Genomic DNA, 288358 nt, shown 5'->3' on the forward strand with positions numbered 1-288358 from the left:
TATGGGGTCGGCTTCGGCTGGACTTGAGAGCGATGAGGCCCCACCGCATGGAACGGACACTGATGGCGGACACTCTACAGGCTCATAGGGGGGAGGGATGGGGATTGCAGTGCCTTATTTTTTGTTTGTTTGTTTTTTTTTTGTTTGAGGTGTTTATTTATGTTTCGTTGTAATGTTGTTTGGTTGAGATAAAATAAAAATATATTTAAAAAAGAAGAAGGCGACCCCCACAGAGGACAGAGATCACCCCCACTCTCTGCCTGGAGATCCATCTGACCTTCAGAGATTTTGAGATGGATGAGCGGAGGGCTTGAGAAGGAAGATGTTTAGGAATAGAGAGTTGGATATAGTGTGGTCCATGGCCCCAGAAAGCCTTGTGGACGATGCAGAGGGTCATGAACTTGATCCTTGCAGCCACCAGGAGCCAGTGGATAGATTTCAGGGCTGGAGAGATACGATCCCTGGGCTTAAGGCCAATGACAAGTCTTGCAGTCCTATTCTGGATTAGTTGCAAAGGGTGAAGAGTAGAGGCAGGCAGATTTAGAAAGAGGCTGTTGCAGTAGTTCAGCCTAGAGAGAACCAGGGCTCGGGACACAGTGAGCTTCTGAGGGAAAGTGAGAACAGGAAGAATACCTCTGAGGAGTTGCAGCTGTTAGAGTGACTTCTTAGAGATGTCGGCGATGTGAGGAGAGAAGGAGAGGGTGGTGTCGAAGATGACACCGAGGTTCTTAGCCTCACAGGAAGGTGCAGGTGGAAGGTCCAGGGTGGGCGGCCAGAGTGCAAGAGGGAAAACGGGAGCAGGGGACCCAATGAGAAGGATCTCAGTCTTACTGACATTAAGGCAGAGATCGTTGGAGGCACACCATTCCAGAATCATGGATAGACAGTCAGAAATGAGCGAAATATCAGAGGAGTCTGAGAGGAGCCTGAGGAGAGCTGAATGTCATCCACATAACACTGAATTTATTACAGAAGGTAGAGATGAGGTGGGCCAGAGGAGCCAAGTAATGGTTGAAGAGCCAGGGTGAGAGTTTAGAGCCCTGGGGAACACCACAAGAAGAGTGAAAGGTGGGAGAGAGAAAGGACCCAATTTGGACCTGGGATGGTCGATCAGAGAGAAAGGAGGTCAAACATGCTAGGGCCTGACCCATGATGGCCAGGTTCTCACAGAGATGATTGATCAGTATGGTGTGGTAGACTGTATCGAAAGCAGAGGATAGATCAAGGAGAAAGAGGACAGATGGAAGGTTAGAGTTGGGATTAGAGAGCAGATCTTCATGCGTGTTCAAGAGAGCAGTTTCTGTGCTTCTGTCTGCTCTAAGGCCAGACTGGTGGTCATGGAAACAGCCAACAGATTCAGTATGGAGAGTAAGCTTGGAGATGGCCAGCTTTTCCAGGAGTTTGCCCAGGAAAGAAGTGATAGAGATAGGGTGGTAGTTTGCCAGAGAGGAAGGATTGGCAGAGGGCTTCATGGGGAGGGGGTGCACAAGGGGAGAATGGTTCCAGTGGCAAAGGAGTGATTGCATAAATCAGCAAAGGATGGAGCTAGGGTGCCGATGTGGTCCTTGATGGTTCTGGAGGAGCCAGGGGCTTTGACAAGACTTTCATAGATCAGACTTGTCTCGAAACATCATCTGGGTTGAACAAAGGGAAGGAGGAGGAGAGATGGCCGGAGGGGGGCCAGGATTGGTAGAGGGAGAGGAAGAGGAGAGAGTGGACAGGATGTCCTGAATTTTAGTATTGATTTGAGAAGCCAATGCCTTGCAGAGGGCCTGGGAGGAAACAGGAGAGGTGGCGACTGCAGCAGGATTGGCCAGCTCCTTGCAGATTTTGAAAAGTTCATCCAAGTTGTTAGAGCCTGCAGAGACATGGACTTGTATGAAAGCTCTCTTGTTGGACAGGAAAGAGAGTCTATATTGCCTTTGGAGCAGGCAGTAGGCCAGTTTTTCCGAGGGATGAGCCTGATGCCCTCCACTTCCTCTCAGCCACCCTACACTTGTGTTTAAGGGTGGCAAGGTCGTATCATACCAAGAATTGCACTTGGATGTGGGCTTCAGATGGATCCTCATGACATGGGAAAGGACATCAAGAGTGTTAGAGATTGAGAGATGCAGGTTGGAGAGGGCTGTGTCAGAGTGTGAGTCAGCTGCAGGTGAAGGAAGGAGGAGAAGACTTTGCCTAGGGGACAGAGAGCGACAGGTGAGAGGAGAGAAGAAAGTGGTCAGTCCAGGAGAGAGGAGTGGTTATAGGTCAATTTATCTGACGGGAGACCACACGCAAGACGAAGAGCGTGTAAACAAAGTCTACACCTGTATCGAGAATTGGACGGTGTAAAACGGACTGGCGCTTAACAGAACTAAAATGGAGCTCATGATTGTGGGATCCCCTAATCGGATCTCAAAACTTGATCCCAGGTACAGCAAAATTCAGTTTTGCGAAGTCAAAAAAGTCGCTAGGGGTGATTCTTGATCACCACCTCTCTATGAGCACTCATGTGGGAAGTGTTGTATCAGGGGCAGCCTACTACCTAAAACGCTTGACTCACCTTAGACCCATGATTTCCCAGGCCAACGCTGAAACTTTGGCGAGAGCCATAGTAGGCGCAAAAATAGATTATTGTTGCAGTCTGCTGACCGGTATCCGCAAAAAGGAAATTAACTGGCTGCAAGTTATCCAAAATGGTGCTTTGAGGGTGGTAACAGGCCTCTCCAGGCGAGACCATGTTACACCAGCAAGAAGAGCCCTACACTGGCTTCCTGTAGAGGCCAAAATCCAGTACCGCCTCATTCTCCTAACATTCAAGAGCCTCCTGGGTACTATGCCCAGCTACATTAACAAACTTACTCTGCCCAATTGTTCCCCTCGCGTTCTCAGGCCTCAGGATACTAATATGCTTTTAATCCCCAAAAGCAAATCCCAGAAAGTGGAAATGGGTGCATTTGTCATAGTGGCCCCTATTGCCTGGAATCGCCTTCCCCTGGACCTCAGATTGGAATCGGCCCTCGAGGCCTTCAAGAGAAAGTTAAAAACGTGGCTCTTTGAATAAAGCCAGGTGAATCCTCGTATCTCACCCCCAGCTTTCTCTGCACATACCTGTTTCTTGTTGTGTAGTCTTTTCCGCGCCATCATGCCCACGGGTTCATTGCAGTACAAATGTTTTAAAGTAAAGTAAAGGGTTAGAGAGGGAGATGTCTGAGTAGATAAGAACATCAAGGGTGTGCCCAGCAGAGTATGTTGGGCCAGAGGGAAGGATAGAGAGAGAGAATTGCAGAGATTGCAAAAGAGCCCAGAGGAGTGCTAGAGGCATCTAAGTAGCTGTTGAGGTCTTTGAGGAGAAGTTGAGAGTTTGAGGCAAGGAGGGAGGAGGAGAGGTAAGCCCACTTGGAGAGGAAAAGGGCGATCTGACCAGGTGGACTTTAGATGGTGGCTACAGTAAGAGAGAGGCCAGGAGAGATAGAGAGCCTGCAGACCAGGCATTCAAAGGAGGACTAGGCTTGCAAAGGAATGCGAGAAGCAGAGATCCACTCCGGGAAGATCAGGGGTACTCCACCTTCTGGATGGTTTGTTCTGGGTTGTCATGGGTTCTGATCAGGTACCCATCAGGGAGGAGAGTGCTGAAACTTTTGACACAGCTGGCCGTAAACCATGTCTCGGTGAGATTAAGGACATCCAGATCAAGTTATTTGAGTAGTCAGCAGATGTCAGAGGAGTGTTTGACAGCTGAGCAAGCGGTAAGGGTAGTGACATGGAGCAGATTGCCACATTTGAAAGAATTCCGTGGAGGGATACAGCCATGAGGTACGCCCTGCGGAGGTGCTAGAGGTGCCTGAGAGTGGCCAGAGGAGAAGGGAGGAGATGGAATAGTAGTCAGAGAGGAAGAAGAGGTTGCCAGAGAGGTGGCGGGAGAAGGAGGAGGCAGAGCCAGAGAAGCAGAGGAGGGTGCCAGAGAGGTGGTGGAGGAGGAAGTTGGCACAGGAGCCAGAGAGGTGTAGGTAGGAGTAGCAAGAGAAGGAAGGAAGTTGATAATATGCAGGAAGCATCTATCAAAAAGGAGGAGAATGGGCTGAGGTCCCTGGGCTAGGACAGTGCCATTCAGATAGAGATTAATGATCGTCTTAGAGGAGTGGAAGGGGCGAGGATGACCTCCCACTGAGTGGCACCATTAATGGGAGGGGAGGAAAAGGGACAGAAAATAGAGACCACATCTGGGGTCCATAGGCCTGGAGAGGGAATGACAAAGAGAATGTCGGTGTGGGTCTGTCTGGAGGAAGCACTGGTGTAGGTATCAGCAATAGGGAGGCCTGGGTTGGAGACCAGTATGTCCCTTTTGAGTTTCTTCCTACCAGACCTAGTGAGAGGGATAAGATAGGAGATAGAATAGCAGTTAGAGAAGATAGGGGAGACTGAGAGCACCATAGAGGGGTGTGAGGCAGAGAGCAGGAGAAGGCAGCCAAGCAGGAGAGGGTGGTCACGAAGCATTATCATGAAATTGGGTTATATAGAAAATAAATGATTAAGTAGGAGCAAGTCAATTAACATTTCAAGCCAGGGCTTCAGAATTTCATAATGTACAAACAGCTCATACTCAAGGTATATACAATCTAAATCTTCACAACCTTCACAAATTCCAACAAGGCTCTAAGGGTGGCAAGGTATAATCAATATAGTGGTGATTTGGTGGACTAGACAATGGGCCTCATTATAACTCAGGAGGTCCGGAAATAACGGTGGCGGTAAACCCGCCGCCACCGTTGTTTCCGGACCGCCTGATCCCGACTCCTGCAGGCGGGAGGTGATGTTCTCGCCAGGTCTGACCTGGCGGGTTTAACACCGCCCGCCTGCAGGCGGCCGAGGAAACACCGGCAGCATTACGAGATGCTGCCGGTGTTTCCATGATCCCCATTCCCATCGAGTCCTATAGGACTCGATGGGAATGGGGATTAACACCATTCCGCCTCCGTGATTCCCGGAAAACCGGGGTTGTAATGCCCCGGTAATTCCGGGAATCACGGAGGTGGAATGGTGATACGAGTCCGGCAGTAACCAGGCGGTTTTACCGCCGCGGTTACCGCTGGACTTGTAATGAGGCCCAATATCTCCAATACAACATAGCGTAACATACTTTCACTTCATTGCATTCCATTACCTTTTCTTCAGGATCCCATTGGCAAACTGAGCATAGCAGAGTGACTCTAAATATAGGTTATGGTTTATGATCTTTTAAGGGTTTTTATTGAGAGAGGATAGCGATGTCAGGGTTCTACTTCCCTAATATAGAAGAGTACTTATAAACTTGATCTGTCAAGAGAAAGAGAGAAATAGAGAGAGGCAAAGAGAGCAAAAGAGAGAGGGGGTGGTCAGCGATTGCCATGGACAGCCGGTACTTATTTAATTTCAGTTTCTTCACATCACAGATGGAAATGTAATTAAGATGAAAACTAACAGATAAACATACACATAAATAATCTTTGACTATACAGGAGTGAGATTGTAAAATTCTAATTTAAAACCTTTTCCTTTCAGCATCTTCATTTTCCATCTGTGCTACAAATGCCAATACAGCTGGAACCAAAACACATCTTCTTCGCCCAAATATTTTGAGCATGCATGAACTCATATCTAATATCAATGGTGTTGCATATGTTTATCAAAACATTCTTTTGTGGGGCCTATAACCTGCGGTATGGGAACAACATATGAACAATTATTCCAAACACTAAAGCACTGCACCAACATCTGTACTCTTCTCATTGGTACCCACCACCTCTAAAACAGCTGTTATATATTGTGCAAAGGGAGATCATTAACCAAATGTTGACATCCTTCGGGAAATAGATAATTGTAAATGTTGTTGCAAACAATATTAACTCTGTGTAGTTCTCCAATATCTTTAACGTCATAATTCAACCACCCTGTCTTTAATACCAGAGCTCTCACTGTTCCAAGTTCTATCACCAGTGAGCTTCTATTAGGTTCCACTCTGAAGATTAATTGTTCCTAACTTAAACCCAGAATTGAAATCTGTTTTGCACCCAGCGCAGAATGGAGCATGCTGCAAAGGTGTAATGGTGTGATCTGTCAAATGAGACTACAAATGTAGATATGTTTACTCCAATTTTACATTCAGATATGCTAAGTACAACCTTTAAGACAAAATTCATCTTAGACATCGCCCTGAGAAGCCTTGATTTTCCCAATTTTAGCACTCAAATATGTATTTCTTTTTTTGGGTGTAACTTTTTCTTGAATGCTGCTTTCCTATAAAACAATGACAACAAGTGTTTATAATATGCTTCCAGCAGAGGAGACAGCATCAGCCCACGATACTGCATATTAAATCTGGTAATCCATGCCAAAATTGACTTAACAGAGTCCAAGGTTGACAAAAGATGATAGAACTGTGGCAATATAGATGTGAAGTATAATCCCAGATGTGTATAATTATACACTCGTTTCAAAACATGTTTATCCTGGCCACACTATAGGACAGATTCACAAAGATTTGCAGTGGAGCAAATCAGGAGGTGCCCTGAACATAATTTAAAATGTATAATTGGTTATTTATAACGCGCTTAATACACAGAGGTTTCTAAGCAGGAACCCAGGGATCAAGCCTGTGCTGCTCTGTGTCGTCTTGCTTCCAAGATGATCGCCTTGCCCCTGAGCTATCCTCCCTGCTATCTTACACCTGACTCACAAAGCCTAAACCTAGAGCAAATCGGGAATTGCCACGAAGATTTCTGAGATGCCCTTCAGATAATATTTGTGAATCACATTTTCACATGAGCATCCCAAGCTGTTCCAGGCATCTCTGGATTTGCTGCAGTTAAAGACTCTGCAGATCAGGTATGAGGCACTAGAAGCACACCTGAGATACTCAGGACATCTGATTTCATCCAGTGCAGATCTTTGGCAAATGTAGCCTAATTTCCATCTGAAAAACGTCCCTTCTTTATGTTAATTACCACCTCATTGTTCTTGTAATTCCTAGCCAATACCTCCATTTGCCATTATATGATGAGTAAGGCCTGGTCCAATATCACTGTGACATCACCATACATGGCACTTTTAAGTCTTTGTGTAAATGATTGCACACTTACTACACCTCTAGACATCAATCTATGGGCCTGATCACGACTATGCGGTACCGCCGGCGGTATTACCACCGGCGGTATTAGCCCTACCGCCGAACTCCCCGGCGCTAATAGCGCCGGATCACGAGTTTGGCGGTAATGTAATTGCCCATTCCCCATTGAGCCCATTCGGGAATGCCCCATTCCCCATTGGGCTGAATGGGGAAAATTTGCGCTCTTCCCGCTGACGGTAATAGCGCAAATTTTTGGCGGATTTCCCCCCAGCTCAGAGAAGTCCTTATTTGGCGGACCCTTAAATCCAGCGGTAATAGCGTTACCGCCGGATTTAAGGGTTACCGCCAAAATCGCGATACGGCCCATTATATGTTATTTAAGCCCTGCTTAATACTGGTCACAGAGGAATCACTGTGGTTGCGCTTTTGAAGACTCGTCAGATTTCACTAATACTGCAAGTTTGATTCTTCCCTGTACTACTGATAAACCAATACAGACAGTAATGCACCCCACTCCACATCTAACTATTATGACCCAAATGTGTGAATCAGGTGGAGTATTTCCTTAAAAAGTTGACGAGAGAAAGGAGCCAATTAGTGTGGGGCAGTGGAAGAGCATGACGATGATGAGGTTGGCTCAGGTGGCTAGTTCTGAAGAAAATGCTGCTGGTGTAGATGGAGATGGGGCTGCTGCTGAGGCTATTGCTGAGGCCATTGCTGGGTAGAGTTTGTTTCTTGTCATGAAATGTGCTGTCTGTTAAGAAGAATGTGTCTGTTATATTGGTGTGCCATAAAACATAAACAAATATAAACTTATATACAATACAATCTGGAAAAAAGCATTATCCCTAGATGCCTACCTTAATGGTACGTTTTTGATCAGATTTCCTACTGTTAGCCAGGAACGTCATTTAGCCAAAATGCCAGGGGTAGCAGAATTAGCATCACACAACCCTTTCCCTCTGATAACATCACAGGAAGTGATGTCATTTGACTCCACCACGAAGTGACATCATGGAAAGCAATGGACCACGACCTTTAATTCCTTGAAAAAACAGGAAGTGGCATCACATAGCATTGTTCCTAAGTACACTACGAAATATATGGTTACAATAGCACTGTAATGAGATATACATTTCATGCAAATATGTATCACCATATGTATCATTAATATAAGTGTGCATAGGCCCATATCACTGTGAATGCAAGCAGACATCCAAAACCAAATGATAATGATGTGTTATTACATAGCACTTACACTTAAGCAGTTTATATGTAACACATATACATACCTTTTCACCCACCCTGTGTTGGTACTCATTTAGGAACCGCAGAAGGATGAAAGACTGGGTTGGCCTTGCCGAAATTCAAACCTACAACCTGCAGATCACACACACATCGCAGCAGCGAATGCTCAACCCACTGAGCTATTTTACCGGCTATAGCTATTGTACCAGCTATATTAAAATGATCATTTACATGTCTGAATGTTCTCAATGTCAGAATGCAAATTACACTCTGTAGTGGATACCATTAAACTGGTAACTGAAATTTAACAGCACGCCAGTTCATCTGGAGGTTTGGTGTAAAGTTGGCCACATGTCAAGCCTGCATGGATCTACTTTTCAGGCTTCAGAGGTTGATACAATGCATACCATAGGGAGGGTTCATAACTGTATATTAATGAATTTAGAGTAGTGCAGGGAAAGCAGTGCACTCACACAGAATCCTGTACTCTGGGCACTTGTTACCTCATACATGCAAACAAACATCCTGAACAGCATGTCAGGGAGACAAGAAAGATAGACACATTGCAAGCATGTATGTTGCACAATGAAATCAAGGCCACTTTGTGTGCTATGGTCAAACATTTCTACACTTCTACACTGTAAACATGGTTTTAGGCACAAGGATTTTGTCAAGTGACCGAAGACACTGAGATGGAATATCTTGTGATGATCGAAACAGAAACAACAGCAGAGAAAAACATGCTATAACTTCAACTTGGGAAAAGCAAAATACATAGTCCGAAATGGATGCTTATTCTACTCTAAATGCTTTTTTGAAGTTTCTGTCTGCATTGTGAATTTGACCTGTTCAAGGACAGATTAAATCAGTGACATACCCCCCAAAGTGTGCCTGAAAAAACCTTTAATGAGTCTGGCAATTATTGTATAGAATTACAGAAATACACATTATTTGTTATTCCTATTCCTTATTATTCAGGGTCACTGCTCAAAGTGTTACACTTGTGGGAACCCCCTGTTTTTTTAAGAGGCTTGAACAAGAAAGCCAGTCACTTAATTACACGGCCACGGTGGTGGGCGTGTTGTTACGGTTAAGTTGCTAATCCCATAGGAAGATCACTTTTTGGGCGGTGAATAACGTCACTCTACCTGGACGAATCCTCACCAAACTTTGCAAAAAAGGTATATGGCCCACTCTGAATAATTGTGCAAAGTTTGGTGAGGTTTGGTCCCGGGGCGGCAATGTTATAGGGGGGGTCCCAAAATGTCTTTTTATCCCAAAGACTGAATGGGGAAAAACCGTTGCTCACCCCTATAGCCCAAACCGTTGGACGGATTTTCACCAAATTTGTGGCAGGAGTAGCGGCTTGGTTTCCGAAAGCGTGCTTTTGTAAATTTGGTGAAAATCCATCCAATAGTTTTTTTAAAAATGACCAAAAAGTAGCTCACAAAAAATTAGTGATATCTATGTCCGGTCCGCGGACACACTTCCCTGTTCGCTCCGCAGATAGTGTCCTGATTGGCTAATCGGCTTGCGTCATATCCGCGGACATGTGACGTGTTTGCTGATTGGATGGTGAGGAGCGTGACGTGCGTCAGATTTTTGGAAACACCCGCCATCTTGGATTCGCGGACAGCGGCCGATGTGCACAGACATCGCAATTAAAACGTATGAAAAAACACAGCATTTCACTTATCAAACTTATAATCTCTCGGGAGGTGAGGGATGATGAGGATGGGATGGGATATGGCTACAAGAAGTTAAAAAAACTGGGTGTTTTTCGCCGCGAAAGTCCGCAAACAGTCCTGTGAAAGTTTGCAAACACCTTAGCATTACAGGGTTGGTGAAATGCAGCACTTGGATGGTTTTTAACTTTGGCGTCACCTAATGGAACAGCATGTACATTCCTGGGCTGATTCTGAGTGAGTATGCAAAGTTTGGTGGGATTCTGTCATGAGGGGGCAAAATTAGAGGGGGGGCTCAAAATAATGTAAAGGCTTATAAATGAGGTTCCATTTGACGAATCCTCACTTAATTTGGGTATCTGATGATACATTTAGATATTGATGTTTTTCCGAAGTTTGGTAGGATTTTGTGAAGAGAGGACAAAATTAGAGGGGAGGACCCAATATAATGTAAAAGCTTATACCTGAGGTGCCATTTGACGAATCTACACTCCATTTGGCAAATTGATAACAGATCAAGATATACATGTTTTTGCGAAGTTTGGTGGGATTTTGTCAAGAGGGAGCAAAATTAGAGGGGGGACCCCAAAATATTGTAAAGGCTTATAAATGTGGTGTCATATGACGAATCTACACAAAGGTTTGCAAAAAGATTGTTACTAGGCCTGCAGTAGCCGCCCAGTAGTTATGGTTAAGTTGCTCATCTCATAGGAAGAGCACTTTTTGGGTGGCTTATAACTTTGCTCCCTCTGGACCAATCCTCACCAAACTGTGCAAAACATGTATATCTAGGTCTATTATCAGTTTGCCAAATTAATATATGTCCCACTCTGAATTTTTTTGCAAAGTTTGGTGAGGTTTGGTCAAGGGGGGCAAAGTTATAGGGAGGGTCCCAAAAATTTTTTTTCCCATAAACTGAATGGAGAAAAACTGTGCTCATGCCTACAGCCCAAACCGCTGGATGGATTTTCCCCAAATTTGCGTCAGGAAGCGGCTTGGTCCCGAAAGCGTGCTTTCATCCAGTAGTTTTTTTTAAAAACAACTAAAGAGTAGGTCTAAAAAAATGAGTGATATCTATGTCCGCTCCACGGAAACACTTCCGTGTTCGCTCCGCGGACAGGATGCAGATTGGCCAATTGACCTAGGTTGTGTTCGCGGACATGCAACATGTTCGCTGATTTGTTGGGGTGAAGCGTGTGGTGCATCACATTCTGTCGATGCACCCGCCATGTTGGATCCGTGGAAATCCGCAGACTGCCCAGAGTGGAACTGAGCATAAATCCAATGTTGGCGAGTGTGTTGGTGTGTAGGAGTGGCTGGAGAGGGTGGGGGAGTGAGAGGTGGGTCAAATGATGTATTTGTTTTGGTGGGAGAAGGCCGTGATGTGATCGCGGTGTCCCCGGTCACTGCGGTTGTCTGCGGACATTCTAAACACTGGACGCACTACTGGTTATTTTACTATGCTATGATGTTGGTTTTGGGTAGTTAGTAGAGCATTGAGTGAAGAGGGTATGTATTGAAGAGTTTGTGCATTGGTTGTAATTATTTTTTTAGAATATTAATTGAAGTGAATAGGTTTTGAGGTGGTTGTGTTATGTTTTTGGGTTGTGGCCATTTGGTAGGTGTTTGCTTTTATGGGTGTGTTATGCTGCAGTGGTTTTGGCCATGGCCTAGAGTCTTGAGTGCATGGCCAAAGGCCATAGACTCTAGTCACTGGCCACAACCACCGCAGCATAACACACATATGCTAGCAAACAATTTGACGGTGGTATTTTGGCTGCTTAGGGGATATGTTTTCAAAAGTTTGTGTACTGATTGGCAGTAATGTAATAGTGTATATAGGATAGTGAGATGATGTGTGTTTGTTAGTTGGATTGTGTTCAGAATGTTGATATTGAAGATATAAGGCATTTTGGGTTGTATTTATTGGTCAGGTGTTTATTTGCACGGGTGTGTTATGTCGCAGTGTTTGTGAGTCTAATCATTATATACTTATTGTTTCATTTGTTGAGTCTGTATGTAGAGTTTTGGCCAGCCCATGCAGTCAAGATTGTAGGGTTTGGCAACAAGCACTGCAGCATAAGATACCCATGGAAGGAAACATTTTGGATTGTGGTCTATGGTCAGGTGTTTGCTTGAATGGGTGTATTATACTGTGGTGTTTGTGAGTCCAATCATTATATACTTACTGTTTGACTTTTTGTGGTTGTATGCAGTTTTATCATGACATGGGTAATTGGAGCAGACATTCTTTTTCAATCTCTGTGATAAAATGAAAGATCACATTTTAGTGTATGTTGTTTATAATGAATTATTGCATTGCATAGTAGACATTTCTGTATTGTATCGACCCTTTGCTCAGTTCCGGTATTTGTTCATTAAATCATTGGGTCTGTGGGAAAACAATCCATGCTGGATTAAAAAAAAAACGTTCTACGTTAAGGTACGATATATTTCTTTGGTTGATTTCAATAGGAGGAATTGAATAGGTGTATGGTTTTTGGTTTGGAAGTGATGGTAGTATTGTTGCAATTAGATACCAGTTGGCATATTCTAACTTTTTAATTCTTGTTTCATTTTAGAGGTATTTGTTTATCTGTTTGTTTGTTGCAGAATCTTGGGGAAGTTTGATACCTGTTGGCGTATTCTAACTGTTGATAGTTTTGAAGTTGAAGTTTCGCTGATGTTCATAGTCAGATTGGTTATTACATTTTGGTTTTAAGAATATTAAGTAAGCGTTTACACAATTTGCTGGTAATCTCTGTTTTAGAGTAATGGTAGTATCATTACATTGGAACCATCCACAATTCTTTTTTATATATGCAGTGTAGTGACCTGCATTGGTTGTGGCTCCTGCGTGGTAGATTATACTTATTGTTGTGAAGGTTTTCTTACCAAGTGATACTTGCCCATGTGTGAATTCAGTCAGCTTGCAGTTGTTTTTGGTACCATCTGTATTGTAATGTTAAAGCATTACTATTACGTATTTACTATGTGTCTGTATTTGTAAGGTGGAGCGATTATCTGAATTGCGAGGTAGCACATCATTTGCCATGAATTGCATTTTGTACAAGTTGCTGAAATGGAATGGATTCACAGTTAGGTACGCATACCTAGACAAAGCGTTCATTAGCGACTTGTTCTTGTGCCACATAGCTGCAAAGCGTGCATGTATGTTTCCACATGTAAGAAATCTGGAAGATTTCATTTATAGGTATGATTTTGTTTTCTAGTACTTGTAGTATGTACATTAGACGTTCTTGTGGATCTTCTTCTGTGTTTATAGTAAATTTGACCATTCCAGATCAGTAGTCTGATTCCTGCCTTATTTCAGAAACACTGTAAGGGTTGTCAGGATTGTTGTTTGCATTTCTGTGACGGACTGACATTTGCAAAAATAATTGGTCTGTCCTGTTTAAGTAAATGTTTTCAATAATTGGTGGCAATTGGGAGAGAATATTGATTGCAATATTTGCATAGCAATGTACACCAGTTGCATTTGAACATTTTAATGGACCTGACAGTTCTGTGTCCAAGTCATTTGTTCAGAGTGCACATTGTTTCTTTGAAGAGGTAGTTGACTTTGTTTGTGCACTAGATCTTTCTTTGGTTGTGGTCCTTGATGAAGTATTAGCTTCTTTCCATTTCTTGGGAGGAATTGCTTTGAGATCCTGCATAATTTGAGTCTGAAGTAGTTTTCTTTTACAAACTTTTTCTTTTTGAGGAACAGGATAGGTTTTCAGATGGGGGCATAGAGTGAACGCAGTCTATTGTATTCTAGAATGCAAAGAATATCAGAGTTTATTTTACTTGCATCAAAGTTGATTAGAAATAGTCCATCAAGTGTATGCAAGCGTGATAGTGCTACATAGCTCATGCCATCTTAAAACACTGTGCTACCAATATTTATCAATGCTTTAACTAGGGTAAGACCTTGTGATTTGTGAATTCTTATTGCGTATGCAAGAGTTAGAGAAAATTGTTCTCTGCGTACATACATGTGGGCTGTTGAGCATCCTATCCTTTAACTTCTGATAGTTTGTCAAAGAGAATATTGACAAACTGAATGTTGTTGCCACGTGGGTATGTTTGAAAGCCAACAACTGTACCAAGTGCTCCATTAACTAGTCCTTGGTCCACGTCAAGGTTATGTTTAAGCATTACTCTACAGTTTAAAGATAATTTTTATTTTTTCTCCAAACCAGCTGTGTTAGAGATAGAGTTTTCTAAGGGTTTTAGCATTGTTGTGGCTTGTTCACACATGGGTAGTTCCATACCATGTACGTCCAGTTTGTCTGTGGAGCAAATTTGAACTATTGGTTGCATTTCTTTTTTCATTGTTTCATTGAATTGTGAACAGCTTGCAAGAGTTGGCATCAAGGTGATACAGTTTACATTTTTGTGTGCTAATTTTTCCATGACATCAGTAGTACATGACTTATGGCCATAGAGTGAATGGATGTGCCTGTTTTTTTATATAGATTGTGCTTCTTGAAAGAGTACACCAACTCTAATACTTTTTAAAATGTTGGCATATGTGAGGTCTGCAGACTAACACATGTTTTCAGTTAATTGTTTGTATTGGAAATGTTGCCAAAGGTTGACATTTCCAATGCTGCCAAGAGTTTTACGGCATAGTTTGTGCCCTAAGGTTTTAAAAAATAGGATTTCTTCATAGTCTGTTTTCAGGACCTCTTGTAATCTGAGGTGAATGAAGGCTAACATTAGATTGGAAACCATGCTTACCTCATCTATTAGCAGCATTTGCATTTGCTTGAAAACTCTAAGTAGTTCCATTGCAGCTTCTGAAGAAAGTTTGTAATAGTCTAATTTGATTTGGTGTTCTACTGGAAGGGGTAGTAATCGGTGTAAAGTGACACCGCCTATGTTGTAGGCAGCTAAACCTGTGGGGGCAGTTACAACAGCTGACAGTTTGTTGTTTGTCAATTGTTGGAGGAACTTGCTGATGATTTTGATTAAGAATGTTTTGCTTGAACCAGCTTGATCACTCATGTATAGTAGTATAGGTTTGTAGTCTTGGCAGGTGCAACTTTTAGTTTCATGCTGCACACCATGCTCAATTTTTTATTTTTTTTTTATTTTTAGGAAAATGCTACACTGCTCATTGGTTAGTTGTGATTTTAGTAGAGCAAAGTCTTCTGTAGATTGCTCATACTGACACATGGTGTTTTCTACTTCAGTCATGGCTAATTCTGCCTCATTTGCTGTTAGTGGCTGTCCAAGTGGTTCTTGGCTTCCTGTTAAAGAAAGTTGACTGCTGTCAGGAGTGTCCACATCTAGTTGCACCTGGAGTTCTTCTTGTTGCTGTTCATCATGCAACATTGTTTTGTACTGTGTAAAGTTTACATCTTTTATAGTGCTTTAATTTGCGTTGAAAACGTCTTCATAGGAGTCATAGGTATCTAGTAAATCTTCTTCTTTTCTCCATGGTTTAAATCGTTGTAGCAGGGACATGTAATACAGTTCTTTATGTTGAGGAGTTTTTAATGACAATTTGATATGATTAATTAAGCTTAATTTGGTATATTTCACTAAGCTGCCGTTACAATTTTCCACTATGTATCTACCTTTCTTCTCATCTGGTTTAATGTTATTTTTGTATGTGAAGTTTTGGGCTATGTGGTATAGACACATGGTTTCCGAAGTGGTACTCCTGTTTGGGTAGTATAAATCTAGTAAGTTGTTTTTCAAAATGTCTTTGCTGTTGGGATAATTTTTGGTTATTGTTTCTATGTCTTCATATGATTTGAGAACTCTTTTTCTAGATTTAGGAGGACCAAGACTTAGCCATACTATATTTTCATATTTTCCACACAAGGCTGTACCGGTTAAACGGTCTGCAGCCACATTCTCTATGGGGGAGAATTTTTATGCCTAAGGTATACAATTTCTGTGATAGCGTTTTGTCAGATGCTATGTCATCCCAAAGGTTTTTGAGCTCTGTTTGTTCTGCTTTGGTTAAGTAGGCTGTGACAAATTGTGCAACTGCAATGGAATTGTCTGCAATGTACTGCACATCTATATTTGCATTCCATAGAAGGGCAATGATTGCATTGTAATCATTGATATATTTTGATCCTTCTGTTCTTTTAATGTAATATGCGTTCTTAGGTGATTTAACTTTAACACTATGTGTAACTGAAGACATGAAGTTGTTCACTTCACCTGTTTCTGTAACTGGTCTAGGTAAACCAAAGTGGCATTTGGTGTAGTTTTTGGCAGTGGGAATAATTCCAAGTTATTAGTGATAGCATGTGAAGGAGTTTGGTTGTTGTCAAGTTTTGTAGTGCAGTAAGTGCAAAGTATTAAGGGGTCATTTATCTCATATTTGTTTTCTGCTATAAGGTTCAGAGCTAAATCAAACCATTTGGAGTCTTCATTGTCTTCTATTTTCTATGTTACGTCTGCAGTTTTTGTGTTACTTTTATAAAAAGTTCTGCGACAACACACGCATGGTTTGGTATTTCAGCAGATGTACTTTTAAATGTTAGTATTTCTTTTTTTTATGTGTGTAGTAGAAGGTTGCCATCTGTACAATTGCTGCTTGTTTGTTGCAAAGGTATTGCATTTTGTAAGTGCCTTTCACTTCCAAAATATTCTATCTGGATATGCTCAATTTGTTCAAGTAGATCTTTGACTGTACCATGTAGAAGATTGTTATTTAAATTGGCTAGAGCTAAAGCAGGACTTTTAGCATAGTACAGTTTATAGACTAGATTTCTTATAGTTGAATGATGTGTTGATATTATTTTGATATGATGGAAGGTTCTTTTGCAAATAGGTCCTGAAATGCAGGCTAATGAATGTCCTTGTAGTCCTGTGTGTTTGCGCACTGGACAGGTATCCATATTTTGTAGTAGTTTCATTTTGATTTTGTCTTTGTCTTTCACATACTGATTGAGGAACTGGCGTAAAGATGTGAAAGGTTTTTTGCTTATGTTACACATTGATGTACAAGGCCATTTGTAGACTGGACACATTCCTTAAGTGGAATGGAGAGTTGATACTAAGGTTTCTGGGGATATTTATGTGAGCAGAGTTTCTTGTTCCATAATAGTATTATTAGGTTTTTCATACCCTCGTCCACTGCTACGTATGGCAATTGGGTTTCTTTGCTTTTGTTTGTTTGCTTCTTCATTGAAATATGGTTCTGTGCTGGTGGTGTGACTGCACTCCCCTCCACAGATGTATGCAAAGCTATCTTTGTTGATATTCCGTTTATTGAGAAGTCTTTTTTGTAGTTTAGTAATTAGTTTTGTTAAAGGTTTCATTCTGTTTAAAACTAAAATAAATAATTTACTTTTGAGAAGGATTGCACTGTCTATGAGAGGATCCAGGATTAATTTTCTACGGTAGGTTTTAAGGGTTGTACATGATTTCTCTCTTGTTCTGATAAGGTTCTGAAGGACTCTGTGGCAGAACATTTTTTGTAAAATAATTCTTTTGGTATGCTTACTTGTGGCTACATTGAGATGTATAGGTGCAGTGTTAGCACTAGTGGTAGCTGCAGTCTTTTTAATAACGTTCTGTTTAGTTTTACATTTTGAACGATGAGGCAAAGTTTCTTTACTGGAAGTTGCTTTTGTTTCGCTTAGTGACTGTATTAGCTGTTTTGTTTGAACTTTTTGTATAAATTCTGCTAGAGGTGGATGCTGATTTTGTACACTTTTATTTTGATTTGCTCTACTTCTGTGTTGCTTTCAACAGATTTGCTTTTTGGTATGCATTCTTTGGAGTCTGTTGGAGGAAAAAAGAAAGTGTGGGTTGGAACGTTGTGCAATGAATGTGTGCATTGTGCATGAGTGTCTAAGTATGATGGTAGACATGTATGTAGAGGTGTGTGATTGTGAAATGGTCTGTTACTTCAGGTTAGTAAGGCTATTCTCGTATCTGTGTGCTACTATACCGGTGTTCAGATGACAATACAAAGTGTGCACCTGCTGAGGAGCAATCAGTAATACTGAATCTAATGCTGCAGGGTTGATACACGTGTTTGTTCTACAATACTACAATTCTACAGTGTTTGAGTAACAGTTAGAACATTATATCAGTATTGCACTTACTTTTTAGATGCAAAGCATAGGTTTCTTCTGAGTTCTGTTTCTTTCTTCAGACCCTGCAGGTTTTCAGGAGAGTGGTCTTCATTGCAATTATGAAAGAAAGAAGCTAGTAAATGTGTGTGTTAATAGCACTGTTGTTAATGCAGACATGTATTTGTTTGTTTTTGCAGTATTAGTGCTTTGTGATAATTTTGCATAGCATGTGGTTGCAGTTTCCTTTGTTGTATATTGTGTATATTTTACTTAGAATTTGTCAGTTGAACTTGCCTTAGAAATGATTACTATAGTAATCATTGCTATAGTAAGCACACTTGGCTTTTAAGGCAGTTATTTGATGTGAGGAGATAGGAGAAATAATCTTATGCTTTTCTTGCTACCAACACAGGGTAAATGGCAGGAACTCTGGTGAAAAGTGTCACTTTAATGGTGTGTGTTTTGCAAGTTTCCATTTACCCATATCACAACACAGAACAGGAAACCATTCATAGCATGCATTTGAATATGGTTGTTGCCATTTACAATCATACTGTTATTTCTACCATCTTTTAACATGAACTGACACTTTGTTAGACAGCTGTGTGTGTTGTGCCTGATTACTATTGTCATTATTTCTAAAGGAAGTTCAAATGATAGATTGTATGTAAAATGCCCAGAATGTATAGAAAGGAAATTTTATGTACATCAAATAGGTGGCAGTATATCTGTTATATTCAGCTTCTCTGTTTATTTTCTTTTCAAAGTTAAATGTATTTTTGTATTAGCAAGATGTTGTAAGTTCTGTAAATATGTGTCACTTTTTTGTGTGAAATGTTCCATTATTTTCATTAAGAAGCAATGTTGTAATTAAAAACAGTTTACACAAGCTCTATAATTTGTGTTTTCTCTGTACCTATAAACAATTACACTTTTGTTTGCACTACTACGTCTTTGTTATTTTGTGTCAATAACAAGATATACTGTACAAGCGAAGTATGTTAGGTGTTATATAATAATTTATTTACTAAACTGTATGATGTACTCGTGACAGCTACCAGTTGAGTAATTGCTGGCAGCCTTTCAATCAGTTGTTTAATATTATTTACACGGGAACATGCTTTTGTTCTATTGCAGTCTTCTACTCCACTTTGTTCCCGGGGTATTTAGAGCTCCTCTTTGCTTTCACTACGTTTACAGCCTAGGCTGGGTTTAGAGGACTAAAATAAAAAATCTTTTTGTTTTTTGACCCAATCTACATGACGGGTCGCTGTTAAATCTGACCAGAGTTATTTTCTTTCCCTCTTTTTGGTACGGTTCCCCGCACTAACCCTCTCATACATTCTACTAACTACTTGCTTCTGTTTAACCTAAAAGGGCGGCCCACCCTAGGATGGCCAAAACCTTTACTCTAAGTTATGATGATGACCAAATTAGAGCAATACTCTGTGGTCCATCACTTTTTGACCCTACAGGTCTAGAACAGACGACAGCCAACTCCAATACTGCGAATGATTTACTTAAACTTAAAAAGAAAAAATTTCGCACCACACTTCATGGACACATCCTTAAGGAATGCTTAAAAAAGAACATCATTCCATCTGGACTCATCGTCCGAAATGAACCATGTCTATTCTTAGACGATCAAAAATATAAAACTAATTTTAGTTATATTGCGACAAAATGCAGCCGTGATCAAATGGTTCTTACTATCTCGACAGCCCAAAGGTTAGGAGATCTTGTCCAGCAGGAATTAGACACAGCAGAACAACTTTTCATTAATGACACTTCTATTACAAATGCAAAGGACAAACTTGCAGAAATCAATGTATCATTTCAGGATTTCAAAGACACAACCTTGGCGGAAAAACAAAGAAATTGCCCAAAGATGTACTAGACTTCAAAGTGGAGGTCAGCTATCCATACCTCGACCCCAAGTACTCGACTAATAATGCGAACCAAAGGAATCAAACGGGCAATTCACAACAGCAATGTCAAGTCACATTTTCAGGTAGTAGCAGCAACTCTTCAGGATCAGATGGGGAATATAATTACCCCACTTTCTACAGTCCTTTTCGAGGCCCCCCACAGCCTTTTTTAGGTGTATGTCCACCTTGCGGCCCCGGCCAAGGATGGTTTAGCCCCGAGTTCCAACCATGGGGGCGCACCCAGAGGTGACCAAGCTACCACAGGAGGAACAGCAGATCAACATGGAGTTGGTGACCCTACCTATCTTTAATCTTTCCCAAATTCCATTGTCTGAGACAGAAATGCAAGTTCTGGCCAAAGGGTTGACGTTTATTCCTACTCACCCTACAGAATGGTTCATTGTATGGACAGAGATTAGACGATTTTTCAGGTCGTCCTTGAGGCTTAACATTTTCTTTTCCGACAAAGAATGCCCACCAGATGAGAGCAAAACAGGGCTCCATCCGCAATTGACATTTACTCCACATGACAATACTATGCCCAATGAATTACTCACATTTGAGAAATGTGTCCTTAGAGACCTCAAAAAATTACAAAATCATCATAGGCCAATCCGATAAAACTTAACACAGCAAGAAAGGCAGGCACTAAAGTCTCTTACTAGCAATTCACAGATCGTTATCAAGCCTGCCGATAAGGGCGGAGGCAGAGTTGTCATAAACCAGTCACAATACCACATTATGGTCTCAGAACTCCTTAATATATCAGGGAGTTACCGCCTCCTTCGAAAAGATCCTACCAAGGAGATCCAGAAGTCGATTCTAGAGATTACGAACTATGCACTCCAACGCACATGGATCACCCAAAAAGAAGCAGAATTTCTCTACAAAACAAATTGTTCCTCTCCAAAATTCTACGCCATCCCTAAAATTCACAAAGATGTAACTAAACCACTAGGCAGACCTATCTTAGCAGGTTGCCGGTCTATTCTTAAACCTATTTGTCAAGTCATTGACAAATACCTCCTATCAATTAGTCAGCAAACAGAAACATACTTAAGGGACAGTACTTCGGTCATCTCATTGTTCGAAGATTGGCCCTTTGACCCTGCTTTCAGTCTTTTGGTCACACTTGACATCATAGTGTTATACACTAACATCCCTCATGATGAGGCCATGGAATCCATATGGTTTAGCCTTACTCTTTCTACTTTCTTACTTTCAATATAAGGACCACTTCTATGAACAAACTCAAGGAACGGCTATGGGGCAGCATTTGCCCCGAGCCTGGCCATTATATTCATGGCTGACTTTGAAGCAAAATTCATTTTTTCTGATCTAAATCCTTATCGTCAGCACATTGAGAACTGGCGTGGATACATAGACAATATTATCTCTATTTGGCACAGCACCACAGACAATCTCAATGCTTTTTTGCTATGGCTCAACCAATGCCATCAGACCATCAAATTTACCATCTCCATGAGTAATACTCAGATTCCTTTCTTGGACCTCCTGATTCAGCATCAGACCAAAAAACTGGTTTGCTCACTATTCACTAAACTGACTGATCGCAACACATTACTGCATTTTGACAGTTTCCATCCACGTACACAAAAAGAAAATCTACCTTACTCTCAGTTTCTGAGACTCAGAAGAAAATGCACATCAATATCCGACTATGACCACCATGCAAGGATCTTGTCCACCAAATTTAAACAACCCAAAAAAACTTCACCAATTCATATAAACGGGACAGATTTACCCCCGTGAAACCCTGTTATAACCTAAAGATAAGACACCACAAGACAAATTAGTCTGTGCTCTCACATATAGCCCACATACCTTTTTAATTAAAAAAAGTACTAAAAAGCATTGGTCGGTGGCACAACTGTCTTTACCTGAAGAACCTCTTCCGATCTTTGCCATGAAAAGGCAAAAGAACATGAAAGACCAACTGGTCCATGCCTCTACCCAGAATTTCCCTTGTGGAACATGCTCTGTTTATAAATTTGCAGTTAAAGTAAAAGCTTTTCCTTTGAATGGAAAAATTTGGGAAATACGTCACCATTCAAATTGTAAAACACCATGGGTGATCAACTGTATCGAGTGCCCGTGTGGACTTAAATACATAGGCAAAACCACACGCCCGGTCCATACGCGAATCACGGAACACCGTACCCGTATTCACTGCAAAGCTATCAACTCGCCCTTAGTGAGCCCCTTTATGGAATATGGACACACCACTGAAGACCTATGTTGGTGGGCGATTGATGTCGTTAAGAATGCGACCAACCCACTTCAAACATTGGCTAACAAGGAGGCGTGCTGGATTTTTCTATTGGATACTATTGAGCATGGGCTCAGTGAAGCTTTCCCATTATGGTAAAAATCATTGTCCACAACACACTTTATTTCTAATTTTTATCTCTGTTTAGCATTTTCCGCTCATGTTTGTACTCTTCAGATTTTAAGGCATTGTTATCCTTGTGGGTGGGTGTCACTCCACTATTTTAGGATTTCTTACATTGATGACCCAGGCATCCCCTTTAAAATGCCTCACGGGTTCCCTCTATGGCCAATCATCACGTCTTCATAGGCTTTGAATTGTTCTGGCCCATGCAGCGCCATTTCTCTTTCTATTGCTATGATTTAACCTATGCCTATACCTGAAGCCATGCCCCCAGAAGTCCAGGCACCTCACTTGGTTCCAGTACTCCACGCAGGACATTCTCAATAGCTCTTTGACGGCGGCAGGATTACTGAAAGTAAGTCACTGCGAGCCCGCTTTTATTTTATTTAAATGCATCCACGTTATTCCCACGAGCCAAAACATATGTTTTGTTTCGTAGGAATACGGATATCCTACTTTGTTGGCACCTCGCGTCTAACCCTCGAGCCTGCAGTAACATGGCTCCCTGTCCACTTTAGTGCCTGAATCAGCAGCATTCATTTCCGTTGAACTGCACCGGTTGTAGCAGGTAAGGCTACTTTTTACTTTTTCCAGTGTGCCGGTCTACCCACCAACATTATGTTATAAATGTCGCTTAAACACACTATGGGTGCTTATTACAAGCCCGTATTTTTACTGGCCCTTTTCCTTTGTTCCTATGACATACTTGTGAGCAGTCATTTATGGTCCCGTGGCAAGAGTCTATTTTCACTAGCGTTATGAATGCAGGATGCCTGCTCATTAGGCATTCACAGCAACGCTTTGGGTAGGCATTAAAGATCCCCATAAGTGGATCATAGTTTCATTTCTGTTTTGACTTGTTCCCTTTCTCTTTCTCTCCTCACATTTTCACAAGTATTTCATCAATATTGCACAGGGGAGCACCAAAAAGGTTTTCCTAATAGTACCTTCACAAACTTGGCATTTCTATGCACCAGCAGTTTATTATTTTGTGTTGCACTTCAATTTGGGAAGATGGAAGAGGGGTGTTGGTATGGGGCACCGATCCAAATAAAAGGGCAAACACCCAGTCCTTTATATCAGATGTTGCTTTCCAATCACCTCCCATGCTAATGCTTGGCAGCTAGTCAGACACGATACTACTTAGGGACAAGGTCATGTCTGGATGTTTTACAGGGGCTGAACTAAGGATCAATATCCCCGACGAAGGTGGTTCAAACTTGTTAATACACCACCGAAACACCAGTCTTGACACTGTCTTTGTACGGGGGTTGTGCTCACACCCGAGACCAGTGGATGTAGTCAACCACGCATGCCATCACTCTGCACAGCGGAAGGCGTAGTACATAATTTCAGCCTTATGTACATTTTTTCAGCTTCATGTTAAACTTGAATAAATTCAAAACTTCACTGTCATTTTTTCTGTGATTCAAATTTACTCAGCTTTTTTCTTCATTTTGGGTGATTGTGCCACATAAAAAGGCCAAAGATACTAGCCTTAATTGAGCTAGGGACAGTTAGCTATAGTCTGTTTCATGACCTATTCAGCACATATATCCTCATAGACAGACCTAGCTGCTGTCATACTGAGCATGATCTGTTATATTCAACTTCTCTGTTTCTTTTCTTTTCAAAGTTAAATGTATTTGTGTATTACCAAGATGTTGTAAGTTCTATAAATGTTTGTCACTTTTGGGACATTTTCCATTATTTTCATTAAGAAGCAATGTTGTAATCAAAAACAGTTTACACAAGCTCTATAATTTGTGTTTTCTCTGTACCTATAAACAATTACACTTTTGTTTGTACTACTATGTCTTTGTTGTTTTGTGTCAATAACAATATATACTGTACAAGCGAAGTATGTTAGGAGTTATATAATAATTTCTTTACTAAACTATATGGTTTACTCGTGACAGCTACCAGTTGAATAATTGCTGGCAGCCTTTCAATTAGTTGTTTAATATTATTTACACGGGAATTACACGGGTTTAAATTAAAACGTCACGTATGGTTTTTCATCTTGAAGGACAAGCAGAAAACCTTCACCCAAACAACGTTTTAGACAATCTAATACACGATATTATGAAGTTAGAAACAAACGTCAGTCCAAGTGTCAAATTACGTCCGTTTCATATGTTAATGTCTGGACTCCAGACCTGGTTGGCCATTATGATGGCTGTTGTGGGAGTTCATACACAGTCATGAATGTTTAATTACAAAAAACACATGTAGTTATTCTCTTCGTTCATTCCTTTAGGAATCAGCAAACTCAAACGATCTATCCAGAAAGTTTCTCGTTGATCCATTGTTTTCTGAATGTTTTCATGTGGATCTCTCTTTTCAACTATTTCTAGGATAGCAAATCGAATCTGTGCCAAGTTATGTTTTTTGTCATTCCAATGTCTTTCCACAGCCGAAGTTTTGTTGTTGTTACATATACAAGATCTGTGTTCGTTGCATCTTGTCTTGGCCGTTCTTACAGTTTGTCCAACATAAACTTCTTGAAGTATGGGACGAGTCACTCGGCGAAAGACCCTTCCCCCGACACTACACAAGGCTTTCATAACTGTGCTACTTAAACCCGGTAAACCCAATGATGAGTGTGGGTCCTATAGGCCTCTCTCGCTGATGAATCTGGACACTGAAATCTTCGCCAAAGTAATAGCCAACCGCTTCCTTCCAGTCATGACATACATGGGTCATGACGACCAATCAGACTTTGTACCTGGCAGATCCACTTCCCATAACATCAGAAGGCTGCTCAATGTCATGGCGCGGATTGATCAGGGCACGAATGCAGTCGCAGTCACCCTTGATGCCCAGAAGGCATTTGATATGGTGTCTTGGAAGTACATGTGGCTAGTACTGGAAACTATGGGCATTGGGCCCAACATGATCAGAAATATTAAGCTACTATATACTTCCCCAGTGGCCAGGGTTTGAGTCAACTCCCTGACATGGGGCCTGATCCCACTCTTCAGAGGCACCCGACAAATAAAACCGAAAAACCATAATAATTCACAAGTTATGGTAAGCTAAGCAACCATAACTCGCGCCACCACCATGCACTGCTAAGACTAATACCCATGACAGCAAAGACAACATCACAAATGACATTACATATGCATTTAGTTTTTATGTGCAGCCTCTACAAGGGATTGTTTTATAATATTGGCAGACAAATGTCAAAAAAATCATTGGAAGAACTATCATGTGCAAAATAGGTCATTAGGTGATGCATTGCTATAAACATCATAGTGTTACTGACTTCTTTCCAGTACATGAATGAACTTGTAGAGAAATGTAGGTATTCTCTGCAGCATGCCCCATAGAGTTGCAATATTCAATACCTTACTATGCTAGATAGTAATATGATTTCATTTCAGAATTTTGTGCACTGTGATACATACACTAACTACCTAGCAATGACTTCCTTACTACGTAATTGGAGTAGTGCACATAACATATAAAAAGATCACAATGCATAGAAATATGAGGAAAGGAAAGCAAATAAAAGAGCAGCATTACCAGAAAGTGTTCATAACCTGCCTACTTAAGTTCATGCACAGACGCGGTAGCGGCCATGTAGTTATGGTTAAGTTGCTAAACCCATAGGAAGAGCACTTTTTGGGCGGCTTATAACTTCGCTCCCCGTGGATGAATCTTCACACGACTTTGCAAAAAGAGTATATGGCCCACTTTGCAAAGTTTGGTGAGGTTTGGTCCAGGGGGTCAAAGTTATAGGGGGGTCTGGATATTTGTTTTTTTCCCATAGACTGAATGGATAAAAAATGTCTGTAGCACCTACAGCCCAAACCGCTGGACGGATTTTCGCCAAATTTGCAGCAGGAGTGGCGGCTTGGTCCGGAAAGCATGCTTTTGTAAATTTGGTGAAAATCCGTCCCGTAGTTCTTTTTTTTAAATGACCAAAAAAGTAGGTCTGAAAAAAATGTGTGCTATCTATGTCTGCTCTGCGGACACACTTCCCTGTTCGCTCCGCCGACAGGAGACCGATTGGATAATCGGCTTGCGTCATGTCCGCGGGTATGCGACGTGTTCTCTGATTGGCTGGGATGAGGCATGAGGTGTGTCACATTGTTTTGATGTGCCCGCCATATTGGATACCCAGACATCCGCGGACAGCACGGCGTGGAAGTGAGCATAAATCCAATTTTGGGGAGTGTGTTGGCGTGTATGAGTCCTTGGAGAGGGTAGGGAGTAAGAGATGGGTCAAATGCTGTATTTGTTTAGGTAGGAGAAGGCCGTGATGTGTTTGCATTGTCCGCAGTCAACGCGGTTGTCCGCGAACATACTAAACAGTGGGCGCACTACTGGCTATGTTAGTTTATTATGATGTTGGTTTTGGGTTGTTACAAGAGCATTGTTTGAAGACGGTATGTATTGAAGAGTTTGTACGTTGGTTGTCATTATTTTTTAGAATGTTAATTGAAGTGGATAGGTTTTGAGGTGGATGTATTATGTTTTTGGGTTGTGGTCATTTGGTAGGTGTTTGTTTCTAGGGGTGTGTTATGCTGCGGTGGTTGTGGCCAGGGCCTAGAGTCTTGAGTGCATGGCCGAAGTGCTGTAGGTAATAGTGTAATAGTGTTTATAGGATAGTGAGATGATGTGTGTTAGTTTGTTTGTTGGCTTGTGTTCAGAATGTTGGTATTGAAGACTCTAGGCATTATGGGTTGTATTTATTGGTAAGGTGTTTGTTTGCAAGGCTGTGTTATGTTGCAGTGTTTGAAAGTTTAATTATTATATGCTTACTGTTTCCTTTGTTGAGGCTGTATGGAGAGTTTTGGCCAGGCCATGCAGTCAAGATTGTAGTGTTTGGCAACAAGCGCTGCAGCATAAAATACCCATGGAAGCAAAAAATGTGGATTGTGGTTTATGGTCAGGTGTTTGCTTAAATGGGAGTATTATGCTGTGGTGTTTGTGAGTCCAATCATTGTATATTTACTGTTTGACTTTTTGTGGTTGTATGCAGTTTTCTCATGACAAGGGTAGTTGGAACAGACATTTTTTTCCAATCACTGTGATAAAAGAAAAAATCACATGTTAGTGTAGGTAGTTTATAATGAGTATTGCTTTGCATAGTAGACATTTCTGTATTTTGTCAAACCTCATAGTTAGTACTTTAGAAGTACTATAGTTCAAACCAGTATACTGTGCAATTTGCTCAGTTTGTGCGTTTGTTGATTAAATCATTGGGTCTGTGGGAAAAGAATCTGTGCTGCATTAAAAAACCCTTTCTACATTGTGGTACAATATATTTCTTTCATTGAGTTCAGTAGGAGGAATTCAATATGTGTATGGTTTTTGATTTGGAAGTGGTGGTAGTATTGTTGCAATTAGATAGCAATTGGTGTATTCTCTAGGCATTTTGGGTTGTATTTATTGGTGAGGTGTTCGTTTGCATGGCTGTGTTATGTTGATGTGTTTGTGACTTTAATTATTATATAGTTACTGTTTCTTTTGGTAAGGCTGTATGAAGAGTTTTGGCCAGGCCATGCAGTCAAGATTGTAGGGTTTGGCAATACGCGCTGCAGCATAAGATACCCATGGATGCAAACATTTTGGATTGTGGTTTATGGTCAGGTGTTTGCTTGAATGGGTGTGTTATGCTGTGGTGTTTGTGAGTCCAATCATAATATACTTACTGTTTGACTTTTTGTGGTTATATGCAATTTTCCCAAAACACACCCGAACAACTGGTATACACCATTCCTCAAAAACCTCAGACAGCAAAAAAGAAATTGTGAAACTATCTGGAAAAAAGACCCATCAGTAGCCAATAAAATCAAATTCTCAAAACTAGCGGCCCTGTATAAAAAAGAAATTATACTAGCAAAACGTACCTCCTTTGACTCCCGTATCACCCAAGCCAGTTCAAACATGAAATAACTATTCTCCATTCTGAAAGAAACAGAAACCCCCATAGCACCACCAGACACCTGCATTAAAGATAAGAACTGGTGCACCAACATCCAAAATGCCTTAGCTAACAAACTTGCCACGCTACAAAACAAAATATCTTGCAAAAAAGCATTCTTAAACAGCCCTGCCTTGTCCAAGCCACCTGAGAAGCAGACCACAAATGAACATACACGTTTCAATTTCACCAAAGTGACCATACTTTAAGTTGAAAAAATCATTTTGTCATTGAAGCCTTTCAACTGCCAGGGAGATTTATGTCCAGCACAGCTCATAAAAGACGCGGCCCGTGACCTCTCTACATTTATAACAAAGCTAATCAATGCCTCCTTCTCCACTGGGTCCATCCCTACCAACCTAAAACAATCTTGGGTATTACCTCTATTAAAAAAAAACACTATTGACCCAGCTACCCCCACCAATTACGGGCCCATAACAACCGTACCATTCCTCCTGAAAATCCTGGATAAGGTCGCCTATGTTCAAATACACAAGCACCTGGAGGTGCACCACTTTCTAGGGGCTAGACAATCAGGCTTCTGACCACAACACGGGACTGAGACAGCTCTCATCGACCTTAAACCACAGATCGATCTGCTTAGAGATAATGTCCAAGCAGCATTACTCCTCCTCCTCGACCTCTCTGCAGCATTTGATCTGGTCGACCACTCGGTCCTTTGCTCCCACCTTCACACGGCTGCCCACTTCTCCCCCGAGGCCATTACATGGATTAGATCTTTCCTCGATTGCAGAACCATGAGGGTTTTCTCGCCTACAGATGCCGCAGACCCCATACCCATCACTTGTGGCATACCTCAGGGCTCTTGTGTCTCCCTTACACTGTATAACATATTTACCAAGCCCCTTTTAGATGATCTGGATCATCTCGGTATCACCTACACTAACTATGCAGATGATACCCAGATCCTCCTTCCGCTTTCTGGAGATTATGGAAAGGATTTGGCCTTGGTGAATAGGGTATACATCATCATCAAGGCATGGATGGCCATCCACGGTCTATGCCTGAATGATGATAAAAATGAACTTATCACCCTGGGTACCACCACTAGCCTAAAGAAACTAAGCCCAGCTTACTCATCCTTCATAATTGATGGAAACACCATCAGAGTGGGACATGAAGTCAAAACACTGGGCTTCTACTTGGACTCCAACCTCTCCTTTAACAGACAGGTGAATTCACTAGCCTCCTCCACGGCTTACACTTGTAAACTGATCCGTACAGCCAAACCTTTTCTATCCGGCACCAGCTGCTTGACTCTTGCCAGAGCCCTCATACTATCCCGTTTAGACTACTGCATCGCCCTTTATCTTGGGAGCTCTAAGGCCACTACCAGCAAGCTACAAACGCTCCAGAACAATGCTCTCAGAGCGGCCTTGGGCGGCTCAAGAAGAGACCACATTACAGCACATAGCCAGCAGAACAACTGGACCCCTATCCTAGATAAAATCTCCCTAAAAACTGCTTCACTAACCTACAAGTCCCTCAATAACGTGGCCCCCACTTACCTGACCGACAGATTTCACAGACTGACATCTTGAGACCGACAATGACAGTATACAGAAACAGCCTCTTAGTCCCTAACTTCAAACGTTCCACCATAGGTGGTAATAGTTTCCCAGTAAAAGCAGCCAAACTGTGGAACTCCCTACCACCTACTCTCAGAATGGACCTACCCTACCAAAACTTCCGCTCCAAGATAATGTCTTGGCTGAAGACAGCCGCCGTCTGAAACATAGTGGGCTAGGCTCCGCCTCTCCCTTCTGCCACCTGACATACCAGGACACACATCTGCCAACTGTATATATGTACATATTCCTACTTTCCTTCTTTATTACTGTGTATATGCCATGTATATGCCATGCTTATATTTTATTGTCTGTAACTAAGTTTCGCAAATTCATGTATCTGCTGCGCCTTGTTAACCTAGGGTATTCTGGCGCATTACAAATAATAAACAAACAAACAAACAAACAAACAAACATGGGTAGTTGGAACAGATATTTTTTTCCAATCACTTTGATAAAAGAAGAAAATTGCATGTTAGTGTAGGTAGTTTATAATGAGTATTGCATAGCATAGTAGACATTTCTGTATTTTGTCAAACCTCATAGTTAGTACTTTAGAAGTACTATAGTTCAAACCAATGTACTGTGCAATTTGCTCAGTTTGTGTATTTGCTGATTAAATCATTGGGTCTGTGGGAATAAAAATCTGTGCTGCATTAAAAAACCCTTTCTACGTTGTGGTACAATATATTTCTTTCATTGAGTTCAGTAGGAGGAATTGAATATGTGTATGGTTTTTGATTTGGAAGTGGTGGCAGTATTGTTGCAATTAGATAGCAATTGGTGTATTCTCTAGGCATTTTGGGTTATATTTATTGGTGAGGTGTTTGTTTGCATGGCTGTGTTATGTTGCTGTGTTTGTGACTTTAATTATTATATACTTACTGTTTCCTTTGGTGAGGCTGTATGAAGAGTTTTGGCCAGGCCATGCAGTCAAGATTGTAGTGTTTCGCAACAAGTGCTGCAGCATAAGATACCCATGGAAGCAAACATTTTGGATTGTGGTTTACGGTCAGGTGTTTGCTTGAATGGGTGTGTTATGCTGTGGTGTTTGCGAGTCCAATCATCATATACTTACTGTTTGACTTTTTGTGGTTGTATGCAGTTTTTTCATGACATGGGTAGTTGGAGCAGACATTTATTTTCAATCACTGTGATACAAGAAAAAAATCACATGTTAGTGTAGGTAGTTTATAATGAGTATTGCATTGTATAGTAGACATTTCTGTATTTTGTCGACCCTCATAGTACTTTAGATGTTCTATAGTTCAAACCCGTGTATTGTGCAATTTGCTCAGTTCCTGTGTTTGTTCATGAAATCATCGGGTCGTGGGAAAAATAACCATGCTGGATTGAAAAAAAAAAACTTTCTACGTTGTGGTACAATATATTGCTTTCATTGAGTTCCGTAGGAGGAATTGATATGTGTATGGTTTTTGATTTGGAAGTGGGGGGAGTATTGTTGCAATTAGACAGCAGTTGGTGTGTTCTATTTGTTTATTTCTTTTTCCATTTTGGTGGTGTTCATCTATCTGTTGGCTTGTTGCAGATTTTGCAGATTTTTGGGGCACTTAGATACCTTTTGGGTTATTGTAACTGTTTATTTCTTGTTTCATTTTAATGGTATTCATTTATCTGTTTGCTTGTTGAATAATCTTGGGGCAGTTAGATACCTGTTGGAGTTTTCTAACTGGTCATAGTTTTGAAGTTCAAGTTTTGTTTACGTTCATACACATATTAGTTATTAAAGTTTGGTTTTAAGGATATTAAGAAAGCGTTTACAAGATTTGCTGGTAATCTCTGTCTTAGAGTAATGTTAGTATCATTACATTCGAACCATCCACAATTTTGTTTTATATATGCAGTGTAGTGAGCTGCATTGGTTGGAGCTCCTGCGTGGTAGATTATACCTATTGTTGTGAAGGATTTCTTACCAAGTAATACTTGGCCATGTGGGAATCCAGTTAATTTGCAGTTGTTTGTGGTACCATTTGCATTATAACGTAAAAGCATTAATATTACGTATTTACTATGTGTCTGTATTTGTAAGGTGGCAAGACCCCCACACCCTTCACCTCGCTAATGATCCAAAGTGGGATAGTACAAACATACGTGTGCAACTTATAGGCCTCTAATATATAACTGCGGTCATGGGTGCAGGGGACTGTCGCCTGGCCGGAGGGGGTTGCAGCAGGGCTTGCTCGGACATTCTCATACAAGCAAATTTTTTCAGGGCTCGAGACTTGCTCCTTGCTAAAAATGTTTACTTGATTTGCTGTGTGAACAGAAGATGGGCTGAGCTGACTGGTGATGTGGGCTGGCTGTGGGAGTCACTGGGAAAGTGCGAAGTTCTCCAGATGAACAAAGTAAATCACTAGAAATTTTGCGCACCATTGGTAGATGGTAGCAAACAATTCATATGTTTTAAAAAAATATTTCTAATGCCACTATGGTCTGAATTGGAGCTAATAGCTCTAATTCTGAGTGAAGGTCAGCGTCTTTGAATTTTTGCTTGCAAGCTGAGTAAACCCACTCATCGTACATAGTATAAGGTTCAATTGTTTTTTGACCTTGAAAGAAAGGGAGGATTCCGAAAGGAATGAATGAAGGGAGGGGTGTAATACTGTCAAATATGATAAGGTTCACCATTCCAAAACTGGACAAAGGAAAATGTAATTTCATTTTATGAAAATTTGTTGACCTGAACGGAGTCTCTGCATTACGCCGAGAGAATGGAAATTCCGAATATTATGTAAGTTTGACTTTCAATGATTTTATAGACCAACGAATCAACTTATCATTCGCCGACCGTTATTGCTGGCTTACATTGTACCCGGTTGTTCTTTGTGGCATATTGCAATGACACGCAAATACAACCTGTGTGTGTACTTGTCTTTGTCCCGGGCACATGGGCAGTCCAGCATCGAGATGCATGTAGTTCACTACTGGGTTCCCCCAGGTTCCACAAACGCCTAATTCAACGCTAATATTTAATTAAAATTGCATCTATGTGTTCTTCTTGCACTTAGCTTGCTCCCTGATTGTAGCGTTAGCCTCCTCATCCCATTTCAAGATGAACATACTTCATAGCACTAACCTCTGAAGCAAAATGTAGACTAATTTCCACATTGTTTTCTCTGTTTTCCCATTGTTTCACGTCTGTGTTCATAATTAGTTTTAACACGGGCCGAATTTATGGGTAAAATGATAAATTGTAATAAAGATCAGCTACTGAGACACATTTCTGTTATGGTTTTCAAAGAGCTACATCCTGCCTTTCTGCAATTGTCATCAATTCCAGATACCAACTGACAGGTTTTTTAACGGGCAGCTGCAGATACACTTGAATGCCTGGATCACAATGACGCTTTTTTGGGACAATCTCCATGGGCTCATATGCCCTCACACGGTACCAGCAATAAGGAGCAGCCTGACATCATTTACGGTGGTCTAGTGCCAAACTGATGCCAAAGCCTTGAGATTCATTGTGCGTCCAATGTGCTTCTTATACCCAAAAGGAACAACGCGTGACTCACGATAAACATTTGTGGATCGAGAACATGGAGAGAAATTACCCATTTGCTTTAATATGGCAATCACCGGATGTTCTCGGAGCGTTTATTGTGAAATAAAAGAACTTTACAAATTGTACAGTTTTGTAATTTCCTTTAAAATTTAGTTTTATATTCAAAAATTGGACGCGCTGTGTTGTGAGGTGATGTGTGTTGATATTCCGGGTTCTGCGTCAACTAACGTTAACACGTAGGTGATGACTGGGTGTGTTTGGCTTCGCTGCCCATTAACGTCTTGGAGATAGGCAGAGAATATCACTAGGTTTGGTGATGTCAGCCTCAGGGGCGGGGCATATAAATGAGTGCCACCAGGGCAGTCCACCTTGGGCAATGCAGCAACAGATAAGATTACCACAAGATGACTACGCCCTTCTGGCTGATTTTGCATGTGTAAAAAAGAGGAAAACTACGGTAAGGTGCATAGGAAATGTCTGTACGATTGATCAACGAATGCTTAAAAACACGTGCCCGAACCCTCGGGACAATAATATTTCTGAGGGCACTATTCATTTAATAGATCCATTTTTTGCTCCATTCGCTGTAGATGATTTTCTAAGGTCTATGTTTCTGTATTATTTTTAATGTCTGTATGGCCTGTTGAAAGAAAAAATAATATTAAGTACACATAAAGTAAAGGTTATTAATTGGTTTACATAGAAGTTTAGTGTCTGTCGTTCGTATCACTGTGTTCACTCATTTCATCCCGAGGAACATTTTATTCCAGCCAATCCAAAGTACTAGACATGTCTGTGTAAAAAAAGAAAATATTACTTTTAGTATACCTAATACAGAAAGTTTATAAATATATAAAATTAATGTAGTGTACTCACTAGTTTCTTGCTAAGTTTTGCTGTTACTGCTGCGTAGTTGTGCTGTTGATTTTTGCTGTGCAGTTTCTGTGAGGTAATTCTGTTGGAGGCATATTTATTTTGTTTTGGTATATTCCATTCTGTTGCATATGCTTTGTAATTGGACAGTTGGTGTCTTACATATACAGTTTTCACTTCTTATTTATTATTGAATGTAATGTATTTATGTGCTGCTTTTCGAACATGTTCAGTGTTTTTATTGCATGATACAACAATGTTAGATACCCCCTGAGTTTTTGGATAGTGTTGATGTTGACTAAGTCCGTCCGCGAACATGCCCATGGTCAGCGGACATCAGAACCACTAGCACAGGTAGGGGGTTCAGTATGTTCTATGTTATATGTATATAAACTATGGGAATCCTAGTTAACAGTTATCAGATTTATATTATCTATATCTATAATCAGTGAACAAACAGTGTTACAGGAATGTTATGGTTAAGTTGCACTACTAAAAACCTATGAAATTCAGTAAAGTAATGTTGTTAAAGGGACGTTATGGTAAGTTGCGCTACAGAAACCTATGAAATTCAGTGAAAATAACTTTGTTAAAGGGACGTTATGATTCCACGTAAAACCGAAAATCCCCTGAAATTCACCAGTTATGGTAAGCTAAGCAACCATAACTCGCGCCACCACTGAGCACTGCTAAGACTAACACCCAGGACATCAAAGATGACATCATAAATGGAGTGCTGGAAGAAGAACAGTGGAGATGGGAGAAGGACTGCCCCTGCTTTACTTGGGTGTAGCCCACACTGTAGCTGGGAAAGTGCACGTGCCACATCCTGTCATTCTGAGAATGGTGGGCATGCAAATGTAACTGTGGGAATTATGGAATCAGGTGTCAAGGTTGTGGTTCACAGGAAGGGGCGGTACTACTTTTTCCCAATACTCTCTGTGTAATGAGGTTGGTAGAGATGGAGAGACGCACAGTGCTCATTGTGGGTGATACCTTTTTACAAGATCTTCACAGGTTGCCGTGCAAAGAGGCGTAGCTGCTAATTTCGGGTTGGAAGGAGTGGACGCTTTGTGGGCCAGCCTCTATTCGTGCAGTTTTGGCAGGATGGTTCACCTTTGCAGATATGTGGCATTTAATGTTACTGTTCAAGTTGTTGTGGTGCATTATGGAGGTCTACATTTGGGTTACATGTCGTGTGGACGTTTGCTCCGTCACCTGAAGAAGTTGATGAATGCAGTGATGCAGATTTCTACCAGTGCAAACGTCATTTTCTCAACCATTCCACCAAGAGGAGCATGTGACCATGCTGGTGTAATTTGTCCCCAGCCAGAGCTCGGAAGGTGTCTTATAAACAGAAGCATGTCTGCATGTATGTGCACTAATGGGATGTTCTCCACCCACTATGAAAGCATGAAGTTGAAAAGTTGCAAAATATACACTGCTTCCATGCAAATGGCATTTCTTTGAATGCAATTGGTACTTCTATTTTATTTTACACTGTGCAAGAAGCTTGACCATAAATCGGTAAAAATTGAAGGAGGAGAAACAAACAGAAACTCATAGAAAAAGAAAAAAATGAAAAAGGTTGTTTGTAAGCATGTAAACAAAACACAAAAAATCAAAACACTTTTCAGACGGACCAAAGAAGTGCAGAAGCCTATGGTGGAAGTGTGCAAGGTAAGGGGCAGGCATCCTGTTTGTATGTGCAACAAGGCATGGGAGGGGGCACATAGGGGAGACAGAGACAACGAACCTGATAGGCCAGGTGTCACTCAGATCACCCAACTAAATGGGTAGGGGAGGGGAAAGTGCAGTACATGGGAAGAAGAACAAATGACAATAAGTAAAAATATGGGCCGATTGTGCCAAGTGCAAGGATAAGTGTAGACATCAGGTCGTGATGGAACTGTTAGGGATACAGGAAACAGTCACCAAGTGCGGGGTATGCCAGAAAGACAGTGCAGCGGTGCAACTGGTGGGGGGAGGTGGCCTTGGCCCAACATCAGAGAGTGGCCAGGTAACCAGTGCAGAATCAGTTTCAGCCAGGAAGTCAGCCGGGGAGAAGAGGAGAAAAACCAGATGCAAAGAGAAACACTTTGAGGTGCCTCCGGAACTGGCGATGGTTCTCCTCAAGTGTCAGGGAGGCAGGGAGGCTATTGCATAGGGAGGCCCCAGTCGAAAGAAGAAATCTACCACAGACTGGTTGCTTGCAGAAGGGACTGACCCGGAGGGAGCTGGAGGCGGATGAGTGAAGAACTTGAGCAGGGTAAAATATAGGAAGTGAGAGTTGAAGGTATTGAGGTCCCAGGGTCCAGAAGGCCTTGTGCATAATGCAGAGGATTTTCATCTTATTCCTTGCAGCCACTGAGAGCTATTGCAGACATTTCAGTCCAGGAGAGATACGATCCCAGTGCTCGAGGCGAAGGACAAGTCACGCAGTCCTCTTCTGGATGAATTGCAAAAGGCAGATAGTAAAAGTGGGCAGATTTAAAAAGAGGCTGTTGCAATAGTCCAGCCTAGAGAGAACCACAGCTGTGCAGACAGTGACCTTTTGGGAACTTGCTTTAGGTTAGTAAGATACATTCAGTGCTGGTTTCGGTGCCATATTTATACCATTTGTGTAGGAGATGGGTTAATGGACAAAACAATTTGTAGCATTGTTGGATGGAAAGATGAGAGTTCCTGTTTCAATATCACAATGTATGATTTTTAAGAACGCAATGGACGCTCAGTGGCAGATACCATGCGCAGAGGCACTTAAAACTGAGTTGTAAACATACTGCAGAAAAAGTATTCATACCTCCATTTTGTGGTGATGAGTGCTCATGTGGATCAATATGGATGCACAAATCTTGCAATCTTTTACTGAACTTTCTACTGGACGTGCTTTGCAATGGCAGGACACTTGCAGGCTGAATTTGTAATGGTACATATGAAGTGTTTTGCAGAACTGACAGTGCTGGATGCAAACGTCTTGGAGGGCATTGGTGGATGCCTGTGTGACTATTTACCCATAGCCAATGAGGTAGTGGTGGACAAAAAATTGTGGAGAGGGAAGAAGGACTGCTCCTGCTTTACTGGGCATGGCCCTCGGAGTACTTTGGGAAGCGCACGTGACACATACTGCCCTTCTCACCATGCTGGCCAATGGGACTGTGGTGATTTAGCCAATCAGGTTCTGAGGGTCTGGTTCACGGGAAGGGGCGGTTATACTGTTTTACATTACTCTGCGTAGTGAGGCTGGCTGACATGGAGAAACGCATTGTGCTGACTTTGGGTGATACCTTTGTGATAGAGCTGCACAATTATGCCCTGGAAAGACACTTTGATGGCAATTTCGGTTTGGAAGGAGTGGGCACATTATGGAGCGTTGTCTATGACTGCAGTTTGTCGATATGCATGCACTTTGCAGAGGCCTGGCCACTTCGGTTTACGTTGATGTTGTTGTGCACTACGGGGCATTAATTTGGGTTACGTGGCGTGTTTAGGTTTGTTCTGTCAACTGAAGAGTTTGCTGAATGTAGTGAAGCGGATTTTTCTCACTGCCCTGGTGCTTTTCTCATCCATAACACCAAGAAGAGTATGGGACAATGCTAATGTATGTTGTTCCGGGCCAGAGTTTGGAAGGTGTGTCATCAACAGGAGCATGTGTGATTTTTTGTCCGCTCGTGGGATGACCCTATTAGTTGTGGAAATAGAGAGTTTTTCCATGCAAATGGCATTTCGTTGTCGCCCATTGGTAATGCTGTTTTGTTTGCCCATCTACAGAATGCGTTGAAGAGTTTACTGTAACCATGTGAGCACAAGAACACAAAAAATCAAACAAAAACCGAAAAAAAAGGTTTTTCTCTAGAAGAACCTTAAAAAAAGGCTCTTTTCAGAGAAGCCACTATAAACAAACTCTCCTACCCTGGTTGCAATTTATTTTCCCATGCCCGCACGCAGCACGAAATCCACGTCCGGGGATTTTGAGGATTGCCATGGAAATGGGACTGTGGAGGCTGAGGTATTGCGCAATAACGTTTCTGGGTGTGGTGTGTACGCAGAGGACTGTTGTACAGAACTGATACTGTTAAATGAGAGCTCTTCAATGTGATTGGTGGATTGTGTGGCACATTTTACCAGTACCCAATGACGGCATGCTGGAAAGAAGAAAGTGGAAAGGGAAGAAGGAATATTTTTACTTTATTGGGGCATGGCCCTCACCGTACCTCGAGAAACACATGTGCCATATACTACCATTTTCAGCATGCTACCCATGGGAATGGGAAAGTGGGGACTATCGCAACTGAGGGTGTGGGTCACAGGAAGGGCTGTTAATACTTTTCTCCATTACTGTGCGTACTGAGCGAGGCTGACATGGTTGCCATTACTTGCAAAGGCAATGTAGCACAGCAGATTCGGTGCAACATCACTTACAGGGCAAACCAATGTGGCCTGCTACTCTGATCTGAAAAGCCACAAGCAAATTGGAGAGCAGCCCTGGGGTGTGACCTTTTGTTGGGCTGCTGTGGAGTACTTGCACCCAGAAAACAGGCCTACATTGTTGAAAAACAAATATACATGTGCAATGGCACATTGTGGTGTGTTTTAGCCGTGTACTTTTCGAAAAACACTCCGTACATTGCACAACAATGTACTTTTCTGCTGTCTGAGGGTCCGGATCTTGTCCCTGAAGTAAGGGCCCACACGCAGCATGGTGACGTCACCACTGTTCTCACTTGGGACGCAAGTCCACAGGACGTGTTTTGGGCAGAATACGTTGTACACATGTCCTATGCGCACCGTTGCCACTTCTCTTCTGAGCAATAGGGCGACACATGTGCGCCGACCATTTTGGGAGACGCTGGGTGTTTATAGGGTATAGCAGGTGGGATGTTTATCTGTACAGCTACCTGTGGGATATGGGTGGGCAGCTCAAACTAAATAAAGTTTGTTCGTTTGTCCCAGTTTGTAAAGTGTGTAAGTTTGTAAAGTTTGTCCCAGTAACACCAAATTGGTGGTGTTACTGGGACACAGAGGAACAGATACACATGTGTGTACTTGCACAACAAACAAACGTCCACTCCAACACGTAATAATAGGCGGTGCACAACATGCGGAAATGAGGGTTGTGCTGGCATCGTACGGATGCCTCCATTGTCATTGCAGATATGCCATGCAGGTGCAGTGTCCGTAGGACACCTACCTTTTGCTTATTTGCGGTCACTCCTACAAGGACTGTGTTCCGCTCAGTCATAACAGCATTAAAAAAAAAACAATACCACATGTACACTGCGCAACTATTTAAATATCAACATTTACTCAAACACATTGATACACACCAGTAGGAAAGGGAAGAGGTAGCAGAAGTGGATACTTATTGTGGGCAATTGGGGATTTGTACAAGTTGGTCATGAGGGGATGAAGGGATTGAGGTATTATCATCACGTCTCCCATCACACAGATTTTGAGGGGATGGCGGGCTGGGACATGGGGAAGGGGTACACGTGCAGGTCTGGCAGTGCTGTTTTATTTTGTCCATAATATCCCCCTGTATGCAATCTTTTAAGGCAGCACAATTGTTCACCAATTCTTCCATTTTGGCTTCCAGGCTGTCCATTTTGATATTTGCAGATATTTTCTTTTCCTATGCCCGTATGCTATTGTGGAAGGGGTGCCCTTTGTGATGCCTTGCTTTCCTTTCTTATATTTTCTCATACAGAAAAGAAAATGTGTTAGGTGTACATGAAGCAATATATATTACATAATTTACATTTCACACTACTGAGAGTACCAATGGGGTTAGTATTGTAAGTCATTGTGTCATGAGGGAATTCTTCTTCCAGCTACTGTAAGGTGCTTGCCATTGCTACGTTCACACAAAAACCCTTATGCTTCTGTACTATTGTATACTGCACCACCTGCAAAATTGTCAGACAAACTGTATTGTGTTTCTACCTTGCAGTGATATTCTGGTCTTAGCACTTTCCTGCCCTTACTCTGGACGTTTGTTCTTCGTTCCCATTCACAGTAGCACTGAGGTAAGATTGTTGAAGGGAGACGTCACTTCTCTTGTTGGTGCATTCTATTACAGTGTAGGCACTATGCCTTTGTGCTGGTTGCTTCATAGGTACACAGTTTGCAGACCTACTCTATTTTACCTTGCAATTGATGTACATGCTGCTGGCTGCATGTGTTCCTTGTGTTTGCTGAATGGAACCACTATGTAAGAGAGCGCCTGCCTTTCTGAGCAGGTTGGATGCCACACGATGTCGCGACCAGATTCATACTCCAAGACTGCTGTGTGCATTAACATGGTTCCCACAGGTTCAGTATGTTGTACAGTACATCTTCAAAAAGTATGGGTATCCTGCTAAAAACCTATGCAATTCATTAATAAATGTTGCTGACGGAACATTATTCTTAAGTTGCACTAGTAAAAACCTATGAAATTCACTGACAAAAAACATTGTTAAAGGGACGCTATGGTTAAATTCCACTGGTAAAAACCTATGTAATTCACTCACAAAAAACATTGCTAAATGGACATTATGGGTAAGTTGCACTACTAAAAAGCAATGACATTCACTGACAAAAAATGTTGCTAAAGGGACAATATGTTTCAGTTGCCCTAAGAATAACCTATCAAATTCAATGCAACAAGCACTTGAAAGGAACATTACACTTACTTTGCACTAATAACAACCTATCCATATTATGGTTACAAGTAAAACCAAAAAAAAACAGAAATTCGCCAGTTATGGTAACCTAAGCAACCATAACTCACACAACCACTGTGCACTGCTAAGACTAACACCCATGACATCAAACATGACATCACAAATGTCATTGATTACATAACATCTGCATTTAGTTTTCTTCAACTCTATCAACTCTATCACAAATATATATATATATATATATATATATATATATATATATATATATATATATATATATATATATATAATATTCACTGAAAAAACTTAGTTAAACACTGCCCCCTACCTTAGAAGTAACAAACGCGCAACATCTTCCCCTGGCCCCCTGCCCCTCCATATTAGTACTTGGTGCCTCTTCCCTCATTGCCCTCCCCACCTTTCGTTGTAAGCTCTCCTGCCAAAAAAAAATACATCACAAAACTACAAAAGAAATGTTCCTTTAGGATTCACCTTTCACAGTTAACAAATAGAACTAAAAAAAAATATAGACTAGATCTACTTTACATTTCTCAGTAAAGTACATAGACTCAATAAGATTTTCCAACATTTCCATTAGCATTTTGTATTATGCTAATGGGAATATTGTGGCATTCATCCCCCGTTCCAGATACTTGAACAGTGGATACCAGCCCGGCAGCCCAAGTTATCAGCCAAAGCAAAGGTGGATAACGATGTCTCCGGACCATTATCCCCCCATTAAAGCCCCTACAATGGGCGATAAAGGCCATTAGCACCCAAGGTTCCCAAAGCGTGAACACGGGGTGCTAAAAAAAATGATTTATCTTCCTACACCGGGATGCCGTAGGAAAGAAAATCCTTTTCCAAGATGGCCACCATGGGAATGGAAGGCGGGGTTCCATGCAGGGCCCCTTTTCGCTTTCCATGGCAACCTGCAGAAGGCAAAGAGAGAACCCTATGACCATATTAACACAACCATATTTTTCTTCCCTTTCAAACCTACCCCAGTTTCGAATCACTTTACCACTAAGCAAGTCCCTGGTGGACATGACCACTTTAAGCCCATTATTTGTCCCACGTGGTCATGGCCAGATTTTTTGGATAATGACCCTATTCCATCACCCGGACAAACTGGCCACTGCCCATAGCCACAGGCTACACCTCAGTCACCAAAGGTATATCGCTATTTTTTGTACCTACGTTATGACACTTGTCAATAAATAAAACATGGGCACATTTGCAAAACCATGCTTTTAGGTCATTGCCAATACTCCTTAAACGAGTTTGCTAGAAATCCACCCATGTTTTATTTTTTTTAAATGTAAATGTGTCAAATGTATGCACATATAATAGTCATATAACTTAGCACCCACTTGACAAAATCCATTCAGAGTTTACACAAACTTTCAAAGTTTGGATTTATAATCTTTCTGAAAACATTTGTCCACATTCGTCAAACAGCAACAAAGTTATAAGCCACCTAAAAATGTTTATGCCCCCCTATAATTTAGCCCCCTCTTGACAAAATCCCACCAAACTATAAAAAAAAATGTATATCTAGATCTAAAATCGTTTTGCAAACTTTTGTGTAGATTCATCAAATTGCACCACATTTATAAGACTTTAAAGTATTTTGGGACCCCTCTCTAATTTTGGCCCTTCTTGACAGAATCCCACCAATCTTTGCAAATCATTTAGATCTAAAATTATTTTGCCAACTTTTGTGTAGATTCGTCAATTAGTACCTCATTTATAAGCCTTTATGTTATTTTGGGGCCCCCCTCTAATTTTGCCCCCTCCTGACAGAATCCCACCAGACTTTGCAAACCAATTCAAAATCAAGTCAAGAATAAACCTTCAAAATGTCATGCAGTTTCATTAAGTGGCACCAAAGTTATAAGCCATCCAAAAACTGCTCTTCACCAATCCTGTAATGCAGAAATAGTCATGATGCCCGGAACACTTCACTGGACTGTTTGCGACATTTACGGTGAAAACCACTCATTTTTTTGCTTCTTACAGCCATATCCCATCCCATCCTCATCACCTTCACCTCTCCAGAGATTATTTGATAAGTTTAACAAGTGCAATGTTGTGTTTTTTTTATATGTTTTTACGGCGATGTCCGCGGACACCAGCCCCTGTCCGTGAATGCAACATGGTGGGCGTTTCCAAAAATCTGACGCACTTCTCGCTTTTCTCCAACCAATCAGTGGGTGCATCCAATGTCCGCCGACATCACGCCACCTTCTAAGCCAATCGGATGCTTCACCGTGGACGGAAAAGGGAAATGCGTCCGCGCAGCGGACCCAGATATCACTAATTTGTTTGAGCTACTTTTTGGTCATTTAAAAAAGAAACTACTGGATGGATTTTCACCACATTTACAAAAGCACGCTTTCGGGGCCAAGCTGCCGCTCCTGCCGCAAATTTGGTGAAAAAACGAGCGGTTTGAGCTGTAGGCATGAGCAAAGTTTTTTCCATTATGTCTATGGAACAAAAAAGATTGTTGGGATCCCCCCTACAACTTTGCTCCCCCTAGACGAAACGTCACCAAACTTGGCAAAATAATTCAGAGTGGGTCATATACTATTTTTTGCAAACATTGCTGAGGATTCATCCAGGGGGAGCGAAGTTATAAGCTGCCCAAAAAGTGGTCTTCCTATGGGTTTAGCAACTTAACCATAACTACATGGCCGCTACTGGACGTTATGGTTAAGTTGCGCTACTAAAAACCTATGAAATTCAGTGAAAAAACTTTGTTAAAGGGACGTTATGGTTCCAAGTAAAACCGAAAAACCCCTGAAATTCGCCAGTTATGGTAAGCTAAGCAACCATGCATCACCACCGTGCACTGCTAAGACTAACACCCACGACATCAAAGATGACATTACAAATATCATTGATGACATCCCTGATGACATCACATGTGCATTTACTTTTCATGAAATGTCTGTACAAGGGATTCTTATTATAATGTTGAGAAAACACTGTCAAGGATCATTGAAATAAATATCATGAGCTAACTAGTACTTTAAGCAATGCATTGATATAAATAGCATTCTATTATGAAGTTCTATCCAGTATACTAAGCTACTCATGCAGAAACATAGGCATTGTGTGCAGCATATATGATGAAGGTACAATATTCATAATGTTGATATGTTGAATAAAGAAATGATATCTGTTTTCTTATTAGAGTTTTGCGTATGTGAAATATGTAATAAGTAGCTAATAAAACCCACGTATTACATAATTGCATTATTACAAACAAACCACAAAGAGACAAGAACACATACAAATATGGGTATATACAGGGAAAGTGAAGTAAGCAAAAAATCAGAAGTAGTAGCAGAAACAATTCATAACCTAACTGATTATCGTTATGCAAATAAATGATTGCTCTGTTTGAAAGCTGCTATTTACCCTATGTATATGTATCACATGATGTGACTGGACCCCAAGGAAAGTAGTGTGAATACAATGTATACAAATATGAGCATATACAGGGAAAGTACAATAATAAAAAAACAACAGAACTATCAGAAAGTGCTGATAACTCTACTGATTATCTTCATGCACAGAAAGGATTGCTGTCTTTCAAGCTTGTGTCTTCCCCTATGTATATGTTTCTTATGATATGCCTGGACTGTAAGGGAATTACTATAAGAACATACTTGAAGGATAAGTCTACAAATATAGTATGTTTACAATTTTTTGTTCCTGACTGTTACTGAAGTAAACCATGTGGCCTAGATATGTCAGTAAAGGAAAAAAGAGGGATACAGACATGTGATGTCATCAGTGATGTCATCCATGACATTTGTGATGTCATCTTTGATGTTGTGGGTGTTAGTCTTAGCAGTGCACGGTGGTGGCGCGAGTTATGGTTGCTTAGCTTACCATAACTGGTGAATTTCAGGGGTTTTTCGGTTTTACTTGGAACCATAACGTCCCTTTAACAAAGTTTTTTCACTGAATTTCATAGGTTTTAAGTAGCACAATTTAACAATAATATCTCTGACTTTATGTACAAGTAACATAGAACATACTGAATCCCCTCTACTGAATTTGATGTCCGCGAACTCTTCTAATGTCCGCTGACATATGCGGACAACAGCACCACTACCCAAAAAGTCTGGGGGTATGTTTAATTGTTATATCATAACATATGAACATTTTAAAAATTCACAAACCAGAACACATACACATTATATGCAGTAATACATAAGAAGTGTAACCCATATATATAACACATTAACCATGCATTTAAATACAATATGTTCTAAAATGGAATACACCAAAAGAAGAAAGACAGTCTTCCAACATGATTACCTCACAGAAACTCCACAATAAGAGCAACAGCAGATCTACAGACCAGTAAGAACACACCTTACCAGAAGCTAGTAAGTGTACTGCATTTTACTCATGTATTTGTAAACTTTCTGTATTAAATACAAAAAAAGTGATATTATGTTTTATTTTCGCACACAAATGTCCAGTACTCTGGAGTGGCTAGAGGAGCATTCCCCACATGAGGAAATGTCTGAAGGCAGTGAACCTAATGGTAGACACTTTACTATATAAACCAATTAATAAATATTATTTTATATACATTTAACATATACATTATTTTTTTGTACAGACCATACAAAAATTGAAAATACTAAAGAAAAAGAAGCATTGGATAAGACTCTTCAGCACATAGAAGAAAAAATTGACCTACTCATGGCAAATTTTAACAATTTAAAAAACTTTGTGGAGGATCACTTGAAACAAACAACTACATACCATTGTCCCACATGTACCTGCCCCTCTCACCATAACCCAATCAATTATCCCCAAACCCTCTCCATGAACCAAAACGTTTTGATGAGACTTCCATCCCTTCTTCACCTCATATAAATCCTATTGGAACCCCCAATTCTCCTGTTTTTGTTTTAGTTTCCGCCTCACCTTCTCTGTCATAAATTTAACATCCATATAAAATTAAGTAAAATTATTATATTGTGTCCTAATTCATTTCTTGTCTTTTTTAAAAAGCAGTTCAGGTGTCCTGGGACAGCGCAGGTGTGTGGAATGTCTGTAAAGAAATGAAAATGGGAGCGTCCTAAGGACACTATATCTGTCCGTAATGTTCGCATTCAAGTTGAAACTGTTCTAAGAACAGAACTGGTGTTCGGAATGTCCGCAATCAAACTACCACAAACTCCTGAAATGTTCGTCAATAAACAAAATGGAGGTGTCCTGAGGATGCTGGACCTGTCCGTATTGATCGCAGGCGAGTTGAAAATGTTCTAAGAACACAGGCAGTATCCTGAAATGTTCGTAAATAAACTAAATGGGGGTGTCCTAAGGATGGTATACTTGTCCGTATTGTTCGGAGGCAAGCTGAAACTGTCCTAAGAACACACACGGTGTCCTGAAATGTTCGTCAATAAACAAAATAGGGGTGTCCTGAGGATGCTAGACCTGTCCGTATTGTTCGCAGGTGAGTTGAAACTGTTCTAGGAACACAAGCGGTGTCCTGAAATGTTTGTAAATAACCAAAATGGGTGTATCCTGAGGACGCTATGCCTGTCCAAATTTTGCAGAGGCAAACTGAAACTGTCCTAAGAACAAACACTGTGTCCTGAAATGTTCGTAAATAAACAAAATGGGGGTGTCCTGAGGAAGCTAGATCTTCCGTATTCTTCGCAGGCGAGTTGAAACTGTTCTAAGAACACAGGCAGTATCCTGAAATGTTCGTAAATAAACAAAATGGGGTTGTCCTAAGGACGCTATACCTGTCCGTATTGTTCGGAGGCAAGCTGAAACTGTCCTAAGAACACACACAGTGTCCTAAAATATTTGTAAATCAACAAAATTGGGGTGTCCTGAGGACGCTAGATCTGTTCGTGCTGTTCGTAAGCATGTTCAAACTGTTCTAAGAATACATCAAGTGTCCCGGGATGTTCGCAAATAAACAAAATGGGGTGTCCTGAGGATTCTACGCCTGTCCGCATAGTTCGCAAGCGAGTTGAAACTGTTCTAAGAACAAATGCCTGTCCGTAACTGCTTGTTTCACTTGTGACGCACTTTTAATTTTAGTTTCAGGACCCGAACAGTGTCCGTAGAACACCAACGCGCATCCGCAAAACAGTTTCAGTGCATTTGATGTCCTGCGGACACCCGCTCGCTTCGCGGACATGCTGAGCGTGTGTTCTGACTGCGAAGACTGTTTGTGTCCTCAAACAATTTAAAACTACCTTTTCAAGCAATCCACAATATGTTTCAATAATAACTCACCATAGCACAAGTCCCACCTAGTAATCCTGAGTTTCTACATGATTTTTGGGACTTTTTAAACCTTTTTTTGGTGTTCAATCTGTCTGCGGAAAGAGCGCATGTCCGCAAACCGCACACAAGCACCCCTATAAAAGGCCACACCCAAGAGCTCATTCTCATTGTGTTTCTGGCTAGCTTACAGAACACAGTGCATTTTCCTGCCAACTTTCCAGATTTTCATCTGAAACCTGATGGCATCCAGGGCTGCGGTACTGTCACCTGGTGCTACATCTGCCTCAGCACCACCTCCACCATCTCCACCACCACCACCTCCCCTAGGGCCTGAAGAGGGGAACAGGAGTGAGGACGCAGAGGAGGATGAAGAGGTTGACGAGAATGAGGTAGAGGAACTCCCTACTACCAGCACTCAGCGTGAGTCTTGGGTGTGGCGGTTATTTACCATTCATGGTAATGTTCCTAAGGCGTATGTGAACCGAGTCACATGCAAAGAGTGCAAAATGGTACTCAGTTGCGGGAGGCCTGGGTCATGAAGCTTTGGGACAACTACCATGAAGTGACACCTAATGTCATTCCACACTGGGGCCATTCGCAAGGTTGTACCTTGCTAGGAGCGTAGTAGGTTGACTTCCTCTACTTCATCCTCCATTTCCGACCCTGTCACCACAAGGAACATTCCTGTGTGACAGTGTATTCCTCAAACTGACTCACAGGCCATTTGCAATACTGATGACCCTTACCTTTCGAGGGCCACAGTTGTGTGTATGTACTGCGACACAGTACTCTGCTGGAGGGGGAGAATACAAAGTGCTTTTGAGGCTCTGGTCTCAGAGCACGAGAAGATCTGCTCACTACCCAAATAAAACCCACTCTACATCTTCCTCTCTCCACCCGCCCTTTCTTATCCCTGTGGCTGGTGTCCCCCCTTACCCTCCTTTTCCCTCCTCTCCTAGTGTGTCGTGTATAAAAAAAAATAAAAAAAAATATAAAACAACAAAAATAAAAAAAAGGCTCTTTTCAGAGCCGCCTTTCACAGTTTAAAAATAGAAGTGAAAATAAATGAAGCAGGGCCCTGAGTATTTTTTAGAAGTCCGCGTACAGTCCGCAAACATCTAAAATTTTGGGGTGCTGCCCTATCATAACCATTGCAGTTTTGTCTGAGAGGAAGTGGTGGCTCTGAAAAGAGCCTTTTGGTGGTGTTTGTTTGTGTTTGAACAATTTGAAATGCTGAAAACCTACTACAAAATGGATGCTGTAATTCCAAAAAAGGTTGCAATGTATTTTGTACATTTCTCAGAAAAATCTGATTGCCAGCATAAGTAAGATGGACTCCATCTCTGCGAAAAATGTATGTGCTACGAAACATAATATTTTCATTGTGAACCAAATGAAGAAGAACGCAGCCACATTTGTCTCTGCGCAATCCGTGAAAAAATTACTTGAGAATTTGGAAACATGTCCATGACCTTCCCAAGTCCTTCTTTCATTGCAAATTGCAAAGAAATTCCAGACACATGTCCTAAACTGTTCCCTCCACAATGAATTACAATTATGTATGGATGTTGCTCTGTCTTCAAAGTAGCACAGAGAGGTAGCAAGTCCAACAACGTCATTCCACGTACTCCATGCCAGTGCACTTCCATATGTGGGAATCCAAGATCTACAGCTACTCCACAGCTTTCTGCTTGCACCTTCAACCAATGTATCCACGAGTCTCCCAAAATCCAAACCATCTGTTTTCTGAAACACACAGCCATAGCTATCTGTTCTTCTCTCAGCAAAAAGAGTATCTGAGAAACTCTCTCCTGGCACAACACACCCACTAAACTTTACTGACCAATCCCTTGCTCTTCTTATTCTCCTTTGCATGCCTCCCCACTCCAAAATCCCCGGATGTAACACACGATGTCCGCGCACTACCACCATGTCCGCGGACATATCGTAACATGGACAGTCCTTCTACCATTTTCATTTCACTTTCTGTGCCATTCACTCATTGGGTATAGCTAAGAAGTCACACGACCATCCACCAATCAAATCCAAGACCTCTACATCTAATTGCATCATCATAGATCAGCACTTCAAATGTACTGTTAATCTCTCTGAGTACAAGTGTCATATCATTGGAAAGCACCTTCTACAAGAAATACTGTACAAGTCTCCAAGATTTCTACTTGCAGCTGCATGCATATCCATATGCATGAACACAAACTACAGTTATGCATATTTTCTGTATAGTACATGTGCAATTCTTATAGATTCATATAAACAGATTAACTGACTTTTAGCTTGTATAATCTATATAATGAACTTACTGTCATTTTTTCCATCTCCTATAATCCAATGTCACTTCCAAACCTATCTGCTATTTAATTTCTTTTTACACACACATTTGCAAAGCATGTTGAAATAACATATTTAAAGTACAATATAAAGAGTTAACATACTCTAACAAAATTGCATGCACACAGTATGTTCAAATATCAAACAACAATACTTGTACAAAAACATGAAAATGTATTTATTTATTTATTTATTTATTTATTTATTTATTTATTTATGTATTTATTTATATTTATATAGCGCGCAAGCAGCCCATGGGCATTTAGGCGCTGTTACTTGCAAGAGCTTAGTTACAGGAATAGTGGCATTCAGTGGTACATTATGAATTCCACAAGGCATAGAACTGATATTTTCGTTGGTACAGTTAGTCATTACAATACAGCTTATGCATTAAGAACATATGATATGTATTCAACTGGTGCGACACATCTTATGTGAATAAGATATTTTTCATGGTTTTGAGGAAGGCGCTGAGGGTCAATGTCAATTAAAAAAAATCAATGTATAAATTAAAAACAGTGCTATATACAAACAAAATTACTAATTTGTTTCCTTTACAATTGCAGTGAAGACCATTCTCCTGAAAAGAAGCAGCCGAATTTGAAGTACAAAGAACAACTAAGAAGAAACCTGCTCATTCCAGAAAAAAAGTAAGTTGAATACCACCAGAATATTTGTACTATTACTCAAACACACTGTAAGGTTAATTCATGCTATTTCTGACCCTAGAAATAGAGATTGTGCACCATTCTGTCCACAAATCCCCATTTCTTAAACAGAGATTTACAAGCAGAATGGCGCACAAATTCCTATTTTTCGGCACACAAATGACCCAACTCAGCCCTAGAATTTCGATATTATAGAACAAACAACTGTTTTATTTGTATATCATTAGATTTACTATTTGTACTTCTCCACACCACTAGCTTACTTTCTACTGTCATCTGAACCCCAGTTTAGTAGCACATAAATTCAAGAATACCCATCCCAACGAGTTGTAGTTGCCCAATGCACAATCACACACCATCACATACATCTTTATCATCTTACTCAGACACTCATGCACACAGCACACATACATTGCAGAACACCCCAACCCATACCTTCTTTATTTTTTTCAACAGACCCTAAAGAATGCCTACCAAAAATCAAGTCCGTAGAAAGCAACGCAGAATCAGAGCAAATGAAAATAGAAGTGTCCAAAATAAGCATCCATCTCTAGCAGAATTTGTAAAAAAAAGTTCAAACAAAACAGCTAATACAGTCATTTAGCGAAACAAAACAAGCTTCAAGTTCAGAAACTTTGCTTCCTCTATCAAAATGTAAAACGAACCAGAAAACAATGAACACAAAATCAGTTACCACTACAGATAAAACTGCTCCTATAAATCTTGAGATAGTGCAAAGTAAGCATACCGAAAAAAGTATTTTAGCAAAAATGTTCTGTCACAGAGTCCTTCAAAATCTTATAAAAACAGGAGAGAAATCAGGCACACCCCTTAAAACCAATCGTAGGAAATTAATCTTGGAAGCGTTGATAGACAGTGCAATCATTCTCGTTAAACAAAATGAAACCACTAACAAAACTAATGACTAAATTACAAAAAAAAATCTCAATAAACGAAATGTCAACAGAAATACCTTCTTAAGTATCTGTGGAGGTGAGTGGAGTCAAACCACAAGCACAGAACCATATTTCAATGAAGAAGCATACAAACAAAAGCAAACACATACAATTGCCATACATAGCAGTGGACAAGGTTATGAAAAAGTTAATAATACCATAATGGAACAAGAAATACTGCTTACAAAAATATCCCCAGAAAACTTAGAATTACCTCTCCATTCAACTGATGCAGAACGTCTAGTATACAAATGGCCATGCACGTCAATGTGTAACATTCCCAAAAAATCTTTTAAGTCTTTACGCCAATTCCTCAATCAATATGTGAAGGGCAAAGACAAAATCAAAATTAAACTAATTATGGAAAAATGCAAAATATGGATACCTGTCCAGTGCGCAAGTGCACAGGTCTACAAAGACATTAATTGCCCTGCATTTCAGGACCTACTTGCAAAACCACCTTCCATTATATCAAAATGATATCAACACATCATTCAACTATAAGAAATATAGTCTATAAACTGTATTATGCTAAAAGTCCTGCTTTAGCACTAGCCAATTTAAATAACATACTTCTGCATGGTACAGCAAAAGACCTACTTGAAGAAATCGACTATATCTAGAAAAAATATTTTGGAAGTGAAAGCCACTTATAGAATGAAATAGCTTTAAAGCAAATTAGCAACAAATCTATGCATGGCAACCTTCTACCACACACATACAAAAAAGAAATACTGAAATGTAAAAGTACATCTGCTGAAGTACCAAACAATGTGTGTGTATGTTGCCGTAGAACTTTTTATAAAAGTAACACAAAAACTGAAGACCTAACATAGAAATTGGAAGACAATGAAGATTCTAAATGGTTTGAATTAGCTCTCAACCTTATAGCAGAAAGCAAATACGTAATAACTGACCCCTTAATACGTTGCAGTTACTGCACTACAAAACTTGACAACAACCAAACTCTTTCACGTGCTATCACAAATAATTTGGAATTATTTCCACTACCAAAACACCTACAACAACTCAATTTATATGAGAGCATCATAATTCAAACAGTGCACCCCTTTCAAGCAATAATACGCCTTCAACCAAAAACAGCAAAATTACCTCCCTCTGAATTAGTGAAAGGTATTTGTGGAAAAGTAGTGTATTTACCATTAGATCTAAAACAAAATGTGCACACTCTAGGAGTGCAACATCCCATGGAGTAATCCTTAATTATCTTAATAAATGGTGTACCTACGAAAGACAAAACAATTTGGTAACAACTGGTAGATTTACATAAAGTTAGACAAGCCTTGCTATATCTAAAAGACGATAATGAATACTACAAAGAAATTAATATTGAAGAAAACTTGAAGGATACCACTGAAATAATTCAAGAGACACAAGAAGCGGGCCAATTTGAGCTCCTAGATCCTGCTTCACCTAATGACACCGTAGAAGATGCACTAGAAACGTAGCAAATGCGTCAAACAAAAGAATCACCAATCAGCATATGGGAAAAAAGTACAGAAGCACATGCTTTTCCTCTACTCTTTCCTACTGGCAAAGGAGGAAGGTAAGATGATAGACCTATTCAAATAACAGCATCAGAATACCGCTTGTTACGGATGTATTCTGAAGATCCCAGATTTAGACAAAATGTGGAATACATATTCCACCTACTCTTTGAAAGTGAACTAGCAACTTTATGTTACGGAGTTGCACACACATTAAAATCAGGATCCCACTTTCAAAATATGTCAGCTACACAATTATTACAAAAAGTGCAACAAAAAGATGAGGTTTTACAATCAAATATTACAAATTTATTAGCAAACATGCGTGCAAACAAAGAGTACTGGTTTCGAATGTCATCGAGATGTACGTTGTATGATAAGAAACCTTGATCCACACACTTGGTTTGTTACATTAAGTTGTGCAGAATATGCATGGGAAGATTTACATGATTTCCTACGCATATCAAACAAAAACAAAACAAACATAGATATCCTAACACCTGGAGAACTTTGTTCTCTAGATCCTGTTAATGTTACAAGATAGTTGCACCATCGCTTCATTGCTATGCTACACTTTATTTGTAATAAAACTGTTCCTCCCCTCAGAGAAGTGCAACACTTCTTTTGGAGAAAAGAATACCAAGCCAGAGGAGCACCACATATCTACATGCTTTTATGGATTAAAGATGCTCCTAAATTTGGTCAAGACAATGACGCCACTGTGTTACAGCTTATTGAATAATATGTCACTTGTGAAATTCCATCAGAAGTTACAAATAGTGAACTTCATGCACAAATTTTACAATTTCAAAGACACAAATGTGGCAAATAGTGTCGTCGCAAATACAAAAACAAAGGGAAATACTACACCAAATGCTGCTTTGGTTTCCCTAGACCGGTTACAAAAACAGGTCAAGTGAACAACTTCATGTCTTCAGTTAGACATAGTGTTAAAGATAAATCACCTAAAAATACATATTACATAAAAAGAACAGAAGAAGAAAAATATATCAATGATTACAATGCAATCATTGCCAACTTATGGAATGCAAACATAGATGTGCAGTACATTGCAGACAATTCCACTGCAGTTGCACGATATGTTACAGCATACTTAACCAAAGCAGAGAAAACAGAGCTCCAACACCTCTGGGATGACCGATCATCAGACAAAACACTGTCTCAGAAATTATACAGCTTGGGCATAAACATGCTCTCCCATAGATAATGTGTCTCATATGAAGCAGCAGATTGTTTAACTGGTACTGCTTTGTATGGAAAATCTGAAAATATAGTATGGCTAAGTCTTGGTCCTGCTAAATCTCAAAAAAGAGTTCTAAAATCATACAAAGATATAGAAACAATATTTTAAAAAACAATTTATTGGACACATACTACCAAAACAGAAGTACCACTTTGGAAACCATGTGTCTATACCACATAGCCAAAACCTCACATACACAAATAATATAAAACCCGATGGAAAAAAAAGGTAAATACAGAGTGACAAATTGTGAAGGCAGCTTAGTAAAACTCACCAAACCAAATGTAATTAATCATATCAAATTGTCATTAAAGACTCCTCAACATAAAGAACTATATTACATGTCCCTGCTACAACTCTTTAAACCATGGAGAAAAGAAGAAGAAATACTAGATAACTATGACTCCTATGAAGACACTTTCAAAGCAAATGAAAGCACTATAACTGATGTAAACTTTACACAGTACAAAACAATGTTGAACAATGAGCAGCAACACGAAGAAGAACTCCAGGCGCAACTAGATAAGGACACTCCTGACAGTAGTCAACCTTCTGTAACAGGAAGCCAAGAACCACTGAGAGAGCCACTAATAACAAATGAGGCAGAATTAGCTATGACAGAAGTAGAAAACACCATGTGTCAGTATGAAGATAAAGAAGACTTAACTATACTACAATCAAAACTAAACAATGAGCAATGTAGCATTTTTGAAGAAGTAACAAAAGAAATTGCACATGGTGTACAACATGAAAACAAAGAATGCACCTGCCAAAATTACAAACCTATACTACTGTACGTCAGTGGTGAAGCTGGTTCTGGCAAAACATTCTTAATCAAAATCATCAGTAAATTCCTTCAACAATTGACAAACAACAAATTGTCAGCTGTTGTCACTGCCCCCACAGGTTTAGCTGCCTACAACATAGGCGGTGTCACTTTACACCGATTACTACTCCTGCCAGTAGAACACCAAAAAAAATTAGACTATTACAAACTTTCTACAGAAGCTGCAATGGAACTACGCAGAGTAATAAAACAAATGAAAATGCTACTAATAGATGAAGTGAGCATGGTCTCCAACCTAATGTTGGCTTTGATTCACCTCAGATTAGAAGAAGTACTCAAAACAAACTATGAAGAGCTCTTTGGAAGAAAACACATTATTGTTTTCAGAGATCTTCAATTTACACCAGTGAAAGGTGAGCCTATTTTTAAAACCTTAGGACACAAACTCTGCCGTAAAACTGTTGGCAGCATTGGAAAGTCAACCATTGGCAACATTTCCAATACAGAGAATTAACAGAAAACATGCGGCAATCTGCAGATCTCACTTATGCCAACATCTTAAAAAGTATTTGAGTTGGTATATTCTCTCAAGAAGCACAAGCAATATTGAAAACCCGCCACATTCATGCACTTTATGGCGATAATGCATGTGCTACGGATGTTATGGAACAATTAGCCCACAAAAATGTCAATTGTATGGCCTTAATGCCAACTCTTGCAAGTTGTTTCAAATTCAATGAAACAATGTTAAATAAAAGAAATGCAACCAATAATTGAAATTAGCACCACAGACAAACTAGACATACATGGTATGACACTACCCATGTGTGAACAAGCAACAACGAGACTAAATAGTTTAGAAAATTCAATCTCCAACACAGCTGGATTGGAAAAAAGATTAAAAGTATCCTTAAATTGCAGAGTAATGCTTAAACATAACCTTGACGTGGATCAAGGAGTAGTTAGTGGAGCAGTGGGTACAGTTGTTGGCTTTCAAACATACCCACGTGACAACAACATTCAGTTTGTCAATATTCTCTTTGACAAACTTTCAGAAGTGAAAAGGACAGGACGCTCAACAGCTCGATTCCTTCTCTTCAAAGACATGTATGTATGCAGAGGACAATTTTCTGTAACTCTTGCATACGCAGTCACCATTCATAAATCACAAGGTCTTACCCTATACAAAGCATTGATAGACATTGGTAGCACAGTCTTTGAAGAAGGCTAGAGCTACGTAGCATTATCAAGCTTACGTACACTTGACAGTCTATTTCTAATCAATTTTGTGTCAAGTAAAGTAAACGCTGATATTCCTTGCATTTCAGAATACAATAGACTTCATTCACTATACACCCCCATCTAAAAACATATCCTATTCCACAAAAAGTAAAATGTTCTAAAAGAAAACTAAATCAAACGGAAATGCAACAGGATGTCACTGCAAATCCTCCAAAGAGATTAAAAGAAACTAATACTTCATCAAGTACCACAATCAAAAAAGAACCTATTAGGGAAAGTAAACCAGGTACTTCTTCAAAGAAGGAAGACACACTCCGAAAAAAGCACTCAGATACAGAAATACCTGGTCCATTTAAACTCTCAAATGTAATTGGTGTAAGTTGCTACGCAAAAGTAGCAATGAATATTCTATGTCAATTACCACCAATTGTTGACAACATTTACTTACACAGTACAGACCAATTGTGTTTGCAAATGTTAGTACTTCATAGAAACGCAACAAACAATCCTGACAACACGTATAGTGTTTATGGAATAAGACAACAATTGGACTACTGTGCCAGAATCGTGAAATTCACTATAAACTCACAGGAAGGTCCACAAGAATTTCTAATGTACTTACTACAAGTACTGGAAAACAAAAACATACCTATAAATGAAATCTTCCAGATTTCATACATGTGGAAACATACATACACTCTCTGCAACAATGTGACACAAGAACAAATCCCCAATGAGCCCTTTGTGTATGTATCAATACCTGATTGTGAATCCCTTCCATTTCAGCAACTTGTACAAAATGCAAACCATGGTAGATTATGTACTACATGCAATTCGGATAATCGCTCCACCTTACTAAAACAAACACATCGTAAATACGTAATACTTATGCGTCTACGTTACAATGCAGATGGTACCAAAAACAACTGCAAGCTGACTGGATTCACACATGGTCAAGTATCACTTCGTAAGAAAACCTTCACAACAATCGGTATAATCTACCACGATGGAGCCACAACCAATTCAGGTCACTACACTGCATATATAAAAAAGAATTGTGGATGGTGCGAATGTAATGATAGTACCATTACTGTAAAGCAGAGATTACCTGCAAATCTTACAAACACTTATTTAATGTTCTTAAAACCAAAATGTATAACTAAACTGTACTTAAACATTAACTAAACTTCTATTAAAAAACTATAAAGTGTTAAAATATGCCAACAGCTATATAACTGCCCCAAGATTCTACAACAACTAAACAGATAAATGAATACTACTAAATTATATCTAAAAATAGATAATAAGAATATGCCAAAAGGTATCTAACTGCCCCAAGATTTTACAATATCCAAACAGATAAATCAATACCACTTCATTATAACAAAAAATAGACTGTTAGAATATGCCAACAGGTATCTAACTGCCCCTAGATTCTACAACTAATAAACAGATAAATGAATACCACTAAATTATATCAAGCAATAAACAGTTATACTACGCCAACTGGTATCTAACTACCCCAAGATTTTCAATAACCAAACAGATAAATCAATACCACTACATTATAACAAAAAATAGACAGTTAGAATACGCCAACTGGTATCTAACTACCCCAAAATTTTACAATATCCAAACAGATAAATCAATACCACTTCATTATAACAAAAACATACACTGTTAGAATATGTCAACAGGTATCTAACTGCTCTAAAAATCTGCAACAAGCCAATATATAGAGCATTAGCCAGAAACAACAAGTGAACACTGAAAACAAACAACAAATAGACTGTAGCATAACGAAAAAATGTTTTTTTTATCCAACATGAATTTTTTTTTCTCCCACAGACCCAATGATTTTACCAACAAACACAGAAACTGAGCAAATTGCACAGTACACTGGTTTGTAATCTACTAAATATGAGGGTAAAAAAAATGTTGATTATTCAATGTTATAAATCAATACAAAATACCAATACTAACTCCCAAGATTCTATGCCCTGGCCACAACCACCGCAGCATATCACACCCATAGAGTCAAACATTTTAACTATGCCATATTGGCACTTTTAATGTCCGCGGACATGATGAGTGTTCTTAGAACAGTTTCAACTTGCCTACGAACAGTACGGACAGGCATAGCGTCCTCAGGACACCCCCATTTTGTTTATTTACGAACATTCCAGGACGGATGATGTGTTCTAAGAACACTTTCATCTTGCCAGTGAACAATATGAACAGTGTCCTCAGGACACCCCCATTTCGTCCATTGATGAACATTTCAGGACACTGCATGTGTTATTAGAACAGTTTCAACTTGCTTGTGAACAATACGTACAGGCGTAGTGTCCTCAGAACACCCCCATTTTGTTTATTTACAAACATCCCAGGACAATTCATGTGTTCTTAGAACAATTTGAACTTGCTTGCGAACAGTACGGACAGGCATACCATCCTCAGGACACCCCCATTTTGTTTATTGACGAACATCCCAGGACACATGATGTGTTCTTAGAACAGATTCAACTTGCCTGCGAACTAAACGGAAAGGCTTATCGTCCTGAGAATACACCCATTTTGTTTATTTTCGAACATTGCAGGACACCGCGAGTGTTCTTAGAACACTTTCAGCTTGCTTGCGAAAAATACATACAGGCGTAGTGTCCTCAGAACACCCCCATTTCGTTTATTTACAAACATCCCAGGACACTTCATATGTTCTTAGAACAATTTGAACTTGCTTGCGAACAGTACGGACAAGCATACCGTCCTCAGGACACCCCCATTTTGTTTATTGACGAATATCCCAGGACACATGTGTTCTTAGAACAGATTCAACTTGCCTGCGAACAAAACAGACATGGTTTCCGTCCTCAGAACACACCCATTTCGTTTATTTTTTAACATTTCAGGACACCGTGAGTGTTCTTAGAATACTTTCAGCTTGCTTGCGAACAATACGTACAGGCGTAGTGTCCTCAGAACACCCCCATTTTGTTTATTTAGAACATTTCAGAACATCCGCGTTGTCCACGGACAAAGTGAACACAACAGGGGGGTCTACCACCTAAATAAATACAACATTTAACCCATCTCTTACTCCCCCACCCTCCCCAGTTTTACATACCAACACACTCTACTAAATAGTATTTTTCCACCAAGTGTCACTGCGCTGTCTGCGGACGTCCGCGAATCCAAGATGGCGGGCATTCCCAAAAATCTGACGTGCTTCACACTCTTCACCGTCCAATCAGCGAACACGTCGCATGTCCGTAGACATGACGCAAGCCGGTTTGCCAATCAGGACACTGTCCGCGGAGCGAACAGGGAAGTGTGTCCGCGGACCTAACTTAGATATTACTAATTTTTTGTGACCTACTTTTTGGTCCTTTTTTAAAAAACTACTGGACAGATTTTCACCAAATGTTCAAAAGCACACTTTTGGGACCAAGCCACTGCTCCTGGTCCAAATTTGGTGAAAATCCGTCCAGCGGTTTGGCCTGTAGGCGTGAGCAAAGTTTTTTCCCCATTCAATCTATGGAAAAAAGAAGTTTTGGGACCCCCCCTATAACTTTTCCCCCCCGGACCAATCTTCACCAAACTTTGCAAATAAATTCAGAGTGACCCATGTACTTTTTTTGCAAAGTTTGGTGAGGATTCGTCCAGGGAGAGCGAAGTTATAAGCCACCCAAAAAGGGTTCTTCCTTTCGAAACAGCAACTTAACCATAACTACACAGTCACTACCGTGGCTGTGTAATATAGGCTTCCTGCTACTTACCCAGTAATAAGCTTCTCAATAAGCATATTCTCTTTTTTAACCACTCCAGCAAATCCCATGCCTTCCAGCATTCATCACTTGCTCACATGATGCAGCAAACAATTGCAATGCTCTGTGCTTCAAAATGTTTCTATTTACAATCCTTTTGATGAAAGTAAAAATATGTATATGTGCATGTATAGCAGCACTGTGTCACTGTTTCATAAAATAAGGGAAAAGCAGATGAAATAGATCTGTAGTCAATTTTTAAGTGTCACTTAGTGTCAGGTACGGGTAAAGCCTTATATGGCAATTCTGAGCATATTGTCTGGCTGGACTTTGAACTAGCTTCACCCCGAAAAAGAGTATTAAATCCTACAAAGAGATAGAAAACGTAGCTGCATATGATCCCAGCAGCCAGGACATTTTAAAAAACAATTGAATTTACGCATACTACCCAAACAGAAGTACTGTACAACATTGGCGAAAACTACACCAACAAAAACAATGTCACACCAAATGAGACAACTGGCAAATATTCAGTCTCAAATTGTGTGAAGGAAGTCCAGTCTCATTATTCATATACAGTTATCACTTAAATATCCACAAGATAGAGAACTGTATTACACAGCCCTACTTTTAAACCTTGTAGAAAAGAAACATAATTATTAGTTGACTATGACTCATGAAGCTGAAATCAAAGCAAATGAAGCAGTATATCAATGACAATTTCAAACAATACAAACAAATTTTGGATAATGAATGCCAACAAGAGGAAGAAATTGAGACTCAACTAGACAAAGACACTCCGGAGGGTAGTCAACCTTCCCTTACAGGAAGCCAAGACAGTCTTGAAGAACCACTCATTGTAAATGAAGCAGAAATAGCCATGACTGAGATAGACAATACCATGTATCTATATAAACAATCTGAGGCAGACTTGTCAGTGCTGGAATCACAGCTAGATGATTGAAAACTCACCATTTATCTAGAAGTTACTCAAGAAATTGAACATGGTTTTTCACATGAAACTAAAACTTGTAGCTGTAAACATTATAAGCCTCTGCTCCTGTTTGTAAGTGGTGAAGTTGTTTCCGGTAATACATTCTTAATTAAAATAATCAGCAAATTTCTACAAAACCTAACAAACAACAACATTTTGCCTGTATTATCGGTCCCCACAGTTTTAGCTGCCTACAACATAGGAGGCTTCATTTTACACCACCTACTACTCCTCCCCGTAGAACACCAAAACAACTTAGAATACTGCAAATTATCAGCAGAAGCTGCTACTGAAGTATGCAAAATTCAAAAACAAATGAAAGTTCTCCTGATAGATCAAGTAAGCATGGTTCCAACCACATGTTGGCTTTAATTCATCTCAAAATGCAATAAGTCCTAAAAACCAAACAAAGAACTGTTTGAATGAAAACATGTTATTGTTTTCGGAGATGACCTACAGTTAACAACAGTGAAAGGTCAGCCTATTTTGAAAACATTAGGACACAAACAATGTTGCAATACCCTTGGCAGCATTGGAAATGTAAATCTGTGCCAATATTTTCACTACAGAGAACTAACTGAAAACATGTGCCTGTCTGCAGATCTCACATATGCTAACATTTTTAAAAGCATTAGAACTGGTCTGCTTACTAAAGATGCAAAATTGATCTTAAATAGTAGACTAATCCATGAGCTATATGGACAAAACACATCAGCTCCTGATGTCATGGAACAGTTATTTCAACAAAATCTAAAATGTATGTTCTTCATGCCAACCCCTGCAAGCTATAGTCAATTCAACTAGACAATGTTGAAAAAAGAATTGCAACACATACTGCATATCAGCTCCACAGACAAACTAGAAGTGTATGGCAGGTCACTTCCTATGTATCAACAAGCAACAGCACAATTTAGCTTAGAAAAATGTGTCTCCAGCACAACAGGATTGAAGAAAATATTGACTCTGTGTCTAAACTGCAGAGTAATTCTAAAATGTAACCTTGATGTACAACAAGGTTTAGCGAAGGAACAATTGTTTTTAAAAAGGGAGCAGGCACCCCTCTCTAGAAAGAGCATGGTATGATAACCTGTTCTGTGGTTTTTTCCCACTTTGAGATTCTGCAGTCATCGCTTTCTGCTCAGAGTACCTTTTACAGATGGGAAATTTCCATTTGCATATCAGTCTTTGTCCCACCCACATGGGCAGTCCAGCACGAAAATACTAGGGAAATTCCCTTCTGAACAAGAGTACCTACAGCAACCCGATACACATGTTTCAGCCTTCTTGGGCCTCATCAGTGAGGTGGAGCTGTGCCTCTCTGAGCACAGTGGGCAGGGAGTCCACGTCTGTGTTCCTCAAGTAAATTAGGGTGACCAACCCCAAGTTCCTTGCAAATATTTTTTTAAGTTAGCAGGCAACCCTCTCTAGAAAGAACATGGCATGATAACCTGTTCTGTGGTTTTTTCCCACTTTGAGAGTCCGCAGCCATCGCTTTTTGCTCACTGTACCTTTCACAGATGAGAAATAACTATTTGCATATCAGTCTTTGTCCACCAAAGCACCAAACTGCTATGGCAATTCCCTTCAGAACAAGAGTATCTACAGCAACCCCATAGACATGTTTCAGCCTTGTTGAGCCTCATCAGTAAGGTGGAGCTGTGCCTCTCTGAGCACAGTGAGCAGGGAGTCCACAGTTGGGTTCCCCAGGTAATTTAGTGTGACCTACCCAAGTTCTTTGCAAATATTTTTAATAAAGGGTAGCAGGAGCCCCTCTCTAAAAAGAACATGGGATGATTATCTGTTCAATGGAGCAATTGGTACAATAGTTGTTTTCAAAACATATCCACATGAGAACAACATTCACTTTGTCAACATACACTTTGACAAACTTGCAAAATTGACCGGACAACAGCACATTTCCTTCTTTTCAAAGACATGTACATATGCAGAGAGCAATTGTCTCTTGCATATGCTGTCACAATTCACAAGTCTTAAGGCCTAACCCTAGATCAAGCCTTAATTGACATTGGGAACACAGTCTTTAAACAAGGTATGACTTATGCAGCACGTTCATTTTTGCATGCAATCAATGATCTATACCTTGTTAAGATGGCTGCAAACAAAGTCAATGCTGACATTCCTTGCATCCTGGAATACAACAGGCTATGGGCACTATACACCCACCATCTAGTATTGTACCCTGTACCTCAAAAAATAACCCTTTAAAAGACAAATAATAAAAACAGATGCTAAAGCAGATGTCCCCACAATACCACTAAAAAAACAACAACCAACTCCTTCTGCATCAAACAATACAACCACAAAACTGTCTAGTACAAACTCAACTGCATATCCAACAGAAAAGAAAGACACAAATGTCTCTTCTCCAGAAAGATCTGCAGGCCCATCAAATGATCCACAAACAGAAATCTCTGGTCCATTTAAATTCAGGAACACAACTGGAGTAAATTGTCATGCTAATGTGACAATGAATCTTCTCTTTCAATTGCCACCGATTGTTCGCAATATTTACTTAAACGGCTCGGACCAGTTGTGTTCACAAATTCTTGTCCTTCATAGAAATGCCTCAAAGAATTCTGATAACACTTACAGTGTCTCAGGTATAAGGCATGAATTGGACTACTGTGTTGGAATGGTAAAATTTACCATAAACACACCGGAACAGCCACTAGAATTGGTAATGTACTTACTACAATAAGTGGAAACTAAAAAGATCTGTATAAATTAAATCTTCCAGATTTCATACACGTGGAAACATACATGCACTCTCTACAACCATGTTTCACAAGACCACATCCCTAATGAACGATGTGTTTATGTATCCATACGAAATTCTGAAACCATTCCATTTCAACAGCTTCTTCAGAATGCAAATCATGGCATATTACACCCTTTTTTGCAATTCAGACAATCCTTCCACCATACAAATAAACTCACATAGCCAATATGTCACATTAATGCTTCTAAGGTACAAGGCAGATGGTACCAAAAATAACTGCAAGCTTATAAGCTTCACACATGGCTGATTATCTCTTGGAAAGAAAACCTACACAACATCAGGTATAGTATACCATACTGGTGCTACCAATCACTTCAGGGCACTACACTGCATATGTCAAAAAAGAAATGGTTGGTATGAATGTAACAATACCTCTGTTACTCCAAAACATAGGTTACTAGCAAAATTAACAAATGCCTACTTAATATTCCTTCAACCCAAATTTAGTCACTAAACCACATCACAATTAACAGTTAGAATACGCATTATAGTTAGAATAGGCCACAAAGTATAAAATTACTTGAAAAACACCCTTCATTGAAAAGCACTTAAAAAAGGCCACCTCAATTTATATGCAACAAAACATCTTCTAGTCTCTAATGTAGTTAGAATACACCAACAAATATCTAACTACTTCAAGAATTCCCTTAATCACAACATACTTCAAACACACATACCAGCAACCTTACACTCAAGTAAATGTAATCAGATATAGATTTTTTTTTCCCATTGACCCACTGATTATTTAATGTCAAAACAACACCAATGTTGTACCAAACAAAGTACTTAGAATGTACTGTATATGAGTGTCTATAAAATGTAAATGTACAATTGTATGCAACTACAGCTTTTAAACTATCCTGTTTAACAAATTATACTGTTTTTCCCCACAGAAAATAAACCAGAGATTCCAACTTCATAATGCTATGAAACTAAGTAACCACAGCAATTATAATCAAATACAGATTCTATTAGCACTATCCTCAATTGTACTACAATCATAAGTACCAAATACAGATCAATGACATCATTCCTCCATATTACTAACACCTTGCTCTACATTACTTATAATTACTATACACATATTAAAGCTATGGTGATTCTGGCCATACTCCTACTACATTACCTATAATTGATATACACATATTACTACTGTGGTGTTTGTGCCCAGTGCACATATTTATGGGGGCATGGCCTGCGGCCATTCCCCTACAATCTGGCCACTGGCCTCAACTACCACAATACAATTAACTATATAACAAGTATGTACCATACACCGTCAACTAATAAAACTCAACCTGACCCCCTCTGCAATCAAAATGATGTCCGTGGACACCGAAATTGACCGCTGACTCAGCAGCATTTTTCAAACCCTTTGTTCACCTATACCAGGGGTCTGCAACCTTTGGCTCTCCAGATGTTTTGGACTACACATCCCATGATCCCTCACCATTAGCTATGCTGGCTAGGACTGATGGGAATTGTAGTCCACAACATCTGGAGAGCCAAAGGTTGCAGACCCCTGACCTATACAAACATCTCCACATTACCTTCAATCTACTTCGCTGCCATTTCTATGCCCTCTTCCAGCTATCAAATAACCCATCAAATGTATTTCCGAAGCCGCCCGTTCATGGCATTGTCTGCGAACTACTGTGGTGTCCGCCTACAGCTACAAAACCTTCCCGACCTTTTCCAACCTACAAAATAGCCCCATACAATCTTTTTTTAAAACTTCCCCACCCTACCTACCCCCTCTTTCCACCACCAAATAACCTAAAATGTGTTTTCCAGACATTTCCCCCACCACACTGTGTATGGTCAGCTGCGGCAGTCCGCGGATCCAACATGGTGGGCGTTTCCAAAAATATGATGCACCTCACACTTTTCACTATCCAATCAGCATGTGCATCCGATGTCCGCGGACATCACGTCCTCTGGACCAATCAGAGGCCCGTCTGCAGAATGAACAGGGAAGTGGGTCCGCGGACAGAACCCAGCTATGACATATTTTTTTTACCTACTTTTTGGTTATTTTTTAAAAAAACTACTCGACAGATTTACACCAAATTTACAAATCACACTTTTGGGACCAATCTGAAGTCGCAAATTTGGTGAAAATCTGTCCAGCGGTTTGGGCTGTAGGTGTGAGCAAAATATCTTTTCCATTATGTCTATGGGAAAAAACAATAATTTAGGGACCCCCTATAACTTTGCCCCCCTTAACGAAACCTCACCAAGCTTTACAGGATCAATCTGATGGGGCCAAGTACTTTTCTTGTAAAGCTTTGTGTGGATTCATCCAGGGGGGCGAAGTTACAAGATGCCCAAAAAGTGCTAATCCTATGGGATGAGCAACTTAACCATAACTATAGGACCGCTACTGAAGGCCCTGTAATTCTTTTAGGGGTAGGAAGGTAGACTACAGGAGTAGCAGAGGAGATCTCAGGAGTCACCGCTGCGAGCCCTGGCCACCCCCAAATGACATCCCTGTAGCACACATTCCCCACTTAATTTATTTCACACGTTGTCAATCCATGATGCTTTATACCTGCCGTTTCCAAAACTGGATATTACATCAATGCGTTTAAGACTGGTACAACTTCTTTTAATTCCCTAAATATTTAAAAATACACATTTATGGTCATGTGTAAACATTATTTAAAAGTGATATTTGAAACCACCTATACAAATGACATTTACGAAGGGATAAAGAAGAATGAGTCATTGTAAAAGGGCTTTAAGGTAAGTAAATACATCTACCTTACTTTGAGTGAACAAACAGGCTGTTCATGGATTTACTAGAAGCATGAGCTGGACTACATATAGTATGAATTACATCACAGAAGGCTATACATTTGTAGTCAGGGGTCCGCCATTTCATTCATAATAAAAACCACATGCTCAAAAAATTGAGCACAAAACGGGAAAGAAGCAATGCTGTTTATTGCAGCTGAGTGAGCACAAATCAAACAGAACAGTGGATTAGCTCTGATCGAGAGGCTGACGTCTGAATGGACTATGAAGAGTAGTTTTAGGACAAGAAATACAATAGTTGGAAATCATGACAAAACTTGCAAGTTGGAGAACAAATATTTTCTGTGCTTCCCTGGGATTTTATTGGTTTGCAATCTCCTCCTCTTCGATAGTTACATTAATTAGCTAAAACGTAACTAGAGCAAACAGTTCCATAGTTTTCCATCACCTCACCTCTCCATGTGGTACCACATTTTATTCACATTGCACCCCGGAGAATCTTGTTATTAATGAAGCATTGAAAACGGGACACAAGACACCCTGCAGATGGTGGGAAAGGGGACATTCACAGGATACCTGTTAGATAATAACCTTTGTGAATTCTGTGGTAGATAATCTGAGGTTTGCCGCCTCGCCAGAGCTCAAGTACCTATAAATATAAGTATTATGTTTATAATTGTTCTTTTATAGTGCGCTTCATACCAGAGATTGGTTTCTAAGCAGAGCATCAGGATTCAAACCTGTGTTCCGCTGCGTTGTCTTGCTTCCAAGACAAAGGCATTGCCCCTCAGCTATCCTCCCTCTAACCTCCCAGGAACGCCACTACGTGCAGTCTTCCCTTCCCACAGCTGCCTGCCGATGGGCATCAACAGTCATGTGACTGGCACACTGGAACAGAGCCTCCCTATCTGCTTTCGCACAGGGTGATTTTTTTGGCTGACCGCCATGTAGTTACATCACCCAGTTACAGCTGTGATAATTCCTATATGATGAGTACATTGAGCCTCCTCCCCCTTTTGCACATTCCTGTCATTGTGGTCATGTATTATAAATTGAAAGTTCCCAGATCCAGCCAGCCCTGAGGGATTCCTCACTTTTCGTATTTGTGATTCTGCTATTTTTATCCCTCTCCTCCTTTAGCTAATCATAAAGCAGTGCTTTGGACCAAGTTTTCATCCAATTTATTGTCACCCCCTTTGTCTGTGGCTCAGAGTATCTGGGCCTCATTATAAGTTTGGCCGTAGCCTTTCCGGTAAAACCGGCAGGCTGCCACCAAACTTTTAGTATAGAGCTTAAAAGTCTGATGAGCAAGAACACACGCCTGCTTAACTGCACACCCTACTTCGAATGGCTCCGCTATAGCTCTGTTAGGCACATATCTAACACTGAGTAAATTGCATGTATGGAGTTCAATTATAACCTTCAGCAAATTTAACAGGCGGTCCCTGTCCATCACGATTCTCTGTAGTTTTGGGCAATTGATAAAACGTATTTCTTCGGATATATCTGCAAAATGAGCCATCTAGGCCTGCTGCAGAACCACAATTAAACAGTGTATCCTTAGATGGATGTCTATGGCCATGCAATACTAATTCCCAGAATGTAGCTGTGTCAGTGCTGCACTGTATTAACCCATTGGGTGAGATTATGTTAGTGTCATAGAATGTAAAATGAATTGCTATTATGGGCTCCTAACTTTGGCAGATAAGGCAGTGTGAGATACATTTGCCCAGGAGCACACACTTTGTGCCTGATTTACAAAGCGTTTTCAGTTTTATTTTCCCATTAAAAACACTTTTGTAAATCATGCCCTTTAAACTTTCAGCCCTGTCTGCAGTTTGTGAACTTAACCGCATTCTCAGCTCTAGTTGGTAAGATATGTGTTAAGAGCAGCCTAAAACATCTCTACTGCTGAGATGTAAAGAGCACAGTAAAAGAAATCCCTGATGCCCGTGTGAAACTATTACTACCTGCGTGTAGTCATTGTTTCACACAAGAGAGAGCTTGTTATGCACCCCCAATTTTTAACCACCCACCATTTGCATTTCTTAAAATACTTCCCACTTTCTAAAGGTACTCACAACTGTCCGCTCAATGTTGTGACTGCATCAATGTGGATCTAATTTCTTCCAATTTAAAATGCACGGACCTTCTTCACACAAGCGTTTTATAATGGCAAAACCCCATTGGAAAACGTTCTGTGAACAAGAGCCTTTCTTTACAAGAATACGAGTTAAAAGCTTATTTGATAAAACCTTGTTAGCCTTGTTTCTGTCTATGTATTTGAAATGTAAAGCAACATAAACGGAGCAGATGAACAGAGCTCATCCGTAGTGAGCTCGGAAAGTTAGCTGTGAGCACCTGCGGGAAGCAGCTGACCATTCGCCCTAGGCAGCCACCTGCATTGTCTTCCCCGAGAAATGGCCCTGGCACAGCTGTGTTGGTTTAAATGCCGGTCAGTCGTTCGGAACACCGATTGATACATTTTCTTTTTATCCCGTTAAGAAACACGTGAAATAAAGGTATTTTTCTTTAATTCTATATTGGATGATTATGTTTCTCTCCCAAGACAAATGCTTTGTGGTGGGACATATCAAACACGATAGCGCAAAAGTAAAACAATGTTTTGAAATTACAGTGTCCTTATAAATGCTTTGCAGAATAAACAGTACAATACATCACTGAGGAGTATTACATATTCCCCTCTATTTTAAATAAATCGGATATATGCCCTCCTCCTCTTGTGCTAATTAATGAGCTCTGATTGGGCATAACCCAGTCATAACGACTGATAAGCATCTAACCCTCATTTTGAGTGAACCCATTTTCTGACGGCCTAACGCTGTGGGTTTTTCTTTGAGAATTTGTTTCTCCTCTAATTCGCACCAGTAAGTTACTACATGGTGTGTGTTTGGTAGATTCACACACAGATATATACTCATATATCTGTCTGAACTCTGTGATAACTAGCTTAGGAAGGAGCAACAAAGGATCTTGAAAAGGAATTTTAATAAAATCACAGCTGTAGAGTTAGCGCAATGCCTTAATGATATGATATGATAGGTTATTTATAACGCGCTTAATACCCAGAGGTTTCTAAGCGTAGACCCGGGGATCAAACCTGTGTTGCTCTGTGTCGTCTTGCTTCCAAGGCGAGCACGTTGCCACTGAGCTATCTTCCCAAGACAGTGATGTGATGGCACGAACAACACATGCTGACTCATGTGAAAACCTACTTTCAACATATAACACAATGGTGCAAGAACGTGTTGATCGGATGGCTCCGGCTAGGTGGAAATTAGTCAGAACAAACATGCAACATCAGAAATGGTTCACTACCTAACTTGCTAGCTTAAAAAGAGAGAAGAGAAAATTGGAACTAAGATGGGTAATACAGCTGACCACAGAGAATAAAAATAAATGGAAGGAAGAAGAATCACGGTATAAACAAAATATCATAAAGTCAAAGAAGAATTTGTACAATGAGCAAATCAACAGAGCGTTCAAATCTACGAGTAAGCTCTTTGAAATGTTTAGATCCCTAGAAAAGCCCAAAGTACTGTCCCCCTTGCCCAACCCTCTCAGGGTGACTGCCAGAAAATACAGGAGGCTTTCAATGCTAAGATCTTGAAGGCTAGAGAAGTAATTATGTCCACCCGTGCCTTCGTGCCCCACCAGCAAAATCCATCGACTAAATTGCTGGAGCAAGGGAGGCAGAGAGATTTCATTTCCAAACTGTTACAACAGAGGACATAAGGTCTCTTCTAGCCTCAATGAGACCCACGGCCTGCGCTGAGAATATCTTACCTCCAAGGATTATATTAGAACATAGGGACATCTTTGTACCTTTTTCACATGTCTGGTAAATGCAACATTTTGTGATAGCCATATACCAGAAGCTATCAAAATAGTTACAGTAACCCAGCTAGTAAAAAAGCTAGGTTTGGACCACAGGGATCCTAGTAACTTATGACTTATCACTAATTGCAACTTCCTATTGGAGATCTTAGAGAAAGCAGTTATGCTGCAGTTGCTAGCCTTTGTGGAAGCTAGTAAGATCTTGCACACGCAACGATCTGGTTTCAGACCAGTCCATAGCACCGAAACAGCCATGGTCGATCTCCAAACCTGTATGCTTAGCATTATGGATAAAGGCAGGTCGGGTATGCTGGTGCTGCTCGACCTGTCCGGAGCTTTCGACAAGCTAGACCATAAACAACTCCTCTGGTCCTTGGAACAAATGGGTGGCTGCTCTGTAAAGGCAAACAGATGGGTACTATCCTTTCTGGCCAATTAGACCATGGGGATCATAGTAATTTACGACCTATCACTAATTGCAACTTCCTATTGAAGATCTTAGAGAAAGTCACTAGACTGCAGTTGCTAGCCTTTGTGGAAGCTAATAACATCTTGCACATGCAACAATCAGGTTTCAGGCCAGTCCATAGGACTGAAATAGCCATGGTCGATCTCCAAACCCATATGCTTAGCATTATGGATAAAGGCAGGTCGGGTATGTTGTTGCTGCTCGACCTGTCCGGGTCTTTCGACAAGCTAGACCATGAAAACTCCTCTGGTCCTTGGAACACAGGGGTGGCTGTTCTGGAAAGGCAACCAGATGGGTATTATCCTTTCTGGCCAATCGAAGATCCAGAATTCATAGGGGGGAAGCGGTTTCAACTCTAACACCCATCAATTGAGGAGTTCCACAGGGAGCTAGTCTGTCTACCTTACTTTTTAATCTCTATCTCAGATTACTTTACATAGCTCTTGAGGGTACTATAGTGTTTTTCACAAACTACGCTGACAATACTCAGCTGGTGATGGAACTGAGCGGCAAATATGAGACAGAGTCTCATAATTTAGAGACAGATTACAACACTATAGAGGCCTGGATTACATCCAACTGGATGTGTTTGAACGGGAACAAAACAGAGTTACTGAATTTTGGTTCACGAAAAGGCATGCGCCAAACTAGGCAAGGGATATAAGACTTTTCAGATCAGGAATTCTGCCATCCAGGTCCAAGAAAAGGTGAATACTCTGGGTATTACCATGGAGGCATCGCTAAATGTTGTGTCTCATGTGAGCAGTATGAACAGAAGTTGCCAATACTATCTACATCTGCTCAATAATATCAGATCATTCTTGAGTGAAAAGGGCAGTGGTACGATAGCCAAGGCTACTATTCTATCTAGGTTGGACTATAGAAATACACTAATGTTAGGAGCAAACAAACAGTGCATTGCAGGATATCAGATTATTCAGAACAGTGCAGTGAGAACCAGAAGAAAACCAGAAGGGAGCATATTACCTCAAATAGAAGAGCCCTGCACTGGCTGACAATCAAGGAGCATTTTACGTTCAAGGCTATGACGATAGTCCACTGATGTCTCCATGGTCAGTCCCCTGCCTACCTGAAGGAACACATATCTCACTACATACCTGGCCGTTCGTTGAGATCTGAATCTAAGGGTCAGATTGTTTTACCAACGTTCAAACGCTCAAATGGGCTAGGCAGATCATTCCCAGTAAAAGCTGCCCAAGCATGGAACAGACTGCCGAGGGCAATCAGATTAGAGAGTAACTTCTTAGCTATTAGGACATCCCTGAAGACAGCTATCTTTAGATAGCAGTTGCAGTTTTTCAGGAGGATCAAATAGTACCCAGCTGTCTCGTTTCTTTTATGTGGTTCATTGTCTAAATGTATGCGCCTGATGCCTGCACATACACATAGTGAGCAATTGTCCCTCTCTTTCACGTAAGATGGCTGAACTTAACTACTTGACAGTTGCAGAGGAACTCTTTTTTGGCATTCTATCCACACCATCCATAATCAGTGACAATACAGAAACAGAAACAGTGTCTTCGATGATGAATGGAATGAATTGGAAGCATTGACTAAGAAATTAATTTGAACCAAACTACACGGTTCATTTATGACTGAATACCTAATATCACACACAGCACCCAATGGACTAATAATTAGGTTCGAGCAACAGATTTCTCTGGATGAGCTCCATTTTCATAAACACTGGAGCTGCATAGCCAATAAATGTACCTGAAACTGGTTGATCCTAATTATCAATACTGCTAAGACAGTATCGACCAAACGTATGCTGGAAATAGATCCAAAAAGAGATTTCCTCTAATCTAAAATAATTCTTGAGGCTTAAAAAAAGAAGCATGATGACCTCAATGAAGTCATAAAAGATTTCAAAGAGTTCAATCTGAACAAAAAGATCTTGAAACTTAAAAAAAATATATAGTTGCATTCACTCACAAACACCCATATCCTTAGATTGTAGGCTCTTATTATGAGGACAATTCCAACCAGGATATTCAGTCAAACACAAGCTGAAAGTGGGGCAAACCGAGAAGGTGTTTCAAGAAAAAAAACACCATCACATTGGAGTTTCTCGAGTGCCAGCTCGGTGATAATAATTGTACAAGTCCCACAGGACTACAGCACAAATATCACTCACGTGATAGGCAGGGGAGGAGGGAACATTTTGTACATTTTGAGGATGACATAGATCAGCATCGGCAAGTAAGAGATGATCACACTTCTTTAGACCAATGTGGCAGAGGCCAGGGACGCAGCAGAGATCAACAACACAACTCCCCCGAATAACTACGAGCAGAGTGAAAGGGTTATACCCATGGCTAACTATGATCCCTTTGACACCCCTATCAAAGTAGTTTAACGGCTAAGAAAAATTAGCCTTAAACAATTTTTGGAGCGAGCAGACAGTCTCAATACTACCACCAATTTGGGTGACATCACAGGTCTCCATCCAAAATTTACATTTTACCTCCCCAACATTACATTTGAATCGATTACCTTTGTAAAAGCATTGACAAAGAAGATTTTGGAAATCGAACAAGAAAGCCACCCAGTCTTTCACAACTTGACAAGACCGGAAAAAGCTGCACTGGAGAGTCTGAGAAAGAATTCCAAAATAGTCATCAAACCAGATGATAAAGGAGGGTCAATCGTGTTGATGAACACAATGTCATATGAATTAATGATATCAACCCTTTTGAACAATTACTTACATTATAAGTGCCTAACGAAAGACCCAACTGAAAACTTGAGAATCTGTATTGCCACCATAGTAGAAGAGGCCACTACAGAAGGCCACAACAGTAAGAAGGAAGAAGAATGCCTGTGCCCCACCTTTCCGAATATCCTAGCCTTCTATGCACTCCCCAAGATACACAAGGGGGTTTCTTCTCCCCAGGCTGCCCTATAGTGGCTGGCATTAATTCGATTCTGGAAACACTATCCCAATTTTTGGATTTTTTTCTTGCAACCAGAAATACCCAAAATGCGGTCCTAAATCAAGGATACAACTGCTGTACTAAATATCATCACAGATTTAACCTTCAATCCAGAGAAACAGCTCCTGGTGACCCTGGACATAGAAGCCCTATATACCTCAATTCCCCAGATGGCGATGTTGTTGGTGATTGGCAAAGTCTTAGAAGAACAAATACCTCCACCTGAGCTTCCCCGCATATTTCTATTACAACGGCTATGGGAGCCACTTTTGCTCCTTCTCTAGCCAACTTATATGTGGCAGACTTTGAGAAAACACACATTTACAACAATAACCAACACACAGGACAAATCTCCCTGTTGCGGAGATATATAGACAACATCCTACCTGTCTACCTGGGAAATCAAGCCCAACTTGAAATATTTATGAGCTGGCTTAGTAGCAGGAATAGATATTTGAATTTAACCTACTAAAGCAGCAAAGAAGAAATCAATGTTCTGGATCTCAGAATCACAGCCAAGAATGGGATGCTCAGTAGTATGGTGTTCAGGAAACCGACAGACAGGAGCTCCCTATTGCAGTTCGACAGTTTCCATCCGAAAACAGTAGCTACAAACTTACCATTTGCACAGTATGTACGTTTTCAGCATAACTTTTCTGATACTACTGAATATAATGAACAGGCAATGACATTGACACAAAGATTTAAAGAAAGAGTCTATCCAAGGAAATTACATAAGAATGCTAGGAAATGAGCATGTAATATTCCACGGGCCCAAACTCTCAAACAACATAATACACCTACACAGGAGAATTGGATTACTTTTTTTTTAAAAAAAATTTACATTTTTTTATTTTTAGTAATTTTAATAAAAACATGCAACGTTAGCACAACTTCCCATGCCATGGAAGCTTAATTTAACATAATGGTATGCTGTAGAAAGATGCAGCCAAATTGGAATTGGATTACTGCATTATTTAGCTATTCATCTCAACTGAATAGGGTTAAGAAAGAAATCCTTAAACTGTGGCCCATCCTCAATGTAGGCAACACAACACTGCCTCTACCACGTTTTGTGATCAAATGCATAAAAAACATCAGAGACTCTGTGGTGAGATCTTATCACTCAGGACTAGGTCCTCAGTCTCAAACGACATTATGGAACACATCATGTCCGGTTGGACATGCACGTTGTGGGTCATTCTCAGTATTTTCACTAACTAACAGGTCAACAACACTGGACCTTGGTCTCCATACACCATGGAGGCAATTGACTTTCACCAAAAGCAAAACAAACAATGGGATTTATGTGAGCATTTTAAACAAGGTAGCAGGCGCTCCTCTCCAGAAAGAACATGGCATGATAACCTGTTCTGAGATGAGAGTTTGCAGCACATGCTTTTTGCTCAATGTACCTTTCACAGTGATTTACGTGAGCACCTGCCCTTGGCACCTTCAATATATTGGCATGACTGCTAGATTCATTAAGACACATATACAAGAACATCAATTGCCCCACTGGTTGAACATTTCTCTCTCAAAAAACACAAAGAGAATGACCTCAAATGATCTGTTATTGAAAAAGTACCCATCTCGCCCATAGGAGGCAACATAAATGCGTTACTACTCAAAAGAGAACAAAGGTGGATCTTTACAGTGGGGACTGATTGTCAAGGCCTAAATGAACTGATCAATTAGCAACGCCGTACAACCCTGGGCTGACTCACTGCAGGCATTAGCTTAATACAACTGAGTCACACTGTGACTCTTGCTTTTTGAGCCAATTTACTAGTGTAATACACCACGATACATGTTGACCCTAGGGGGTTTCCCCTTCTTCACTCCCCCTCTGGAATACTTGCCCACCAAACTAATTTCAGACATAGCCATTGACTAAACATATTGAGACATCCACTTTTTAGGAGGGAACCTCCCCTGATCTCCATTGCATTGACACAAATATGCACAATCCAAAACACGTAGTTCGATGCCTTCTTAGCACACGACACCTGTTCGAGTATCTGGTCATTCTTGCCGATCTAGTATGGAGACATGCAGAAAATAAATCAAACCGCATGAAAAAGATTAGTTTGGCTGTCAATTTCTCTGTAATGGAGCACCCACTCGGTTTAATTTGTAAGAATGATTTATCTGGCATAAGCGACTACTCCATACAGAGACATATTTAAATTACACACAACTTTTCAGTAGGATGACATTTTAGAAATAGACTATCCGACGTGAGATGATAATTGCAAATAAGATCCAGCAATTCTCTTAATGTAACCAGGGCCTATATTAACAATGTTTAATTGCCCTTTGTACTTCTCGTGCCCTAACAGCTCTGGGAAATCAGGCCACTCCAACATGGTGGTCCGTTCCACGCATGATCATTCAGTCACGTGCCCATGCACTCCGGGTTATTGTGGCAACATGCAGGCTTATAAACAACAAGGTATTGCGGCAGCTCTCACATGCTGATTCAATGCAGCAATGGAAATCTGAATTTGGAGAATTGTAAACACACGGCCCATCATGCATTCTTAAACAGGGGATAGGTTGGCCCATTTGGGACTATAGTGCCCCCGCTAGCACAGCCGCGCACCACTACAGTCTATTGAATGTTAATAAACAGGAAATGAGTAGGTATAATTTCCAGTTTTTGCTCAATGTTGGACACTGAAAATGCTCAATTGCAAATGTAAGCTGACTATTCTGCCTAATACATACCTATGTACCTCTTACAGAAGACACAGCTACATACAGATAAAAACTTCTCTGTCCTCTTTTTTTCTCATCCCAGCTTGTCAACATTAAACTGATATGCATTAACACTCAATTGAGGAACTATTTCTGTGCACAAATAAACAGGTGGTAGCCATGTTTATTTGTACCTCTCCCTGGGGGAGATGTTTCCAGTACAATGCATCACTGAGGAGTAGTATATATGCCCCTCCATTTCTAAATAAATGGGTCATATGCCCTCCTCCTCTTGTGCTAATACCCTTTGCTTGGGCATAACCCAGTCATAACGACTGATAAGCATCTAACCTTCATTTTGCATGAACCCCGTAAACAGGGGACTCACCAGCATTAGGGTGGGACATCAAATATGACATGGAAAAAAAATGAAAAGAGGCTTACATTCACTGACTTGACTCCCAATTAAGCCGAGGAGGGCTTGTTCGGGTAAACCCCAAAACCCGGGAATTGCCACCTACTTAGGCCAGCTTTAACAAATGTACGTAGACAAGCTTGGCTTTGCAGTCTAGAGTATATAAGAGGCACGTGCAGCTGGAGTATGTTGTCTGTGATTGATGGTATCTTGGCTAGTGTATGTAGATGGGTAAGAGGTTTTACTTTATGTAATATTACGGTACTTCAGTGAGAGGTAGGATGTGGTTAGGTGTTTATTTTGTGTGTGCACATGGACACACCTTTACCTGGGGGCACACACACAATTAAGTTGTTTTGATGTGAAGGAGATTATGTGTGGGCCATTTTTGTGAGTGCCTTGAGATGAGAGAATCCAAGACAATATGTTGCATGTCATACACACACACACACACATACACACACATACATATTTGTTGTGAGTGACTACTATGCAGGTGAAAACCCCAGAGTTGTCAGGAGATTCAGTGGCTGTCACTGAGTTGGCTCCACATATATCATCTTGTTATGGCTAGGGAAGAAAGAATTCCATTGAAATCCTTTGCGTCACATACAGAAATATGGCATATGATTCAAGCAACTACTAGGAAGAAGAACATCAACTAAATGATTGGATGTGTGAGTCTTCATTCAGTAGCCTAAAATGGAGCTTATGAAACTCCCTTCATATTCTAGGTCTCAGATTTGACAGCAGAATCTTTCAGAGAGTTCCAGCAGCACCAATTGGCCAGTGACACTCATGTCTACTCACTCAAATTCACACATGAGTTCAGGCAAGATTGTGGAATGCCAGCAAGTCTCCTAAGCACTTGGAAGGTGACTGAACCCAAAATATGGAGTACTTATCAAATGGAACGGCAGGGGTGGGGGTTTCATCTTTGACTACTCGCGGCTTTCTCAACACACTGCATTGTTCTGAGGAATACGACCATCCGCATGGGGAGTGTGCACTTACCCGGGCTGTTTTGATATTTTTTTTAAAGCAATGGAATGTTGGTAGATAAACCTCTGGGAAATGTGTGGGTGTAATCCGCACACATTTCCCAATGCTCACCTCACACCAAACACATGGCCAAGGGTACTCTGGGTACACAGCCTACCGGCACAGTCCTCCTGTCATGTTCAGCTGGAATGTGACAGCCAGAGGTACAGCAAAGCATCTAAAGAAGGGTGAAGGCAACACCTTCCTCTGGCTATGGCCAGCCGAATTAAAATATCAAATGCGCCATGGATCCACCCTGCCTATTGTTAAGTTCTGTGTGGTAGCAGCGCATATTGATGAGAGTTAATTGAAGCAGGCCTGCGAAGAGGCCTGTTACCAGAGCTAACACAGGGCAGAAAACCCCAACGCCTTTTTGATATGAAATGCGTCAAATTGAAGATAGCTCCCACCGCTGTATATGAAGGACGGTGAATGTCATGTCTTGGACAACTGTTTACAGTAGGCCACCCCTGCAAGGAATCCTCTTTCAGAGGGAAGAAGTTTGTGATTTGATGGAGACAGAAACTCTGTTCTTGCCACAAACTTCAAGGGAGACCTGCGTTTTGATCAGGATTCACAGAGAGCTCAATTAAACAGAGAACCACTTTGATCGACAACAGACAGGAATATGGGTGGGACTTAGTAGTACATGTTATCACCTCTTACCTTTCCTGTTGCAAAGCACTCTGGTTATGACCTTACGCACAACATAAGATTTTTGGTGGGGACCCAGGATTGGTTCATTAAAATAGGCTTAGTCTGCATCAATCACTGGGGCCCATTTGGCTTTAAAAGAGGATTGAACCCCTCTTTTGGCAAATCATCCAAAGACTTCGAAAGGAGTAAGAAGAAGTACTCATTTGGACCCTGGCTGAAGGTACAGTCTGCCTTACAGCTTCCGCAAGTGAAGGAAGACCAGGATTTCCAAGAGGGAAGCAAGATCCCTCCCCTAAACATCTCCCAGGGAACAGAGAGAGATACCGGACTGAGAGGACCCATCCAGCAGCTCCAGAACTGGTACCCAGCCAGCACACAGCATGCCTTGCTAGGTTCTACCAGCAAACTTCCTAGGTGGGAACTGCCAGTGAGTCTCTGAATAAAGGACAAGGCCGTTGCCTGCAAACACTCTCCTGAGCTTTGGGCTGTCTGCCTTAAAGGACGACACAAGTCCTGCGAAGAAGCTAGGAGGAGTGCCACAACAAGCATCACCACCCTAATCAACGATTCATTAGATACAAGTATAGTACCCAACAACTTAAAAGAGGCTTGGGTCCTCCCCTTACTCAAGAAACCGACTCTAGACCCCAACATTCCCACCAATTATAGACCTATCACAACGGTCCCTTTTCTATTGAAAATCTTGGATATAGCAGCCTATCTGCTGATTCAGCAACATTTAGAAACAAATAACCTTCTCGGCCTCAGGCAATCTGGCTTTAGACCAAGACACTGCACAGAAACGGCCTTGATTGACCTTAAAACACAAATAGAAGAACTAAAAGACAATGGCAAAATTGCCCTCCTCTTACTTCTAGATTTGTCGGCGGCTTTTGACATAGTAAATCACAAAGTCCTATGTAAACACTTAACTTCAGCAGCACACTTCACTGATAAAGCCACCATTTGAATTCAGTCATTCCTAGACAATAGATCAATGAGGGTTTTCTCACCATCTGCTTCTGCTGAGCCGGCACCAGTTACGTGTGGAGTCCCCCAAGGCTCGTGCATGTCTCCAACTCTAAACAATGTGTTCACGAAGCTTCTCTTCGATGACCTTGACTATTTGGGTGCCGAGTACAATATTTATGCGGATGACACCCAAATACTCAGCCCCATCAGCGGAGACCATAAAGTGGACTCCAAGGTACTTAATGACATCTATCTACTAGGATCCCATCCTAAACTCGACACACTAGATGAAATGTTTGGCTCCTTCAATATAGATGGCAACACTATCACGGTCTCTAAGAACTTGAAAACCCTTGGCATCTATATTGACTCCACCCTAACCTTATCTAGAGAAACCAATGCAATAGCCTTTCTAACCACAACAAATTGTACATCCATAGCCAGAGCTTTAGTTTTATCAAAAATAGACTATTGCAATGCACTATACTTAGGGACCAGCCAACGGAACATAAAAAAGATGCAAGTCCTACAAAATAATGCCATTAGGGCAGTGCTGAATATCCCCAGAGCCCAACACATCTCTGAGTTCAGATGGAACTTGAATTGGCTATCTGTAAATCAAAGGATTGCTTTCAAATCCTTGCCTCTTACATATAAGTGCCTTGCAAACCTTGTGCCGAGATACCTGGCCAATAACTTCTCACGTAACGTTTCAGACCGTCCTGCATCTGCCCAAGTACGTTGCCTTAAGATCCCCAGGTTCAAGTTACAGAAGGCAGGAGGAGGTAGTAGCTTTCCTGCTCTAGCCGCTAAATTTTGGAACACGTTACCTACATCACTAAGAATAGAAGCCTCTTACAACTTATTCAGAAGTAATGTAAAAAAAGGCTCCTAGCTCAAGAGCATAAGTTTCTTCCTCTCTACACAAACATACTGCATCCACTTAACCTTTCATGTTAACTATGCAACCTATCTGTAACTGTGTAACCTATATGTGAATATGTAGCCTATGTAAATAAAAGAAATGTGTGTAACTGTGTTACCTATCCTCTTGTAAGAATTGTGCCCAGATGCCTCAGGGCTTGGTGCGCTTTACAAATAAACAAAATACAAATACAAATACATCAACCTGTGTCCATCTTTTAAGGCCATTTTCGAGGCAGTCGAGCCTTTGAACCGCGACCCCCTACATCACTGACTGTTTTCTCGCTGCAATCACTAAAGCCGCCCAAGATGCCTCGACCATCGTTTCAGATCTGCCAACTAGCACAGAGACAACAATTCTTTACCCTGAGAAGCAGTGTAGGCCAGCCTGCAGCCGTCCATCCAGCCTAGTTTGCTGAGCTTCCTGCCACCTGATACCCTCTGCTGTCTCCCGTCTTGAACTCTTTTGCAGGAGCTGCAAAGCGTCCTGGAACCGACTCGACGCTGTCGAGCATCAAGATCATCTGAAGCACAAGGTACATTGTGGTTCTGTCCCTCTGGTCCATCTGCAAAGGCCCCTAGTGACATTTACGGCCCCTTGCTCCCGAAACCAAATAACCTTTGAACTGTTAAGACTGATTGCTTTACTGTCTACCCTCCTGTCAGTATGCAGCGTGCATCCCTTTCCTTCGTGAAACTGTCTTCTATGATCCCTCAGCAGGGTGGGCTGCAATTTGTAGTGTGCTAGAACAGTCTGTTGTAATAATAATAAAGTAGATATTTGTATACAAACTTGACTGGACAGTGCCTTTTTATCATTGGATAATGATATGATATCATAGATTATTTATAGTGCACTTGCTACCCAGAGGTTTCTAAGAGCTGACCCAGGATTCGAACCTGTGTTGCTTCGTGTCGTCTTGCTTCCAAGACAAGCACATTGCTGCTGAGCTATCCTCCTGGATATAATTGTATTTTCGCTGTTTTGCAACTAACCAACGATCCACGACCATGCAGAGATAACCCTGCCGTTCTGTCCACGGTACCATAATTGGACAACAAGCTTTATGATTTACTTGTGTTTCCAATCTGTTTGGATCCCTTCTGGTGTACTAGAGGTGTGGGGCTGATTGATGGTTTAGAAACCGATATTCATCTCATGACCACTGGTGCCCCGATAGTTGATTTGTCGCAATTGTTTTTAACCGGGTTTCAATTTGATTTGTCTACAAGACAATACATATACTCATGGCACCCTGCAACCAAACTGTACAAGGTCTTTGAAATCAATAACTCTAGGCTGGACTACTGCAACAGTCTCTTCCTAAATCTGCCTGCTTCTACTTTTCGCCCTCTGAAACTCATCCAGAACAAGATTGCTAGACTTATCCTTGGCCTCAAGCCCAGAGATTGTATTTCTCCAGGACTGAAATCCCTGCACTGGCTCCCAGTGGCTGCGAAGATATGATATGATAGTTTATTTACATAGCGCCTATGCACAATGTGTTTCAAAGCGCTTAAAGTTCAAAACCCTTCTCTCTCCTGCTGAACTCCTGACTGAACCTGCACTGGTCACTTGGCTACCCTCTGATCTCGGGCCCAGGTCCCCTCCCCCACCAGATGCACACCTGCACTGCCTCCCAGTCAACCCCTGCACTTGAGGGCTGTTTCTGTATCCCTACAGTCCCCACCAGCTTCTGACACTTGATGTTTACACTCACCCCCGCATTTATTTTTTACTGTTAATCCTATGTACTGCACTGCCCCCTCCCCCTTGCTCCCACACATTCCCTTTCCCCCTCCCTTGCACTTGCGCGATCTCAATGTCACCTGGCCTAGTAATAACGTTGTCTCTGTCTTCTCTTTGTTCCCGCTCCCTTGCCTCGCGAGCCTTGAAACACTTGTCTATAGGCCCATTATAAATGCCATATAATATCACATCCTGCGGAGCAGGTCAGATACTCGACGGAGCATTACTTCTCGGATCCTGATCACCAAAATACAAACACAACTCGGCATTTGTGACAATATTTAAAATCAAAGCACAGCACTTCCAGGACATTAACACCCACCGTCCCCAACAACACAATCAGCAAAGGCCAAAAAGCTTTAGCTCACAATTCAGGAATGTTTTTTTTTTCTTCACATTTTGGTAATTTTACCTAGCGCCTGCACAACTCTCTACACATAGCTCTCCACACCCCCATATCCAAACGTAGTTCCCATGAAAGTCTATCCCACCCCATCTAAGTCGTCCATGCATAAGTTGGAAATAAACTCTTGGACATGCTGCAGTACACCGAGACACTAAGAGCCAGGCAAGACAGTGGATTCAATAAGGAGACAACTGGTAACGCAGTTCCAAGGTCAGAAACTGATGTATAAGCAGGCTGGCAGTTTCTCGAAAAGAAGCATAAACACACTTTAAATAGGAGTGCAAAAAATATGGAGAGATAGCGGGTACACCAAAGTCCTTTGGTCGGAGTTGGAATCATGAACCTTAGAGATTTGATTTATGAGACAGGTGTGATTGTTAAAGTTGTTATGCAGAGACATAACATACAGTATTGGATACATTTTAAACATTAGCATCTTGTTTGTATGTCACCAAGTGAACATGAATAATGTTTCACTTTCTTTCCTGACCCAGGGACGTCATTTAGGGGTCGCCAGTGAGGTCTCTCTTGCTACCCCAAAAAAATAAATGTAAAAAAAAGTTTTTTTATTTTTTATTAGTGCAAGCTCCTCGGCTGTGGCCAGCGCCATGTGGCTCTTTCCTTCTGGAGTGGCTGGCTTTCTAGTTCAGGCTTCTTAAAAAAATAAAAATAAAAAGAACAGGGGATCTAACACTTTCAGCAGCGAACCTAAATAAGAAAGAATAGGAATACCAAATAATGTGTCTTTCTGGAATTCTGTACAATAATTGCTAGACTCATTAAACGTTTATTTCAGGCAAACTTCAGGAGGCGAGTCACTGATTCAGTCTGTTCTTAAACACTTTAACTCAGCCTTGCATCCTTCTGAGGTCGATAACTGAGTACCAACACAGGTTGGGTGATATTGATTGTATATATTTTATATATGAAGCGCTTAAGCATAAGTGCTATATAATAACACATCATTATCATTTGGCCATGGACGTCTGCTTGCATTCACAGTATTTTGGTAATATGGGCCGATACATATGGCGATCGGTTCTTGTATGAAATGTATATGACTTTACAGTGATATCGTAACCGTATTTCTCGTATTGTACTTAGGAACCATGCTATTTGATGCCACTTCCTGTTTTGTCAAGGGGTGAAAGGTCGTGTTCCATCGCTTCCCATGATATCATTTCGGGGTGGGCTCAAATGACATCACTTCCTGTAATGTCATCAGAGGTCAATGGTTGTGTTATGTCACTTCCACTACCCCTGACATTTTGGTGAAATTACTTCCCTGTGATCTAACCCCTTAAAAATGGCCTGACCCTGTGGAAAATTACTATTGAAACAGCGTGACACATTTACACCCACCTGATACTCAATGTACAGGCGAGTCAAATGTGCAGGATTCACAAAGGAAGTACTCAAATCTTAGTAAGTCTGCTCATGGAGCCGCCCACAGTGCGCTCGATTCACGAAAGGACAGGGGCGCATGACTAAACTACATTTGCATTTCCTTGTGTGGATCAGGTGTATTTTCTTCTTCATGTGTGAACAACACATCTTATCTAAAATGGATGCAACTAGTGCTGCTTTCGAGTGATGGATTAAGGTAGATCATAGAGTTCAGAATAGTGGATGGGAGGAAGTCATCGATAAAGACGATATGGGCAAATGGTTCTTCCGCTGAGCCATCACTGGGACTTTGTAAACAGTGATTTTCTTTTTTTGTTACTCTGGTATTTTGAATTACGTGTTGATAAAAAACGTTGCTTTTCTCTTAAGTTTGAAAAAGGTGCTGTTTCCAAAGGGTCCCTGTGCTACCAAACACAATGTAGATTGTGAAAGACTAATCGTGTTGCTAGGTAATGGTGTTCTGCATGTTGATATTCAGAATAGTCAACTGTTTTATTAGTGTAGGAATTGTCGCCATGTCTGCATCAGAATCATTGCTTCTTTGAATCAGCTAAGTCGATATATAATTTGCATGAAACTCTGAAAATTGAATGTATCCCTGCTTGCTGTCATCAGTTGTGTCATCGCGGAATCAATTGAATTAACAATACAGTCAGTTTCGAAAATGACTTGCGCTACACGTTCCTTTATTTTTCAATGTTACATTTAAAAAAGGCCTGCTGATATTCGATAGCAAAGTGTTTTTTCCCTTCAAAATCAAGCACACCGTCTGCAGAACAAGTCTTATCGGTAGTCAGTTTTGACAGTGGATGCAATTGATCAGAACATCAGGATAATTGCTCTTCTATCTCTGTCGCTTATTACTTTGAAAACTCCTTGCTTTGTTACAGTCTTATTATTTTCTTGCTAGCCCTTGCTGACACAATTCTGCTTTTGATTTTCTACATTTCTGTCAGCTTCCTTTTCTCCATTCCACCTCATATGTCCTCCAGCACTGTTGCCTTCCTATTCTTCCTAGGTTTTTTTTTTATCTGTCCTTTCTCTCTTAATGGAAACATCAAGATCTTATATAAAGGTGTCAAAACTATTAGTATTGCTCATTGTTTATTTTTTCTGCATAATGACTTCTCTCTTATATCCCTTTACAACGCTCACTTTATTTGCAATCCATCTATCCACTCTTCCTTCTTTCCTTCCTTCTTCCCCATATCTTATGTTCACCCACTTCCCTAATTCCCTTCCTCACTCTTTCCCTTCCTTTCTTTTCCCACCCCTTATCTAATTATTCCCTCCCTCCCTCCCTCCCTCCCTCCCTCCCTCCCTCCCTCCCTCCCTCCTTCCTTCCTTCCTTCCTTCCTTCCTTCCTTCCTTCCTTCCTTCCTTCCTTCCTTCCTTCCTTCCTTCCTTCCTTCCTTCCTTCCTTCCTTCCTTCCTTCCTTCCTTCCTTCCTTCCTTCCTTCCTTCCTTCCTTCCTTCCTTCCTTCCTTCCTCTTATTCTTTCCTCCCTCCCTTCCATCTTCCCTCCCCCTTCCTTCCTTCCTTCTTGCCTTCCTCCCTCTCTCCCTTCTTTGCTCCCTACGTCCACATCTCAGAATTTCTCGCATTTCTTCTTCTTTCTGTTTCTTCTCTCTCTCATGCTTCCAGAATCACGTTATTCCTGAATGGTCACCCTTTTTTCACTTTTACTTTAAATTTGATCACGCTCTGTCAGTTGATCTTTTAAACAACAATTTCATTTGAAAAGTTGTATTTAATGTTTAAATGTTTTCAGTTTTAGTATTTTATTTATTCTCTTGAAATGTTCCTTTCCCGTTGGAGATAAGTGCACCAGCAGCGGACTAGAATATCAGTGATGATGAAGGCAAAGTCCCGCCCATTGCAGGGATGCCGGGTGTGGCGGACAGGTGCAGCAGTGGCTGGCGGCACTCAGTGAGCACCTTCACAGACTGGTTTATGGCGGTTAGTGCTAGCCCAGGGTCTGCGGCATAGGCCTGAAAGTGGGGAAATCCCCCATAATAAATGGAGGTTGGAGGATGAGGTGAGCATCGTCTCTGCCTAATGCGAGATATCTGCACAGCAGCGCTCCCTGCTGCCTCGGCCCACGCCATCGACTGCCTACCTGAATCACTTTTTTGCCCCTTCTGGGGGACTCTGTTGCTGGAATGGTGTTGTGGTGAGGGCAAAGAATGCCTCCATCTTATTGATTATGATTGGACTGCCAGCAAGGAGTTCCAGGCGGGGAGGGGCCTGGAGGGTGGGAGATCAGGAGGACATTTTGGCTGGTGACGAGCGTTGTGCATCCTGGTATTGTCCCCTGAAATGGCATGGTGGTGAGGGGTCAGAGCCCTTACTACCATGCGCCACCCTGGGGGCGGGAGTCATGGTTCGCCTGGACCACCTGTCAATTTCAGATAAGGTAACTGAAGGAGTCACATTTTGGATGGTTTGTGGTGGTGATGTTTTTTCTATGATTTGATGTATCCCTACAGTCCGCCCCCTGCAGAGCCCAAGACTACAACATTGATAGTAACATCAGCGATGTGAGTCAGTGCAGTAAAAAGCGAGATCCAGGTCATGGCATCTGAGAAGGACTCGGTACAGGGCATTGGTACCACAGAAATGATTACCATGGGGTAACCACAGGCATGGGTGAGGAAGGTATGGGTCTGCCTGCTGACACCAGCTTGAATACAGCAGAAGGAATTCTTGCATTAACCCCTGCTCCTCACTGTCTTCTTCACAAGGCATGGCAGGCAGCCTCCGCAAATCCCACATCCCTGTCTTGAGAACTTGCCTTGAATAACTACCAGGCACCAACACACTGGACCAGATGACGTGCTGGAAGATATAGTGGGAGGTGGTACCCGTGGAGCAGATGGCAGCACAGAATAACTTGGCAATGCAGATCACACTGAAGATGTCCATAGTAGTGGGGGTGTAGACAGGACTGTGGTCCATACATACTCAGTGTGGCAACTAAAGCGTGGACAATGCCAAGAAGCACAAGGAGCCAAGTCCTGATATTGGGAATAGATCAACTTGCCACCCACTGTCCAGCTGAAGAAGCCAAATGTTGTGCTGCAACTGTTTCCACAAGAAGGTGGCGGCTGGCAAGTTTAAAGATAACAATTTTCCATTTTAATAAAATCATCTATTGCCCTTAAGAATGTTCAGTACAGCACATATCTACAATGTTGTAATGAGATTAAAAAAGAAAACAAAATGAAAAAAAGAAGAAAAACAAAGCAACATGGCAAAGAAAATGTGAAGACCAGGAAAAAGACGTAATATTTGGGCAGATCATGGAAGTAGAGGAAATCTTAGTGGCAACGCAGTAATAATTCGCAATTGAGTGTAACGTGCTATCATTTCATTTTGTTTTTGATCATTTAAAGTGTTAAATCTTCACTCCCAAACTCCAATAAAACACTGTGCATGTTAAAAGAACTTAACTTAAAAAAACAACAAATCACAACAACCTATGACGAGTAAATGGCAAGCAAAATAAATGGATCTGCATAATGAGGACAATGGAGAGCATACTTAAGTTATGGAATTCGTATTCCATATCTCTTAAAATCACAACTATAACGTTTTTGACAGCTCAGTCTTGGCATTATGAGGCATTACTCTTCTGAGGACCTTCATTAGTACATGCTTGCCCTCTGACAACTGAGAAAATGGCCCATTGAGTTGCAAAAGATTGGGAGCCATAATGGCATATTTCCCTGCACATGTGAAACCACTGCTGCATATTGCAGGTAAAAGATGATGGTGGCCATATGTTTAGAGCAGATAACGCAATACAGGGCCTCATTCTGAGTTTTGCTGTAAATCTGCTGAATTGCCACCAAAATCGATTATGTTACGAATCGTCTGGGATTTTTGGCAGATTTACCACTGGTAAAATTGCAGCGCAGTAAACCTAATGACATTTTGGGGGAAAGGGGAGGAATTACATCCAGCAACAAGTTGGAGCTCAATCGGCCACCTTTCAATTAAAGAATCACTGTATTTAGTTTGCATTGATTCCGCCAGCAGTAAATCCACCAAGAATTATACATTGGCAGTTCGGGAAAACAGCAGGAATTCCGTTACTGCCCAAAAAGTGGTAGCAATGGAAATACAGCCACTTTTTACCTCACAGCCAAATTTTGACTGAGGCCCACATTGTTTAAGTAACACCATTATTCATCATGTGTAGCTTTCATGTGAAACCTGTGCATAAAGTGCATTCCAATATTCTGCACGTCAACAGTAAAGTTCCAGGTCAAAAGACAACCTGAGGATGCACAGCCCTCTCACTACCATAAGACAAAAATACTCCGCCCTGAGGTCTTAGGAAATTTGTGCATGCATATTTAGGCTCTGATCAAAAAGGATTTGGTTCACAGGCAAGGAATACAAAACACTGATCAATGAAAACTCACACTCGCTTCTACCAGAGCTCGCTGGCCATGTGCGAGAAGGCCACCCAGTGTTTCTTGACATGTCGAAACCTGAAAAATATCATCTAATTCTGACTGGAGAAAAATTCCTTCAAAAAAAGACAATACTTGAACAAGGACAATGATTACATTTGATAACAACCAGCAACTTAAATTACACTTTGCCCTGTTGCAAGGTGAGTGGAGTTGCTTGAGCGTGGTGCTCTTTTGCTATTTTTAAAAAAGATTTCCCTCCCCGACGCTGCCCGTGTTGTTCTCTCTGCCTGACCCACTTCCTCACTGTCTCCACCCTTACTCACAGCCCGCCCACAACCCCCTGATTGGTTTTCCCCTTACTGTGTGCACAGACCTAGCCATGGGGTCCTTGGCATCTCGCCACTATGTCCTGTTGCCAAGTGTATCGAGATGCTTGAGTGCGCTGCTCATTTGCTATTTGAAAAAACATTTCCCTTCGCGACGCTGCCCGTGTTGTTCTCTCTCCTGACCTGATTCCTCATTGTCTCCACCCTTACTTCCGCCTCCCGGTGCGCCTAGCACCCCCTGATTGGTACTTAAATAATTATAACTGTCCATCCCAAGGCAGCCTTCTGCCCGTGCAGCCCCTGCAGCTAAGGCCCCCAGATAAAGGGCGGCTCCTACTGTGGCGGCTCCCTATCATGTCTGCAAGTGTCAGCAGTGGAAGCCAGTTGCCAGCCGTCAACCAGCAGCGACTAAGTTAGGTAGGAGTGGCCTGTGTCAGGCATAGAGCCTTCACTATACCCTGTAAACCTAGCCACAAAGCAACTTCACAGTCTTAGGTGTGTTTTTATTCATTTTTCTTTCTCTCCTGTGTTTAAATTGCATCGTGAAACCTAGGCCTTTTCCCCACTATACAGGACTCTCAAATTTAGGTGTGTTTTCTCTTGTAGTTAAATGTGAAAGTCTCTATAATTGCATCGTGAAAGTAGTGCCGTTCTGTGGTTTTTGCCTTCGTAGCAAAGCATTCATCTAGCAAACTTTTCTACCATTATATGAGCTCCTGGTTTCTTGTTCAATTGTCTACTATTGTCTTGTCTCTCTCTGTCTCGTCTGCTTGCGCCCCACCCTGTGTCCTTCCTTAGTGCCCTCCCCGCCCCCTTTATCTTCTCTCCTCTCCCTAGCTACTCTATGGTGCTCTCAGTTTCTCCTATCTTTTCTAACTGCTTCTCTATTGACTATACTGCTCTCCTCACTAAATTTGGACACCTTTACCAGAGTCTCCTCCAAGAAAACCCTCACCAACATCCTTTTTGTCGTTCCCTCACCAGATATATGAGCTCTTCATATGGTCTTTGTGCTTGCTCCTTTCTCTTCTTCTCCCATCAATGGTGGCACCCGGTGGAAGGCCCTCCTGGCCCCCTTCCACTCCTCTAAGGTCATCATTAATGTTTAATGAATGGTACCATCTTGGTCCAAGGCCCTCAGGCCAACCTTCCTCTCTTTGATAGATGCCTGTCCTCTCCCTCTTCCTCTTCTACCCCACCTCAGGCTTCTTCTACACCTCCACACGGCGTACCTCTGATTTGTACCCCTCCCTGGAAGTCTTTCAAGGACGGCAACCTTCTCCATATTGCCACTCTCAACTCTCGCTCTGCTGTAAAACACCCCTCCGACATCTGCCGTCTCCTGGAAGAACTTGACCTTGATGTCGTTGGTCTCACTGAGGCATGGTTCACAGCCAGCTCTGTTACACGCTTTGACATTCTCCTCCCTGATGGCTACAAAATCCGCTCCATGCCCAGATCCAACCGTCCAGAGGGCGAGTAGTCCTGATCTTTCCTGAGTGGATCCATGCCCCTGTCATTTCTACGCATGCCTACTCCGCTTTCGAATGCCTCCTCATCTGCAGGCTCTATCTCTCTCCTGGCCATTCCCTTACTGTGGCTACCATCTATCAGCTACCAGGTCAGATCTCCTCCTTCCTCTCTGAGTGAGCAGACCTCTCCTCTTCCCTCCTGTTCTCGATCACTCAATTCCTCCTTCTTGGAGACTTTAACATCCACCTGGAAGCTTCCTGTCCTTCCTCTGGACTCTTTCGGAACCTCTGCGACTCTCTCTCACTCTCTATTCTCCCCTCTGGCATGACTCACTCTCCAGGGCACACTCTGGATGTTCAGATCTCGTCAGACCTTCCCCTTTCTATCACTCTCACCACTCCTCTCTCCTGGAGTGATCAATTTATCCTTTCCCCCCAGCTCAGCCTCTCTACCACTCAGGCCAAGCCACCTCCAGCACTTCCACCCACCGTCTCAGTTATCTGACCCATGAAGTGTGTGTCAGTTGAGGCTTTCACCGCTGCTTACTCTCCCCCCTGCCCTTTGGCTGACTCACACCCTGACACAGCCCTTTCCTTGCTCCACTCTGCTATATCTGATAGTCTTGATGTTCTTGCCCCTGTCATGAGGATCCGCTTGAAGCCCAAAGCCAAGTGCAATTCCTGGTACGACTCAGACCTCGTTACCTTCAAACGCAAGTGCAGGGTGGCTGAAAGGAAATGGCGTGCTTCTGGTACATCCTCTGACAAACTGGACTGCCAAGGTCATACCGGATCTCTGTCTGCACCATGAAGAGAGCTCACATCCAAGCCTGTGTCTCTGCGGCCTCTAACAACTCAGCCAAACTCTTTAAAATCTGCAAGGAACTGCCCAATACTGCTGCAGTCTCTACCTCTCCTGTCACCTCCCAAGACCTCTGTATGGCTCTGGCTTCTCATTTCATCTCTAAAACTCATGACATCATGTCCTCGCTCTCTTTCTCTCCCCCTCCTCCCTCTACTCCCTACTTTTTCTCTGACCCTTCTTCGGGAACCTCTCCTCCTTCCTTCTCTGCCTTTCCCCTGTTCTCCCCAGATGAGGTTTCTAGACAAGTCAGATCTATGAAATTCTCATCAAAACAGGTTCACCCCTTTTCCTCCAAAACCATCAAGGACCACAATGACACATCATGGCTTCTTCTCTGGCTCACTTCTGCAACCAATCCTTCGCCACTGGAGACTTCCCTTCCCCCCTGAAGAATTCCCTTGTGCACCCTCTCCTTAAGAAACCCTCTGCCGACCCGTCCTGCCTGGCTAACTATCGCCCAATCTCCATCACTGCTTTCCTGGGCAAACTCCTGGAAAAGCTGGCCATCTCTCAGCTTAATCTTCACACAAAATATGTTGGTTGTCTCCATGACCATCAGCCTGGCTTCAGAGCTGCCAGAAGCATTGAAACTGCTCCCCTAAACATATGTGAAGATCTGCTCTCCAACCTTGATTCCAGCACCCCCTGTGTCCTCATCTTACTTGATCTCTCTTCTGCCTTTGACACGGTCAACCATGCCATCCTGCTCAACCGTGTCCGTGATAACCTGGGTATCACCGATCAAGCCCTGGCTTGGCTGACTTCTTTCCTCTCTGATCGACCTTCCCAGGTCCAACTTGGTTCCTTCCTCTCCTCTATCTCTATCTCTACCTGTGGTGTTTCCAAGGGGTCTAACCTCTCTCCCTGGCTGATAGAATTGCACACAAGGGTTTAGTTTAGCTGGGTTGAAGGGCAAGTCAGGTAGGAGTTGCACACTTGGAAAAATTAAAAAACAAAATAATTATAATAAATATGCCTGAACTTTTATTGTGTGATAATTGAAAATAGGGAAATCCTCAGGTGAGAGACCCTAAATAGTCCAAACGTGTATTGTTAGGACTGAGAATGTTACACCCAGACAGTATTATACAAGGGTGCTAATTTGATTTCACTCAATCAGTGTGGCATACATTACAGAGAAACGGGCTGTAGATGCAATACACTACAAATAGTGAACTTGAATTTTAAATCAAGATGCTTTGTAAGCTAGATAGAATTGGTGCCTTCAGATGATGTTGATAGGTTTTAGAATTAATTTCCAAGAACATAGTTCTATGCAAGAAATTAAGGACTATTAGAGCCATTATTAGAATATTTGTACAACACATGGATTGAAAGAGAGACACTTGCTGGATGGCATGACTCCAATTACAAGCCTGAACCATGGAACTGAAGAGAGTCTGTATTAGAAAACATGGCTAAAACAAGTAACACAGTGGAAGGATGACATTCTGGCTTTCCTAAGTCTATACACGTATCAATGTATGGCGTTTTTGTGAGGCAATACACAAGATGAATCTTGCACACAAATGAAAATTGCCCAAACGATAGCTGGAGAAGGTTCAACATACACTATCAGAAAGTACAGAGACCATGGGCTACACAATAGATTACCAAGCTATTCAGAAGACAACATAACCTGAGGAGAGTTGCGTTCAATATTACTCTACGAATGTAACATACTTGTAATTACCCTACTCTATGAACAAGTATGTTTATGACTCAACTCATTTTACTCTTTAATTTTACTTAGATCACCATGTAAAAGGCAGAGAAACAATTTTACTTTCATACTTTCACTTATTTGCATATAACAATAATTATCTAAACATTTCCAATTCTTTAGTTAAACCAATATGTTACAACATAACTTATTAAGTAAGAAATTGGCTTCTACTGTCTACAGTTGGTCTTATAAGCGACTCCTATTATATCCCTTGAGTCATGTGCGTATTACATATAATCTAAAGGTCACTCTTCTTAAATGGTGTGGCAATTCTTCGGAGTTATCAGTATTCAGCCTATACCGTGAAATTATAACTTGCATGAAGAAATAACTCCATGAGTCTGCGCCAATCCGTTATCACACACTTTGTGTTTTATTCAATCCAAAATTACATTAAACAAAATAAGGATGCCATTCTGGTAATCCAAAGTTGAGTTATCCAAAAATAAGGATGCCCTTTGTGTTGACACGTGTTTCAGCTAAATAAAGCCTTTTTCAAAACTGGGCTATTATTGTGCTATAAATTTGTCAACCCCCCCCCCCCGAACAAAAGCATATATTATCAATTGTTTCAATTCAAAGACAGACATTAGGGATGGGTGACGGGGAGGTTGCATGGGTTGAAAAGCAATAATCATATTTGTACAGATACAATGTACAAAGCACACAGAAGAGCGGAGGAAGGTTACACAGGGATAAAAGTATAGCCAAGTGATCAATCCATCATATATCATCAACAAAGCAATTCAATTCAACAATAGCCAACGGAATTACACAAAAACACCAAGATTTTATGATTTCAAAACATTAAATTGAGTGTAAAATAAAATAAAATAAAAGCAATAAAGGAGAGAGAAAGAAATACAACGTTATTAGCTAAAGTAATTCCATGTCCATTCAAATCATAATTATGAATTAGCTCTGTTGTATTAATGAATTTATGTTCACTCACCCTGAAAGATATGTTCATTGAGCAGTGCTGTTGTGCCTTGTTATAATTGGGTTCTATCCCAGGCTCCTATTCTGTTAATGACATACAATTGTATTTACTTAATTCACTATAGACATACCATATCCTAATATAATTCTTAATTGGTTTAATTGCGTATATCCCCAACATCATGACTACGGCCACTCATCTGTATGACACATATCCAGATAGACTCACCACCCTCTCATGAGTCCTTAAATAACAGTACAATTACAACTAGATTCGTTGTTACACCTGTAGTGTTTCCACAACATTATTTTAAATAAAGCCAAATATCAGTTCAATGTTAACACGAACAATTCATAGAATTAATTTTAAGTTTCCCTAACTCCTTGATTCAGTCGTGCCTTTTCTGCACATGCCACAATCATAGCAACTTGGAATCTATCTTACCTTCTGCCTCTCAAATCACCCGCGTTGGCGTTCCTATGGACGCCGGCGCCATTTTAGAATTCCCTTTTAAAGCGATTTCCATGACAATGTGACACTCTTGTCGTCATTTGGAAATCTCTATGCTCTTATTTGAAAGCGTATGCGCCATATTGGACTTGCTATATTCCAACAACTCTCAATAAAGGCACGTTTGCCTATTACCTTTTTCCCATCATTATGCACTTACTTCTTACCATATTACTGGTAAATACATGTATTCGAAATTAGATGTGTATTATTTAGGTGAAAAAAACAGTGTGTCTATTCAAAAACGGATACCAAAATTCACTACTAAATGAAAAGTGTTCCATATTGTACGTGAACAAATGCAATTCAACATCAATTGTGGATTCCTAAATGACAGGAAAAAAACATTATATATCTCAATGTATAAATATCACAATTGTCTAATCAATAGTATTATGTTGTCGGATCATACACCTTTGTGGCCCTCTAGTCATGTTATCGGTTACGCAGCTTTAAATATTGATTCACAAATTACATGATATATGCAAAAATAGCATTATTGATTACATTTCAACATTCTTAACCATATGTACAATTCTTCACTGCTTTACATTGCGTGTATTTGTTAGAAACATAAACCACACTCATAGAAATGATGCCATTTCAGTATCCTGGTTCAAGCCTGTCGCTGTTGAATCAAAATAGCAAATGAGCCTAGCTTCTGCTTGGCGTAAGGCTCTTAGTCTGTCTCCACCTCTTTTCGACATTGTCACATGTACTAACCCCACGAATAGGAGAGGGAGGAGGGGGGGAAACAAGCAACGGGAATCAGGGAGTGATTATAGAAGGAAAACGAAATGCTACATTTTGAAAAAAACATCAACTCTGTCCTAGAAAGTAAAATGGCATTTCCTCCCCCAAAGCGAAAAGGACTGGGGCTTAGCTTGCACAAGAGAGTAGAAACTTGCAGGGTAATTGATAGAATTTCGCTGAAAAGTGTCGCAAGCGGCTGGCGCAGAGTGTCCGCGTGCGATTGACTGCGCCAGGCACGTGCGCTAAAACCGATTTCCGCGCACAGCGTATTCATGGATTTCATGCTCCCAAACCAGCCGTGGCGCAGAGTATCGCAGCGACCCTGCAGCAGCGCCAGTAACGCCCCCAAGAACGCCCTTGCGCAAGGAAAAGCCATCAAAATCGCTAAATCATCGCAAAGGGCTGCGCTAACCCTGGACCAGTTACAGGGCTGCCAAACAAGGAACGCAAAGCGGGAAACGTGCATATCAGGGGTACACGTGAAGTCATACACGCGATTGACCAGGGTAAGTGTATTACAGGGGTACGCGGGAAGTTCAACACGCGATTAGCCAGGGTACGTGTATTACAGGGGTACGCGGGAAGTTCAACACGCGATTGGCCAGGGTACGTGTATTACAGGGGTACGCGGGAAGTTTAACACGCGATTGGCCAGGGTAAGTGTATTACAGGGGTACGCGGGAAGTTCAACACGCGATTAGCCAGGGTACGTGTATTACAGGGGTACGCGGGAAGTTCAACACGCGATTGGCCAGGGTACGTGTATTACAGGGGTACGCGGGAAGTTTAACACGCGATTAGCCAGGGTAAGTGTATTACAGGGGTACGCGGGAAGTTTAACACGCGATTAGCCAGGGTAAGTGTATTACAGGGGTACGCTGGAAGTTTAACACGCGATTAGCCAGGGTAAGTGTATTACAGGGGTACGCGGGAAGTTCAACACGCGATTAGCCAGGGTACGTGTATTACAGGGGTACGCTGGAAGTTTAACACGCGATTGACCAGGGTACGTGTATTACAGGGGTACGCGGGAAGTTTAACACGCGATTGGCCAGGGTACGTGTATTACAGGGGTACGCGGGAAGTTCAACACGCGATTGGCCAGGGTACGTGTATTACAGGGGTACGCGGGAAGTTTAACACGCGATTGGCCAGGGTAAGTGTATTACAGGGGTACGCGGGAAGTTCAACACGCGATTAGCCAGGGTACGTGTATTACAGGGGTACGCGGGAAGTTCAACACGCGATTGGCCAGGGTACGTGTATTACAGGGGTACGCGGGAAGTTTAACATGCGATTGGCCAGGGTAAGTGTATTACAGGGGTACGCGGGAAGTTCAACACGCGATTAGCCAGGGTACGTGTATTACAGGGGTACGCGGGAAGTTCAACACGCGATTGGCCAGGGTACGTGTATTACAGGGGTACGCGGGAAGTTTAACACGCGATTAGCCAGGGTAAGTGTATTACAGGGGTACGCGGGAAGTTCAACACGCGATTGGCCAGGGTACGTGTATTACAGGGGTACGCTGGAAGTTTAACACGCGATTGGCCAGGGTAAGTGTATTACAGGGGTACGCGGGAAGTTCAACACGCGATTAGCCAGGGTACGTGTATTACAGGGGTACGCGGGAAGTTTAACACGCGATTGGCCAGGGTACGTGTATTACAGGGGTACGCGGGAAGTTATACACGCGATTAGCCAGGGTACGTGTATTACAGGGGTGCGTGGGAATCATCACACGCGATTAGGCTGGGTGGGTCCTCACAGGTGTTCCCTGTACACCCTCCACGGCCCCTGCAGGCAGTCTACAAAACAGGGGACTACCCTGCACACCTGCTCATGTCCCCCTGCACCCCCACCCCCCCAGCAGTGCAGGGGCAGCCTCCACCAGGCCCCCACTCAGGTCTCCCACCACCCCCACCCTCCCGCCACCAGGGGCAGCCTCCACCAGGCCCCCACCCATGTCTCCCACCACCCCCCGCCACCAGGGGCACTCTCCACCAAGCCCCCACCCATGTCTCCCACCACCCCCACCAGTGCAGGGGCACCCTCCACCAGGCCCCCACCCATGTCTCCCAACACCCCCACCCACCAGCACTGTGGGGCACGTGGCCAGCAGGCAGTCAGGCAGCAGCAGATGGCAGGTGGGAGCGTGCTCAGGGCTCTGGGGGGCAGTAATTTCGCCTCCTGGCCAGGAGCGTAGTCTCTCGTGTGTGAACGCGTGGACAGCCTGATAGGTAGTGAAATCCCACACGTCAGCAAAGGGCCTTAGCGCGTAAACCCGTCAACAGCATATGCGCGCCTATAGTCACCTGCACGTGCAGGAAATTGTTGCGTGACACGTCCCAGTGTCAAAGCGTCTGATTGGTGAAAATGGATGTACACGTAGAAGTGACAAAGCGTGTGATTGGTGAAAATGGATCTACACGCAGGACTGACAAAGCGTGTGATTGGTGAACGTACACGCCGCGTAAGTGACGCTGTACGTGTGGGCCTGTATATAAGGTACATGTAGAACACCATTTCCTTGTACGTGCTTTTCGTGGAGAGCGAGTGGGTGAAATCTGTACTTCTTGTCGTTTCACACGCGATTTACTTCACGGCGTTTCCAGTTCGTATTCCCTGTTACCTCTGACAGCTTTTTCTCTTTTTTCTCTTTTACTGGTTTACCTGGGCCTGTTCCCTCAAACAGTGTCCCCTTCTACTGTTGTCCTGTCTTCTCAGACAGCGCACACATCTTCTTTTGGCGGGGGTTTAGCCAGCCAAACGCGCTCATTCTTCACGCTCTTTTACCTGGCAGACGGTGAGTCACGCACGTATCCAACTTCTGTGCTTGCCCCGTGTGTTGCCTACCCCTTCAGAGGTCATTCTAGGCTGCGTGTGACACGCATACGTTCATTCTTGTGTTACTGGGTGCCACAGCGTAGTGCAGGTTTTTCTTTCTGCACACGTGGTCTAGGAGGGGTTGCGTGCACGTCATCTCCCTTTTTTGGGCCTCCTGTGCGTTGCGTGACCCGTCATCTTTCCCCAGGGGTTACAATCAGCCGTGCTAGAGCACTAGGGTACAATTACCATCTGGTACCCAACCCCTTTGACCCCCAATTGCCCAGGACAATTGTCTACAGCCACTCCCATACGCACATTAACATCAGTGCCATGGCTGGGAGGCGAGGATTCCGTAAGGGTGGCAAAGGTGGAAGAGCCACAAGTGGTGGCCGTGGTGGATCCGGTAGGGGACGTGGTCGTAACTTGCAGGGTGAGCCTGACCCCCCATGTGTGGAGGACCAGTCAAGGGCACCCATCATCCCCCCCCCTCCCCCCCCTCCCCCCCTCCCGTTGAGGCTGAAGTGGCTGACACCATCCATGCTCAGCCCTTGTTGGACCAGCCCATTGTGGCACCAGACCTGGCTGACTCCATGGCTGACTTCCAGGTCAGCAGGGCTACGACACGTGCGCTGGTGCACGTTGATGCCATCATGCCACGTGGATCTGGGGCTGCAAGGTCATCTACTGCACCAAGGAGGCAGGGCGGAGTGGCTGCAGGGGCAGCTGCGGCTCCATCCACCCCAGCCCTCACACACCCAGCCAGGACAGTGTCGGTCCTAGTCCATGCTGCTGACATTCCCCCTGACACCATCACACTCGAGCCAATGCCTGCACCAACTCCCATGCTGAGTGTGCAATCCCACACTCCTGATACAGAGTCCACCAGGGCTCCTGCCCCTAGTGTCCAGAGCGGCGCAGGACACTCAGGATCACCACCACCTTCCAAGCGGAAGAGGAAGAGTGCTCGTCCGGCACAGGCTGATGCCCCAGACACGGCTACACAGTCCGGCCCGTCCAGGAAGCCCAGCTTCACGGATGACGAACTGAATGCACTTGTCGAGTATGTGTCCGGACATGACAACGATATGGTCATTGTTGCAGGATCCAAGACCACACCTGCACAACGCCAGGCACACTGGCAGACCGTTGCGGACATCGTAAGTGCCCTTGGAATCGTGAGGCGCACAGCCAATGATTGCTATAAGCGCTGGAATGACCTAAAGCGCAGGGCAAAGAGTAAGCTGGCCTCAAGTCATGCCGCAACTCTAGTGACTGGAGGTGGGTCTCCAGTAGTAGACATGGAACTCACTCCACATGAGTCAGTCGCTGGGACCTACGTCACGGAGGAACAGATCCAAGGCGTGGGAGATCTGGCTGATTACGAGGCATTGTCCGGTGAGTGCACATGCATGTGTGTGTCATACATGTGCATGGTGTGTGTGTGAGGGCTTCTGTTTGGGTGCCAGGAGAGAGTGTGTGCGCCTCAGTCGTATGGGTCAGCCATGTGCTTCATGCAATACTTCCTGCGCAGCTGCATTTGGCCATAGCAGTATCCCTTCTGCCAACAGTAGACATCTAGCACAACTGCACGCCAGTTGCCCTTGAAGTGTCACCTTGACACAACAGATTTGCTTAATTTTCACTGTTCATTCAGTCAGTTTGTTTGCATTCCACCACTTTCACTAGGCATGTCGCTGTCCACTAGTCACATGTCTGACATGGGTATGGTAAAGGGGAGTGACTTTGTTACCTGGATATCATTTGTACACACATGTCCCTGTGCAATTTGACCATTACAGACTGGCAGCTCCAGGTGAAAAATCTGACCTGTCAGAATCAGAAAAGCTATTACATGCGGGAACTGGACTGAATGAATAGGTGCTGCCCTCCTCTCCATCTTCACTCAATAGCAATGGTACATGCCATCTGTGTGATGGCATGTGTGTTTCACCTGCCAATCACAGGCCAATGTGTGATGCCACTGCCAGGCAGCATGCAGAAAATTTGTTCATCTTCCATCTTGGTGTCATCAGTGTGTGCCGTTTGCCTGCACTTCATACGCAGTGAGGGTGCATGCATGGGAGGGTTTTAGTCATGTGGGACATGTCAATCAAGTACTGGTTCTCTTGCTTCTCAGCCCTCAATGTGTGCCATGGTGCTAATGCCTGTTTCCATTACTTTGTTTTCATGTCTTTGCAGGGGAAGACGCACCTGATACTGCTGGGGTTGTGGAGATGGTGCAGACCCAGGAGGTGTCCCAGGGCCGACCAACCACCAGTGAGGGACGTGGTGTGGTGGTGGGGGAGAACCCACAAGTGCTGCAGGTCGTGCTCTCAAGGGGTGTCTCTGGCTGCACCTCCCCCGAGCTGTACTCAGGTGTTGATTCGGATGAGACCTACGTGCCGTCGCTGGTGAGTGTTCCAGGGAGGGATTCTGTTCTGTCTCACCCACCTGCACCAGGGTCAGTACCCTCCATGGGGATGTCAGTGTTGGCAGCTACGCCTTTGGTGGTTACGGATGCAGGGTCACACTCCGCGACATCTGATCCTGTTCCTGGGCCAGCAGATCAGAGGGGGAATGCAGTCCTGCAGCCTCAGGCAGTGCCGGCACAGCAAGGCGCAGTTCGCCTTGCCCCAGACAGGTGTGGTGCCCGCCGACGTGGTGGCCGTACGCCACCTGGCAATACCGCATGGGAGCAATCCATTTACGGTATGGCTACCCAACAGGCTGCATCATCCGAGATGATGGCTCAGGCCATGGATAGGGTGGCCACTTCCATTGTCCCCCCAGAAAGGCTGATGGAGCGACTAGAGCAGGCAACTGACTCCATCTGCCAGTCACACAGGGAGGACATGTTGGGGTCCAACAGGGACAGGCGGGCGGCACTGGCGACTCTGCAGGAGGCCATCTCCATTGAGTCCCAGGGCCACAGGGAAGCCCTGAGGCAGGAGCTCCTACACCTCAGGACGACTCTTGTTGAGCTTGAGGCTTCCACACACCAAAGGACAGAACAGCAGCTGGAGCGTCTCACCCGTACGCTCTCAGCTGAGATGCAGGCAACGAGGGCGGAGGTCCGGGCATCCCGTGAGTTGTTGCATGGGGACCTCCGCACACTCATCCTCCAGAACCAGACCTACCACACCCGCATGCTTGCAGCCATGGAGGAGCAGACTAGGGCCTTGCGTGGGCTGCCTCCCATAGTGCAACCACCTCCGGATGCAGCTGCACAGGGTGATAATAGCGACAGCAGTGACACTCCCACAATAGGGTAGCCGTGTGGGCCATGAGCCCATGGAGGTGTTTTATTTTCCCAGGATCCACGCAGGTGGGTTCTGGTGTGCATCCTGTCCTCGGACCTCCTGGGTGGCCTCCCCAACCCCCCCGGGCCCATCAATGGCCATTTTTGATTTTTTCTTATTTTCATTTTTATTTTGATTTCTTTTATTCCCAATTTTTTTGGGAGGATCTGTTGGCTCCGATCTGTTGGCTCCGATCTGTTGGCTCCGATCTGTTGGCTCCGATCTGTTGGCTCCGATCTGTTGGCTCCGATCTGTTGGCTCCGATCTGTTGGCTCCGATCTGTTGGCTCCGATCTGTTGGCTCCGATCTGTTGGCTCCCGTGGTTCCTGTGGGCATACGCTGCATTGTGGCTGGGCACATGCAGGCTTGTAATGTATTTGGTTCAGATGCTTGGGTTTGAGTCACACACACCCCTCCTGCTTCCCGTTTCCATGGGCTTGCAAAGGGTGTGCCCAAGTGACAGTGAATTACACAGTGACGTTGGACTCCCATTAACTGTGTGGCCAGTCTGTAGTCAATACTGTGTATACATTCCTAGTGCATATTGCTGTTGTGTTGTACACTGCATGTTGCATTGATGTGTAACTCTTCTTCTGTGTCTACCTCCCAATTTGCAGGTCCCTTCCTCAAGTCCACACAAGGACCTCTAGTCTGGCGATGGGGACCATGTTGGCAGCAGTGCACCTACAACTCTACATGGCGCCAACACTGCACAGTTGGTAGTGGTGGGAGTGCAGGCATTTCCAGGTGGTGAGACTACTAATATGTTACATTTTTGATGTCATGTTAATGGTACTACGTGCTCAAGTATGTTGTTGGTCCGGCATTGCTGTGAGCATTTCAGGTGTTGCAGGTTTCTAATAGTGCCACTGTACATAGTGAGAGTGATGTCATGTTGTGTGGATTACTTTGTTTACCTGCAATTAGCATGTCATGGCACGGTGTGTCGTGTGGCAGTGCTGGGGTTGGGTTGGCTGACATGGCACTGTCCTCTTGTTGCATTTTGCAAGTGGGTATTCATTTTAGCTGCTTCAATGTGTAACTTCACAAAACTGCATTGGTGGTGTCTGTGTGGGTAGGGATGCACACATTGTGACACTTCCAGGTGAACAATCTCAGGCTGACATGGAATTCCCGGTTCATTCTCCACACATTCAGGATCAGTGTCAGGTTGAGTCATCATTGATTGTCAGATGGAATGTGCCAGGGCAGTGTGCACACCACAGGGGTGTGATTTCTATGTGAAGTAATTAGCCACTAGCTGTGTACGGGCTGCCTCCCCCCGTGCCCTTTCCCCTCCCATGCGCAGCGGCTGTGCATGTGGTTGGGGATGTGGGGCCACCACCATGTCCACGGCCAGGCCCCGGCGTGTTGCAACGTTGTGCAGGACACATGCTGCCACTATGATCCTGCACACTACTGGGGGAGCGTATAACAGCTGCCCGCCAGAACGGTCAAGGGAGCGAAAGCGTGACTTCAGCACTCCGAATGTGCGCTCCACTATGCCCCTGGTTGTGATGTGGGCTGTGTTAAATCTTACCTGGGGTGGCGTGGTGGGGTTCCGAATTGGCGTCATCATGTGGGGGCTGAGAGGGTAGGCACTGTCCCCTGTGGAGTTGGGGATTGGTATCATTGGTGAGGTTGTGACCTTGCTCAGTATCCAACATGCATGCATGTGCAGTGGCATACATACTCACCAAGCAGCCATGTATCGCCATGCCGCCCAGCTTCTAGGTCCCGGCTTAGGGTGGACATTCGGTAAATGAAGCTGTCGTGGGTGGAGCCGGGATAGTTGGCATATACTGAGGTGATGATTCCCTTGGCATTACATGCTACCTGCACGTTGATGGAATGCCAGTGCTTGCGGTTCCTATAGATGTGCTCAGATGCCCTGGGGGGACGTAGAGCCACATGGGTGCAGTCGATGGCACCTAGCACTTTGGGGAATCGTGCCACTGCGTAAAAATCCAGGGCGGCAGCATGCCTTTCTGCAGGTGTTCTGGGCAGGTATATGTGCCTGCGGACTGATGGGCGTGCAGTCATGATGTTCAAGACCTGGTGTAGGCAGCGTGACTGGGTGGCCTGTGACACCCCACCCACTATGGCACTTGTCCGCTGAAATGATCCAGTGGCTAAGAAGTGCAGTACATTGAGGACCTTCTCCAGGGGGCTGAGTGCTTGGGAGCACAGGGTGGGTGATGTGAGGTCATCCTCCCACTCAGTCACCAGGTCCAGTATGATGTGTGGTGGAAACCTGTACCTCCCATACACCTGGTCATCAGGCATCCCGAAAAGGCTGGTTCTGGGTGTGAATATTCTGGCCCTGACTATCCTCCTCCTCCTTTGGTAGCCCACTGCCACTGCTGCTAGGAACGGTATGTTCATCCTGGCGTCTGAGCTTGTTATTGTTAAAGTCCGCGATTTATGCTTAGCGCGTGTTCTAGGCGAGCGTGTGACCCGCGCAGCCCTGGAATCCTGTTGCCAGTCCAATAGCGTGTGGAAATTCACACGCACCACGGGATACAGCGTGTGACCCGCGCAGCCCTGGAATCCTGTTGCCAGTCCAATAGCGTGTGGAAATTCACACGCACCACGGGATACAGCGTGTGACCCGCGCAGCCCTGGAATCCTGTTGCCAGTCCAATAGCGTGTGGAAATTCACACGCACCACGGGATACCGGTTCGCTGACGTACTTGCGTGTGTAAGTGGCCGCGCACCCATTAAATACACGTACATAGGCCAATCGCGTGTACGCGCACTTTTGTCCAATTACACGCGATGACACTCTGACGTGCAGTATCTCCACGTGTGCCCCGTCATCACGTCCTGAGTGGGGAACACCCGTGCGGGTCACGTCACAGACGCGCTTACGCGCTGAGGGACTCTGGTCCAATAGAATCGCGTATGCGTGCTGACGCGCTTACGCGCTAAGGGCCTTTCCTCGGATTTCACGCTGACGTGCAGGATTTTCACGTGCCAAATCACTCCGTATCAAGCTGGCCACGCGAAAACACACGGAAGCCCACGCTCCTGCCCAGAAGGCCGAGTTACTGCCCCCCAGTGCCCCGAGCAGCCTCCCACGTGCCATCTGCTGCTGCCTGCCTGCCTGCCTGCCTGCTGCCACCGTGCCCTGCCATTTGGTGCCTGCACATCAGCCATCTGCAGGGGTCCAGTTGCTGTGTCCACCCCTGCTGGAACTGAAGACTCCCGACTGGTATTACATCGCTCCACAGCCCAGCCCCAGGACCCAGTTGCCCACCCACACCTGCCTCTGGGGTTGCCATGTCGGGCACTTCCACATCTGGCACCAGTGGCAACCCCAGGCCAGAGGGGCAGAGGGGCACCAGCTTCACTGTCACCGAAGTTGGTGTCCTGGTGGAGCATGTCCTGGGGCAGTATGATGCCCTCTTTGGATCGTCCCGCGCCAGCAAGGAAGGACGGCAGAGGATCTGGGCCGACTGTGTGGTTGCCATCAACGCGGAGGGGGTGGCAACCCGCGACGTCCTGAAGATCAAGAAGCGCTGGGAGGACTTGAGGTCCAGGACCCTTGTGAAGGCCCGGCGCCTCGTGGAGGGGGGCCGGGGCCGCATGAGTACCATCCAGATGAGGGTCCTGGAACGCGTACGCCCAGCGCTCCACGCCCAGATCCTTGAGAGGGAGGCCCGTCTGGAGTTGAGCGGTAAGTGTCCATGCATTACTGTGTGTGACAGGGCATGTTGCGGTGTGCTGGTTCTATGATACTTGCCTGTATGTGTGCCATAGCCCATGTATGCATGTATGTGTGCAGGGACATCATGGTAATGCATGTGCGACCAGTGATGTGTGATGCACATGGTTGTTGCATGTGTTGAAATGCCGCATGGGGAGCCCTAATCAGATTATGAACATGAGAGCATGCCAGTCTCTGTACCTGAACATGGGTGGGGGTGAGGGATGGGTGCTGATGCCAGGTACATATATGGTAGCCATGTCTGTGTGCCTGACCTGCGTGTCTGTGACTTGTGCATGCCATGGATGCATGACACATGTGTGTGACAATGCAGAGATTCAGTAAAGCAGCAAAATTACCCTTGTATCCGCTGTGATTGGTGTGTTTGGGGCCAGATGGATGTGACTGAGGTGATGTGTGTGCATGTGATGGGCATGAGCCATGATGCATGTGAGTTACATATCATTGAATGTTTCAAGAGTCCATTGGACATGCATGGAAATGTCCATGGCATGCACCATGCCTGTTACTGTGTGTGTTTTGCCTGGACTGGCCCATGTGTTGTGGAGGGACATGATGGACGTGTACTTTGACAGTGGTGCTCATCTGCTATTGCTTCCTGTCTAGGGGACCATTGTACAGTGCCCTGATGCTTGTGTTCTTTGTCTCCCTCTACGCAGCGGCTAGTGAAGAAGAGGGCGGAGACGGCGCTGTGGAGCAAGGCGGCGGGGATGCCCCCACGGCTGCAGCGGAAGGGGTGGGTGAGCCCCCACAGGGGCCTGCTACGGTGGGAGACGGTGAGGAGCCATCCAGGTTGGTGGTTTGCACAGAGGAGGAGGAGGCCGCCACTGGGGCACACATGGGGCCTGGTGGGGGCATCCCTGCTGGTGCAAGTGGTGCAGTCCAGGGCCAGGGGCAGGAGGCAGCACAGGTCACCGTGGAGGGGCCTGTGCATGTCGCTGTCCCTGACCCTGTGAGTGCACCACCATGCACCAGCAGGGATGCCCCGTCCCAGGCCTGTCCGCAGGTAGAGGGGATGTCCATGTCACCTGACTCCCCTCCACCTGCGGACGTGGGAACCCCTGGCCGTGCGGAGAAGGTCCTGATTGGGGTCGCGTTGCGCACGGCTGCGATTCGTGATGCCGTGCGTGCTTCCCGGGAGGAGCACGCACGTCATCACGAAGTGCACCGTGCCGACGTGGCCCAATTTGGATCGGCCATGTTCGGGGGTTTCCTGCATGTGTTGGCCAATGTGGCGGCCCTCTCCTCCTCTGTGCAGGCTATCCACCAGTCGTTCTCCTTGCCGTCTTCCAGCCCAGATGCCACCAGGGCCCCCTGTGGACCTGCCCCGACCAATGCAGCCAGCTCGGTGGGGATCCCATCCCTGCCACAGTCGGGAGTCAGAGATCCAGCAGGGGTGGACACCAGAGCAACTGGACCCCAGCAGATGGAGGATGTGACGGCATCATCGGGCAGGGCACGTGCACGACGGCGTCGGTGGTTTCCATCAGCCTGGATGCCGTCGTGCTGGCACAGGCAGTTGCGTCGGAGGCAGCAGCAGGCTCAACGTGGGAGGCATCATGGCTCGGGGCCATCAACATCAGGGGTGCAGGCATCGGCCGGAGGGCAGGAGAACCCTGGAATGGGAGTGGCTTCCGTGTGGGAGAGGTTGTGCCAGCGGATAGGTGCGGAGCGGCAGCGGGCAGAGGAGGAACGGCTCACGATGGTCAGGGCGGAGGACTCCATGCGGAGGGCGCTGAGGCGGGCTGAGTGCCTCGAGGGTCTTCGCAGGGAGTTTGAGCTTGACACTGCGTTATCCCTGCGGGACCTCGGGGCCAGGGAACATGCCCGCCTCCAAGCCATTGAGCAGGAGTTCGAGGATGCCCTGGCCCATGACAACAACCAGTGAGCCGTCCGAATAGCCCGCTGCCTTTGTATATAGTTGTATAGTTAGGGTTAGGTTTCCTTTGTTTTTTTGAATTTTTTTTGGGTTGCGATTGGACAATGCACCACTTTTTTGTATATAGTTCCCTTTTTAGTTAGTAGTCAGTTAGGTTTAATTTGGTAGGGCTCATGGACCCAGGATTATCTTCTTGATTGGCTTATTTTATTTTTTCAAAATTTTTTCATGGACATTCATCTTGTTTTGTTTGATTTGCTTTGTGTTTTTTCTTATTTGCTGTTCAATACATATAATTTTTTTAATCTTCAATGTGTGGTATCATCTCATTGCTTTCAGGCATGTCATGTTGGGTGTTTTGACATTCACTTGCAGCCATTGTGTGTGACAGACATGTGTTAAATTGCATTATTTACATTGGGGGTGTAACATGTAATTGCCTTTGATATGTGGGTGGGTGTGATAGTTGGTTGGGCCTTTTGGCAGGGGAGGATGGGCATTACGGACATGATTGGGGAATGTTGGGACCCAGGTGCAGGGGGGCATGGATTGGACATGGGTGGGGGCCTGCTGGCAGGTGCCCCACAGTGCTGGGGGGTGGGGGTGGTGGGAGACATGAGTTGGACATGGGTGGGGGCCTGCTGGCAGGTGCCCCACAGTGCTGGGGGGTGGGGGTGGTGGGAGACATGAGTTGGACATGGGTGGGGGCCTGCTGGCAGGTGCCCCACAGTGCTGGGGGGTGGGGGTGGTGGGAGACATGAGTTGGACATGGGTGGGGGCCTGCTGGCAGGTGCCCCACAGTGCTGGGGGGTGGGGGTGGTGGGAGACATGAGTGGGGCCCTGGTGGAGGGTGACCCTGGTGGCTGGGGGGTGGGGGTGGTGGGAGACATGAGTTGGACATGGGTGGGGGCCTGCTGGCAGGTGCCCCACAGTGCTGGGGGGTGGGGGTGGTGGGAGACATGAGTTGGACATGGGTGGGGGCCTGCTGGCAGGTGCCCCACAGTGCTGGGGGGTGGGGGTGGTGGGAGACATGAGTTGGACATGGGTGGGGGCCTGCTGGCAGGTGCCCCACAGTGCTGGGGGGTGGGGGTGGTGGGAGACATGAGTGGGGCCCTGGTGGAGGGTGACCCTGGTGGCTGGGGGGTGGGGGTGGTGGGAGACATGAGTTGGACATGGGTGGGGGCCTGCTGGCAGGTGCCCCACAGTGCTGGGGGGTGGGGGTGGTGGGAGACATGAGTGGGGCCCTGGTGGAGGGTGACCCTGGTGGCTGGGGGGTGGGGGTGGTGGGAGACATGAGTTGGACATGGGTGGGGGACTGCTGGCATGTGCCCCACAGTGCTGGGGGGTGGGGGTGCAAGGGGACATGTGTTGGTGTTCATTAGTTCAAGGAGACATGTGCCTTTGCTGGGGGGCATGCCCATGTTGGGTGGGCTGCCTGCGGGACATGACCAGGGATGCAGGGTAGTCCCCTGTGGTGTGGGCTGCCTGCAGGGGCCGTGGAGGGTGTACAGGGTACACCTGGGAGGACCCACACTGTCAAATCACATGTGGGACTCCCCGGCACCCCTGAAATACACGTACCGTGCAGAAATCGCGTGTTAAACTTCCCGCGCACCCCTGAAATACACGCGCCCAGGCTATTCGCGTGTAAAACTTCCCGCGCACCCCTGAAATACACGCGCCCAGGCTATTCGCGTGTAAAACTTCCCGCGCACCCCTGAAATACACGCGCCCAGGCTATTCGCGTGTGGGACTTCCCGCGCACCCCTGAAATACACGGGCCCAGGCTATTCGCGTGTGGAACTCCCCGCGCACCCCTGAAATACACGCGCCCAGGCTATTCGCGTGTGGAACTCCCCGCGCACCCCTCAAATTCACGCGCCCAGGCTATTCGCGTGTGGTACTTCCCGCGCACCCCTCAAATTCACGCGCCCAGGCTATTCGCGTGTGGAACTTCCCGCGAACCCCTGAAATACACGCGCCCAGCCTATTCGCGTGTGGAACTTCCCGCGCACCCCTGAAATACACGCGCCCAGCCTATTCGCGTGTGGAACTTCACGCGAACCCCTGAAATACACGTAGCCCGCTCCCCCAGGCCCGATCGCGTGTGGAAATTCCCGCGCACCCCTCAAATTCACGCGCCCAGGCTATTCGCGTGTGAAACTTCACGCGAACCCCTGAAATACACGTAGCACGCTCCCCCAGGCCCGATCGCGTGAGGAACTTCACGCGAACCCCTGTAATACACGTAGCCCGCTCCCCCAGGGCCGATCGCGTGTGGAACTTCACGCGAACCCCTGTAATACACGTAGCCCGCTCCCCCAGGCACGATCGCGTGTGGAACTTCACGCGAACCCCTGAAATACACGTAGCCCGCTCCCCCAGGCCCGATCGCGTGAGGAACTTCACGCGAACCCCTGTAATACACGTAGCCCGCTCCCCCAGGCCCGATCGCGTGAGGAACTTCACGCGAACCCCTGTAATACACGTAGCCCGCTCCCCCAGGCCCGATCGCGTGAGGAACTTCACGCGAACCCCTGTAATACACGTAGCCCGCTCCCCCAGGCCCGATCGCGTGAGGAACTTCACGCGAACCCCTGTAATACACGTAGCCCGCTCCCCCAGGCCCGATCGTGTGAATAACTTCACGCGAACCCCTGTGATGCACGTACCCTGCAAATCGCGTGTGACACTTCCCGCGCATCCCGGTATACATGCACACGTATTTTTTGTCAGCGGGTGTCCGTGTTTGTGGGTACCCCTTTGCACGTCATTTTTCCTGGAGGGCCACAGTATGGGACATTCATCATGGCAGTATATAGGTGCTATTTGTTGGCGCACCTTTTGGCGCACATTTCTTACAGCCGCAGAGACGCTACCGCCTCCTTTCTTGTGGCGGTCGTGTTTGTGCCTGTGCGCTGGTTTGAGCGTGCGCTTTTTTCCCCTATTCTATTCCATGAATACGTGTTGTAGGCGAGCGTGTGGGCGTTCCGCGCACTTGTGCCCTGTACTTCCCCCGTGACGCCCACGTTTTGGCAAGTTGTTCCCCATTCCGAGTGTTACGCCCGTGTTCCGCCTACTTTTATTGCGTGCGCCGCGCTATGTGCGAATTTCGCTGTGGCCTGTGCGATTTTCGCTGTGACCTGGCGCACGCTGTTAGATGGCCTGTGCGCCAACGTGCGCCAACGTGCGCCGCGCACTTTTTTTTCGCACATCCGCTGGTTTTCTCGCGCACGGCCTTCCATGAATCGACGTGCGCTGCTTTTCGTGCGATTTTCGCACGTTCACTGCGATTTTCGCTATTCCACTGCGAATCGCACGTTTTTGCCCACTTGCGCCGCGCTAATTATTCCATGAATCGGCCTCTTGGACTTTGGAGCTGGAATAAACACATTTTTATGATACTCCTGATTCAGCAAAGGACCATTAGTTTGATTTTGTTCTCAGAAAGAAGGTCTTGGAAGGAAAACAAATGCCCAAACAAAAAGGGATCTTCTGAAAATGGAAGGCCTGCCATGGGTCATCCCCACAAGAAATCTGACGTTCTTATCAGCCTGGTCCTTCCGAGAAAATGCTATTCACACCTTTTGAGGTCCGATGTCTGGCTTCTCTGTAAGCCACATGGTGGAGTCATTCAAGGATCTGAGTTATATCAACATGTTTCCCTGAGAAAATGAACTTCAAAGAGTGTTCTGACATTGGTCCCATTACAACCACTCTCTTAGATATCAGCAACAAATGTTCTGTTAACAGGAAGGAACTTGGAAATTCCATTAATATTGTGTTCGACTCATCACATGTAAAAGAAAATAACTGCCTATTTAATTTTTACCTATGGGATCACATTTCATTAAATAACTTTAGAAATAAGTGTTGTAGAAACATAGGGCCTCATTCCGAGTACGGCGCTAACCAATGGCGCTATTAACGCCTTGGTTGACGCCGTACCCGGACCGGCAGTGCCTTGGTGGATGGTGGAATCACCGCCCCATTCCAAGGTTGGCGGGGCGGTAATTCCCCATTCACCAAGGCTCTACCCCATTCCCAAATGAGCCCCCATAGGGCTCAATGGGAATGGGGAAGATGCAAATAACGGTGACCGTTCATTACGGTCACCGTTATTGGCTTGGAGGCCCCTTTGTGCCCTCAACTTTAACACCTGCTCAAAGCAGGCGTTAAGGGCGAGGGCGCAGAGGGAACTCGGAGTATGGTGGTAAGGGATTACCGCCACCGTTCTCGTTACCGGTGGCCGCTATCCCTTACCGCCATACTCGGAATGAGGCCCATAGTCTTTTAAAAAATGTTCAGTATGAAAAACTCTATCAGCTGAATGTAAAACAATTTATTGTAATGTTTGCTTAATTATGGAAATTAGACAAATGCAGATTTTTTTTGCACAGAAACGTTGACATTAGTGGTTCATCTATCCTAGTGCTCGTGCCAGCAAGGCCGTTATGGTAGCTGGGAATAGGATTTGTGTGTGACAGTATCAGAGTATAAAACAAAAATCTGTCACACACACATCACATGTTGTGCTGAAATCAGACTAGCATCCTTGGATTCACTTGAGTGAGGGCACTCTGACAAACTAATTAGTACCATGATAATGTGTGAGGAAAATGATGTTTCGGAAAACCACAATAGTTTAATGTAATATCTAAGATGACATCACATCAAATGGGAGAGAAACTGGGTTTAAAATTTGGCTTCCCTGTGCATATTTTGTTCAAAGCACATTCCTCATCAGTATCTGCTTGGCTGCTAGGCTGCCTGGTGAGTATATTTCTGCACTGTGCAGCTATCCTTTCTTTCTCTCTCCCCTCCCCCTTCAACATGGCATTCTCGGTCTCCCCTATCTACTCTGACTGCTACCCTATCACCTATCCTATCGCTCTCACGAAGTCTGGAAGAAATAAATCTTAAAACAGCTCTCCTGGCCTCTAACCCAGGCCTACCTATTGCTGACACCTACGTCAATGCTACTTCCAGGCAGACTATTACTGACATCCTCTTCTCTGTCCCCTCCTCGGACCTATGGACTCCCCACCTGGTTTCCACTCTCTCCCCTTTCTCCTCTTCACCCATTAATGGTGGCACTAGATGGGAAGTACTCTTGGCATACTTCTCATCCTCCATGTGCATCATTAATGCCTATCATAATGTCACTCTCCTGGGCCAAGGTTCTCAACATACTCTTCTCGTTCTTGTCCGGCACCTGCTCTCTCACATTGACTTCCTCATTTCCCCTGATAGTCCTCGTCCCTCCACTTCTCCTCTAACCTCTCCACCAAAACCGATCAGAGTACCAAGCTCCTGTACCCTCCTGAGAAAACTTTCAAAGGTAGTGATCAGCTTCACTTAGGTACTCTGAATGCTTGTACTGTTGTCAAACACTCCTCTGACATCTGTCCCCTTCTTGAAGACTTTGACCTCTGTCCTCGCCCTTACTGTGATGTGGTTCAATGCCAGCTCTGTCATTGCTCTTGACACTCTCCTTCCTGAGGGCCACACAATCCTCTCCAAACTCAGGCCCAACTGGCCCGCAGGTGGAGTGGCCCTGATCTTTCCTGAGTGTGTCCCTGCTTCCATCATACCTTCTCAATCCCACCCCTCCATTAAATGCCTTATCTGTAGGTTTGGGGTCTCTCCTACTCTCTCACTCACCCTTGCACCATCTACAGGCCCCATGGCCCTATATCTCTCTTCCTCTCTAAATGGGCTGACCTCATTTCCTCTCTCTTTACCGCTTTTTCCATACTCCTCCTCCTAGGTGACTTCAGAATCCACCTCAAGTCTGCTGAATAAGCCACCTCACAGTTCCATGACCTCTGTGACTCCCTCTCACTCACTATCCTTCCTTCCGGTCTGACCCATTCAGCTGGACACAGTCTGGATACCTTCATCTATAGAGACATCCCTATCTCCAACCCGGTCAGCCCCCCTCTTCTTCTCTGCTCTCGTCCCATTTGGGGCTCCTTGGCACTCTGTCTGAGCGACCCCCCGCACTGCCAGCCTCTTTCACTGTCATTCAACCGATGAAGTGAATGTCAGTCACTGCCTTTGCTTCCAATTTCATTCCCCTACCGACCCCTGCCTCTGACTCTCCCTCTGACTCTGTCCTAGCTTACCTGCGCCTCTCCATCTCCAACACCTGTGACATCCTTGACCCTGTCACAAGGATCCGCCTGGAACCTGCCTTCAAGTGCAACGGCTGGTATGACTCCGATCTAGCATCTCTGAAACGTAAGTGCAAAGTTGCTGAACGGAAGTGACAGACCTCCGGTTCATCCTCTGACAAACTGGCCTGTCGCCTGCTCCAAAGGCAATATCATTTTTCTATCCACTCCAAGAAGAGAACCCACATCCAAGCCTGCATTTTTGGAGCCACTAACAACATGGTTGAACTTTTCAAAATCTGCAAAGGACTCGCCAATGCAACTGCAGTCTTCATTTCTCTCCTTCCTTCACAGGCCCTCTGTACCGCTTTGGGCTACCATTTCACATCTAAAACTCAGGACATCCTGTCCTCCCTCTCCATAATGCCTGTCTCCACTCCATCTCCTGATCTCCTGCCTCCCTTGGTGTTAAGATGGATTTCTTGAACTCTGTCCTGGAGGGGAAGAGGTTCAGAAGGCCAGCCTAGTTTCTTGGAACAGGGTAACCTCTGGACAAGCCAGACCAATCAAGGTAGCGATCGCGGCTTTCAAGACTAGGGGCCTCATTCCGAGTATGGCGGTAAGGGATAGTGGACACCGGTAACGAGACCGGTGGCGGTAATCCCTTACCGCCATACTCCGAGTTCCCTCTGCGCCCTCGTCCTTAACGCCTGCTTTAAGCAGGTGTTAAAGTCGAGGGCGCAAAGGGGCCTCCAAGCCAATAACAGTGACCGTAATGAACGGTCACCGTTATTTGCATCTTCCCCATTCCCATTGAGCCCTATGGGGGCTGATTTGGGAATGGGGAAGAGCCTTGGTGAATGGGGAATTACCGCCCCGCCAACCTTGGAATGGGGCGGTGATTCCGCCATCCACCAAGGCCCTGCCAGTCCGGGTACGGCGTCAACCAAGGCGTTAATAGCGCCATTGGTTAGCGCCGTACTCGGAATGAGGCCCTAGGTCTCAAGTGGGGTGAGGGTGACTGAAAGCCTGCAATGAGCACACAAAGAAAGGACACTTACAAATTACTCCAAGCAGGTGTTATATTAAAAATATAGACACATTTATTACAAGGCCTTTGTAACATTGACCGTAGCGAGAAATCACAATAAAACTCAAGTAAACCAACACATCACAATCAAATACAATATATATACAATTACCAACAAGTCTAACGAGTTAGACGCACAAAATGTGCAGACCACCTATATGGGGAGGAAAACAGGCAGTGTGAATAATTGTTAGACCCAGTCCGCCTTCAGAGTCACCTAACTGGAAGGAAGTCCGAGTCCTACGAAGAGTGGAGCCTTGTGCTCAAAAGTACCTGCACACGCGGGTGCCAACGGACAAAGGGGAGTCTCCTCGAGGGAATCAGGCAGTTCAGTTCGGTAAACAAATGAAGATGAACAGAGCTCCGTGACTCAAGCACAGCCTCCACTGTGGGCAGAAGCAGAGCGCGAGTACGGAAAGGCGTGCTGTTTGACACAGCGGGGAAAAGCTATGGGCTACTGCAGGAGGGCGACCAGTTCCTAGCGATGCTACTCACTGGTCCCCGATGCAGGCAGACCCAGGCTTCCCCGCGTCACTTTCAGTGCTGGCAGGTTCAGATACGAGCAGGTGGCGTCTCGGTGTCGTGTAGATTCCGCAGCAGCAGAAGTTAGAGTTGAGGATGTCCCAAACGCAGTGAACCCGCACAGATTGTTACCCCAGCAGGGTAACGGAGCGGCCGTGTGTATTTCTGCCCAATGTACACTTCTCACTTCAGACCTGGAAATGCCAAGTGTACGAATCGTGTGAGAGTGGCAAGGACTCGTAATACAGCAGCAACCTGACAGCGGTTACAGAGCAAGACTCCTGGGTAGGCTGGTCAGTCCACTGGATGGCCCAGAGACACTTCCGAAGGCTTACGTGCAGGAGATGGTGAAGATGCCGAGAATAGTTGTTCCCACTATTCCAAAGGGTCGAAGTACGAGTACAGGCCTTCTCGTTCGATCAGAGGTAGAAAGGGTTTCACAAGGCGACAGCAGTGCAGAGGAGCAGTCCTTCAGTGGGTCACAAGCGATTCCTCGGTTCAGCATCGTAGTTGCAGGATACTTGGCACCTGTATTCCTTCGTTCGTGAGAACTCAGGAGATCGACATGGTAGTGGTGTTTCCAGCCCCCTCTTATCCACGGTTCCCTTCGTGCCAAAACGGAGGGGACCCAATGGGAGATCTGCTCACAAAACACTCACACCATACGTGGACCTATCACGGACCACGGTGGTCCTAGGCATTCACGACACACTAGACTCTCTGGCACCCAGGATGTGTATTGGGACCAGACATCCCAGCCCACATCCTGGAGGCACACACAAGGCCTGTAGAAGCCCGCGAAAGCATCTGTGTTTCGCGGGAAAGTGCATGCCCAAATAAGGAAGGCCCTGGGTTGGCTCGACCTGGGGGAGGTGAAGGTGGCAAGACGGTCAGCGGGCAGGACAAAGAGCCTCGTGGTCTGGCCATTTTGGAAGCCAGGCCACCATTTTGGGCTAAGCACGAGAAACGCGCTTAAACAGCCAAAAGGAGCTCAAAACACAAAGAAACGATTGCTGCCACCAGTCCCGTCCGTGATTCACTTGCACCGTTCGTTAACAATCCAAAGAGAGTGTCTAGGGCCTGTAGAAGACTAGAGACCCAAGAGAGCAGTAACTTAGTTTACAGTGACCTCTTGTGCCATGTTGCGCGAAAGCTGCAACATGATAAAAGAACTACGGAAAACAACGTTTCCCGGTACTGACTGTCTTAAGGGCATGTCAGTTTCCCCGTAAGAATGGAGCGAAAGCCCAGAGGAGTGTGGCAGAAGGCTGCACTTCTCTGGCAAAGTCTAGATCATGGTGAAAACAACAGCAAAAAGTTTAGGGGCTGCCACATTGAAGGAAAATTACCCATAATTAAGAAATCTTTCCTAACACTCGCCCCTCCCAGACTATGGACAGGGGGAACTAATCCACCCCTCTATGAGTCTCTTGTTTAGGTCAGTTAAACATTCTGGACAACCCATCAGCATTGCTATGTTGGACACCTGGCCTATGCTCAATAGTGAAGTCAAAGCCTTGTAGACTTATGGACCACCTAAGCAACTTTGGATTCTCTCCCTTCATGTTCATTAGCCTCTTTAAGGGCTTATGCTCAGTTTGCATAGTGAAGTGGGTTCCATAGAGGTAGGGCCTCAGCTTCCGTAGGGCCCACACAACAGAGAAACATTCTTTCTCCACAGTGGACCATCTGAGCTCTCTGTCCTTAAACTGGCGACTAATAAAACCAATAGGGTGTTCCTTACCCTTCTCATCTACTTGCAATAATACAGCTCCTATCCCAGTGTCAGAGGCGTCCGTCTGCACAATAAAAGGTCTTTGATAATCAGGGGCCCTGGGGACAGGGGCCTGGCACAAGGAGTCTTTTAAGCCGTTGAAGGCCTTCTCACACTTGTCGGTCCAAGTTAGCTTCTTGGGTTTCTTCGGAGTGGTGAGGGCAGTCAGAGGGCAGCTATGGTGCCATAGTCTGCCATGAAGTTGCGGTAATACCCCATGAGTCCTAAGAAGGCTCTCACTTGGGTCTGTGTAGTGGGGGTAGGCCAGTTCTTTTACTGCTTGTACTTTACTGGGAAGAGGCTGTATCCTCCCTCCTCCTACTTCATGTCCAAGGTAAACCACTGAGCCTTGACCAATCTGGCATTTACTAGCCTTTATGGTCAAGTGTGCTTTCTGAAGAGCCTGGAGCACAATCCCGAGGTGTTTCACATGGTCTTCCCAGGTGGCACTGAAAACTGCTATATCATCCAGATATGCAAGACAGAATTCGTCCAACCCATTCAACACATGATTCACAAGCCTCTGGAAAGTGGCAGGTGCATTCTTCAACCCGAACGGCATTACCCTGAATTGGTAAAGGCCTTCTGGAGTAGAAAACGCTGACTTCTCCTTGGCATGTTCTGCTAAATCGATTTGCCAATAGCCAGCAGTGAGGTCAAACGTGCTGAGGTACTTGGAGGCACCCAAGGTATCCACCAGCTCATCTGTTCGAGGCAAGGGGTGTGCATCTGTCTTGGTGACAGCTTTCAGAGCCCTGTAATCCACGCAGAACCTCAATTCAGAAGTGCCTGCCTTTGGAATCAAAACCACAGGGCTGGACCAAGGACTACTAGAGGGTTCAATCACCCCAAGGTCTAACATCTTGTTGACCTCAGTCTTAATGTTAGACCGTACTTTGTCTGACATCCTGTATCCCCTACTTTTGGTAGGTACACCGTCTCCTGTGTCTAAGTTATGTTTGCACCAAGGTGTCAAACCAGGCGACTGTGAAAACAGGGGGGAAAACTGCCTAAGCAAACTTTTCACCTCAGCCTGATGATCAGAAGGCAGGTGAGGGGCCACTCGGACACCCTCAAAGGAGCTATCTGATGGATCGCTTTGGAACAGGTCGGGTAAAGGTTCAGACTCCTCTTCCTCAACATCTGAAGCCAGTAGCAGTGCTGCGATTTCGACTCTTGGGACGAAAGCCTTCAGCCTATTTATGTGGAACACTTTTGGAGCCTGTCCAGGCCTTCCAAGGTCCACTAAATAGTTAACCTCACCCAGGGGCTCCACCACTGTGTAAGGGCCTGACCATTTGTCCTGTAACGCTCAAGGCCTTATGGGATTCATGATCACGACTTGCTGATCAGGTGTAAAGTTGATGAGGGAAGCTTTCTGGTCGTACCAATGTTTCACCAGCGCTTGTCCTGCCTTCAATTCATCACTAGCCAAGCCCATCAGAAGTACCATCCATTTTCTGAGCCCCAGCACATAATCTACTACGTTGGTAGTAACAGGGGGAGTAGGCATCTCCCATCCCTCTTTGACTATGGCTAAGGGTCCCCGCACAGGATGACCAAACAGAAGTTCGAAGGGGCTGAAGACAACACCCTCCTGTGGGACCTCTCGGTAGGCAAACAGTAAGCATGGTAAAAGTAGATCCCATTTTCTTCTCTGAGGTTCTTCCAGAGCCCCAATCATGCTCTTTAACGTTCTGTTGAAACGTTCCACCAGACCATTGGTCTGGGGGTGGTATGCAGAAGAGAACTTGTAGGTGACCCCACATTCTTTCCACATAGCCTGCATATACTTTGACATAAAGTTGCTGCCTCTGTCAGACACAAATTCTTTAGGAAAGCCAACCCTAGTGAAGATGCCAAGTAACGCTTTTGCAACTGACTTGGCAGTTACAGTTTTCAATGGGATGGCCTCAGGATATCTGGTAGCATAGTCAACTAGTACCAAGATAAACCTATTGCCTGAGGATGTCTGCTGGTCAAGGGGACCAACGATGTCGATCCCTACCCTTTAGAATGGTATTCCCACAACTGGGAGTGGTACCAATGGAGCTTGGATTGTTGAGCCACTCTTACCAGATAACTGGCAGGAGGCACAACTCCTGCAGTGACTTTCTACTTGCACCCCCATCTTGGGCCAGTAGAAGTGCATGGATAACCTTTGCTTGGTCCTCTTAATACCAAGGTGACCAGCAAGGGGCACTTCATGTGCCAGCTGCAGGAGGAAGGGTCTTACAGCAAAGGGAGCCACCAACCTCCTATGGTCTCCTTCTGTAGACTCTGTGGGCTCACTATACAGGAGTCCACCTTCCCAATAAATCCGATGCGTCCCAGGAGGTTCACACTCAAGCTGGGAGCAGGCCTGTCTCCTTAGGCCTTCCAGAGATGGGCACTCACGTTGGCCTTTACTGAATTCTTCCCTGTCAGGACCACCTTCTACTAACAAGTCTTTTAGTTCAGGATGGTCGTTGGGGTCAAATACTTCAGGCATCACCACCTCCTCGTCAGGCCCGGGCGATTGACCAACTTCCTCCACTGCAGTGGTAGGCGAGTTCGGGGGAATGTTCTCTTTCCCTCGTCTTGACTTTCTTACTCCTTTCTTCTTGGGTTTCCCCTTTGGCTGGGGCGGCGTATTGGTCTTGGCCAATGCTGCCCGTGTTTGAGACCGTGTGCAGGGTCTGTCGGCAGTGTCCCCTACGAGCTCTAAAGCTCTGAGATCGTTGCCTAACAAGACCTTTCCTGGGACGTTTCTCTGAATTCTCGCTGGAATCCTGACTGCTGTACCATTTAAAGTAAGATTTACAGGTATTACTGGAAACATGCGAGGTGGGCCGTCGGCCAACTTAGTGGGCATCAGAGTAGCTCTGGCAAATTCCTCTGGGTCTACCAAGGTAGAATCAACTACAGTTCAACTGCACCACCCACTATCCCTAAGAGCTGGAGTATCTACTCCATTTATCAGCACACTGTCTTTAAAGTAGTGCTTGGTATTATCTGGAGTCCTAGCATAAGCCTCTGCGACTTTAGGCTCCCAGGAACCCAGGGAAACTAAAACTACCTCAGCTTCTATCCCGCTGGGGAAGGAGTCTGTGGAGAAGGATGCTCCTGTAATCTCTTCTTCCTTGTAGGAGGAGAAGGCCAGATTAGTGGAGTGGACCCCCAAAAATGTAACCTTACACCGGGGATCCCCCTTCACGTGGTCAGTTGCTCCACAAGCAAAACAAGATCCATTGGGTCTGTTTACATACGGAGGCTTATTGTAACCAGAGTTCTGTTTCGGAGGCTGACCTCCACTACCCTGTGAGTTCTCTTGTGTCTTACCCTTATTTTTCTTTTTGTGGCCCTTTTGAGAAGAGGATTTATCAGATTCTCCACCCTCCTTATCTTTGGACTTTTTCCCTTCCTCCTGCTTACCAGGATGAGTTTTGTCCTTATGGGACACTGGATGTGTCACCCATAAATCTGCGGCAATGGCAAGCTTCTTAGGATCTATCTCCTTCGAATCGGCCAAATGCTGCTTAAGGTCCGGGGAAAAGATGCAAAAATATGTTCCAGCATGACAAGACTTATCATGCCTTCAAAGGTAGAAACCTTATAACCTTCGCCCCAGCCAGTCAAGTTTTTTACGGATTCAGTTACATAAGATACCCAAGTAGCACCTTCTTTTTTCTTATACTCTCGGAATCGTTTTAAATATTGGGCAGGAGTCTTTCCAAACTTTAAAATGAGAGTTTGCTTTAACATTGCAAAATCCGCTCGCTCAGCCTTCGACATTTCCATAATGGCACTACAGCCAGAATGGGGCAGTCTGCTGAGTAACCAGGCAATCTTATCAGCATTGTCAACTTGTTGAACTTCACATGCATACTCAAACATATTCAGCCAGTCCTTAATGTCATTCTTTTCCTCATACACACTGAGCAGACCATTTGGAAACCATAGATGAGAGGAGGCCCCAGACTCATGTCCAGGTCCCTTGGATCCATTTGCAACCTGAAGCTTGGCCAGTTCCAACTGGTGATCCCTGTCTTTCTGTTTTTCTGCCTGTTCGATTTTTAGCTTTACCCTATTGGACTCCAGCTCTTCCTGTACTTTGGCCATATTGAACTCAAGCTCCTTCTGCCTAAACAGCAGCTCTTGCTTCTTGAATTCAAGCATGGCCTCCCCATTGACACTGGCAGAGGAAACATTAGACATCTCATCCTCCCTGTCCTCATGGTCGCGGTGGACCAGTGCAGTGACAGAACCATTGGTTCTACCAGTGAGAGCAGCCCCACCTCCTTCCGCACTGTCCTCAGAATTTATAGCATCAAGCTGCGCTTCTTGCCACGCCACGATTCTTTGGATCATATCCAATTTGGTGCCTTGAGAGGAGACACCTCTCTCCGCACACATCTTTTTCAATGTTTCGGATTTAGAAGCATTTAAAGTTAACAAGGTATTTGTTTCCATACTGATAGATAGGACTATGGCCTTTTAAAAGTTATACTATGACAATTCACTACTTGTCCTGGTAGGAATAACTTGAAATGCCTTTGTTCGTGTGCAACACTGGATACCTTCAGTCGTATCCCACTGCTGTACACCAATTTGTTAAGATGGATTTCTGAACTCTGTCCTGGAGGGGCAGAGGTTCAGAAGGCCAGCCTAGTTTCTTGGAACAGGGCAACCTCTGGACAAGCCAGACCAATCAAGGTAGCAATCGCAGCGGTCAAGACTAGGTCTCAAGAGGGGTGAGGGTGACTGAAAGCCGGCAATGAGCACACAAAGCAAGGACACTTACAAATTACTCCAAGCAGGTGTTATATTAAAAATATAGACACATTTATTACAAGGCCTTTGTAACATTGACCGTAGCGAGAAATCACAATAAAACTCAAGTAAACCAACACATCAAAATCAAATACAATATATATACAATTACCAACAAGTCTAACGAGTTAGACACACGAAATGTGCAGACCACCTAGATGGGGAGGAAAACAGGCAGTGCGAATAATAGTTAGACCCAGTCCGCCTTCAGAGGCACCTAACTAGAAGGAAGTCCGAGTCCTACGAAGAGTGGAGCCTTGTGCTCAAAAGTACCTGCACACGCGGGTGCCAACGGGCAAAGGAGAGTCTCCTCGAGGGAATCAGGCTGTTCAGTTCCGTAAACAAATGAAGATGAACAGAGCTCCGTGACTGAAGCGCAGCCTCCACTGTGGGCAGAAGCAGAGCACGAGTAAGGAAAGGCGTGCTGTTTGACACAGCGGGGAAAAGCTATGGGCTACTGCAGGAGGGCGACCAGTTCCTAGCGATGCCACTCACCGGTCCCCAATGCAGGCAGACCCAGGCTTCCCCGCGTCAGTTTCAGTGCTGGCAGGTTCAGATACGAGCAGGGGACCTCTTGGCATTGTGTAGATTCCGCAGCAGCAGAAGTTAGAGTTGAGGATGTCCCAAAAGCAGTGAACCCGCACAGATTGTTACCCCAGCAGGGCAACGGAGCGGCTGTGTGTATTTCAGCCCAATGTACACTTCTCACTTCAGACCTGGGAATGCCAAGTGTACGAATAGTGTGAGAGTGGCAAGGACTCGTAATACAGCAGCAACCTGACGGCGGTTACAGAGCAAGACTCCTGGGTAGGCTGGTCAGTCCACTGGATGGCCCAGAGACACTTCCGAAGGCTTACGTACAGGAGATGGTGAAGATGCCGAGAATAATTGTTCCCACTATTCCAAAGGGTCAAAGTACCAGTACAGGCCTTCTCGTTCAATCAGAGATAGAAAGGGTTTCACAAGGCGACAGCAGTGCAGAGGAGCAGTCCTTCAGCGGGTCACCAGCGATTCCTCGGTTCAGCCTCGTAGTTGCAGGATACTTGGCTCCTGTATTCCTTCGTTCGTGAGAACTCAGGAGATCGACATGGTGTTGGTGTTTCCAGCCCCCTCTTATCCACGGTTCCCTTCGTGCCAAAACGGAGGGGACCCAATGGGAGATCTGCTCACAAAACACTCACACCATACATGGACCTATCACGGACCACGGTGGTCCCAGGCATTCACGACACACTAGACTCTCTGGTACCCAGGATGTGTATTGGGACCAGACATCTCAGCCCACATCCTGTTGGCACACACAAGGCCTGTAGAAGCCCGCAAAAGCATCTGTGTTTCGTGGGAAAGTACATGCCCATATAAGGAAGGCCCCAGGTTGGCTCGACCTGGGGGAGGTGAAGGGGGCAAGACGGTCAGCGGGCAGGACAAAGAGACTCGTGGCCTGGCCATTTTGGAAGCCAGGCCACCATTTTGGGCTAAGCACGAGAAACGCGCTTAAACAGCCAAAAGGAGCTCAAAACACAAAGAAACGATTGCTGCCACCAGTCCCGTCCGTGATTCACTTGCACCGTTCATTAACAATCCAAAGAGAGTGTCTAGGGCCTGTAGAAGACTTGAGACCCAAGAGAGCAGTAACTTAGCTTACAGTGCCCTCTTGTGCCATGTTGCGCGAAAGCTGCAACATGATAAAAGAACTACGGAAAACAACGTTTCCCGGTACTGACTGTTTTAAGGGCATGTCAGTTTCCCCGTAAGAATGGAGCGAAAGCCCAGAGGAGTGTGGCAGAAGGCTGCACTTCTCTGGCAAAGTCTAGATCATGGTGAAAACAACAGCAAAAAGTTTAGGGGTTGCCACATGGAAGAATAATTACCCATAATTAAGAAATCTTTCCCAACACTTGGCTCCCTTCCCTCCATCCCTGCACTCTCCTCCCTCCTGCTCATAGCACCTGATGTGATCTCTAAGGTTGTTTGCTCTATGAAGGTCTCATCCAATCAGGTGCTCCCCTGCTGTTCTAGAACCATTAAGGACAAGATCTCCTATTGTGCCCCAGCCATTGACAATTTCTGTAACCACTCCTCCTTTGCCACTGGCTCCTTCTCTCTGTCCCTCAAGCACTCCCTTATGCACCATCTCCTAAAAAAGCTGTCAGCGGACCCTTCCTGCCAGCTAACTACCGCCCTATCTCCACCACCCCCTTCCTGGGTAAACTCCTGAGAATGTGCTCCTCCCCCAATTGATCCTTCGTACTGAACGCGTTGGTTGCCTCCATGACCATCAATCTGGAGTCCGGGCCTCTAGAGGCATGGAAACTGCTCTCCTGAATACCTGTGAAGAAATTATCCACAAATCTTGACTCTAACTCTCCTGCTAACTCTCCTGCTGTTCTCATTCTCCTCGATCACTAATCTGCCTTTGACACTTGATTGGCTTGATTTGCTGACATCTTTCCTCACTAACCACACCTCTCATTTGCAGATGGGCCCTTTCTCCTCCACTACTTCAGTCTCCACCTGTGATATCCCCAGGGCTCTATCATATTGCCATGGCTCTTCAATATCTATCTCGCCCCTTTTGCTCACCTGATCTCCTCAATCTCTGCTCATTTCCAGTGTTATTTTGATGACACACAGCTTTCCTTCAAACTTCTACTACCTACTCTTCATACTCTCTCATCCCCAATTATTTCACAGGTATACAGGCATGGTGTGCAGCTAATGTCAATGTTTGCAAAAGGATTTTAGACCCAGATTTGAATGTTTTTGCAAAGTTCGGTGTAATTTTGTCAATAGAGGGAAAAATGATAGGGGGGTCTCCACATTTTTAGATGGCTTATAACTTTGTTGCCATTTGACAAATGTGCACAAAAGATTTTATAAAGATTATAGAGCCAACCTTGAATGTTTGTGCAACATCTGAATGGATTTTGTCAAGTGGGGACTAAGTTATATGACTATTTTATGTATGTACATGGAAGAATTTGCAGCAATGAGCATTGGCAAGCACCTGAAAGTATTGTTTAGCAAATGTGTCTGTTTTCTTTTTTGAAAAGTGTCATAATGTAAGTTAAAAAAAAATAGTGATATACCTTTGGTGACCGATGTATAGTCTGTGGCTATGGGCGATGACTCTGACAATCTATCTGCTAGCTATGACCACGAGGGGTCAGCAATGGGGTTAAAATGGGCGTGGCCACCAGGTACCGGTAGGTGGTAAAGGTTTTCAAAAGGATTTCAAAATCGGGGTAGGTTTGAATTGGAAAACAAATTATGCCTTTGACCACAGCCCAAAGTGCTGAACAGGATTGCATCAACAGATCAACATTACTACTGCTGCATACATTGCAAACTCCAATGGGCTCTTGAGACAATGCTAATCTGCAGATAATTACCTAGCACACTCAACCAGGCACCCATGCGGTCACCAGGCCACTTCTCCAAATCATCAACCGCCCTTAGTTGCGACCAGACCGGGACAAGATATTGGAATTGCACCCCGGACTCATGTACACAACCGTGCAGCAACGATTGGGCCACAACACACACACCTTGAGAAAGACCCTACAGGATCAAAACACATTTCGGCTGACTTCCAACAATAAATATAGAACCAACAGTGGTTTTCAAGACTGCTTTATTACAAAAATAGTTACTTATTGTATAACACAACACTGATTTGAACAGGGCTCACTCTCCTATTTGAAACTTAAAACTTGAAGAAGTAAGGACATCTTCACAAAAGAACCCCATCACCAGCAGCAGGGTAATCCGAGTAAAGTAATAGATCAAGTGCAGTGATCTACCCATTCTATCGCCCTCCAATTTCTTCTTAATCATGTACTCTGATTTGCTTATTGGGGCATGCAGCATGGCTGGAGCCCTAGGTTTAAATGGGAAACATAATTCTGCTTCTAGCTGCAGCCCGAAGTGCGGGATGGATTTGTAGCAAAGTCATGCAAGGAGCATTGGCAAGGACCTGAAAGCATGGTTTTGCAAATGCGGCCATGTTTTATTTTTTGAAAAGTGTCATAATGTAGGTACACAAATAATATACCTTTGGTGGCTGAGGTATAGCCTGTGGCCATGGAAAGAGGCCAGATTGTCCAAGTCATGGCCAGAGGCATTTTTGCCATGACCTGGACAATTTGGCTACTGGCTATGACCAAGAGGTACTGGCAATGGGTTAAAGTGGGCATGGCCACAGGGACTGGCTATGTGGTGAAGTTTCGGGATAGGTTTGAATGGGACAGAAACTTCTGCCCGTGGCTACAGCCCGAAGTGCTAGTCAGGATTGCAGCAAACAATCTCGAGGAGCATCAGCAAGGACCGCAAAGCATGGTTTTGCAAATCTGTTCTGTGTTTTATTTTTTTCTAAAATGTCAAAATGTAAGTACAAAAAATAGTGATATAACTTTGGTGCATGGACAATGGGCCTGGCCCTCGTCAAGGAAGAAGGCCTACTCTGATTAACTTATTGGGGCATGCAGCATGGGCAAAGCTCTAGGTTTAAATGGGAAAGAAAATTGTGCATGCAGCTGCAGCCCAAAGTGCTGGCTGAGATTGCAGCAAACTTGGGCGAGGGGCATCAGCAAGGACCTGAAAGCACACTTTTACAAATCTGCCCTGTGTTTTACTTTTTTTAAAGTGTCATACTAACTATCATGTGACTCCCATTCTTTATTTGTTACTTAAGGTACATTTGGATACTATGAATTCACGGGACGACCGATTGTGTCCTCAATATGGAGCCTTCTGGAATCCACTTCTAAATTTCTAGACTTTCATCTCCAACCTTTTGGTCAAAGTGTCAACTCAAACATACAAGGCACTTCAGATATATTGAACAAATATATGTTGGGATCACACTTACATTCTGGTATCATTGGATATGGTTTCTCATTACACTTCAATTGAGCATTCATTTGGTATACAAGCATGTCAATATTTTTTAGAGACACGCTCGATAGGTTTTAAACAACAAAATGAAATGCTTTTATGTATGCTTAAGTTTTGTTTTGAACACCATTTTATTCTGTTTTTATAAGACACACTACAGACAAACTCAATGTACTGCCATAGGGTCCTGTATGGCTCCTACTTATTCTAATGTATACATGGGCTGGTGGGAACAAACTGTAGCTTGGAATGAAGAATTTGATTATTTTGTTGAACACATGGTTGTATGGTATACTTTCATTGATGATTTGTTTTTAATTTAGAATGGTCCGTATGAGAAACTGGATAGATAGGTTGCCTGTTTAAATAATAATGCCATGCATTTACAACTGACAATGGTTACTAGTACCACTGCATTAACCTTCCTTGATATTAAATTTAAGATAGTTAAAGACCAGCTCACCATTTACCTATACAGAAAACCCACTAGTGGCTATTCTATTCTCCATGCTGCCAGCCATCATCCAGCTCCTAAATCTCTACCCTATGGGGAATTCTTAAGTGCACGCCGCAATTGCTCTACGGAAGGCAATTTTTTAAAATAATCTGTTAACATTTGCAAACAATTTTTACAACACAGCTACCCTTCCTGGGAAGTCACAAATGCTTTTGTAAAGGCTAGATCTAAAAGCAAGCTGTTGAATACCTCCAAAACTGAGAAATCAACCAACTCTGCAGATAGAAGGTTTATTACAACCTTTAACTAACAATCAGGTAATATTAGATCTATCCTCAAAAAGCATTGGCCAGTTTTATTGATGGATAGAGATCTTAAACAGGCACTCCCTAATCATCCCATGCTTACTTTTTCCAAGGCACCCTGTCTGACATCCATATTTTTCACCTAATCAGATCAATAGATGTTATGTTCAGAAGAGTTGGTTGCAAACTTCTAATAATCCCAATGGTTTTTACAGTTGCATGAAATGCAAAATGTGCAACTTTGCATTTAAAGAAAAGAAATGTCAAGATGACAGGGTTGAAACATGGATTTTTAAATATAGGATCACCTGTTTGTCTGAATTAATTGTCTACCTTATAGAATGCACTTGCGGCTTAAGATACATAGGTTCCAGTTTGAGTTGATCTGTCAAATTTGAACAACTTTACAAGCCCTATTTTCAGCATGGTAGTCTGCGGACAGTTGCACAGTCTGCGAATGGTTCTTCTGAAGGAACCCACCCATGACTTTTAGTCATTCTCAATCTGGCACACCAGGAGAGAGCATCCTTTGACAGCTACTTCCAGAAGAATTCCAGGAGTTTAAGAATGGCATCTTTCATGGCCATCCCACCCTCCCACGGGCCACCACCACCCCCACCATCACCAGATGGACGGCATGAACAGGGGAACAGGCACGATGATGCAGAGGATGATGAGGAACAGGAAAAGGAGGTAGAGTAAGTTCCTACCTCCAGCCCTCAGAGTCATGTGTGTGGTGGTTCTTTAAGACCATTAGGGGTGTACCAAAAACTCGGGCTGCCAAGGCTGAATGCTTTGAGTGCGGGGTCATACTCGGTTGCAGACAACCTGGGCAGTACTCTTTTGGGACCACATCCATGCGACGCCACACTCGCTCCAACCACCCTTGTGCTCTGAGAAAAGCTGCTCCTTTATCAGGGAGAAGTAGGTTATCTTCCTCTACCCCGTCTTCCTCAACCGCTCTTGCCAGCTCACAGACTACTCCTGTGGGGCAGAGGATCCCACCGGCTGCCTCGCAGGCCATACAGAACGCTGTTGACCCTTACCTTTTGAGGGTCACCATACTCTGCATGTACTGCGACACACCACTCTTGTGGAGGAGCAGTTTCAGAGTGCTTTTCGATGCCACAGTCAAGGAGCACGAAAGGCATGCCCAATATCTTGCTTGTTCACTTGCCCCTTTGTATCTGCAGTTGGTGCCCGTACCCTCCCTTCCCTCTCCCACCTTACCTCCTTATCTCTCCTACAAAAAACAAAATCCCCAAAAATCTAAATGCCAGAAAAAAAGGTTTCTTTAGGACCCACCTTTCACAGTAAAATCACAGAACCTTTTGCAGTCTGCATAATCTGCGGACAGTACGAAAGACTGCAGATATCTGGAAAATTCTAGGCATGGGGCAGGGGCATTACAATCAATTAATTTGTTTTTCATTAAAAAATGGTGGCTCTTAAAAGAATATTTGAAAAAAATAATATTTTTGGGTTTTATTTACTGAACTAAGAAATGTTCTACTGAATTGAAATATTTTTTTTAACATTCCCAAAAACTGCTTCTCATTTTTTTCTGTTTTTATTTTTTATTTATTACAACTACTAAAAAAATACTTCACAACATATTTCACGAGTTCACAAAAATTGTGCCAGTGCATTTTGGATATTCAAAATAAAAATCTGATTTCCGACATCAGTCAAATGCACGCCATTTCCTTGAAAAATATTTACGCCATCCAACTTGATATTTTCATTGTCAAAATATGCCATTCCTGAAGCATACAACAAAGCATGTACACCTTTATTGACATGCTGCCTAGCTTCTTCGATTTGAGGACAAAAAAAGTGTTGGTGTCTCCAAATGTTCTGATTAATTTAAGAAAAAATAATCTTTGCAGCTTGAAAGAGTTCCACAAGGCTTCTGAACATATTCTTCATGGCAAACTACAAACATCCTGCAGTCACATAGCCCAAACTGTTGCTTCCACAATGCACAATAATAATATGGGAACATCTAAAGCGAGCCATTCTCTCACAGAATTGTAATAAAGTTACCCAGTTTAATCCACAATCTGCATAACACAAAACTTGACCTTCGCCAAATCCAATAGTAGCAGAGATGATTCTTCACTAGACCCAACATAGAAAACACTTCCTACCCTGCACTCCTGTACACGTCAACCCAGATGGTACGTTCTACCCTTCTACCTACATTGGCCACAACCACCACAATACAATTAAACCATATAACAAATATGTAAAATACACGGTCAAATAACAAGACTCACCCTGAACTGCCCCACTCCCGATGTAGTCAGCGGACAGTAAAATTGACCACGGACCCAGCAACACCTGCATTGCTTTCATTCACTTATAAAAACAGCTCCCTATCAACTTTTTTCCACTCCCCCACCCATTCCAGACCCTCTTTCAGCCACAAAATAACCCCATATATGTTTTGAAGACTTTTCCTCACTGCGCTGTCCACGGACTATGGAGGCTGTCCACAAATCCGACATGATGACTGTTTCCCAAAAATCTGACGCAGCTCACTTTTTAAATTGCCTATTAGTGGGTGTGCACCATTTTCCGCAAACATCACGCTGCTCTCTGATTGGTCCAGAGGTGTTAGCGGACACCGAATCAGGAAATGAGTCTTTGGACCGGACCCACATATCACAAATTTTTGTTTACCAAATTTTTGGCCATTTAAAAAAAAAAAAACTGGACGGATTTACACCAAATTTCCAAAAACACACTTTCGGGACCAAGTGGCCGCTCCGTTTGGTGACCGTGACCAAGTGACCGTTTGGTGAAAATCCATCCAGCTGTTTGGGATGTAGGCATAAGAAACCTGTTTTTTTAATTGTGTCTATGATGATTTCAAAAGATGTGGGCGCCCCCTATAACTTTGCCCCCCCCCCCCGATGAAAACACACAAAACTTCACAAAATAATTCTGAGGGGGCCATATACTTTTTCTGAAAAGTTTTTTGAGGATGCGTCCGGGGAGGATTAAGGGGGGGGGTAAAGTTATAAGCCACCCGAAAAGTGCTCATTCCGTGAGTTGAGCAACTTAACCATATCTTCAGGGCAGATACTATATATATATAGAACATTGATTGAATGTTCCAATACTTTGGACTGTTGCACTTTATTTTTGGGTTGCTACTGGATCACATTCACACCCAGTTGTCAGTGTGGGTGGGTGCAGTTGGGACCGGTGCTCCTCTACTTTTTTCTATTAAGTTTTACTCTTCCTATACATTTATTTTAAAAAAGAAACCGTTCCTGAATGGTTTCATTTTAAAATAAAAGTGTAGGAAGAAGTTGACACTTGCCATTTCAGTGCAGTGCACTGCACTGGAAGTTCCCTTAAACAGCAAGCACATGTTTTTGGGGGTTTGTATTGTGTATTGGACGGGGCGTGGCAATGGGGTTTGCAGGCCAGTAGGGAACATAGTTCCACTACTTGTTTTTGTACACTTTGACCACTGTTCACACCCCTCTTTTGAGTATAGCCTTCCCTCAGCCCACATTACCACAAAAGGTGAAGGAGGTATATTTCTTAACTGTGCCTGCTTTACCTTTATGATTGTGTTGGCTCTTGGTTTGTAGCACTGTAAGGTTTGAGTGGTCAAGTGCTGATTTTGTAAAGTTCACTGATTGATCTGGGGTTGATGTGTATGAAGATTATGACATCTTGTGGGACTTGCACTGTGAACACACAGGACTTAACCACTAGTGGTTATGAAGACCCTGGTGTGCCATATCATATGGGTGCATTCATTCAGTTAGGTATGCCTTTGATGAAGGTCCAAAAACAATGGAGGTTAAGATAGCTGGCCATTCTGGGCTTTGGAGATGCAGCGACTGGGTCTGTAGACTCCCCCACATTGCTATTCCCTCTCTTCTCAAGCACTCACTTGTGCATCCCCTACTAAAAAAACGTTCTGCAGAACTCTCCACTGTGGCAAACTATCACCCAATCTCTATCATTTCTTTCCTGGGAAAACCCCTGGAGAAGTTGGCTATCTCGCAGCTAACCCGCCACGCTGAATCTGTTTGTTGTCTCCATGACCATCGGTTTGGCTTCAGAGCAGCCAGAGGTACGGAAACTGCACTCCTGAACACCTGTGAAGATCTCCTCTGTAATCTTGACTCTAGCTCTCCTTCTGTCCCCATTCTCCTTGACCTTTACTCTGCATTTGACATGGTCAACCGCAACATCCTGATTACTCATCTCTGCGAGTCCCTGGGCATCATGGATCAGGCTCTGCCATGGATTATCTCCTTCCTCCTGGACTGACCAACCCAGGTTCAGCTTCGGTCCTTTTTGTACACCACCTCTCTATCCACATGAGGTGTTCTCCAGGGCTCTATCCTCTCCCCCTGGCTCTTCACTATCTGTCCCCTTCAACCTTTCTGATCTCTACCTGTTCCTCTAACTTTCAGTGTCATGCGGATGACACACAGCTCTCCTTGAGGCTATACTCAGCCTCCTCCTCGCTCATTCCTGACTGTCGATCCGCTATTCAGTCATGGTGCACCTCAAACAATATCTGCCTTAATGTCAGTAAGACTAATATCCTTCTCATTGGGACCCCTGCTCCCACTTTTCCTCTCTTACTCTCGCTGCCCTCCTTGGGCACGCTACCCTCACCCGCTTTTCAGGCAAAAAACCTTGGGGTCATCTTCGACTCCATTCTCTCCTCTACACAGAGTTATCCTCCCTTTTCTCACCTTCCCCCAGATGCTTACTGTCTCCAGAGCCCTGGTTCTCTCTAGGCTGGACTACTGCAACAGCCTCTTTTGCAATCTGCCTAACTCTACTCTTCACCCCCTTCAACTCATCCAGAACAGGACCACAAGACTTATCCTTGGTCTCAAGCCCATGGACCGCATCTTTTCGTCCCTGAAATCCCTCCACTGGCTCCCGATGGCTGAAAGGATTGAGTTTAAGACCCTCTGCATCATCCACAAGGCTTTCTGGGACCGTGTCCAACACTACCTTTAACTCTCTCTTCCTAAGTACCTTCCTGCCAGAGCTCTCCGCTCATCTACTTCCAATTCTCTGCAGGTGAGACACTTCTCCAATCAGAGAACGGGGGGTAGATCTCTCTCCTCTGCAGGTTCCTCCCTCTGGAATGGGTTCCCTGCCTCTCTCTGCCTTTAGCCGGATCCCCTTAAGTTCCGGAAGTACCTCAAAACTTTCCTTTTCTCCTCTTCTTTCTTGCTCCCTGCTAACCTTCCCTTGCTCGTGCGTCATCTGCTGGCTGACTGCCCAGTGTCCTCTGAGTCTTACAGGACACCAGGCCCACTCTGACCACTCCCTGTTCCCTTGCTGCCTGACCCACCTTGCACTGTCACCTTGTTTACCTTGCGCTACCGGGTTGGAACTGCCCCCTGTAGTTCCGAGCCTTTTTTGCACTTATCTCGGGACCGTGCTAATCTGGGTGCACTTTCTCCCTGTACCCTCTCCCCTGCACTTCTTGTTGCGCACCTGCACAATCTAAATGATAATAGGAGTGGCAAGATAGTTTTCTTGTCCTCCCTTTGTTTCCCCCTCCCTAGCCGAGTTGTGCCTTGAAACACGTGTCTATAAGTGCATAACAAATAACAAATCATTCAATTATTATTATTATCATTATTATTATTTCTTGTTATTTATATAGTTCTTGATTCTGGACTCCTCCAGCTTCCAAGGGACTAAACATGGATCAAGCCCATGTTCCAAGGCAAGCGTCTTGCCCCTAAGGTACACTTCTGGCTCTCAAGTGTGGATGAAGTGAAATTGTGATGGACTGCTCCCTGAACACTCTTCACATCCTGTTGGTTTGTCCCTTACTTGTGCAATTGGCCCCTGACACCGGGTCAACCAGAGACTTTGAGCAGCTCAAGGATGTGACAGGACTCTTGAGGGTAACAGATGAACGGGCAGATTCATGGGATCCAATATTTAATTTGTGGCAACATGTGGAGAGTTGAAAAACATAAAACATATCAGCGACGCTTGAACTCTCAGAGGTTCTGTGAAACATTCAGCAATGTGTATGCTTCTTGATATAGAAGAGATCTGCTTTGCCGGGTATTCTCTTGGTATGTTTGCTTTGCAGAATTCAATACGAACAGCAATGCCAAATGTTCAGACCCTTACCTCTACAAATAAGTATTTTGCACAACAACCACTTGTACAACAGTATTACTGAGTGTTTGTTAACATCTATGCACACATCCGTCTAGAATTATCTGCATTGATGTTTGCAGTATTTTGCACAACAATTCTGCTTTGAAAGACATAATTGCAACGAAAAGAAAGGGAAGGGAACATAAAATGTGTATTACATTGTTTTTATTACATTTATTATAACCACATTTCAACAATTAAGCAGTCTTTTGAGTTAGTGGAATACTTTGAGAATTGCATGGGGACTGGTAATGGAAGTCAATTACTCTGTCTTAAATGTTAAGTATATTTGTAAGACTTTCCGGCAAATAATGAGGCAATGCTAATAAAGAACAAAGATTAAGTAATGACTGTACCACTCTCCTCCCAGTTCCTTAATGGATTTCATGCATTTTGTATAAAAGTAAATAGATGTGGTTGGAAGTACTAAAGAACATGAGCACTTTTGTGTGCTTCAGAGGATTGTGCAGTAACACTAAACTCATTGCTAAGGAAGGCATAACAATAAAAGGTAATGTGCGCTTTATTGCGTGGCAACATTAGCCTAACATTCTTTCGCATTTAGAATCAAGTAAACAAACAGAATATTCCCAATTGGGATGAAATAAATAAAAATAGACTTTTCCGATGATTGGCTGAGCTGTTGCTTATGAAAATTCAAGTAAATATCCACTAATATTGCCACATATTCTTTAACTTGATGGAAGGAAATAAATCAATGTACAGATTTGCTTTGAAAAGATTACGATTATTTAAAATGATAGAATAGTGTGTGATTAATTAAAAAGATGCACATATCTAAGGAGCATTATATTTGAATGATGATGTTTTTTGATAGCCAACAGAGATCAGATTTAGGAGTATATAAACATACTGACAAGTTGTATTACACTTCAGGGTATTTTAAGATGTGGTATACCTGATCTCTATTCTTCGCAAAAAGTCATGTATCCATTCCGCAGACTGAAGAACTGTCGTCCAAGTCCTAGTCCATTCCAATTTGGATCAGGGCAACACTCTCCTTTCTGTAGCCCTCTAGCCCTGACTTGCACTCTTGACCTAATGAACGCTTCCTAGCACGCCACAGCTCGTCACATCACAAGACTGAAGAAATATCACCACTTCACCCCAAACCTCAGAGAACTGCAATGGTTAGCCACCCAGGCTCTCAGAAACATCAAACTACCCTGCAAAATATCCTGCATCACTTACAACACTATGACAAAGTTCAAATCTACCTGTCTGAAAAACTCACTATCACTGGTGGCCTACCCACCTAGGCCTATGAACAAACTATAACTGAAGAGATGCAAGAAATAAGGAACCAGAAAACAGGCCTCTGCTGTGCACCGTGATACCGGATTAATTTACCGGAACACATCAAATTGTCCATGTCCCTCCGTTACATCAGGAGCAGTTGAAGGACCAGTTCATTAGGCAATACCTTGTCACCTTTGATTTTTGATAGCACTTTTCTGCACTCTCCACCTTCAGTATCCCTGATTTAACTCTCATTCTGCCTCTGTAGAATCCTCCATTTTTCTACAGTGTTCTGTGCTTTTCTAACTAGGTTCCATTTATCTAATCTTCATACATACATACTGCTTACATGCAGACATACATACATACATGCATACATACATAAATATATACATTCAAACAATAAGTATCCACCAGTCTGTGTAGAGATCTCAGAATGGCCACCATTCGGAATTACATCCTTGGCAGTGATCAGGTGCGCCAGATGATGCCTACGACTTGCCACGGTCCCTTCAGCACATCAGTACTCTCTCATTGTACCCAAATGGTCGACTGGCAATGCTGATACAACACATGATGTTTAATAGATCTGAAGCCAGTGTTTCATCACGTTACACTGTACAGTCAGAATGGTACTACCCCCCCCATATTCCTCATGTACCATCTGTAGTTTGATGTTGAGGTATTCCATGCTGGGGCCTCCCTGTGTTCCTAGACATTTTGTATGTTTCATTGTGCCAAAAAGAAATATTCACTGGCACAACAGTTCCATTAACAGCATTGATGCAATGCTTCATATTTCAGCCATTCCCAGGCAGTGGGCTTTACTATGCGTCTGCCGGTCTGGAAACAATGGTGCTGGTAAGCTCACTGGCACCCTTGTTTCCAGATCTGCAAAATCCGAGTCTGCTTGCCATGGCCGTTGTGCCCAACAGGTCTGACTCTGCCAGGCGCAGCAGGCACGATAGGCAGGCTGTTCACGGAAGCACCAGCATGGTAGCAACTGTGCAGGTGCTTCCGTGTGCCCACTCCCATAGAGTCCTGCAGGACTCTATGGGAATGGGGCATTCCAATTTGCCGGCACCTGACTTCCTGGGCCGCTGGACTCATAATGGAAGTCAGGTGCTAGTAAAATATTACGAGTCCAGCAGCAACCCGAAGGTAACACCGGCAGGGCTACTGCCGGACCCGTAATGAGGCCCAGTGTCGTTGACACTAACTGAACTGTATTGTTTTCAGATGTTGCAGGCTATTCAAGAGTCTAAGAGCTGCAGTTTCAGTTAGCCATCTTTCCTGCTGATATTGAGCCTGAATAACAAAGTGCAACCCGTGATCCTCTTTTTTTGTGGCTGTGGAAGTGGAGAAAGGTTGTTACATTTGAACCAAAAAACACTTACCTTGGGGCACACCTCAGCACCACCGCCTAGTTCCTGAAATCCATTTACTCTTTTGATGACTGTGACAACATCAACAGGAAAACAAATATCTAAAGGTAGGGCACTGCATAGTTGCACACTGCAAGATAAAATGTGTATACGTGTTTTACAAATGTGTACTAAACACTCTTAGCACCCGCATTGGAAACTACACGAATACTGAGAGGGCAGGGAGCAGCGGGTGGGGAAGGATCCACCAGGGATTGGGATGCTGGCCAGCAGCCCACGTTTCAAGGAAGTTTCTTTGTAGATAGTGTCATGGTCATCCATAGAGAAAATGGATTTCAGGAACTTGGGAATTGTGCCGAAGTGTGCTTTAAGGTAAGTGTATTTTAACAAATTAAACACTGTTAGAACCTGCATGCCACTAAGACTGTTTAATTTGTAAAAGTGGCCCTTTTTATTTGGGCAGCAGGTGGTTTATGGGTAAGGTTACTCCTTTGCAATGGTGCTTAATGTTAAACCCATGTCCCCCCAGTTTCTATCTTTGTTTAAAATATTTGGGTGGTTCTGAGAAGAACCGTTGTGAGGTGGTGGAGGGGATTGGAGGGGGAGGGAGTGGATGAAGGAACGATTGGTGGAAAGTACACACTTTTCTTTTTGCAAGGTTTATATTTATTTGCTTTTTTTTTTTTTAATTAAGTCAGGTAAAAACAAACCTGAAAAGGGGAGCAAAAAAATGACTGTCTTTTTTCCCCTGCTCCACCCAGGCATCCTCCATAGCCTCAAAAGTTGTTGCATTCAGTGCTATTGGCATACAGTACTTTCTGCAGGTGAAAAATCACCTACTGGAGAACTGCCTTGCCATGGAGGGTCCAATGCTGGGACAGCAGAGGCGACAATCCCATCATTGGCACCAAATGAAGTTGAAGAGAGAGCAGAGGATGACGCAGCTGATGATTGTGGTCCTTCCTCTGCTTCCTGTGCCATTGAATGTCTGGCGGCGGGTTGCAGGGCATTACAACCAATATGGTTTACATGTTGGCCAATCCTGAAACATTCATCCTCTTGCTGTCAGTGGTAACGTATCAGGTGGTTCAAGAAAGTCATAGTGCCCAGGCCTTGTGCAGGAACTGTGGAGAATCCTCTCTTTCTCTCCCTGCCACAAAATGACGCCTGGCAAGGGAGTGTCCTTAAGCACCTTGAAGTACTGACAGCACAGGGAAGGTGTACAGCTCCTGCGGCGGTACTTATTGGGTGCAGCTGGTTGCTCTACCCTCTCAATGTCTTCTGGGTCTTTCGGGACTGCAACAAAGTTGATCTCTTTATCACTGGAGGTGCCTCAGGATTTTGTGTCGCAATCTCCCGAAAATAATCACACAAAAACAAAGAAAATAGATTTTAAAAAATCCTTAAAAAGGAATAAAAAAACAAAAACAAAAATAAAACAGAAAGAAAACTAGGTACAACAAAGGAGAATTATTTGGATAGGAAATAGCACCAATTGAGCACATTTGGTGGACAAAGTGTTCAGAGTGTCTACATTTTTCTCCAAAGCTGTGAGGAAATGCAAGGATTTCTGCAGTATATGTATGTGATTTGTGATTTGTGTGTCTATGAAGCAATCCGCTCTCGAATTTCATACTGTGCACGTGCCCTTAGGCCAAATCGTTTGTAGATTTTTTTGTACCTGTGAATTGTGATTCAAAAAGAAAAGAGTCAATGTATATTCTTTTTATATTCAGGATTTTTGAATATGTTGAGTGCCAATTTGGCTTTTGATTACATCAGGTGTAGCAAATACTTATTTCTATAAATGTTATATGTATGTTTTTCATTATATGAATATTCTTGCGAATCACAATTTGAGGATCAAATGTCGAATTTTAGTTCCTCTCACATTGCAGTTTGAATCAACCAAAATACTGGGTTTGGGGGTTGTCTGTTATTTAACTTTTTCAATGTTTTCTGTAGTGGTTTCTTTGTCCATTCACATAAAATAAAGTTATTTGATGACTAAGATGCAGTTTTCATTTTATTGGGTGTATACGTGGTTCTCGATCTGCATTGTTGCTCAATATACGCTTCCTCATCTCAGTATTGTCTGAATAATTTGTAACATTACGACTTCTCGATTCATATACTGTCTTCATATTTTTCCTTTTTTGTTAATTCTACATCTCAATACTCAACACAAGACATAGATATTGTAAATTAATCTAGATCCTATATCAGTACATCCCTCATCTTCATCCGAAAAATAACCCTTCATGTTTATAGGTATTCCTTCAGAGGAGTTCTGTGTTTACATGTGTAAGGTATATCTGTGCACCATCTCAGGCTTTCTCGTCACTTTCACGCACTAACCACTCTTTGTTATTCCTTGCCAGAGTCCCCAACTACCCCACCTCACTCTTCTTCATCACAGACCCAACTACACTATTTTAGTGTTCCTCATTACAGTCTCCCAATAACGTCATCTTGCCATAGTATATCATTACTAATCCCGTCTTATCTAGTAGACACAAATAAAGAAGAAATACTTGATAAACCTGATGCTGTGTAGCTCAAGAATAGGTATTGATAACAAATGATATGATATCAGGTATGTTATCAGAAAAGAAAAGGCAGAATTACAGGTGGAGGGAGGTAAGCATAACAAAACCCTTCAAATTCAGTGAAAACCCTTTAGTTAAGGGACCATTAAAATTAAGGTGAATAAGTTCAGTGCAAGAAAACCCTTGAAATTCAGTGAAAAACCTTTCATTGAGGTGATGCCAAGGTGCTGATTTAGTGCAACAAAACCCCTGAAATTTGGCAGGTGCTACAGTTGTGTCATCTCAACTATGATGCCAGCATTGCGTGGCCCCTAAGCACACTGATGACATCACAAATGATATCACTGATGATATCACATATGACATTGCTTATGGCATCATGACCGACATCACTGGTACAGCAGATCAGGTGTGCAAGAAAGAGAGATGCAGCATTTAAAAAGCATGTTTCTGCATATAAGGGCAGATTAAGCTTGGTTGGAGTTTGTATTTAAACATTCTGTCGATGTGATATGGTGAAGTATCAAGGTTATCTGTCTGCATATGTAATATTCCTAGTATGTTGTACATGTGCGTTGACATTGCACTCTGCCGGTTATCATGTGACTTTCACTGATAGGCCATATGTTCATGCACAGCCACTCTGACATTTACATGTATGTTAACTCCAACCAAGCACTGAATGGAGGCTCGGGTATCTCCACACCCGACAATACTTGAAACATGTACAGCCATTCCACTAAACCATACTCCCTAGCCACTTAGGGCTTGTCAGATGTGCTCAGTGATGACATCATATGTGAAATCAGGAAGGACATCACCTGTGACCGACTCAATTACCTGACTGGTAAGTACCAACCATGGAGAAACATTTTGAATGTATCTGAACATTTGGCTCAGATGCAATATACCCTGTCTTTTATGAAGGTCTGGGAATATTGATCAAGCATTGTAAATAATGGTTGGGGAACATCAGAAATTATTTTCGGACATAGCCCTCGACAATTTAGATGCAGTATAGAAGAGGTCTGCAAGATTTGGATCCCCAGAAGTTTTACATACAACTTCCACTTGCCCTACCCATCATAGGCACTGACGAGGATAAATGGGAGTCATAGCCCACAATGTGTACTCGCATGCCAGCTTCAACCCTGTGTAAACATGCATGTCCAATGTCCTTAACGTAAAAAGAAATACAGGGTGTTTGAATATTATTGAAGTGAGCCTTTCAACCATTTTTTGATTTTGGCCTAGGCTTTGTGAATAGTGAATTGAGTTTAGACCTGGTGAACACTGCTGAAGTGAGTGTTTCTCCCCTTTATTGAATTGGATTTCATCCCTGCAGCATCTTAGAGAATCTTTCAGGTTGACAAGTATGCGACAGGATCGCTGCCAGCGCAAATATGAGTAATTGTCCAATAATTTGGCCTTAATTGCATTTTCTCATGGAAAATCATTCCCTGAGATGAGAATGTTCCAATAACTAACAGTTTGTGTTCTTGGCATATGCAGATGGGTATGTGATAGTATCAAGGACATGGCTTAACACAGTAGAACAGAAGGTTTGGGAATAACTTGGGATGCCAAGAAGTCTGGTCACACGGGAGGGAATGTCACTGTATCTAGTTGTTACTATGGGGCCGGTCTTGCTCTCCTCACTGACTGCAGGTTAGGTCATCTGTATTTGGAACGCACATAGAATGTTACATATTGTTGCAGTAGTTAATTAGGGTAGGCTAATTACTGTTGTAATTAGCCTGTATAGGCATTAGCCAATAGAAGGGTTAGAATGTACTCACACCTGATGCCTCAAATGTATTCTAATATATTCAAATGTTTAGTTTTTTTGCCTTTAAATACTGTATCCCAATGTGGGCGGCTCGAGTGATTTTCAGTTTTGGGTCTCACATGACATCCAGCTACAATTCCATTTGCATTAAAACTGTGTTGTCTTGCAATTTGTGTGTCTCTTTATTAAGAATCACTAGAGGTCTACAACCAATACGAATACTATTACATCCTTTGTGCATTCAGTACATTACCCACTCCAGTCTTGATTACTATGTGTCCTCACAAGAAGAAAGTGTTTTTTAACATTGTTGACCCTTGCAGGCTACTTGCATAGCTTTTACTATTTATATGGTGTGAAAGGTCAGAAATGTGAGTCAGACAACTTTTGGATGGTTTCTCAAAATACGCCATTTTATTAAATCATAGGTTTCATCAAACGTTTCACTATCCGTACTCTGACAAGGATTTACCTGCCTATCAAAACTAAAGAACAACACCCTAACACAGGGATTCTGGCCCTCACACTTAGACATAAAATACACAAAGAATATATGTGAATTCACAACAATATAATCAGTTGTACTTCTGAGATATTCACAGTCTCTCTTGGTAACCTGGGTGAACTCCCCTTGCCCAGGTTTCAGGTTAGATTTAGTTCCAATGTACAACAAAAAGAAAGAAGGAAATATGAGTTTTAAAATGAGTCTCAATTCAGTTCTTGGCTCATTCAAGATTTCAAAAGAAAGGTTTGTTAACCACAGTTCAATCAACAGAAAGGTTCCACTTCTTTTTTGAAAAATAAATGTTCTTTTCATCGAATATCATCAATGTCATTTCAGGTGGAGATGCTTTGTCGCAAAATGTCAAAGAAGAAACACAGTTCCTTATTGGGTTTTGATAAACACAACCTCTGGTTAGGTTAATGAAACACAGCTTCAAGTTAGGTTATTGAAACACAGTTTATATCTTTGTCAGGATGACTTCACAGCACGTCTACTTGACCTGAACCACTCTCATCTCAGGGAAACATCTGTACGACTTCACTATGCAGGTCTACTCGCCTTCCCCATAGAGTTCCACATTCTACTGTGCTTCTGAAATTTTAAATCCACTGACAACAAAATGTAATACCACAGCTTCAACAATTTGTTTTTTTGTGACTGTAAACAGATAAGACAAGATTCACTTTAGTGCACCTCAAAACCTTCAAGTAAGCAAGGCACTCTTCTTCTGACATTCACTTTCCAGAAGGGCAGCCTCTTTGCCACTCCTGTCTCCCTGCAAAAACAACAACCAAAAATGCCTTTAGGATGTAATTCCCCCTTTCTCCTGTTGGATTTGGCAATGTGAGGTATATCAACTTGTAGAGAACAATCACAAGCAGTAAACATCCCTCTTCCCAACCTTGTGTTTGCCTCTTGGTAACTTGCCAACCAGAGTATTCTAGTCATAGAACTTGTTGTCAGTCTCTTTTGGCTTTAGGCAATGCGTGTACATTGAAACGCTCAGTTTCAATCACTGGCTTCTGTGTTACTCCCTTCGCATCATGCAGGACTCAAACTGCCTAGGGCTTTTTTTGAGCATCCACTCTTGCTCTGTAAAGGTGCCTCCGACCCCGCCATGCAGTCACAGAACTTCTCCTGCTCTCAGGACCCTCGGCTGGAAAACCCCTCTCATCCACGGTCTCCAGCATGCCTTCCGCTGCATAATCTCTGAAATCATGTTCACAGGTGGGAAAACAGTCTTCCTTCACACATTCCACTGCACACCCTGTTCACTTCAGAGTTTGGGGGTATAAGAACCTCTCAACACAGGCAGTTGAAATCTACTTGTTCAAAGTCCTGACGTCTCCTCTGTTCACCCACTTACTTCTGCCTGGATTGCCAACACCGTGCTCTCGTCTGTCTGCTACAAATGCTGCTGCACTGACTCCAGCTACAGCTATATCTAGTGGCCCACACATGAGGGGGCCTTTTAAGGCTCTCAGCTTCCTTCAGGTGAAGGTTGTTAGACTTAATTGCCTGAGTACTGCTGCAACACTGGTCTTCAACACTCATGCTTCTCCTAGTATTTATGGGATTATTGGATTTGTAGTCCCAATTAATAACATCAAAGTTTTCTATGAACTTCTTAGTTTTAAATACAGATCCAATTGTCTTAAATGCATTTAAAGAAGAATCATTAGGATTTAATTGAATAAAGGAAGGCAGTCTATTCAAATCATTATTTATACCTTTCCTTTCAGTATATCTTTGGGAGTAAGGGGGAATTGTATACTTAAAGGTCTCAAATGATATTTCCATCCTTGGGGTTTTTAAATATATTATACCAGCTCTGCCTGCACCCACAGGTTTAAATGTGGTTCAAAGACATTATTACAACTATAGGCCATTACATTATTTGGCCGCTTTAAAGGGTTCTTCTTGTTCAAGGACACAAACTGTGTCTCATCCCATTGGATCTCCTCACCACCCTGGGCATTATCTCCTTTCAGGTGATCCTGCTGCAGTACACCACTCCCAGGATCAGGATCAGGAAGCGTCTGCCATTCCCTGGCCACCTGGAAGGAGGCTTTAGGCAGGGCTTTAGTGAGGGATCCTTTGGCTTAATCACAATGGCCAATGCCTAACATTTGATTTGTTACAATGACAGTAAGTTGTCTGCCATCTGTTGATACATCATGGTGAATGCTCAATCGATACAGGTTAACTCTGATGTGTATGAATATCATCATTGTAAATGAACCGTATTTTTAAATGCAAACGCCAACCACTCTTTTTAAATGTTTCATCTCTCTTTCTTGCACTAGTGAGGTGCTATTCCAGTGATGTCACTCAGGATGCCATACATTATGTCATTTCTGATGTCATCAGTGTGCTTAGGGGCCATGCAATATTGGCATCAAAGTTAAGGTGGCTCAGCTTCAGCATCTGCCAAATGTCATGAGTTTTGTTGCATTAAATCAACAACTTGACGTCACATCAACAAACGTTTTTTCATTGAGCTTACATATAGAGAGAGGGAAAGAGAGGCAGAACACACTAAATACATACACAGGTGGCAATATGCTTAATATGTTATACATCATGGGCCTCATTACGACCCAGGCGCTAATGGGTTAATGACGCCGTAAAAGGCTGCGGCGCCGTTAACCTATTAGCGCCTAATTACGAGGTCCCTTTGCAGGACCCGACCTTAACGGCTGGTGTAGACCAGCCGTTAAAGTAGGGACCCGCAAAGGGACCTTGGTGCTAATTACGGTGCCGCAATGTGCGGCACCGTACTTAGCACCTTCCCCATTCCCATTGAGCCCTGTGTGGCAAAAATGGGAATGGGGAAGGGCCATGGAGGAAGGGGGAATTACTGCCCCGCCAACCTTGTAATGGGGTGGTAATTCCCCCTTTCTCCATGGCGGAGTCGGTAATTTACACCGCCAGGGTCGTAATGAGGCCCCATGTGTGTTGTTGTATGTGAAGGTTTTTCATTTTCAATTCAACTCTTCTGCCAATGTTTAAATTGTTTAAATGTGTGCCCACAAGCATACCATTATGAAAGTTTTTACTTACCTACTAAGCCAGCCTATGCATGTGTTTGAAAACATAATGTACCATATTTGAATGCTGGGTCTGTTTGCACCAGTTATTAGAATTGTTAGTTACTTGAAATACATCAATCCTGTCCAATATAACGTCCTTGATCTTATGTGTGTGTGTGTGTGTGTGTTGTTTTTGAGGTATGGACCTAGCATTGAGAAACAAGAATGGATGAACAGAGAACAGGAAAAGGGTGGTACATGATAGAAGGAAAGTTGGTACAGAAGATACTTGCGTCACTCCCTAGCTCCTATCTAGCCCCCTGCAGATAATTGCACACCTCTGTGAAGTTGTCTGCCACACCCTACTGTTGTGAACAATCTCATAATATCTGATTGTACTGTTTACCAGAGTGTTCAGTGATAGTGTATACGTGATAAAGATGCTGCTGTGGTGGTCATTCCTCTTGCTCTCCATTGAACGATGATTATGGCCCTCATATATTCATATTCCTCAACTCCATCTTCAATCCATCAAATAAAGTTCATAGAATTTCAAGTGAAATAGCTAAACAATGCAATTATGTGTCGGGAGAAAAGCAAAACAATTATCTGAATTCTAGCAAAGGCTACAGTACTGGTAATTGAAAATGTTCATATATCATGCATAATTCTTAGAACAACTACTAATAATGTTCCTTATCAAAGACATTCTAATTAATGAGTACCTTATTAACAGTATCTTTCACTCCAACAGCATACTGTAAGAGTGTTTTTTTGTTTTAATATGATAAGCTTTCCTACGTAGGATACTAAGCAGCAAAATCGTACTGTCACAACATGTTTAAACACCGTAAAGTTCTATACAAAACATCAAATCCAATCAACGGCGTACTGTCACCTTTTGGATTGAGATTCATTTTCTACCACATGTGCCTGAATTTCAACAACTCCCACCAGTTGGTCAAGGAAATAACTGCTTAAAACTGTATGTCCCAGCAACCCTCATGAATATTGCCCAACTGAAGTAGCAAAAACAATACCTCCATTCCCCACTTTACCAGAGAAACTTAATGACTTCTTAAATGGCCGACAGGCTCAGTCTGGACCAAGCTCAATCATTCAGTTCTAGTTCTGCCCTTAATTCTTGATGCTTCTGATCCAATTAAATTCGGTCATTCTTTAGCCTCCTGTTTTTGTACAAATTCATAGAAACTGTGGAATCCTGCCAGCTTCAAGTCCATTTGAAATCATCACCTATCCTAGACTTATTTCAGATGAGGTTCCGCCCAGGGTAACATTGACCTATGCTTGACAATATCCTAAGGAAGGCACATACGGTATTACAACAGTTGTGGTGCTGCTGGACTTGTTGACAACTTTTGGCACCTTCAGTCACACCATTGCCCAGGGTTGCCATCACCAAGTTGGCATCACCAAACTGTCCTTATAAAGTATTGCATCCTTTCTCTCAGATCATATGTAAACAAGAGGTCTTGGACTCCCTTAACTTATAGGTTCATATTTACATGTGGGATGCCTCAAGCCTCTGCACTGTTCCCAACTCTGTTCAATATATACCTCCACAATGTAACAATCAAGAAGTACTGAGAGTACATCTCCACTCTTATGACATGTTTTTCACATATGCCAATGATACACATAACTTGTCTGGACAAGAACAGGGACGATTTCTCTACCAGTTTTGCACTTTATATGTCAGAGGTCAGCAATTATTTGAAACAATTTGCCAGATGTAGAATTACCCAAAAATCAGGGCGATTTCTCTGTGGTCAATCTAAGCCAATCTGTGAATAATCCATATAACGCTCAGCGCTTATTCTCCTCAAACACTGTAAACTCTGTTCATAATGTAGGTGTTACTCTGGAAGACCTGCTCAAATAGAGAAGGAGACTAACTCCTGCATTACTCAGCTGTATTTTCTTAACATGCTTCTCCACACTTTCACTTTTAGCCACCGGGTGATTGTTATGGAGGCCTACATCTCATCCAAATTTGACTATTTAAATTTTCTATAAATTTGGACTAATGAAAATGCAAGGAATTAGAATATTGGTGGCCAGATTCATACCTACAGTCAACAGAAGGCGATTATTATTATTATTATTATTATTATTATTATTATCATTATTACTGTTATTATATTTGGATAGCACAAACCTAGGTCAGAAGCAACAAAGTGCTGTACATGTCAGAGAGCAAAACATTGGTAGAGAGATTGTGATAAGTCGTGAAGTACATATTAGTAATAAATATTACAGTACAATATACGTGTGGGGTGTGGACAAAATCACCAGATTCTAGGTAGCACCAAGCTGTTATTGGAAGAGCTGGGTTCTCACTCCTTATTAAATTGAAGGTGACATAAAGCAGTCTGTATTACCACCTAGATGGAGTTCCAGTGGACCGGAGATTGGCATGAGGACTGTTTCATCGTTTTCTTCACTGAAGCCAATCCAGTTTCCAGTCTGGTGGTAGTCGTACTGCGAGATGACCATGTGGTGCCTAATAGGTAGATGTGAATCATTTCAGGACAGTGCCACAGAAGCCCATCCTCTGTAGAAGGAGAGTGAGTTGTGTGTGATGCTTTACCATGTCATATGCAGTAAAGCCATCGAGGAGGTCTAGCTTTCAAGGGTTTAATTTAGTAATAATCTGAAGGGAATCGTTGACCACCTGAATGATCCTTGGTTCAGCGCTGCATTTGGGGAGGAACCCAGATTGTTAATAGTGAAGACGAGATGCTGGATTTTTGTAATAATTTGAATAGCAACCATATTCTTGTGGGCTTTGCCGATAAATGGGAGGCTGGTAATTTGGGAGGTGTTCTGCATTGAGGGTTGAGTTTTCCTGACTTCGGCATACAGCCCTATTTTTCGGACATTCGCAAATGCACATTCACTGAATGGGGAATTGACTATCCCAAGAGGAGCACTTAGGGCAGAACTGCTACATTTTTGAAGGTTGGTGATTGGGAGGACGCCCTCAGTGTAAGAGGTCAGTTTTAAGTTTTTAAACATGTACAAGGAGTCCATGGGAAAGAGGTGAGAGAAGTTGGTCCAGGGTTTAGCTAACCGATTAAAGGGACATATGGATGGGAGCCAGATGATTTTGAGCTCTCAATGTCAACCCTGATGGTATCAATATTGTTGATCAATAACCTATTGATAGACTAATACTTTTCACTATATTCTGGTACCTCTTCCAGCCCATGCCCTGAAATGTATAGTGAGAGTTGGGAGGGCACCAGTCTCTGCCCCTCTTTCATGGGCACTGCTGAATGAATGTGGTACCACTGACTGTCAATCAATACTGAAAGACCTTGATGATGACCAGATTTCTTTCTCTGTTGTTAGAGGACTACCAGTCCCAGAAGGGCAGCAAGAGCAGAGGAATGCAGCACAGCACAGAAGCAAGCCAAAAGATTCAAGTCAGAGAGGACCTGCAACACCAGTCAAATTACTAGCTCTACTCACTATGAGAAACTTGCCTCAGCTCCACGTAGGCAGCATGAGGAAGAACACTTTGCCTGGAGAGACTAATTTCAATAGAGTGCACAACAAAAGAACAAGACATACATAGGGTTTTAGCCTTTAGCTGTTGTAACCCAATCCCTGGGACAAGATCAGGTCCAGATTGTCCCATAGAATCAGGTGAGAATATAAACCAATTGTGAAGGGCAGGGAACAAAAGAGAAAGGAAGTGATGGGTGTAAAAGACCCGAAAATACCAGAAAGGATTAACAGTGTTTGGGTGGGGTCACAGGGAAGAGAGGCGCACAAAGAGTGAATTAGGAGGATGGAAGGTGGAGCATAGTGGGGATAATCTGTTTGTGGTACAGGCGATTGTTACAAGTGAGGAATTCAGTAGTCCGAGACAGATGCCAGATAGTGAGAGTGAGGGAATCTATGTGAGAGTGAGCGGTAGGCGAGAAGGGGTGAGTGGTGAAGAGCAAAGGAGGACAGAGATGAGAGATGAGAGGAGAGGAGAAGAAAGGTGAAATGAGAGATGAGAGGAGAAAGGAAAGATGAGAGGAGGGCAGGGGCGAAGGGACAAGAAGAGGAGAGATGAGAAGAGAGAAGAGAAAAGAAGAGAAATACAGGGGAGAAAAATACAGGGGAGTGGAGAGGTGTGGGTGAAGGAGAGGACAGAGGAGAGGAGAGGAGAGAGCAGAGGTGTAAGGGAAGAGAGTGTGTGTGACTTTTGGAGGGACACCAGTGGAGAGAGTAGAAGAGAGAGAAAGTTGATGGGTGTGTAAGAGAAGAAGAGAGAGGAGTAAGTGGTAAAGTAGTTCAGGTATAGAAGAAAAAGGAGCAAGTTGCAGGGAGAGGGAAAGGAGCAGTAAGTCTATTATCACCACAGTCATAATCCTTAACACTGCTGGGAAATACCTTTAACAGTTAACTAGCCCTTACGATGTCCCAGAGGGGGAGGAGTAGATAAGGCTGTGGCCTATAGGCCCTCATTGCAGCTGGATTGATTTACATAGCAGGTGTTAGCAATCTTTAGTCTTAAACCAACTTGGGGTTCAGGGAAGCTTGGGCTAAAGAGGTAGGCGCAAATTGGAGGTGAAGAGAGGATTCTTTCTATCTTCCCTATCAACAAGTCAACAAGTCAGCCAGCTGTGAACCAAGAACATTTTTAGCTTTCTATAATATAAACCCTTAAGGCACATTTTGGAGTTTTGGGAGTTTTGCAAAGTAATCCGTGACACACTTTTGGGAGTGAAGTGCAATGCTTTGGTAAATTGTGTCAACTACTCTGAGATACAAATTGCTCTAAATATTGAATAAACATAGTCCCACCTTGCATAATCAAATGCCCTATGGAGATCTAAATTGATGACTGTGAACAAATATCATTTACTAGCACATGTAAACGTGTTATTGACCTCCTCATAGCCAACCAGGATGTTTAGAGTACAGCCAATAACTTCTGGTCTTTACTGCATTCTGAAACTTTTGAATATAGAAGCAGACAGGGAAACAACAATGCAATGCAATGTCCATGCAATTTCCAGGCAAAGGTTTGTTGCAACAAGACAATTCCTCGCTGGGAGGACTATCTTTTTTTTCTGAAACATGCTATTTAACACATTAAAGAGAAATAAAAAACATTAGAAAATGTGTTCACTTTCTTATATATCAAACTGTTTACTTTTCCATCACACCTAATGCTTGCTCATGTTAAACCTGCTCTAGTTCAACCAAGTTGCAATAAATATGCTTAACCTATGACGACAACCATGTTATTTAAATAATGTAAAATAAAACCACATTTAGTCACTTTGTCTATTTACTTTACTCACTTAAAGCACCATGTTTAACTTCACCTTAAAAAATGCAAAACATGTATTGCTACTGCCAATATGTGCTAATTTCTCTTATGGACCTAAGGATTATCACTTGCCCAATTTATGAGAATTGGTGGTGGGTCATTATCCGGTGATAACAACCCCTCCCTCAGTCTACAAGGCTATATTATATCAATATTAATTGCTGTAATCAATTCACAAACATGATTGTGGACATTGTGGGCCATAACAAAGGCATGTTGATCCCTTGAGACTAGAGAAGTGTTACATTGTGAACTCACCTGACCATGAGGTGGAAGAATACATTGGAGTCTAAATTTACTAAAAAGATGGGCATACAAAGGCCACATTTTTTGTTGTTTTAGTAATAGCCAGATTTTCCCATTTTACGGGACATTGTGGCCACTCAAGGCCATCTACGAATTGTCTGGAAAGCGCTGGCAGCTATACCAATAGTTAGTCCCCTTACTACTGCATGTACTTCTTTATCTTTAAATATTCAATCTCTTTTTTCAATAAGGCGGCCTGTTTCCTTTCTGTAGGTTTCCGAAAAGTTATGTTCTTTTCATGTTAATTGATGTAATGTCACTACTTAATGAACATTTGGAATAACGGTTTGGGTAAAACAAAAAGAATGCAATCTTGATATATTCCTGACTTGTCCCCATGTGTTTCTTATTCTTACAAAAATGTTCATGTGCTTGGCTGCCACATTTTTGCAGCTGGTTTTAATAGGTGCAGTAGAACAATTGTTAAATCTTGTTTTTATTGTGTTCTAGTTTACAATAACCTTTCACAAAGAGTTTTGCAAAACAGTCATAAAAGTGCGAATAAACTTGTAGAAAAACGGTACAAAATCAATGTATAGAACCACAGAAAAACAAACAAACAAACCGGAGACATGGACAATTATGAACCTAAGACCAAAACTCATAAAAATGTCTCAATGGTCTCCAGGGCCTCCGAAAGAAACCTGTACAAGGCAATTTTTAGAAGAACATTATCACCCCAAGTTAGCTTAACCCAAAACATGTCTGTGCCTAGCGGTGCAGGTTCTTTGAAGTTGCAGATTCTAGTACTACACAAACTAGGACAAATGGTAACCAAGTGCCTTAAGGTCTCCAAACGACTAGGACATTTACAGAGACGGCAGTCTAAAACTCGGTCATGGGAAGATTTCCAATGGTCAGTACGTTCATGTGTAGGCAGCTGGTTGAAACAAAAGCAGAGGTACATTGAGCATGCCTCATTACACGGGAAGAGATGGAGATATCTAGGCAAATCACCATTCTTGCTAGGGAACTTGGCTACTCTTTGTAAGTTTGTGCTTCGTTTCTCAATGGTTTCAGACCAGTCCTGCTTAAACAATTTATATTTGGTGGTAACAGTTCGGTTGACAAGTTCGACTTCTGTGGAACTGATGTAATCTAGGAGGTTAGTCATATTACTCTTGAAAGCATTAATAGAATCTATGGACCTCTCAAGTGATATTGTTCTTAAGTCAACATATAGAGAATTTGGTGGGGTGATCTTCGCATAGCTAGATAACTGTCTCCACAGATGCCTATTGTGAAGGGAAGTCAGCCCCAGTTTGTGTCACAGTAATACATTGGGCATAGATTTGGAGAGACCTAAAGTCTCTTTCTAGATTTGTCCCTGAATAACATTCAAATAGATGACCATATCCACAAGGGTCATGTCCAGGCCATACAGCAGGATAGGTTTAAGCTTGGACCGATAGAATCTAAACAAAGGAAGGATAGAGAATTTACACAACTGACGATAAAGTCGTTTGAGTTATAAAATAAACGGCTGAGCCTTGATTTTCAAAGATTCCTTCCATGCGGTCAAGGAGCTGCCATTTGAAAGATTGTATCCCAGATATCTAAAGGAGAGCACTCTGTCATTCCTTTGGTTGCCAATTGCACAATACATGGTTTGGGATTTAGACGTATAAAAATGACAATTGTGGCCTTTTCACTGTGACTAATACATTGTTATTACAAGTGTAGTGAAAGAATAAGTTGAGCTTTCTTTGGAGACCTATAGGTATCTTGTCAAAGAAGACCAGATCATCCACAAAAGCCAACCAATTTAGTTTAAGATGGCCCAGGTTTAACAGGAAAGGTGTTGCTATTCCACCATAAATTATCAATATCACTGATGTAAGTATTGAAAAGTACTGGAGCCAAAATGCATCCTTGTTTTAGTTCTACTGATGTTTTGATAGGCCCTCCCTTGAAAGTCTGACATTTATGCTCATACCACTGTGCAACAGTGCCATCAGCTGAACTAGTTTCAAGGGGACCTGATTTACTAATAATGTGTGCCACAAGATGGATCTTTCCACGCGATCGAATGCACTAGACATATCAATCGATGCCATATAGGTGATTCCAGTTGAATCTTTTTTCAGTGAGGCTTGTAGGTGGGCCATGATGGTGGCATTTATGGTGATTCCTATTTGGGGTCTAAAGCCCACCTGAAACTGCATAATCATTCCCAATTGTGTGAGACTGCTGTTGAGGTCTCTTAGCAAGAGGGATGAGAAGATTTTACTTGCGGCATCAAGGAAGGCTATAGGCCTGTAGTTATCGGAGTTGCTGGGATCCCCTTTCTTATAAATTGGAATGAGTATATATTCCCTCCATGTCTTAGGCACAATGTGTTTCTCATAGATTAAATCAAAAAAGGGTTTTTAGAAGAGGAAGCCAGATGTTAGGGGCATTTTGATGACCACTGAGGTCAAACCATCCAGTGCAGGTGCCCTCGAAGCCTTAGCTTTACAAATAGCCCAAAGAATATCCTCCTCACTACAAGGGGAAGATCCCGGGGTAAAAGGACCTGCAAACATTTGGTCGTTCGTTAGAAGCCCTATAGGCAGGGAGTATTTTTCGGTATAGTAGTCAACCCAGACTGGTTCGGGAATAGGGCATGCCATATGGGACTGAATGCCCCCCGTTTTATTGATGATGGTAGCCCAAAAATATGCTGCACTGCAATTTGCGAGTTGCTTTAGAATAAGCTGGTTATCAGTGATGTACATGTACAATTTTCAAGACTGTTTGCAGGCGTTAAAGTGCAACCCGCTAAGGGACCTTGGTGCTAATTACGGCACCGTAATTTCCGGTGCCGTAATTAGCGCCTTCCCCATTCCCATTGAGCCCTATGGGCCAAAAATGGGAATGGGGAAGGGGCCATGGTGAATGGGGATTTACCGCCCCGCCAACCTTGGAATGGGGCGGTAAATCCGCCATCCACCATGGCAGAATCCGGCATGGACCATGGTGCTAATAGCACCATGGTCCAACGCCAGGGTTGTACTGAGGCCTACTGTGGGGGTAATTCATGGAATCAATGTGCGCCGAAATTTGTGGTGCAAGCTGGTGCAAGCGTGAAAAAGCTAGCGCATGCGCACGTGTGCGATTCATGGAAGGCCCTGCGCATGTTTTTCTCAGGATGTGCGCCAAATCTGCGCGTGGTGCACACGGGCGTCCACGTCACTGCGACATCCCGAACGCAGTGTGCGAGGTGCACAGGGAGAGCGCACAACGAGTAGCGCACACACCAAAAACTGGGCGGAACATGCGGAATGGGGAACAACGCGTGAAAATGAGGCCATAACGTGGGAAGTACCATAGCGAAATACGCGGAACGCCCACACGCTCGCTAACGACATGTATTCATTGATTCGAATAGGGAATACTCGCGCACGCCGAAACACACGCACAGCCGTAAAAACGTCCGCCACACGATAGCAGGCGGAAGCGCTCTGGCGCAGCATAAAAGTGCACGGAAACAACAAACACGTACATACAGCTACGATGAACGTCCCATTTCTCACAGCAGTGATCGTGGGACACCGCAAGAGGAGGAGATTAGCCAGGCCCCGAATTTTTCTGCCCAGGACCAGGTGTTTGGCAGGTATAGGTTTCCACCTCATATCATCCTAGACCTGGTCCAGGAGTGGAAGGATGAGCTCACATCACCCACCTTGTGCTCCCAAGTACTGAGCCCCTTCGAAAGGGTGCTCATTGTATTGCATTTCTTGGCCACTGGGTCATTTCAGCGGACCACTGCCATAGTGGGGGGGGGTCTCACAGTTCACGCAGTCACGCTGCCTACACCAGGTGTTGGCAATCATGAGTGCGTGACCCTCAGTCCGCAGGCACATATACATGCCCAGAACACCCTCAGAAAGGCAGGCCATGGTCCAGGACTTTTACAGGGTGGCACACTTCCCCAAAGTGCTCAGTGCCCTAGATTGCACCCATGTGGCCTTAAGTCCACCAAGGGGCACAGAGAATATCCACCGCAACCGCAATCACTGGCATTCCATCAACGTGCAGGTTGTATGCGATGGACAGTTGATCATCACCTCTGTCTATGCTAACTATCCTCGGTCCACCCATGACAGTTTCATATACAGAATGTCCACCCTGAGCCAGGACCTGGAATCTGTGAAGCATGGCAACACATGGCTTATTGGTGAGTACAAATGCCTGTGCACATGCATGCATGTCACACACAGACAAATACACAAACCAAACTAATGACAACCATTATCACCTCCCCAGGGGACACTGCCTACCCTCTGAGCACCCACATGATGATGCCAATACGGAACCATACCACCCCACCCCAGGTAAGATACAACACAGCCCATATTGCAACCTGGGCCATAGTGGAGCACACATTTGGAGTATTCAAGTCACGCTTCCGCTCCCTTGACTGCTCTGGCAGGCAGCTACTCTATGTACCCCAGTAGTGTGCAGGATCATTGTGGCAGCATGTGTCCTGCACAATTTTGCAACATAGCGGAGGGTACCAGTGGACATGGCGGTGCCCCACATCCCCAACCACATGCACAGGTGCTGCGCATGGGAGGGGAAAGGGCACGCGGAGGCCGTCCAACTGAGGCGCCTCTCACCTTTTGTGGCCTCCCAACCATGTCACAGATGTACTAGTACCAATGGGAGGTGCACACAACAATTGACGGTTCACCCAACACTCAGGCATCCCAAAAAAGCAAGAAAAAGAGACACGACCCCTGTACCCCGCGTGCGTGTAAAAAAACACACGCAGTACGCTGTGGCAGCCAGGAACACAAACAATGCATACGTGATCAACACACGGGCTAGTATGACCAAAAAAAAGGGGTACGCGACAAACAGGGACACCCGCAGTGGGAAAAATAGCATGTGCGACTCACCGTCTGCCTTGTGTGTAGAAGAAGAAGAACGCGTAGGCAACACCCCCACCAAAAGAAGAGGTACGCACTGTAGCCGCTGTGATGTAATCGCGTGTGAACCCCAACATCTGGAAAACACACGCACCTCTCTCCACGAAAAGCACGTACAGAGCGATGGAAACCCATGCTGGACCTTTAACCTGTGCCGAGTGAAACGCGCAAGCGCACGTTACGTCACTTACACGATTACGCGCTAAGGGCCTTTCCTCGGAATTCACGCAAAGATGCTGTTTTTCACGTGCCAAATCACTCCGTATCAAGCTGGCCACGCGACAACACACGGAAGACTACGCTCCAGCCCAGAGGCAATTTTCCTGCCTCCCAGAGCCCCGAGCCAACTCCCACCAGCCATCTGCTGCTGCCTGCCTGCCTGCTGGCCACGTGCCCTGCTATTTGGTGCCTGCACGTCAGCCATCTGCAGGGGTCCAGTTGCTGTGACCACCCCTGTTGGAATAGAAGACTCCCGACTGCAGTTCCATCGCTCCACAGCCCAGCACCAGGACCCAGTTGCCCACTCACACCTGCCTCAGGGGTTGCCATGTCGGGGGAAACACCATCTGAGACCACTGGCAACCCCCAGCCAGAGAGGCAGAGGGCTTCCAGCTTCACAGCAGGAGAGGTTGGCATCCTGGTGGAGCAAGTCCTGGTGCATTATGATGCCCTCTTCGGAAGAACATGCGCCAACAAGGATGGATGGAGCAGGATCTGGATGGACATCATGGTTACCATCAATGCAGAGGGGAAGGCAACCCGCGACAAACCACACGTCCATAAGTGCTGGGAGGACTTCAGGTCCAGGACACTCAGGAAGGCCCGGTGCCTCTTGGATGCAGCGGATGCAGTGGGGTACCGGGTCCACCTTACCAATGACCAAATGAGGGTCCTGGAACGCATATGCCCAGCGCTTCACTTCCAGGTCCTCAAGAGGCAGACCCGTCCAGAGTCGAGCGGTAAGTGTCCATGCATACTGATTGGACGCAGTGCATGTTGAGGTGTGCCAGGAGTGTGCAGCTTGGACATATGTCTGTGAAGGCCCATGTATGGATATGTATGTGTAGGGACATGAGGCTGCTGCATGTGAGTCCAGTCATGTGTGATACACATCAATGGTGTATGTGTTCCAAAGCATGATGCACAAAGGCATGTGGAGACGCACACATGTTAGCATTTCTGTGTATGTACTATGCCATGATTGGGGTCTGACACATGGATGCTGGTTCCACCTTCATGTATGTGCATGGTGTACATGTGTGTGTGTTTGACATGTGTGCGACTGTGATACGCCATGGATGTATGTGACACAGACATGTAGGAAGCTGATTGGCAGATGTGACATAGTTGCCGATGATTGCACTGTGACAGGTGATGGAGATGTACAGATGCATGTCTGTCTGTTGGCGTGTGTGCATGTGTTCGGCACACCCCATGTTGCTTGTGACGTCAGGCTAACCTTCAGATGTTCATGCTGTTGTGTGTGTATGGGTGATGCTGCCTGCTGCACCATTCCTGTTAATTTGTGCATGTGTGTGGGTTCAAATGATATGTGTGTTGGGGAGTGTGATGCCATCTGTGAAGTTTGACACTGCCACTCATGTGCAACTGTCATGTGTGTATCAGAGGATTGTACAGTGCCCTGATGCCTGTGTTCTGTCTCTCCCTGTCTGCAGCGTCGACTGATGAAGAGGGCGGAGACGGTGTGGTGGAGCACAGCAGCAGGGAACCCACCGCCAGCCGGAAACGCAAGGCCCAGCTCCCCTCCCAGGTAGTCATTTCTTTGGGGAGTGAGGAGTCTGGTGCTGCGTCCATGGCCGCAGCTGCTGAGGGAAGGTCCAAGAGGCGGAGTTTGGAGGTGGACTCCTCGGCAGCAGTTGGCAGCTGAGCCCCCACAGGGGCCTATGGAGGAAGATGGCATGGAGTCATCCAGATTGGTGGGGGGTTTGGATGAGGAGGAGGCCGTGGAAGGCCCACACATAGGGCCTGGAGGGGGGGATTCCACAGGTGCTAGTGGTGCAGTCCAGGGGCAGGGACAGGAGGCAGCACAGGCCGCCGCAGAGGTGCCTGTGTGTAATCCTGTCCCTGATCCTGTGACTGCATCAGACCTGTTTTCAAGGAGGAGATGTGCATACAACAACTGGCCTTCATCTCCAAGCGGACCTTGCAATCCGTGTCCGTATTGAGCCTGTCCTAGCTGGGATGGCGTTGCGCCATCGTGGTATTCGGGATGACGTGCAGGTTTCTTGTCTGGACAATGCATGTCATTTTGAATACCTCTTTGGCTGCGCCGACCTACTAGGACAGGTTGTCAGCACTGGGTTCATCTGTGTCCTGGAAATTCTTGCGACCCCCTCCGCAACTGAGCCCCCTATGTGCCCTTCATCCTCCGTGCCATCTTCCGGCCCAAGTATCACCTGGCCCCCTGTGGAGCTGCCCCTGAGCCAGCGGTCAGGCTGGTAGAGGACACATCCCTGCCACAGTCGGGAGTCGGAGGGCCAGCAGGGGTGGCCACCCCACCAGTAAGAGGAGGACATGCAGGCATCAACAGGCAGGGCACGTGCCCGGCAGCAGCAGGCTCACGGTGGGAGCGATCATGGCTCGAGGCCATCAACATCCCAGGGGCAGGCATCAGCCGTTGGGCAGGAGGACCCAGGATTGGGAGTGTCTTCTGTGTGGCAGCGGTTGGGCCTTCAAATAGATTCAGAATGGCGGTGGGCGGAAGGGGCACGGCTCACAATGGTCAGGGCGGAGAACTCCATCCACCCTCCCCATGCCCCGCAAGCAGCCCATCCACCATGACCCTGACCCACAGGCAGCCCATCACCCCTGGCCATGCCCTGCAGGCAGCACATCACCCCAGACCATAACCCGCAGTCAGCCCATCACCCCAGAACATGCCCCGCAGGCAGCCCATCACCCTAGACCATGCCCCACAGACAGCCCATCACCCCAGACCATGCCCCACAGGCAGCCCATCACCCCTGGGCATGCCCTGCAGGCTGCCCATCCACCCTGGGCATGCCCCAGAGGCAGCCCATCACCCCTGGGCATGCCCTGCAGGCAGCCCATCCACCCGGGCATGCCCTGCAGGCAGCCCATCACCCCAGGGCATGTCCCACAGGCAGCCCATCCACCCTGGGCATGTCCCGCAGGCCACCCATCACCCCAGACCATGACACGCAGGCAGCCCACACCACAGTGGGGACATTTTCCACACAATTTGCCTGGCCAGGCAGAGTACACGTATTGAAGGGGGGGGGCGCAAGTTCATTTCCATGCATTTTGTCTGCAACGAGCGGGGTACACGTATCGAAGGGGGTGTGCAGGGAGATTTTCACGCGTTTTGGCTGCTGCGTGCGGGTAACCATATTCAAGGTGGTAAGCAAGTACATTTTCATGCGTTTTGGCTGCCGTGAGCGGGGTACGCATAGTTTTTCACGCGATTACAGTGTAGCGGCCCTGTAAGCTGGTCCAGGGTTAGGGCGGCCATTTGCGCCGTATTGGGGATTTCGATGGCTTTTCCTTGTGCAAGAGGCGTTCTTGGGGGCATAACTGGGGCTGCGGGATGTTTGCTACATCACGGCTCAAAATGGCTTGGAAAATCTATGAATACGCGGTGCATCTGAATGCTGTTTGACGCTCACGGCTGGCGCACACTCCCTCTCTGCACTGGCCCCGTGCGCTACTTCTGCGCTGAATTCTATGAATTACCCCCTTAGAATTTAGATTCCTTTAAAATGCAACAACTGCTGGCAGTTATAATGGAGCATAAAAAAACATCAGTAAGTAGTGTGTCAGCTTAGATAATAAGGAAGGAAGGAAGGTTAAGGTTAAGCAATGGCAGAGTGCTTTCTTTGGAAATAGATGCACAATTCTGAATGAGGATCCCCTCACCTGAACAACCTGTAATAAAAGAATTAACAAGCCCAGTCCATAAATGCTTAATAAGCCTTGGTTAAAACATTGAGCCACTTCTTTTTTTTTTATTATTATTTTTTTTATTGATATAGTTGAAATATACAACTTTTCAATATAAATGAATTAAAATATAGAATTTAAAAAAGAGAAAAATGAATGAACAAAGCAGATCAAAATTATATGTAACAAAATTATATATATCTTTTTGAGGAGGGGTCAAACATTATTCGGGAAACACTATTTTTTGTTCAATGCTATGATAATCATGCTGTTATTCTGCTTGGATTTGTTCAAGCTTCAGTTCCTTTAGAAAAGCCAGTGCCCCAATTGACACAGCTGTTGATATCCCAGAATATATAGTTCTCCATAGTACGTCAGATGTTGTAACCCCAAATGGTTCAGTTAGGTGTTTAAAGTATTTGACACGAGAATGTAGAAGGAATTCACATTCGGTAAGTAGATGTCTCAATGTTTCACTGGTGTCTTGGTGTTGACAAAATCTACAGAACGCTTGCTCTTTGTTGATGAGATTGCGACGGGCCAACACCTGTCTCGTTGGCCATAAATTGAGTCTTAGCCATAATAGCTCATTCCGATATTTGATAGATGGAGATTTAATTAGATAGCGTTCTGGATATGAGTGCTTCTTGAATGTGAAGGTTGTCGGATCATGATCACGATACTTTGTGCATTTGTCTCTGGTGTTATTCCAATCCATTCCAAATAGTCTTGTTTTGATGTGATCTGGGTTTTGAAGTAAACTAGAGAGAGAAACATCAATCAAAGCCAACGTGTCAATAACTAAGTTTCGCCATTTTTTTATGAAGCTGTCTTTAGAGCCAAAGATGTAATTAGACAGTATTCCCAAGACCGTTGTATCTTTCCACGCCAATAAGCATTTCCGGAATAACGCTATTATTAGCCATATATATCTAGAGTGTAAGGAAATGAGGCCCAATTCTTGTCTAATGATGGCTAATGGCGTTGATGATGGCAGCTGGAGAACACTGCGCCAATACTTTGATTCCAAGGAATTCCAAAATTTGTCAGTCATGACCGGTCTCGATTCTGATGAATATAGCAAAATTGGTGAAACTTTTTGATTGTAGAACGATAAAGCTGGGGCCAGTGTGAACTTTCCGTATTTTCTTAGAATTATTTTGGATTGCTGAATAAAAGTGATCACCTTGTCTTGTTGTTGTTGTTTGTATATCATGGCTTGATCTTTTGAGAATATTTGGGCACCCAAATAGTTGTAATGGCTTACTATTTGGAGATTTTCTCCCTCGATGTTCCAATTGATCGTTGCTCTAGATGATTTGCGATTGGCATTGAAAATCATCACCTTTGTTTTCTCACGATTAATGCTTAGATGGTTAGCATTAGTGTAATTGATAATTGCATCCAGGGACTTTTGGAGGCCCTTCGGTGTTTTAGACATAATCACCAAATCGTCTGCATACATCAGGAAGGGGATGGCCTTGTTGTTTAGTTTCGGAGGATCAATGAGAATATTTTTGAAGGACGGACCCACATCAGAAATAAAGAAATTGAAAAGAGCTGATGCTAGGGTACACCCTTGTCTCACTCCACCGAAATGTTTTAATAGGTTGAGATAGTTTCCCTCATGTGTGAGACGAATTTGTATAGAGTTATTTGTATGCAAATCTTCTATAAGATGTATAATGTAACTTGGACATCCTGATCGAGTTAGCTTTTGAACTAGTAGCTCACGTGACACAGAGTCACAGTATCTTTCACTCCAACAGCATACTGTAAGAGTGTTTTTTTGTTTTAATATGATAAGCTTTCCTACGTGGGATACTAAGCAGCAAAATCGTACTGTCACAACATGTTTAAACACCGTAAAGTTCTATACAAAACATCAAATCCAATCAACGGCGTACTGTCACCTTTTGGATTGAGATTCCTTTTCTACCACATGTGCCTGAATTTCAACAACTCCCACCAGTTGGTCAAGGAAATAACTGCTTAAAACTGTATGTCCCAGCAACCCTCATGAATATTGCCCAACTGAAGTAGCAAAAACAATACCTCCATTCCCCACTTTACCAGAGAAACTTAATGACTTCTTAAATGGCCGACAGGCTCAGTCTGGACCAAGCTCAATCATTCAGTTCTAGTTCTGCCCTTAATTCTTGATGCTTCTGATCCAATTAAATTCGGTCATTCTTTAGCCTCCTGTTTTTGTACAAATTCATAGAAACTGTGGAATCCTGCCAGCTTCAAGTCCATTTGAAATCATCACCTATCCTAGACTTATTTCAGATGAGGTTCCGCCCAGGGTAACATTGACCTATGCTTGACAATATCCTAAGGAAGGCACATACGGTATTACAACAGTTGTGGTGCTGCTGGACTTGTTGACAACTTTTGGCACCTTCAGTCACACCATTGCCCAGGGTTGCCATCACCAAGTTGGCATCACCAAACTGTCCTTATAAAGTATTGCATCCTTTCTCTCAGATCATATGTAAACAAGAGGTCTTGGACTCCCTTAACTTATAGGTTCATATTTACATGTGGGATGCCTCAAGCCTCTGCACTGTTCCCAACTCTGTTCAATATATACCTCCACAATGTAACAATCAAGAAGTACTGAGAGTACATCTCCACTCTTATGACATGTTTTTCACATATGCCAATGATACACATAACTTGTCTGGACAAGAACAGGGACGATTTCTCTACCAGTTTTGCACTTTATATGTCAGAGGTCAGCAATTATTTGAAACAATTTGCCAGATGTAGAATTACCCAAAAATCAGGGCGATTTCTCTGTGGTCAATCTAAGCCAATCTGTGAATAATCCATATAACGCTCAGCGCTTATTCTCCTCAAACACTGTAAACTCTGTTCATAATGTAGGTGTTACTCTGGAAGACCTGCTCAAATAGAGAAGGAGACTAACTCCTGCATTACTCAGCTGTATTTTCTTAACATGCTTCTCCACACTTTCACTTTTAGCCACCGGGTGATTGTTATGGAGGCCTACATCTCATCCAAATTTGACTATTTAAATTTTCTATAAATTTGGACTAATGAAAATGCAAGGAATTAGAATATTGGTGGCCAGATTCATACCTACAGTCAACAGAAGGCGATTATTATTATTATTATTATTATTATTATTATCATTATTACTGTTATTATATTTGGATAGCACAAACCTAGGTCAGAAGCAACAAAGTGCTGTACATGTCAGAGAGCAAAACATTGGTAGAGAGATTGTGATAAGTCGTGAAGTACATATTAGTAATAAATATTACAGTACAATATACGTGTGGGGTGTGGACAAAATCACCAGATTCTAGGTAGCACCAAGCTGTTATTGGAAGAGCTGGGTTCTCACTCCTTATTAAATTGAAGGTGACATAAAGCAGTCTGTATTACCACCTAGATGGAGTTCCAGTGGACCGGAGATTGGCATGAGGACTGTTTCATCGTTTTCTTCACTGAAGCCAATCCAGTTTCCAGTCTGGTGGTAGTCGTACTGCGAGATGACCATGTGGTGCCTAATAGGTAGATGTGAATCATTTCAGGACAGTGCCACAGAAGCCCATCCTCTGTAGAAGGAGAGTGAGTTGTGTGTGATGCTTTACCATGTCATATGCAGTAAAGCCATCGAGGAGGTCTAGCTTTCAAGGGTTTAATTTAGTAATAATCTGAAGGGAATCGTTGACCACCTGAATGATCCTTGGTTCAGCGCTGCATTTGGGGAGGAACCCAGATTGTTAATAGTGAAGACGAGATGCTGGATTTTTGTAATAATTTGATTAGCAACCATATTCTTGTGGGCTTTGCCGATAAATGGGAGGCTGGTAATTTGGGAGGTGTTCTGCATTGAGGGTTGAGTTTTCCTGACTTCGGCATACAGCCCTATTTTTCGGACATTCGCAAATGCACATTCACTGAATGGGGAATTGACTATCCCAAGAGGAGCACTTAGGGCAGAACTGCTACATTTTTGAAGGTTGGTGATTGGGAGGACGCCCTCAGTGTAAGAGGTCAGTTTTAAGTTTTTAAACATGTACAAGGAGTCCATGGGAAAGAGGTGAGAGAAGTTGGTCCAGGGTTTAGCTAACCGATTAAAGGGACATATGGATGGGAGCCAGATGATTTTGAGCTCTCAATGTCAACCCTGATGGTATCAATATTGTTGATCAATAACCTATTGATAGACTAATACTTTTCACTATATTCTGGTACCTCTTCCAGCCCATGCCCTGAAATGTATAGTGAGAGTTGGGAGGGCACCAGTCTCTGCCCCTCTTTCATGGGCACTGCTGAATGAATGTGGTACCACTGACTGTCAATCAATACTGAAAGACCTTGATGATGACCAGATTTCTTTCTCTGTTGTTAGAGGACTACCAGTCCCAGAAGGGCAGCAAGAGCAGAGGAATGCAGCACAGCACAGAAGCAAGCCAAAAGATTCAAGTCAGAGAGGACCTGCAACACCAGTCAAATTACTAGCTCTACTCACTATGAGAAACTTGCCTCAGCTCCACGTAGGCAGCATGAGGAAGAACACTTTGCCTGGAGAGACTAATTTCAATAGAGTGCACAACAAAAGAACAAGACATACATAGGGTTTTAGCCTTTAGCTGTTGTAACCCAATCCCTGGGACAAGATCAGGTCCAGATTGTCCCATAGAATCAGGTGAGAATATAAACCAATTGTGAAGGGCAGGGAACAAAAGAGAAAGGAAGTGATGGGTGTAAAAGACCCGAAAATACCAGAAAGGATTAACAGTGTTTGGGTGGGGTCACAGGGAAGAGAGGCGCACAAAGAGTGAATTAGGAGGATGGAAGGTGGAGCATAGTGGGGATAATCTGTTTGTGGTACAGGCGATTGTTACAAGTGAGGAATTCAGTAGTCCGAGACAGATGCCAGATAGTGAGAGTGAGGGAATCTATGTGAGAGTGAGCGGTAGGCGAGAAGGGGTGAGTGGTGAAGAGCAAAGGAGGACAGAGATGAGAGATGAGAGGAGAGGAGAAGAAAGGTGAAATGAGAGATGAGAGGAGAAAGGAAAGATGAGAGGAGGGCAGGGGCGAAGGGACAAGAAGAGGAGAGATGAGAAGAGAGAAGAGAAAAGAAGAGAAATACAGGGGAGAAAAATACAGGGGAGTGGAGAGGTGTGGGTGAAGGAGAGGACAGAGGAGAGGAGAGGAGAGAGCAGAGGTGTAAGGGAAGAGAGTGTGTGTGACTTTTGGAGGGACACCAGTGGAGAGAGTAGAAGAGAGAGAAAGTTGATGGGTGTGTAAGAGAAGAAGAGAGAGGAGTAAGTGGTAAAGTAGTTCAGGTATAGAAGAAAAAGGAGCAAGTTGCAGGGAGAGGGAAAGGAGCAGTAAGTCTATTATCACCACAGTCATAATCCTTAACACTGCTGGGAAATACCTTTAACAGTTAACTAGCCCTTACGATGTCCCAGAGGGGGAGGAGTAGATAAGGCTGTGGCCTATAGGCCCTCATTGCAGCTGGATTGATTTACATAGCAGGTGTTAGCAATCTTTAGTCTTAAACCAACTTGGGGTTCAGGGAAGCTTGGGCTAAAGAGGTAGGCGCAAATTGGAGGTGAAGAGAGGATTCTTTCTATCTTCCCTATCAACAAGTCAACAAGTCAGCCAGCTGTGAACCAAGAACATTTTTAGCTTTCTATAATATAAACCCTTAAGGCACATTTTGGAGTTTTGGGAGTTTTGCAAAGTAATCCGTGACACACTTTTGGGAGTGAAGTGCAATGCTTTGGTAAATTGTGTCAACTACTCTGAGATACAAATTGCTCTAAATATTGAATAAACATAGTCCCACCTTGCATAATCAAATGCCCTATGGAGATCTAAATTGATGACTGTGAACAAATATCATTTACTAGCACATGTAAACGTGTTATTGACCTCCTCATAGCCAACCAGGATGTTTAGAGTACAGCCAATAACTTCTGGTCTTTACTGCATTCTGAAACTTTTGAATATAGAAGCAGACAGGGAAACAACAATGCAATGCAATGTCCATGCAATTTCCAGGCAAAGGTTTGTTGCAACAAGACAATTCCTCGCTGGGAGGACTATCTTTTTTTTCTGAAACATGCTATTTAACACATTAAAGAGAAATAAAAAACATTAGAAAATGTGTTCACTTTCTTATATATCAAACTGTTTACTTTTCCATCACACCTAATGCTTGCTCATGTTAAACCTGCTCTAGTTCAACCAAGTTGCAATAAATATGCTTAACCTATGACGACAACCATGTTATTTAAATAATGTAAAATAAAACCACATTTAGTCACTTTGTCTATTTACTTTACTCACTTAAAGCACCATGTTTAACTTCACCTTAAAAAATGCAAAACATGTATTGCTACTGCCAATATGTGCTAATTTCTCTTATGGACCTAAGGATTATCACTTGCCCAATTTATGAGAATTGGTGGTGGGTCATTATCCGGTGATAACAACCCCTCCCTCAGTCTACAAGGCTATATTATATCAATATTAATTGCTGTAATCAATTCACAAACATGATTGTGGACATTGTGGGCCATAACAAAGGCATGTTGATCCCTTGAGACTAGAGAAGTGTTACATTGTGAACTCACCTGACCATGAGGTGGAAGAATACATTGGAGTCTAAATTTACTAAAAAGATGGGCATACAAAGGCCACATTTTTTGTTGTTTTAGTAATAGCCAGATTTTCCCATTTTACGGGACATTGTGGCCACTCAAGGCCATCTACGAATTGTCTGGAAAGCGCTGGCAGCTATACCAATAGTTAGTCCCCTTACTACTGCATGTACTTCTTTATCTTTAAATATTCAATCTCTTTTTTCAATAAGGCGGCCTGTTTCCTTTCTGTAGGTTTCCGAAAAGTTATGTTCTTTTCATGTTAATTGATGTAATGTCACTACTTAATGAACATTTGGAATAACGGTTTGGGTAAAACAAAAAGAATGCAATCTTGATATATTCCTGACTTGTCCCCATGTGTTTCTTATTCTTACAAAAATGTTCATGTGCTTGGCTGCCACATTTTTGCAGCTGGTTTTAATAGGTGCAGTAGAACAATTGTTAAATCTTGTTTTTATTGTGTTCTAGTTTACAATAACCTTTCACAAAGAGTTTTGCAAAACAGTCATAAAAGTGCGAATAAACTTGTAGAAAAACGGTACAAAATCAATGTATAGAACCACAGAAAAACAAACAAACAAACCGGAGACATGGACAATTATGAACCTAAGACCAAAACTCATAAAAATGTCTCAATGGTCTCCAGGGCCTCCGAAAGAAACCTGTACAAGGCAATTTTTAGAAGAACATTATCACCCCAAGTTAGCTTAACCCAAAACATGTCTGTGCCTAGCGGTGCAGGTTCTTTGAAGTTGCAGATTCTAGTACTACACAAACTAGGACAAATGGTAACCAAGTGCCTTAAGGTCTCCAAACGACTAGGACATTTACAGAGACGGCAGTCTAAAACTCGGTCATGGGAAGATTTCCAATGGTCAGTACGTTCATGTGTAGGCAGCTGGTTGAAACAAAAGCAGAGGTACATTGAGCATGCCTCATTACACGGGAAGAGATGGAGATATCTAGGCAAATCACCATTCTTGCTAGGGAACTTGGCTACTCTTTGTAAGTTTGTGCTTCGTTTCTCAATGGTTTCAGACCAGTCCTGCTTAAACAATTTATATTTGGTGGTAACAGTTCGGTTGACAAGTTCGACTTCTGTGGAACTGATGTAATCTAGGAGGTTAGTCATATTACTCTTGAAAGCATTAATAGAATCTATGGACCTCTCAAGTGATATTGTTCTTAAGTCAACATATAGAGAATTTGGTGGGGTGATCTTCGCATAGCTAGATAACTGTCTCCACAGATGCCTATTGTGAAGGGAAGTCAGCCCCAGTTTGTGTCACAGTAATACATTGGGCATAGATTTGGAGAGACCTAAAGTCTCTTTCTAGATTTGTCCCTGAATAACATTCAAATAGATGACCATATCCACAAGGGTCATGTCCAGGCCATACAGCAGGATAGGTTTAAGCTTGGACCGATAGAATCTAAACAAAGGAAGGATAGAGAATTTACACAACTGACGATAAAGTCGTTTGAGTTATAAAATAAACGGCTGAGCCTTGATTTTCAAAGATTCCTTCCATGCGGTCAAGGAGCTGCCATTTGAAAGATTGTATCCCAGATATCTAAAGGAGAGCACTCTGTCATTCCTTTGGTTGCCAATTGCACAATACATGGTTTGGGATTTAGACGTATAAAAATGACAATTGTGGCCTTTTCACTGTGACTAATACATTGTTATTACAAGTGTAGTGAAAGAATAAGTTGAGCTTTCTTTGGAGACCTATAGGTATCTTGTCAAAGAAGACCAGATCATCCACAAAAGCCAACCAATTTAGTTTAAGATGGCCCAGGTTTAACAGGAAAGGTGTTGCTATTCCACCATAAATTATCAATATCACTGATGTAAGTATTGAAAAGTACTGGAGCCAAAATGCATCCTTGTTTTAGTTCTACTGATGTTTTGATAGGCCCTCCCTTGAAAGTCTGACATTTATGCTCATACCACTGTGCAACAGTGCCATCAGCTGAACTAGTTTCAAGGGGACCTGATTTACTAATAATGTGTGCCACAAGATGGATCTTTCCACGCGATCGAATGCACTAGACATATCAATCGATGCCATATAGGTGATTCCAGTTGAATCTTTTTTCAGTGAGGCTTGTAGGTGGGCCATGATGGTGGCATTTATGGTGATTCCTATTTGGGGTCTAAAGCCCACCTGAAACTGCATAATCATTCCCAATTGTGTGAGACTGCTGTTGAGGTCTCTTAGCAAGAGGGATGAGAAGATTTTACTTGCGGCATCAAGGAAGGCTATAGGCCTGTAGTTATCGGAGTTGCTGGGATCCCCTTTCTTATAAATTGGAATGAGTATATATTCCCTCCATGTCTTAGGCACAATGTGTTTCTCATAGATTAAATCAAAAAAGGGTTTTTAGAAGAGGAAGCCAGATGTTAGGGGCATTTTGATGACCACTGAGGTCAAACCATCCAGTGCAGGTGCCCTCGAAGCCTTAGCTTTACAAATAGCCCAAAGAATATCCTCCTCACTACAAGGGGAAGATCCCGGGGTAAAAGGACCTGCAAACATTTGGTCGTTCGTTAGAAGCCCTATAGGCAGGGAGTATTTTTCGGTATAGTAGTCAACCCAGACTGGTTCGGGAATAGGGCATGCCATATGGGACTGAATGCCCCCCGTTTTATTGATGATGGTAGCCCAAAAATATGCTGCACTGCAATTTGCGAGTTGCTTTAGAATAAGCTGGTTATCAGTGATGTACATGTACAATTTTCAAGACTGTTTGCAGGCGTTAAAGTGCAACCCGCTAAGGGACCTTGGTGCTAATTACGGCACCGTAATTTCCGGTGCCGTAATTAGCGCCTTCCCCATTCCCAATGAGCCCTATGGGCCAAAAATGGGAATGGGGAAGGGGCCATGGTGAATGGGGATTTACCGCCCCGCCAACCTTGGAATGGGGCGGTAAATCCGCCATCCACCATGGCAGAATCCGGCATGGACCATGGTGCTAATAGCACCATGGTCCAACGCCAGGGTTGTACTGAGGCCTACTGTGGGGGTAATTCATGGAATCAATGTGCGCCGAAATTTGTGGTGCAAGCTGGTGCAAGCGTGAAAAAGCTAGCGCATGCGCACGTGTGCGATTCATGGAAGGCCCTGCGCATGTTTTTCTCAGGATGTGCGCCAAATCTGCGCGTGGTGCACACGGGCGTCCACGTCACTGCGACATCCCGAACGCAGTGTGCGAGGTGCACAGGGAGAGCGCACAACGAGTAGCGCACACACCAAAAACTGGGCGGAACATGCGGAATGGGGAACAACGCGTGAAAATGAGGCCATAACGTGGGAAGTACCATAGCGAAATACGCGGAACGCCCACACGCTCGCTAACGACATGTATTCATTGATTCGAATAGGGAATACTCGCGCACGCCGAAACACACGCACAGCCGTAAAAACGTCCGCCACACGATAGCAGGCGGAAGCGCTCTGGCGCAGCATAAAAGTGCACGGAAACAACAAACACGTACATACAGCTACGATGAACGTCCCATTTCTCACAGCAGTGATCGTGGGACACCGCAAGAGGAGGAGATTAGCCAGGCCCCGAATTTTTCTGCCCAGGACCAGGTGTTTGGCAGGTATAGGTTTCCACCTCATATCATCCTAGACCTGGTCCAGGAGTGGAAGGATGAGCTCACATCACCCACCTTGTGCTCCCAAGTACTGAGCCCCTTCGAAAGGGTGCTCATTGTATTGCATTTCTTGGCCACTGGGTCATTTCAGCGGACCACTGCCATAGTGGGGGGGGGGTCTCACAGTTCACGCAGTCACGCTGCCTACACCAGGTGTTGGCAATCATGAGTGCGTGACCCTCAGTCCGCAGGCACATATACATGCCCAGAACACCCTCAGAAAGGCAGGCCATGGTCCAGGACTTTTACAGGGTGGCACACTTCCCCAAAGTGCTCAGTGCCCTAGATTGCACCCATGTGGCCTTAAGTCCACCAAGGGGCACAGAGAATATCCACCGCAACCGCAAGCACTGGCATTCCATCAACGTGCAGGTTGTATGCGATGGACAGTTGATCATCACCTCTGTCTATGCTAACTATCCTCGGTCCACCCATGACAGTTTCATATACAGAATGTCCACCCTGAGCCAGGACCTGGAATCTGTGAAGCATGGCAACACATGGCTTATTGGTGAGTACAAATGCCTGTGCACATGCATGCATGTCACACACAGACAAATACACAAACCAAACTAATGACAACCATTATCACCTCCCCAGGGGACACTGCCTACCCTCTGAGCACCCACATGATGATGCCAATACGGAACCATACCACCCCACCCCAGGTAAGATACAACACAGCCCATATTGCAACCTGGGCCATAGTGGAGCACACATTTGGAGTATTCAAGTCACGCTTCCGCTCCCTTGACTGCTCTGGCAGGCAGCTACTCTATGTACCCCAGTAGTGTGCAGGATCATTGTGGCAGCATGTGTCCTGCACAATTTTGCAACATAGCGGAGGGTACCAGTGGACATGGCGGTGCCCCACATCCCCAACCACATGCACAGGTGCTGCGCATGGGAGGGGAAAGGGCACGCGGAGGCCGTCCAACTGAGGCGCCTCTCACCTTTTGTGGCCTCCCAACCATGTCACAGATGTACTAGTACCAATGGGAGGTGCACACAACAATTGACGGTTCACCCAACACTCAGGCATCCCAAAAAAGCAAGAAAAAGAGACACGACCCCTGTACCCTGCGTGCGTGTAAAAAAACACACGCAGTACGCTGTGGCAGCCAGGAACACAAACAATGCATACGTGATCAACACACGGGCTAGTATGACCAAAAAAAAGGGGTACGCGACAAACAGGGACACCCGCAGTGGGAAAAATAGCATGTGCGACTCACCGTCTGCCTTGTGTGTAGAAGAAGAAGAACGCGTAGGCAACACCCCCACCAAAAGAAGAAGTACGCACTGTAGCCGCTGTGATGTAATCGCGTGTGAACCCCAACATCTGGAAAACACACGCACCTCTCTCCACGAAAAGCACGTACAGAGCGATGGAAACCCATGCTGGACCTTTAACCTGTGCCGAGTGAAACGCGCAAGCGCACGTTACGTCACTTACACGATTACGCGCTAAGGGCCTTTCCTCGGAATTCACGCAAAGATGCTGTTTTTCACGTGCCAAATCACTCCGTATCAAGCTGGCCACGCGACAACACACGGAAGACCACGCTCCAGCCCAGAGGCAATTTTCCTGCCTCCCCGAGCCCCGAGCCAACTCCCACCAGCCATCTGCTGCTGCCTGCCTGCCTGCTGGCCACGTGCCCTGCTATTTGGTGCCTGCACGTCAGCCATCTGCAGGGGTCCAGTTGCTGTGACCACCCCTGTTGGAATAGAAGACTCCCGACTGCAGTTCCATCGCTCCACAGCCCAGCACCAGGACCCAGTTGCCCACTCACACCTGCCTCAGGGGTTGCCATGTCGGGGGAAACTCCATCTGAGACCACTGGCAACCCCCAGCCAGAGAGGCAGAGGGCTTCCAGCTTCACAGCAGGAGAGGTTGGCATCCTGGTGGAGCAAGTCCTGGTGCATTATGATGCCCTCTTCGGAAGAACATGCGCCAACAAGGATGGATGGAGCAGGATCTGGATGGACATCATGGTTACCATCAATGCAGAGGGGAAGGCAACCCGCGACAAACCACACGTCCATAAGTGCTGGGAGGACTTCAGGTCCAGGACACTCAGGAAGGCCCGGTGCCTCTTGGATGCAGCGGATGCAGTGGGGTACCGGGTCCACCTTACCAATGACCAAATGAGGGTCCTGGAACGCATATGCCCAGCGCTTCACTTCCAGGTCCTCAAGAGGCAGACCCGTCCAGAGTCGAGCGGTAAGTGTCCATGCATACTGATTGGACGCAGTGCATGTTGAGGTGTGCCAGGAGTGTGCAGCTTGGACATATGTCTGTGAAGGCCCATGTATGGATATGTATGTGTAGGGACATGAGGCTGCTGCATGTGAGTCCAGTCATGTGTGATACACATCAATGGTGTATGTGTTCCAAAGCATGATGCACAAAGGCATGTGGAGACGCACACATGTTAGCATTTCTGTGTATGTACTATGCCATGATTGGGGTCTGACACATGGATGCTGGTTCCACCTTCATGTATGTGCATGGTGTACATGTGTGTGTGTTTGACATGTGTGCGACTGTGATACGCCATGGATGTATGTGACACAGACATGTAGGAAGCTGATTGGCAGATGTGACATAGTTGCCGATGATTGCACTGTGACAGGTGATGGAGATGTACAGATGCATGTCTGTCTGTTGGCGTGTGTGCATGTGTTCGGCACACCCCATGTTGCTTGTGACGTCAGGCTAACCTTCAGATGTTCATGCTGTTGTGTGTGTATGGGTGATGCTGCCTGCTGCACCATTCCTGTTAATTTGTGCATGTGTGTGGGTTCAAATGATATGTGTGTTGGGGAGTGTGATGCCATCTGTGAAGTTTGACACTGCCACTCATGTGCAACTGTCATGTGTGTATCAGAGGATTGTACAGTGCCCTGATGCCTGTGTTCTGTCTCTCCCTGTCTGCAGCGTCGACTGATGAAGAGGGCGGAGACGGTGTGGTGGAGCACAGCAGCAGGGAACCCACCGCCAGCCGGAAACGCAAGGCCCAGCTCCCCTCCCAGGTAGTCATTTCTTTGGGGAGTGAGGAGTCTGGTGCTGCGTCCATGGCCGCAGCTGCTGAGGGAAGGTCCAAGAGGCGGAGTTTGGAGGTGGACTCCTCGGCAGCAGTTGGCAGCTGAGCCCCCACAGGGGCCTATGGAGGAAGATGGCATGGAGTCATCCAGATTGGTGGGGGGTTTGGATGAGGAGGAGGCCGTGGAAGGCCCACACATAGGGCCTGGAGGGGGGGATTCCACAGGTGCTAGTGGTGCAGTCCAGGGGCAGGGACAGGAGGCAGCACAGGCCGCCGCAGAGGTGCCTGTGTGTAATCCTGTCCCTGATCCTGTGACTGCATCAGACCTGTTTTCAAGGAGGAGATGTGCATACAACAACTGGCCTTCATCTCCAAGCGGACCTTGCAATCCGTGTCCGTATTGAGCCTGTCCTAGCTGGGATGGCGTTGCGCCATCGTGGTATTCGGGATGACGTGCAGGTTTCTTGTCTGGACAATGCATGTCATTTTGAATACCTCTTTGGCTGCGCCGACCTACTAGGACAGGTTGTCAGCACTGGGTTCATCTGTGTCCTGGAAATTCTTGCGACCCCCTCCGCAACTGAGCCCCCTATGTGCCCTTCATCCTCCGTGCCATCTTCCGGCCCAAGTATCACCTGGCCCCCTGTGGAGCTGCCCCTGAGCCAGCGGTCAGGCTGGTAGAGGACACATCCCTGCCACAGTCGGGAGTCGGAGGGCCAGCAGGGGTGGCCACCCCACCAGTAAGAGGAGGACATGCAGGCATCAACAGGCAGGGCACGTGCCCGGCAGCAGCAGGCTCACGGTGGGAGCGATCATGGCTCGAGGCCATCAACATCCCAGGGGCAGGCATCAGCCGTTGGGCAGGAGGACCCAGGATTGGGAGTGTCTTCTGTGTGGCAGCGGTTGGGCCTTCAAATAGATTCAGAATGGCGGTGGGCGGAAGGGGCACGGCTCACAATGGTCAGGGCGGAGAACTCCATCCACCCTCCCCATGCCCCGCAAGCAGCCCATCCACCATGACCCTGACCCACAGGCAGCCCATCACCCCTGGCCATGCCCTGCAGGCAGCACATCACCCCAGACCATAACCCGCAGTCAGCCCATCACCCCAGAACATGCCCCGCAGGCAGCCCATCACCCTAGACCATGCCCCACAGACAGCCCATCACCCCAGACCATGCCCCACAGGCAGCCCATCACCCCTGGGCATGCCCTGCAGGCTGCCCATCCACCCTGGGCATGCCCCAGAGGCAGCCCATCACCCCTGGGCATGCCCTGCAGGCAGCCCATCCACCCGGGCATGCCCTGCAGGCAGCCCATCACCCCAGGGCATGTCCCACAGGCAGCCCATCCACCCTGGGCATGTCCCGCAGGCCACCCATCACCCCAGACCATGACACGCAGGCAGCCCACACCACAGTGGGGACATTTTCCACACAATTTGCCTGGCCAGGCAGAGTACACGTATTGAAGGGGGGGGGCGCAAGTTCATTTCCATGCATTTTGTCTGCAACGAGCGGGGTACACGTATCGAAGGGGGTGTGCAGGGAGATTTTCACGCGTTTTGGCTGCTGCGTGCGGGTAACCATATTCAAGGTGGTAAGCAAGTACATTTTCATGCGTTTTGGCTGCCGTGAGCGGGGTACGCATAGTTTTTCACGCGATTACAGTGTAGCGGCCCTGTAAGCTGGTCCAGGGTTAGGGCGGCCATTTGCGCCGTATTGGGGATTTCGATGGCTTTTCCTTGTGCAAGAGGCGTTCTTGGGGGCATAACTGGGGCTGCGGGATGTTTGCTACATCACGGCTCAAAATGGCTTGGAAAATCTATGAATACGCGGTGCATCTGAATGCTGTTTGACGCTCACGGCTGGCGCACACTCCCTCTCTGCACTGGCCCCGTGCGCTACTTCTGCGCTGAATTCTATGAATTACCCCCTTAGAATTTAGATTCCTTTAAAATGCAACAACTGCTGGCAGTTATAATGGAGCATAAAAAAACATCAGTAAGTAGTGTGTCAGCTTAGATAATAAGGAAGGAAGGAAGGTTAAGGTTAAGCAATGGCAGAGTGCTTTCTTTGGAAATAGATGCACAATTCTGAATGAGGATCCCCTCACCTGAACAACCTGTAATAAAAGAATTAACAAGCCCAGTCCATAAATGCTTAATAAGCCTTGGTTAAAACATTGAGCCACTTCTTTTTTTTTTATTATTATTTTTTTTATTGATATAGTTGAAATATACAACTTTTCAATATAAATGAATTAAAATATAGAATTTAAAAAAGAGAAAAATGAATGAACAAAGCAGATCAAAATTATATGTAACAAAATTATATATATCTTTTTGAGGAGGGGTCAAACATTATTCGGGAAACACTATTTTTTGTTCAATGCTATGATAATCATGCTGTTATTCTGCTTGGATTTGTTCAAGCTTCAGTTCCTTTAGAAAAGCCAGTGCCCCAATTGACACAGCTGTTGATATCCCAGAATATATAGTTCTCCATAGTACGTCAGATGTTGTAACCCCAAATGGTTCAGTTAGGTGTTTAAAGTATTTGACACGAGAATGTAGAAGGAATTCACATTCGGTAAGTAGATGTCTCAATGTTTCACTGGTGTCTTGGTGTTGACAAAATCTACAGAACGCTTGCTCTTTGTTGATGAGATTGCGACGGGCCAACACCTGTCTCGTTGGCCATAAATTGAGTCTTAGCCATAATAGCTCATTCCGATATTTGATAGATGGAGATTTAATTAGATAGCGTTCTGGATATGAGTGCTTCTTGAATGTGAAGGTTGTCGGATCATGATCACGATACTTTGTGCATTTGTCTCTGGTGTTATTCCAATCCATTCCAAATAGTCTTGTTTTGATGTGATCTGGGTTTTGAAGTAAACTAGAGAGAGAAACATCAATCAAAGCCAACGTGTCAATAACTAAGTTTCGCCATTTTTTTATGAAGCTGTCTTTAGAGCCAAAGATGTAATTAGACAGTATTCCCAAGACCGTTGTATCTTTCCACGCCAATAAGCATTTCCGGAATAACGCTATTATTAGCCATATATATCTAGAGTGTAAGGAAATGAGGCCCAATTCTTGTCTAATGATGGCTAATGGCGTTGATGATGGCAGCTGGAGAACACTGCGCCAATACTTTGATTCCAAGGAATTCCAAAATTTGTCAGTCATGACCGGTCTCGATTCTGATGAATATAGCAAAATTGGTGAAACTTTTTGATTGTAGAACGATAAAGCTGGGGCCAGTGTGAACTTTCCGTATTTTCTTAGAATTATTTTGGATTGCTGAATAAAAGTGATCACCTTGTCTTGTTGTTGTTGTTTGTATATCATGGCTTGATCTTTTGAGAATATTTGGGCACCCAAATAGTTGTAATGGCTTACTATTTGGAGATTTTCTCCCTCGATGTTCCAATTGATCGTTGCTCTAGATGATTTGCGATTGGCATTGAAAATCATCACCTTTGTTTTCTCACGATTAATGCTTAGATGGTTAGCATTAGTGTAATTGATAATTGCATCCAGGGACTTTTGGAGGCCCTTCGGTGTTTTAGACATAATCACCAAATCGTCTGCATACATCAGGAAGGGGATGGCCTTGTTGTTTAGTTTCGGAGGATCAATGAGAATATTTTTGAAGGACGGACCCACATCAGAAATAAAAAAATTGAAAAGAGCTGATGCTAGGGTACACCCTTGTCTCACTCCACCGAAATGTTTTAATAGGTTGAGATAGTTTCCCTCATGTGTGAGACGAATTTGTATAGAGTTATTTGTATGCAAATCTTCTATAAGATGTATAATGTAACTTGGACATCCTGATCGAGTTAGCTTTTGAACTAGTAGCTCACGTGACACAGAGTCAAACGCAGCTCGTAAATCTATATAGATGAAATATAGTGGTTGTTTAATTACTTTGTGGTGCTCAATGATGGCTGTTAACGTGAGCAGGTTAATGGAAGTTCCCATACCGGCTACAAATCTGGTTTGGAAGGGATCTCTAACATCTGCCTCAAGTGTCCATTTGTTAAAGTCTCTTAAAATGAATTTTGAAAATAACTTGCCCGATGCATCTAGTAGTGAGATGGGCCTATAGTTGTTTGGTAGTGAGCGGTCTCCTTTTTTGAAGATTGGTATGATAATGGCCGTTTTCCATGAAGCTGGAATAGTGACATTGTTGATGATTTGATTAAAGATTAACGTCAAGACCTTGGCCCATTGTGTCGGAGTTTGTTTGAACATGAAGTAGCTCATACCATCCGGCCCAGGTGCCCGTGAATTTGAGAGCTTTTTTATGTAGAATAGTACATCCTCTTCTTCAATTTTGAGCCCAACATAGTTGGAGTTCTGTCCAGCGACATTACTTGGTTGACACAGTTGTTTCTGATACATGTTAGTAAAGTGATAAGTCCATTGATTTTCGCTCACGCCATTTATTTGAGCTGCCTTTTGTGTTGAATTCAAGGCGTCATTGAGCAGAGCCCACATTTGATCAGTGTTTTTATTCATACTGTTATGCAACATGGATTCCCCATCTTTTTGGTACATGACACAGCGATGTCCTTTCAGCCAGTTAGTGTATTGGCACTTGAGTGACTTTACATTCTGATATTTATCAACACAGTTACAAAGTAAAATTGCCTTTCTATTTTTCCTTAAAGTTGTTTTTTTTGTTGTACTATCAGGTCACTTTGGTGCTTAGGTTTTGCAAAGTCAAGTTTGCGATTCTTGTAAACAACTTCAAACAAATGAAGATGTGCTGTGTAATCACTATGTATGTTCGCTTCAATTGTTGTGCAGTATTCAGCCAAGTTCTTCCCATGCCAAACCAGCCTTGAACGGGCATTGTTGGTTGACACTATATGTTCACATTTTTGGATGACATTTTGCACATTCATTTTGACATTCCATTTTAAGTTCAGGGCATTATGATCACTGCTTGGTTGCGGCAGAATTTGAAAAGTAACCGCCTTGTAGAAGGTAAGTGAGTCCACAAAAACATAATCAATTATAGAGGACGCTGTTCCTCTACACCAGGCAATTTTGGGCACTATATCGCCAGATATTGAACCATTGCACATGATCAGTTTCCGAGTTTTCATTAGGGTCTTCAATCTTACACAAGTGAGGTTGTATTTTAAGTTGTGATTAGGTAGAAGCTGCAAATTTAGATCTCTGGCTACGATAATTGAGGTGATATCGGATACGTCTGAGATTAAGTTCAAAAGGAGTTCCTGCTCCAAAAAGAAATCATCATCCCCAATGCCTTTCGGATTCCGATAGGTGTTGAGTAATGCAATAACATTTCCTCCCATATTCAGTCTGACCAATTGCAGGTAGGGATTTGGGGAGGCCCAGTCACATAGACTCCAGTTCTTATGGTTCTTAATGATTATCATCAGCCCTGAGGAAGGTCTTCCGGACTGCCTTGAGATAGCTGGATTTAATAAAGCAGTATGCTCCTCCCACGTAGGTCTTTTGGTTAGCCATGTTTCTTGCAGCAATATAATATCATGAGGTAGTAAGACATCTGCACTGTGGCGTAGTAGATGGCTGTGGCCACATGTATTCCAGCTGATTAAAGATACTGTACTTGATTCATTTCTTTGTTATGATTTTGCTTCATCCTCATAGGTCGAAGCTTGATAGATTGTTGCTGCGTTTGTGTTAGTGATATCTGTAGAATGGATACAGTTTTCCTGGTCATATTGTTCCATATAGTTATTTTTTGATTCTGGGGTTATGTTCCCTTTTGCACATGGATCTCTGGCTAACACAAATCCCAAGGCAAATAGATCCATTCGGGCTTGCCATAACGCATTTCTTGTCAGGTTTGAAGGAAGCTAAAGTCTCACCATAGAGTGATCGTGATTTGGGAAATTCGACTTGAGCGATATCAATTGAAGTGATGGCATGAAGAGCATCAATATCTTCACAGATTGCTAAAATACTCGATCGATTGAGTACATAGTCCGGGTATGGGGCAGGTCGACATTTGAGGATCAGTCTATGATGATTATTCCATTTTTGTTTATTTATTACCTTAGTTCCAATACCACCCCTGGCACTATTCTCTTTCTGAATAGCCGGTTCCTGTCTTTTTCCAGATTCTTGCTGTTTGGTTATTGCAAGATCTCGATCCACTTCTGTTGTTGATTTATTAGGCAGTGATGGTTGCTTCATATTCAAACTAAAGTAATTTTCAATAGCTTTCGCTATTTGCATATCTATATTAGTTGCTTTTGAGTTCTGTTTCTCACATATGTCAAGATGTTGTCTTTCACAATTGCCTTGGAGATGAAGACTGTTGGACTTGTTAGTCATCCCCTGTTGAGTAATGGACTCTTGCAAATGAGGATGGTTTCTTTCCTCATTAGGTGTGTCAAGCTTTAGATTGGCATTTTGAATAGAGCTTGGTAACAACTGCTGCACTGCTTGGTGATACAAGGCGAGTTGAGACTGCTGAGTTGCTCGGACTTGTCGGAATTCTTGAGTGGCTTGATCTTGTTGTAAAGAATGAGAGTTCACATTAAAAGATCTTATAGCAGGTATTGGCACAGTCAGCCAATTGTTTTTTGGCTGTAATGTGCTTTTCATTGATTGTTGCAGCTCAAGATAGTTCTTTATCGAATTCTCAATCTGAGATCTAATATCAGCCAGTATTGAAAAATTCCCTCCATCTTGGTTGGCACTATTCAGTGCATCTCGTTTAGAGCAGCCACCCTGGGATAGGCCACCACCCACCTGTGTTGTAGGCATTGGGTTGCAGGGGATTACCGCCTGGGTGAGGCTTGCTTGTTGAGTTATTAAAGATTGAACTTGAGCATCTTCAGTCGGAAGTTGAACCATCACTGGATCGAGTCGCACATCTTTTTTCATTTTTTCATTGGTCAATTCGTTGCCTTCTATGGTGGCAATCAATTGATTCAACGGTGCTTAGTCTTTGCCGATATTGTCTGAGATTTTAGATGGTAACCCAATACTTTTACTTTTGAAATTTTTGGTGGCCTTGTTAGTTGATGTCCTTGAGTTGTCTTTCATTTTCGGAATAAGCCGTTTGATTAGGTGTTTGATATTGACTCTTGAACGTATTGCCAGTCGTTCCTGGTTTTTGTTTTTTTTACGATTTGAGCAATAATCTTTGGTTTTGTCTTTCGTTGGGTTGGTATTTTGAAATAAATTATACATTACTGTGTTAGGAATCTCTGAAGACTTCTTGTCTTTTATAGCAGGAGTTGACTTACCATTGTTCGTTTGCGTATACGCAATGGAAGGTGCTTCATCCTTTTGCTGGACAGGTATGCATGCAATGTCCTGAATCTGGTCTTGCGATTGTTCAGCCACATTTTCAATAATCAGGACAGATTTATATAAAGACTCTTGAGGAAGTACTTCTTCAATCACAAGATTAATTTCCAGTAGTGTGGAATAAGCCTTTGCTTTAGACGCAGCAGTAAATATAAGTTTATCTGGACTCCTATGCACAAAAGCTGGATTAGTCGTCAAATTATGCATCCATGTAACTAGTTGATCCAGTTTTATGGCTTGTGTTACTAATTTGGAGTCCAAAGATTCAAAGAGCTTAGTTAATGTGACTATTGTCATATGCATTGAATTTAGAGTAATTTCAAACAAATTATCAGGCCGATTCATGGTATAATTAGCGCGGCGCAAGTGGCCAAAAAACGTGCGATTCGCAGTGGAATAGCGAAAATCGCAGTGCAAGTGCGAAAATCGCACGAAAAGCAGCGCACATCGATTCATGGAAGGCCGTGCGCGAGAAAACCATCGGATGTGCGCTAAAAAAGTGCGCGGCGCACGTTGGCACACAGGCCATCTAACGGCGTGCGCCAGGTCACAGCGAAAATCGCACAGGCCACAGCGAAAATCGCACATAGCGCGGCGCACACAACAAAAGTAGGCGTAACACGGGGCATAACACTCGGAATGGGGAACAACTTGCCAAAATGTGGGCGTCACGGGGGAAGTACAGGGTGCAAGTGCGCGGAACGCCCACACGCTCGCCTACAACACGTATTCATGGAATCGAATAGGGCAAAAAAGCGCACGGTCAAACCAGCGCACAGGCACAAACACGACCACCACAAGAAAGCAGGCGGTAGCGTCTCAGCGCCTGTAATAAATGTGCGCCAAAAGGTGCGCCAACAAATAGCACCTATATACAGCCATGATGAATGTCCTATACTGTGGCCCTCCAGGACAAATGACGTGCAAAGGGGTACCCACAAACACGGACACCCGCTGACTGAAAAATAACGTGTGTGTGTATTCCGGGGTGCGCGGGAACTTTCACACGCGATTTGGCTGGGTACGTGGATCTCAGGGGTGCGCGGGAAGTCTCACACGCGATTTGGCAGGGTACGTGGATTTCAGGGGTGCGCGGGAAGTTCCACACGCGATTTGGCCGGGTACGTGCGCGGGAATTTCCACACGCGACTTGGCTGGGTACGTGGATCTCAGGGGTGCGCGGGAAGTCTCACACGCGATTTGGCAGGGTACGTGGATTTCAGGGGTGCGCGGGAAGTTCCACACGCGATTTGGCCGGGTACGTGCGCGGGAATTTACACACGCGACTTGGCTGGGTACGTGGATCTCAGGGGTGCGCGGGAAGTCTCACACGCGATTTGGCAGGGTACGTGGATTTTAGGGGTGCGCAGAAAGTTCCACACGCAATTTGGCCGGGTTCGTGCGCGGGAATTTACACACGCAATTTGGCTGGGTACGTGGATCTCAGGGGTGCGCGGGAAGTCTCACACATGATTTGGCAGGGTACGTGGATTTCAGGGGTGCGCAGGAAGTCCCACACGCGATTTGGCAGGGTACGTGGACTTCAGGGGTGCGCGGGAAGTTCCACACGCGATTTGGCCGGGTACGTGAGCGGGAATTTCCACACGCGATTTGGCTGGGTACGTGTATTTCAGGGGTACGCGGGAAATTCTACACGCGATTTGGCTGTGTGCTCCCAGGTATTCCCTGTACACCCTCCACGGCCCCTGCAGGCAGCCGACACCACAGGGGGCTACCCTGGACACCTGCTCTTGTCACCCAGCACCCCCACCCCCCAGCATCCAGGGGCACCCTCCACCAGGCCCCCACTCATGGCCCCTATCACCCCCACCCCCCAGCAGTGCAGGGGCAGCACCACCAGGCCCCCACTCATGTCCCCCTGCACCCTCACCTCCCAGCATCCTGGGGCAGCACCACCAGGCCCCCACTCATGTCCCCCTGCACTCCCACCCCCCAGCATCCAGGGGCACCCTCCACCAGGCCCCCACTCATGTCCCCCTGCACCCCCACCCCCAGCATCCAGGGGCACCCTCCACCAGGCCCCCACTCATGGCCCCTATCACCCCCACCCCCCAGCAGTGCAGGGGCAGCACCACCAGGCCCCCACTCATGTCCAACTCATGTCTCTCACCACCCCCATCTCCCAGCATCCAGGGGCACCCTCCACCAGGCCCCCACTCATATCCCCCTGCACCCCCACCCCCCAGCATCCAGGGGCAGCCTCCACCAGGCCCCCACTCATGTCCCCCTGCACCCCCACCCCCCAGCATCCAGGGGCAGCCTCCACCAGGCCCCCACTCATGTCTCCCACCACCCCCACCCCCCAGCATCCAGGGGCACCCTCCACCAGGCCCCCACTTATGGCCCCTATCACCCCCACCCCCCAGCAGTGCAGGGGCAGCACCACCAGGCCCCCACTTATGTCTCCCACCACCCCCACCCCCAGCAGTGCAGGGGCAGCCTCCACCAGGCCCCCACCCATGTCTCCCACCACCCCCACCCCCCAGCCACCATGGGCAGCCGCCACCAGGCCCCCACTCATGTCTCCCACCACCGCCACCCCCCTGCCACCATGGGCAGCCTCCACCAGGCCCCCACTCATGTCTCCCACCACCCCCACCCCCCAGCAGTGCAGGGGCAGCCTCCACCAGGCCCCCACCCATGTCTCCCACCACCCCCACCCCCCAGCCACCATGGGCAGCCCCCACCAGGCCCCCACTCATGTCTCCCACCCACCCCCACCCCCCAGCCACCATGGGCAGCCCCCACCAGGCCCCCACTCATGTCTCCCACCCACCCCCACCCCCCAGCCACCATGGGCAGCCCCCACTAGGCCCCCACTCATGTCCCCCAGCCACCATGGGCACCCTCCACCAGGCCCCCACTCATGTCCCCCTGCACCCTGAAGGCAAGCGTCCCCAAACAGCACGATCCTCCCCGCAATGAGAGACAATGAAGGACTCTCCCAAAATGGGAATAAGGCCAAGACAGAGTGCGGGTGAGCGTAAATGGGAGTTTATCAATCAGAATTGGGCATGCAAAGAACTCTGCAAACTCCGAGAGCGCTCTGTCTGACAATAGCAAAGACAGGCGTATATATTTACAAAAAACGTCATAAGAACCTACACACTATAGGGGGCACAAGTTCAAGGGGATTGGGTGGCGACGACTAACTATAGGTGCTGCTGTGATGTGGTTGGCTTTGGCTGGAAGACGTCACTGGTCAGCCTCGTGGGTTGGGCTTGGCCTGGCAGGGTGGCGGAGTTCATCCGGCTGGTGTTGTCGTGCCATCGCGGCCAATGTCAGAGATGAATGTCCTTTCCTGACTTATTTGCCCTAGGCCATGCACACCGCAGTCATTCACTCGTTTCAGTATTATCTTCTTTAGTAAATCTTCCAATAGGTTATACTACAGGTTAATGCAACACAGGAGGAATGCACCTTGTGAGGGGACTGGAGGCAATACGTCAGGGCATGGTTACCAGTGTCCTGTTGACCGGGGTCATAGGTCGAGGGGCTAAGCTTCGGGGCCTGGGACGGGCGGTACATGTCTTTCTGCCTTGTTAGAAGTTGTTATGGATGTTCCGCTGTGTGTTGTCAAAGTGTTGGGTGTCCTGATTGCACAGGGCCATAAGTCTGAGATGGTCCGGTGGGTTGTAAGGTTTACGAGGGGGCGCGTGTGTTCAGGCAGAGGTTTACTGCTGTGCTGTAAATAATGCAGGTGGCGGGTGGAGCCTTGGGCGCTACAGAGGGGGTTACAAGTCTTTGAAGCTCCAGGCTAGTTTGGGGGAGGTAAAGCAGCGCGGCGCGGTCTCTGCTCTCATGCCTTTGGCAGCCTTCACAGGGTGGGAGGGGGAATGGCCTTGCAAATATTTCACAAAGGTATCTCCCTCGTGTGTTGCTGAATATAAGTAAAAGACATTGCAAATATTTAAACACTTTCCATAATACTTATTTAAAATCACGTCAAAACATGCTTTTAACCTTTACTGGGTGCGTTTTGATTATAACCAGATCGAGAATCATATTTGTACATTACACTCTAGCAGCTACAGTGTTTCAGTTACATGCATATACATTCGCGGTAAATGAGGTAGTGGTTAGATCAGTGGGGTACACGAAAAACGATCCGCCACCGTTTGTGACGGTGGCGGCATATGAGAGGCTCAGACATTCACACATGATACGTGCACTCTCGCGCATTCTGTAATGAGTTCATAGTATAGTTGCATCCGCTTTCTCGTGTACTCTAGCAGCGTTAGCTTTAGTTATGGCGCGAGCCCATGGGGTGTAAGTATCTCAGCAATATGTGTAACAAGTAAATTCTTGGTGTGTTCCTTTGTTATTAGCATCCAACTGCAATGGTGTGTGTTCATAGTTGTATACATCGTGAGGGCATGATCTCTTTTAGTTATACATCTTACAGGCTTATATACTGTAAGGGATTATATTAAAGGAAAGCATCCCTTGCAAGTAGTTTAAACATGGATATACGAGGATTGTCGGGCCTGTGACGCCTAAGCTTGCTGGCCGGATCATGCTGGGAGCGAGGATACGATACACTACGGAAGGTAACTGTTACAATGTTAGTACATTACACTGGCTCATGTCCTTCTGGTTCGTGGGAACGGGCTCGCAGCGGATCTACCAGGGTGCTGCGGCAACAGGGATGTTCTCCAAGGGTGGGGGCCACGCTGCAGCGCGCTGAGCTCACACCATTTTTTACTGGGCAGAGAATGGTTTTTGGGCCTAACTAAATTTGTGTTGTGATCAATAGATGTGGGCATTCGATATGTGCGGGCAATTAATACGTGCGGGCAATTAATACGTGCGGGCAATGTCTCCAGTGGGCGTGTTCTCCACCACCTGGGCCCGGGTGGCACGAGGAGACGCCCAAGAGAGCCACAGTCCTCACCTGGGGAGAGAGTGCAGGCGAGGGGGGTCGTTTTGGACCAGTCCTCCCCTACATTTCCCCCCTTTCGTTACTAAAGTAACGAATTCTTTAAATCTTCTATTCTCCTACATTCTGCCTCGTCCATCACTGCCTCATCCCATGCCGGGGTTCCTTTGATGGGCATCCATGCTTTGCACACTGCTCTTAAGCTCTCACCTCTCCGGGCATATTCATCTGGGGTACATGTTAGATATATGCACCCACCATCTGCTTCTAAATCTACCCAAACTTCCTCATACCATTCTAGTATACGAGGCTCTTTGATGGTGGTGTGCCACAACTTATCTACAATATCTTTATCGTGGTATATGGGCACCAGTTGGTACCTGGGTGAATTATCTATTCCTGGTTGTACTTGTGCTTCTTGCATCGTTTTCATTGTACCGTGTGAATTGCCCATTGTCACCATCATCATTGCACCGTTTGGTACTGCGTTAGCACAGACTCGAAGACCCACCTGGCACAGGCAAAAAAGTAGAAGGAGGAACACAACAGCTGGTATTAAAAATTTCACAGTTGTTCCAAGCCATGAGGGAACCCAGGAGAAGATGTTGTCAAACCAGGTGCTCGCTTCTGCTCCACCTTCCATTTTCATTTTTTCTCCCAGGTTGTGGACTGCTTCGATTACATGGGACAGGGAGCCATTCTCTGCGTCTTCGGAAGGTACGAAAGTGCAGCAGGCACTTCCTATTTTTCGGCAAACACCACCGTCCATCGCTGTCAACAGGTCCAGGACATACCTGTTTTGCATTGTCATTAGTCGTAAAGCTCTTAGTTCGACTTCAGTGTCGTTTGCCAGCTGAATCAGTTCCCAGCGTGTTATCTGAAGCCATTTTGCATTTGCCCTTGCTTGGACACTTGAGACTAGTGAGGCAAAGAATGTTTCTGCTGAGCTGAATAATCGATATTTGTCTGGGATCTGGGCCAATAGTTCTGATGATGCTTTTGATATGTAATTTGATGCTCGTCTTTTGCGGGTCAGCACTTTTCCCTTGCTTCCAGAAGACAGGACGTATATTTGTGTCTCTGCAGTTGGTTGAGCCACACTCTGTTCCCGTGTCCCATCGACGTGGCTTTCTGGTATCACCATCAGGGCTGAGTGCAGAGTGGCCATTGAGCATCTGCCACTCCATGACTGGGGGAGGTGTAGGTATGCCTGTTTGCCGCACACCCAGTACGTGTCCATCAGGGCCGCTGTCCCTTTCCTTAGGTCTGGGATGGTGAGGGTCTTGTTGCAGTTCTTGTTTATTCCCATGGGGGTTCTCCCTTCTCCTTTAAAGCACAGTTTATAGTCCATTTCGCTCTGTAGTTTGAACGGCTTTTCAATGGCAGTTACCCAAGTTAGCTTTGAAATGTGTTCTCTCCATACTGGTGTACATGTTTCCACTATCCACTGTAATTTATCCGGTGCCACACCTCTTAGTGCTTCCGCTTTGCACAGTACTTCTTCATCCTTCTGCTTGTTGTCAGAAAAAAGTGTCCCTTTTATCACAAAAAATGGTTCTTTCAGACATACTACTCCTGCCGTTTTTGGGTAACATGTTTTCTCGTTCTGCAGCATTTGAAAAGTCACTTCGTGTGCCTGGAAGGTGTTCCTAATCCTGCACAGCGTGAGATGAAGGAGACATTGGGCATCCACAATAGGCAACTCTTTAGGTAACAACACTTTGGGTGTACCTGATGCATGGGGGATGAGGGAGCAGACATAACAGCTCTCGTTTGTTGTCTGTTTAGCTGTGGCACTCATGTCTGCATACCACTTATTTGTTTGATGGGGGTGTCGTGGGTCTTCCATCTCATCTAGACCTAGCCCATAGTACTCATCGTACTTTCTCCTCCCTGCTTCTCTCTTTCGTCTGTTGTTCTTGTTGCTCATGTACTTCCCACCCCCCTGGGCAGTGGACCAACTAGACCCCCCTTTCTCTTTCCTGCCCCCCTTGACCCATTCATCATATAATATTTCGTGCATTTCTAGTAGCTTATCGTTTTCTTTCCTGACGTTATCTGGCAGATTGTTTTCTGGGGTGGGGGCAAGCTGGCTGGTGGGGGTGTTATATAACCATGATATGGCAGACGGGTTTCGGTCATTGAGACTGTGGGCATTGTAAGTGGATACCCCTGGTGGAGACACTGTGTTGCTCTGCATTCCACCCTGTGGCTTTTCTCTTTGTGAGGTCACAACACTGGATGGTGTGGTATGATACCCCCACACAAGTTTAGTTCCGTCCCATATCAAAAAATCACCTTCCTTGGTATTGACCCCTGCAGTTGCATTGGGCCCGGTGGTACTGTTAATTGGTCCAGTGGTGTTGTTACTCCCTCCCCCCTCGTACATCTCGATAGAGATGAACGCTATAAACCAATATGTAACCAAACCGAACATTATCATAAAAAACAATGTAATGCATATTGATAATCCACACTCATACGAATATCTACATCTCTCATATACTAATTCTCTCATTCTACTAATTCTATCCGTTGCAGGCTGCCCGTTAGATGCCATGGAAGCTCCTGTTTGAGATAAAAAGTGCATTAAGTGCATGCATGTAAACGTTTTGCTGGCACCATCTGTGCCAATACATTTGACGGGGAATGGAAGCGGGTGGGGATGTGGGGGAGGGGTATTCACAGACAAGGGTATATACATGTTATAATATTATTATTTCATTAATTACATACCACTCAACAAGATAAAAAAGGATAAAACACACACAAAAAATTTTTTTTTTTTTTTTTTTTTGTAATATCCTTGTCAGTCATTATTCCATTGAAGTCCAGTGCTGACCCACACACACACAAGTCGGTATTTAGATATTTTACTCATTTGCATCGTTTGCTGTTGTCTGTGCCTCCTCATCTATTTCCTCTTGTACATTGCTGTATGCTTTTCGTACGTCGGTCAAGTGCACCCAGTACCTCAAGCCCTTCACCTTTACTGCCGTGGGCGTGCAAAATATTACTTCGTATGGGCCATGGAATCGTGGTGCATTCCACCGACGCACGAAGCTTCTGACATAAATTGAGTCGCCTGGCATTAGCTGTAGCTGTTGCTCTGGCTCCGTGACAGATCCCGTTACATTTCCCTCTTCTCTAGTGAAGGGTGGGGATAGTTGCTTCGATATTGCGCGCGCTGCCCTTGTTAATTTTCTTAGGTAGTCTGTGAACTCATCTCCCAATATTGCGGCGCTCCTGTGAGCATCTGAGTGTTCACGCAGTGGAGAGTGTGCTGTGTTCATTCGTCTCCCAGTCACGATCTCGTGTGGGGACAAATGGTGGTCTTTACTTGGTTGATTTCTCAACTCAAATAGTGCCAGGGGTAGACAGTAAATCCAATTTTTCTTTAATGAGAAGCATAGTTTTGATAACCTGCCCTTTAACAGGCCGTTCATCTTTTCCACTACGCCATTACTTTGAGGATGATAAATCGAACATAATTTATGTTTTATACCCAATAACGTGGTAACTTCCTTGAAGAGTTCATTCACAAAGTGAGAGCCGTTATCTGAGCGAATCACGTCACAAATTCCCCAGCGCGGGAACACTTCCCTTACTAGGAACTTGGCGGCGCTTTTGGCATCAGGTCGCGCACAGGGTCCTGCTTCCACCAATCTTGAAAACGGGCACACAACCACGATCATGTACCGTGCGCCATTACACCTTTCCCCCATGTCTGCATAATCTATATGCAGTTCTCTGAAGGGGCCAAGGGGTTTGGGAATTGTTCCCCGGAGTGTGCGTAGGGTCATTCCTGAGTTGTATATTTGGCATGTTGTACATTCCATTGCCAATCGAGACACATGCTCCTGGAGACAAGGCACAAACCATTCTTCCTGTATTTCTGCTGCGATGTGCTGTTTAGTGTTGTGTGCGGGGAAGTGTAGCTGTTGGAATGCTACTTCTAGTAACTGTAGTGGCATTACCACTTTCCCTGAGTTATTTTGCCGCCATAATAGGTCTGTTCCTGATTGGCTGCATCCCCGTTTTGTCCACGTTAGTTTTTCTTCTGCACTAGCTCCTTCCTGCAATTCTAGAATTTGTGATAAGGACATCATGTTGTACCCTTCTGACAGTTCTTCGGTTGTTGTGTTCTTCATCATGAACTCACCTGTGTCGTATTTTTGAAAATAGGAAGCCTCTTTGGCGGCAGCGTCCGCTGCCGCGTTCCCTAAAGACACAACGTCTGTATTGGATGTATGGGCCTGGCACTTCACTATTGCTACAGCAGTAGGGTTTTGTAGGGCCTCTATTAATTCTTTTAACAATTCTGCATGCTGCACTGGCGTTCCGTCTGCCCTTCTGAATCCCCTACGGCCCCATCTTGCTAGACCTCCATGTACTGTCGTCGTCATGTAAGCTGAGTCTGTGTATATTGTAACTGCACAGCCCTTTGCTGCGTGTAGTGCTTCTATGAGCGCAACCAGTTCTGCTGCTTGTGCAGAGTAATGTGACGGGAGGCGGTACTGTACTAGTGTTTCAAATTCACCTTCCTCTAATCTCACTACCGCCATGCCAACATGCTTTTCTCCCGTATCCATATCAATTGATGCGGATCCATCCACAAAGTACACCTCCCCCTCGCTGAGAGCGTTTTCACACACAACTGCGCCCTCCCCTCCTTCTCCTGTGTGGGTTGTGCAGTCGTGATTTTGCATATCCTCCAATGTGCACGCTTCTGTGATAAACGTGGCGGGGTTCACTGTTTTACATCTCACTATGTGGATGTTGGCGCTGGACAATATGATCTCATATGCTGTTGCCCGCTGTGTGGTCAGCGTGCTTTTTGATCTTTCCAGTATTGCAAATAATGAGTGTTCCACAAACAATGTTACAGAGCATCCCATTACTATTGTGGCACTTTTCTCAATCGCGAATGCGGCTGCTGCGAGTGATTGTTCGCACGCGAAATGACCCTGCATCACGGCATCCAAAGTACCACTATAGTAAGCTAGGGGCTTGTGTCCTAAGGATGTCTTTTGTGTCAGCACCGCTGTCATAAGTGTTCCTTTGCAATGGGAAAATAGGTAAAATTCGTGTCCATAATCAGGGTTTGCTAGTACTGGAGCGCTTGAAATTAGTTCTTTCAGTGTTTTGAACGATGTGCGCATTTCTTCTGACCACTTTATTTTTACATTCTCCTGTTGTGCTTCTTTCAGTGCTTGTAGGAGGGGCCGGGTGTATGCTGCATAGTCTAGTATCCATGCCCGGCAGTAATTGCACATCCCCAAAAATTTCTGCATATCTTTTATTGTTGTGGGTTCTCCTACCGATCTTATTGCCTCTACCCTGTCGGGAATTATTCTTTTTCCATCTTTCGATATGAGCTGTCCCAGGTATAGGACCTCAGGCAGACAATACTGTAGCTTCTCCTTATCTACTTTGTATCCTTTGTTGGCCAGTAAAGTTAGAAGCGTTGTTGAATCTTTTCTACACGTTTCTTTGTCTTGTGCACACACCAATAAATCGTCCACATACTGAATAATCGTACTCTCTACTGATAGGTTCCCCAAGTCTTCATGCAATATGCGATTGAATATGCTCGGGCTCTCACAGTATCCCTGTGGCAGTCTGCAATGTTCATATCTTTTTCCCCCCAGTGTGAACGCTGTAAGGTATCTGCTCTCTTCAGCCAGAGGTATTGAGAAAAATGCGTTTTTCAAGTCCACCACTGTAAAATGTGATGCTGTTTTTGGGATACTGCATAGTATGGATGCAGGGTTCGGGACTAGAGGGAACTCTTTTTGTATTACATCATTGAGGGGGCGTAAATCCTGTATCATCCGCCAAGATCCCCCCTTTGCTTTTTTGATTGGATAAATACATGTGTTACATGGGGAGTTTGAAGGCACTATTATTCCTTGTACTAGTAGTGCATTTATCGTCTCTTTTATCCCTTCTTCAGCTTCACGGGACAATGGATATTGTTTAACTCTTGGTAAAATAGCTCCTTGTTTTAGGGTTATTCTCACAGGTTGTACTCCATGCAACAGTCCTACATCATGTGGGCCTGTTGTCCATAAATTGTTTGGTACTAGCCTCATGTCGTCATCAAAAAATGACGGTGGTGTTCCTACCACTGCCATCAATTGGACGGGGATCTCTCTGGCTTGGATCAAAATGTCACAGGGCATCGCTATTTCCATTACTATCTCACCATCTACTTCTGTGTCTGAAAAGAGATCCTCATCTGTTACCTCGCGCAGGGCAAGGTTGGCGTTTGTACACAGTACGGTGCGCCACTCACATCCTTCTCTGTCCATTCCAATCACAGCAATCCGTTTCGTTGATACCTGCACAGCGTGCAAATCCAACGACACCACTGATCCTGGTGCTGCATTTGGACACACTATGGGGCGGAAGAGGAATTCTGCTGGAATCCTCCAATCCATGTTTTTTAGCTCTGGGACTATAAAGGCCAGAGTCTTTAGCCCTGCAATGAACATCTCTTCCTTTTGTGGCAACCCTCGTATTTCCTGTGTGGTTGTGTAGGCTTGTACTACCAACATTGCACGCAAGGGGCATATCCCGGGTGTAGAACACACTATTCCTCCTTCGGTAAATGATATGGTCATGTTAAGTTTACTCATAAGATCCCTCCCCAGCAAATTTATCGGGGACTGTTCATAATACAGTAAGGGTGCTTTTACGGTTTTGCCCCCTATGGTCACATCCAAAGCTTCTGTGTAAGGAACTTCAATTACAGCCCCAGAGAACCCCTGCGTCTCTAACTTCCTGTTAGATAACGGGAATCGGCCCTCTCTGACACATGATTTCTCCGCTCCCGAATCAACCATGAATATAAATTGCCTGTCTCCTATCTGCGCCCCCACCAATGGTTCCTCTGCTGCACTGTGGGAGGTAGATAGAACTGGACACGCAAGTGTTCTCTGTGGGCTGTCCTATGCGGGGTGTCTCATGGCCCCCCCTTCATTAAATACGTTACCTGAGACCACTGACATGCCGTTATAGGGTGCTGGTGCGGGGGCCCCGTTAGCTGCTGTCGCGAAAGGGTTGCCTGGTGTATATTGCATGCTGTCGTTGTTGGGCATGTTTTGTGGGTGGTTCTGTGTTCTGTATTGGGGTCCCTGTTGCTGGCTCGTGTTACCCTGGCTTGGGTCTCTCAGTTGCTGCTGTCCCATCGGAAGGCCATATGGGCTTCCCGGATGGGGATGGCCATACTGTTCCACCTCCTGGAACCCGTTGTTTTGCCTACTTCTGCACTCCCTGGAGTAATGCCCCCATCGTCCACAGTTCCAGCAACTCCCCTGGGGGCCCCTGGGACCCTGCCATCCACTTCCTCCCATTCCTCCGTACCCCTGTGGTCCACCTCCTCTTCTGCTCCTGTACCCACCTCGTCCCCCTCGAGGGGTCCACTCTTGCCACTGCAGACCTCCACCCTGCTCCTGCTCGTTCCACTGCCACTGTCCTGTTCCCGCCCAATTAGTTGCCATCCTTCCTTGTATTGCTATCAGCCCCTCCTCTTCCTCATCTCCCTCCCTACTGTGTGGGAGCGCGGCTACTGCTGCTGCAACCTTCACTAACTTTGATTGTACTAACTTCGCCTCGTCTGCCAATCTTTTCTGTGCCACCTCCTTCTCCCTCTCCTTTATTCTTTTGCAATGGTGTACTATTATGCTCTGAATTTCCGGCCATCCCTTTGCTTCTATACCTGCTATTTTGTCAAGCGCCTTCTGCACTTCCTTTGGGAGCCCCCTTTTTATAATAAAGTAAAATAAAGATGTCGATTGATACCAGGGCGTGCCCGTTTCCGCTCTCCACATCTCTTGGACCCGAAATATGTAATCCATAGCCTCCTCCCCGTCATTCATTGCACACTGCATCACGGACTGTAAGTCAGGTGTGTCTGGAAATGTTTCGCGTAAGGCGTCCCACACCCTGGCGCGCACCGTGTTAAAGGACGCCCCATCATGGCGGTCGCAGTCTAAAGTTACTCCCGGGAAACCGGCTTTAACCCATACTCTTTCAGCCTGGTCGCCCACCGCTGATACGAGCAGACTTTTCACATCTCCTACAGCTAGGGGTACCCCAGCTGTATGTTTTTCGAAGGCATATATCCACTTACTTGCCCCGCCTGATAACGGGGGCAATAGCTTTAATAAATTAGCTTTATCCATCTGTGCCCATGGGATATAGTTAGGCCTCCCTCCTCCCCTATGTATCAACGGGAGCTGTAGCTTTCCTCTCGTTGTTGCATCCGGACCCGTTTTGGCTGCTGATGTTCCCAGTGATGCCATCTTCCCCACTCTGTTCCTCAGTCGCCCCGTCCACTCATCATCTAGGGTTCGCATAGAACATGCACCTTCCTCCCCCTCGCTTCCCCCTCCTATTGCCATACTCAACCTGTCGCTTTCATCTAGCTCCTCTCTAACATCACATAGTAATTCCTCTCTGAATCCCCCAAGCCTTTCTTCGTTACCACCATCTTCCTCTCGGGTTCCTACTTCTATTATTCGCGTTGGTTCTTCCTCAATCCTAAACAAGATCTCGCCCTTTTTCCACCCCTCTTCGGGCCTTCTGCTTTCATCCGATGCTCTAGACGTACGTCCAGCTCTGGTTGTATCTAGTGCTGTTCGTTCGCATATGTTTTTTATCCTCGAGAGCTCATCTTTTGCTATCAACAGTCTTGATTCTAGATCATCTGTGAGTTTCTCTATGTCCACCCTTTGTGTGCTCGCCTGGCCTCGCTCCCTTGTACTTTCATATGGTGGGGGTGCAGTGGGCCGGTGGGGTGTGGTAGTTGTCGGGGGAGGTACATACGTTGGGTCACTGTATCCTTCTGCGGGTACAGGTTTCTTTAATATCGGGTATAAACTTATTACCTCCACTGGTGGTGTGACACCTGGCAATTCTTTGGTATCTTTCTGCAATATCAGTGGATTGTCTGTAGTAGATGGGAGATCAGGATTTGGTGCCGGCGCTTTAGGCGGTGGCACCTCTTCGAATAACCGCCAAAGATCTAATATTTCCCTCCTATTCTGCAGCTGTTTCCCTCGGTATTTCAAGAAAATGCATGTCATCACCATATCTAGAACGCTTTTGTCAAATGACCCTCCCTCTGGCCATATCTGGGGTAGCCCCTCTCCTTTCAGCTCGGTTACCCATTGGTCGTGGTATTTCTTGATCCGCTCCGCGTGCCCTGGAATGCTTTTACAAATATGTGATAATGGTGTTTCAGGCCCCATCTTTGTGTGCTCCCCTGGTGCTTATGTGTCTCTGTATCTCTACACCTCCAATGGTACTATAGTATAGATATTACTTTTTGTATTCTACTCCACTTCCAGTGTTATGCTCGCGTGGGCTCTCCCTCCCTTAACTGTTCGATACAAAAAACTGTCTGTACACAATTTCTACTTTGTTCTCTTGGGGGGACACATACAAGAGCAATCCATCATTTATTTTGACACTATCAACCCGGAAATCAAAGGGTACCCACTCACGTCACTTTCTCAGCGTTGCTTCAAAAAAAAAAAAAAAAAAAGAATTTTTATCCGGTCACACTTACCATGACCATTTGACAATTACACATTCATGGCCGTTTTACACATTCGCAATGACAAAGTTATCCCTTAACACATACGAGGTGCACACACCTCTTGGTAACACTCCGTACACCAGTCACGCTGCCCTCCCTTTCCTCCCTAGCCGGCTGTCCCTGTCTATCTTGCTTAGCACATGTGCATATATATTTATAGGTTTTTAACCTTCTCTCCCCCCTCTAGTAGGACCCTTGTTCTCTTATTTTTCTCCCAAGTTTGTGCTAATTTCGTTTTTATTCTCCCCCTGCCCTTAAAGAAAAAGAAAAGAAGTAGTAGCGATCACTAATATATTCTCAGTGCCCCCTTTTGCTGAACACTTTTATCTTATATTTCACTTCGTCATATATTCCCAGCACTAGTCAATATAGCACTATGCGGCGCCGCCTTCCACCCCCTTTCGGAGCTAGGTTCCCGTCACTTCTATCTCTTTATTCACCTCGTATCCTAATGGCCATATGCAAAGAAAAAGAAAGGAAATTTTAGAATGATCTTTAGTATATCTTCGTACCCCCTTTTCGTTCCCTGTCCTACGCTTCTCTCCCCGCTCCCTTTACAATCGCTCACACTCAGTACTCACGTGCCCGTCTTGAACCGATAGTCTCCGAAACTGGGTCCGTCCAGGCAGTGTCACCGGTAACTCAACGGTCAGCCCCTGGCTCCGGCGAGCGGCACTCAAAGGGGATTTTTTTCCAATCGGGATCCCGTACCCTTTCTCATTGAGTGCGCACTTCTTAGTGTGCCGGTCGCCGTTGGCGGGCAGCCTCCCGGAGCCGGCTCACCGTGCGTATCCCTTTTCGACCGGAGATTCTCGTGCCAAACGGGGACGGTTATAAGGAGTTTAGGAATATAATCACGCTATCGGGGTCACCACTGAAGGCAAGCGTCCCCAAACAGCACGATCCTCCCCGCAATGAGAGACAATGAAGGACTCTCCCAAAATGGGAATAAGGCCAAGACAGAGTGCGGGTGAGCGTAAATGGGGGTTTATCAATCAGAATTGGGCATGCAAAGAACTCTGCAAACTCCGAGAGCGCTCTGTCTGACAATAGCAAAGACAGGCGTATATATTTACAAAAAACGTCATAAGAACCTACACACTATAGGGGGCACAAGTTCAAGGGGATTGGGTGGCGACGACTAACTATAGGTGCTGCTGTGATGTGGTTGGCTTTGGCTGGAAGACGTCACTGGTCAGCCTCGTGGGTTGGGCTTGGCCTGGCAGGGTGGCGGAGTTCATCCGGCTGGTGTTGTCGTGCCATCGCGGCCAATGTCAGAGATGAATGTCCTTTCCTGACTTATTTGCCCTAGGCCATGCACACCGCAGTCATTCACTCGTTTCAGTATTATCTTCTTTAGTAAATCTTCCAATAGGTTATACTACAGGTTAATGCAACACAGGAGGAATGCACCTTGTGAGGGGACTGGAGGCAATACGTCAGGGCATGGTTACCAGTGTCCTGTTGACCGGGGTCATAGGTCGAGGGGCTAAGCTTCGGGGCCTGGGACGGGCGGTACATGTCTTTCTGCCTTGTTAGAAGTTGTTATGGATGTTCCGCTGTGTGTTGTCAAAGTGTTGGGTGTCCTGATTGCACAGGGCCATAAGTCTGAGATGGTCCGGTGGGTTGTAAGGTTTACGAGGGGGCGCGTGTGTTCAGGCAGAGGTTTACTGCTGTGCTGTAAATAATGCAGGTGGCGGGTGGTGGCCTTGGGCGCTACAGAGGGGGTTACAAGTCTTTGAAGCTCCAGGCTAGTTTGGGGGAGGTAAAGCAGCGCGGCGCGGTCTCTGCTCTCATGCCTTTGGCAGCCTTCACAGGGTGGGAGGGGGAATGGCCTTGCAAATATTTCACAAAGGTATCTCCCTCGTGTGTTGCTGAATATAAGTAAAAGACATTGCAAATATTTAAACACTTTCCATAATACTTATTTAAAATCACGTCAAAACATGCTTTTAACCTTTACTGGGTGCGTTTTGATTATAACCAGATCGAGAATCATATTTGTACATTACACTCTAGCAGCTACAGTGTTTCAGTTACATGCATATACATTTGCGGTAAATGAGGTAGTGGTTAGATCAGTGGGGTACACGAAAAACGATCCGCCACCGTTTGTGACGGTGGCGGCATATGAGAGGCTCAGACATTCACACATGATACGTGCACTCTCGCGCATTCTGTAATGAGTTCATAGTATAGTTGCATCCGCTTTCTCGTGTACTCTAGCAGCGTTAGCTTTAGTTATGGCGCGAGCCCATGGGGTGTAAGTATCTCAGCAATACGTGTAACAAGTAAATTCTTGGTGTGTTCCTTTGTTATTAGCATCCAACTGCAATGGTGTGTGTTCATGGTTGTATACATCGTGAGGGCATGATCTCTTTTAGTTATACATCTTACAGGCTTATATACTGTAAGGGATTATATTAAAGGAAAGCATCCCTTGCAAGTAGTTTAAACATGGATATACGAGGATTGTCGGGCCTGTGACGCCTAAGCTTGCTGGCCGGATCATGCTGGGAGCGAGGATACGATACACTACGGAAGGTGACTGTTACAATGTTAGTACATTACACTGGCTCATGTCCTTCTGGTTCGTGGGAACGGGCTCGCAGCGGATCTACCAGGGTGCTGCGGCAACAGGGATGTTCTCCAAGGGTGGGGGCCGCGCTGCACCGCGCTGAGCTCACACCATTTTTTACTGGGCAGAGAATGGTTTTTGGGCCTAACTAAATTTGTGTTGTGATCAATAGATGTGGGCATTCGATATGTGCGGGCAATTAATACGTGCGGGCAATTAATACGTGCGGGCAATGTCTCCAGTGGGCGTGTTCTCCACCACCTGGGCCCGGGTGGCACGAGGAGACGCCCAAGAGAGCCACAGTCCTCACCTGGGGAGAGAGTGCAGGCGAGGGGGGTCGTTTTGGACCAGTCCTCCCCTACAACCCCCACCCCCCAGCATCCAGGGGCACCCTCCACCAGGCCCCACTCATGTCCCCCTGAACCCCCACCCCCAGCATCCAGGGGCACCCTCCACCAGGCCCCCACTCATGGCCCCTATCACCCCCACCCCCCAGCAGTGCAGGGGCAGCACCACCAGGCCCCCACTCATGTCCAACTCATGTCTCCCGCCACCCCCACCCCCCAGCATCCAGGGGCACCCTCCACCAGGCCCCCACTCATGTCCCCCTGCACCCCCACCCCCCAGCATCCAGGGGCACCCTCCACCAGGCCCCACTCATGGTCCCTATCACCCCCACCCCCCAGCAGTGTGGGGCACCCTCCACCAGGACCCCACTCATGTCTCCCACCACCCCCACCCCCCAGCCACCATGGGCATCCCCCACCAGGCCCCCACTCATGTCTCCCACCACCCCCACCCCCCAGCCACCATGGGCAGCCCCCACCAGGCCCCCACTCATGTCTCCCACCCACCCCCACCCCTCAGCCACCATGGGCAGCCCCCACCAGGCCCCCACTCATGTCTCCCACACACCCCCACCCCCCAGCCACCATGGGCATCCCCCACCAGGCCCCCACTAATATCTCCCACCACCCCCACCCCCCAGCAGTGCAGGGGCAGCCTCCACCAGGCCCCCACTCATGTCTCCCAGCACCCCCACCCCCCAGCATCCAGGGGCACCCTCCACCAGGCCCCCACTCATGTCCCCCTGCACCCCCACCCCCCAGCCACCATGGGCATCCCCCACCAGGCCCCCACTCATGTCTCCCACCACCCCCACCCCCCAGCCACCATGGGCATTCCCCACCAGGCACCCACTCATGTCTCCCACCACCCCCACCCCCCAGCAGTGCAGGGGCAGCCTCCACCAGGCCCCCACTTACGGCCCCTATCACCCCCACCCCCCAGCAGTGCAGGGGCAGCCTCCACCAGGCCCCCACTCATGTCTCCCACCACCCCCACCCCCCAGCATCCAGGGGCACCCTCCGCCAGGCCCCCACTCATGTCCCCCTGCACCCCCACCCCCCAGCCACCATGGGCATCCCCTACCAGGCCCCCACTCATGTCTCCCACCACCCCCACCCCCCAGCAGTGCAGGGGCAGCCTCCACCAGGCCCCCACTTATGGCCCCTATCACCCCCACCCCCCAGCAGTGCAGGGGCAGCCTCCACCAGGCCCCCACTCATGTCTCCCACCCCCCCCACCCCCCAGCCACCATGGGCATCCCCCACCAGGCCCCCACTCATGTCTCCCACCACCCCCACCGCCCAGCCACCATGGGCATCCCCCACCAGGCCCCCACTCATGTCTCCCACCACCCCCACCCCCCAGCAGTGCAGGGGCAGCCTCCACCAGGCCCCCACTCATGTCTCCCACCACCCCCAGCCCCCAGCAGTGCAGGGGCAGCACCACCAGGCCCCCACTCATGTCTCCCACCACCCCCACCCCCCAGCAGTGCAGGGGCAGCCTCCACCAGGCCCCCACCCATGTCTCCCACCACCCCCACCCCCCAGCCACCATGGGCAGCCCCCACCAGGCCCCCACTCATGTCCCCCTGCACCCAGGTCCTCACAATCCCCAATCATGTGCGTTATGGTCAGCCTCCACAGCCAAAAGGCCCTACCAAGTAACCCATTCACCCACATGGAAATGGAAATTACATGTTACACCCCCAATGTTCATAAAGCAAATGAACCCATGTTCGTCACACACAAGGGTTGCAATTGAATGGGAAAACACCCAACATGACATGCATGAAACCAATGAGATGATACCACACAGTGAAGTATGAAAACAAAATTGTATTAAAAAAAATTGAATGCAAATGAAATGAAACAAACTACAATGGCAATGAAAAAAAGATAAGCTGCATGTCCGTCCAAAAAAATCAAAACTACAAATCCAATTCCAAAAAAATGTTGTCCAAAGTCACATTAAAAATAAAATCAATCCGAGAGAGAAAAATAAATGCAAAGACCATTGCTCCATGGAGAATAAATAAAAAATAAAAAAATAAAACTATCCAATAAAGAACTATGTACAAAACATCCAAGGTTCCATGAGCTCAACTGAACAAAGGAAACCTACAAAAAACCCCAACTAAAATCCAACTATATACAAAAAGTGGAGCAGTGTCCGTCGACTCCAAATCATAAGAAGAAACAAAGGAAACCTAAAACTAAAGAACTATATACAAAGGCGGCGGGCAAGTCCAGCGGCTCACTCCGTGGTGTTCCGGGCCAGGGCATCATCAAACTCCTCGTCTATGTCCCGGAGGCGGTCCTGTTCCATGGCCCTGAGGGTCCGCAGGGACGACGCCATCTGCTCCTCCGACCCCCTGCGGATTGCCTCGAGGCACTCGGCCCGCCTCAGGGCCCTCCGCATGGAGTTCTCCGCCCTGACCATCGTGAGCCGCGCCTCTTCCGCCCGCCACCGCTCCGCAGCTATCTGCTGGCCCAACCGCAGCCACACGGAAGACACTTCCTGTCCTGGGTCCTCCTGCCCTCCGGCCGATGCCTGCCCCTCCGATGTTGATGGTCCCGAGCCATGATGCCTCCCACGTTGACTCTGCTGCTGCCTCCGACACAACTGCCTCTGCCAGCACAACGGCATCCAGGCTGATGGAATCCACCGACGCCGTCGTGCACGTGCCCTGCCTGATGATGCCGGCACATCCTCCATCTGCTGGGGTACAGTTGCTGTGGTGTCCACCCCTGCTGGACCTCCGACTCCCGACTGTAGCAGGGATGGGATCCCCACCGAGCTGGCTGCATTGGTCAGGGCAGGTCCACAGGGGGCCCTGGTGGCATCTGGGCTGGAAGACGGGAAGGAGAACGACCGGCGTATAGCCTCCACAGAGGAGGAGAGGGCCGCCAGATTGGCCGACACATGCAGGAAACCCCCGAACATGGAAGATCCCAATTGGGCCACGTCGGCACGGTGCTCTTCGTGATGATGTGCGTGCTCCTCCCGGGAAGCACGCACGTCATCACGAATTGCACCCGCGCGCATCGCGACCCCAATCAGGACCTTCTCCATACGGACACGGGTCCCCTCGTCCGCAGGTGGAGGGGAGTCAGGTGACATGGACATCCCCTTTACCTGCGGACGGGCCTGGGACGGGGCATCCCTGCTGGTGCATGGTGGTGCACTCACAGGGTCCGGGACAGCGACATGCACAGGCCCCTCCACGGTGACCTGTGCTGCCTCCGGCCCCTGCCCCTGGACTGCACCACTTGCACCAGCAGGGATGCGCCCACCAGGCCCCATGTGTGCCTCAGTGGCGGCCTCCTCCTCCTCTGTGGAAACCACCAACCTGGATGGCTCCTCACCGTCTTCCGCTGTAGCAGGCCCCTGTGGGGGCTCACCCACCCCTTCCGCTGCAGCCGTGGGGGCATCCCCACCGCCTTGCTCCACAGCGCTGTCTCCGCCCTCTTCTTCACTAGCCGCTGCGTAGAGGGAGACATAGAACACAAGCATCAGGGTACTGTTCAATGGTGCCCTAGACAGAAAGCAATAGCAGATGAGTACCACTGTCAAAGTACACTTCCATCATGTCCCTCCACAACACATGGGTCAGTCCAGGCAAAAAAAACACAGTAACAGGCATGGTGCATGCCATGGACATTTCCATACATGTCCAATGGACTCTTGAAACATACAATGATATAGAACTCACATGCATCATGGGTCATGCCTATCACATGCACACACTTCAGCTCAGTCACATCCATCTGGCCTCATACACCCCAAACACAGCGGATACAAGGATAACTAGGCTGCATCAGTGAATCTGTGCATTGTCACACACATGTGTCATGCATCCATGGCATTCACAAGTCACAGACACGCAGGTCAGGCACACAGACATGGCTACTATATATGTACCTGGCATCTGCACCCATCCCTCACCCCCACCCATGTCCAGGAACAGAAACTGGCATGCTCTCATGTGTAAAATCTGCATAGGGCTCCCCATGTCGCATTTAAACACATGCAACAACCATGTGGTTCACACATCACTGGTCGCACATGCATTACCATGATGTCCCTGCACACATACATGCATACATGGCCTATGTCACACATACAGGCAAGTATCAGACAACCAGCACACCGCAACATGCCCTGTCTCACACAGCAATGCTTGGCCACTTACCGCTCAACTCCAGACGGGTCTCCCTCTCAAGGATCTTGGCGTGGAGCGCTGGGCGCACGCGTTCCAGGACCCTCATCTGTATGGAACTCATGTGGCCCCGGCCCCCCTCCACGAGGCGCCGGGCCTTCACGAGGGTCCTGGACCTCAAGTCCTCCCAGCGCTTCTTGATCTTCTGGACGTCGCGGGTTGCCACCCCCTCCGCGTGGATGGCAACCACACAGTCGGCCCAGATCCTCTCCCGTCCTTCCTTGCTGGCGCAGGACGATCCAAAGAGGGCATCATACTGCCCCAGGACATGCTCCACCAGTACACCAACTTCGGTGGCAGTGAAGCTGGTGCCCCTCTGCCCCTCTGGCCTAGGGTTGCCACTGGTGCCAGATGTGGAAGTGCCCGACATGGCAACCCCAGAGGCAGGAGTGGGTGGGCAACTGGGTCCTGGGGCTGGGCTGTGGAGCGATGTTATCCCAGTCGAGAGTCTTCTGTTCCAGAAGGGGTGGACACAGCAACTGGACCCCTGCAGATGGCTGATGTGCAGGCACCAAATGGCAGGGCACGGTGGCAGCAGGCAGGCAGGCAGGCAGCAGCAGCAGATGGCACGTGGGAGGCTGCTCGGGGCACTGGGGGGCAGTAATTCTGCCTTCTGGGCAGAAGCGTGGTCTTCCGTGTGTTTTCGCGTGGCCAGCTTGATACGGAGTGATTTGGCATGTGAAAATCCTGCACGTCAGAGTGAAATTCGAGGAAAGGCCCTTAGCGCGTAAGCGCGTCAGCACGCATACGCGATTCTATTGGACCAAAGGCCCTCAGCGTGTAAGCGCGTCTGTGATGTGACCCGCACGGGTGTTTCCCTCATAGCACGTGATGACGGAGCACACGTGGAAAGACTGCATGTCAGAGTGTCATCGCGTGTAATTGGACAAAAGTGCGCGTACACGCGATTGGCAATGTATGTGTATTTCAGGGGTGCGCGGGCACTTACACACGCGAGTACATCAGCATACGTGTATTCCGGGGTGCGCGGGAATTTCCACGCGCTATTGGCCTGGGTACTGGATTTCAGGGGTGCGCGGGAAGTTTCACACGCGAGTACATCAGCGCACGTGTATACCGGGGTGCGCAAGAATTTCCACACGCTATTGGCCTGGGTACTGGATTTCAGGGGTGCGCGGGAAGTTTCACACGCTCGCCTACAACACGCGCAAAGAAACACATACGCCAGTATGAAGCAGGCATGCGTCGACCCGCGAAGCATAAATTTGCACGCAAAAAAATAACAAGCTCAGACGCCAGGATGAATATACCGTTCCTAGCAGCAGTGGCCGTGGGCTACCAAAGGAGGAGGAGGAGGATAGTCAGGGCCAGAATATTCACACCCAGAACCAGCCTTTTCGGGATGCCTGATGACCAGGTGTATGGGAGGTACAGGTTTCCACCACACATAATACTGGACCTGGTGAGTGAGTTGGAGGATGACCTCACATCACCCACCCTGTGCTCCCAAGCACTCAGCCCCCTGGAGAAGGTCCTCAATGTACTGCACTTTTTAGCCACTGGATCATTTCAGCGGACAAGTGCCATAGTGGGTGGGGTGTCACAGGCCACGCAGTCACACTGCCTACACCAGGTCTTGAACATCATCACTGCACGCCCATCAGTCCGCAGGCACATATACCTGCCCAGAACACCTGCAGGAAGGCATGCTGCCGCCCTGGATTTTTACGGTGTGGCACGATTCCCCAAAGTGCTAGGTGCCATCGACTGCACCCATGTGGCTCTACGTCCCCCCAGGGCATCTGAGCACATCTATAGGAACCGCAAGCACTGGCATTCCATCAACGTGCAGGTAGTATGTAATGCCAAGGGAATCATCACCTCAGTTTATGCCAACTGTCCCGGGTCCACCCACGACAGCTTCATTTACCGAATGTCCACCCTAAGCCGCGACCTAGAAGCTGGGCGGCATGGCGATACATGGCTGCTTGGTGAGTATGAATGCCACTGCACATGCATGCATGTCAGATACTGAGCAAGGTCACAACCCCACCAATGATACCAATCACCACCTCCACAGGGGACAGTGCCTACCCTCTCAGGCCCCACATGATGACGCCAATTCGGAACCCCACCACGCCACCCGAGGTAAGATATAACACAGCCCACATTGCAACCCGGGGCATAGTGGAGCGCACATTCGGAGTGCTTAAGTCACGCTTTCGCTCCCTTGACCGTTCTGGCGGGCAGCTGTTATACGTTCCCCCAGTGGTGTACAGGATCATAGTGGCAGCATGTGTCCTGCACAATGTTGCAACACGCCGGGGCCTGGCCGTGGACATGGTGGTGCCCCCACATCCCCAACCACATGCACGCCCACTGCGCATGGGAGGGGATAGGGCACGGGGGGAGGCAGCCCGTACACAGCTAGTGGCTAATTACTTCACATAGAAATAACACCCCTGTGGAGTGCACACTGCCCTGGCACATACCATCTGACAATCAATGATGACTCAACCTGACACTGATCCTGAATGTCTGGAGAATCAACCGTCAAACTCATATCAGCCTGAGATTGTTCACCTGGAAGTGTTACAATGTGTGCATCCCTACCTACACAGACACCACCAATGCAGTTTCATGAAAAAACACATTCATGCAGCTAAAATGAATACCCACTTGCAAAATGCAACATGAGGACAGTGCCATGTCGCCCAACCCATCCCCAGCACCGCCACACGACACACCGTGCCATGTCATGCTATGTGCAGGTAAACAAAGTAATCCCCACAACATGACACAAGTGTCACAATGTACAGTGTCCCTAATTGAAACTCGCGACACCTGAAATGCTCACAGTAATGCAGGACCAACAACACACTTGAGCAGGTATTTAGCAATAACACTTATCAGCTACTGACCCTCAAAACTACCATTAACTTGACATTACGAATGTAAGGAATTAGTAGTCTCACCACTTGGAAATGCCTGCACTCCCACCACTTCAAACTGTACAGTGTTGCCGCCATGTAGAGTTGTAGGTGCACTGCTGCCAACATGGACCCCATCTCCAAAGTAGAGGGCCTTGTGTAGACATGAGGAAAGGACCTGCAAATTAGGAGGTAGACACGGATGATGAGTTACACATCAATGCAACATGCAGTGTACAACACAACAGCAATATGCACTAGGAATGTATACACAGTATTGACTTGACTACCCACACATATAGTGGGAGTCCAATGTCACCATGTACGTCAATGTCACTTGGGCACACCCTTTGCAAGCCCATGGAAACGGGAAGCAGGAGGGGTGTGTGTGACAAAAACCCAAGCATCTGAACCAAAGACATGACAAGCCTGCATGTGCCCAGCCACAATGCAGCGTATGCCCACGGGAGCCACACAAGGCAACACATTGTCCCAAAAAAAATAAAAATAAAAAATAAAAATGTGGGGTGGTGGCACTATGGGAGGCAGCCCACGCAAGGCCCTAGTCTGTTCCTCCATGGCTGCAAGCATACGGGTGTGGTAGGTCTCGTTCTGGAGGATGAGTGTGCGGAGGTCCCCATGCAACAACTCACAGGATGCCCGGACCTCCGCCCTAGTTGCCTGCATCTCAGCTGAGAGCTTACGGGTGAGACGCTCGAGCTGCTGTTCTGTCCTTCGGTTTGTTGAAGCCTCAAGCTCAACAAGAGTCGTCCCTAGGTGAAGGAGTTCCAGCCTCAGGGCTTCCCTGTGGCCCTGGGACTCTATGGAGATGGCTTCCTGCAGAGTCGCCAGTGCCGCCCGCCTGTCCCTGTTGGACGCCAACATGTCCTCCCTGTGTGACTGGCAGATGGAGTCGGTTGCCTGCTGTAGTCGCTCCATCAGCCTTTCGGGGGGGACAATGGAAGTGGCCCCCCTATCCATGGCCTGAGCCATCATCTCTGATGATGCTGCCTGTTGGGTTGCCATACCGTAAATGGATTGCTCCCATGCAGTATTGCCAGGTGGCGTATGGCCACCACGTCGGCGGGCACCACATCTGTCTGGGGCAAGGTGAACTGCGCCTTGCTGTGCCGGCACTTCCTGAGGCTGCAGGACTGCATTCCCCCTCTGATCTGCTGGCCCAGGAACAGGATCAGATGTCGCGGAGTGTGACCCTGCATCCGTAACCACCAAAGGCGTAGCTGCCAACACTGACATCCCCATTGAGGGTTCTGACCCTGGTGCAGGTGAGTGGGACAGAACAGAATCCCTCCCAGGAACACTCACCTGCGACGGCACGTAGGTCTCATCATCCGAATCAATACCTGAGTACAGCTCGGGGGAGGTGCAGCCAGAGACACCCCTTGAGAGCACGACCTGAAGCAGTTGTGGGTTCTCACCCACCACCACACCACGTCCCTCACTGGTGGTCGGTCGGCCCTCGGACCCCTCCTGGGTCTGCGCCATCTCTACAACCCCAGCAGTATAATGTGCATCTTCCCCTGCAAAGACATAAAAGCAAACAAATGGAAACAGGCATTAGCACCATGGCACACAATGAGGGCTGAGAAGCAACAGAACCAGTACTTGATTGACACATGTCCCACTTGACTAAAACCCTCCCATGCATGCACCCTCACTGCGTATGAAGGGCAGGCAAATGGCACACACTGATGACACCAAGATGGAAGATGAACACATTTTCTGCATGCTGCCTGGCAGTGGCATCAAACATTGGCCTGTGATTGCCAGGTGAAATACACATGCCATCACACAGATGGCATGTACCATTGCTATTGAGTGAAGATGGAGAGGAGGGCAGCACTTATTCATTCAGTCCAGTTCCCTCATGTAATAGCTTTTCTAATTCAAACAGGTCTGATTTTTCACCTGGAGCTGCCAGTCCAAAATGGTCCGATTGCACAGGGGCATATCTAAACAAATGATATCCAGGTAACAAAGTCACTCCACTTTACCATAGCCATGTCAGACATGTGACTAGAGGACTGAGAAATGCCTAGTAAAAGTGGTGGAATGCAAACAATCTGCCTGAATGAACAGAGAAAAATAAGCAACAATGTTGTGGCAAGGTGACACTTTAAGGGCAACTGGCGTGCTGTTGGGTGGGCTAGATGTCTACTGTTGGCAGAAGGGATACTGCTATGGCCAAATGCTGCTGCGCAGAATGTATTGCATGAAGCACATGGGTGACCCAAACGACTCAGGCACACACACCCTCACCTGGCACACAAACAGAAGCCCTCACACACACACCATGCACATGGATGACACACACATGCATGTGCACTCACCGGACAATGCCTCATAATCAGGCAGATCTCCCACGCCTTGGATCTGTTCCTCCGTGACGTAGGTCCCAGCGACTGACTCATGTGGAGTGAGTTCCATGTCTTATACTGGAGACCCACCTCCAGTCACTAGAGTTGCGGCATGACTTGAGGCCAGCTTATTCTTTGCCCTGCGCTTTAGGTCATTCCAGCGCTTGTAGCAATCATTGGCTGTGCGCCTCACGATTCCAAGGGCACTTACGATGTCCGCAACGGTCTGCCAGTGTGCCTGGCGTTGTGCAGGTGTGGTCTTGGATCCTGCAACAATGACCATCTCGTTATCATGTGCGGACACATACTCGACAAGTGCATTCAGTTCGGCATCCGTGAAGCTGGGCTTCCTCGACGGGCCGGACTGTGTAGCCGTGTCTGGGGCATCAGCCTGTGCCGGACGAGCACTCTTCCTCTTCCGCTTGGAAGGTGCTGGTGATCCTGAGTGTCCTACGCCGCTCTGGACACTAGGGGCAGGAGCCCTGGTGGACTCTGTATCAGGAGTGTGGGATTGTACACTCAGCATGGGAGTTGGTGCAGGCATTGGCTCAAGTGTAATGGTGTCAGGGGGAATGTCAGCAGGATGGACTAGGACCGACACTGTCCTGGCTGGGTGTGTGAGAGCTGGAGTGGATGGAGCCACAGCTGCCCCTGCAGCCTCTCCACCCTGCCTACTTGGGGCAGCAGATGACCTTGCTGCCCCTGATCCACGTGGCCTGATGACATCAACGTGCTCCAGCGCACGTGTCATAGGCCTGCTGACCTGGAAGTCAGCCATGGAGTCAGCCAGGTCTGGTGCCACAATGGGCTGGTCCAACAAGGGCTGAGCATGGATGGTGTCAGCCACATCAGCCTCAACCAGGGGGGAGGGGGGATTATGGGTGCCCTTGACTGGTCCTCCACACATGGGGGGACAGGGTCACCCTGCAAGTAACGACCACATCCCCTACCGGATCCACCACGGCCACCACTTGTGGCTCATCCACCTTTGCCACCCTTACGGATTCCTCGCCTCCCAACCATGGCACTGATGTTAATGTGCGTATGGGAGTGGCTGTAAACTATTGTCCTGGGCAATTGAGGGTCAAAGGGGTTGGGTACCAGATGGTAATTGTACCCTAGTGCTCTAGCAAGGCTGAATGTGACCCCTGGGGAAAGATGACGGGTCACGCAACGCACAGGAAGCCCAAAAAAGGGAGATGACGTGCACGCAACCCCTCCTAGACCACGTGTGTGGAAAAAAAACCTGCACTACGCTGTGGCACCCAGTAACACAAGAATGAACGTATGCGTGTCACACGCAGCCTAGAATGACCTCTGAAGGGGTAGGCTACACACGGGGCAAGCACAGATGTTAGATACGTGCGTGACTCACCGTCTGCCAGGAAAAAGAGCGTGAAAAAGAAGCGCGTTTGGTTGGCAACACCCCCGCCAAAAGAAGAATTGTACGCTGTCTGAGGAGACAGGACAACAGTAGAAGGGAACGCTGTTTGAGGGAACAGGCCCAGGAAAACCAGAAAAAGAGAAAAAAGAGAAAAAGCTGTCAGAGGTAACAGGGAGTACGAACTTGAAACGACGTGAAGTAAATCGCGTGTGAAACGACAAGAAGTACAGATTTCACCCACTCGCTCTCCACGAAAAGCACATACAAGGAAATGGTGTTCTACACGTACCTTTTATGCAGGCCCACACGTCCAGCGTCACTTCCACGTGTGCGCGCTAGGGCCATTTCCACCAATTACACGCTTTGTCACTTCCGCGTGTACGCGCTACTTCCACCAATTACACGCTTTGTCACTTCCGCGTGTACGCGCTATTTCCACCAATTACACGCTTTGTCACTTCCGCGTGTACGCGCTATTTCCACCAATTACACGCTTTGTCACTTCCGCGTGTACGCGCTATTTCTACCAATTACACGCTTTGTCACTTCAGCGTGTACGCGCTATTTTCAACATTTACACGCTTTGTCACTTCCGCGTGTACGCACTATTTCCACCAATTACACGCTTTGACACTCGGACGTGTCTTTCATTTTTTTAACACACAACATTTCAAATGTGTGCCATATTCAACGTGCACATGACTTCATAGACCCGCATACGCTGGTGGCCTTTGGGCCAATGAATGTACAGACGTGTGCTGACGCGCTTACGCGCTAAGGGCCTTTCCTCGAATTACACGCAGACGTGCTGGATTTTCACGTGCAAAATCACTCCGTATGAAGCTGGCCACGCGTTCACACACGGAAGACCACGCTCCTGCCCAGAAGGCCGAATTACTGCCTCCCAGAGCCCTGAGCACGCTCCCACCTGCCATCTGCTGCTGCCTGACTGCCTGCTGCCCATGTGCCCTGCCATTTGCTGCCTGCACATCAGCCAGGGGTGCTGTTGCTGTGACCAACCCTGCTGGAACCGAAGACTCCTGACTGCTTTTCCATCGCCCCACAGCCCAGCCCCAGGACCTAGTTGCCCACCCACTCCTGCCTCTGGGGTTGCCATGTCGGGCACTGCAACATCTGGCACCAGTGGCAACCCCCGGCCAAGGAGGCAGAGGGGCACCAGCTTCACTGCCACCGAAGTTGGTGTCCTGGTGGAGCATGTCCTGGGGCAGTATGATGCCCTCTTCGGAAGGTTGCGCGCCGACAAGGAAGGACGGACTCGGATCTGGATGGACATCGTGACTGCCATCAACGCGGAGGAGGTGGCAATCCACGACTACGAATGTGTCAGGAAGCACTGGGAGGACTTCAGGTCCAGGACCCTCAACAAGGCCCGGCGCCTCCTGAAGTCAGCGGATGCTAAGGGGCGCCGGGGCTACTTGTCGGAAGATCAGATGAGGGTCCTGGAACGCATATCCCCAGCGCTTCACGTCCAGGTCCTTGAGAGGCAGACCCGTCTGGAGTCGAGCGGTAAGTGTACATGCATACTGATTGTAAGCTGTGCGTGTGGTGTGCCAGGAGTGTGCAGGTTGAACATGTATTTTTATGTGGGCAAGTAGGGGGGGTGTACAGGGCCGTGAGGGTGACACATGCGAGGGGTCTCATGTGTGACACATGGATGGTGCTTGTGTGTGTGGGCTTGCATGGCACAGGATGTGGAGGAATGATTGTCAGGTGTGACATGGATGTCGATCGGTTCACTGCGACAGTTGGCGGAGGTGTACACATGCATGCAAGTTTGGTGGTGTGTGTGCATGTGTAGTGTACTCCCTATGTTGCATGTGATGTGTGGATGACCTTTGGCTGCTCATGCTGTTGTATGTGAATGGATGGTGCTGGCTGTTGCAATATGCCTGCGGTATGGCTCATGTGTGCAAGTTGAAATGACATTTGTGTTGGGGATTGTGATGCCATGTCTGAGGTTTACCAATGCCACTCATGTATGACTGTCATGTGTGTATGAGTCCATTGGACAGTGCCCTGATGCCTGTGTTTTCTTTCTCCCTGTCTGCAGCGTCAACTGATGAAGAGGGCGGAGAAGGTGCTGTGGAGCACAGCGGCAGGGGTCGCACCACCAGCCGGAGACGCAAGGCCCGGATCCCCTCCCAGGTTCTGATCTCGTCGGGGAGTGAGGAGTCCGGTGCCGTGTCCCAGGCCGCAGCTGCCGAGGGGAGGTCCAAGAGGTGGAGGTTGGAGTAGGACTCCTCGGCAGCAGAAGGGGCAGCTGGGACCCCACAGGGCCCAACGGAGGAAGATGGCACGGAGTCATCCAGGTTGGTGGGGGGTTTGGAGGAGGAGGAGGCCGTGCAAGCGACAGAGGCGGGGTCTGGAGGTGGGGATTCCACTGGTGCTAGTGGTGCAGTGCAGGATCTGGGACAGGAGGCAGCACAGGCCGCCGCGGAGGTGCCTGTGTGCAATCCTGTCCCTGCTCCTGTCACTGCATCATCTTGCACCAGCGGGGATGCCTACCTCCAGACCCGTTCTCAGGGAGGGGATTGTCTTACAACACCTGGCCTTCCTCTCCCTGCGGATGTGGCTATCCTGCACCAGGTTGAGCCTGTCCAGGGTGGGGTGGCGTTGCGTCAACGGGCCATGCGAGCTGACCTGCAGTCTTTTCATGATGAGTCTGCACGTCTTCTTGCATGGCTCGTTGACTGCGTTGACCCACTGGGACAGCTCACCAGGGCTGGATTCCTCCGTTTCCTGGACCTTGTTCCGACCCCCTCCTCCACGGAACCCCCTGTGCCCCAGTCGTCCTCCATGCCATCTTCCCACCCATGTGTCCCCTGGGTGCCCTGTGGAGCTGCCTCCGACTGTGCGGCCATGCTGGTGGACAACAGATCCCTGCCACAGTCGGGAGTCGGACGTCCAGCAGGGGTGGCCACATCAACGACTGCACCCCAGCTGGAGGAGGATGTGCAGGCACCATCGGACGGGGCACATGGACAGCAGCAGCTGCAGCAGCAGGAGGCTGTAGGTGGGAGCCACGATAGCTCGGGGCCTTCAACATCGAAGGGGCAGGCATCGGCCGGAGGGCAGGAGGACCCTGGACGGGAAGTGTCTTCCGTGTGGCAGCGGTTGGGCCACGCCATAGATGCGGAGCGGCAGCGGGCGGAAGAGGCGCGGCTCACGATGGTCAGGGCGGAGAACTCCATGCGGAGGTCCCTGAGGCGGGCCGAGTGCCTCGAGGCAATCCGCAGGGAGTTGGAGGTGAACATGTCGGCGTCCCTGCGGACCCTCAGGGCCATGGAACAGGACCGCCTCCGGGACATAGACGAGGAGTTCGATGATGCCCTGGCCCGGAACACCACTAAGTGAGCCGCTGGACTGGCCCGCCGCCATTGTATATAGTTATTTAGTGATAGGTTTCCTTTATAGTTTATTTTTATTTGGAGTCGACGGACACTGCTCCACCTTTTGTATATAGTTCCATTTTAGATAGGTTTTTTGGTAGGTTTCATTTCTTCTGTTGGAATGATGGACCCTGAATACTTTGTACATAGTTGGACTTTGGATTTGGACATTTTATTTGCTATGAATATTTTTTCCCATGGAGCAATGTTTTTCATTTTCTTTTTTCCCTTCATTTCCTTTTTATGGACTTGAACTTTGGAAGAAATTTTTTAGGATTATCATTTATTGATTTTAATTTGAAAAGGGACAGCCAGCTTAATTTTGTTTTTTTTTTACTTGTGTATTTTGTTTAATTTTGATTGCCATTACTGTTGTTATTAATACATTATTTGGATTTTTTAATTCTTCAATGTGTGGTTTCATCTCATTGTTTTCATGCATGTCATGATATGGGTTTTCAGGTTCACTTGCAACCATTGTGTGTGTGTGAGACACAAGTGTTGACTTACATTGTTTCCATTGGAGTAGTATCATGGGTGCATGTAATACGTGGTTGTGTCTTTGGGCTGTGGTGGCTGGCCATGAGGCCCATGCTTGAGGATTGTCAGGGCCTGTGGGCAGGGGGACATGAGTGGGGGCCTGGTGGGGGCTGCCCATGGTGGCTGAGGGGGTGGGGGTGGTGGGAGACATGAGTGGGGGCCTGGTGGGGGCTGCCCATGGTGGCTGAGGGGTGGGGGTGGTGGGAGACATGGGTGGTGGCCTGGTGGAGGGTGCCCCACACTGCTCGGGGGGTGGGGGTGGTGGGAGACATGAGTGGGGGCCTGCTGGGGGCTGCCCATGGTGGCTGGGGGGTGGGGGTGGTGGGAGACATGAGTGGGGGCCTGGTGGGGGCTGCCCATGGTGGCTGGGGGGTGGGGGGAGGCTGGAAGACATGGGTGGGAGCCTGGTGGGGGCTGCCCATGGTGGCTGGGGGGTGGGGGGGTGGGAGACATGAGTGGGGGCCTGGTGGAGGCTGCCCCTGCACTGCTGGGGGGGTGGGGGTGGTGGGAGACATGACTGGGGGCCTGGTGGAGGCTGCCCATGGTGGCTGGGGGGTGGGGGTGGTGGGAGACATGGGTGGGGTCCTGGTGGGGAATGCCCATGGTGGCTGGGGGGTGGGGGTTGTGGGAGACATGAGTGTCGGCCTAGTGGGGGCTGCCCATGATGGCTGGGCGGTGGGGGGGTGGGAGACATGAGTGGGGGCCTGGTGGAGGCTGCCCCTGCACTGTTGGAGGGGTGGGGGTGGTGGGAGACATGAGTGGGGCCTGGTGGGGGCTGCCCATGGTGGCTGGGGGGTGGGGGGGTGGTAGACATGGGTGGGAGCCTGGTGGGGGCTGCCCATGGTGGCTGGGGGGTGGGGGGTGGGAGACATGAGTGGGGGCCTGGTGGAGGCTGCCCCTGCACTGCTGGGGGGGTGGGGGTGGTGGGAGACATGAGTGGGGGCCTGGTGGGGGCTGCCCATGGTGGCTGGGGGGTGGGGGGGTGGTAGACATGGGTGGGAGCCTGGTGGGGGATGCCCATGGTGGCTGGGGGGTGGGGGTGGTGGGAGACATGGGTGGTGGCCTGGTGGAGGCTGCCCCTGCACTGCTGGGGGGGTGGGGGTGGTGGGAGACATGACTGGGGGCCTGGTGGAGGCTGCCCATGGTGGCTGGGGGTGGGGGTGGTGGGAGACATGGGTGGGGTCCTGGTGGGGGATGGCCATGGTGGCTGGGGGGTGGGGGTTGTGGGAGACATGGGTGGGGGCCAGGTGGGGGATGCCCATGGTGGCTGGGGGGTGGGGGTGGTGGGAGACATGGGTGGGGGCCTGGTGGAGGCTGCCCCTCCACTGCTGGGGGGGTGGGGGTGGTGGGAGACATGAGTGGTGGCCTGGTGGAGGGTGCCCCACACTGCTGGGGGGGTGGGGGTGGTGGTAGACATGAGTGGGGGCCTGGTGGGGGCTGCCCATGGTGGGTGGGGGGTGGGGGGGTGGTAGACATGGGTGGGAGCCTGGTGGGGGCTGCCCATGGTGGCTGGGGGGTGGGGGTGGTGGGAGACATGGGTGGTGGCCTGGTGGAGGCTGCCCCTGCACTGCTGGGGGGGTGGGGGTGGTGGGAGACATGAGTGGGGGCCTGGTGGAGGCTGCCCATGGTGGCTGGGGGGTGGGGGTGGTGGGAGACATGGGTGGGGGCCTGGTGGGGGATGCCCATGGTGGCTGGGGGGTGGGGGTGGTGGGAGACATGGGTGGGGGCCTGGTGGAGGGTGCCCCACACTGCTGGGGGGGTGGGGGTGGTGGAAGACATGGGTGGTGGCCTGGTGGAGGGTGCCCCATACTGCTGGGGGGTGGGGGTGGTGGGAGACATGAGTGGGGGCCTGGTGGGGGCTGCCCATGGTGGCTGGGGGGTGGGGGTGGTGGGAGACATGGGTGGGAGCCAGGTGGGGGCTGCCCATGGTGGCTGGGGGGTGGGGGTGGTGGGAGACATGGGTGGGGGCCTGGTGGGGGCTGCCCATGGTGGCTAGGGGGTGGGGGTGCTGGGAGACATGAGTGGGGGCCTGGTGGAGGCTGCCCATGGTGGCTGGGGGGTGGGGGTGGTGGGAGACATGGGTGGGGGCCTGGTGGGGAATGCCCATGGTGGCTGGGGGGTGGGGAGGTGGGAGACATGGGTGGGGGCCTGGTGGAGGCTGCCCCTGCACTGCTGGGGGGTGGGGGTGGTGGGAGACATGAGTGGGGGCCTGGTGGAGGCTGCCCATGGTGGCTGGGGGGTGGGGGTGGTGGGAGACATGTGTGGGGGCCTGGTGGGGGATGCCCATGGTGGCTGGGGGCTGGGGGTGGTGGGAGACATGGGTGGGGGCCTGGTGGAGGGTGCCCCACACTGCTGGGGGGTGGGGGTGGTGGGAGACATGGGTGGTGGCCTGGTGGAGGGTGCCCCACACTGCTGGGGGGGTGGGGGTAGTGGGAGACATGAGTGGGGGCCTGGTGGGTGCTGCCCATGGTGGCTGGGGGGTGGGGTGGTGGGAGACATGGGTGGGAGCCTGGTGGGGGCTGCCCATGGTGGCTGGGGGGTGGGGGTGGTGGGAGACATGGGTGGGGGCCTGGTGGGGGCTGCCCATGGTGGCTGGGGGGTGGGGGTGGTGGAAGACATGGGTGGGGGCCTGGTGGAGGGTGCCCCCACACTGCTGGGGGGGTGGGGTGGTGGGAGACATGGGTGGTGGCCTGGTGGAGGGTGCCCCACACTGCTGGGGGGGTGGGGGTGGTGGGAGACATGAGTGGGGGCCTGGTGGGGGCTGCCCATGGTGCAGGGGGGTGCGGGTGGTGGGAGACATGGGTGGGAGCCTGGTGGGGGCTGCCCATGGTGGCTGGGGGGTGGGGGTGGTGGGAGACATGGGTGGGGGCCTGGTGGGGGCTGCCCATGGTGGCTGGGGGGTGGGGGTGGTGGGAGACATGAGTGGGGGCCTGGTGGAGGCTGCCCCTGCACTGCTGGGGGGTGGGGGTGGGTGGGAGACATGAGTGGGGGCCTGGTGGGGGCTGCCCATGGTGGCTGGGGGGGTGGGGGTGGTGGGAGACATGAGTGGGGGCCTGGTGGAGGCTGCCATTGGTGGATGGGGGGTGGGGGGGCGGTAGACATGGGTGGGAGCCTGGTGGGGGCTGCCCATGGTGGCTGGGGGGTGGGGGTGGTGGGTGACATGGGTGGTGGCCTGGTGGAGGGTGCCCCACACTGCTGGGGGGGTGGGGGTGGTGGGAGACATGAGTGGGGGCCTGGTGGGGGCTGCCCATGGTGGCTGGGGGGCGGGGGGGGGGTGGGAGACATGAGTGGGGGCCTAGTGGGCGCTGCCCATGGTGGCTGGGGGTTGGGTGGGTGGTAGACATGGGTGGGAGCCTGGTGGGGGCTGCCCATGGTGGCTGGGGGGTGGGGTGGTGGGAGACATGGGTGGTGGCCTGGTGGAGGCTGCCCCTGCACTGCTGGGGGGGTGGGGGTGCTGGGAGACATGAGTGGGGGCCTGGTGGAGGCTACCCATGGTGGCTGGGGGGTGGGGGGGTGGTAGACATGGGTGGGAGCCTGGTGGGGCCTGCCCATGGTGGCTGGGGGGTGGGGGCGGTGGGAGACATGAGTGGGGGCCTGGTGGAGGCTGCCCATGGTGGCTGGGAGGTGGGGGTGTGGTAGACATGGGTGGGAGCCTGGTGGGGGCTGCCCATGGTGGCTGGGGGGTGGGGGTGGTGGGAGACATGGGTGGGGGCCTGGTGGGGAATGCCCATGGTGGCTGGGGGGGTGGGGGTGGTGGGAGACATGAATGGGGGCCTGGTGGAGGCTGCCCATGGTGGCTGGGGGGTGGGGGGGTGGTAGACATGAGTGGGGGCCTGGTGGAGGCTGCCCCACACTGCTGGGGGGGTGTGGGGTGGGAGACATGAGCAGGTGTGCAGGGTAGTCCCCTGTTTTGTGGGCTGCCTGCAGGGGCCGTGGAGGGTGTACAGGGTACACCTGTGAGGACCAACCCAGCCTAATCGCGTGTGATTATTCCCGCGCACCCCTGTAATACACGTACCCAACCAAATCGCGTGTGATAATTCCCGCACACCCCTGTAATACACGTACCCAGCCAAATCGCGTGTGATTATTCCCGCGCACCTCTGTAATACACGTACCCTGGCTAATCGCGTGTAAAACTTCATGCGTACCCCTGTCATACACGTACCCAGCCAAATCGCGTGTGAAAATTCCCGCGTACCCCTGTAATACACGTACCCTGGCTAATCGCGTGTTTAACTTCACGCGTACCCTTGTCATACACGTACCCTGGCTAATCGCATGTAAAACTTCCCGCGTACCCCTGATATGCACGTTACCCGCTTTGTGTTCCTTGTTTGGCAGCCCTATCAACTGGTCCAGGGTTAGCGCAGCCCTTTGCGATGATTTAGCGATTTTGATGGCTTTTCGTTGCGTGAGGGCGCTCTTGGGGGCGTTACTGGCGCTGCTGCAGGGTCGCTGCGATACTCTGCGCCACGGCTGGTTTGGGAGCCTAAAATCCATGAATACGCTGTGCGCGGAAATTGGTTTTGGCGCACGCGCCTGGCGCAGACAATCGCACACGGACACTCTGCGCCAGCCGCTTGCGACACTTTTCTGTGAAATTCTATGAATTACCCTGTGAATTGGGATAGCGGTTCCTGTGCTGATCTTGCACATGGAGACTTGTTGTTGTTAAGGGAGGAAGGCACTTTCCCTTCATTTGCTAATCCAGCTAAGGACATGTGTAAAGTGTTTTCCGAATTGTCATATAAGCTTGGCGATTTGTACAGACTGTTATTCTGGTCCGAGATCATAGAAGACGAAGCTATGGCTGACAGTTCATCCAGAAGTAAACTCGACCCTTCTTCTCTATCTTCTAGGTCGATTACAACCGACCTGGTTGTTATAACTTTTTCCGCGTTACACAGGTAATCAGGATTCAAAATCGACCCTTTTTCCCCATGTTGTCACTCATTGTTCCTTGATACTGATGGGGTGATCTTTTTACTCTCATCTTTTAAACCATCAGAGACATTATCAAACTCTAAATTATTGGGTGAGTTTGATACTCTTTCATTTGCATTGTCAGACTGAACCTGATCTTCAATCAGAATGACTGACACTTCTAACTGACTTGGAATTGAACATACATCCAGTAACCCAGTTTTAATAACTTCATGTTTCTCAGGTTTATGTTGAGGAGTGTGGACACTTGATAGATTTGCCGGCATGTGTTCTATGTCTGTTGTTATTTGCTCCACAGCCGTTCTGAGTTGTGTGTCCGTTATGGAAGTATCATGAGTGTCAATGGTCTTCTCATTAATAAGCTTCTTCAATTTGCAGAAGTCGCGAATATCTCCTTCGCAGGGTTTCTTATTGACAGTGTCTAAGGATTGATTACGCACTTTTCTCTTCAAAATGTTGACTTTCGTGATATTTTTAGGTGTGGATTTCAAAGTCAGAGACGTACTTGATATTTTCAGATTTGTGGACATTTTGGATCGCAAAAAATATCCACCGGTTTGCATCCAGCAGCCACACTCTTCAAGCGCCTAGGATCAAATGATAATAACGCAAATGCCTTATTTTGAAGTTTTAATCGTGTCGTCGCACAGTCATTCCAAGACACAGCCCCCACGTACACGAGTACACGTACACGAGTCAAGGCCGTTCAAAGGGTCTTGCCCCGCAGTTACGGCTAGGTCTCGAGAGGGAGGTTGTTGAGTCTACGCTGTGAATTGAGGCCTTTCAAAGGGCAACGCCCCGCAGTCGCGGCCACAGTTTCACAGAAATTAGTAAGGAGCGCTGGGACATGTAAATAAGTTGATAACGCCAGGATATAAACACAAATCACGGAGAAGATTATACTCCAAAGTAAGTTTCCTACGAGCTTAATTAGGTCTTACCTGCAATATATTGCAGACTACAAGCTCAGTCTCCCCATGTCCCACCGCTCCCCAAGCAACACAAACAACACACTCGCCGCGCTCCGCATGTGTCCGGTGTTTTTGAAACAAAGTCCGCCTCCAGGCAGGTAAACAGAGTAGAGGGACTGGTCGCTGCAGCTCCTCTGGGCAACAAACACAAACAACACACTCGCCGCACTCCGTGAGAGTATTATAAAAGATCTCTGTAAAGGTCCATCGCTGGGAGACCTAGTGCAGCAGCTCAGATACTGCAAGTTTTATACTCTCCTTTTCTTATGCAGAGTGGAACCTGCCTCTGGACGCATACAGTGAAACATGTACCGTTGAGCCACTTCAATGTACCTGAAGTGGAAGAGTTTCCTCAATGCTTCATCGACAGTATCCTTCGAGGATGGACCCTTTTTGAAGAAGGAGCCACTGGGCATTGAGATCCTTGAAGAAAAGTGGAACACTAGTGCCGATACAACACTTTCGACCTTCGGTGTGTTCGTTGACGATCGTTTCCCCAATGGTGGAAGACCTGGGAAGGTGAGGCATGCGATAGACCTTAATGCTAATTGTTTGGTGCCGCAAATAAGATTCGGTGGACTTGAAAGAACTTCAGTGGTGATGGATGCAGGCCCGGCAGTGGGCGTCAGGAGTCAGGGGTCGTGGTTGGTGGTCCTCTGGCCTGTCAGTGCTGCAGAACGTACCACGGGATAGCTTCAGTGATCGGGACTCGACCACTGGCTGGACATTGGATCTACACTCCGTCAGTGTCCTCCGGACGTCTTTGTCAGCTTCTGGCAGCAGGAAACCCACTGGCAGACTTTCCTCAGTAGCCGGCAACCTCGACTTTCTCTGGTGGGACAAAGTGGTCGACGGTGATGGCAAGAGAGCCCTCATTCAAATGTGCTTAGGCAATGCCAAGCTTTTCAGCACCAGGGCGTCGAGCAACACAGCGTCAAGGTGTCCCCACTTCTGGGTGACATGATTCAACTTGGCTTCCAGCAGTCACGGAAATCTTCTGACCCTGGTCGATGCCAATGGACTTTGATGATGAACGATATCCAGGCGCTCTCTTCAGGATTCTTGGCGAACCCCTTCTCCGGACGTCAGAGAACTGGCTTCCATGGTGCCTCGATGAAGAACAACAGTTATTGCACGATGGTCGCTCGTAGCTCGGGGAAAGGTCTCCTAGCCTGGTCCTCTCTTGGATCAGTCCTTGACAGACTCGACAGCTCTTGGATTACATCGAAAGAAATGCAGCAGCAAACTTCTTCCTGCAGCTGGGCTTCAAGGATCAGGTTCAAGTTTTGCCTTCAGCTTCTGAACAAATTGCTAAGTGAGCATTCCCCAGATATACACATCTGTCCTTAATTCACCTTGGCTGACCCAGGCTCAGTGAGCCAATCACGCAGAAGATCATTCATGCAGGCAGGCAGCCAATCAGGCTCACAGGCATTCTGGCCATTCACTTCCACCCAGACACCCATAACAAGGAATGTGGATTGGGGCAAGAACCCCACCTCTCAGCACATCTCACTGCATTCAATTCAGTTACAGGCAGGGCTGCCTTATTCATTGTGTCACACACACAGAAAACAGACACCCATAACATAGAATGCATAATGGTCACACACTCTATTCACACAGGTCCCACCCCAAGGGTGTACCAACAACATACAGTCACTGGAAAGGCTCCAACCAGTCTGGCATGGACTTTCCCACCATATCATATATGGTTCGTCCACCCAACAGCCAGTCAGCGGAAGGGACAGAGTCAGGGCTTCTCAGGACTTTGGGAAAACAAGGTAACAGGTAATTAAAACCAAGAGGCCCCAAGGGCCATCTTGCCTTCTAATTCCTATGGCAGTGCCCTGGGTATCCAAAAATGGAGGATACTCAGTGCTCCTGTCACATCAGCATGAGGCTGCCACTAGCTAATACCCTGCTCTGTGGGCAATGCACAGGTGCCCAAAGACGTATACTAGTGGTACAAGGTTGTACCCCCACCCATCGGTGCCGTAAGGGTATCCCAAGGGTCGATGTTCACCACAACCAAAAAGAGGAAGAGTTGCACTGCCAGAGGTCCCAACTGAACTGGTGTGCAGAAATCAGCATGGAACATACATGATAAGGGAGTACAGGACAAGGACATGGAGGCCCTGTCCCTCCAATGCATTTCCAGCATCAAGAAATGTCAGGAAATCATACTAAGCACTCTTAGACAATCAACAGGCTGTATGCCATAATCCAGACTTGGATGATGGCGAATGGGTTGGCGTTAAATGATGGGAAAGCCGAAATTATAACTGTGCGCACCGCGTTTCGCCTGAAGAAGCTAGGGCTGGATTTTAATGAATTCTGCATAGCCGGATGTGTTATTTCCACCTTGCAGAAGGTGAAGACCTTTGGCATGGTGACTGACCAAGAGTTTAACATGAAGGATCATATTAGCTCCCTGCTGTTGTCCACTTCTTACTACCTCAAACTGTTGATACAACTGAAGCCGTACTTGTCACAGTACAATCGAGCGACAATCGCAAGGGCAGTTATTGGTGCTAAATTAGATTATGGCTCCAGCCTGTTACATGTTATAGGTAAAGGAGACATGATGCGTGTCTAGATCACACAAAATAATGCAGTAAGAGCAGTCATGGGATTGAAAAGGAGTGACAATGCCTCCGTAGCTAGTCAAGCATAACACTGGCTTCCTACGGACAGCAGGATACCTTTTCAACTAATGTGTAGTACTCACAAATGTGTTTTTTGAATTAAGCCAGGCTTATCTATCTAACCACATCTCCTGGCTACCCGTCTGAAGAACATTGAGATCTAATTATTTGGGTCTTCTTCAAACACCTTGGGCCAAACTTGGCATAGTGGCACAAGGATCTTTTCGCTTCATGGCTCCAAGAATCTGGAATGCTCTTCCTCCAGACTTGAGATTGTGCAGATCCTTGGAAGCTTTCAAAGTTGGACTTAAGGACTTCTGTTCTGCTAAATTGGGACTTTATCACTGACTTGATAAGAATCTGCTTCTCGTTCTTCTGTTTCTCCTGATTTATGACTATGGTTTTTATGTTTTTTGTATTGTATGTTGTTGTTGGTGCCACTATGCCTCTGGGCCTGTCTTCAGCACCTTATAAATAAATATTTTTTTTAAATCAGAGTGGGATCATAAAGGCATAAAGGCTTGCACAAACTTAACTTGTTCAACACATACATGTGGTCAATCCAGTGCATGTTCCCATGTTTCCATATGTTATTTTTGACATCAATGTTTTGGCATCAATGTCGTTCTGCCGGACAACCCCCAACAAGACATGAACCGATCCCAATCCACCCCTCGCACAATGTTAGTAGGAGTATAGAGAGAGGCACTACAGAAGACTAGTTTGTTTAGTCTAGCACCATCAACACAGTTTTAATTGAAATCTTCCCTGACAATTATTGCGCTAGAATGGCCCTGTTCCAACCAATCCTCGATTATGGAGGCCAAAGCAGATTGTATGGAATGTAAGGTCCAGCTAGAAGGGTTCCAATATATGTTTATTAAGACTATTTCAAAGTTACAAGGACCCATAGTGAGGCCGACAGCTAGAAGACCTTCATGAGAAGGCTGTATACTATGTAATTTGGTTAACACATTTAGGCCAATTGGGATGCCTATGCTGCCAATCAGTCGGGCCATTTTGCCTTTAATGGCTGGTTTGGTAAATGTTACAAACCCCTCTAGGTCAAAGTGTTGAAGTGACATGGATTTGTCTATCAAAATAATATGCTTATCTATGAAAAAGTCAGAGCTCAAAAGAAATGTGGCCAGATTGGCCTGGCATTACAAGTTTTTCTGATTAAAAGGAGAGATCACTGTTATTGGTCAAATCGCCTATGTCCCTACAACGTTTTAGAAATTACTTGTTTAAAATAATACTCATCCTTTAGTAACAATCCTTCTCTGTGAGCAGAGTCACAACTAGTACATGCTTTAATAATGGCAGCCTTAGTCATGGTGTTGATATTAAGAGACCCCCGGTTTAACACCTGGACAGGCATCAGAAGGTTCAATGAGTTGGATCCTGCAGTGTGACTTTTGAGTGATTTGGCAGTTTTTTGGCTAGAAAGGCCAATAGACTGGGCTTTTTGCGAGGAATCCATTACCCCAATTTTCTGACAAAAATACGTTCTCTTCGGTTGTCTAGTTTGCTTAGATGTTGAAGCACTTCTCACCACTATCATCCATTCAGTCTGTACAGCGTTGGTTAAGATGGAGGGTACAAACACTGCAGGGTCATTGTCCAGTGGGCGCTCCCTTCTTTTGGCTTGTTTACTACAAAACGAAGCGGCCATGTGAACAAGCTCTCGTAAGTTAGGAGCAGGAAGCAAACACTCACAAACAATGTGTAAACAGTAATCAAGTGCAAGATTAACGTATACAAGCACACAGGGGCCCGAAGTCTACAGAGGTGTCTTCAGGGGGAGTCTTCGGGGGACGGGCAATAAGCAGCGAAGAACTGCAGACAATGAAAGCAAGGAGCCTCCCCAACTCACCGACACAGTGACACAATGACGCTCAGTGCACTATGCATACTCTGCGTTAGTGTCAGCTTTTGAAGTCAAAGACATCCCTGTTGCATAGTCACTGAAGAAACATTCTGTGAAAAGATAAAACAGCAAAAGGCAGCACCACTGAATCACTGAGACAAAATGACACTCAGCACACTCCCTGTTTCCTTTCTTTTGATACCCCTCCCCGAAAGTCTTTCAAGGTTGGCAACCTTCTCCATATTGCCACTCTTAACTCTCGGTCAGCTGCCAAACACTCCTCTGACATCTGCCACCTCCTGGAAGAGCCTGAATTTGATTTCCTCGGTCTCACAAGACAAGGTTCACGGCCAGCTCTGTCACAAGCTTTGACATTCTCCTCCCTGATGGCTACAAGTTCTTCTCTGTGCCCAGATCCAACCTTTCCGGAGGGGGTGTAGCCTTGATCTTCCCAGAATGGATTCCTGCTCTGTCATTCTATGCAGACCTACTCCTCTTTCGAAATGCCTTGTCTGCAGGCTCTTTCTCTCTCCTGGCCACTCTCTTACCATTGCTACTATCTATCGGCCACCTGGTCAGATCACCTCCTTCCTCTCTGAGTGGGTGAACCTTTTCTGCTCCTTTGTGGCCTCGACGACTCATCTCCTCCTTCATGGAGACTTTAATGTCCTCCTGGATGCTTCCTGTCCCTCCTCTGGACTCTTTCGCAACCTCTGACACTCTCTCTCTTTCTATTCTCCCCTCTGCCTCACTCACTCTGCAGGGCACACTCTGGATGTTCTGATCTCCTCAGAACTCCCCCTCTCTATCCCCCTCACCAATACTCTCTCCTGGAGTGATCACTTTCTCCTTTCCTCCCATCTTTCCCTCGCTACCCCTAAGGCGAAGCCAACTCCAGCACTGCCACCTACCTACCCGATCATCCGACCCATGAAGCATGTATCAGTTGAGGCTTTTGCCACCACTTTCTCTCCCCCTCCTCCTCCTATGGCTGACTCACATCCTGACACAGCCCTTTCCATGCTCCACTCTTATATCTCTGATACTGTTGATGTGCTAGCCCCTGTCACGAAGATCCACTTGAAGCCCAAAGCCAAGTGCAACTCCTAGTTTGACTCTGACCTCATCAGCCTTAAACGCAAGTGCATGGTGGCTGGGAGGAAATGGCTAGCTTCTTGCACATCCTCTGACAAACTGGCCTACCGCCTGCTCCAAAGGCAATACCGGCTCTCTGTCCGCACTAAGGAGAGAGCCCACATCCAAGCCCACGTCTCTGAGGCAAGTAACAACTCGGATGAACTCTATAAAATCTGCAAGGAGCTGGCCAATCCTGCTGCAGTCTTTACCTTTTCTGTCCCCTTCGAGGCACTCTGCACAGCCCTGGCTTCTCATTTAATCTATAAAACCCAGGCCATCACGTCCACCCTCTCGTCCTCTCCCCCTCCTCCCTATACTTTCTCCCCTACCTATGGCCCCCCTGCGGTCACCTTACCTCCCTCTTTCTCTTCGTTTCCTCTGTTCTCCCCTGACAAGATTTCTAGACAAGTCCGACCTATGAAAGTCTTGTCAAAACAGGTTCTTCACTGTTCTTCTTAAACCATCAAGGAGCACATTGACACCCTCAACCCTGCCCTGGCTGACTTCTGCAACGACTCCTTTACCACTGGAGCCCCCCCCACTTAAGTACTCTCTTGTGCACCCTCTTCTCAAGAAAACCTGAACCTGACCCCCCTGCATGGCTAACTATCGCCCGATCTCCATCCCTCCTTTCCAGGGCAAACTCTTAGAAAAGCTGGCCATCTCCCAGCTTAATCTTCACACTGAATCTGCTGGTTGTCTCCATGTCAATTAGTCAGGCTTTGGAGCAGCAAGAATCAAGGAAACTCCTCTGTTGAACATCTGTGAAGACCTGCTCTCTAACCTTGATTTTAATCTCCTCTGTCCTCATCTTACTCGATTTCTCTTCTGCCTTTGACGCAGTCAACCATGCCATCCTGCTCAACCATCTCAGTGATGACCTGGGTACCAACGATCAGGCACTCGCTTGGCTGAAGTTGTTTCTCTCTGATCGACCCTCACAGTTCCAACTTGGGTCCTTCCATTCCTCTATCTCACTCTCTACCTGTGGCGTTCCCCAGGGGTCTAAACTCTCTCCCTGGCTGTTCAACCAATACCTGGCACCTCTCGCCTGTTGCATTACACCTCTCTGTTTGAACATTCAGTGCTATGTGGATGACACTCAGCTTGTTTTCAGGCTCCTCTCTGCCACCTCTTCTCCTTCTCTCATCTCTGACTGTCTGTCTGCTATCCAGGAGTGGTGTGCTGCCAACGGTCTCTGCCTTGATGCCAGTAAGACAGAGATTCTCCTCATCAGCACACCTGCACCTTCCTTTCCTGTCACGCTCTGGCCAGCCTCCCTTGGCCCTCTTCCTGCTCCTCACCTGTGAGGCTAAGAAACTCAGGGTCATCTTCGATTACACACTCTACTTTTCTGCTCACATCTCTGACGTCTCTAAGAAGTCAAACTATCAACTGCATCTCCTCAGAGGTATTCTTACTTTCCTCTCCTTCCCTCAAAAGCTCACTGTCTCCTGAGCTCTGGTTCTCTCTAGGCTGGACTACTGCAACAGCCTCTTTCTAAATCTGCCTGCTTCTACTCTCCGCCCTCTGCAACTCATCCAGTACAAGACTGCGAGACTTGTCTGTGGCCTCAAGCCCAGGGATTGTATCTCTCCAGCACTGAAATCTCTGCATTGGCCTCTCTGAAACTTGAGGAAAACCATCTCTGATTATGGAAGCACCTCAAGACCTTCCCCTTTGTTTCTGCCTTCTCTCTTCCTCTCTCTGCTGATTTCCTGTTTGATACTGCACTTGTCACCTGGCTACCCTCTGATTTCGCGCCCAGGTCTGGCCTGCCCAGTTTCACACCTGCACTGCCTCCTGGCAACCCTTGCACTTGGGTCTGTATCTGTAACCCTACAGTCCCCCTACCTGCACCTTTAAACACCTGCTGTCTGCACTTCCCCTTGCACCTGCCACCTGCTGTCCCCACTTCTTGTTATTGTTTTGATCCCATGTACAGCACTGCCCCTTCCCCTTTCCTCTAGCACTTTTCCCCAGCCCACTCTTGTACACTTGAATGATCTCAATGTCACTTGGCCTAGTAAGATCGTTGTCTCTGTCCTCCCTCTGTTCCCTCTTGCTTGCCTTTCCTTGCCTCGTCTAGCCTTGAAACACTTGTGTATAGGCACGTTACAAATGGCATATATTTTTTCATATATCATATCATATCATATCATATCATATCATACTTACCCCAATATAGCAACATTTCTGTCCAATTTCCAAAGGTTTACATTAAAACTCTGCCATTTTCCACCTTTTAGCATCATTTTTCACACTTCTGTACACTTTTTGCAGCTTTTTCCACTGTTTTTTCATCTGTCGATGTCCGAGAACATATGACGTCATCGCAATCCTTCCAGACAGTGCCACATAACCATGCGCTCGCATGCGGCATGATGATTTGTCCGTGAACATGTCCACACTCTGTGATCGGGTCCGTGCTTCGAGGACAGTTCAGAACTGCATTTTCTAACTGATCTAGGAAGCTCAAAATGTACCCTTGCACAGCTCCTACACCTATTCTTACTCATTATCCATTAACAATCTAATACAAAGCATCTGCTTGGAAGAATATTAGCAAAACTGCTATTTATCTTATCAATGGCATCAGCTATTGCCATCCCTCCTCCCGAAATGCCATCACCACCAGGTGGAGGACCTACACAACCAAAAACGTGCAGTACTTCTAAAGACAATGAAGAGGACCAAGAAGATGAGGAAGAGGAAGCGTCTACCTCTAGCACCCAGAGAGAATCATGGGTGGGGCAGTTATTTACCACTGTTGGGAATGTACCGAATTGAAATGCACTGAGTGCAAGTTTGTAATCAATTACGGACTACCTGGTCAGTACTCCTACGGAACCACCTCCATGCGCCGCCAGACCACATCCAACCACAGCAATGCTCTCAGAAAGATTGTTCCTTTCTTAGCAAATAGTAGGCTGTCTTCCTACACCTCATCTTCCTCAATCATTACTGTAACCACACAGCCTACTTCTATGGCACACAAAATCCCACCAGCTACCTTGCAATCAATAAAAGAGGCTGTTGATACTTATTTCTCGCAGAAAACAGTCCTCTGAATATACTGCAACAGACCACTGTGCAGGGGAAGCAATTTCAAAGTGCTTTTGAAGCTGTAATGAAGGAGCATGAGACGCACTGCCCCCTACCTTAGAAGGATCACACGTGCAACATCTTCCCCTGTCCACCTGTCCCTCCATTTTAGTGCTTCGTGCCTCTTCCCTCATTTCCCTCCCCATCTTACGTTCTAACCTCTCCTGCAAAAAGAAAATACATCTTAAAACAACAAAAGAAAGGTTCCTTTAGGAACCACCAGAAATAGAACTAAAAAAAAAAATCTTATAAACTCCATGTACTTTACATTTTTCAGTAAAGTACATAGACTCAATAAGATTTTCCAACACTTCCATTAGCATTTTTTGTTATGCTAATGAAAATAATGTGGCGTTCATCCCCCGTTCCAGGCACTGGAACGGAGGATAATGGCCCGGCAGCCTTAGTTATCGGCCCAATCGAAGCGAGGGCGGATAACGAAGGCTCTGGACCGTTATCCCCCATTGTAGCCCCTGCAAGCCATGAAAGTCATTAGCACCCTGGGTTCCAAGTTGGGAACTCGGGGTGCTAAAAAAAAGGATTTTTCTTCCTACAATGGGACGCCTGCATAGGAAGGAAAATCCTTTTCCAAGATGACCACCATGGAAAGGGAAGGCGGGGCTCCATAGAGAGCCCCTCTCCCCTTTCCATGGCAGCCTGCAGAAGGGGAAGAGAGAACCCTATGACCATATTCCCATGAGCACATTTATTTTCCCTTTCAAACATATCCCACTTTCGAATAACTTTACCACATAGCCGGTCCAAGGTGGACATGGCCACTTTAACCCCATTTGTTGTCCCTCGTGGTCATAGCCTGTAGCCAGATTGTTCAGGTCATGACCTTAAGCCTTGACCCAGACATCCGGCCACTGCCCATGGCCACAGGCTAACCGCAGTCACCAAAGGTATATCACTACTCTTTGTACCTACATTATGATACTTGTCAAAAAATAAAACACAGGCACATTTGCAAAACCATGCTTTAAAGTCCTTGCTTATGCTCCTTAGACAAGTTTGGTGGAAATAAGCCCATGTTTAATTTTTTCAAAAGTGTCAAAATATATGTACATACAATAGTCATATAACTCAGCCCCCACTTGTCAAAATCCATTCAGACTTCACACATTTCTCAAAACCTTTGTCCACATTCGTCAAATGGCAACACAGTTATAAGCCATCTAAAAATGTTGAGACACCCCCTCTTGACAGAATCCCACCAAACTTTACAAATACATGTATATCTAGATGTAAAATCGTTTTGCAAATGTTTGTGTAGATTCATAAGCCTTTACAATATTTTGGAACCCCCCTTTTAATTTGGTTCCCTCATGAAAAACAGCTCCACACTTCCCAGAACCATTCAGAATCAGGTCTAGCATATACTTCCAAAATTTCATGCAGTTTCATTTAGTGGCGCCAAAGTTATAAGCCATCTAGAAACTGCGTTTCACCAACCCAGTAATGCAGAAATAGGCATAGATGTCCCCAAACATCTGACGTGTTCGCGACCATCACAGGACTGTAACCGAAAATCCAGACTGTCTACGGACTTTGGGGATGAAAAACACCAGTTCTTTTACTTCTTACGGCCATATCCCATCCCATCCTCATCACACCCCACGTCCCCAGAGATTGTTTGATGAGTTTGACAAGTGCAACGTTGTGTTTTTTAATAGGTTTTTACTGAGATGTTCACAGACACTGGCGGATGTCTGCAAATGCAACATGGCAGGCATTTCCAAAAATCTAACGTACTTCACCCTTTTCACCATCTAATCAGTGGGCATGTCCGATGTCCAGGGACATCACGTCGCCCTCTTGGCCAATCGGAGGCTGGTCCGCTGACCAAACAGGGAAGCGAGTCCGCGGTCCGAACCCAGATATCACAACATATGTTTTACCTACTTGTGGGATGTTTTAAAACAAAAATGACTGCACAGATTAACACCACATTTACAAAAGCACGCTTTCGAAACCAAGCCGCCACTCCTGTCACTATTCCACCGACGGGATTGGCTCTGGTGCTAATTCTGCCAATTGTCGGAGGATTTACCGCTGGAGATAATTCTGCTAGAGGTAATTTCGCCAGTGGAATTAATGCCAACTTTCTGTGACTCAGAATTTGGTGTAGTGGTAAAGTTGGCACTAATGGAATTACCTCAAATTTTACCGCTTAGTGCCATACTCGTAATTAGATGGTCTTTGTTTTTTTTAAATTCAAGGCCACGTTGTGTTCAGTCACGAATATAGATAGTGAAACAATTAGTTCTTGCAACCCTGCTGGAGTAAGGTATAGCAATACCAAATCATTGATTTGATGACATATCGGCTCTATGTGATTTTAACAAAAACATTACAGAGAGGGATGTTTTACTGAAAATCATAACACTGAAAAAATCCCCAAATATTTGTTTCTTTTTATTTGGGAATCCCTCCCAAGCCCCCTGTTGTCCTATCATTTTAAGGCCACCCCAGCCCCCTCCCCACCCGCTTTAATTCCTTACCCCACCCCATACATAAAAAACGAAAACATTTGATGTTTTTTCGTTATTATTGTTTCATTAAAACATCCCTCTTGTAAATGATTTTGTCAAAATCACAGGATACCTGACGTATCCGATCCAGTGAAAGGAAATTGTTCCCAGTTTAGGGGCATAGGTGAGGCTCTTTGTTAGCACCATTCAAAGGTCTGCAGATATAAATTAAACATCAAGGGCCCAATTGATGGAATTCTTTGCATAGTAAATAGGAAATTTGCATGCCCGACTGCGTGCAAAATCCTGTTTGTCGATTCATGGAATCAACTGTGCAGGATTTATTTGTACTTTGCAGGTACTTCATGCAGGCTCAGCACATCTCTGCGAGCAGCCGACTGCCTTGCGCGAAGAGCACAGGTGTGGCTTGCGCAGAGGGCAGGGAAGGGGTGGAACTCATAAAATGAGGAAGAAAGAGGGAAAATTTGGGCGTTACGAGGGACGGCTGCAGACAGTCCATCGCACGCCCACTTTTGCGTGGAAAAATACATGTTCATGCAGCAGACCGCGCAACCTCTCATCAGGGAAATGGCAATGCAAAGCCCTCATTCTATCTGCCACCTGAAGGCAGGTGTACAGACACTTGCTCATCGGATTCATCGTACATCGGTATGATCGGGTGTTGGATTTAGCTGTAAATCTAACTCAGTGGTGCACATACACAGTGTAGCGGCATGCAGGAATGGTTTATGGGGGATCGCACACAGATTTTCCAAGATTTACCCAAGTTATTATAAATCGTATGCATATTGTCAGGGTGCCGGTAACAGTTACGGGGGACACCGTGCAGGGTCCCCGAGATGCAGGCCTGCTTGCGTGTGAACACAAGCACTGTTTTAAGGGTTCATGTATTTGCGCCCAGGGAGCATGCAAAGGTAGATTTTTCTGTCTCTTTTGGCTTTGCGTAGGGCCGTGTCGAGGGCGGCAGGACTTGCATATACGGTTACTTTGTATGAACAATGCCAGGAATACACAGAGTGCACAGAAAAACTTCTGCGGGCAGGCTCGCACAGAGTTCTTCTTGGCTTGCAGGGTTTGCTGGATCTTTGCACACTTTTCCATGAATCCGGCCCCAAGGTTGCAAGCGCACACAGCATTGTTTTAATCCTGTAGATGTTCTAATGGAAGTTGTGAGTGTGCCCTTGCTGTTAAATCTTACTTTGAAAGTGGTGTCCTGGTACAAACTGCTAATGATATGTACTAGTCCTCTCGGCAAACCCTAAGCATCCAACCTCTTCCATAAAGTAGATTTGCACACTGTGTCAAACGCAGTGCTGAAATCGACAACCGCTGCGTAGACAGGTTCATTGCGAGTAGACCATGCAGAGTCCACTAATGTGGTCAGCAGCATAAGCATAGCCACTGTTGGACAAGATTTCTGAAAGGCAAGTTGGTTGTAGGGTAAGATCTGATTCACATTCGCCCATGTTTCTAATTCGGCTAAAATGGAGAAAAAAAATTGCTGGTGCATACAGCATGGCGAAGACTCTGTAACTCGTTGGATCTCTATGTAGACTACGTTTCTACATGGCAGCAATAATACTGTGTTTCCGGTATCAAGCCCATTCCGCGTATTGCCTCAATAAGGAGATTTAGGGCCTGATTCATGGAACGGTTTCCTATGGGATTGCGCCATTATAAAACACTTCCATGAATCAGGCCCTTAATATCTCGACCCAACTGTCTGGTCAGGGCTTCAATAGGGCTGTGAATATCCCATCTGGTCCTGCTCACGTGATCCCTTGATGCTGTTGATCAATTTTGTGCACTTATAGCAGCACTTGATCTTCGTTCAGGGTTCACTCTTCCCTGCTGCAGTTTCTTGTATCCCCATTTTTATATTTTTTGAAATTTGATTTGGAATACAAGTATTTCTCTTTAATAGTCTAAAAATGGCAAATTTTACCAAATATCAGTCTATTTTTCACTCAGCTTGTTCCACTTTTGGTGAATATTAATATATAAAAAGACACTCACATATGGCTGTAATTTTAGAATGCAGTTTGTATATATCATTTAAAATGTTTCAATCCGAGTGTTTCAAGCTACCATCCAATCATTGTAAATGCACCAATTCATGTATAGTGTGCGTTGCTTTTCATTCAGTGAAAACGTGCATATCTTAAAGTGCACCCTTGTGCGCATGGGGCCCATGTTCAGCATTTCCAAGCAGGTCTTCTTAACATCTTACTGAAACTACAGAAAGCTCCATAGGAGGGTCAATTCTTACTTTTCCTTTACATTTCTTAAATTCGCAGGGGGGGGGGGGGGGAAAGGGGGTGGCGGGAGTGACTATGCAACAAGTTGCCAGTAATGTTGTACTCCAAATACGGACTGCATTTGAGGTCGAGAAACCAATTCTGCCTAATGAAGGCTTAATAATTGCAGACAATTCCGCTCTTTTGTATAATGTCAGCATTCGTACTGAGCTCATTAGATGAGACGAGTAATGCTATTTTAATTTCGAACGAACATAGAAGGAGGTTCACTCTCACTGGGATGGACGATATATCCACTAATGAATATAAGAGAGGTCAAAGTGAAGAAATGTTTTGTTGGATGTCACAAAACAGTGCAACCTCTTGATTTAATCGACATGGACACAGGTTCTGCGGCAGCTACCCAATGGGGAAATCAACTCATTTAACCTCTTCATTAATTCACTGCTTAAAGAGAGGAAAATAAAGGCTAATAGGGCATGACAGAAAACATGAGTATTGCAATTTTTTTTACCATCATCTGGAATATATCACTGTCAAAAAGCAGCGCATAACACATTTCATTGCAGTACAAAGACAACCACATGCATGCACCATCCTCCAGCTGTAGATGGATTTGGCGCGTGGTCTCTCGGCTGTCCGCCATAAACAATGATGGATAGACCTAGCAATAACGCCTGATGTTCAGGGACATTACCGGGTTAGGCATTCCCCGGGGCCTAAATTAGACCATTTACCGCGAGCCCCGGGCCTTAACAGAAGCTCTAATGCCCCGCACAGAGGGTGTAATCGCTATTAACACCATAGCATGTTTTCCGGGGTGCTAATAGTTAGTTGAGAAACATTGTTTGCCAACATCAATATTTGGTTCCAAGGATTTATTGTGGGATGGCCCGTAGTGGTAAAGCTGTGTTAATGCCCATTTTTGGACTTATTGGGACTCCGGGGGGATTTTGGGAAATGTTGACCATAATTAGTTATTCTGCTGAAGTAAGTCCAATAATATATGGAGGTAAAGTGGAGGATTTACGGAAAATCCTCTCCTTTACACCAAAAGACAAGAATTGACGATGTGATAAAACTCCCTTATCACCAAAGTGGTACTAACAGAATCATCCACACATAATTACTGCAGCACCAAATTCGTAAATGGACCCATTATACGTCGGGTGGCATGTAGGGGCAATGTGTTTCATTCTATCAACATTATTATTTTTTGAAGTGACGATGCACACTAGGACAATAATCCTTATGGAAAGTCATCTTTGAACATAAGGGCTTTGTAAAAGCAATGTGTGAAGACACCTATGGCAACATTGACTATGGTGTAATTAATGTAGCACTGTCTGCAGTTTTTGCATTCTAGAGCACCTGGTAACATTCTGAGATAGGGGTGGCCTCACCTACTGCTCCCTAATGAGGGAACAGAGAGATCCCTTCCCAGTGGGAGAATACAGCCTATATTAACAAACAACTGTTTAAATCTCAGAAGTGTCTAGAGGCGTTTTATCATATGGCGTGCACTCTACTATAACCTCACTCACACACAATCACCATGCATAGCAAAATGGACGTCAAACCCACCAGAACATGACAACCCAGGTAGAGGGGTGGAGAAGGTGAATACAAGGGCTCATGGGCAATACCCTAGATTTCACAACAATCAAACTCAAAACTGAAGACAGAGTTTAACCAAGATTCCACATGTCCACTTGTCTCAGAAATTGGGAGCTTGATCAGTTTAAGATTTAAATAATTGAAGGAGTGATAGGGCAGAGAACAGAAAACAATCAGTTCAGTGCCAAATAAACTCCAAGAATATTTAGCGCCGGACCATAGGGATACACAACCAGTGTATTATCTAGAACATCTAAATTGCAGAACAGGCATAAGTGCCTTAACAGGGATATCATTCTAAGCAGCCATCTAATAGTGTTTTGGGGTTTTGGACTACAAAAAATGTTACCAGCTTCAAGCCTATTTACTATATGGGTGGGTAAAAAACGTACATGTTTGTGAGAGGGTCTTTCTATTGCAGAATCTTTATTGGATGAGCCTGTCTGCACCAGCAGGTAATACATTCTCAAATAAAAAGATCACATGTTTTCATGGGATTAACTTGTACTCGTTTCGAAGAAGCTTGCAGGAGGGAAATGCTCTGAGCAGGTTAGTCCCTGCTGAAGGATTAAGCTTTATGTGTGACCTTTAGATTACGTCAACAATATCTTCTTATGCCTGTGCTTGGATTCACACAAGCTCCTTTTGGTGGTCATCTGTTCTGGTGTTGCCTGATGAAGATAGGTACTACTGTTGGGGTTCCAAGAGGTGCTCCAGTTCAGCATTCACTGCTCTTACATGAAAGGACGTCAGCACTTAACTCCTTAAATTGTTCACTTGCCAATAGATTTCATAACGCAGCCAACACTTAGATTGTCTTCAGCATTTCTCATTCTGCTTCCGCAAAACAATAGGAGAATATAGAAGGCTGTATCTCACCAGGACACAGGCAGGGGATACAGGATGTGGTCAATCACTCCATGTTGGCCTACCACTGACATTTCAAAGCAGTGGGCTTTTTGAGATAGACTTTGCACTCGATATATTCCTTTCTCACTCAACGTTTGCAAACTGGTTCTCTTTCACCCTTCACCTTTCTCTTCTTTACCCTCACCAGTGGTTTCCGCAGGTGATGTTGACATCCTCCTTTCTAGTTAGGTCATAGAAGAAATCCCCCATGCCACTTGTTAGAATCCTTTCAATGCACCCTTTTCACCTACGCTGATGCCACAGTGGTGCATGTTCCACTTGAAAGTGGTATGTTTGATTCAGCTGACTGCTCTAAGGCCTGCATCATTTCAGAAGTCTCTAGCTTGATGTATTCCATTTCTTTGAAATTGAATTTTGCAAAAAGTCATGCAAGTTAGAAGAGCCTTTTTGATCCGCAGCTCCCTGTTCTGGCCTTCTGCTCTTTGCATTCTCTCAGTATGCTCCATCCATAAACTTGGGTTCCACAATTGTCAGGTTCTTGTCCTCCATTTTCCTCCATTTTGAAGTATCTCAGTCGCATCTTCTTGCTTTTACAAACTCTCCCTGCTTTGTCAGATTATACACAACTTCCTTCTTTCTGCTTGCACCTCAGTCGTAACAGCCCTTATTCCACCTTCTCTTGAGTCTTGAGAACACATTTTAGTTGGAACTCCCTAACTGAATGCAGTTTCTCATACCTCATGTTGATTCAGAATACTGCCACTTGTCCTGTGAATGGCCTAAAAAACAAGACCATATAAGAACTGGACTCATGAAACTCAATTTGCTACCCATTTGTTTACGATTACCATTTTAAAAAATAAAATGTTTTGTGCACTATGCTTATATTACAAACCTTTAGCACATATAAAATAAATACATACATCAAATTGCATTACACATTATACATACAAATTCATCATTACTCATAAAACATCACAATACACAAGATTATTAAATAAATGAAAGCCAAAATAACCAGTATGCTAGACGTCAGATCAGTTTTACTAATTAATTCCATATAAAATATGTAGCAGCAGTCAAAATGAGTACACTCCCTGAGTAAATTCCACTCCAAAATTGATCAAAATTGTTCGATCGTAGGTCACTAACAAAAATTTGGTATCCTTTAACATGCATTTCAGTCAGTGTATAACAACCCGTAAGTAAGTACGTGTGTCAAAATCTCTACCACTGTACTACAGAGACTGCACTTACGATTCTCATATTGTTTTCCATGCACCTATATTCTCAAAGGTTTCTGACAAATTAAACATAAATCTAATGATAAATCTTTTTAAAGCAGCACATTGGGCCTCATTCTGATCCAGGTGATAGCCGTGCTGGTAAATACCGGCACGGATCCCATCGGAGTCATGAATTTACTGGCACCCGACAATGGGCAATTACCGGGGCATTGCCCATTGCCGGGTGGCAGTAATTATTAGTCCCCATTCCCATTTCGCCACCATAGGGCTCAATGGGAATGGGGAGGTCGGCTGCACCAGCACCATTCTTGAATTCTTTAAAAGACCATTCTTGAATGGTGCTGGTGCATCCAACATGGTCTGCGAGAGGGTGAGTTCCACCCATCAGGTCAGACCTGGCGGGCTGACAGGATCCCGCTCGCAGACTCGTAGGTTGCCGGTCCGGAAACAAAGCTTACCGGTACCGTTGCTTCCGGACAGGCAAACTTGAGTTTTTACAATATACGTTCATGGACGAGGAAAAGGAAACCACTGTCTAGAGTAAATTTGATATTTAGGCTTTCTAGTCTCTCCAGTAATTTCATTCTATCCCTCCTTATTGCTTTCACTTTCATTTAATTAACACTGGCACCCAGGTTAAAAGGCAGCTCAACATTAAAATCAATCCAATCAAAAAATGCATACAATTCTTCGGTAAAATTCTGCATGACACCACAGGGTTTTACAGTACCCTTCAACATGGGCGAAAAACATCCCAATAGGCACTCCGCATTATTTTGATTTTACATTTTCAAATATAGGGAGCTCATCAATACGCTCCATAAGGACATTATGTCAGAAGCGATTTGCTGTGAGCTAGGACTCACCTAGCTCACAGCAAATCACTTCTAATGGTACATTTTGTAGTAACGCAAGAGGTTTTTTTCTTCATATTTTACTCTCAATGCACTGGAGCTATAACGCCTCTTTTCCATCAAACACCTCCAAACCATAAAGAATACTAGGACCAGGCTAGTTTTATAAAGGGTTAAAAATACTTCCTTCAAATATTCTCCTCTAGACGATATAAATGCTTTAATTAGACCGTTTTCATAATTTTCGGAATGATAATCCTTGGTAGAGCCGATTTATATAGCCTAGAGTTGATCAAAACCCCCAGGAATACATATTCTTCCATAGTTTCTATAAGGGAGCCACCAACTCAAGTGGCTGGAAACATAGATGGGAACTGTAAGTGCCTGCCCACGTTTAACCAGCCACTTATTCCCCTTTCCTGGGTTCTGCCATCTTTATTCAGCACTTTGGTGCCATGGCTGCAGGCCCTCATTCCACGCCCTAGCGTCAGATATCATCTCCATTACTCCCACCCGATCTTCACCCATAACTAACCTGCAGGCCCTGGAGATTGCTGTACTATTTCAGTCTGTGCCAGGCCACCACAATAGAAATAGAAATGGGATTGGTCCCTTTGCATTGTACTATAATGGCGTCCATTTTGTTTTTCTTTTTTTCCTATGGGAGATTGGGCTCATGTAAGATGCGCACAGCCCGTCTCCTGTCCAAGAAATACAATCACTATTTGCACCCTGACAGAATCCCTGGGGTGCCAATAGCTATCAAACTATTGTCAGTGGAATACAGGGCTGGTAACACAACAATCCCCTCACTTCACTCAGGACTAGCTAAACTTGGGCTGATGTGCTGTTACTGGCCCCCCTTAAGATATTGTATGCTTCTAAATTTGATATTCAATAAGATTAGTAAACTAATAAAACAATATATCTATTACGGAATCATCTACGATTTGTAATAGAAAAAGCCCATGTATACGGCATCATGGCAGGGACAGTATAAAGGAAATCAGTTATGTGATTACTAATTCAAATGAACTGCAACACATGTTTTATTTTTATTTTTAATTGATGAATATGTTTTTCAATGAAAACTGCAACCATGCACGACAGGATTCCTCGAAATTGATTGACTGTCACGCCAGTTCAATTTATCAGCGTCGTTATCATCTGGAATCCAGTTTCAGAGTGCGAATATTGCCTTTAAAAGACCATTACTACCCACAATGCTCTGCTCAGTTTACGGAAGTCGGGTTTTGGGGTGCTCAAGGGCGAGCCTGTCTCACTTCATGTATGTTCAACGCTTTTTCTCATATATGTTCATATATTGAATCCAAACAAATCAATTCAGCACAATTACACGTTTTTTTTTTATTTTTAAAAGTAGGTTCACGTGGATAATATGCTAAGAAATCCTGCTTTTGGAGAGGAATATTAAAGTGCACATGAAAGAAAGTGCACTTATAATAATGCACGCCTTACAGGGCTTTGCTTTTAATAAAAGAAACGTCTTTTCATGCACGCACGCACTCTCTGCAGCTTAGTTAATTCAAATACTGCATGAAACTAGCCGCAGTAATTATGTAATTTTCTTGAGTCGAATTCAAGCAACACGGTGCTCATGTTAATGTACATTACGGTCTTGCCAGTGCAGATTCTAATGGACTGTCTGTCACTCGAGCCATTTCAAAAGTGTCACAGTATTTTGTGTCTATTTGCATTCATTATGCTTGCCAAATTGGTATCCGACTACTTTCAACAGTGTCGGCAAAACATGGTGTCAATCATTTGTATATTGCTTCTGGAATGTCTCAGTCACCCTCTCAGCAATTCTTAATTTCAAACTGTTGCATAGCTAGGATGTGTATGTGTTACACCACTGGTCAATGGACATTTTGGAGCATTACATTTTCTTGACAGCCCCTTTTGTCCAATCCCTGTGCAGGATGCTGTGCCCTTTACAGAACCTCTTCATCTCACTGCCACCTCTCGCCCATCCTTAACGTAGGCCCTGTCCACAGTTTCCGGTTAGCCAGGAATTAGAGGATCATCAGTCTGTCTCGGGAGGATAGCTCAGGGGCTTTGAAAGCAAGACAAAGCAGAGCACCACAGGTTCTATCCCCCGTCTGCGGTCCGCGCTCAGAAACCTCTGGGTAATAAGCACATTATAAATAACCAATTACATTTGCTCTGACTCATACACATTCCACTTTTCTAAATGCTTTCAGAAAACTGCCTGCATGGCCTGCTCCTCCCCCAGATGTCTCCCTCTTCCCGTTTTTCTCTCTTTCGTGCCTCATTTCGCTACTTTGTCCACTTGTCTTGTCCCTTCACCTATCCTGTCATCCGTTTTGTGTTACTTTTTTTTAAACATGTACGTATCAAAATAGATCAAAAACCGCCAGACATTGCAGTTCCTTCAACTAGCATACTATATATAGTCGTATAGACCGATGGAGGTTCATTATCGCACAGTAATGACCTGCTACCAAGTTGTGGCCGAGGTGAAGCGAAAATAATCCCACCCGAGGTTTATATGGCTATTAGCACATAGTGATAATAGCGACACATGTTTTGAAGTTTTCTTGGTGAAGTAAAAACATTAATAATGAGCAAAGTAGATTTATGCACTCAGTTAGTAAATTAAATGTGTTTAGATTTTTGAAGTATTTAAATAAGATTGTCTTTGCAAGTTAAGCATTTAAATTGAAAACGTGGTTCAACATGAGCATGTACTGGATGTCATGTTAAAGTAAAAGCGTTCTATATAAGAAAGTAAAAGCATTTTCCGATGGTGTTATTTAGTGTCTTATTGAATAGATGGTTGCCTGGATTTACATGGCTGTTTCCCTCTTTGCTTTTGAATACAGAATGTTCTGAATCCAGCCAATAAAAGTATGCACTCTGATCATTCTGATTGGTTGAGGGGAGGTCAATAACGAGCTTCATGTATTAATAGACATTATAACCGTTTGCAATAGCCAAGGTCATTCCCACAAAAACACTAACGCGCTCATGTTAATTAATAGCAAGCAGGCAATGCCACTCTTTTCGATGGACGAGCAACACCTTTCCCATTGTTTTTTGCTACGTCTTTCATGTGACACCCCTCAATTCTTTCTTGACTTTGCACGTGCTCTCATTGTACCATATACATGACATGGGGTATGCCAGCAGCTTACTTTCTGATCTGTTCTGTGAAGGATTTAAGGTTGAATCACTATCATGTTTGCCCTTAAATGCAGCCTCAAATGCACAGTTTGCCGAGGATTGCTCAATTAATTCCAGATTGTGGGTGGGAACTAAGTGTTGATGCTGTGCCCTCACTTTACATGCTGTTGCCACATTCTGCCACTTTAAAATTGTCAAGCTCTGCCTTCAACTCTTATTTTATTAGTTATTGTATTGATTATACTGCAAACCTAGCTCAAGAGCAGCAGAGCGTTTTACCACAGGAATGTGTTATGTTATGCCATGTTGAAGGATATTTATTCCACACACTATCACCACCGTAGTGGTCCCTGGTGCTCTGGCGGATCTGAGAAAGGAAGAGGGTGGGATGGGTTAGTAACGTTGAGCGGGAAAAGAGCTAAAGAGAGCTGTGAAGTGCTGTTGACAGCCTCAGTTCAGTTAACACTCTTCTCTGAGCGTGGGTGTGCTGTTCGGTTGGTAGCCATTGTGTGTTGTTGTGCAAGGTCATGTGGGTTATGTTTTGTTGTTGTGGTGTAGTGAAGTGCTTGTGGTTTGTAGTGCTTTGCAGGTTTGGTTGTGTTTGTGCAGAGTGTGGGAGTTGTATGTAGAGGGGAGAGATTGTTTAGTGGGGTTGGTTAGTTGCATTGCTATTTAGAGGCGACACATGCTAATCTTCACAATCCTGTCTAGATGTGGCGCAATGCTAATCTTTACAAAATGTTATCTAGATGTGATGCAAGCTGACATTCACAATTCTGTCTAGATGTGATGCATGCTAATCTTCACAACCCTGTCTAAATGTGGCACTATGCTAATCTTTACAATTCTATCTAGATGTGATGCAAACTGACATTCACAATTCTGCCTAGACGTGATGCAAGCTAATCTTTAGAATTCTATTTGGATGTGACGTAAGCTAGTATTACAAGTATGTCTAGATGTGATGCAATGCTAATCTTCGCAATTCTGTCGATGTGACACAAGCTAGTATTGTAATTCTGTCTAGATGTGACACAATGCTAATCTTTAGAATTCTTTCTAGATGTGACGCAAGCTAATCTGTACAATTCTATCTAGATGTGATGCAATACTAATCTTCACAATTCAGTCTAGATGTGACGCAAGCTTGTATTGTAATTCTGTCTAGATGTGACACAATGCTAATCTTTACAATTCTGTCTAGATGTGACGCGATCTAATCTGTATATTTCTATCTAGATGGGACACAATGCTAATCTTCACAATTCTGTCCAGATGTGAAGCAATGCCAGTCTTCACAAATTCTGTCTGTATGTGATTCCAGCTAATTTTTACAATTCTGTCTCGATATGATGCAAGCTAGTATTATAATTCTGTCTAGATGTGATGCATGCTAATCTTCAGAATTCCGTCTAGATGTGACGTGAGCTAATCTTTCCAATTCTGTCTGGATGTGATGCAAAGCAAATCTTCGCAGTTTTGATTAGATGTGACGCAATGCTAGTCTTCACAATTCTGTCTAGATGTGACACAATGCTAGTCTTCACAATTCTGCTTAGATGTGATGCAAGCTATTATTACAGTTCTCTCTAGATGTGACAGAGGCTAATCTTCACAATTCTGTCTGGGTATGATGCAGGCTACTATTACCGTTCTGTCTAGATATGATGCAATGCTAATCGTCACAATTCTGTCTAGATGTGGTGCAAGCTGACATTCCGAAGGCTGTCTAGATGCGAAGCAAGCTAATCTTTACAATACAGGTTTTGTGTGGCAGAAATGGGCTTGCCATTGTATACAGCAATGCAGTACTGTTGGTGGAGGGAGAGGGGACTTTTATGCATCCACCAGGTATTGTTGAAAGAGCAGCGTTTTTAGCGTTTTGCAGAACTGGTGGACGATAGAGGCATTTCAAGCCTCTAGCAGGATTCAGATCCTCCTCGCTAATCCTCCTGGATTTGCAGACTGGATCAACAGGCAGGCTGTGTAGCCCACTGCCAGTTCAGTTATTTATTGAATTCATTAGCCCCTGCAGCCATGAGCACACATATGTTCCTCTCAACCTTGGTTCCTCCTCTTTTCTAACAGGGATGTAGGGATCCATTTTCCTCACCTTTCTGTTCTGTTTGGTCTCTGGATCCTACTCACCCTGCTCTGTCTCTTCAGGTGGTCCTGAGGTAGTGCTGTCCACTCTAGCTACCTACCTCCACTGACACACTCAGCCTCCTTCTCCTTGGTGTTCCTTGCTCCCTGTTCTAGTCTCGTTGATTATACTCAATCCCCCATTCTGGCATTCATTAAACCCTTACTATAGTACATCTGAGTCTTGTTGTGATGGTGTGGTGTGGGGAATCAGTGGCTCAATTCACTTCCAGCCTTCAGCCATAGAACCTGTGTTGAGCTGGCTTGAAGGTGGTCATTAAGTGTGGTTCATTGATCAGCATGTTAGTGGTGCGATGGTGGCACATTTTATTGTTAGGAATTTGAGCACCACATTCTTGTGATGAGTTGTATAGGGTTATTCCCAACCTGACCCAATGGCTGCTACTTCGGGGCAGTGCATGACCGGTCAACAGTCTGAAAAAATAAGAAATGTAGTGTAATCCATACCGCACACGGAATGCATTTTTTGGAATATAGTTATGAATAGTATTGTATTCATAAAACATGGTTCAATGACTAGAATAAATCAACAACCTTTCAGCTAATCTAAAAGTATATCTGTAGAGAAATAAATTCCAAAGAAAATCAAGTGCATTTTATATTTGGAAATAAACATATTTCCTTATCTGAATCATTTTATACAAATTTCAAAAACAAAGAAAATAGCAATAATGAATAAAATGTTGTTAGATCACCATATATATATATATATATATATATATATGTAAAAACAAAGTAGCCAAATTTAGTGCACTGCCTAACTCGTAGCTGGTGCTAGGAAAGGAAGCTTTGACTGAGCTCCTTAATGTATAGAAAAACACATATAAATGGAGGGTTGTAACACTGCAAAAAACCCCACAAAATATGCCAAAAGTATTCCCAGCACTCAAGACCAAACCACCTTCTTACAAAAATACTTCGTTTTTATTCATTATAAAAACAAGCAACCAACTGTGCAAAATATGCAATAAAGGGTAGGTATACATCAAAACCTCCCCATGGCATACAGGTTTAAACAACACTCACCCCCCAGGGTGGAAAATCGCCACGCGTTCCGCCTGGATATACCAAGCTTCCTCAGGCTGATCAAACTCCACATCCGTGTAAACACAACCCATTTAAAACTTAAGGAAAGCAACTCGAGCGAGCAGCTCCTCCCCCCTCTCATTGTCTCTGATCACGTGATCGCTTAATTCCGCATTGAAAATTACATCAAGCGGGCCACCATGGTAGAATGACTATATAGTCATTGTGTTCACTATGAACACAGTACACTGGCCATAAAATATGTGCCATCTTAATATGCGAGTAAAGGGACAGAGAACACCTCGCTCCACGTTGCATTTCCCTAATTAAAATCATGAATTTCTTTAAACATTTACTTGTGTTTGATTGTGCTAGTGCACCTTTCTATACCATGGGTAAACTTTATCAACCTTGACAAGAATTTAACCCATTACGTCCCTGGGTTTGTGATGTGTTACTCTAAAAGCCAAACACGGCACGACAACAAATTCAAAAAACACCAAAGCTCTCCTATATAGATGTGGGACATAGTGCCCTCTAGTGGAGAAAAACTATATCTCTTTTAGTACAATCTTATATATAAGGCTTTCACATGCTTAGAATAATTTCCATTGCGATTGTATTTATCTATGAAAGTGCATATCCATTAAGATGTTCGGTCTGATTAATATAAAAGACATGTATTTACCACCGTAGTTATAATTGCTAGACGTGACTAATGCATACTAAAAGGGAAATATTCTCTTAATGATCCTATACAGCAAGTCACAATATATTTACAGAAGCTATTCAAAGTGCAAGTGCTCATAGTATTCAAACTCAAACATCACATTAGATGATCAAATACTGATGTATTGAATCCTGAATTGCAATATAGTACTGCAATAGCAGTACCATATTGCTCACTAAAATAGGTAATTCCCTCTTGTCAACAACAACAGTAATAGGGGGATATACCAAACTTGCTAACCAGGGTCCTGTTGTTACATACATTTACATAGACATCCATCCAATCTACTGGAGAAATACAAACATCTCTGAATCAGTGTTGAGTCCATTAGGCCTTAAGGTGTCAAATTTACAGATTAGAGATGCCTCTAATTGCCTAAGTTTCAGTTCTCGGTTACCCAGTCTTCTGTGTTGTGAATTAGATTACCAGACAGAAGCCAAGCAGATTGGTAAAAGGTTTGTCAAACGAGGGTACAATAAACATGTAGTCACAAACTGCTTTAAGAAAGCAGAAGTTCCGAAAAGAACGGAATTGTTTGGAGTCCAAATTAGCAAGAAACCGGAGAAGATCAGATTTATAACAGGGTATAATCATCAAGCTACTAATGTTAAACGAATTATGAAAAAACATTGGAATGTGCTCCTGACAGATCCTGATCTTGAGAAGGTATTAGATAAAGCTCCCAATGTGACATACCGTAAAGCGCCAACTCTTAAGAATATACTGTCACCAAGTATGGTGGTCACAGAAGTTACCAAGTCAGGCCATTTTTTGAAACAGGATTTGGGAGGTTTTCGTAAATGCGCGAACTGCAAAATGTGTAGCTTTGTATCTAAAACTCCATTTGTTAGTTCCAATGGTTTATCATGGAGATACAAACATAGAATCACATGCTTGACTAAGTTTATAGTATATGCTATTACCTGCACCTGTGGTCTTCATTATATTGGATCGACCATAGGTATGCTTAAGCTCAGGATTCTCCAACATTATAGAGCCATTAAGAATGGAGATACAACCAATCCTCTGACAGGACACTTCATAGAGAAACATGGTGGTAATGTGGAGGAAATGTCATTTGTTGGTCTTGCCCATGTCCCACAACACAGAAGACTGGGTAACCGAGAACTGAAACTTAGGCAATTAGAGGCATCTCTAATCTGTAAATTTGACACCTTAAGGCCTAATGGACTCAACACTGATTCAGAGATGTTTGTATTTCTCCAGTAGATTGGATGGATGTCTATGTAAATGTATGTAACAACAGGACCCTGGTTAGCAAGTTTGGTATATCCCCCTATTACTGTTGTTGTTGACAAGAGGGAATTACCTATTTTAGTGAGCAATATGGTACTGCTATTGCAGTACTATATTGCAATTCAGGATTCAATACATCAGTATTTGATCATCTAATGTGATGTTTGAGTTTGAATACTATGAGCACTTGCACTTTGAATAGCCTCTGTAAATATATTGTGACTTGCTGTATAGGATCATTAAGAGAATATTTCCCTTTTAGTATGCATTAGTCACGTCTAGCAATTATAACTACGGTGGTAAATACATGTCTTTTATATTAATCAGACCGAACATCTTAATGGATATGCACTTTCATAGATAAATACAATCGCAATGGAAATTATTCTAAGCATGTGAAAGCCTTATATATAAGATTGTACTAAAAGAGATATAGCTTTTCTCCACTAGAGGGCACTATGTCCCACATCTATATAGGAGAGCTTTGGTGTTTTTTGAATTTGTTGTCGTGCCGTGTTTGGCTTTTAGAGTAACACATCACAAACCCAGGGACGTAATGGGTTAAATTCTTGTCAAGGTTGATAAAGTTTACCCATGGTATAGAAAGGTGCACTAGCACAATCAAACACAAGTAAATGTTTAAAGAAATTCATGATTTTAATTAGGGAAATGCAACGTGGAGCATGTAATCAATGACATTTGTGATGTCATCTTTGATGTCCTGGGTGTTAGGCTTAGCAGTGCACGATGGTGGCGCGAGTTATGGTTGCTTAGCTTACCATAACTGGCGAATTTCAGGGGTTTTTTGGTTTTATTTGGAACCATAACATCCCTTTACCGAAGTTGTTTCACTGAATTTCATAGGTTTTTAGTTGCGCAACTTAACCATAACGTCCCGTTAACAAAGTTATTTTACTGAATTTCATAGGTTTTTAGTAGCGCAACTTAACCATAACGTCCCGTTAACAAAGTTTTTGTTACAGAATTTCATAGGTTTTTAGTAGCGCAAGTTAACCATAAACTCCCTTTAACAAACTTTTTTCATTAGCACGCAGACAATATACAAATATGGAGTTTAAAAAGCAATTTCTCAGGGATGGCTTTACACAGAATGTTGCAAAGTAAGAATGTATGCTCGTTCACAGTGAGGGTCAGCTGCTTCCATTTTTTGCTTGTGGGCCGGAGTGGCCCACGACTCGCATTATAAGGTTCTATTGTTTTTTGACCTTGACAGACAGAGATCGTGCCAAAAGACTTCTTTTGAAGAAGGGGTGCAAAAACGTAAGAGACGATAAGGATGAAATTTCTGAAACTAAACCGCTTTTATATATTATATCACTATGAGAAAGATCGTTGGCACAGACAGAGTCGTATTTAGGGACTGCATTACGCGTAGACAATGGAAAATGCCAATATAATGTAAGTAACCCTTTAGATTATTTTATACCGGAATATAATAACAATAGCGTGGCGTTAAAGCCCGGTTAAGTTGTACTTGGTCGTTCAATGAGGCATATTGTTTTGTACTGAAAACCCCCTGAAATTCGCCTTTTTTTATGTCATCTTTGATGTCGTGGCTGTTAATCTTAGCAGTGCACGGTGGTGGCGCGAGTTATGGTTGCTTAGCTTACCATAACTGGCGAATTTCAGGGGTTTTTCGGATTTACTTGGAACCATTACGTCCCTTTAACAAAGTGTTTTCACTGAATTTCATAGGTTTTTAGTAACGCAACTTAACCATAACATCCCTTTAACAAAGTTTGTTAACTGAATTTCATAGGTTTTTAGTAGCGCAACTTAACAATAATGACTCTGACTTAGTGTACAATAACATAGAACATACTGAACCCCCTCTATTGAATTTGATGTCCGTGAACTCTTTTAATGTCCGCGGACATGTTCGCGAACCTATCATGTGACAGCGCCCACGATCAGCATATGTTCTGATTGCGAACACCTTTTGTGTCCCCGAACAATTTAAAACTACATTTTCAAGTAAATATTTTCCAATAAAAACTCACCATAGAACAAGTCCCATATAGTAATCCTGAGTTTCTACATACTTTTTGTGACTTTGTGAACCCTTTTTTCTGTTTGATCTGTCCGCGGACAGCGCGCATGTCTGCGAACCACGCACAAGCACCCCTATAAAAGACCATGCCCTAGAGCTCATTCTCATTGTGTTTCTGGCTATCCTACAGAGCACAGCGAATTTTGCTGCCAATTTGCAGATTTTCAATGCCAAGCTGATGGCTTCCATGGCTCCACTCATGCCACCTGGTGCTGCATCTGCCTCAGCATCACCCCTACCCCCTCAACCACCACCACCTCCCCAAGGGCCTGAAGAGGGGAACAGGAGTGAGGATGCACAGGAGGATGAAGAGGATGACGAGAATGAGGTAGTGGAAGTCCCTACTACCAGCACTCGGCGTGAGTCTTGGGTGTGGCGGTTATTTACCATTCATGGTAATGTTCCTAAGGCGCGTGCGAACCAAGTCACCTGCAACTAGTGCAAAATGGTACTCAGTCGCGGGAGGCATGGTTCATACAGCTTTGGGACAACTACCATGAAGCGACACCTAAAGTCATTCCACTCGGGGGCCGTTCACAAGGTTGTACCTTGTGAGGAGCGTAGCAGGTTGACTTCCTCTACTTCATCCTCCGTTTCCGATCCTGTCACCACAAGGAACACTCCTGTGGGAAAGCTTATTCCTCAAGCTGCCTCACTGGCCATATGCAATACTGATGACCCTTACCTTTCGAGGGTCACAGTTGTGTGCATGTACTGCGATGCAGTACTGTGCAGGGGGAGAGACTTCGTAGTGCTTTTGAGGCTATCGTCTCAGAGCACGAGAAGGTCTGCTCACTACCCAAGTAAAACCCACTCTACATCTTCCTCTCTCAGCTCGCCCTTTCTTATCCCCGTGGTTGGTGTCCTCCTTACCCCCTTTCCCCTCCTCTCCTAGTGTGTCTTTCAGAGCCGTCTTTCACAGTTAAAAAATAGAAGTGAAAATAAATGAAGCAGGTCCCTGTGTATTTTTTAGAAGTCCGTGGACAGTCCACGGACATCTAAATAGTTTGGGGTGCTACCCTATCATAACCATTGCAGTTTTATCTGGGAGGAAGTGGTGGCTCTGAAAAGAGCCTTTTGGTGGTGTTTGTTTGTGTTTGAAAAATTTGAAATGCTCAACACCTACTATAAAATGGATGCTGTAGTTCCAAAAAAGGTTGCAATGCATTTTGTACATTTCTCCAAAAAATCTGATTGCCAGCATAAGTAAGATGGACTCCATCTCTGCGAAAAATGTATGTACTTTGTACTACGAAACATAATATTTTCATTGTGAAAAGAGGACATGCCAACATCTCTTAGAAAGGCACAAACAGCCTTATTGACATTGCGCCTTGCTTTCTCCATTTGTGGACAAAATGAAGAAGAACCAAGCCACAGTTGTCTCTGCGCAATCCGTGAAAAAATTACTTGAGAATTTGGAAACATGTCCATGACCTTCCCAAGTCCTTCTTTCATTGCAAATTGCAAAGAGATTCCAGACACATGTCCTAAACTGTTCCCTCCACAATGAATTACAATTATGTCTGGATGTTGCTCTGTCTCCAAAGTAGCACAGAGAGGTAGCAAGTCCAACCACTTCATTCCACGTACTCCATGCCAGTGCACTTCCACATGTGGGGATCCAAGATCTACATCTACTGCACAGCTTTCTGCATGTACCTTCAACCAATGTATACACAAGTCTCCCAAAATCCAAACAATCCGTTTTCTAAACACACAACCATAGCTATCTGTTCTTCTCTCAGCAAAAAGAGTATCTGAGAAACTCTCTCCTGGCACAACACACCCACTAAACTTTCCTGACCAATCCCTTTCTCTGCTCATTCTCATTTGCATGGCTCCCCAACCCAAAAATCCCCGAATGTAACACCCTATGTCCGTGGACTACCGCCATGTCTGTGGACATAGCGTAACATGGACAGTCCCTCTACCATTTCCTTTTCACTTTCTGTTCCATTCCCTCATTGGATATAGCTAAGAAGTCACATGAACATCCTCTAATCACATCCAAGACCTCTACAGCTAACTGCATCATCATAGATCAGCACTTTAAATGTACTGTTAATCACTCTGAGTACAAGTGTCATGTCATTGGAAAGCACCTTCTACCAGAAATACTGTACAAGTCTACAAGATTTCTACTTGCAGCTTCATGCATATCCATATGCATGAACACAAACTACAGGTATGCATATTTTCTATATAGTACATGTACAATTTTTATAGATTCATATAAACAGATTAACTGACTTTTAGTTTGTACAATCTATAAAATGAATTTACTGTCATTTTTTCCACCTCATAAAATCAACTGTCACTTCCAAACCTATCTGCTATTTAATTTCTTTTTACACACCCATTTTCAAAGCATGTTGAACTAACATATTTAAAGTACAATATGAAGAGTTAACATATTCAAACAAAATTGCATGCACACATTATGTTCAAAAATCAAACAACAATACTTGTACAAAAACATAAACATTTATTTACTTATATTTATATACTGCGCAAGCAGCCCATGTCATTGAGGCACTGTTACTTACACGAGCTTAGTTACAGAAATAGTGGTATTCTTTGGTACATTATGAATTCCACAAGGCATACAAATGATATTTTGGTTGGTACATTCAGTCATTATAATACAGTTTATGTATTAAGAACATATGATATGTATTCAACTGGTGCAACGCATTTTATGTGAATAAGATAGTTTTCATGATTTTGATGAAGGCACTGAGGGTCAATGTCAATTAAAAAAATCAATGTCTAAATTAAAAACAATGCTATATACAAACAAATGTCCTTATTTGTTTCCTTCACAAGTGCAGTGAAGACCATTATCCTGAAAAGAAGCAGCCGAATTTGAAGTACAAAGACCAACTAAGAAGAAACCTGCTCATTTCAGAAAAAAAAAGTAAGTTGAATACCACCATATTATTTGTACTATTATTCAAACATACTGTAAGGGTAATTCATGCTATTTCTGTGTCTAAAAATAGAGATTGTGCACCAATTGTCTATAAATCCCCATTATGTAAACAGAGATTTACAGGCAGAATGACACAAAATTTCTTATTTTTCGACACACAAATAACCCAACTCAACCCCTAGAATTTTGATATTATAGAACAAACAACAGTTTTAATTTTATACCATTAGATTTACTATTTCTATTTCTCCACACCACCAGCTTACTTTCTACTATCATCTGAACCCCAGTTTAGTAGCCCATGAATTCAAGAATACCCATCCCAACTAGTTGTAGTTGCACAATCACACACCATTACATACATCTTTATCATCTTACTCACATGCTCATGCACACAGCACACATACATTAAGAACACCCCATCCCATACCATCTTTCTTTTTTTCAACAGACCCTAAAGAATGTCTACCAAAAATCAAGTCCGTAGAAAGCAACGCAGAAGCAGAGCAAATGAAAATAGAAGTGTCCAAAACAAGCATCCATCTCTAGCAGAATTTGTAAAAAAAGTTAAAACAAAACAGCTAATACAGTCATTTAGCGAAACAGAACAAGCTTCAAGTACAGAAACTTTGCCTCCTCTATCAAAATGTTAAACGAACCACAAAACAATTAACAAAAAATCAGCTACCACTACAGATAAAACAGCTCCTATAAATCTTGATATAGTGCAAACTAAGCATACCAAAAAAAGTATTTTAGCAAAAATGTTCCGTCACAGAGTCCTTCAAAATCATATAAAAACAGGAGAGACATCAAACTCAACCCTTAAAACTTATCGTAGGAAATTAATCTTAGAAGCGTTGATAGACAGTGCAATCCTTCTCAAAAGAAAGTTATTTATTTTAATGTTAAACAAAATGAAACCACTAAAAAAACTAATGACTAAATTACAAAAAAAGACTTCTCAATGAACTAAATGTCAACAGAAATAACTTCTTAAGTATCTGTGGAGGTGAATGGAGTCACATTACGAGCACAGAACCATACTTTAATGAAGAAGCATTCAAACAAAAGCAAACAAATACAATTGCCATACATAGCAGTGGACAAAGTTATGAAAATGTTAATAATACCATAATGGAACAAGAAATACTGCTTACAAAAATATCCCCAGAAAATTTTGAATTGCCTCTCCATTCAATTGAATCGGAACGTCTAGTATACAAATGGCCATGTACGTCAATGTGTGACATTCCCAAAGAATCTTTCAAGACTTTACACCAATTCCTCAATCAATATGTGAAAGGCAAAGACAAAATCAAAATTAAACTACTGCAAAATATGGATACCTGTCCAGTGCGCAAGTACACAGGACTACAAGGACATTCATTGGCCTGTATTTCAGGACCTACTTGCAAAACCACCTTCCATTATATCAAAATGATATCAACACATCATTCAACTATAATAAATCCAGTCTATAAACTGTACTGTGCTAAAAGTCCTGCTTTAGCACTAGCCAATTTAAATAACATTCTTCTACATGGTACAGCAAAAGACCTACTTGAAGAAACCGACTATATCCAGAAAAAATATTTTGGAAGTGAAAGCCACTTACAGAATGAAATAGCTTTACAACAAATTAGCAACAATTCCATGCATGGCAACCTTCTACTACACACATGCAAAAAAGAAATACTGAAATTTAACAGTACATCTGCTGAAATACCAAACCATGTGTGTGTATGTTGCCGTAGAACTATTTATAAAACTAACACTAAACCTGTAGACCTAACATACAAAATAGAAGACAATGAAGATTCTAAATGATTTGAATTAGCTCCCTACCTTATAGCAGAAAACAAATAGGAAATAACTGACCCATTAATACTTTGCAGTTACTGCACTACAAAACTTGGCAACAACCAAACTCATTCACGTGCTATCACAAATAATTTGGAATTATTTCCACTACCAAAACCCCTGCAACATCTGAATTTATATGAAATAATCATAATTCAAACAGTGCACGCATTTCAAGCAATAACACGCCTTCAACCAAAACCAGCAACATTCCCTCCCTCTGAATTAGTGAAAGGAATTTGGGGAAAAGTAGTGTATTTACCATTAGATCTAAAATAAAATGTGCACACTCTAGGAGTGCAATGTCCAATGGAGCAATCTTTAATTATCTTAGTATATGGTGTACCTACAAAAGACAAACAAATTTGGAAACAACTGGTAGATTTACATAAAGTTAGACAAGCCTTGCAATATCTAAAAGACAATAATGAATACTACAAAGAAATTAATATTGAAGAACACTTGAAGGATACCACTGAAATAATTCAAAAGACACAATAAGCTGGTCAATTTGAGGTCCTAGATCCTGCTACAATATCCAATACTTTAGACCATTATACAATTCACCCATTGCACTCTAATGACACCGTAGAAGATGCACTAGAAACGTACCAAATGCATCAAACAAAAGGATCACCAATCAGCATATGGGAAAAAAAGTATACTTTTTCCTACTGGCAAAGGAGGAAGGTACGATGATAGACCTATTCAAATAACAGCATCAGAATATCGCTGATTACGGATGTATTCTAAAGATCCCAGATTTAGAGAAAATGTGGAATACATATTCCACCTACTCTTTAAAAGTGAACTAGCAACGTTATGTTACAGAGTTGCACACACATTAAAATCAGGATCCCACTTTCAAAATATGTCAGCTACACAATTATTACAAAAAGTGCAACAAAAAGATGAGGTTTTACAATCAAATATTACAAATCTATTAGCAAATATGCGTGGTACTAAAGAATACCAGTTTCGACTTCATGGAGATGTACGTTGTATGATAAGAAACCTTGGCCCACCCACTTGGTTTGTTACATTAAGTTTTGCAGAATATGCATGGGAAGATTTACATGATTTCCTACGCATATCAAACAAAAACAAAACAAACATAGATATACTAACACCGCGAGAACTTTGTTCTCTAGATCCTGTTAATGTTTCAAGATATTTTCACCATCGCTTCATTGCTATGCTACACTTTATTTGTAATAAAACTGCTCCTCCCCTCAGAGAAGTGCAATACTTCTTTTGGAGAAAAGAATACCAAGACAGAGGAGCACCACATATCCACATGCTTTTATGGATTAAAGATGCTCCTAAATTTGGTCAAGACAGTGACGCCACTGTTTTATAGTTTATTGAAAAATATGTCACTTGTCAAATTCCATCAGAAGCAACAAATAGTGATCTTCATGCACAAATTTTACAATTTCAAAGACACAAATGTGGCAAATATTGTCATCGCAATTACAAAAACAAAGGGAAATACTACACCAAATGCCGCTTTGGTTTCCCTAGACCGGATACAACAACAGGTCAAGTGAACAACTTCATGTCTTCAGTTAGACATAGTATTAAAGGTAAATCACCTAAAAATACATATTACATAGAAAGAACAGAAGAAGAAAAATATATCAATGATTACAATGCAATCATTGCCCACTTATGGAATGCAAACATAGATGTGTAGTACATTGCAGACAATTCTATTGCAGTTGAACGAAATGTCACAGCATACTTAACTAAAGCTGAAAAGACAGAGCTCCAAGACCTCTGGAATGACCTGTCATCAGATAAAACAGTGTGTCAGAAATTATACAGCTTGGACATAAAAATGCTCTCCCATAGAGAATGTGGCTCCTATGAAGCAGCAGATTGTTTAACTGGTACTGCTTTGTATGGAAAATCTGAAAATATAGTATGGCTAAGGGCCTCGTTACACGGTAGGCGGTAAGGGTTAACGGTCACTGGTAATGGTACCGGTGACCATTAACCCTTACCGCCTTACTACGAGGTCCCTTAGCAGGTTGGAGAATTTAACGCCTGCTTTTTGCAGGTGTTAAAAACCAACCCGCTAAGGGAACTTGGTGCTAATTACAGCACCGCAAATTTGCGGTACCGTAATTAGCACCTCCCCCATTCCCATTATGCCCTATGGGGCAAAAATGGGAATGGGGAAGGGCAATGGGGGAAGGGGGAATTACCGCCCCACCAACCTTGGAATAGGGTGGTAATTCCCCTTTCCACCAAGGCGGTGCCGGTATTTTACCAGCATGGACCAAGGTGCTATTAGCACCTTGGACCACCGCCTACAGTGTAATGAGGCCCTAACTCTTGGTCCTGCTAAATCTAGAAAAAGAGTTCTAAAATGATACGAGGATATAGAAACAATAGCCAAACATGATCCCAACAGCCAAGACATTTTAAAAAACAATTTGCTGGACACATACTACCCAAACAGAAGTACCACTTTGGAAATCATGTGTCTAGACCACATAGCCCAAAACTTCACATACAAAAATAATATAAAACCCAATGAAAAAAAGGCAGATACAGAGTGACAAATTGTGAAGGCAGCTTAGTAAAACTCACCAAACTAAATTTAATTAATCATATCAAATTGTCATTAAAGACTCCTCAACATAAAGAACTATATTACATGTCCCTGCTACAACTATTTAAACCATGGAGAAAAGAAGAAAAACTAGATAACTTTGACTCCTATGAAGCCGCTTTCAAAGCAAATGAAAGCACTACAACTGATGTAAACTTTACACAGTACAAAACAATGTTGCACAATGAACAGCAACACGAAGAAGAACTGCAGGCCCAACTAGATAAGGACACTACTGACAGTAGTCAACCTTATGTAACAGGAAGCCAAGAACCACTGGGAGAGCCAATAATAACAAATGAGACAGAATTAGCTATGACAGAAGTAGAAAACACCATGGGCCTCATTACGACTCTGGCGCTAAGGGATTACCGGTACCGGTAAGGGTACCCGTACCGGTAATCCCTTAGCGCCTGATTACGAGGTCCCTTTGTGGGTTCCCACCTTAATGGCTGGTTTTACCAGCCATTAAGGAATGGATCCGCAAAGGGACCTTGGTGCTAATTACGGTATCGCAATTTGCGGTACCGTAATTACCGCCTTCCCCATTCCCATTATGCATATGGGGCAAAAATGGGAATGGGGAAGGGCCATGGAGGAAGGGGGAATTACCGCCCCGCCAACCTTGTAATGGGGTGGTAATTCCCCCTTTCTTCATGGCTGAGTCGGTAAGTTACCGGCATGGACCATGGTGCTAATAGCACCATGGTCCTCCGCCTGGGTCATAATGAGGCCCCATGTGTCAGTATGAAGATAAAGAAGACTTAACTATACTACAATCAAAACTAAACAATGAGCAATGTAGCATTTTTGAAGAAGTAACAAAAGAAATTGCACATGGTGTACAAAATTAAAACAAAGAATGCACCTGCCAAAATGACAAACCTATACTACTGTACGTCACTGGTGAAGCTGGTTCTGGGAAAGCATTCCTAATCAAAATCATCAGTAAATTCCTTCAACTGACAAACAACAAACTGTCAGCTGTTGTCACTGCCCCCACAGGTTTAGCTGTCTAGAACATAGGCGGTGTCACTGTACACTGATTATTACTCCTGCCAGTAGAACACCAAAACAAATTAGACTATTACAATCTTTCTACAGAAGCTGCAATGGAACTACGCAGAGTATTAAAACCAATGAAAATGCTACTAATAGATGAAGTGAGCATGGTCTCCAACCTAATGTTGGCCTTGATTCACCTCAGATTACAAGAAGTACTCAAAACAAACTACGAAGAGCTCTTTGGAGAAAAACACATTATTGTTTTTGGAGATCTTCTTCAATTGACACCAGTGAAAGGTGAGCCTATTTTTAAAACCTTAGGACTCAAACTCTGCCGTAAAACTGTTGGCAGCATTGGAAATGTCAACCTTTGGCAACATTTCAAATACAGAGAATTAACAGAAAACATGCAGCAATCTGCAGATCTCACTTATGCCAACATCTTAAAAAGTATTGGAGTTGGTATATTATCTCAAGAAGCACAAGCAATATTGAAAACCTGGCACATTCATACACTTTATGGCGATAATGCATGTGCTACAGATGCTATGGAACAATTAGCCCACAAAAATGTCAATTGTATGGCCTTAATGCCAACTCTTGCAAGCTGTTTCAAATTCAATGAAACAATATTAAAAAAAGAAATGCAACCAATAATTGAAATTAGCGCCACAGACAAACTAGACATACATGGTATGACACTACCCATGTGTGAACAAGCCACAACGAGACTAAATAGTTTAGAAAATTCAGGGGGTAATTCATAGATTTCAGAGCAGAGGCAGCTCATACGAGCAGCGCAGATAGGGATCGTGCGCCAGCGTGCGCCAGCTGTGTGCGCTAAACAGCATTCTCGTGCACCGAGTATTCATGTAATTCCCAAGGCAAAGACCCCTGGCGCAGAGAACATCCCACAGCGCCAGTTACGCCCCCAAGAACGCCCCTCACACAAGGAAAAGCCATCAAAATCCCCAATCCAGCGCAAAGGGCTGTGCTAACCCTGGACCAGCTTACAGGGCCACTACACAGCAAACGCCAGGCGGGGAACATGTATTCCTGGGATGCGCTGGAATTATCACACGTGGTAGGGCCTGTGCGAGCAGGGTACGTGTATTACTGGGGTTCGCAGGGAGTTTCACACGCGATTGGTCCTGTGCGAGCGGGGTACGTGTATTTCAGGGGTGTGCAGGAAGTTTCACACGCAATTTCGCTGTCACAGTGGGGTACGTGTATCCAGTGGGGTGCGCGGGAATTGGCAGTGTGGGTCCTCCCAGGTGTGCCCTCTACCCCCTCCATGGGCTCTGCAGGTAGCCCACACCACAGGGGACTACCCTGCACCCCTGGCCATGTCCCGCAGGCAGCCCATCCACCATGGGCATGCCCCCCAGCCAGGTCACATGTCACCTTGTACTAGTGATCACCAACTCATGCCCCCAGGCACCACCACCCCCCAGCATTGAGGGGCACCTGCCAGCAGGCCCCCACTCATGTCCCCCTGCACCCCCACCCCCCAGCATTGAGGGGCACCTGCCAGCAGGCCCCCACTATGTCCCCCTGCACCCCCAACCCCCAGCAGTAAGGGGCACCTGCCAGCAGGCCCCCACTCATGTCCCCCTGTACCCCCACCCCCCAGCATTGAGGGGCACCTGCCAGCAGGCCCCAACTCATGTCCCCCTGTACCCCCACCCCCCAGCATTGAGGGTCACCTGCCAGCAGGCCCCCACTCATGTCCCCCTGCACCCCCACCCCCCAGCATTGAGGGGCACCTACCAGCAGGCCCCCACTCATGTCCCCCTGCACCCCCACCCCCCAGCAGTTAGGGGCACCTGCCAGCAGGCCCCCACTCATGTCCCCCTACACCCTCACCCCTAGCATTGAGGGGCACCTGCCAGCAGGCCCCCACTCATGTCCCACTCATGTCCCCTTCACCCCCACCCCCAGCAGTGAGGGGCACCTGCCAGCAGGCCCCCACTCATGTCCCACTCATGTCCCCCTGCACTCCCACCCCTCAGCAGTGAGGGGAACCTGCCAGCAGGCCCCCACTCATGTCCCCCTGCACCCCCACTCCCCAGCATTGAGAGGCACCTGCCAGCAGGCCCCCACTCATGTCCCCCTGCACCCCCACCCCCCAGCAGTGAGGTGCACCTGCCAGCAGGCCCCCACTCATGTCCCCCTGCACCCCCACCCCCCAGCATCAAGGGGCATCCTGCCAGCAGGGCCGCACTCATGTCCCCCCCTACATGACATAAAGATGCACAATCATGGCCCACTTCTACACCAAAATACCACAGCACGCCACCCCAGTCTTGAGACGCAATGATTTCCCAAACCACCCCACACTGACATGCCTATCTGAAGACACAAACCAAAAGTCAACTATGTACATCAACACATGTCTGTCACACACACACTGGTTGGCATTGATTGCGTAAACCACATTTTCACATGCATGAACCCAATGAGCGAATCACACTCATGGAAGTAAAATATCAAAATGTATTATGGACAAAAATAAAGCAATGAAATGAAAGCATAAAAAAAATGCAAACATGAAATGAAAAGTATGTCCAAAAGATGAGTAAATGAAAAGTATAACCAATACAAAGAAATCCAAAAGAAAAATAGTCCAAACTCTCCCTCCACCAAAGCAAATCAAAAGGAAACGTAAAAAGAAAAACCCATTAATCTATGTTCAAATCCAAACGAAAAGTTCAAATAAATCCATTGTCCAACTATGTACAATCCATTGACAAGGGTCCATGAGCCCAACAAAAGAAATTAAACCTACGTAAGAAACTACCTAAGAAAAAAACTATATACAAATGTGTGGGGCATAGTCCAATCACCCCACATCAAAGGAAAATGAAAATGAAACCTAACACTAAAAACTATTTACAATGGCAGCGGGCTAGTCCGACGGCTCACTTTTTGATGTCCGGGGCCAGGGCATCATCGAACTCTGGCTCAATGTCCTGGAGGCAGTCCTCTTCCATGGCCCCGAGGGTTCGCAGGGACAATGACATGTTGATCTCCACCTACCTGCGAATTGCCTCGAGGCACTCGGCCCGCCTCAGTGCCCTCCGCATGGAGTTCTCCGCCCTGACCATTGTGAGCCATGACTCTTCCGCCCGCTGCCGCTCCGCATCTATGGCGTGGGCCAACCGTTGTCACACGGAAGACACTTGTAATCCTGTGTCCTCCTGCCCTCTGGCCGATGCCTACCCCTCCAATGCCGATGGCCCGAGCCATCATGGCTCCCACCTGTGCCTGTATGGAGGATGACTGGCGCGCATGGTGTTCAGGTGAGGAGGGGGTCGGAACAAGGTCCAGCAAACGTAGGAATCCAGCCCTGGTGACCAGTCCCAGTAGGTCAACGTGGTCAATGAGGCATTCGAGATGATGTGCAGTGTCTTCACGAAAACACTGCAGGTCACCTTGCATGCCCCGTTGACGTAACGCCATCCCACTCAGGACAGGCTCAACCCGGTCCGAGATAGCCACGTCCGCAGGGAGAGGAAGGCCAGTTGTTGTAAGCTGATCCCCTCCCTGAAAACGGGTCTGGACGTAGGCAACCCTGCTGGTGCGGGATGATGCAGTCACAGGATCGGGGACAGGATTACACACAGGCATCTCTGCGGTGGCCTGTGCTGCCTCCTGTCCCTTCCCCTGCACTGCACAACTAGCACCAGTGGAATCCCCACCTCCAGACCCTGTGTGTGTCCCTTCCACAGCATCCTCCTACACCAAACCCCCCACCAACCTGGATGACTCCGTGCCACCTTCCTCCGTCGGACCCTGTGGGGTCTCAGCTGTCCCTTCTGCTGCCGAGGAGTCCACCTGCAACCTCCGCTTCTTGGGCCTACCCTCGGCAGCTGCGGCCTGGGATGCAACACCAGACTCTTCACTCCCCGACAAGATGGCAACCTGGGAGGGGAGCCGGGCCTTGCGTCTCCGGCTGGTGGTGCAATCCCTGCCACTCTGCTCCACAGCACCTCTCTGTCCTCTTCATCAGTTGACGCTGCAGACAGGGAGAGATAGAACACAGGCATTAGGGCACTGGACAATGGACTGATACAAACATGACAGTTGTACATGAGTGTCAGTGTCAAACTTCAGACATGGCATCACACTCCCCAACACACATGTCATTTCAACTCACACACATGAGCAATTCAACAGCATTATTCCACCAGGCAGCACCATCCATACACATACAACAACACGAGCAGCCGAAGGTGAGCCTGATGTCACATGAAACATAGGGAGTGCACAACACATGCACACAGGCCACCACACTTACATGCATGTGTACATCTCCACCAACTGTCGCAGTGATGAGATCGCCATCCATGTCACATCTGCCATTCAGCCTTCTACATGTCAGTGTCACATGCATCCATGTTGCATCACAGTTGCACACTTGTCAAATACACACACTTGCACATGTACGCAGTGCAGATACATGCAGCTGGAACCACCATCCATGTGTGACACCACAACCATGCCAACGTACATACACAGTAATTCAAGCATGTGTGCTCCCACACCTGCATTTGGCCTGCATGCTTACCAACACATACACCATCGATGTGTCTCACACATGAGAGGACTCACATGTGTCAGCCTCACGCCCCTGTACATACACATCCATACATGCCCCTACAAAAACACATGTGCAACCTGCACACTACTGGCACACCACAACACGCACAGCGTCCAATCAGTATGCATGTAGACTTACCGCTCGACTCCAGACGGGTCAGCCTCTCAAGGACCTGGACTTGGAGCGCTGGGCGTGTGCGTTCCAGGACCCTCATTTGGTTGTCCGACAGGTGGCCCCGGCGCCCCTTGGCATCCGCTGCCTTCAAGAGGCGCTGGGCCTTGTTGAGGGTCCTGGACCTGAAGTCCTCCCAGCGCTTCCGTACATGTTTGATGTCACGGACTGCCACCCCCTCCTCGTTGATGGCAGTCACGATGTCCATCCAGATCCTGGTCCGTCCTTCATTGTCGGCGCGCAAACTTCCAAAGAGGGCATCATACTGCCCCAGGACTTGCTCCACCAGGACACGAACTTCCCTGGCACTGAAGCTGGTGGCCCTCTGCCTCTCTGGCTGGGTGTTGCCAGTGGTGTCAGATGGTGTTGTGCCCGACATGGCAACCCCAGAGGCAGTTGTGGGTGGGCAACTGGGTCCTGGGTCTAGGCTGTGGAGCGATGGTATCCCAGTCGGGAGTCCTCAGTTCCAGCAGGAGTGGTCACAGCAACTGCATCCCTGGCTGACGTGCAGGCAGCAAATAGCAGGGCATGTGGGCAGCAGGCAGTCAGGCAGCAGCAGATGGCAGGTGGGAGCCTGCTCGGGGCTCTGGGGGCAGGCAAATGGCCTTTTGGGCAGGACTGTGATCTTACGTGTGTATTTGCGTGGCCAGCTTGATACGGAGTGATTTGGCACGTGAAAAAATTGCACGTCAGCGTTTAATTTGAAGAAAGGCCCTTAGCGCGTAAGTGCATCAGTGACGTTAGGGGCGCAGCCATTGCCCACAACACGGATGCATAGTGAATCAGCACGTGAGAAAACTGCATGTCACCGTGCTATTGGAGGAAAGGGCCTTAGCGTGTAAGCACGTAAGTGACGTTTCACGTGTGGGATGGCTTAAAGGTACGAGTATCACGCTATTTCCTTGTATGTGCTTTTTCTGGAGAGCGAGCGGGTGTATCTTGTACTTCTTGTCGGTTCACATGCGATTACTTCATAACGTTTCCAGTTCGTACTCCCTGTTTCCTCAGTCTGCGTTCTTTTCTTCTTTTGGCGGGGGTGTTGCCTACGTGCACATGCGTGTCTTTTTCACGTTCTTTTTCAAGGCAGACGGTGAGTCACTCACGTATTGTCTAACTGTGGTTGCCCCCGTGTGTCAGAGATCATTGTAGGCTGCGTGTAACACGCGTACGCTTATTTTTGTGTTTCTGGGTGCCACAACGTAGTGCGGGTTTATTTTTCCACGCACGTGGTCTACCACGGGTTGCGTGCACGTGTGCCTTTGTTTTTGGGGTGCCTGTTCATTGCGTGACCTGTCATCTTCCCCCAGGGGTCACATACAGCCTTGCTAGAGCACTAGGATACAAATTCCATCTAGTACCCTACCCCTTTCACCCCAATTGCCCAGGACATTTGTTTACTGCAACTCCTACACGCACAGCAACATCAATGCCATGGTTGGGAGGCGACCAGGCAGTAAGGGAGGCAAAGGTGGCCGACCTCCAAAAGGTGGGCGTGGTGGGTGCGAAAGGGGACATGGCCAGGATTTGCAGGGTGCCCCTAGACCCCCGTGTGTGGAGGACCAATCAGGGACACCCATGCCCCCCCCATGGTTGAGGGAAACCTAGCTGACACCATCCCAGCTCAGCCCTTGTTGGACAAGCCCATTTTGGCACCTGAACCGGCACAGGATGACTCCCAGGTTGACTTCCAGGTCAGCAAGTCTAAGCCATGTTTGGCGGTGCAAGTTGCTGTCACCAGGCCACGTGGATCTGGGATCTGGGGCAGCAATGTCATCTGCTGCCCCAAGTAGGCAGGGTGGGGAGCCTGCAGGGGCAGCTTCAGCTCTATCCACCCAGCTCTGAGTCTCCCAGCCGGGACACTATCGGTCCAGGTCCATCAAACCGACGTTGGCCCTGCAAACGTCACCCTGCAGCCAATGCCTGCACCAAGACATAAAGTCATTGTGCATTTGCACACTTCTAGTACCCAGTCCACCTTCGCTTCTGCCCCTACTGACCAGAGCGGCGTAAGCCACTCAGGATCCGCACCACCTTTGAAAAAGAAGAAGAAGGGTGCTCTGGCACTACAGGCTGAGACCCCAGACACGGCTACACACTCCGGCATGTCAAGGAAGCCTAGCTTTAATGACGCTGAACTTGATGCACTTGCAGCCTATGTGTCGGCACATAGCCGCGAAATGGTGGTGACTGCAGGGTGCAAGACCACACCTGGTCAACGTAGGGCACACTGGCAGACCATCGCGGATCACATTAGTGCCCTTGGATTTGTGAGGCGCACAGCTGATGATTGCTACAAGCGGTGGAATGACCTGAAACGCAGAGCAAAGAACAAGCTGGCCTCAAATCATGCCTCTACTCTGGTGACTGGCGGTGGGTCTCCACCGGAGGACAACCAACTCACTGAACATCAGTCTATTGCTGGAACCGTCATCACAGAGGAACAGATCCAAGGCGTGGGAGACCTACCAGATTACAACGCATTGTCCGGTGAGTGCCCTTGCATGTGTGTGTAATCCATGTGTATGTTGTTTGGGTGAGGGGTACTGATTGAGTGCCAGGTTAGGGTGAGTACTCCTGAGTGGTATGGGTCACCCATGTGCTTCCTCCAAAACATTCACTGGCCTTGGATTTGGGTATGACAGTATCCCTTATGCCCACATTAGCCAATTAGTGCTACATTACTTCAGTTGCCCTTGAACTGTCATCTTGCTACAACATTGTTCTGAATTTTTCAGTGTTCATTCAGGCTGATTGTTTCAATTCTCCCATTTATGCAACACATTTTCCAGCCCTAATGCCACATATGTGACATGCTTCTGTCATTGATTACACCCCACATTGGCCCACATTTGTTGCCTTGTTATGTGAATGATTAGACCATTCAGGGTGATTGAGTATTGGCCTGGTCACATACATTTTTAGGGCCTGTTTGAATGTGGAACATGATAGTTGTTTCCTGTCATGTTGAAGTGGCCAACCATTGATGTGTACATCTGCCTGCGATCACTGTATTATTGTACACTGGATGTGTTGCAGTGTGTGGCACATGAGTATTTTGTCACACTATTTAGCATTTTTCATCTCATCATGTCCATCTCACATGTAAGGGGGACAGTACTCATTCACTGACATATGGCTGTACTTGTCAAATGTACCATGGCTAGTCTACATGCCATCTGTGTCCTGGCCTGTGTCATGTATGTGTATTGGACATGCCACTCACAGGCTAATGTGTGATGCCAGTGCTACCCAGCATGCAGAAAATATGTTGCTTTTCCATTTTGGTGTCCTCAGTGTCTGCTTTTTTCCTGCCCTTCCAACTCATTGACAGTGCAATCATGCCAGGGTTATTGTCATGTGGGACATGTGTAAATCATGTACTGGATCTCTGGCTTGTCAGGCATATCTGTGTGCTATGCTGCTCATGCCTGTTTCCATTTGTTGTCTTTCATGTTTTTGCAGATGATGACGAGCTTGATGCTGTTGAGGTTGAGGAGATGGTGCAGACCCAGGAGGAATCTCAGGCACGACCGGGCACCAGTGGAGGACGTGGTGTGGTGGTGGGTGAAAACCCTTTCTTATTGCAGACCATACTGTCCAGGGGTGTCTCTGGTTGCACCTCCCCAGACCTCTATGATACAGGTGCTGAATCGGATGATGAGACTAATGTGCTGTCGCAGGTGAGTGTTTCTGGCAGGGATTCTGTTCTGTCCAACCCACCTGCACCAGGGGTAGAACCCTCTATGGGGATGTCAGTGTTGGTAACTCCGCCTTTGGCAGTTACGGATGTAGGGTTACACTCCACAACATCTCATCCTGTTCCTGGGCCAGCAGATCAGAGGGGGAATGCAGTCCTGCGGGCTCAGGCAGTGCCGGCACAGCAAGGTGCAGAACGCCTTGCCCCAAACAGGTGTGGTGCCCGCCAACGCAGTGGCCGTGTGTCACCAAGCAATACTGTATGGGAAAACTCCATGTACGGTATAGCAGCACAACAGGGAGCATCAGTTGAAATGATGGCTCAGGCAATGGAGAGGGTGGCCACTTCCATTCTCCCCCCTGAAAGGCAGATGGAGCAACAACAGCAGGCAACAGACTCCATTTACCAATCACACAGGGAAGACATGTTGGTGTCCAACAGGGACCGACAGGCTGCACTGGAGACTCTGCGGTAAGCCATTTCTGTGGAGTCACAGGGCCAAAGGGAAGCCCTGAGGTTAGAACTCCAGTTCCTCAAGCAGATTCTAAGTGAACTTGAGGCTTCCCGAAATTTAAGGTCAGAACAGCAGCTGGAGCAGCTCACACGTTCGCACTCAGCTGAGCTGCAGGCAACTCGGGAGGAGATCCGGGCGTCACGCGAGGCCATGCGTGCAGAAATGCAGGCAACCCGTGAGGTGTTGCATGGGGATCTCCGCACTATCATCCTCCAGAATCAGACCTTCAGCACCCGCATACTTGCTGCCATGGAGGACCATACCAGGGCTTGCGTGGGCTGCCTCCCATAGCCCCACCCCCTCCTGATGCAGAAGCAGAGGTTGAAGAGAGCGACAGCAGCAGTTCTCCCACAATAGCGTAGCCGTGCAGGCCATGAGCCCATGGAGGTATTTTTTTTCCACAACATCCACGCAGGTGGGTGTTGGTGTGCACCCTGTCCTCGAACCTCCTGGGTGCCCCCTCCCCCCCGGCCCCACATGGCCATTTTTGATTTTTATTATTATTATTTTTTTGCAGTGTGTTGCCTTGTGTGGCTCCCGTGGGCATCCACTGTGTATTCCAGCTGGGCACATGCAGGCTTGTCCTGTGTTTGGGTTAGATGCTTGAGTTCCTGACACACACACCTCTCCTGCTTCCCTTTCCATGGGCTTGTAAAGGGTGTGAGCAAGTGACGTACACAGTGACATTCGGCTCCCATGAGCTGTGTGGGCAGTCTGTATTCAAAACTGTGTGTACATCCCTAGTGGGGATTGTTGTTATATTGAACACTGCATGGTGTATTGATATGTGATTGTGCATCCATGTCTTCCTCCTTAGTCACAGGTACCTTCTTCATGTCTTCACAAGGCCGTCTCCTTTGCGGATGCAGTTCATGTTGTATGCAGTACACTGACACATTTGCCTGACGTCAACACTCTGCAGTTGGAAGGGGTGGATGTGCTGGCTTATTCAGGTTGTAAAACATGTACTACTTTGATTTGGTACTGTCATATTTTGGCAATGTTTCATCCTGTGTTGTTGTATTGTGTTGCTGGTAAGTATTTGGTCATGTGTGTTGTTTGTTATTGATTACTGGGAGCATATTGTCTGTGGCCTGTTTCCATTTGGGACAGTGTACTTTGTGGCATTGTGTCATGTGTTTTGCATTCCTTTGCTTGCTTTCACATTGCATGACATGCCATTGTGTGTTGGGAAGCGGAGATGGGGAGGGGTTGGGTGACATGGCGCTGTTTTCATGTTGTATTTTGCAAGGGGGTAGTCATTCATGCAGCATAAATGTGTGTCTTTTTGTGACACAGCATTGGTTGTCTTTCGGTAGGTAGGGATGCACACAATGTTACACTTCCAGGTGACCAATCTCAGGCTGGTATGGTTGTGACAGTTGACTGTGTCTTATGTCATCATCATTGATTGTCAGCTGGTATGTACCAGGGCTGTGTGCACTCCACAGGGGTGTGATTTTAGGTGAAGTAATTAGTCACCAGCTGCGTACCGGCTGCCTCACCACGTGCCCTTTCCCGTCCCATGCGCAGCATTCGTGCATGTGGTTGGGGATGTGGGGGCACCACCAGGTCCACCGGCAGGCCCCGGCGGATTGCAACGTTGTGCAGGACACATTCTACTATGATCCTGCACCCTAGTGGGGGCGCGTATAGCGACTGCCCACCAGAGCACTCAAGGGAGCAAAAGCGTGACTTGAGCGCTCCGAATGTGCGCTCCACTATGCACCGGGTTGCAATATGGGCTGTGTTGTATCTTACCTCGGGTGGTGTGGTTGGGTTCCGAATTGGCGTCATCAGGTGGGTGCTCAGAGGGTAAGCACTGTCTCCTGGGGAGGTGATGATGGGTATCATTAGTGGGGTTGTGACATTACTCAGTATCTGACATGAATGCATGTGCAGAGTCATTTATACTCACCAAGCAGCCATGTATCACCATGCCGCCCAGCTTCTAGGTCCCGGTTTAGGGTTGACATTCTGTAAATGAAACTGTCATGGGAGGACCTTGGATAGTTGGCATATACTGACGTGATGATTCCCTTGGCATCACATACTACCTGCACGTTGATGGAATGCCAGTGCTTGCGGTTTCATAGATGTGCTCAGTTGCCCTGGGAGGACGTAGAGCCACATGGGTGCAATCAATGGCACCTAGCACTTTGGGGAAATGTGTCACCCCGTAGAAATCCTGGACGGCAGCCTGCCTTTCTGCAGGTGTTCTGGGCAGGTATATGTGCCTGCGGACTGATGGGCGTGCAGTCATGATGGCCAACACCTGGTGTAGGCAGCGTGACTGCGTGGCCTGTGACACCCCCCCACTATGGCATTTGTCTGCTGAAATGAACCAGTGGCCAAGAAGTGCAGTACATTGAGCAACTTTTCCAAGGGGCTCAGTGCTTGGAAGCATAGGGTGGGTGATGTGAGGTCATCCTCCCACTCACTCACCAAGTCGAGTATTATGTGAGGTGGAAACCTGTACCTCCCATACACCTGGTCATCAGGCATCCCAAAAAGGCTGGTCCTGACTATCCTCCTCCTGCGGTGTCCCATGACCACTGCTGCGAGGAACGGTATATTGATCGTAGCGTCTGAGCTTGTTTGTTGTTTCCGGATTAGCGCGTCTTTTTTGGCTCACGCGTTTCCCCTGTTCGATTTCATGAATACGTGTTGTAGGCGCACGTGTGGGCGTTCCGCGCATTTGTCTCCTGTACTTCCCCCATAACGCCCACATATTCACGCGTTGTTCCCCATTCCGCATGTTACGCCCCGTGTTCCACCTACTTTTGGTGTGTGCGCCGCGCTATGTGCGCTTTCGCTGTGCACGTAGCACACGCCGTTTGATGACCTGTGCGCCCACGTGCACCACGCAGGATTTTAGCGCACATCCCAGTATTTACACGTGCACGGATTTCCATGAATTGATGTGCGCGGCTTTCGCACACTTGCACTGCGATTTTCGCACTTGCGCTGCGATTCACACGCTTTCGCACGCTTGTGCGGAGATTTTAGGCGCACATTAATTCCATGAATCGGCCTGTCAATCTCCAACACAGCTGGATTGGAAAAAATATTAAAATTATCCTTAAATTGCAGAGTAATGCTTAAACGTAACCTTGACGTGGATCACGGACTAGTTAATGGAGCACTGGGTACAGTTGTTGGCTTTCAAACATACCCACGTGACAACATCATTCAGTTTGTCAATATTCTCTTTGACAAACTTTCAGAAGTGAAAAGGATAGGACGCTCAACAGCTCGATTCCTTCTCTTCAAAGACATGTATGTACGAAGAGAACAATTTTCTCTAACTCTTGAATACCCAGTCACCATTCATAAATCACAAGTACTTACCCTAGACAAAGCATTGATAGACATTGGTAACACAGTCTTTAAAGAAGGCATGAGCTACGTAGCACTATCACGCTTACATACACTTGACGGTCTATTTCTAATCAACTTTGATGCAAGTAAAGTAGACGCTGATATTCTTTGCATTTCAGAAAACAATAGACTTTGTTCACTATACACCCCCCATCTAAAAACATATCCTATTCCACAAAAAGTCAAATGTTCTAAAAGAAAACTAAATCAAACAGAAATGCAACAGGATGTCACTGCAAATCCTCCAAAGAGATTAAAAGAAACTAATACTTCATCAAGTACCACAATCAAAAAAGAACCTATTAGGGAAAGTAAACCAGGTACTTCTTCAAAGAAGGAAGACAAACTCCAAAAAAAGCACTCAGATACAGAACTACCTGGTCCATTTAAACTTTCAAATGTAATTGGTGTAAGTTGCAACGCAAATGTAGCAATGAATATTCTATTTCAATTACCACAAATAGTTCACAACATTTACTTACACAGTACAGACCAATTGTGTTTGCAAATGTTAGTACTTCATAGAAACGCAACAAACAATCCTGACAACACGTATAGTTTTTATGGAATAAGACAACAATTGGACTACTGTGCTGGAATGGTGAAATTCACTATAAACTCACAGGAAGATCCACAAGAATGTCTAATGTACTTACTACAAGTACTGGAAAACAAAAACATACCTATAAATGAAATCTTCCAGATTTCATACATGTGGAAACATACATGCACTCTGTGCAACAATTTGACACAAGAACAAATCCCCAATAAGCGCTTTGTGTATGTATCAATACCTAATTGTGAATCCGTTCCATTTCAGCAAATTGTACAAAATGCAAACCATGGTAGATTATGTACTACCTGCAATTCGGATAATCGCTCCACCTTACTAATACAAACACATAGTAAATACGTAATACTAATGCTTCTATGTTACAATGCAGATTGTACCAAAAACAACTGCAAGCTGACTGGATTCACACATGGTCAAGTATCACTGGGTAAAAAAAATCTTCACAACAATAGGCCGACAGGGTAATTCATAGAATTCAGAGCACAAGTGGTGCACGTGGCTGGCGCACAGTGTGTGCATGCGACTTTCTGCACCAGCCGCGTGCGCTAAAATCCATTTCCGCGCACAGCGTATTCATGGATTTCAGCCTCCAAAACCAGCCATGGCGCAGAGTGGCGCAGCAACCCTGCAGCAGCGCCAGTTACGCCCTCAACACCTCCCCGTGCGCCATGCACAGCGCACAAATCCCATACATGGCGCACAGGCCCCGAACCACGAAAACGCCAGTAGAACTCCCCGCGCACCCCTCCAAATACATGTACACGCCGGAGCAGGGAGTTTCCCACGCGATTGGCCCTGAGCGAGCGGGGTACGTGTGTTACTGGGGTGCACGGTACTTTCACATGCGATTGGCCCTCTGCGAATGGGGTACATGTGTTACTGGGGTGGGCGGGAACTTTCACACGCGATTGGCCCTGTACGAGCGGGGTACGTGTGTTACTGGGGTGAGCGGGAATTTTCACAGGCGATTGCCCCTTTGTGAGCGGGGTACGTGTTTCAGGGGTGCGCGGGTACTTTTACATGCAAATGGCCCTGTGCGAGCGGGGTACGTGTGTTACTGGGGTGTGTGGGAACTTTCACACGCGATTGGCCCTGTGCGAACGGGGTACGTGTGTTACTGGGGTGCGCGGGAACTTTCACACGCGATTGGCCCTGCGCGAGCGGGGTACGTGTGTTACTGGGGTGCGCGGGAACTTTCACATGTGTTTGTCGCTGAGTGAGCGGGGTACGTGTGTTATTCGGGTGCGCGGGAACTTTCACACGCGATTGGCCCTGTGCGAGCGGGGTATGTGTGTTACTGGGGTGCGCAGGAACTTTCACACGTGATTGTCCCTGTGCGAGCGGGGTACGTGTGTTACTGGGGTGCGCAGGAACTTTCACACGCGATTGGCCCTGTGCGAGCGGGGTACGTGTGTTACTGGGGTGCGTGGGTACTTTCACACGCGATTGGCCCTCTGCGAGCGGGGTACATGTGTTACTGGGGTGCACAGGAAATTCACACGTGATTGGCCCTGTGCCAGCGGTGTATGTGTGTTACTGGGGTGCACGGGTACTTTCACACGCGATTGGCCCTGTGCGAGCGGGGTATGTGTGTAACTGGGGTGCGCAGGAACTTTCACACGCGATTGGCACTGCGCGAGCAGGGTACGTGTGTTACTGGGGTGCGCGGGAACTTTCACACGCAAATTTGCTGTCAGAGCGGGTTATGTGTATCCAGTGTGGTGCGCGGGGAGTCCTACATGTGAATTGGCAGTGTGGGTCCTCCCAGGTGTCCCCTCTACCCCCTCCATGGCCCCTGCAGGCAGCCCACACCACAGGGGAATACCCTGCAACCCTGGACATGTCCCGCAGGCAGCCTGTCCACCATGGCCATGCCCCCCAGCCAAGCCACATGTCACGTTGAACTAGTGATCACCAACTCATGTCCCCCAGCACCCCCAGCCCCCAGCAGTGAGGGGCACCTGCTAGCAGGCCCACACTCATGTCCCCCAGCAGTGAGGGGCACCTGCCAGAAGGCCCCCACTCATGTCCCCCAGCACCCCTACCCCCCAGCAGTGAGGGGCACCTGCCAGCAGGCCCCCACTCATGTCCCCCAGCACCCCTACCCCCCAGCAGTGAGAGGCACCTGCCAGCAGGCCCCCACTCATGTCCCGCTCATGTCCCCCAGCACCTCCACCCCCCAGCAGTGAGGGGCACCTGCCAGCAGGCCCCCACTCATGTCCCACTCATGTCCCCCAGCACCTCCACTCCCCAGCAGTGAGGGGCACCTGCCAGCAGGCTCCCACTCATGTCCCCCAGCACCTCCACCCCCCAGCAGTGAGGGTCACCTGCCAGCAGGCCCAACTCATGTCCCACTCATGTCCCCAAGCACCCCCACCCCCCAGCAGTGAGGTGCACCTGCCAGCAGGCCCCCACTCATATCCCCCAGCACCCCCACCCCTCAGCAGTGGGGGTCACCTGCCAGCAGGCCCCCACTCATGTCCCCCAGCACCCCCACCCCCCAGCAGTGAGGGGCACCTGCCAGCAGGCCCCCACTCATGTCCCCCAGCAACCCCACCGCCCAGCAGTGAGGGGCACCTGCCAGCAGGCCCCAACTCATGTCCCCCAGCACCCCCACCCCCCAGCAGTGAGGGTCACCTGCCAGCAGGCCCCCACTCATTTCCCACTCATGTCCCCCAGCACCCCCAACCCCCAGCAGTGAGGGTCACCTGCCAGCAGGCCCCCACTCATGTCCCGCTCATGTCCCCCAGCACCTCCACCCCCCAGCAGTGAGGGGCACCTGCCAGCAGGCCCCCACTCATGTCCCACTCATGTCCCCCAGCACCTCCACTCCCCAGCAGTGAGGGGCACCTGCCAGCAGGCTCCCACTCATGTCCCCCAGCACCCACACTCCTCAGCAGTGAGGGGCACCTGCCAGCAGGCCCCCACTCATGTCCCCCCCTACATGAAATAAAGATGCACAATCATGGCCCACTTCTACACCAAAATACCACAACACGCCACCCCATTACTGAGATGCAATGATTTCCCAATCAAACCCACAATGACATGCCCATCTGAAGAAACAAACCAAAAGTCAACTATCTACATCAACACATGTCCGTCACGCACACACTCGTTGGCATTGATTGTGTTAAACCCACATTTTCACATGCATTAACCCAATGAGCAAATCCCACACATGGAACTAAAATATGAAAATGTATTATGTACAAAAATAAATCAATAAAATGAAAGCATAACAAAATAGCAAACATGAAATGAAAAGCATGTGCAAAAGAAGAGTAGTGAAAAGTATAACCAATACAAAGAAATCCAAAAGAAAAATAGTCCAAACTCTCCCTCCACCAACGCAAATCCAAAGGAAACGTAAAAAAAAATCCATTGATCCATGGTGAAATCAAAAGAAAAAGTTCAAAATAATTCATTGTCCAACTATGTACAATCCATTGTCCAAAAGAAAAATCCATTAATCCATGTACAAATCAAAATCAATCCAATGTCCAACTATGTACAATCAAATTTCCAAGGGTCGATGAGCCCAACGAAAAAAATGAAACCTATCTAATAACCTACCTAACAAAAAAACTACGTACAAAAGTGTGGGGCATAGTCCAAAAGCCCCAAAATAAAGAAAAAAAAGGAAACCTAACACTATAAACTATGTACAATATTGACGGGCAAGTCCTGCGGCTCACTCAGTGATTTTCTGGGCCAGGGCATCATCGAACTCCATGTCTATTTGCTGGAGGCGGGCCTCTGTCCTGGCCCCGAGGTCTCGCAGGGAGGCACTCATGGCCTGTTCCAACTCCCTGCGAGTCGGCTTGAGGCACTCTGCCCGCCTCAACGCCCGACGCATGGAGAACTCCGGCCTGACCATGGTGAGCCGCGCCTCTTCCGCCCGCCGCCGCTCCGCACCAATACGCTGGCCCAACCGCAGCCACACGGAAGACATATCCATTCCAGGGTTCTCCTGCCCTCTGGCTGATGCTTGCCTCCCTGATGTCGATGGCCCCGAGCCATCATTGCTCCCACCTAGAGCCTGCTCCTGCTGCGGCTGCTGTCCATGTGCCCTGTCCAATGATGCGTGCACATCCTCCATCAGCTGGTCTCCAGTTGTGGTGTCCACCCTTGATAGACCGCTGACTCCCAACTATGGCAGGGATGGGATCTCCACCAAGCTGGCTGTCTTGGTCACGCCAGGTCCACAGAGGGCCTTGGTGGAATCTGGGCTCGAAGACGGCATGGAGAACGACTAGCGCATAGTCTCCACAGAGGAGGAGAGGTCCGCCAGAGTGCGCCTCACATGTAGGAACCCACCAACCAGGGCCCCTCCCAACAGTGCCACATCGCGACACTGCTGTTCATGATGGCATGCGTTCTCCGCCCAGGAAGAACTCACGTCATCACGAATGTCACGGGTGCGCAACGCGACACCAATCAGGATGGAGCCCATACGTTCATTGGACCCCTCGTCCGTAGGTAGTGGAGAGGCAGATGACATGGCACTCTCCCCTACCTGCGGACGGGCCTGGGATGGGGCATCCCTGCTGGTGCATGGTGGTGCAGTCACAGGGTCAAGGACAGGGACATGCACATGCCCCTATGCAGTGACCTGCGCTGCCTAATGACCCTAGTCCTGAACTGGACCACTTGCACCATTGGTACTACCCCCAACAGGCTCCATGTGCGGCTCAGTAGCGGGCTCCTCCTCCTCAGTGGAGACCACCAACCTGGATGTCTCCGTACCGTCTTCCGCCATTGCAAGACCCTGTGGGGGCTCACCTGGCCCTTCCTCCACAGCCATAGTGGCAGATGCGGCACCAGCCCCCTCGCTCCCGGATGATGGCAAGTCCTGGAAGGGTGGCTGGGCCTTGCGTCGCCACCCAGTGAAGGCATCCCCGCCGTTTGACTCCACAGCGCCACCTCCGCCCTCTTCTTCACTTGACGCTGCGTAGAGGGAGACATAGAACACAAGCATCAGGGTACAGTACAATATTCGTCTAGACAGGAAGCAATAACACATGAGTGTCAGTGTCTAACGTCACTTCCATCCTGTCCCTCCACAACACATTGGTGAATGCACGCAACACACATGCATAAACAGGCATGGCGCCCTGCAATCAACATTAGCATCCATGTACAAGGGCCTCTATTAATCCAAATGTTGCCTTCAAACTCACATGCATCATGGCTCACACTGATCCCATGCACACACATCACCGGAGGGTCATGCATCATGCCTTGTACACCACAGACACATTGGATAGACACAGTGCATACAACAGTGACCGCACTGCATGAGTGACTGTACACATCATCACAGACATGTGTCATGAATCCATGGCATATCAAAGTCACAGACACACTTCTCAGACACACACACACATGTGCACCATACATGTACATGACAGCAGCTCCCATCCCTCACAACCCCACCATGTGCAAGACCAGACACTGGCATGCTTTTATGTGTGCATTTGCCATACAGCTCCCCATGTTGCATTGGAACTCATGCACCAACCATGTGGTTTGCACATTACTGGTCTCACATGCATGAACATGATGTCCCTGCACACATACATCCATACATGGCCCATGTCACACATACAGGCAAGTATCAGACTACCAGCACACTTCAACATTCCCTGTCTCACACAACAATGCTTGGCCACTTACCGCTCAACTCCAGACGGGTCTTCATCCGAAGGATCTGGGCGTGAAGCACTGGGCATACGTGTTCCAGGACCCTCATCTGGATGTCACTCATGCTGACCCGGCCCCCCTCCGCAAGGCACCGGGCCTTGTGGAGGATCCTGGACCTGAAGTCCTCCCAGTGCTTCTTGACGTGCTTGATGTCGCGGGTTGCCACCCCCTCCGCGTTGATGGCAACCACTACATCGTCCCAGATCCTCTCCCGTCCTTCCTTTTTGGCGCGTGATGTTCCGAAGAGGGCATCATACTGCCCCAGGAAATGCTCCACCAGGCCACCAACTTCCTTCGCACTGAAGCTGGTGGCCCTCTGCCTCTCTGGCTGGGGGTCACCAGTGGTCTCAGATTGTGTTTCCCCCGGCATGGCGACCCCCGAGGCAGGCGTGGGTGGGCAACTGGGTCCTGGGGCTGGGCTGTGGAGCGATGGTATCCCAGTCGGGAGTCTTCTGTTCCAGCAGGGGTGGACACAGCAACTGGAACCTTGGCTGATGTGCAGGCACCAAATACCAGGGCACGTGGGCAGCAGGCAGGCAGCCAGCAGCAGATGGCAGGTGGGAGCGTGCTCGGGGATTCTGGGCTGGAGCATAGTCTTCTGTGTGTTGTTGCATGGCCAGCTTGATACAGAGTGATTTGGCACGTGAAAATCTTGCACGTCAGCATGTAATTCGAGGAAAGGCCCTTCGTGTGTAAACGCGTCAGCATACATACGCGGTTTCATTGGGCCAAAGGCCCTTTGCGCGTAAGCGCTTCTGTGACGTGACTCGCACAGGCATTTCCCTCGTGACATGGGCATAGTGGTTCAGCGCGCGTGAAAAACTGCACGTCTGCGTGTGAATGCGTGTAATCCGAGGAAAGGGCCTACGCGCGTAAGTGACGTGACTCGCACGGGCGTTTCCATCAACACAGGTGCATGTTCATCGTACACGTCCAAAAACTGCACGTCCGAGTGTCAGCTTGTGTAATTGTAGGAAAGGGCCTAAGCGCGTACACGCGTAAGTGACGCTGTATGTGTGGGCCGCTTTAAAAGGTATTTCCTTGTACGTGCTTTTCATGGAGAGCGAGTGGGTGAGTTCTGTACTTCTTGTCGGTTCACACGTGATTACTTCAGAGCGTTTCAAGTTCGTACTCCCTGTTACCTCTGACAGCGTTCATTTTTTTTTTTGGGCCTGTTTCCTCAAACAGCTTTCACTTCTTCTTTTGTCATGTCTCCTCAGACAGCATACAATTCTTCTTTTGGCAGGGGTGTTGCATGCGTTTTCTTCACGTTCTTTTTCCAGGCAGACGGTGAGTCGCGCACGCATTTACCAACTGTGCTTGTCCCGTGTGTCGCGTACCCTTCAGAGGTCATTGTAGGCTGCGTGTAACACGCGTACGCTTATTTTTGTGTTTCTGGTGCCACAACGTAGTGCGGGTTCATTTTTCCATGCACGTGGTCTGCGAGGGGTTGCATGCCCGTTACTTTTTGTTTTCGGGGTGCCTGTGCATTGCGTGACCTGTCATCTTCCCCCAGGAGTCACAGACAGCCTTGCTAGAGCACTAGGATACGAATTCCATCTAGTACCCTACCCATTTCGCGCCCAATTGCTCAGGATAATTGTTTACTGCAACTCCCATACGCACAACAACATCAGTGCCATGGTTGGGAGGCGACCAAGCGGTATGGGAGGCAAAGGTGGCTGACCTCCAAAAGGTGGGCGTGGTGGGCACGGTAGGGGACGTGGCCAGGATTTGCAGGGTGCCCCTAGACCCCCATGTGTGGAGGACCAATCAGGGACACCAATGCCCCCCCCCATGGTTGTAGCAGCCCATTGTGGCACCTGACCCGGCACAGGATGACTCCCAGGCTGACTTCTAGGTCAGCAAGTCTAAGCCACGTGTGCCGGTGCAAGTTGGTGTCACCAGGCCACGTGGATCTGGGGCAGCAATGTCATCTGCTGCCCCAAGTAGGCAGGGAGGGGAGGCTGCAGGGCCAGCTGCAGCTCTATCCACCCCGGCTCTGAGTCTCCGAGCCGGGACTGTGTCGGTCCTGGTCCATAAAACTGACGTTGCCCCTGCCAACATCACACTTCAGCCAATGCCTGCACCAAGACCTATGGTCATTGTGCCTTCGCACACTCCCAGTACCCAGTCCACCTGCGCTTCTGCCCCTACTGACCAGAGCGGCGCAAGCCACTCAGGCTCTGCTCCACCTTTGAAAAAGAGGAAGAAGGGTGCTCTGGCACTACAGGCTGAGACCCCAGACACAGCTACACAGTCTGGCACGTCAAGGAAGCCTAGCTTTAATGACCCCAAACTTGATGCACTTGTGACCTATGTGCCGGCACATAGCCACAAAATGGTGGTGACTGCAGGGTGCAAGACCACACCTGGTCAACGTAGGGCACATTGGCAGACCATCGCGGACCGCATAAGTGCCCTTGGATTTGTGAGGCGCACAGCTGATGATTGCTACAAGCGGTGGAATGACCTGAAATGCAGAGCAAAGAACAAGCTGGCATCAAATCATGCCGCTACTCTGGTGACTGCCGGTGGGTCTCCAGCAGAGGTCAACGAACTCACTGAACATGAGTCTGTTGCTGGGACCTTCGTCACAGAGGAACAGATCCAAGGCATGGGAGAGCTACCTGATTACGAGGCATTGTCCGGAGAGTGCCCATGCATGTGTGTGTAATCCATGTGTATGTTGTTTGGGTGACGGGTTCTGATTGAGTGCCAGGTGAGGGTGTGTACTCCTGAGTGTAATGGGTCACCCATGTGCTTCCTCCAATCCATTCATGTGCCTTTGAATTGGGTGTGGCAGTATCCCTTCTGCCCACAGTAGCCAATTAGCCCCACATTACTGCTGTTGCACTTGAACTATCATCTTGCAACAACATTATTCTGATTTTTTCTGTGCTCATTCAGGCTGATTGTTTAGATTATCCCATTTTTCATATGTTTTTTTCATCCTTATTGCCACATATGTGACATGCTTCTGTCATTGTTTACACCCCACATCGTGCCATTTTAGTTACCTGGTTATGTTAATGTTTAAACCATTCAGGGAGAGGTAGTATTGGCCTGCTGAAATTTATTTTTAGGGCCTGTTTGTATGTGGAACATGATAGTTGTTTCCTGTCATGTTGAAGTGACCAATCATTGATGTGTACATCTGTCTACAATCATTGTCTAATTGTACACTGGATGTGTTGCAGTGTGCGGCACATGCATATTTTGCAACACTATTCTGCATTAATCGTCTCATCATGTCCATGTGACATGGATGTGTGACAGTACTCATTCACTGACATATCGCTGTAGTTGTCTAATTTACCATAGCTATGCTACATGGCATCTGTGTGCTGCCATGTGTCATGTATGTGTAATGGACATGCCACTCACAGGCTGATGTGTGATGCCAGTGCTACACGACATGTTGCAAATGTGTTGCTTTTCCATCTTGGTGTCCTCATTGTCTGCCTTTTTGACTCCCCTTCAGAATCATTGACAGTGCATGCATGCCAGGGTTATAGTCATGTGGGACATGTGTTAACCATGTACAGGATCTCTGTCTTGTCAGGCCTATGTGTGTGCTATGGTGCTCATGCCTGTTTCCATTTGTTGTGTTTCATGTTTTTGCAGTTGAAGACACAATTGATGCTGGTGAGGTTCAGGAGATGGTGCAGACCCCGGAGGATTCTCAGCCACGACCAGGCACCAGAGGGGACGTGGTGTGGTGGTGGGTGAAAACACTTTGGTACTGCAGACCATACTGTCAAGGGTTGCTTCTGGGTGCAGCTCCCCAGACCTCTATTCAGGTGATGAGTCGGATGATGAGAATTATGTGCTGTCGCAGGTCAGTGCTTCTGGCAGGGATTCTGTTCTGTCCAACCCACCTGGACCAGGGGTAGAACCCTCTATGGGGATGTCAGTGTTGGTAGGTCCGCCTTTGGCGGTTACGGATGCAAGGTCAGACTCCACAGCATCTGATCCTGTTCCTCTGCCAGCAGATCAGAGACGGAATGCAGTCCTGCAGTCTCAGGCAGTGCCAGCACAGCAAGGTGCAGATCGTCTTGCCCCAAACAGGTGTGGTGCCCGCCGACATGGTGGCCGTGCACCACCAGGCAATACTGTATGGGAAAACTCCATGTACGGTATGGCAACCCAACAGGCAGCATCAGTAGAAATGATGGCTCAGGCAATGGAGAGGGTAGCCACTTCCATTATCCCCCCTGAAAGGCAGATGGAGCAACAACAGCAGGCAACAGACTCCATTTGCCAATCACACAGGGAAGACATGTTGGCGTCTAACAGGGACCGACGGGCGGCACTGGAGACTCTGTGCGAATCCATATCAATAGAGTCACAGGGCCACAGGGAAGCCCTGAGGGCGGAACTCTATTACCTCAGGCAGAGTCTGCTTGAACTTGAGGCTTCCCGAAATGTTAGGGCAGAACAGCAGCTGGAGCAGCTCACACATTCGCTCTCAGCTGAGCTGCAGGTAACACGTGAGAAGATCCGGGCATCCCGCAAGGCCATGCGTGCAGAAGTGCAGGCAACCCGTGACATGCTGCATGGGGATCTCCGCACTTTAATCCTCCAGAATCAGACCTTCTAGACCTGCATGCTTGCTGCCATGGAGGACCATACCAGGGCTTTGCATGGGCTGCCTCCCATAGTGCCACCACCTCCTGATGCAGCAGCAGAGGGTGAAGAGAGCAACAGCAGTTCTCCCACAATGGCATAGCTGTGCAGGCCATGAGCCCATGGAGGTATCTTTTTTCTGCAAAATCCATGCAGGTCGGTGTTGGTGTGCAACCTGTCCTCGAACCTCCTGGGTGGCCTCCCCCCCTGGCCCCACATGGTCATTTTAGATTGTTTTTTTTTTACAGTGTGTTGCCTTGTGTGGCTCCCGTGGGCATCCACTGTATTCCGGCTGGGCACATGCAGGCTTGTCCTGAGTTTGGGTTAGATGCTTGGGTTTGTGACACACACACCCCTCCTGCTTCCCATTTCCATGGGCTTGCAAAGGGTGTGACCAAGTGACAGTGACTTACACAGTGACATTGGGCTCCCATGAGCTGTGTGGGCAGTCTGTCGTCAATACTGTGTGTACATCCCTAGTGGGTATTGTTGTTGTATTGTACACTGCATGGTGTATTTATATGTGCTTGTGCATCCATGTCTTCCTCCTAATTTGCAGGTTCCTTCCTCATGTCTTCACAAGGCCGTCTCCTTTGCAGATGGAGTTCATGTTGTATGCAGTACACTGACACATTTGCGTAGCAGCAACACTCTACAGTTGGAAGGGGTCGATGTGCTGGCTTGTTCAGGTTGTAAGACTACCACTACTTTGACTTAATACTGTCATGTTTTTGCAATGTTTCATGGTGTGTTGCTGTATTGTGTTGGTGGTAAGTATTTGTTCATGTGTGCTGTTTGTTATTGATTACTGGGAGCATATTGTCTGTGGGCATTTTCCATTTGGGGCAGTGCACTTTGTGACACTTGTGTCAGGTCTTGTGCATTCCTTTGTTTGCTTTCACATTGCATGACATGCCTGGTGTGTTGGGTGGCAGAGCTGGGGAGGGGCTGGGTGACATGGCGCTATTTTCATGTTGTATTTTGCAAGGGGGTAGTCATTCATGCAGCATAAATGTGTGTTTTTTTGTGACACAGCATTGGTTGTCTTTCGGCAGGTAGGGATGCACACAATGTAACAATTCCAGGTGACCAATCTCAAGTTGGTATGGTTGTGACAGTTGACTGTTCCTTATGTCATCATCATTGATTGTCAGCTGGTATGTGCCAAGGCTGTGTGCACTCCACAGGGGTGTGATTTTAGGTGAAGTAATTAGCCACGTATGGGCTGCCTCACCACGTGCACTTTACCCTCGCATGCGCAGCGGGCGTGCTTGTGGTTGGGGATGTGGGGGCACCACATGTCCACGGGCAGGCTCCGGCGTGTTGCAACGTTGTGCAGGACACATGCTGACACTATGATCCTGCACACTACAGGGGGCGCGTATAGCAGCTGCCCACCAGAGCGGTCAAGGGAGCGAAAGCGTGACTTGAGCACTCCGAATGTGCGCTCCACTATGCCCCGAGTTGCAATATGGGCTGTGTTTTATCTTACCTCGGGTGGTGTTGTGGGGTTCTGAATTGACATCATCATGTGGGTGCTCCGTGGGTAGGCACTGTCCCCTGGGGAGGTGATGATGGGTATCATTAGTGGGGTTGTAACATTACTCAGTATCTGACATGCATGCATGTGCAGGGGCATTTATACTCACCAAGCAGCCATGTATCACCATGCCACCCAGCTTCTAGGTCCCGGTTTAGGGTTGACATTCTGTAAATTTAACTGTCATGGGTGGACCCTGGATAGTTGGCATATACTGAGGTGATGATTCCCTTGGCATCACATACTACCTGCACGTTGATGGAATGCCAGTGCTTGCGGTTTCTGTAGATGTGCTCAATTGCCCTGGGAGGACGTAGAGCCACATGGGTGCAGTCAATGGCACCTAGCACTTTGGGGAAGTGTGCCACCCCGTACAAATCCTTGACGACAGCCTGCCTTTCTGCAGGTGTTCTGGGCAGGTATATGTGCCTGCGGACTGATGGGCGTGCAGTCATGATGGCCAACACCTGGTGTAGGCAGCGTGACTGCGTGGCCTGTGACACCCCCCCACTATGGCATTTGTCTGCTGAAATGAACCAGTGGCCAAGAAGTGCAGTACATTGAGCACCTTTTCCAAGGGGCTCAGTGCTTGGGAGCACAGGATGGGTGATGTGAGGTCATCCTCCCACTCACTCACCATTTCGAGTATTATGTGAGGTGGAAACCTGTACCTCCCATACACCTGGTCATCAGGCATCCCAAAAAGGCTGGTTCTGGGTGTAAAAATGCTGGCCCTGGCTATCCTCCTCCTCCTCCTGCGGTATCCCACGACCACTGCTGCGAGGAACGGTATATTCATCTTGGCATCTGAGCTTGTTTGTTGTTTGTGCGCACTTTTATGCTGCGCGGGTCCACGTACGCCTGCTTCCTGCTGGCGTATGTGTTTCTGGATTAGCGCGTCTTTTTTGGCGCACACGTTAGCCCCGTTCGATTCCATGAAAACCTGTTGTAGGCACACGTGTGGGCGTTCCGTGCATTTGCCTCCTGTATTTCCCCCATGACGCCCACATTTTCACGCGTTGTTCCCCATTCCGCGTGTTACACCCCGTGTTAAGCCTACTTTTGTGTGCGCTTCGCTATGTTCGCTTTCGCTGTGCACATAGTGCACGCTGTTTGAAGACGTGTGCGCCAGCGTGCACCACGCAGGATTTTAGTGCACATCCATGGATTTACTCGCGCACAAACTTCCATGAATCGCTGTGCACGGGTTTCGCTGCGATTTTCGCACTTACGCTGCGATTCACACGCTTTCGCATGCTTGCGCGGGAATTTTCAGCGCACATTAATTCCATGAATTGGCCTCTTAATCTACCACACAGGAGCCACAACCAATGCAGGTCACTATACTGCATATATAAAAAAAAAAGTGGATGGTTCGAATGTAATGATAGTACCATTACTCTAAAGCAGAGATTACCTGCAAATCTTACAAACGCTTATTTAATGTTCTTAAAACCAAAATGTATTAACTAAACTGTACTTAAACATTAACTAAACTTCTATTAGAAAACCATAAACTGTTACAATATGCCAACAGCTATAACTGCCCCAAGATTCTACAACAACTAAACAGATAAATGAATACCACTAAATTATATCAAAAAATAAACAGTTAGAATACGCCAACTGGTATCTAACTACCCCAAGATTTTCAATAACCAAACAGATAAATCAATACCACTACATTATAACAAAAAATAGACAGTTACAATACGCCAACTGGTATCTAACTACCCCAAAATATTACAATATCCAAACAGATAAATCAATACCACTTCACTATAACAAAAAATAGACTGTTAGAATATGTCAACAGTTATCTAACTGCTCCAAAAATCTGCAACAAGCCAATATATAGATCATTAGACAGAAACAACAAGTGAACACTGAAAGTAAACAAACAAATAGACTGCAGCATAACAAAAAAGTTTTTTTTTAATCCAACATGGATTTTTTTTTCTCCTACACACCCAATGATTTTAGCAACAAACACAGAAATGGAGCAAATTGCACAGTACACTGGTTTGTAATCTACTAAATATGAGGGTAAAGAAGAAATGTTGATTATTCAATGTTATAAGTTGTCACAAAATACCAATACTAACATGATCTTTTCTTTTATCACAGAAATAAACAAGAAATACATGCACTCCAGTTACTAAACCAAACATTAAGTATATTATATTAAGTACAACCATCACAGCAAATCACACCCATAGTGACTTATAACTTTTTTGCTTATAAATTTGTTCTTGGATCCCAACGTTATAAGCCACTATGGGTGTGATATACTGCAGTGGTTGTGGCAAGGGCATAGAGTCTTGGGTGCATGGCCATATGACCATGCTCCCAAGACTCTATGCCCTGGCCACAACCACCGCAGCATATCACACCCATAGAGTCAAACATCTTAACTTTGCCATATGGACACTTTTAATGTCCGCGGACATCATGAGTGTTCTTAGAACAGTTTCAACTTGCCTACCAACACTATGGACAGACATAGCGTCCTCAGGACACCCTCATTTCCTTTATTTATGAACATCCCAGGACACATAATGTGTTCTAAGAACACTTTCAACGTGCTTGCGAACATGTGTTCTTAGAACAATTTGAACTTGCTTGCGAACAGAACGGACATGCATACCCTCCTCAGGACGCTCCCATTTTATTTATTAATGAACATCCCAGGACACATGATGTGTTCTCAGAACAGATTCAACTTGCCTGCGAACAAAACGGACAGGCTCACCATCCTCAGAACACGCCCATTTTGTTTATTTTAGAACATTTCAGGACACCGCCAGTTTTCTTAGAACACTTTCAGCTTGCTTGCGAACAATACGTACATGCGTAGTGTTCTTAGAACAACCCCATTTCGTTTATTTAGAACATTTCAGAACATCTGGGTTGTCCGCAGACAAGGCGAACACAACAGGGGGGTCTACCACCTAAATAAATAGAAATACAACATTTAACCCATCTCTTACTCCCCCACCCTCCCCAAACACTTTTACACACCAACACACTCTACTAAATAGTATTTTTCCACCAAGTTTCACCGCGCTGTCCGCGGACGTCCGCAAATCCAAGATAGCGGGCGTTCCCAAAAATCTGACGCGCTTCACGCTCTTCACCATCCAATCAACGAACATGTTGCATGTCCGCGGACATGACGCAAGGCGGTTGGCCAATCAGGACACTGTCCACGGAGCGAACAGGGAAATGTGTCCGTGGACCGAACATAAATATCACTAATTTTGTGTGACCTACTTTTTGGTCATTTTAAAAAAGAACTACTGGATGGATTTTCACCAAATTTGCAAAAGCATGCTTTCGGGACCAAGCTGCTGCTTCTGGTCCAGTAGGCATGAGCAAAGTTTTTTCCCCATTCAGTTTATGGGAAAAAAATAAGTTTTGGGACCCCTCTTATAACTTTGCCCCCCCTGGACCAAACCTCACCAAACTTTGCAAAATAAATCAGAGTGACCCATATACAAAGTTTGGTGAGGATTCGTCCAGGGAGAGCGAAGTTATAAGCCGCCCAAAAAGGGCTCTTCCTATGGAAACAGCAACTTAACCATAACTACATAGTCATTACCGTGGCTGTGTAATATATATATATATATATTCAGTTCATAGTTTTAACACCGTGAGTAGGTGTTTTTCCAATACAGCTACTTTAGTATATTCTTTCTGGTATTTAGATTCATGTGTCAAATAATCCTATACAAAGATGTTTTCTCTAAATGCATACTTTCAAAGCTTCTAGTATTTTGAAATTCTAAGAATATGCAAATTCAATGCTTTACTAGGTTTATGAGTACTAGGCAATGATGGCCGCCAAATTCTATTAACCGCAGTGTGGCAAGTGAAGGCTGTATTGGCCATTTAAATATGCACTTGAGAAAGGTTTATTTATTTACGTAATTGGCTATTTGTAATGCGTACTATACAGAAATAATTGTGTGTTTAAGGCGCACCAAGACAAGGGGGGTTAGGGATGAGGGGAAAAGGTATCAAACGAGAACAGAACGTCCTTAAAAGGTCTTGAAACATTCTGAATATGCAAATGCTTTAACATGAGAGTAGGGGGAGGGCGAGGAGGGGTGGTGCAAGAATGGGGCAGAGGGGAAGAAAACAAATAACATTCTGACCCTCATTACAAGTGTGACGGTTCTGTAACAATGGTGCTGGTAAGTCTACCGGCACTGTTGATACCGGGCCGGCACACTACGAGCCTGCGGGCGGGTGCCGTCCTACCCGTCAGGTCAGACCTGGCGGGTGGGATGGCATCCACCCGCAGACTTTCACAAAAGCACTGGCACCGTTGTTAACGGTGCTGGTGCTTCAGTGGTCCCCATTCCAATTCAGTCCTATGGGACTCAAATGGCAATGGGGACTTACAATTACTGGCGCCTGACTTCCAGGAACGCGGGTAATACCCCGGTGTTTCCGGCAAGTCAGACGTCATTAAATAATTATGGGTCTGGCAGCTACCTGCCGGTTTTACTGGCACGGTTACCTCCGAACTCTTAATGAGGGCCTCTGACTAGATTATGAGACGATTTGGAATGTGCAAGTGCTGAAACATGAAAAAAGGTGGCTGGGGAGGAAGGGAAGTGCAGGAGGGGAAGCGAGTGAGTGGTACATTCATTAAACAAAACAAGTTAAAAAGTGCAGCAACAAGTAGGTACACTTCATTAAGGTAAAACCAGACTTGCAATTATGACAAGTAGTTATGAGAGACTGCAGACTGGCAAAGCCTCGCCTCAAGGAATGAGGGGCAACACTAGGCATGCAGGCAAGCAATAAAGACTAAGCAGGTATGAGTGACTGCAGGCTGGAAAAGCCTCACCTCATGGCATGAGGGGCTACATCAGGCATGCAGATGACTGTGCAAACAGGAAGGTGGCTACATCAAATCAGCAGGTACAGGTAGGTAAATTGCAACATTGGAACCCCTATTTACAAAGTGCCGGGGGCTACATCAAGTCAGCAGGTGTAGTAAGGCAAGACAAAGGGAAAATAATGTAATAAATACATAACAGTGCTGAGGTAGGAGGAAGAAGCAATTAGGGACGGCAGAGGGGCAAGGTGTAGGGGGTTAGCAAGTTAGCAATACTGCATATGATATTCATATATCATGGGAGGAGGAGAGGGAGGGTCTATAAGGTGAAACAAGTCAAGAGGGCTCATAAGCAGAGGAACTGGACAAGTACATTGCAGACATTAAAAAAGTCATGTTATCCACCATGCACAGGTTAGAGTTGCAAGTGAGGAAGCCCAAGCAATGCAGAGAGGCTGGAGGCAAGAGCAAGGCATTACCATGCTTAGCATGAGGCCGTCCAGAGGACAAAGGTTTGGCAGTAGTAGTTGAGGATGGAAATCCGGCAGTGGGTGATTAAAGTCAGATGCCCCATGTGGAAGGACAAAGTTATAAGTACACTGCGGTATAGTCAGGACAGTGATGACCAACACAAAGGGTGCCACCTGACATAAGGCCCTGGCCCTTTGGCAAGGGCCACACTGATCAACAGTCTGCCAGGAAACATCTGCAGGGCATAAATGAAAGCAACAAGGAACCGTGGGGGCGGCAGAGCAGAAAGCCAGAAAAGGTGCAAGCAGGCAGAAACTAACCTTACAAGGCAGCAGGCAGCAAAGCCGCATCAGGCAGGCTGCGGGTGTCAGGCAGAGAAAGAGCAGAAATGCGCAGAATGCAGGTGCAGCACCAATGGCCAATCAAAATCAGCATCAAGAGAAGATGGCTAGTGGCAGGGCTGGGCTTACCATGCCCAAACAGGCCCAGACATGAAGAATCCTTTCCTCTCTGTCCTTTACACAGAGTTCAGCTTTGTCTGTCGGCTCCCTGCCAATCGATGTTTCAACAGGCAACAGCCTATCCAAGGTGAGTGAGGCAGGATGACAAGCTGCAACGTGCCTTTCTTTTGTGCGGACTCGACATCCGCCATATTGGAGGAGTGGACAGCTCCAGTGACAGTGGCATGGCCACTGAAGGCCCCCCACGATCTAGGGCAGTTCAACCGCCATGGCTATGGATGAAATAAGATGCATGGTGGTGGAGCTGTGCAGCCGAGCATGGTCTTGTGCAAATTGTTCCAGAGAATTTGACCAAAGGATGTGACCACTGGCAATGGCCGAAGGCCATGACTAGTGGCCCAGTAACATGGTAAAATATATTCCGCCATACCCAAAGACCATGGCTGAAAGCCATGCTTAGTGCTGGTTACAGTTGTAATGTAATTAGTCATGCCACCAGTGATGTCATCTGTGATGTCATCTGTGATGTCATCAGTGTGGTGATAGGGTGCGTGATAGGGGGCACAAAGTTAAGGATGCTCCCAGCAACTAAGGATTTTTCCTTGAATGTCATTGTTTTTAAAAAAATGTATCGCTCACCTTAACATCCCTGCAACTAGAGTTTTTTCTTTGAATTTCAAGTTTGTTTATAGCATACTATCAATATTTTCTTGTGCATCATTTTATCTGGTCAATCACCATGACATCTGTGAAAGACAATGCAATATATTTCATAACAGAATTACAAAGAAGATGACTGACGTTTTTGTTTTCCTTCATAATAGTACTGTATGAATACTGAACGTCTTATAAGTACTAAATAATTTAAGATTGTGAATATTAACTTGCTGGTCCGATAGCACAGCAAGTGGAGTGCTCACTTTGACATCTGTGCAGAGCCTGCTGACGCAGGTTCGAATCCCGGCAGGGCCCTTACTCAGCCTTTCATCCTTCCGAGGTCGATAAATGAGCACCACACACTGCGGGTATTAATAAGCAGCGCTCAGATGCCTGAGGGTTCGTAGAGCTATATAAATGGTAAATTATTATTATTATTATTAATAATCATTAAGAAGAGGAAACAAACTTCTTATTACAGAGAAAACACAGCTCTACTATTTAATTGTATGCATAGATGTTACTTTTACATCCAAACTGTTTCTATTTATAACATACTAATAATCTACATCAATACTATTAAAAATGATTTAATTGTATATTTCCTAAAACACATCAGTACTATGTACAGTAAGTATTGCTAAAACATTACATTTCTATACGTGATTGTAGCTTTCAGACCCGAAGCAGGGCTCTGACATGGCTAGTAATAGCCAACCACACCTCGCCAAGGTAGGCCTAGGCACAGGAAGGGCATTGGTGAGGTCTGTGGTCTGTTACTGGCCATTTCACCCCCCCACCAAGGGGTTGAAAGCCATTTACACAAAAGGGTTTATCCGGGTGCACATTTTTCCCCTGGGGGTGGGGGGGTGGAGGGCGTCTGCTGCCATGTGGAAAAGTCCCTTTTCCATATCTATGGCGGGGTAAAGGAGACTGGTGGAGCGCTGGACTGGAGCATAGATCTGCAGTCCAGCAGGTAAATGGGGATGGAGGGAGGTGGTGGAATGGGAGAGATGATCAGGGTATTTGGAGGGGAGGGTGGGTTAGGGAGGCAACAGGTACATGCTCTCTGTTCGCTCACCAGATTAAGAAAATAAAAATATACATGATGCCAATAGGGGAAGGGTCTCAGGTGGCTGGGACAGCAGGCGATGAATGTGTGTTTGCTCCCATTTTTCCAGTCACCTGATTGGTTGAGCGCCCTTCCCTGGGTGCAAATCTCCTTAATAAAGTACAGCAGATACAATAAGCATTCAGGTAACTACGAACCTGGTTTTGCAGCAGCAAATTTTAAATAGGTTTGTCAAAATTCCTGCAAAGCTACATTCTAGGTAAAAAAAGAAAAGCACACTAAGAGTATCATAAACTTTCTTTCATTTTAATACATATGAAATTTACAGAGCATGTTATGCAAACTTAACCAGGAAACCGAGACAAATAACATAACTATGTCATCAGTTTTACAAAGAAAATATACAGACATGCCAACATTTTTCAATTATTCTGAGTGTAAATCTTTTTAATGTCTAGTCGTACCATTATTTGAAATGATCGGTAGACAAGAAAAAAGTTCTGTGAATGTAGATACATGAGTACTTGCTACATAGAAATGTCATTCAAACACTTCTTGTAAAATCTGTGTGTGTCTGGTTTTGACCACCTACTGTCAGGTTCTTGGCTTAACCTGAGGTTGGGCAACCACTGGAGATTTCGGTGATGAACTAGACTGATGTTTTACTCTGGTTCTGGTGTCATGAAGACATGGACGTCCGCCCTAGACGCCACCCTGCTTGTATAAGTATATCAAGTTGTGTGAGGTCGGTAGAGAATCTCTTGATTTTAGAAGAAAAATGGGAAAACTCATGATATATGGCTAGGAGTTCCATAGGTGAATCCTCAAGGATGCTGTGGGAGGAATACTGCACTGGTTTCAATTTTTCAAGGATGTGGTTGAAGTAGAACAGCACAGTTTTCTGGATTTTCCAAAAAGGAAGGCAGTGAAGAAGAGTGGACAAAAGGAAGGAAAAGGGCGACAAGGGGGCATCCACAGGAGAAGGTCAAGGCAAGAAATACTTATGAAGAAACAGGAAAATGTTGGTACACCAACAGAAGGGGAAGTAAGAGTGAGGAGAGCGCTGAGCTAAGTAGCCTTAGAGTTAAGACACACTGAAATTTTGGCGTTCTTCGTTTATATAGAATCTTGTTCCCATTCCTATGCTGACATGCCTATGTGAAAAACCTATGTGCCGCAATGATGGATGGGGCACGAACGTTACTACAGAGTGAGTCGTTGTCGCCATATTGGAAGGGGCAGAACGCTGGTAGAATGCAGTGGATACCCATACACACATAAGAAGTTAATAATGAAATTTCATAATCTACACTTCACCTTTCAGATTTTTTAAACATGTGTATTGTTATTTAATACTTCTATTTGCACATAAGCTTGTGTGCAGTGTGCAATGCATTTCTATTAACCCAAAGTTCACTTTCAAATGTTCAAATGATCTCTAAATTGTCATTAAAATACTACTTTACAAATCTGTGTGTGCCCTTTTTTTTGGCCACCTACACAAATAAGAAGTGGGCATACGCTTGTGTATGGAACACATTGAGGACAACCCCACTCTTCGGCTGTTGGCAAAAATATGTCTTAATTCTTTGTGGGCTAAGTTTGCGCAAAGAGTTAATTTGCCCAACACATCCATCATCATGTAAGAGGATTCAATCCAACACTACAGCTAAGTCAATGCCTAGTCTGGGATACTGAATGGAAACCCTTATTGATATATCTTTATGTCCAGTTCAAGAGTTCTGGATGACTACCCCTATATAACACCCCTCTCTTAGAATCCCCCTGACCCCACTGAGCCAAGAAGTAGTTCTGTTTTGCAAGTTTAAAAGGTTTATTTGAGAAATAAAACAAAATATAGATGCCACGCTTTTATAATAAATTAATAATCGATATCACCCTTATAAATATAATGTTAATCAACAATGGGTAATCTGACACTAGCACACTTCTTTATAATCAATGAGGAGTGGGTGTAGGATGGATAAAGTAGCAAAAATTCTTTTATGATTTCAAGGGAAAAGAAATGGGGAATAAAATGCAGTACAGAAATACTTGATATGATTTTAGCAAAAGATAAGATAATCACTTTTTCTCTGGCAATTCACCCCCCTCCCCTATGCAATGTCAGAAATGGAAGGAGATGGAAGTAGCACACACAGTTCTCAGGAATGCAATCAAATACAATACGAAATTCAGTTCCCCCCCAGCAAGCTTAGAGGAAACAGGTAGGAGTTTGAAACACAGGCCCAAAATGCTTTTTAAATGTGATGGCAATGGATGGGAAAATGTGCCAACTGATTTTAATTCCCTCTAGAGATTCAGGGTGAGTGGGAGATGCATGTTGGTATTAGTTCAGGCTCACTTTA

This window comes from Ambystoma mexicanum, chromosome 7q, assembly GCF_040938575.1.
Source record: "Ambystoma mexicanum isolate Mex_15411 chromosome 7q, UKY_AmexF1_1, whole genome shotgun sequence".
Taxonomy (NCBI): domain Eukaryota; kingdom Metazoa; phylum Chordata; class Amphibia; order Caudata; family Ambystomatidae; genus Ambystoma; species Ambystoma mexicanum.